Consider the following 263,004-nt stretch of genomic DNA (forward strand, 5'->3'; position numbering starts at 1 on the left):
TGTTCAAAGCCTGAGGAAGGGAATCCAAAATTAGGCTGTAATAAAAGGTTTTTAATTCTCCCCAAACTTAAAGAAAAAAAACATTTCCTCTCCCCCAATTAAATGAGGAAAATATGCTCCACTCTCAGTGAAGTTAGGTTCTTCCTTCCCACCTCTTCATCCAGTTGTGTCAAAACTTAGGTGCCACCCCACTCTGCAAGTCTCCTCCCAACATTTCAGGGACTCCAAAACTTCCCAGTGTTCAGATATCTGACCTGCCACCAGCATGCCGCATATCTTCCTCAACAGAACTCCTGTTTTCAGCTCCACAGGGATTACAAGGTTTTTAGCAAAAATTACGATTTTCAACTTAAGGATCGTGACACACAGGAGGAGGAGAGAAGGGCTCATTTTATGGTTAACTAATGCTATTACTTAAACGTAGAAGTTTACAACTACAGTTTCCAGTGAGATCTAGAGCATCTACATACATCCTGAGAGCTTTTTAATTGTTATGTGAGAACTGTAACTCTTACATGTTCATATTTTGTGTAATATACATTACACATTTAATTCACTGAAATTACAGAAAGTATACAGAAGCTGTTTTCATGAAAGCTTACTCATCTATAAACCAGTTTTATATATAAATATATATGTGTGTGTTTATATACATACATAACACTATGCCAGAGCTACTGATCTGCCCATCAGATATATAGACTTATTAAACAATTCCAGCCACAATTCACATTCCCATGTCTTTGCATGAATCACAATTATCCACACACACACATGCTTACAGATTGTTCTACTCATTTAATGAAGATTAACAGATTTGCTTTTGTATTCCTTTCTTGGTCCTTAATAGCTGCCTCCTCCATCAGACATCTTGTGGAATTCCTGGAATTACTAAAACAATGCAGGTACATTTAAAGAAAGAAGAAATAGAAGTAGGAAAAGGCAGGAAAGTAGTGTAGAACAAAGTAAAGATTACATTATGGAGACACAGAGTCTGGGGCAGATGAAGCTCAGCATGCAACATTCACTGTTGGTATATCACTGACAGCTGCTGGGATAACAACTAGACTGGCCTATTCAACATGGAAACAAAAGGAACCAAACAGGGAAAAGCAAACAGAGCAATATAAGCTAGGAACCCATCCTACAAAGGAGCACAGGAGAATGTAGGTTTTTCCAGTTTTATTGTAGCTTGAGGTTATTTATAACAATAGCTAACAATAGAAATAGGTGAGCAAGATCACACAGAGCAGCTGGAAGCCACCCAAACTGAGCACATGATATCAGCAAAAGCACCGGGGTCTTTGAATCATAGGAAGCCTGCTTCAGGACATAAATATATAAATAAAAGTCTGTTCTTTACTCCCATTAATGGGAACATTTCCTGGCACTGGTCAGATGACAACCCCTTTTTTCCCCAGTTACCTCAGCCAGTTCAGTAACCCTGGCAACTGTCTCCAGTGCAATGACATCATATAGTTTCCTGGGCAACAGTTCCCAGTCCAATGACATCATGTAGTCACCATGGTGATGCTCCATGAGGCCAGGAATAAAGTATTTTAAGTGAGGATAGGTCAGGGAGGAGGAAAGAGGACTCAGGGAAGAGAAGGATAAGACAGACATAAAAATAAGAGCCTTGTGATAAATACAAAGGAGAGGGAAAGAAATAGGAGACTGAGGAAAGCAGAAAAGGGATAAAAGAAATTTGCAGCAATGGAAACTAAACTAGTATTCAATTGTTTTAAGCCCATGATTCCTTCGCTTTCTTCTTCCTTCTCTTCGTACTTGAAATTAAGGCAACAATAACTTGGCTAACTGACAAATGAAAACATGTTTTCTATGGATTGGAAGCTCCTTTAGACCAATCTCAAGACTGAAATAAAGAGTGTCTCTTCCATCTTTCCCTAGATCTTCTAATTGTATTATACTTTCGAATGTCTGAGTTTGTCAAAGACAAACATCCTTTCTGCATTCAATTGTCTTTTAACGCTGGATAGTCTCAGCTGGTGGGTGATGCTACTAGCAGCTTTGTTTTAAATGGTTAGAAACCTCCTGGGAAAAAGCTTCTTGGCAATTAACTCTGACATTATTAATATAACCTTCTAACAGTGTACACAGCCTTGTGTGAAAGATAAAAGCAGATACTTTTGAGGACAGCTTGCAGGCTTAGGACAATATTCTGGAGGAAGCTTCAAGGTCTATTTACTGTGCAGTATTTTTCTATCTAGCAAATCATCTTCATATATTATCTTTCAAAAGAAATCTTTAATTTAGTTTGATTTGCACAAATAACTACTCTCCACTATTCAATTCTAAGGGAGTTGTACAAGTTGTTCTACAAGTAACACAGAATCAGAGAACCAACAGTAGCAATGAAGAAAAGCGTATTGTAGCTATGACATCTCCCACCAGAAGCGACATATTTCTTTGCAGCTGAAGCTAAGATAAGCCTCAGTGAAAGAATTCAGACACAAATTTCAAATAATATCAAAGTTTGCATCCTGAGCACAAATTTGCCTCACTTGTGCACAGCATTAGATACAGTTTTTGTTTCAAGCTAATTCGCAAACAACAGAATCTCAAAAGTAACAAAATGTCAATCAGTTCAATCAGTTCTTTACATTTCATCAGAGAGGAAGATAGTCTTCTAGACTAAGGATTTCGAGCATTTTGTATCCATAAAACATTTTTCTACTGTGAGAATTCATGTAGATTGTTGTTATTCAGATAGCAATAGAGCGTTTAATATGCCCGGCACTTTCAAAATCCACACAAAGGCAGGCAGTGGAGTACATGAAGTCTGACTCCTTCAGAGCAGTGCATTTCAAGAGACAGCCTTGCTGCAGTAACTCTCAAAGGAGTTTCATTGCAAAACTCTGCAGTCATTGGGCTGGAAATGTTCCAAGGGCTTAATCATAGGCAGCAGAGTGAGAACAGAGAGAAATCTCAGTGATAAGCAGCACTAGGAAGGATGTGGTGACTGAGGGAGAGAAACAGGAAAAGGGGAGGAGGAGAGGAAGGGAGAAAAAAGATCTCACGCTGCTGATGAACAGAAATACAAACACCAAAGAGAGAGAGAGACAAGACAGCAAGACGGGCATCAATTCAGCAGTTATTCTTCAGTCCTCATTCCTCTCCTCCCTAACTTAAAAATATATATATATATATATATATATATTCAGAGAACAGCAAACTGCATACATCTGCCAGATACAGACTTTGTGCCTAAGCTGGGCATTCTCCTACAGTCCAGAGACCCTACCCACTAGGCACATCTTCATCTAGTCACCCAAATTTATTTCTTCAGAGAGGATGGAGGAGGAAGGAAATCTTGGCAGGCTTAGCACAAAATGGAGAAAAAGGACTTCTAGAGGAGAAAATACGTGGAAGAAAGAATTTAAAGAAAAAAAAAAACAGGCTGAGCTGTGAGACTGAAACATACCCTTCAGTTTGACTACTGATAAAGCGCTTTAATAATATGATTATTAAGTCAAACAAAAAGAAATGTTGAGAATTCATTTAACAGAGAGAAAGGAAAAAAAAAGACAGTAATAGCCAAGCTGAAAATGTATTAGCTATTTTAAATTGCGTTCCCTTAAGTCATAACGAATAATACGCACAAATGTCTAATGATTTCATTACCATTGTAAAGTTGTTTTACATTTGCACATAAAGGTGCTCTATGTTCATTAAAAATGAGTCAAATTCTGTTTCCATTAGTACCAGTACAACAAAGTTCACAGGTAACAGGAGAAAGGGAAAAATGCAACTCATCAATACAAATAAAGTAATATTATGAGACACAGCAATAAGATCTTGCAGACAACTATTCTTAAAACCTTCTCTGTCAATAGCAGCAGCTCCCAGCCCAATTTAGGTCTAAAAAAGTAATGATTTTTTTCCAAAATAAATATTGAAATGTCAGAAAAAGTCCCCTGTAAGACCTGTTCCTATTTAATAAGGAATAAATGAGAGCAGAAAATATATTTACCTGCAAAAATTAGTATAATTGTTAAACAATCTTGTCTTTGGTGTTCTCGACTTTGTATCACCCTGTCCACCTGCTAGTTAGCACCAAGACATTACTGTGATTGCACTGGGATAACAGGATAAATAATTCATAGCACCTTATCCACAGATCTGGCCCATTAGCAGCTCTTAATCGGTTCGTAGCTCCAGGAGTCAATAAGTGTTATGAAAGAATTAACAACATACATTCGTATATATGTATATATATATATATAAAAAAATACACACACACATCTACACCTATAGGTCTATATATATATAAACATATATACCTATATAATGTATTTAGTAAAAATAAGTAAAAGTAAGTGTTTTACACACAATACTGGGATAGTAAACTAAGCTAAAAATAACGTCTAATTACATCCACTCTTGGACATGTCAAAAGTGACGTTTCATGGCAATAACACTGTGCCAGGTGCCTCAACTGCTGAATTCTTCATCTGCAGTAAGACCACAATTGACAGTTTGCCGAAAATTCTAAAATTCCTACGTTCCTTCCGAGAACAACACAGCACAGTAAAAGTTTACAGCACAAATTATTTAAAGACAGAGTGTTGAAGATTTAATTCTTACTTCACTTAGATTACATGAGGGTTTATCTACACAGAGAATTCTGCCAGGATGACTCCTTTAGAATAATTGTTCATTCCAGTCACAAGATGGACATTATTCTATTTCTTCTAGAATAAATGCCCTTGAACAAATATATCATTGATTTCCAAGTATAGAAAAGCTCTCTTAGTAAGGGCTGACTGCATTCACTATAGTGGACCTGGATATCAATGATAAAATTACTCAAGGAAGAGATTCAGGTCCTGATGTACCATCTCATTACAGAAATGAAATAAATCCATGCAAATCCAAAGAAAGGAGCAAAAACAAAGAGATCACCCTGAAATTCAGAATCTCTGACTTAACTATCTATATTAAATGCAGCTCATTAAAAATTAAATTAATTTCATAATCCCCCATATTTCTTTAACGTTGGCATTTCATTTGGGGCAAGAAAAACTTGACTATTTTTTTCTCTTGTTTTCACAGCTCACTTCTATGTCAATTCTTCCTTTATCTTCTCAGATTTTAGTTTAGTAATGCAATATTTAGTTTACAAAAATATTTTTCTAAGTTAAGATTAAAATAAATGAGTTTGTTATTTAGTTCTGTGGAATCTTCAGCAACACAAGTCAGTCACCTAATAAAAATTAGTGGAAGGATAAGAAAACCTTTCATGAAAAGATCTGTTCCGGCCAAGATTTTAGCTTTCCTCTTCAGTGAAGCTCAGGTGAGTAAAAAGATGTTCAGCTATCAAAAAAGATCAAATATAAACTTTCAAGATGAAATTCAGATGAGGAGTTTACGGAATTTGCACCTTTCATCTTAGCAATATAAAGCATTAAGCCAAAATATAGGTCCTATTACAACGGATATCGATACTAAAATTTTATCAACAAATCGTACAATTTGTTAATAAAGTGAAATGACCTATTTTCTCTCCCAGAATGTATATGTTGTGATACTTGCTAAATCAGCCTTATTGTGAATCACTAGTAATTTTAGACATGAGCTTTCATGACTGCCTTCACTGGCTCAAAACAACTTCAACATCAGGCATTTTAAAGTTGGGGTACCATCTAGTTCTATTATTAAATAATTTTCAATATCTGAAATCAATGATGTTCATTGCAATGCTGTCTACATTGCAGTGTAGAAAAATGAACATTATTAATAGAGAAAGAGAAGCACAGGGACAAATAATCTCAAAGCAATGAAGTGTCAGCCGTGAAAACCAGGAGAGGAATCAGCAACAGCACCAAAGCATTCTCACATCTTAGCATTGTTGGACTCCGATGTTATCAGTGACAGCAAAAGTAATTCCCCAATCCTTCCGTGACATTTTACAGCCAAGAAAGGTTTAATAGGAATTCTTTCAGAAGAGGGAAATAGAAATCCTTAAAAGCTTGGGGTGACATAACTGAGCAACATGAGATGAGATGTTCCTGCTCTTTAAGGACATGCTGGAATTTCAACAGAAATGCACTGACCCAGCGTGGTGGTCAGCCAACAAACATTTGGAGAGAAGAGGGCCTTTTCCTGCCAACCAGAAGGCTTGGGCCTTCTGCTTCCACCTCGGAATTTGGCTACTGCAGAGACAGTAACAGAGATAATTGATTTTAGTACTGCTCTGGTTACCATGGAAGCAGGAAGCTGCTGCAGATGGTTCCCAATTGTGCAGCACAGCGCCTGCATGGTGCACAGCCCTTAGCTGCATGTGCCACAAATTCATTTATTCTGGATCTAGTTTCTGAAGCCCTCACTCTCAACTCTCAGACTCTCCCAGAAAGGTATCTCATTGAAGGACCTAGGATTATATTTAAATTAAAAAAAAATGGGATTTTTTTTCCTACAATTTTGGACAAAGCAAGCATGGGATCACAAATACTTTGTCATTGCAGGGAGAGAATATTCTCCATTTTACCCTGCAGGAAAATGAGTTACTCCGTTACTATGTTATTACAAACACCTACTTTGCCCCCAGCAAGAGTAAGATGTTCTTTTGTGATCCTGAGGATGCAGCAACAGCCAGAAAGCCTGTTGGTAACAACTTTTTTCTTGCCAGTCCCCTACAATTCCTACTTCCTTCCAATGTTTGTGTTATGTGCTAGAGAAAGGAATGAATACTTTCCTGCAATTCCTCCTCTTTCAGTAGCCTCTACTTGAGAAAATTCTGAATAAAGTAATTTCTTAGATGTCAAAACTATGGATGAGATTCTCCGAATGCCAGAGATTTCATGTATAATTACTACAGATATAACCGGGTCTCAAGCACACACAAGGTGTGTGTGTTTTGGTCTGTTTCTTCAATTAAACACACTGCTAAACCAAGTAATTCTTCAGAGAGGGAAGATTTCAACTACTAATAGATTAAATCCTAAAGTGGGATCTATTACATTCATTAGAATACCACATTAAGCAAAAATAGCTCATATTAATTTAAGTACATAACCATATATAAATGATTTATTGACAGTTATCATCATAAAAAATATATGTACCACTGAAACAAGGGCATTCCATTACAGTGCTTCGCCTTAAGGCATTCTGGGATTTTCCTTAACAAAGTGAGAACTCTCAAAATGAGAAATACCTAACAAAGTGAGAACCCTTCTTCTGGCTATAATGTTTGAAGTTAGGACAAAATAACTTATTTGCAATAGTTAAAATAATTTAGACTCAAATAAAAAACAGCATAGAGATACTAGCTATTTACAGATACGCATAGCAAACCTGCTATGCATGGATAAGTATGGGTCAGAATTTCAAAACTTAAAAGAGTCTAATAATAGTACCATATAATACTCTAACTAGTCAGTCGAGTAGACTCAAGTCACCAGAATTGGGGCTTCCAAGTACTACATCAGAAGCCAATTAGAACTTCCTGATACTGAGATACACTTTGCAAGAAGCATTATTCTTGAGAATAGCACTTTTGCCAAAGGCTTGCTGTTTGTGCGCACATGTGTGTCTGAATGTTATGATGCAACGTTACCTAACCTCTCCAGAAATAGCCAAACACAGAATTTTTGTTAGCCATATATTTCTAAGTCACTTCACTAACTCCACCAAAAATTCTGTGTTTTATCTGTATGGAAGGATTCCTTTGCCTGTTCAGTCCAAGAACTGCTCATCCTCTGCTTGCTTTTAAATTATAAAACCTTCAAGGCATAAATACTTTGCTTTCTGTGTTTGTAGAATGACAACAAGTTTACAGGGATCACAGATCTGCCTGGAGTTTGAATGATTAGTAGTATTTACCTTTTTATGATACTTAATATAGTGTGTGAGCTAAAGACACAAAACCTAAAAAAACATGCTGACATGCAGCTGCTTATTCCATGGCAGGTACCTAAATCCATTCAAAATAGTCAAACATAACAGGTAACACTGATGACTGTGAAAAAAAAGAAATATATATTTGAATTATACCCTTCATAACTGTATTTTTAGTTATATAAAAATCACATACAGCAAAGATCACATACAGCAAAGAGTTACAAACACATCTTACAACCTTGTCACTAATGACTAAACGGAACGAGTATTTGTAACTGTAGTACCTGGGAAGTTACATGCAGCTTAGAAACACAGTTACATGCCTCAGAGATTTCACCGCCCACAGTTTACAATTAGGGAAGAACAAACTCTAATGATAAACAAGCATCTTGCTGACAATGCCTAAGTAGTACTGATATCCACCCATATCCTAGATTTTTAAAGAGACAGATATCAGTTAATTATTCACATATTCTCAATCCTAACGCATCTTTGCCTTCCAAGAACAGTAAAAATCAAAATTCCTGCAAATTCCGTCTGTTCCTCTCAAAACAGTTTTCATTCCCTCCATTCTACACCTTCTTTTGCAAAGGGACGTCTTTTCTCAAGCAATCTATTCAGTTAGTGATCTTTAAATTTACATTTCTTCTGGAGGCTCAAAGTTAGCTATGAGCCAAGAAAATAATCTGACAGAATATGATCCAAATGGGGAATAATTTGGGGAAAGAAAAAAAAAGATATTTATGGTATTAAGTAAAAAATACCACATATATGATATATATTTTAGAATATTTAGATATAAACAGTCGATTGATTGGTCTCCTCTCCTAGGTCTTTCATCTTTGTTTTCTTAGGCTATAAACTCTTTGGGGCACAGTGCTTAACAATATATTTATAGTTAGTAAATATGCCCACCCTAATCCCAGTGGACCTTAATCCCAGTGAAGTACTGATATTAAATGTTTTCTCAGCTCATCGTATTTAATGTGGTAGAAAGAGACAGCACTATTGCTTTCAGTATGCAGCTTTCATATTTTTAGGAACTATTTAAGCACATAATTAAATTTTTAAAATAAATATTGCATATTCATGAAAAATTAATGCAAATTATGTCATTTTGCACAATTTCCAGATGAAATTAACTTATAATGTGTCTACACTGAAATTAATATATTTGTGTAAAACATTCAATAAATAACCCAGTGCACAAAATAATCTTCTTAGTGGCTTTCACACCAGCCAAACAGCATTTTCTTTTTATTTTGTTAAGCATGCACTGAGTACATTTATCAGATCAATTTCCAGCCTTAATTATTATTAGCCTTATTCTGTATCAGGCCTTATGAACAGAACTCAAAATTTACAAGTATTTCACATGGCAGATGAGGTACATGCAGTCACTTTCAAACAAGGACAAAGGAGGTCATTAAAACTGATATGATTTGTTGAATCAATAAAAAAAGCAATTAGTTGTACAATGAAAGTTCAGAATGCTTAGCACGTAGGTATCTGTACTGTGATTTTTAACCCTTGTTCATATGTGTAGCCAAATAGTCAAAATCTGTTTTTATGTATTAAAAATGCATCTGAGTTCCAATTTCTGCTAAACAGAAAGAAATGCAAGAAAAATGACTGGTGTGGAGGCTGTGAAATGAAGAGGAAATACACCGAGTTAGTATACATTATTCCATGAGAATATATATGACTAACTGGTACCTTCTACCTAAATCCCGATCGTTATTTCCACTGAAATGGCACACAAGTGGCAACAAACTCATTAGGCATCCAAAGAGACCACTACATGCCATACAAATAGGAAATAAAGCCATCTTTGCACTGAAATGTTCAGAGTATAAACTGATGAAGAAGAGATGAAAATACAGGTATACATACAAAAAAAAGTAGAATGTACTGCTTACTGAATAGCACTAACTTACCAAATGGTACATACTTAATCCTGGAGTGAAAAGAATCTGTGTCTGGAATGAAAATCCCATGTGGATTTGGTATTGTTCAGTGGAGGCAAGCACACACATCAGTTTTTCCTATAAAGGAGCAATATGATCATCTCTACTCAGTCACTTTGAACAGGAAATTTGATGGAATTTAATACATTTGAGTCCCTTATTTTTTCTATAACATTTTGTTGAAATTGGTCAGTAGACTTCAAAGTAAATTCACAAGAAGTAACAGAGCCTGACAGTAGCATTGCATAAGCTTTGCTCTTTTTAGGGACTTGATAGACTCCAATACCTTAAAAATATCAAATACGCATTATTTTTGCTCCTCTATGTTGCATCAAGTACAATAAAAATATTACTTACACAGTGCTTTTTATAAACATTAGATGAAGACAGTAGCATTAGCTCCATTCTATAAATAATGGTAAAGAGGTACAAAGAAGCAATTTTTCCATGGCCTCCACCAGACCAATAGCAGTCAGCAAAAAAATATTTTCTGATCAGTGCTCCATTCACTGTATTTCACTTCTACGCTGAATCAAAGCTGACAGCAATTTTTCTACATACAATACAATTCTAAAATGGACAAAACAAAAGAAGTTAGGTTTAATATTATAATTCAGAGCACAATAGTATAAAAGCAGTGAAAAATGGAAAAAAGTCTAGTTTTAATATTTATGCAAATTATATTATGATTAACATAAAGATTAACATAAATGACTTTTTTAAAGTTTGGAACCAAGATCTACTGGTTTGGTGACTCTCTATCCATAGACTCAAACCACAAATCCAAAAAGGAGGTGTCTGAACATTGCCATTTTGTCGCAAATGAAAAAACAGTACACTTCCAGCAGGAAGTTTCTGAGAGCTATCTGTTTTTCCTTTTAAGGGTCACTTCATTCTTCCCCAAAAATATTTACTCAAAGAGACAGAGAACACAAAGATGTTCTGAAATATCAGAAAATTTTAGAATGTCTGTTTTTAAGAAAAAGAGTATTTTTCCAAAATATTTGGAAATATTTTCACATATTACTAGTTCTTTATATTACAAGTCTTTGGGCTTCTATACTAATTCAAAATAATTGTAATCTTACAAATATTTCTGTGGCCTTCTTGTTTTCCTTTGCATTTTTATTTCACAAATAGCTGAAACAAAACCCCATTTCCTGGGATCAAAGACAACCAAATCCCTTCATATGCAAGTAATCCTCCATGGCTAAAAGATGATTGTCTTGCGTTAAAGTTTGAGAACAGTTTTTTAAAGACAGATAGAAAATCACAAAGAATTGAAAGCAGACAGCATCACCGGCATAGATGCACTGAGGACTGTATCATCGTAACAGTAAAATAACCCACTGGAAAAAAGCACAAGCACTTCTTTGACATTGATGTCCAATATTTTAACAGAACTCTACTCATTAGTCTTGTCCTTGCTGCATTTTTTTCCTCCAATATATCGATTAAGGAGGAAGATTTTTGCATGCAAAAACATTCTTTTGGAGAAAAGTACAGAGAAACAATCTCTAATAAACGTTATAGCAGAATTTTATCAGAATATATTTCAACAGGAGAAGATAGACCTTTTTCAGGAAACATGAAATATGACCAACTAGGTTCATCAGAAATAAAATATTAAGTATCTTTCTGGATTCATTAAAGGTTTTCTGTGAGCATACACTTGCAGGCACTGCTATTTTTGAGAAAAAAACATTTTTTTTTTTCAAATTCGTATGTCTTTTTGTTCATAAATAGGTTTCTCCTTCAGCACAGAGTTCCTTACCATTGCACAGCAGAATGGATAGTACAAAATGGATGAGAAGGTTCTAAGCATTGAGCTGTAGAAAGTTTAACTCATCAAAGATGTAAGGGAATGTCGCCTGTGGTTCATCAACACCCCCAGAAAGCCATTTCTCAGCAACAGCCCTTCAACGAGATGTCAAGCCTTCCTCCTGAACAAAAGACTGTTTGGAATATATTACAATAAGCAAATTGAAAGCATAATTAGAAAATGTTCATAATACAATGCAGGCACTTTTGCCCTGCCATAGGCATCACTTACGCGGGCTACCTGTGACAGACTTAGCATATATTGAGAGAGAAGAATTTAGAGCTAGCATCAAACACGGAAAATTTTAAATTAATGTTAATCTATCACTGATGCGCGAAGACAAAAGCATCTGATGGGTCTCCAGAAGCTGGTATATGTTTACTCTCCAACTTATCTTTCCCTGTAAACCCAACAACCAGAAGCAAAAAAGTTCCTAGTTACTGAAAACTAGAACCTGCTAGGACAGGCTTATTGAAAAGTTAATTTCTTAATCGTCTTCATGGTGATAAAATATTTGCAGACTAACAAAACCTTGTTACAAAGACACTAGTAAGTAAAAGTATGCTTTCTTCCTTCCAAGTCACCTATGGCAGCAATTCAGTGAGCCCGGTGATCCGCAAATCCCTTCAAATAGCCACAGAAGGCAAATAATTTAACAAATTGCTTCTTCATACCCTTCGTCATGCTGAAGAAAGGAACAACACATACATCTAAATGCTTGAATTTATAATTCAAGTCCTGAAATCAATTCCTATTTTACTCCAAATGATGGTCCAATAGTAAGAAAAGACAACATAGCTGATATTTCAAGATAAATTATGGCAAACAATCACACAATAAGATAATTTGGACTGCAAGTAAATACTTTACACCTCTGAAGAACAGTAAATACAAAACAGGCAGAAGTGTTATCAACATTTTTCAAAAGAATTAAACATGCTACACTTTTTAAATTAGCACGCTACATTATCATAGACTATTACTCTCAGAATACATAGAAATGTATGTTGTATTCTCAGAATAAGCAGAAATTTGATATATTGACCACACTCTGAATCTGTGATTAATTCTTGAATAAGGCCAGGTTGGAAAATTATGCAAACGAAATCGTGCTCCAATTACTCTATATATTTGAAGCAAGAACGGCAATGCCAAAGACAGGCTCAGGGTTATGAAACAATTGAGCTCTATTACACTATAAGGCTTAATAATCATTGAGTTATTAGCTCTGTAATAAGAAACAATTTTGCAATACGCTTACTTCTAAATATTTGCCTCAGCACAGAATTTAAAACTTTCTCCATAAGTGTAACAAAGGATCAACTTCTAACAACAATTCACCTTGTATTTCACTCAGAATCCCAACCACTGTCTTTCCCTCTGCAAAATCTATCAGAGCAAAAACTGGGAAGAATTTGCATAACATAAGTATTTTAAATATACACTTACCTTCAGGGACCTGTAAATTTAAAATTTCAGTCAGATTACCATTAGCAAGTGGTATGGACTACAATATCCTGAAACTTAGATGCAGATTCTAAAAACTAGTTTCAAAGCAATAAATTAAAGTCTGTTAACTTCAGTTTTGGAAGAATTTTTGCTGAAAGCAAAAATAAAAACTTTTTAATTTTCTTTCTGAGGAGACAAAAGGACTGCTTATATAGCCAAAAAAAACAGCTGTTCTGTTAACAGGATTCTAATTTTCAGTCTAGCTCCTACTAAGGGTGTCTAATGAACTCTCAACTCTAGAAAGAAAACTATCAAGACAATCAAAGATGAAGAAAAAAAGAGTGCAGTTCATCTATATTTGTGTTGCTTCTGTAGCTACATTAAGCATTGTCAGATTTTTTGTTTTAAATTGTTTTGTGTCTTCCTGTTTTTTTTTTCAATCAAGAATGACAATAGTCAAAGCCTGATAGTTTTTCATTTATGTTTATTTACCCAGAGGAAGTACTACACAACTACTGTAATAGTTATAACCTAGGTTACGGATTCTAATTCAATTTATAGTCTTGAAATAGGATACATTCTTGTTACTCATTCTTGACATTTTATTACTTAGTAGAAGAAAATATAGAATTACCTCACAGGAGTTTCAAAAGTTTTTTCTGGTGGTGTGCACTTTAATAGAAACCTTTTACTGAATATAACATATTCTCCGTAAGCTTTTCTGTCTTACCTACTTCCAAAAAAATTTACCTGAAATAGTTCTTTTCTGAAGATATTTTACTACATTCCCATGCTGGATATTGCACTTTCACATGCAGAAGACAAGCTTCCTTAACTTTAAAGGTCTCTTGCCCTCTGCAGTAGTTGTGAGAGTATTTTAAACCTAAGTATCTATCATCTTCACACTATTCTGACATAGCATAAAAATCAAATGAGGAGTCTAGTTAATCATACCTGTAGGCTGTTTTCTTACAGATACAACTGTAACTGTTAACAACAATATGGAAGAACAGCTACTTGAGAGCAGTTTGGGAAAGTAATTACATCAACAAGGTATTCATGGGGCATGCAGGTAAAGTAGTTGGAAGCCTTACTTACTTTATTTCTAAAATGGTGTAAGTTCTGACACAAGTTAAAAATACCTACCTGGCCTAATCTCTGGGTGTGCAGTATACCCTCATTTATCTTAGAAATTACTAAAACTCAAACTGAACTGCCTGCATCTTGTCAGAGTTAAAATCTAAACATCCCATATGTTATGTATATAGGTTATCTTCACACTCTTCAAGTCCCACTGAGTTCAATAAGCCTAACCTCAGTGAACCTGAAAACATGGGCTCCAACAAGTTGTTTCACGTTGTTGCAGTGCAAAACATTCTTGCTGTGATGCTTAATTTTACTTGAGTAATTTGTTAAGGTAGTTCAAATACATGGTGTGGATAGCACTAAAAAATAAAAATCCAAAGCACTGAAGCAATTTTTTTTCTTTTCCCCTCTATCCCTTCAAACAAACAGGCTTGTTGAAGGATTTTGGGCTGGTCTCAAACTGCCAGAGTACATTTGATAATGTATATTGACATCAGTTTCCCACATCTTTTTCTGACTTTTGTTAGTATTCTTAATCACTCATGTCTTCAAATACAAATGGTCTTTTGTTTCCTTTCATCTGAAATGTACTTGAAAAAAAGATAAAGCATTTCTAAATTACTACATAGCAGCCTATCGCAGCTGCTGAAGCACAGGGGTAGGTCACCAAGTACTCTTACGTTTCTCTGGAAATGCATTCAGCTCTAAAAACCAGTCCATCCAAGTTACAGATTTGGGTCAGAAATAGGAGTATTAAGGATGGCAAACCACAGTCAGAAGTTACATACAAAGCAATGACAACGCTGGGGAGATGTTTTCAAAATTAGTAATTACCAAGAAGTTACTAGGGAAAAAAAAAAATTACTTACCAGAAAAACTGGTTCTTTGGTCTGTGTTATTCATGGAGATTTCAATCTCATTATTCTTCTTAAAGTTTCCGCTTGTCTAAAAAGTAAGCACTCTTTAATGCTTTTGTTTACACTGTACAGTAATGTCCTTATTACCTACAGCATAAGTTTACCTTCTCAGTAGAATGGCACAAGATGTGCCAATGCATTCGAAAAGGTGGGAAGGGGGACAACTCTAAGAATTAATGAATGCGTTCATTGATATAAAACTTGAACAAATTTGAGGAGAAAATGAGGAGATGGATTGAAAGTGTCTCTGTCTCTATGAAGAACACTGTTAAGGTCTGACTATCCTTTAGCTTTCAAGCTGAAAAAAGACATACATGGAAGGTTGTTTTATTGTTAGCAACTATAACGTAGCTTTATAAAAAAGATCAAGGAAGGGTACCCATCAACCTCATCAGTATTATATTGAGACCCTCAGAGTGATAATCTTTCAACAAACTGCCTGTGAAAGATGAATTAAAAATTGGTTCTGCATAAGAGAGTAACGCTCATAGACTAATGCTAGATAGACCTGTATATAACTAACATAATCCCCATTGGGTCAAGATTAGTAAGCATTCTATTATGCTTGAAACAAGGTGATGTCCAGAAGGATAGATCTCCAGGAAAAAAAAATTAGTCTTTTAATTGGAATTACTCCTGCTTCAGAGCAGAACATTCAGAATTTTAACTAAGCACATCTTGTAAATATATCTGGTGACAACAGATGACAATAAACTGGGTCTATGCCTAAAATTTGACTTGTTTTAAGAGACTGAGAGACCAAAGACGTGACGTGGGGGTCAGAGAAGAGAGAGAACAATTTCAAAGTATCAGAACTCTTTGGCACAACTAGGTACATTGCAATAATCAATGAACAAGTTAACCATCTGCTTTTCCTTCCTCCAGATCATTGCTACAATAAAAGTTTTTGAAAAACATGTAGCAATCCTAGTGCTCAGAAACTTTAAAAGCTTCTGAAGCAGAACATTGCAGCATTTCTTGTTATTCTGTAGAAAATGGGCCTATAAACTCCTAGCAAAAGACATGCACAAAAGAAAAAAAAACAACTCACACACACTGTCTTACTGGATCCTTTATGGACAACTTGCAAACATAGGAGAAATACCTGATACAGTACTGAAAATCTAATATAGGCTATACTGCCACATACATGGCATAAGCAGGTGATAGAATTTGACTCAGAAGACTTCTTGAGACTCTAAATGAGTCACCATTAACTTATCCAGAGCAACATCATCTCTCAAAATTTGTCTTATGAACCCCTAAGGACATAAATACTCTTTATGTCAAAGAGCATATTTATATTTAATGAACTTCCTGAAGAGATTAAAGTGTAGCTCAAGATTTAGCTAAAGAATTCTTTCTCATTAGGGAGGCATCCACTGCTACAAAGACACCTGAAAATAGTCTTTTCACAATTTTAATGAAGCAGAACTTCTGAGATTGTGACCCTGTGAACATGGAGCTACTTGAGCGCACACATTTTCACTCACGTGACTCTATGTTCATCACCCTTCACCCGATAAACTTGAGATAATCCTTTCCTGTTCACAAAATTCTGCTTTGCTAGGAGCAAATACAGTATTTAGCATTTGACAGTTCACTGACAAACCATTTTGGTGAGTTTTATCCAAGGGATTCAATTAGGAAGCTCTTGTTATTCTTAATTCTTTTGGCTAGTTGCTCTGAAGATCCCTGACACAAAGCAAGTTCTCAGAAGGCAGTAGCTACTTTCCAGCCATATCTGCTAATGCTGTTAGAGTTTCTGGTATCTGGTACAAAGTCTAGATGGTTTCCAAGTATCAATCACTTTTAGACAGAGCAAGTACACCAAATTCAGTATGAGATACCTAGCACTTAGCATTCCTCCTTTTCCATCACCTCCAGGAAGAGAGCCTCTACATTCATGAATTGTCAGAATACCTGTCATCAACATGAAGGGCTGCTATGGTTCATCAAGATACGATGGAGGAACTTCTCACACACCTTCCTACCATGCAACTATCTTCTCATCTGTTAATGTTTATAATTACAATTGATTTATCTGTTGAAATTCATACTGCTTGGGAGAAAGGAACCCACCTTTCAAGCAGAGGACTTAGTAACCTATTTCAAAAAGAAATTTTACACTGCAACACCTATTTTACTCAAAATAATGGCAATATAGAGAACAGCAGCAACTTCATCAGTAAGATCTATCACATTTCTTGCAAGAAATTATTTTTTAAAATTGCATCATTCCATAGAACCTACTTGAGTTTTCATTTTGGACATTATGCACTAGGTCAATACCTAAGCTTCAATAGCCTGGTCCAGGGAAGTCAGAGACCTGCTAACTCACATCCAGATTGCATAATGCTCATCATTCTGTGACACGGGAGCTGCACAAGACAGAACTTTGCTTCTCTAATAAACTAGAATTCCTATAGAATGAGAAGGGACTCCTTAGCTTCTGAACTCACGAAAAGATAGTGGTAGTTATAAAAATGAGGAGGGGGAAAAAATTGATAGTAGTAGTAATTATTAATCAGAGTACTTCAACTTAAGAAGGTAGTCTTACGCTTACTTGCCCCTATGGAACCAAGATGAAAATTGCCAGTATCTATTAGGAAGAGAAGCAAGAGAAGATATAGGAGCCTTTTAGCTAGCAGACAGGTGAAGCCCAAGCAGTTATTACTGGTTAAAAAGGACTCCAGCATGGTCTACATGCAAGCAGTTGAACCAAAAACCAGGCGGTTGTATACTGCTTGAAGAAACAGAAGCAACAAAGCAGGAATTCCAGAGTAAGTCATGGCAAACAACAGTAATTTATATAAAGTATACACTTCAAACCACTAAGAGATTTGATTTTCCTTTTGCTAAACTAATGAAGTCAAGTGTCTTAAAATTATACAGCAGTACAACATCAAGGTTCAGGATTTTCATGTCTTTCAGATGTTGCCTTAGTTTTCCAACTGACACCAACAATAATAAATAATAATAATATTTTTCTGGAAGACAATACAATTCATAAGTACAAACAAGCTTACCACTAAAAATTCTAATCCTCCAGACACTGAAAAACTGGCACACTCCTCGAAAAAAGTTACACGTGTTCAGGCCAGTTATTCTTACTGTAAATGTCAAAGAAAACAAGACTTAAATAAAAAGAGGCACTAACATGCTCTTCAGGCTAGCTCAGGTGCCAGAAGTATTGTGAGTACTGCCACATATAACTCAAGAAGAGCTAACTTACACTGTTTCTGTAACAGTGTGTTACAGAAGCATATATGGAATCATTAAAAATATATTCTAACTATAGAAAAAACGTAAAACAAGTTTGGGAACCCGATCTTATTTAAGCAAAATAAAGAAGCATTCCTTAAGAATAAACGGCTTGTTAGAAGTAGGTAAATACAAGATAATGCTTTTAATGTGTACAGATGGTTACCACTTACAAAGAAAGCTTAGAAGTATTATTTACTTCTGTCTGCAGAAGTCTCTACACTGGTATAACAAGCAACGCAACTGTGCTTGGGAACTGAAATGATGTGAAAAAGATACTACAACTGCCCTGCCAAGCAAATTAGCTAAATATACCTTTGGAAATGCCACTTCCACACAGGTAAGCAGTATAATATTTTAGACTGTTTTGACTTTTTTTTTTAAAAGCATACTAGGCAACTTCTCATAAAGCTTTTGATTAAGTATGTCTTAATGCATCAATGATGTGCTAGGCAACTGCTCTTAACAAAAGACAGGACAGCTTATGTAGAGATAGTCTCCCCGAAGCAGCATTTTATTTTATTCATTTAATTCCAAAACATTTAATTTAGAAGTCTGGCATCTCAGTCATCCATCTTTACATGGGCTAACATTGACTTAAGTGTTGTCAGAATACACAGACAACTAAACAGCAAAGAGTTTACAAAAAATAAATTCATGACTCTTCAAAACAACTGCAAAAGGTTACAAGTATCAAAACTCTTAGGTAGATGCACTGCATTAAAAGAAATTGTGCACATAAGTTAGGCAAAAAAACAAATTGCTACCGGAACCTCACATTTCAACAGTTTATTGTAAACTGATGAGTAGGGTTATCACTTCACATCAGCTTCACTGTTTTCATTGACTGAAAAAATTTTGGAGTGGCTCATTTACTTCGCATGCACAAAATCTACTGGTTAACAAAACTGCCAGCTCATTTTAAATTAAATTTTTTAAATGGAATTTAATTATCTTCGATCACTTTCCATTATTCTTTCCATATTTTATAATCAATAGGCAAATTAAAAATGCCTCATTTAATATGCATCTTTCTGCACTGTTCAAGTGCAACTAAGATAAATAGGGCCAATAAACCAATCAATCCATCACTGCCCATGAAGACTTATTGAAACTGCTTCCTGATAAAGTGGACAGCAGATCTGAACAGCTGTACAATACAGATATGCTTAGCACTAGATATTTAGTGTGACTGTGGTAAGGAAATATTGGTGACAATGGGGATGGTGAAGTGGATGAAAGAGGGATCAGAGGAAAGCTTTTTAATTATTGCCCTCTCCTGCTTCTTCATCTTGCTGGTCACTCGTCCACAGAGTGAGGTTATCTCGAAGTAACTGCATGATGAGAGTGGAGTCCTTATAGGAATCCTCATTTAGAGTGTCCAGCTCTGCTATGGCATCATCAAAGGCTTGTTTGGCTAAAAGGCAGGCCTGCTCAGGAGCATTCTGGATTTCATAGTAGAACACTGAGAAATTGAGTGCCAGCCCCAGCCTAATTGGGTGAGTGGGCTGCATGTGCTCTTTGCTGATTTCAAAAGCTTCTTTATAGGCAGCTTCTGAAGCTTCCACCACACTGTTCTTCTTCTCTCCAGCAGCAACTTCTGCCAAGTAGCGGTAGTAATCACCTTTCATTTTCAGATAAAAGACCTTGCTCTCATACTGGAAGTCATTGCAGTTCTTGATCAAGTACTTATCTAGGAGGGCCAAAACATCATTGCAGACCGTCTCAAGCTCCTTTTCTATCTTCTCCCTATAGGCTTTAACCTTTTCCAATTTCTTCTCATTCCCATCTGCCATAGTCTTCTGCTCTATGCTGCTGATGACACGCCAAGATGATCGTCTAGCTCCAACTACATTCTTGTAGGCTACAGACAGTAGGTTTCTATCCTCATTTGAGAGGGGCTCATTCAGCTCAGTTACCTGAAAATATAGACAAAGATCAAATTTAAAGAGTCTGGATTGAAGAAGAACGTTCAATTTTCCTTCAGTACTTCCATTATTAAGAGCAAGAGCAAAAATTCCTTCTACACAAGAGTCAATTTGTAATGATGAAAGTTTAAATCTGTTTCTGCAGTCAGGTTTTAAGAGTGAAAACCCTATAGCTCTGCTATTAACAGAACTAGTATTTAAATGCCATCACAAAGCACATTCACACTCAGGTTGGAGTAATGAAGCATTCGTAGAAGGAAGACTCTCTATTTTCAGGAAGTCTTTGCAGTAATTATGCAGACTACACATTTAACAGTGAATTTAAATGTACCTAGAATACCAGCTACATGAATCTCAAACACTATACAGACATACTGGAAACCTGTGCGGTTCTTGTATCTCTCTTCCTCTATCGCTTTCTTTCAGATGACAGCAGAGATAGATGTGCTGCAGTCATTATGATTAAGCTCTGCATAGTACAGATAGCATTAGTGTTTCATAGCATCTCTCAGTCACTTAGTGACCAATTTTACAACATAATTTAAAAGTTGTCCTGTCTTCTATTGATTGGTGGGTGGTGGCTGCAGTCAGATTTCAGGGACAGGACATGAAAGAAATCACTTAAGAATGGAACAAACTGGAAAGCAAAGAAAAAGAAAACCCCACAACCAATTCCAAATTCTTCCTGTAAAAAGCTGTAAAAATGAAAAGTTAATACTGCATTTAGGCTTATTTGAGTTACTATGTTAACTACGGAAAAACTCTCAGACTTACAGTTACTTGAAGTTGTTCTATTTTTGCAAAATTAGAAATAGGAAACTAAACTCACAGGAATTAGGATGAAAAACAACTCCATTACATTAAGCACACTTCATTATTAACAGAACTACACTGCTTTAAGAGTCATTAGAATTCTAAGCATATGCACTTAGGTATGAAAATTGACCTGTCATTGCTCAGAATCTGCTAAAAATCATTACTGTGTCCTGAAAACAGTGAAGTATCCAGTAAAAGTATAGCTTTCCAAGTCTAAAAAAGCAATTTAAGAGTTACAAGGACACACATAGATGCAAAGAGAGCCTACTTTCAACTTCAATTTTTGTTCTAAAAAAAAAAAAAAAAAAAAAAAATCAGTCTATTAGCTTCATCTCCAGAATGTATTTCCCTCCAGAGCTCAGAGACCAGAACTCCCAAAAGGCACTGCTCTGCCAGGGCTAATGCAATTTGAGAAAGCTCACCAAAGGTCAAATACAGAGGAATCCACTCTTCTGCCATTTTCCAAAGCTTCTTCACAGCTTACACTCAGCATCCACACACACACACAATGATTAAGACCTCTATCATCTTCTCTTCTCTAGTAAGATATCAGCTCCCTCAACACAAAAGGTACAGCTAAGAGATTTTTATTCCCTATGCTGTATTAGCAGAGCATTTGCTTCTATAATAATAATAATAAAAAAAATCTACACCACATCACCCACACACTACAGGGGAAAAAAAAAAGCCATTAATAATCACTTGGTCATTCCTGCACTGCTGGAGGACTCTGCTTGAAAAGTCTACTACAAGTTCTCAAGTAGTGATTGATTTAGAAGACTTAATATTGCTTTGCTAAAAATTTAAAGATTTAACCACAAAGAGTCAATTTTCTATTGTACTTCATTATCTTTAGTGTTCCACAAAAATAACAGAAAAAAATCTCAATCTGTTAATATACTACTGAGGTATATTACCCAGATTTTAAAAAAAAAAATGGGGCAAATATAGCAGAGTATACAAGACAAAAACACCCAAGGATGTCTTGTCAGGACAACAGTAACAGACTGGATTCCTAACCCAGAAACACTATTCGGTGGAAGTGAAAGCTAAAGGATTGCAACTGAACTACAGCTACTGATTATTCTCCTTAAGCATCTTGTCCCTGTTCCTCATGTTCCACCTCATCCTCCATTTACTACCCCCGTTCTATACCTCAGCTGCCTACCACCTTTGCAGTTGATCCCTTCCTCCTCGTCAAACAAAGTACCTCCCTACCAAATGCTAGTATTTATATATTCAGTATCTAGGGATAGTGACCTCCTTAAAAGTGTCCCTTAAGCTTTAAAAATAAGCTTTTAGAGGTAGATGCCTTCTGTGTATTCAAGACACCAAAATGGTATTTTACAGGACCTAACAAAGCCACTGGCAACCATCATAATGCAAGGACAAGGCATTAATCAGTTTTTAAAAGTTGTTCCATTTGTCACAAGCCACAAACCGCAATCTTACAGCAATACCACTAGCCTAGAAAGATTATTCCAGGTCTCTTCAAGTCTGTTTTCTCTCGTTATTCATTTCCATTTTCAGAAAATGTACAACATCCAGTCCAAAAAAGTTAGTATCATTTATAAAGTCCACTTGCACAGGAGACAACACTTACAGATAACCTATACCTGAAAAGCCTCTCACCTTTGCTAATCACAACATAAAGTCAACAGAAGTGTTGGTAAACAGTCTATTTGCAGAAATTTCTGAAGATCAAACTAACTTAGTTGTATTAATAGAGGGAGTATCTTGTGAAGTCCAGTCAATTCTGGTAATCTTGGCTGTTTGTTTATTCAATATTCTTTGCAAGTATGTCTACATTACCATCCATAAAATGGAGTGCAACTTTGGGAGAGAAACATACTAACTTTAAGCTATCTAGCTGAAGTATAACTATGGCATCACCTTGGTCTGGGCAAGTTTATTAAAACTCTCAATAAGCACCCAACTACTAAACTTCTCCTGACACAAGATTTGAGAAATGCACAGAATACTTAAGATATGAATAACTGCAAGTACACGAGTACAGTCATCTCTTAGGACTAAGAGCAGAACAGTTGTCTGCACATGGAAAAAGAATTACGACTTCTTAATCAAAAAAACAAAACACACTACTAAGACCTAAGATCCTTAAGAGGCTTAATCAAGAGACTAATCCAGGTATCACTAGCCTAATGGTGTAATTCTCACACTGTCTTAAACTCATCTTGAAATAGTTCCTTAAAAGGAAAAAATTAACATAAGAGAAGCTAATTCAACATGCTTAGGGGATATGTCTACCAGCTTTAGGATGTATCAGGAGTTACTGATATACCTTGAATAATCACCAAACACCATCAACTCTAGACCATCACCAAAGACCTGTGCTTGATAACAAGTAGTCTTTTTAAGATACATGACATAGAGGCAGGAGGCCCAGAATTAGAAGATTCTGTTCTGTCAAACATGACTTTCAAAAATGTTTTCTGAAGAATTAGCAAAAAAAATGAAAAAACTAAGCTGTCAAATTCCAGAGAACAAAGTAGAAATAGTATTTGTCAACTATACTTTCCTTTATCAAATATACTGCCTTTCCACACTCATGTCGTTGCAATCAGATACTAATCTGATTCCACAATAAATCTATACAAATCTGGCATACAGCACAATTAACCTGAAGAAAGTCAACACACTGAAGACACCCTTGGGAAACTGATAAAGATTTTGAAGTATTTTATTTCTTCTTTCCTTCTTCAGATTTTCTGTATTTCTAACTCTATATAAATCTGTACTACTTAGAAAACAGAATATTCATATTTCACATTTTAAAAAATACAGAAATGAGACTTTAGCACTGTATCATAAAAATTAAAACCTTGTAACACAAAAAAAATGCTTTCAGTTTTGTTTCAAACCCAACAATGCCTCTCACTTGTCTGCATCAGTCTTAACAGATACAAAACACTGTATCCTAAAAACAATATACAGCACTCCTACAGGCCTTGAACCACACTAAGAATTCTTTTTCAGATAAGGTAAGGTTAAAAAAACATCACTGACATACCATTTCCAAATGTAAGTTATATCCTCTGGCAGATTCTGCTAACTTAATCTAGAAACTGGTAGTCACCTTCAAAGAAAGCAGCATCTGATACTGTGTGCAAGAATTCAGCATAACAAACTAGTAGTTTCTTATCAATTATTCTTCCTGTGGCAGAAGTTTCCAACAACTTAAGTGAAGCGCTTCCCATTCTACTATCACTTTTCAACATGTCTCCCAACTCGTTTTATTTCCTTAGTCCTGAACTACTTTCTTCTCATCCTGAATAGTGACTTCAGAGATAAGCAACAAATCACCCCCAAACCTACGGTGCATCTAAAATAACTCTCATGGTGCAAAATCACATCCATAGGCTTCTCTAGGCTAAACACTAAATTACAAGAAACTAGACTCAAAGGAAAAGCATATGACCTTGAAGAACCTATCTACTATTGCAGATTTGGCAGATTTGCCAATTAGGTAAGAAAACAGACATGTCTCTCCTTATATGCAGGGATGACAGAGAGAGAACAAAAAACAAACAAAAAAAAACTTGAAATGTCATCCCTTCTATTCATAGCCTTATCTTAGCAGAAGCAAGCTACTGGATCGCAACAATTAGGATTTACGTTTTAGACATGAGCAAAAAGAAGCTCAAGCTTTCTCATAATGTCTGTTACGAAAAACAGTAGTACTTGAAGGATTAAAAACTGCCTATAGGATGACTTTAAAGCAGTATTAACTTACTAAGGCGTTACCTATACTTTTCTAATGCAAACATACCTTGTCATACTTAAGTTTGTAATTATTTTTAGTCCTGAAAAAGATGCTGGAATTGAACACGTAGACTATGATCTGCTAATTTTCTTTCAGACTGACAATCTGCTTTTTGTAGCAAGGATACAGGCTAAATCATTTTATTTCTATGATACTTACAGGTTATCTCCTCCTCTGCTCTGCGCCCACAAAGTTCTTTCAGTTTACTGGGAATTAAAAATAAAAGGAATTCTGACTATAATCCCAAAATACTGAACTCCATATGCACAGATCATCCAGCTCTACCAACCAAGTCAGGAACAACTTACATGTGAGCGTGATCCCACGTAGGAGATGCCAATCTGATTTAGTTTTGTATGAAAAACACAGCAAAGTTAAAGGTTCCAAAACTAACACCAGATCTATGCACTGCAGGATTACCTAGTATGAATGTGACCTGGGTCAATTACATGCATGTGATCACACTTCTGTTTTGTTATGCATTTTGTTAGCATTTTTTTTTATTATTAGTCAGAGTGTGTGTTAGAACTTGTGCTAGACAACTATATCTGATCCAGTATCAAGCAATGGTAGCACGAACCAGATAATATTTGAATCGTTACAAATTCTCCCAGTACAAAGTTATGTAGTTTATAACTTCTGAATAAACAGGAACGAGAAGAAAGAATTTAAACCAGATCAGTTTTTTGCATCGTGTGGTTTCAGCGTTTTCTATCAAGACATTAGAAGCTCTATAGCTAGATTTATTGTATCAAGCCACAGTAAGGAATTCTTCTCACAGCAGGGGAGGATACTGTTTATATTAAAGGCATCTCATTCCTCTCTCCTACAAATACTTCATTAACCAAAATCAAACACTGATGTTCAAAGTGAAGAACTGGATGATACAACACTAAAAGTATGGAACGCTCCAACCTAAGTCTACATATGTACAGAGATGAAATATACAAATTAAAGTAGGACCTCAAGATATTTTGGTTTTTTAAAAAAAAAATCTCAAGATCATACCCAGCAATATCTGCATTTTATTGCAGTGGTTAGCCCTGATAAGTAGTATTTCATGCATAGGACTAATTTTAAACCAGCAGATTCTCACGTAACTCAAATGCATCTTAACAATTTTTAAACTCAAGTGTAAATGACTAGATACTTATTATGTAGCTATACTAGAACAGCAACCAAAAAATTAATGAAACTCCCAAGTACTACCTATTAGAATTCATACAGTCTGAAATAATAAATGTTTATACAGCAAAATAGTTTAACTGTTTAATATTTACTTCCCAATATATCATGATGTTTTTTGAATAATCCAAAAACAAAAGCACTTAATGCAGTATTTCCAAGATGCTTAAAGAATTTGTTCAGAAAAGTAAGAAATGGTAACACTCACACACTAAACATGTATTTCCCCACACACAACTTCAGCATTTGCTGTATTCAGAAACCATTTTTAACCTACCATGTAGCATTATTTAAAATTGCTGAAATCCTAGAACAATATTAATGCAATGAGCATGCCACCCCTTGGAAGAATGCCATTTAATAGAGCCACATTTACACATGCTTGCATTTTTTATTAAGAAAATTTTGTTGCAAAAAAAGTAAACTAAACTATTTCACAGCAATCCATGTGAAGTTTCATTTTCCTCTCATGTCTACACATTATAAGCAGAAATACTGGAATTCTACCAAGAAAATTCAAAAACAACAACTATTAAACTAATTTCCTTATTTAAGCTACAACTGTTACTTCATCTGGCTTTTCTATAGCAGAATCAAATAAAAGGACTGGAAAATAACAAGTGTTCTCCAGTTTTATACCATTAGGTAAAATACTAGTCTTTTTTTTTCCTTCAGTAGCGGTCTAAAATAAGAAAAAAAAAGAAATGTGCTTTTGCTAAAATAGTTTGTTACTTTATGTTTCAGAAGCCACTATAAGGCTGCTTGCTGTATCATGTATAGTAAAAATATGGTGATAAATACCTGTAACTAAAATTGCCTATTCAGATTTCTACTATCCTGGAAGCACACTATTTTCATACAGTGCCTTCATCCCAATTACCCAGCAATTTTAAAAACATCAGGTTTAGAATCTTTTCAAATCAAAACATTTTGTTTTAGGAATACATATCTGAGTTACAACACTGATTTCCTGTTGAAGGAAGTCTACCATCTCTGGAGCACAAAAGATACTTTCGATATTACTCTATACAGAGAGAAATTTCTCTGAATAGCTGTTGTTTACAATCACTGAAATTAAAGGAAATATTAGTGTGTGGGAACAGACAACCTACATAACAACATCTCACAGGAGCGTAAGCTCAAATTTGCAGAATTTAGATCAAACTTTAAAAGAGCATTCTGGAAATCACCATGTTAAAATGAACACCTGTGAAAGACATTTAAATAACTACTAGATAGAGTATTATAGGCAATTACATTAAATGAATAGCTAAAACTGTTAAAACATCGCTCTTCGAATACAGCTTTGCTTGTTATATTTAAGTGTCTCTAACATTCTTTTTCATAAATGCTCAAAATTCAGCTCACTGAAGCGCTATCAAGCTTACAATTGCAAAACCTCATCATTAAACACCTTAGAGAGCAAAAGCAGTATTAATGAAGAGAACGATGTGACTCAAGATGAAGTGAAATAAAACAATGTTAAGAGTTTAAAAAGACAACTGAACATGTACACTAGTTGCAGATGCACTTTATTTACATATTTCCTGAAGCACAGCAATTATATTCTGCTTGTTTCTTATCTCATGTATGTTCAGTTGATATAGATACTATAATAGATAGTATATTTCCAAATAAGCACTGAACTATCAGGAATTCTAGTAATATATTAAAACGCATCTTTTTTATTTTAATGTCTAGTATATCTGATGTTGAGATACTCTGAAGTATTTCTGCTTTAGAATTGGGTTGGTCCTAGTATATACAATGCCATAATACATCAAGTTATAAAGAGCTAATGATTAAAAAAAAAGAGAGAGAGCAAAATAAAGGTCTTTTGACAACTCTCACTTAAAGAACACGACATACATACATTAGTCTCAAAATTAAGACTATTTTTGTCACAAGAATCAACCCATTTGAAGCTGCTTTCTCAAAACCAGAATCATTATGTCTTTAAACAGCACTATTTTCAAGGGAAACCCAGTAAGGCTTTTGGTGTTCACAAAAGAACAGACCAACAAGACTCTAAAATCAGTTGCAAACAGATACGGCAAAGACATTGCTAAACACCTTCTAACATCACTTTTAAATTTCAGATGATGGGAGTATTTTGTTTAAAGAAAAAGGGTCTAGACATATTAGGTTTGATCATTCTGCAATTTTATTACGCAGCAGTACAGATAGGTTAGCACAAATAACATCACTTGATTTTAAGAGAAGCTGAGTTGCGACTGTACCTTATGGTTTACACACATTTCAGTATTCATATGTGTAAGGAATGCACTGAGAATTTTATATCCTATAAAGAAGAGGCAAAAAGTATTACAGCTTGGGAAGCAGACTACACACTGTGCAGCTTTTATACCCGGATGCAAGTACTATACCGTCTTTGAATCAGAGCGCCCATGTTTGTGGGTGAGGCCTCTATTCGTGCTTTTTAATCGCGAGCCGAAAGAAACGTCTAGAAAAGGAAGGGGCTCTCCTTGGCGTGTGCAGTTTTCTCAGACCCCCTCCTCCCCCGAGCCGGAAAGGCCAGCCCCCCTCTACCCACGCCCAGCCCCGAGCTGCTCGCACGCCCCAGACTGCTGGGACTGGAAACGCACCCCAAGGTCAAACCCAGGATCCCACTCTAACTCCCAGAGGCCGGCGGGGAAGCAAACACGCGCGCCTCGGGCTCTAGTGGGGAAAGACTCTACCAGGTTCCCGCCGCGGCAAGGACCAGGCGGGCAGCATTCAAACTGCTCTGCTGCGCGCCGGATTGGCGGGTGAAGGAGGGAGGAGAGGGGACAGCCACACCCCCAGGGCAGGGACCGCAGAGGGAGCGGGAGGACTACGAGGGAGCAGACACGAGAGAATGAAGGAAATAAGGGTGGGGGAAAGGAGAGCAAAGAAGGGGGATCTGGGTCCACTTTAGACCGGCTACTATCTCTGGCTGCTCTCGCTGAAACAGGTAGTAGCCGGCGCCGCCCAGCACGGCGGTAAGGCGTCCCAACGGGACAGTCTCGCCCCCGCCCCCCTTTCTTTAGGGCGACGGCTCACACCCTCCCAGGACTCAACTCCGCCTCGGCCCAGCCCGCATTTTCTTTCCCATCCTCCTCCGCCACTACCCCCTCTGCAGCACTCCTCCCCGGGCAGGACCCACAGCCGCCACGCTGCTAGCCCCACTCACCGCCTTCATGGCCGAGGCCATGTCGTCGTATCTCTCCGCCTGCTCGGCCAGGCGGGCTCGCTGCAGCAGCTGCTCTCGGTCCCCCATGGCCGCTTCCGTGATGGCTGCCGGGCTGGGCACTCTGGGCCCCTCACAGAGAGAGGAAGAGAGGAACCTGCGCCCCGAAATGCGCGGGCTTGCGGTGCGAGTGTGCGAATGCGCGCAGGGAACCGAAATGGAGCCGCCACCTCAAGCTCGCTCGCTCGCTGAGTGACCGTTGAGCTGGCCGCAGCTGCTGCTCACCCCCGGCCGCGCTCGCCAGGCGACGGTTGGCGCCTCGCGCTCGCTGGCCGCGGCAAGGCGAGTAGCCGCGCGCTCGCTCCGTCCCCTCCGCGGCGTGCACAGCCCGCGCCTCTCCGCCCTGCTCGGAGCCTCGCGCTGCTGCTGCTGCCGCCTGCGCCTGCGCGCTAGGAAGGCAACGAGGGGGTGGAGCTGAAGGGACTGCAGGGGAGGGGAGGGGGAACACTGCTCCCCCGCGTTCTATTTCTAGGTGACGTCACTTGCTATAAATAGCTATCCCGGGGCGCCGGCTGGGGGGAGGCGCATGCGTGCTGCGAGTGCTGCATTTTACTGCTGCAAAGGTGGAGGTGGGCGATGAGCGCGGGCATTGCAGAGCCGAGCCGAGCCGAGCCGAGCCGAGCTGAGCCGAGCCGAGCCTGCTCTCCTGCACCCAGCCAACTCGAAATGCCTCACAAAAGGGTCAGTTACCTCCCAGTTCGTCGCCTGTCCCTACCCTGCCCTCAGTAACATCGCACAAAGCCTGCTGTCCTGTGCACCAGCAATCATCTCACAAACGGAAACTGCTCAAGCAGAGTGTGTCGCCCACCTGAGCTGTCCTTCATGTGCAGCTAGGCACTGTTTTCACATGTGCTATTTTGCCTACATGCCATCACTGCTTTGTGCTACCACGTCTCTTGAGCACAAGCTTTGCCTCCCAGTATTTATACAGTTGTGTCTCATCCCAGTTAAATAAATATATCTCTGAAAAAAGCTGCTTTGAAAACATTCCTACTAGTGAGGGAGGTAAGCATAGGCCAATTCTGTTACCTTGCCTGAGTGATTCAACTTAATTCAATTTTATCACATATTTTAATTCATAATGGTCAGACTCTTCTTTAGTAAATTAACAAAATACCAGCCCTACAAGACTGCACAAAGAACACAGCTGCTGCAGGTATCTGCAAAATGCTAGCATCCATGTTGCTCTTCTTTTATGATACATCATAAACACTTTAAACTTCTTGTGTTCAATCCACAGCCAGCATTTGAACATCAGCACACCACTTTATATATGTGGAACTGCTGCACCTCTGAGTGAAAGATTTGCTCACGATAAAACAGTTCAGCATCATATCCTTGGTACCAGAACACCTATATAAATTTAAGCACACATCTGTTCTCACCACCAGGAAGGGGAAAGAATGCACGTTCGTATGCACCAGAGGAAGGGGACCAATCCTGGCCTTGCTAATGACACTACTCTCCCATTATCATCAGTACCATTGCATTGTTCTAATTGAGTAAATCTGGTCCATTGAGTCAGCCAGAAGTTTTTAGCCTTAAACCTGGCATTACTGAGTTTTTTGAGTTTCAAACAGAGTTAACTCTCAAAGTCACTTAAAATAAGTGTTGTAGTTAATTTTTAAAGGGACTAGATGAATATTCAAATAAATTTGGTTACTTTTTAAAGGAGCTGAATAAATATTGTGAAAAATAAGAATACATGGAAGTAACGTGTAATAAAATATGGAAGATAAAAACTTCCCATAACAAGTTATAAATTGATTGCCACAGGATTAAGGAAGTAACTTTCTTCTCTTTGCAGTACTGTGAAGTACACAGTTATTCATACATATCTGTAAGCTGGATACTGCCTTTTTCCTACATTTTTTTTTTCAACTGTTAAGAGAAGACAGTGAAATCTTGACAGATTTGATCCCAAGTATCAGTCCAATTCAGTATCCTCATTAAAATAAAACTTTTCTAAATTTTAATTACGCATAAAACTTTGTCTATGGACTGTAAGACTATATTCTTGAAAAGGCATGAATGAATTTAAAAACACAGGTTTTAATGTATCTAATATCTTATGCAACAATAGTAAGAGATGAGCCAACCCAAAACCCCCTATCCAACTCTCAAACTTTGAAAACTTTGCAGTTTAGACCAACTTCTTAAAGATTAATCAGTCTGCAAAGTGTGCCAAGTTTTGAAAATCTGTAAACTCTATAAAATCTTTCCAGTTGTGCACAGCAGTTTCAGCCTCCCGAGGGAAACAGATTATGAAGTATTTTTAAAACCAGTTATAATTATTTACCCACTGAATTAGAGAATCTGCATTAATCTTTCAAATATATGTGGATATACCCACATAAAAAGTATTCTCATAAAATGCTTTGGGTTTTTTTAATTGAAGCCTCTGTGTAAATGGCCATTTTCAGTCTAAACCATCTGAAAAATTCGTAACTTTGAACCCACAAGTGATACATCACATCATTGCTTTAAAACAAGATATATGTCTAAATCCAACAGTAGCAAGAAAAATTACTAAAATCAGGCAACCTTTTATGTAGCATTTCTATAATCTGACTGTAAACAAAGTAATGAGAGTACATTTCAAACATACATGGTCTTTGGGAGAGTACCTATTTTCCCTTGTGTGTACAGCACCTAGTGCCTTGAATCCTCCACTGTAACGGTGGCTCCCAGGAGCTATAAAGGTACAAATAAAAAACAGTTAGTGCTCATGTAGTAGGTTTCAATCTGGTACAATGTTCAGAAGCTTAGTTACAATGCTTTTAAAGTAAAAATGAAAAAGAAATGGAAATGTCAGCCAACCCTTTCCTAGACTGCTGAATGGGGTGCAACATGCTATCAAGCTCTGTGGTTCCCCTGCAGAGCTCAGATGCCCAACATCGTACACAGCATTACACAGCTCTAGGATTCCCAGCAAAGCCCAGACAGGAGCTCAGAAATACTGCTCTCATGAGGCAGAATTTGAGTTGTTGGCACAGTTACCATACCCAGCAAGAATCTGTAGACGGAGAAACTTATGGTACTGAAAATTGCACCATGACCTAAGGCAGTGGCTCTGCTCCACTGGCGTATCTGATTATTGGACAGCACTGATGTTCTACAAATAGCCCCTTGCTGAAATGCTATTCTAGTTCACTGCTCAGCTCCACAGAGGGGCATTGGGGACAGCGAAGCACTTGCAAAGAGACTGGTCCCCAACACTGACATTTAGCTGAGTGTACAGGGCTATGAGGTGCACTGGTGTAGAGGAAGCATGATAGGGAAACTAAGGGATGACAGTAGTGCCATCCCAGAGCCTTCCAAGCCTTCCTTCACTGCCAACGGCCACTTTCTTTGGGTATTCTGGCAACAATGAGCAAGGATCACACTTTTTGCATCACTCTTCCTGAGATTCATGGAACTAAAGCAGTGGTAGTAAAAAGCCCTTGCTGCTAATATTCTTCTCATTCCTGGAGCAAGCAATCTTCCTTCTCTTCTTTTGCATCAAGGGAATATTTTATTTAGGGCTCTACTAAATGATACTGAGTCTTAGGCACAAGGCACTGAGAACCAGAGAGGGAGCAGATGCAACTACCAAGTGATGGTGGAGGCTGAACCAGCTCCCACATCATAGTAAAGGCAGTAGAGGTAGGGATGGTAGAAAAAGAGAGCGAGCAAGCCTGTGGACATCTGATCTTGGAAATACTGAGGCTGGCGCTTAGGTGGGGGCAAGATGTTCAGACTGTGCTGTAAGGACAGATTGTTTCACAGGCTGAGGACTATCTATAATTTTTATTGTTAGAATCCTGGCAGCACATCCCCGCAATAAAGTCAGATAAGTGCACATCAGGGAGGGAAGGTGTTATAACCAATGACAAGATCAGAGCAAAAGATAGGAGTGGGTGTAGCTGAAGTGTGATGATTCCTTCCCAAACCACAAGAGACTGTAACTTCAATGATGCATTTCTAGCCAAACCATACACCACAGTTTAACAAGCAGCAGAACCCTTTGGGCTGTCACAGTCTATGCGAAAATATTCTACTGTTTGTCATATTTCAATTTCATATTAATCTGTAATCATTCTCTCAGAACCTCCCTCGTATCTCCAAGGTAAAATCTAGAATGAAGGCAGAAAGATTGCACTACCTGAGTGCTGCTCAGAACCAGCAGGGCTCATGCTGCGATTTGTGGTGAAGTACATCGTACACCTATTCAGCAATCGGGTAAGATGCTTTAAAGAGAAGGGTAGTGATTTGTGCAAAATCTGTGAAGCTCTTGCCTCCTCCAGGGAAAGGGTTACGTCTGTACACTGAAACCTACTTGCGATCACTGCAATAAATTTAATACCACTCAGGATTCATACACAGTAGCTCTTTGCATGTTCAAAATCCTGTGCAGTCGTGAGTTGATAAAACCTCAGAACTCGACCATGAAATGTGCTATGTTCAAGCACTTGCTCATTTCAGAGTCCAGTGAAGAATGAACACTATGTCTGAATAAAAAATTATGGCAGTGTTTTTGCGTGCCAGAATGATTCAGGGATATGCACAGGAAGCTGTGAAGCATGCTCAGTTATGGAGCTTTGTGTAAGTAGCAAGAACACAGTAGCTAATAGAAGGCAGCTTTAACTCTTACAAAGCTGCTTCAGAAGAGTGTTTGCGAAAGTCCTGTCCAGATATTGGAATGTGTTTTTATTCTTTACATAATTTATCAAATGGAAGTAAGTAGAATTTAAAACAATAAACAGGAAAACATAAAAAAGCCTGCTTATCAGAAACCTTTAGCAGAGTATCATATAGAAAAAAGCCTCTCCATGCAAGAGAAAATAAGTCTATGTTAAGTGACTACTGCAAGTGAAAAAAACAATCCTACCAATTCTCAGGGCCTTTCAGAGGTGCTGATCATTTGCAGTGTACAGATAAGGTCAGAATGTAAGATGTCCAGCATTTCCAGAATTACCCCCAAAACACATCATATTGTGCATACACAATTAGGGACTCTGAATCAATGGCCAGATTTAAAAAATAAGCCCAGATCTTTCTTAACAACCAAATTTTTACCACTCTTCAAAATTTACTAAGTGCATTAGTTTGACTGAGAATTGGATTAAATTCCACTGAACATGACTGATCTGAAACAATGACCTTTCTCTGTAGAACATAACATGAAAGACACTGGGGATAATACTAATGAAGCACAGAGATAAAACAAAATGCTTCTGCTAACACTTTCAAAAGTGGCCTCTTATTTGGGTGTCCTACTTTAGTTGCTGCGTAGGTGCTTTCTTCCGAAAATGAGGCCCCAAGCAAGTCAAGCCAGGCATCCAGAATGAAAAACTGCCTGAAAATACTGGCCTTCAGGCTTTCTGGCCTGACATTTGTCCAGAGTGGGCCTCAGACCAGCCCATTCAGTAACTGTGATAGCTGACAGAGACTGTCAAGGGGCCTGAAAAGTAAAAGCAACTTTTCATCTAATTAATCCTCTTTAGCACTGTAGCAGATTAGGTTCAGAAGTTTTTCACGAGCCGCTGCAGAGCAAATCCTCCATACTGCCATTTCTATACCACACATCTAACTCAGCAACAGCTCAGTCTTGACCTTGCCAGTCTTAGGCCTGTCTGCTAAAACTGCAAAAGAGTAAAGTTGATTCTAGTGGCAGCACTGGAAAATTTGACTGCCTGCCCATTGGGAAAATGGCCCTCTCACCTCAAAGACAACTAATTAATAGAGCCTCTGAAGATGCTCCTAGACTTCCATCCCTTTTCTGATCATTCAACATGCGCAAGTTTTGTTCTTTGGGCCCTCCTATGAATTAAAAGATAAAAATGGTTTTGTTTTTCTATCTAGGGCAAGCTCCTTCTTTTGTTAGGCCACGACATGCTAAGGGGGAGGCGGAATGACAACAGCAGGTACAGCACATTCAGCTCAGGGCAGGTCAGCCACATGCTCAGAGTACTTCTAATTACAGCTCCAAGGAAGAAGAACATAAACACATCCAGAGCCTGCTACATATGGCAGGACAGGAAAACTAGAACAAGGCCAGGATATAAATCATAGCTAGAAAACTAGAAAAAGAGACAAACTGAACAATTCAAATACAAGCCCAGTGTGAACATGTATCATTTGAAGAACTCCACCACACTGTCCCTCAAAGACCCACACAACTCAGCACCACAGGCAGAGAAGGCCAAATGCTAAGCGTCACCGGTGCTAAGCCCAGATTCACTTGATCTCTTCTCTAGCAAAGCTATGCATCCACTCTATGCCAGCTCATGCACGGGGAAGTGAAAGCCTATCTCTGAACTCCGCTCAGCTACCTGTATCTCAGCATGGTCAGGTTTTGAGAGATCATCTGCAAGCACAGCCTGCAAATTCTTCTCTAAATGCAATTAGCTCCTCCAAAGTGTTTCATGCAGATTCAATATCCACGCAGCACGGGGCAAAGACGCTGGTGGTCCAGAATGCACTATGCTTCAGCCACTTGATTTTACACTACTTAAAGAAAAATACTTGCTTTTAATTTGTTCAATTCCACATATCGAGCTGTGAAACATTTAATATAAATTTCTGGAAAACTAGTAAGTTGCTTCATCTGGGAAATAACCTAGAAAATTCAATTGTCCTCCAGAGAGTAACTGTGCCAAATTTGGAAATGAAATTCATTAAAAAAAAGTTTAAGACAAAAGGCTTTAATTCTGCTTTAACTGCAAAGCCTTTTCAAATTCAGGTTTGCAAGGAATACTTGTTGGAACACTCCTTAGGAATTTGTCAGTTCAGCTTTTTTCTTAACAATCCCAAATAACTATATTCTTGAACTATTTAAAAAAATTGCAAAACCTATGGATGCTCATATTGTTAAGACAGTCGAACAAAAGACAGTTATCTCTGAAACTAATATTCCTGTATAACCCGTGTTTTCTTAGAAAATAATCTATTTGATTTTGAATGACAAGTGCCTAGAACTTCTATACAGCTGGAGTACTGTTAATCTAGTCTGCGCCATCTTCCTGACAAGGGAGAGCAACTAAATATTTGAAAGGGAGTGTAAATATATCTCACAGAAGCATCATTCCTCCATACATCAATCCATCAGTTTTCACAAGCAGAAAAGTGTAACCACTCAGGCTTCCATCCATACATATTACATTCCACAGACTAGCTGAATCATTGTAATGATGGTGACACATCATGTCATTCGGGCTGAGAAATACCTTATTTGGTATTTCATACATACGCCTAAGAAGACCCACTGTGAGTTTTGCTCACACGGGTGGGTTCTTTTGCATGGAAGTCTTTTCACTATCTGGCACACAGCAGGGTCTCATTTTCTTTCGACTCCACCACAATCAATAGGGAAGCCATACATCTTGCCCACTAGTTCAAATGCGGATTTTACGCAGCGTGTCTGGATTCACTATGCAACCTCTTGCCTACCGTCAGCAGCAGAGGTCCCGAGTATAACAGGCTTCTGCATTTGCCCGACTGCTTCCTTCTGCTCGCCCGAGGACCCCTAAGGCTCCCGCAGCAGAAGCGGCTTTGCCCCCTCCCCCACCCTGGCCGCCAACGGTCGCCAACGGTCGCCGCGCGCCTCCTGAGGCGCCGCGCGCTGCTCCGCTGTTGCTATGGCTCGGCGGCTGGCAGCAGCCAATCAGAGGACGGAAGGATATATTTGTCCCTGTTGCTACCGGTGCGGCGGGATGCCTGACCAATCAGGAGGGAGCGGGAAGCCGGCGGTGCCGCGCGGCTGAAGTGCCGCCTCACGGACGGCACTAGCGTGTCCCCTCCGCGCTGCCGCACTTCGGTGTTTTTCAGGAGCGGCGAGGGATTGCGGCAGCGCTGTCGGGGCCGGGAGGTGCCCTTACGCAAGAGGAGAGGGATAGTTAGGCGGGGAGCATAAAAGAAAAGGAGGTCTCAAAGACTCGGCCACTGTTTTGGTAGCACAAGGACTCAGTCCTCTGCATTTGTGAGAGGGCTGCAGCATCAGGTATACAGCCGCTGCTGCTTTCCTGCCCAGGTGTGAGCTAGGATTCACCCACCACCCCATTATTCGAGCAAATAAAAATGTGATTGTAAATCTAATCCCTCTACACAAGTGTTTTGAAAACTAAACATCTGACAACAGGAAAATACCATTCCAAGAAAGCTCCACAGAAAAAAATCTCCAGAAGCACTGAGGGTCACAACACACAAAAAGTTAAATCAGGCACTTGGGTTTTGAGAAACGTCTGATGTGTGTAATAGCTTAATACCCTCACCCTGGAAATGAACCCTAGAGAAAGAGTCATGCATAACCTTTATTTGCTAACTTTTATTACAAAAAGCACTAGAGCCATCTAATTTGTGTATCTCACAGCTATATTTTTTTGGCAAAGATTACTCTTTTTGCAATACAAATTTTCTGAAAAAAAAGAAAATAGTAATCCTACTTAAGGAAAACATTCAAAAGATTGCCCAATGACTCACAGTAGAAGTTTTAAACCTGGGTCAAAGGTCTGCATTGCTACTCATGCCCTAACACATCCACAATTCTGCTTTCTAGCCCCAGAATGAAAGAGAAAACTACTGGTCTGTGAGCAATGCGAAATGAAGCAAGAATAGTGCAGGCGGCCTTGAGGCGAGGTTAGGTAAGGAAGAGTACTGAGCAGAAAAAAATGAGTTGTGCACGCTCTCCAGGAGAGCGGCAGCAAAACAGCTTGCCCCAGCAAAACAGCTTATCCCAGCACCATGAACTCCCATTCATGTCACCTCGGGCACTATGGGACGTGGGATGCTCCCAAAAGTGCGGCCAGTGGCATGAGTGAAATGCAGGGGTGAGACGCAGCAGTATTTTACCTGCAGCTAGCTGAGTTCACATTCTCAGGCATTAGATAAAACCCTCCAATATTCATTCAGTAGGCAACGTATCAGAGGTTTTAGTCCTTTTGAGCAGAGGGGCTTCACTTATTTTTATCATGTAACGAAGGACTCAGATCTGACTGGTTGTGCAGGTAGTACAACATAACAGTTATAAGAATCAGTGACTCGATATTTTTAACACCTATAATGCAGCTTGAGATTGCCCCAGTAGAAATCTACAATCTGCAAAGTACCTCTAGTTTCTTCTATTCTTTGCAAAATGCTTAATAAAACTGTAACTAAAACTTTTTTTAACTATTAGAAAAGACCTTCATCCTTCCACCTGGACCTCCCCATTCCTTACTTCTCTGTCAAATGCCTCATTCATAAAAAGAAAAAGAGAAAAACAGGAGAGGATGGAGTGATTCCTGGGGATGTGCAGACCGCATTTAGTTTCTCTGCAGGCAGGTCACATTCGTCCTCCAGCTGAGAATTCAAAGAGCAGCCATGCTGCCCAGAATGTATCATTGGTTGATGGGTCATCAACAGGATCCTCCAGTACCTAAAAGATACAGTAAGGAATCGAAGGTTTGTTACTTATGACCTTTAACAATGTAGTTGCTCACTCTGAAAGAGCTCCTTTGGTCAGAGGTACTTTAGCCCAAGACTAGGGAATGGGAGGGAGTGATAGAGATGTCACCATGAAGTGACAATGTCTTTGTTCCCCTGTAAGTTCAGGGAGAGTAATCCATCTGTACAGAACGTGGGTGCACAAATGACAAGCACTGTGTACAGTTCAACTCTAGTAGTCAGAGAAGAGCAATTTTCTACCCTCTGTCCAAGGCGCTGCCTCCTGTAAAAGAAAATAAATGATACAGGGCAAGACCAGGATGAAATAATTACTCTGTATCAAGAAGAGAAGTATCACCTGGACAAGGGTGTTCACAGAGGGAAAGAAATGTCTGCAAAATGAGTTTTTTGTTTTGTTTTACTTTCATTCTAACTCTGGAGGGATGAATGACCCATGAAGAGTAAACTGAAAGCCATGTGTGGACTATAGGGAGTGTACATCTGCACACGTATGACTCAGACACAAGAATCAAGCATTTGATATCCCTACAACAAGCCCAAGAAAAGTTCATCCAGCAAGAATCAGAGTGCTCAGGATGCCTGTAGAATGCTGCAAAACCATTTCCACATTCAAGTTATCTCTTTTGCATGTGGTACACATTAAATTATCCAAGTAGAAGGGGGGGGAAAGCTTTTCTGATTTCCTGAACTCAGTGATCATTACAAAGATTTGAAGATGTCCCTTTTTGACATCTACAGGCATCACACGGTGTCTTGTTCCATAGCCTATATTATTGCACCGAGTGTCATGTTTCTGTACAATCACAAAATCAGTGCAAGAATCCAAAACAGCAAGAGGAAGCTCTAGCTACAGAGACTGCATGCTCTGGAAATCTTAGAAAAGGCTCATTCATTATTAATGCCCAAAGCTTTCCTACTCATCTGGCTCACATTATGGCTGGTAAAAAGGCCACTTTCCAAGATACAGATCTTTATATTGATGCTTTCAGAGGCTCAAAAGAGGTTCTGTTACTGTCCGCAGAGCTGCAGCCGCTTCCCATAATGAGGCCAGCTAATATGGTCTCCTGCTTTTCAAAAATCTCTTCTAAAAAGGCTTTCTCCAGCAGCTTACATTGCAACAGAAAGAGAAATGGATGAGTGATTGGTAGACTAACACATTTCAAGCCAAAAAATAAGCTTTATGAATAGCAGAAGATACAATTTATCTAAGGCTTTTTTGGGTCAAGTAACCTTCAATTCAGAGATGTGCCCCCATCACCTTGAAATCACCAGATTTCTAGTTTCTATTCTCTGCTGCTTTAAAATCAGTGTAAGAAAACATGTGGGTTGAATCCAGACCATGGAAAGTATGTCAGTTGTTTCATCATTTTCTGTAACAGTACTGCTCTCTGTACACTGCTGTCAGCCATCTTGGGATGGTGGAAAATCCGTTTTCCTCAGCAGTAACACAGACTGGGAAATGAAAGTTTTATCAAAGATTTTAACAGGTCTGAGAGAGCACAGCCAAATTCCACGGAACCCCTCAGAAGGTTCCAGTTATTTTCTTGCCACAGTGCTAGGTAAACTCTCCATTTCTTAAAATGTAAATGATACTTCAGATCTGCACAGGCTGCTTTGGCCATCACTACAATAATGCTTTTAGTAAAGTCAGGTCTGATAAGCAATCAAAGCAGAAAAACAATTTAAAAAGCTTCTCCTTCTAGCAGGTGTTGGACACTGTACAGGGAATGGCCAGCCTACTCTGAACTGTATTCCAATGATATGCTTAGATTGGATGTATTTTATGTAAGATATGATTTGAAATTTCGTATGTGCTGTGTGGGAGCTATAGCCGGATGGCAAGTGTATGGCTGGGCTCCTTCTCTGTACGTGAGGTTTATTCTCTTACCTGGCTTTGTCCCAGGGCTTGGCTTCCTTCCATGCACGGTGCCGAAACAGGTGGGCACTGAGGTTTGCTAAACACAGTTTGACAGGAACTGGAAGAAACCGTGATGATAAAAGAATGTGAGCTTTTTTTGCATTTATGTCCTACTCATCACTTAATGTAACATCTTGCAGCAGGACAAGAGATGCTCCTGGCAAGACTATTCATTCAGAAGAGAAGGAATTCTGCTAAATGGTCTGCAAACCCATGTCGTCTCCTCAATTTGTTATTAAGGCCTGAACAAACATATTCTGTATTGGGAGGACTAGCATGACCAAGAGCAGCAGGGATGACATCTACATTTGCCACTTCACTTATGTCCCATGGTTATGGGGATATCTAGCAAAATGTCTCTTTCCTGGAACACATTTTAAAAACACAGATTTTAAGAGTCAAAACACACAAACGTGGTTCTAGATGTAGCCGCAACATTCGCTATGATTCTGCTATAGGTTTTCAAGCCCTTTGATTGGGAGTCTGGGGACCTGGTTTTCCCATCTGCACTACCCTTGTGGGCTTCACTACCTCTCAGAAGAGTTTGCAGTCTGTGGGCACTGGGCCAAGTAGGAGACACAGGGTATTTGACTCATGGGATGATCTCAGCAGAACCTTTCTCCTTCCTCCCCCCTCATCACCAGCTTCAAAGAATCTACACTCCAATGACACTGCTTGTACTGCTCCCAGGAATACCCCAAGATATGAATGGCCATACAGTGTCAGACCAAAAGGGTGAACTAACAGAGCTCAAGAAAACAACGTAAGAAGCAGGGCAAGCATCGAGTTGCCCTTTCTTGGAGTCCCCTCCCAGCATGCAGTTTAGAGGCTCCTCTTCGGAGGCTGCATTCAGACAATGACATTTACCAACTTCAAATGGATTCAGCCCCCATGAATTTGTCTCATCTTTTTTTTTTAAACCCACTTACACTCTGACATCCACAATACCCTTAACAACAGATTCTACAGCTTCATTATGCAGCATATCAAAAATAGTCTCCTTTAGTGTGTTGTAAACCTGCTGGTGTCAGTGGTGCTTGGTTAGGCACAGGGCGGAGGGCCTGATGGCAGGAGGGTGCCTACCACCCTGAGCTGCAATCCCCAAAATGCAGGCAGAAGCATCTCTGCACCTGCATTTTCTAAATCAATATGCTGGCTCATAAATGCAGTCTCTCTTGCTCCATAGACCTCAGTGTGCTTTTCTGTTTGAAATGTGAGACACAGGAGAGAGAGAGACTCTGCATGAACCATTAGCTAGGCTACATTTCACCTGTGCCAGCCAGAGGAACGAAGAAGATACAACACGACTATGTGTAAAGGCAAGCATCTGTTCAGTACCCCACAGTGACTTCCAGTTCACTAGCTGGATCAAACTCCTGTTGGGCAGCGGGAGCAGATACAGAGACAGTCAGCTCTCAGTCTCGCTCCCCCCTCACACTCTCACCTCACAGCCATGTAGATCATAAAAGGTTCAGATACAGCCCAAATGCTTAGGACCAACTGTAGAAAGCCCATGAAAGAAACCATCTGGAATTGTTCTAATCAGCTTTCAAGCCAAGTCCTTTCCACATGAACACCTTTGAATGGGACAAGCAGATTCAGGTTCCTCTGGCTGATTTGTAGCTCTGTTCCTGCAATTACGAAGCTGGGAGAGACAAGATGCTGGTTGGGTTGCGAGGACCGAGCACTGGAAGTCCACTCCAGGTTCTGACAGTGACTCTCTGGGTGACCCTGGATAAACCATTTCCTTCTCTATGTTTTACTCTCATCTCTAAAGCAGAAATAACTTCACTGGCCTGTTTTTCCAGGATAACAACATTCATCTGCCTTACTTCAACTTCAAGTTGTTAACTCCTTTCATTAGTCCGCAGATGAGTGATGCTGTGTCACAATCTTGCTAAAGATGACTCAGGTGACACAATACCTCTCTCTAATCCAGTAAATCTGTTAGAGGGCCCCACTTGATAGCAAAGATAATTCCTCACATATTGCCGTTCATTGAGCAGTAATCTCACCCTAGACTGCCTGCCCGTGGTCTTCGGACAAAAAGGCTTAGATAAAAGTGCAGCCTACACCTCACTCATTCTAAAGAGATTGAAGTTCAGTAGTATTCATGGTATTTTGGGGAATTTTGCATTTCTGGGGGAGCTGTACCAGGCCACTAGCCCAGCTGAGTTTATGAAAAGAATTCAAATAACTACATCCTTGCCAGAAGGTGTCAATACAGCAGCAAGTCCCACCACTGCCAGGAATATGATAAAGGGTGTGTGGATTCCTGACACAACTGACATACCCAACAAGGAGACATTCACCATAGATTTCTTCAACTGGTGGAACATATTTTAAAAATAAACATGAGCTCACTCTAGAGTCAGAACATGCAATTTCAAATCCAGCCAAAATATTGCCAGCAGTTTCTCATTGATCTTTCATGATCTTTAGCCATCATGCAAAACCATGCAAATCCCAAAACAGACTGAGGTGGACTCAAAACACCTAGATCTGGGTTTTCCCCAGCAATTCGGAATGTGGAGTTTGGCATGAATGTGAGTAACTGCAGGCACCAAGCCAACTGTGAAATGGGTAAAAGGCAGAAACATTTTAAGCAGGGAACTGGGAGGCAAGAAGCACTCATCTCCATCTCCAGTGAATCACTGCCTTCCCCTGTTGCCTTGAAAAGACACGAAGCCTCTCCAGGCCTCTGTTCCCTATATGAAAAGTGGGAATAAAACTGCTGCTTCTACCTACCTCTTTGACAGGACATTTACAACTTATTATTGATAATGTCATGTTAGCACAAATGCTGAAGAGAGTCAAGGAGAAAGGTTATGAAAAGGGGCTATTAGTCCTGTTCTGTCTTGCAGATCAGTAAGTTAAAGCAACTTCCTAATGTCTGTTTTGCAGTGTTTATTTTTATGAAACATTATGAAAGATGTATAACAGGATCTGGAAGATGGCATGGATTTTTCTTGTTTGGCATTCTGTGAATTTATCTCAGGTTCTAGTGAAAACCTGCAGTCTGAAACATTTCATACAGGTGGAAAACAGAAAGACAGAATAGTGTCTTTCTGTCTTCTAAATTGGAAAGCTTGCACTATGGAACAATCTTGTCATGAGGTTATGAAGCTACAAAAGACTATTTTAGGATTAACTACAGGCCATACCACTCCAGCTTGCAGGATCAGCTCTCAGTGATTATCAGTATAGCTCACAATTTTCTGCCAAAACCAAACCAGGCAAAAAGCTCAGAAGCCAAATCTGTTATAAAGAGAGGGGTTCATATCCTTTCTGATGAGGCTGGACCTGAATCTCTTTTGCACTACACTGCATAAAATACATACAAACTTACACACCATTTCCCATGCACAGATACAAATATCTGCAAAATCTGACTGACACAAAGAGACACTCAAGCCCTTGGAATGAAATGAATCACCACACTGTTTCTGCAGCCCTCTTCAGCAAGGCAGTGAGGACGAGGCTAGACCCAGAACCTCACTTATTCCTGTCTTTGAGAAGCCTTGTGCTCTCTGCTCGCTTTACCTGTGGGGAAGAATAGTTTCCAGAGTCCCTAGCTGTTCTTCTCTAAGGATGAAGCTTTCATCCTTTAAATCTGACTGCTGAATGATGCTTCCTGAACTGGCCTCAACACAGCCACCTTGAGGGACCCTGCTCAAGGGAGCTCTGATACCTGCTGAAATAAATGCTCATGTTAAAGACAATTACAGGTAACAAGACCCCATTTCTAACCTAGCTAGTCCTCCCCTCCTTATTCCACAATAACCAGATGCTGTGTGAATGGCGGCCACAGCACTTTCCGTTCCACAGACCTACAGCAACAGCATGTGGACGTCAGTAAATGCCAAGGCTATTCTGAAGAACAGGGAGAAGAAAGGGGAGGAGATGGTGGGAATGCTAAACAGGAATGTATAGGAAGGAAACAGAGAGGAAGAAAAGGTGGGAGAGAGAAAGAAAAACAAATAAAGGAAAGTGAGAACATGATGCTGAAGACAAGCACAGCTAAGAAGTGCCCAGCCTCTGCTCAGGCAGTCATCATCTGTCTGTTAAGAATTATAGGGGCTATCTTGTGGACAGAGTAACAGCCTGAGCATAGGTAAGAATGTATGGTTCAGTAGCTTATACCAACAGGTTTCCTCTCTGAGCTGCTATAGAAGCAAGACTCCCAAGTCTGAAGATAAGCCATGCACCCCTGTTTATCATAACAGAGGAAAAGCCATGTAAGGGAGCAAGAGCATTTACAGCAAAGGGAAAAGAAGCTGAAAACCTAGCAAGGTCAACAAGCCAGGTGCAATTGTACTAACCTTCTATACTTGGGGTCCACATGGAGCCAGAGGCTGCTCTGGCACTGGAAGGGGCCTGCCACATGGCCAGCTGTTCGCCAGGGAAGGTAAGTGATCCACAAGAGCACAGGACAAAGTTATCCAGCCGTGGGCTGACATCAGAACTGCTTGGTGCTTCTCTGGTCTGCAGGACAGCAGAGCTAAAGCAGGTTCCCGGTTCCAGCACAGCCTCAGTGCAAAAAGCTACAGGTAGTTCAGTATTATGAGTGGTCAGCAAAGCCTTGCTTGTCCTTGCTTCATACAGCCCAGTGCTCTGCATAAAGCTGTAGTGGTGGAAGAAATAAACCAGCCAGACTTACTGCTTTGCAAAAAGGTGGGACCCACCAGCTAAACCTTTGAATCCTATGCTTGACAGGAGGGTAACTCTCAGCTGCTCAGGCTGGCTGAAGCTGATAACAGGGCATAGACTGTTCCCATCTATGGAGTCAGGGCTCCCTAGATGATATCCCCTGGGAACTGAGGGGAAAGTCAGTTCCATAAACAAGTTTAAAGGTCTCATCATTGAACTGTTACTGTAACAGCCTTTTCATACTTCACCTGGATTCCAGCATCTTTAAATATGTTCCTTCAGGAGACTTATCCAGGTCTGCAGCTGACTGCTCCCACCTCAGGTCACTGGGCAGAAGGGTTATCTCCATCTGCTCAGAGCTGATGCCTGCATAAGATCCATCTGAAAGCCGCAGGGCAAGGCAGGTAAAGGGATACTAACAGTCACTCCAAAAGGCAATGAAACAACAGTCTAATTTCTCTAATGCAGCAAGATGCTAGCATTCCCAATGACTAAAGTTTGGTTGAGATGCTGGGAAGGGGCCTGGAAATCTTGGGTTTTACTGGAGTAGACTGGAGTTCAGAACTACATGTCTGCACTGCAATAATCTCTTCATGTCCTTGAGAAGAGGTTTATGAGCTGTTAATGTGTTCCAGTAAACCACCAGTATTTGCTGCCTAGAAAGGCACTCTGCATTCAATCCAGCACTGGAAAGGCTACAGGAAAGGCAGGAGCAGCCTGACGATGGCCAGGCAGGTGAAAGGCAAGCCATTGGGGGGGGGGGGTGATGCACTGGATTGCCATCTGTAGAAGAAAGCAGGTGCCAACTTCACCACTACATGAACACTAGCAACTCTTTCAACTTCTTCAGTGGCTGCTTCCAGGAGAAATTTAAAATTGTTTTTCAGCTTTCTGGATCACATCCCAAGCCCGTTTATGAAGAGACCAACCTGTAGTTTGTGGAGTGCAGGCTCCTCTGTCCTGCTGCTCCTGTGCATGATGAGTTAAAGCCTTCTCAGGGCATGAGCTGGTGAGCTTTTCCACGCAAGCAAGCCGGGATTTTTGACGACGTCGATAATTTGCAAACCAGTTATAGACCTGAGTTGGCTGCAGATTCATGTCCTGAGCCAATCCCTCCTGCAAACCCAGGTGTGGGGATGGATCAGAGGAAAAAGAATAAACCATATGCAAATAATAAGGCTTTTTCCTTCAATTCCAAAAGTAGCCAGCTTAAAGAGCTTTAAAACCCTTAAAGACACTTGTTCACCAGGTCTCTGATAAGTCTGTCAGACTCCATTTAAGGAGACTGACTTATAAACACAAAAGAGTTGTTAGAAGACATGGATTCTACCTTCTTCCCCTTGCTAATTTGTTTGCTAAAGGAAATAATTCACTGTTACTTTATATCGCTCTATTTATAAACGTGCAACATACTACATAAAACCTTGCTAAAGCACAAGTCTTCCACAGAATGACATCACTAACATGACACTAATGGAATAAACACTAATGCATTTACCACATTGAATAATTTTCATAAAATGTGAGCAGTATAAACTTCATATCATCTTCACAGAAAAATGTCTGCTGTGTTAAACTAATTGCAAAATAATAAATAATAATCATAGAAGTGAAGAACATATTTGGAAATTTATACACAAGTTATTATTATATCTTGACCTTTTAGGACTTTTTGTGCAACCTTACTATGCTCCTAATTTTTCTTCTTTTATCTTTTTTTAATAAATATTTAGAAGCGGTTGTTACCTTATGAGAAGGTACAAAATAAACCTCCTTCACATTGCAGAACTATTCAGCAAGTCATCCTATCTTGTATAAAAAGGGGGTTGAAAGAACTGCGTGCCCCAAAGGCAGACTTTAAAAGTCAGAAGCTTTTACCTTGCAAGACAGTAGCAAACAAGGATTACTAAATTCATTCACAAGTCACTTTTCTTACAAATTTGTCCCTGTTCACATAAGGTGGATACATGCATACACCAACACAGCCTGTCTTGTTTGCAAGTTTTAAGTTTAACATGATAAATCAGTGCAATATGTATATTCTGCTGATCAAAGTGCAATTTTATAAAGCCTGTAACTCTACCAAATCAGAACTATTTATCACCATAATATTGTGCTTCAGAGTGATGGTTATTTCCTTGCCTTTGTCAAACTACAAAATTAGACCTGTTAGGAACCCAGTGAGGAATTTATTTCCCCTTTTTGTCCAAATTAAGTGAAATTACTTAGTGAACTTATCTTAAAATGAACCTGCAAGGAAAGATCAAATTTAGGGAATTCCAGCCCTATTGGGGCTCCTGAAAACAAGGAGTTAAAAAGAAATCAGTTATAGATCCCTGATCACAGAATGTTGTTTTTCTATTACGAGGAGACTTGCTTGGAGGTAGCATCCCTACCCGCTGTTCCTTGTTTGGATTTGTCGTCACCTCTGCTGCAAACCTGTGCAGTTCCTGGCGGACTTTATTTGGATAGTTTCGATTCTTCAGACCTTCAGGACAAAGGGAAACAGGCGGAGGATTCCTGTGCACAAAAGAAGGTAGGATTGAGGAGGACCCATAACGATTCATTCACATTTATTTATAGGAGCTTTGGCATATTGCAACAGGCAAAGGTCAAAACCCCAGGTGAAACATATCTCCGAGAAGCTTTCATCTTGAGATACAAAAACAGCCTCTAAATTTCTACCCATTACATCTGCTAACTAGAGCAGAGGAAGAACATAGTTGTCCCATGCTGCAGTACCTCTTCCTGCAGCGGAACTTCTGCAGGGGGGTGAGAAAGTCCGTGCGGTGCTTCTCCATAACCTGCTGGTAGTGAATCTCATGCCAAAGTTGTACCAGCTCCTCTTTTTCTTCTGCCCTGCAACACTAAAACAAAAGTGCAATTAAACAAACCCTTTCCAGGGAGTCAGTTAGGCTTCTTTGCAGAGAAGACCCGCCAACAACTGGAAAGTTGCTCAGAGATGCCTACTGGACTGACAAAGATTGGTAACTGTTACCCACACATTTGGCCTGCTGTTCTAATGTACAACTGTCTAATCCCCTGTTTTCCTCTGAGGAAAGGACTATGCTACTAGATCTAGAGGCCAAAATCCCCCACCTTGAGTGGTACCTTCAAAATTCCCTCAGATCTTTCCATCCCAGCAAGAGTGGAGCCCTCCCCTTGGCCTGTCCCCAAGGCATTTACATCCTGAGCCCTAATAAAGAGCTCTAAGAAGAATAACAGACATGATTCCCCACTTCCACAAACTATGACCAACTCTATAATCACCCAGTTACCTTCTCCCCCCTTGGCTGATTAACAGTAATTGCCTGTAGCAAAGTCCTCATCCTTTCAGGTCAACCAATCCACACATCTCACTACCATACACCAGCCAGAAATATCCATGTACTGCTTTGGTCTAATCCTAACAGCTCTAACCACTATTTTTCTGATACTGCTTTTTTTGTCTCCATCAAGGAATGGAGACACATCCTTACCTCCAGGAGTCTGCAGGCTGTGTCATGCTGTCCTTTACGGATATGAACCAACACGCAAGCTCGGACTATGTGAATGTTGGTGAGAAAATGTGCCTTGTGTTTGCATGCCATAATGGCCCCAACCAGCTTCTCCAGGGTGGGAGATGAGCTCTGGAAGTCCTGGCAAAGCTGTCCTGCTAGATCCAGCAGTTTGGCTGGTGGAAGATCCTTGTTTTTATGCCTATTCAGCATGGCCATGAACCGCTTCATCCTGATGTTCTCCTGGGTGCCTTTTTTTATGGAATACACAAATACACAGAGTTGAGGTTAGCAAGATACTATTATATCATAATTGGAATTCCTATGGTACACTTTTTTTCTTAAAAGTATTTCACTCTTTTTTTTTTCTTTTTTTTTAAGATGGTATTTCACTGCATTGCTAAAAACATCCTGAGGACCTCAAAGCACTTTACTTAAAATAAAACTAGGCCTAAAGCAGCCCTGAAAAGTAAGAGCCACAGCAGACATGTAAGTGAGAAGTCTGCGCTCAGAAAGTCTCCCTCAAAACTAGGAGGCTGCAGCCGGAGCCCAAAGCAGATGGCTGCACGGGGTCACCTCCGCTCTGCGTTACCCCCCACCGCCAGCTCCTCCTCCCTGACCCTTCCCCCGCAAATCAAGTATCCCCTTATTCAAGCCGTCGTATAAAGAATTACATATGTTGCTTAGAGGTCCAAACGGCCAAGGCGTGAGCGCCGGCCCGGAGACGCCCTGCACAAACGAAGCGAGCTCCGCTCCGCAGCAGGCCCAGCGCCGGCGGCGCCCAGCACCGGCCGGGCCCCCGGCGGCGGCCGGGCCCGCTCCGCCCCGCCGGCGCCCCCCGGGCAGCCCCTGCCTGCCCGAGGGGGGAAAGCCTGAAGCTCTCGGACACCTGCGGGGCTGAGGAGCCGGGCGGCGGCCCCGAGGCACCGGCGAGCCCAGGCCGGGGCTCGCCGAGGCGGGGGGGGGACCCGTCCCGCTACCTGCCGCCCGGGGCCGAGGCCCCGCCGCCGCCGCCGCGAGGCTCTGCGCCGCGGCCCGGCCCGGCCCGGCCCGTGCGGGCGGCCCGGCCTTGCACCGCCGAAACGGATCCCGGCACCGAGCGGAGCCTCCGCGGACCCCAAGGTCCTGGCAGGTAGAGGACGCCGCAGGGCCTCCCGGCTGCCGAGAAAAAACCTGCTTTGACAAAGTGACTGCTGCGTGCACAGCTCCTTTCCCAGCAGAATAGGTGGCAGCAAGGTGTTTCTGTAGTAGCCTGTTTTTTTTTAAGATGTTAATGGGGCTCAGACATTCAGTGATAATTGTAATGCACTCAGATGAACTGAAGAGCCTTGCAGCTCCAACTAATCTTTTCTAGGTGGGTGCTGCATGATAGCAGATGAGTCACTCAGGTGATAAAATTGAAGCAGCTATTATTTTCCTTGAAGCATGTCTGCAAACTCATGCAAAAGTAAGAGCATGGCTTGCAGCCCTCTGCTGACCTCAGTTTAGCGAAAAACACCTCACAGCAGGAGTCAACCACCACCCCAGCGCAATGCTGCAGGACACAGGCCCTGCCCCACCCCAAGTGCACACTTAAGCAGCCAGCTTGTGCCAAAGTCCATGCTGCTCTGGGCCAGCTTTCTCCGCAAACACAAACGTTGCCTACTGCAGGGCAGAGATCTTCATTTTGCTGTGTGCAAACATAGCCTAAAAACTGTTCGTAACCCCCCTTCTTCCTCTAATCAGCAGCATCTTGCATTTAGCTGCCCTTGATTTCTCCTTAGACTTGGATGCTGGCCTAACTGGACAGTAACTGGCTTTTTGCTCCTGCTGCATGATATTGCTCTAGATCCAGAGCTGGGGACAGAAAGTCCTCTATGTTTACAGGACAAAGTTCCACCACTGAACTTAAAAGCCAAAGGAGCTATGACCTTCTCAGGAGCACTTCGTTATCACGCTGGACATAAGAAGCATATTTCCTTTTGGCAAAGCTCCACATTTTCCACACACCTCATTATTCCCCAGTTCCATATTTACTCACTGTCAAGAGTGACAACAGAACATCACAGAACATCAAGTCACTTCCGTTTGCTGCATTTTTACTTATTTACATGTATGAACATTTAACAAGTGTGTGTCTTACATTTTATCTTACATATTCACACAAGGAGGTGCACCTCAAAGGGGAGAGAGGCAGGGTGCTGTCAAGCACGTCAGATGCAAACTGCACCGATCATCTCCAACAATGATAAGCTTCTACCATCACCTTCTGTGCTGTATCTAACTGCCCTTGGAAACCACATACACCCTCCCTGTTTTACTTCTGCTCTAACTGTAGTTTTGGCAATCAAGGGCTGCAGCTACTTAAAATCAAGCTGAGATCAGGCGATAGGTGTTGGCAAGCCCAGAGCCCAGGTTCTTTTTCCAAGGGCTTAATCAAATTCTGTTGAATATCAACAGCAATATTGACCAAGTCCCCTCTGAGCCTCAGGATGAACACAACAGAGAGGCCCTTTTCCAGTCACTCTCTACTACTTTCTTGTCACATAGTAAAGCTCTTACTGTCTTCCTTAGAGATACCACCCCCTTTCACGGAGCACTAGCATGCATCTTATCCAGACAGTCAGTCCAGAACATGACAAGCCGACTATCTTTGTTCCAGCAAAAGTCTGTAAAGTCTTTGAGCAACCGATCAGCAAATTTCTCATCCCCCGTGGCGCTGGATCGCCACGTTTTGGTCAGCATGGTGTTGTAGGCCCAGTTGTAGCCAATGCGCTCTTCGCAGAACATGTTCTGGTTGGTGGAGCTCGTGGAGTTGCGCCGGCGGCGCTGCTGCCCACAGGAGAATTTCCGCTTGGAATATGGGAGCTGCAAAAACACCGTCCCTGTGGGAAACGGACAGGACTTTAGTCTCAGGCAGACCTAAACCTCTATGACCAACCACTGACTCATGAGATCCTGAAAGGGAAATTGGACTGAGTTTCATTTAATTGCTTTTTTTAGCAAAATAAAATGAGACATGCTTTTCCTTCTTCCCTTTTAAATGCTATTTCCTTCTGCAAATTGTAACACTCAGAGAGAGCACTTAGTCTAGTCTTTCTCTTGGTGGAAGGGAATGTAGCAAAGCTGTAGGTTCTGACCCCTCTTCCACCTCTGCACCAATTTCCATTCTGTTCTGCAGTCTTCCGAAAGCTCTTTTCCTGTTACTGCCTTCATGTCCCAGCAACCCATTTGAACATACTAACATTTCACTGTAATATGGCATGCGTGGAGCTTAGTTAAAAAGTGCTGATAGATCACCAGCATTAGTGAAGAAGAATAATGAGAGCAAGTGGATCCTAAATGCTCTCATCTCCCACACAGTGCATGCAGGGAGAGATGCATCTATAACTGAACTTAAACCAGAAATTAAAAGCAGAACTTGTGAGAAGAGGCTCCTCCCAAACCGCTTCCCTCTGAGCTTCTAGATACACATTCGTATAAGCTACAGTCAGAAAAAGCTCTGGCTTTATTATTTTATCTCCCTCTCCTGGAAATAAAAATATGGTGTCAGAGACACCATAAAGCCAGATTTCAAAGTAACGTCATTCATTAGCAGCAAAGCTCTGTGCTACTGTCTCTCTATTTTTTTCAGTTTGTGTTGGCCGATACATTTACTCATGATCTGACTAGGGATACAGTGAGGATCAGTGCCACTGGCACCAAACACAGACTTGACTGTGAAATGGTTCTTTTGTTTATAATAGCCTCCTCCTTGCCCCCATGCCTGCCAACTATTGCTCACCTGTGACATGGATATACTGGGGCTTGTTCTCTGCTGGAAAGTTGAATGCAGAGGCTGAGTATTTATCTTGCACAAATCCAAATCTGGGGAAACAAACACCAAGAAAAAAGAAATAAATGAATAAATACATAAATAAATAAAAGCTGCTCCAGCTGTGATTCTTTCAGCCCAGGGCAGAGGCACGAGGGAAAAGTCTTCCACAATCACATCCAAAGGCCCTGTTTTTCATGGGCTGAAGGCAAGAGAAAAAAAGGCAGAGGAGACCTGAGCTTCTCCAAACGCTCCGTGCCCCTGTGAGGCACAGTGTGAAAGTTTTCTAACTCTGCACTGATCTCTCTCTTCCAGCACGTCTGAAACAAGAGAGGCAGTAGCTCAGCTTGGGAGGGCACTGAGCAGTCTTGGACAAAATGGGGCAGCTGCACACAGGTGAGGGAAGAGTTATAGCAAAGCAAAACGTTCCTTGGTACACGTCAAGCTGTAAGATCATTTTGTTCCTGCTGGGCAGTATTCCACACAGCTTCAGGCAGCTCACCTGATGGCTCTTTGCTGCCTGGAGACTACTCATTCCTCTTCTGCTTTCTGAGCTAATGGAAGTGCATTACCCAGCTAAATTCCATTACAAAAGTCAGCCTCTCCATCATGAAGAAGAGCCTGGCAGCAGCACTGTGAAACAAACTGGCAGCTCAAGCACACAGAGGGGCAAGGCTAGGTAGTGTTCAAAATGTTCAACAATTTCTTCTTAAATTGTTCCCAACCTCTTATGTGCAGCTCATAACCCAGTCTCCTGCTTACTGTCAGTCACTGACTGTCATCCAGCTCAGGACTACCTTAAGTACACATGGAGCAAATAACAGCTCCTTTGGAGAGGGAAGTCTATTTGCAGTCTATTGCTTCTAACCTAGAATAACAGGGTGCCTTCCAAAGCCAATGCCCAGCCCAGCACAAGGTTAGGTTTTGCTACTGAGTGACAAGCTGAAACACTGTATCTATCTGCCCCCTTCACACCCACAGAAACCCAGGCATTTTAGTAATGGTTTAATCTAATTATCTACAAGCAGCTTTCAGAGAGGCAGACAGTATGGAACCCAGGCAACTCCGGAGTAAGCACACAGTGCAGGACTTCATCCCACCTCATCCAGGGAGATACAAACCTTGCAGTCAGTCTGCTTTACATACCTGTATGCTATTGCTTCCTGGAGGAGATGCATACGGTCCCAGTATGTTTCTGGCTCGAAGCCTGAAACAAAAAAAGGTAACAATTCCCTAGCAAAGCCCCTTAATTTCCTTCACTCTTGCAAAACTTCAGTCTTCCTCAGACTCTTTCTGTGTACTTTTTTTCTAGCCATCTCTTTTAGCCCTACAATTTTCTGTCAGTGTCCCTTGAATGCCAGCCTATTAAACATGTGCCTTGGAGCCATCAGTAGCAAATTCATCCCTGAATTCAGCTTTTGTGTCTTTAGTGATGAAGCAAAGAGCAAAGGAGGAGAACTGGCGGCTGTGTACCACTGCAGAGTGCACTGAAAATACTTACTTCACAGTCAGTGGGGCTACAGCAACCTCACAGCGTATGGGTTTGTCACTAAACCTACATTTATACCTGGACCCTGGGTCAAAAGTTAACAAAAACAAAGAAAATGATCATCTTCACTACTTTAACACAGAGTCTTCTGCATCTTGTCCTTTCTCATGATGCAATGTTACCTCTCTCTGCATGGGGACAGTGCTTTCTGATATTTGAGCTCTCACCTGAGACTTATGGCAACAGCCAACAGTGTCACTCGAAAGGGAGAGGTCACATTGCAGTAAAGAAGATTGCAGGTTCTGGCTCTTATCTCAAGTGCAAACATTCTTACCATGAATGTAGCCATGGCAACAAAAAAGAGGATGGCAGTCACGAAAACCTAATCTCACTAAGGGAGAGAATAAGCAAATATAGAATACAAATGCAGATCCCCTTTGGGCAGGGCCTACCAGCAAAACAGACTTTTGCAGTATAACATCATGTCAAACAGAAAAACTACTTGATTCAGGTTCTGTTAAGGGCATGCAACATTATAGCAAGAATCATCAGCGGGGAGACCACCTTTCCTGTGCCTTGGTACTTCTTGCTGCCAGCTTCATGCAGCGTTAAATGCCCGTTAGTTCACCAGTACAGCTTCCTCTGAGCACCACCTTCCTGCCAGTGGCCGTGCAGAAATATGAAGGCAGGCTCTTCCCCAGCTAATGCGTTTCTGATAAATGAGGTTCTTCATGCCAGCTATATGCCAGAAGGGATCTACTTGCAGGAAAGTATCCCAAAGGGTAAAATAAAGAACATTTCTTACCATCGAACAAATGCTCACTGCCCTCCTTCAACAAGCAGCTAACATTGAGTGGGATGAACAACTGAGCTCTAAGCGGGTCTCCATATAAGTAGCTGGGCAACGCAAACGGACCTTCCAAGACTGGAACTAGCAGGAAACCACAGGATGTGGCTTTCCGATGCCAACCCTGAACCTAAGAAAAAGATTCAAACAATGAATCATACCACATATGTCAAACTGAAGAAAGGCACCAACGTGCACAGGAGCAATTCATCTTGCCAAGAATAGATCAGACATGCTCAATTCTCCACCGGCTCAGCCTGCTTTGCACAGCCAGCGCACAAGCGTCCTCGTAAGCAAAGCTGTACAAGCACAACACATCAGGCTTTCCTTTTTTAAGTGCCACATCAATCAGAAAGCACTTTAAAATAGGACATTTTTCAGGAACTGATACAGCCTACTTATCAGCAGTGGCTAAGCACTGCTGCTTTACTGGAAAGTGCAACAGATTTTCTATAAAGCAAAAACATTCAACTAGTGCTATTTGGTTGGGGGAGAGGGAGGTAAAACCTCGTGTGAAACAGAGCCAGAGCTTTACAGAAGATACAAAAGGGGAAAACAAAAGTCAAGAAAACCCTCATAAAAACAAAATGACGAGAACTGCTTGCATTTTTGATTCAAAACATTTTCAGCAAGTTCAGAAAAAAGCTAAAAATAATTGCTGAATGGGAAGAACACATCTTCTACCAAACCTGTCATGAAAGCAACTCCATTGAGTTTTAAAGCTCTTGGGTTTGAGGGGAGAAGGAATGCGATGTGAAACAGAGTCCTCTCCAAAGACCCAGTTTAAGGCCTAACATTTGCCTAAGTGGGACTTAAACACCACTTTCACCTGTACTGGCCTCTACATAGTGTGCACGAAACCCCTCAGATGCAGAACAATCTGTCCCACAGACAGAACAGCTGTAGATAGCACGATAAATCATGATCAGATGCAGCAACGCCAACACTTAATGCTATGATCATCAGCAAAATTACCTATCAAAATGGCAGCAGCTCCAACCCACAGTTGCTCTCCTAATACTTCCCACCTGACGCATTACAACGTTCCCAGTAGCGTAACGGGTAAGCAGTTAGGTCAGACTGGCATCGCTGTGGCCATCCAGGACCCTTACCATCTCAAACAGAACAGCCGCAGTCACTGCCATCCAGTGTAACTTGATCTCAAAGGCAGCATTCAAGGAGAAATTGCCATGGTAATAACAACTGCACCACTCCAAGCGGTCTGTGCGGTTATTCACATCCACATCCAGCGTCACCGTCCGTTGCTCGGGCACTGTGGCCGCTAAGCAGCCCAGGAATAGAGGTGATATTTAAGAGCAATGTTCAAGAGAGGGTGGGAGAAAAGAAGAGAACAGAAGAAAACAAGACAAACAAGCCATCTGGAATGAATCTGTCCTCCTCCCACTCCTCCTCAAATATTTTTTGGGCTAACAGAATAGTCTAGGAATGCTGCTCACCTAGATTACAAAAGACAGAAAAAATAGTATTACTCATACCAGGAGTCTGTGCCATAGAATTACCTCCCCAGACAGTCGAGACATCTCAACTGCAATACAGGAACTGCACCAGCTAATCAATAAGTGACTGGTGCCACAATTAAATATGGCTGGACAACATTACCTCCTTCAGTACCCAGGACATCCCAAGGTGGTTTCTATATGCCCTCACCAGAAATCACAACAGGGCGCTGCTACCCAGCGCAGGAGCATTCCAGGACTTTCCAGAGCTGAAGGAGATTAGAAACGAAACTTATTGTTTCTTTAACTCCACATCAATATCCCACATTACCACATTGCTAAAACTGCATATCCAACAGTTTTTGTAAAAGCAAGAGAAGTCAGCCAAGACTCATGCAGCAGTGTACAGATCACTGCAACACTTTCTGTTCTTTTGCAATCAGTGCTAGAATAGTACCCACGATCCAGCTCCCTTGTGCCCCATATCCCAGAATCTCGGTCAAAGAAAATCTCAGATACCAGGCAAAAGGAGGAACAGAAGCACAGAAAGTGGAAGCGACTTGGCTGGTGTCATACCGTGACTGCAGGCAAGGCCGGGGACAGACCCCAGACCTCCCAGCTTTGGGTCCAAAGTTCTGCTATGAACCATGGTGTCACTTTCAACTTTCCTTTATGCATCATTTAGCACTTCTAGTGTTAAAAACTGACATAAATTACAAAGGGTTGAAATAATACTACTGAAAAACCCTTGCTTGGCACGTCATGGTGCCTTTTAATTGCATGCATCAGGGACAGACGTTGTTGTATTTTGCCTAAGTGAAGGCAGACATGCACCCTTTTATACAGCCAGCTTTGAAGGACCCTGTTGAATGGCTGAAGTTCATCCTCGAGGTAGAAGGAAAGTTCCCACATTCACTCACTTCTACTGCAGGCTGGCTGGAGACAATTTTCAGGGTTAAAACCAAATCCTTTACACTGCTGTTACTGCAGCTTAGCAACAGGGGGAAAAAAACATCCAAAAATGGAAGAATATCACCCAATTTTGTTTTGTAAATAAAATCTGTATCTGTCTGTAGGAGATGTGTTATCTGCAAGTTCTGAGTTGGTCTGATATTATCGGAGAGATCAACATCTCATAATTTTATTTTTCATCCTCCTTTTCACTTGCAGTATCACGCAGATGCAATGCTTATGGTTAGGAGAAGGTTACAGTGCCAGTTTTGTAACAAAGCAAGAACCCTGGTTTGAGATGTCGAAAGGCAACCTCCCAAAAGATGTAAAGCCAAAGCAGCTCAGGCAGGTAGGAGCTATGAGGTCAGTGATAACACTACTGTCCACCGTACCCGAACCAGCACACTGTGAGGAATGAGCTCCCTGCTCCCTTAGACTGTTGCTTCTTGTACAGGCTGCAGCTAGTCCACTAGGGCTGGTGTCTCTCTCTCCCCCTTGCCTGCGGCTGTAATTCACAGGCACAGCAGCAGGAGGACAACCCAATCGGGTGAACTAATAATAATGACCTTACGAACTGATGAAAAAACATCCACGTTTCTCTGAATTTAGAAGCTTCAGATTATAATCAACTTAATTTGAATAAAATAAACTCTCTGGCTTCCACATATCTGATTTAATTTAAGAGGACTCACCTGCTTCCCAATTGTCTTGTACCATGAGTATTTAGCTAGTGATTTACTGAAAACATCGGAGAGGAGCAGGCAGGTTATTCTCCAGTCACAGACTACGCTACATACATCGCTACAATTGCTAGTGCATGCATTGCTATAAATCAAAAGGGACAAGATTAGGTATATCACAGGTCAGATTTTCAGTGGGAAGGGAAAGGGAACAATCACTGAGCAAGTGGATAGGGAAGTTGGGAGGGGTAAGGATTTTAGGGATACACGGAGCTTGTTCCAGAGCTCTCAATGCTTGCATGCAATTTTGTGTCACAGCCTGACATTTAGGGAAGGTGGGGAGGGGAAGAAATCAAAACCACAACCAATTCAAAGCCAAGAGAGGAACAAATGAAGTCACGTGGACCAGAGGTTCATCTGGGTTTAGTAAAGCTCCTTGCCTCTGATGTGCTGATAATTTTTTTGTTGCAACACTATTTAGAAGAGGGACAGCACAGAAACATCAATTAAACCAGTTCAATTCTAAGAAAATGAAATTCTGTACTGAGTTTTCCTCCAAGAAACAACCCTTGGAATAACCAGAGTGCATGTCAGCAGCCTAGAGGTATTTCTCATTCATCCACAGCCTGCAAATTAGTTAAATAGCAGAATGGACATAATTCCAATGGAAATGAGAGAAAAGGGCTATAGAAGTGTGCGACTACATCATATGCTGAGGGAATACACACTTTTCTGGCTAGTGTTAACGAAAAGGTGAAAGAGGTACTAAAACATTTCTCCTTCTTTGCCCGTCCACCCAGGTGCAAGCCTCCTGAGTCTTGATCGTCTCATCTCAAAATGCGGACAGACATAGAAAAATGAAGTTGTTTTCCCAGGCCAAGCAGTGAGTAAGAGATGAAAACAAGAACAGGATCCAGCCCCAGCTCCTCAGCCCTCACAGTGCTTTCATGCCAGCCTATGTTCAGACTCTGGTTTTGGCCAATCATTGAGCTAATGAGGTTGGGTAGTGGCCAAGGTAACAGATTTATCGTGTGACAGGGAAAAATACCCTGCATATATTGGCTTCAGGGAATTAACCCTAAGTTCAGGCTTCCTGTCCTTAATGCTTTCCCATTTCTGATGCTGTTCCTCTTCAAACAAAACTTTCAGGAATACATATGGATTATTGTAACTTCAGGTTTAAGAGAGATGGATGCTACACTAGGAATAAGTCACTTCTCTTCAGAAGATCAAATATAAAACAAGAAAACAGTGGAATTTTATTTTTATCCCTAATTGAGGCAATCCTTTGAAGGATGCATCTAAGTAAATCTGAAGCTGCAGTTCCATAGCGAAGATTTTTCTGGTAATTTTAAACAGGGAAAGGGTAACAAAAGCAAGTGACTCAGGCTGGCCTGGAAACGCAACAAAAAGATGACAAAGCAACAAAGTGAAACATGCAGCCAGTATGTTTCACAGGCTGTTAATGGTAGTCAGTGTTGTACTTCACACATTACAGAACCTTTAGATGTTATAATTGTATCTTGCCCAGCTGCATCCTGATCTTCCATATGCAAACCCTACTGTTCCCACACTGCAGGGATCGCTTGCAGCTGGGCTTCCCAGACATCAACACAAGGAGTCTGGCTGTAGATGATTCAGACTAACCCAGGAGCCTCCAGCACCACATCACAGAAAACTTCTCTAGCACATCTGGATCTCACTGGGGTTCTTGTCCTTGGGAAGCACTTAGGCATGTCATTTTAAGTAGAGTTTGGATGCTCTGCTGTTCTCAACTTATCCCTCCACGCTCTTCACAGACTACAGAGAGTCTACTTGACTCTGCAAGGAGACAGGAAGCCAGTGTTTTCTCTCTAAATTCTAGAGAATGGCATGGGGGGAGAGACAGGAGCAATGAATTTTTCCAAAATACTTTTTGCTATACTCCAGTAATGAGTGGCAAAATTGCCCTGCTCAGCCAGTGAAACATACCTCAGACATATGAGAATGAGATCACCTGCAAGACACATGTAAGGCCAGCATGAAATTCGCAGCTTTATTGCTGGTCCACGTGAGATCATACCCTTGGCTGGCTGCTCTTCCCCCTTCAAACTATCCCCTTGCCCTTCCCCAGCTGTCACCTGTGCTGTGCATCTACCTAATAGTGCAGCTGCCTGGCTCCGTCCTCCGAAACTGCGGCTAAAGGAACTGTGCCTACTTGCATAGGATGCTGGACGGCTGGGCAGCCAGGGCAGGAGGAACGCTGGGATTTCTGAGTGCAGGAGCTCTTCTGCCACAAATGCCACCTCAAACCATTTCCTCTGAAAGGTGGAGAAGTCATCCATGGCAGCTGTGTGCCACATGGTAGGCTGCTGCATGCCCACTGAACAAAAAGCAAGGGGAAGAACAGGTCACAGTTAGAAACAAGTGCTCACAATCAGGAAGGAGACGTGGCTCTTTCTGAAAATGAGGAAGGAAAAAAAATAGGTCATGTTGTTTGTAATTGCTTTTCCTTTTTTAAAGAAAGTTCCCAAAGGATTCTATGAAAGATTAAACTAAATTTCTTTGATTCTCTTTAGAATAGTCTCTGGTTCCCCCCAAGGTGCATTTCTGCAGTAGCATCCATAAGAATCAAGTGATGCCAGCGATTATGCAAACAGATAACGAGAAAAATCTTGTAGTTAAACAGAATTCTGACCTCGCTCAGGTTCTTTGTCCACAACAATCTTGTAAAAATAAAAGCCATAGATGAATGTTCGTAAAGCTTCTCCAGATGCATGGACAATCAGTTGCTCTTCTAACATTTTCTGAAAAAGAGAACAAAGTAAACCCAGAAGAAAAAGCAGAAGTCACTCTCACAGTTACATAAAGAAGTTGCTAGAGAACATTAGGAAATTATTTTCTTTCTTTAAGTCTTCTTGTCCAGATATGTACCTAAGGAGAGTATCAGCAATGCATCTCTTGATATTCAGTACACGCAGCAAGTCCTTATCTCCTTGAGAAATTGCATTTGACCTTTCTGCAGATATCTGCCTTCCTCCCTTACCTTGCTCTGGTTTTATTGATTGGTCTACAGGAAGGCAAGAGGTCAGAAACATTCTACATTCTCTGTTAATTGATATGGGATCTCAGTAGAGGAATGAACTCCAAAGCATTTCTAACCTCCACCCCTGATGCAGCACAGCTGGGAAGAAAAATCCACACACACAAGCAGTGTATCTTGCACAAAGTGTTTTGTACCTCAGCTTCCATAAAAGAGAATTCATTTGCTGTTCGCATCACAGCTTCATTACTCAAACCAATTATGAAAAGGGGAAGGGGAAGGAAAAGGGAAATCACTGTTGTGCCTCATGCTTCTAACAGTTGGGACATCTTGCTGACCTACTAGCTAATGACAGGTTGTACGCTGAACTGTCACCATCTCACAACAGTGGAAAAGGTAATGCATTTTACTATCGAGGAATGTATTTCTGCTTCAAAATTGAACATTCAAAAATTAAAACTATTCAAGAAAAAACAGTAATTTGCTAAGATAAAAATCAGGTAGCAGTAGGGTGTGCATATCTACTATCATCTCCATTGTAAACTAACATCAGCATCTAAGAGGCACAGAAAATTCTGGTGGAAGAAGTTATATTCTGTGCTGCTTTCATTACCTCATACTCTGCTTAGCCTACTCTTCAATGTATATTAACAAGAGGATTTTATTAAGAAACAGGAATTACACTACAGTTTCCTCTACAGTTCTACTTTCTTCCCTGAGAGGGATACCTCTGGCCCTCCCCACACTCCTTGGCAGCTTTCTTACCTGCATGATGTCGATCGCCATGGCTTGTGTTTGCACACCTTCCACATTATTCACCAGCCAATGTACAACTTCTGCACTGATGAAACAGTATGGGGAGAGGCCCTTCTGTTCAGAGAGCAGCTGGATCCCTGTGCTGAATCACAGCAAGTCAAATATGTTGGTAACGTGGGACTGACTGATAATTCTACAAGTTACAAGGACAAAATCATTGCTGGGAAAAAAAAGGGGGGAAATAGAGGGATAAAGACACAGAACAAGAAATGCACAATGCCCCCAGAGCAACATATCGTTAGCTTCTGGTAACAAAGATGAACGCTTGACATTAACAGCACCTTGGTGTCACCCTTGCTGAGGAATCTTGCTTTGACAAGACTGGGATTCTGATAACGGAAGTCTGTACGGCCCTACCAGTACCCCAATTTCTACAGAATTCCCTCCTGGAGAGACTGGAACTGAATAACAAAAGGGAGCTGGAAAACCTCCTCCAGAGCTAACATGGGTTTTTTTTTGAGAGAGTCTCCATGCCTCATATCATCTTACAAAACTTCCAGACAGATATTAAGCATATTTTGATTAAAAAAGAAATAAAAAAAGACTTACGTAGGATGTTTCATGGCTTCAAGAATCTCTATCAAGGTGGAGGAAGAAGTCAGAGAGCTTGCCGAACACTGCTGAGAGCTGGGAAGCAAACAGCATCATGTTAAAAATCAGGGCAGCTGCCAGGTTTGTTCAAATACGTACATTTAAGAAAAATACAATCTCTTCTCTGTGCTGTGCCACATTCATTTCCTTCTTCATCTCACAAAGGACAACTAAAGGCATGAGAACCATTTCCCCAACCTTAGGTTGTAAGGACATTACTATACTGACCCAATTTACACTATAAAACATGCTACCAGATTCAAGAGCTATTAGAGCAAACATTTTAGAGGTTGGCTTTTTTTCTTTTTCTTTTAACGTTCACATACAAACATGGGAAGCAGGTACTAATATAGCTTATGTTCAATGCTGCTTCCTCCCCAGTGTCTCTCCTCCAGGTTGGAACCTCTTGGATTTCACCAACCTACTTGATCCATTTAGGCGTGCAGGGCCCCCCTTTGCTAAAACAGAGAGAAGACAGATGTCAATGCAAAGTCTGGTTTTCTGCTATCAGGTTTCAGAAATAGAATTTCTTCATTCTTCATTTATAGAAGAATGAAACTTCTTAGCATACGGTGGGAGGAGAAAAAAAAAGACAGGCCTCATGTTCATTTAATGGTGGGAAAATGGGTTGCAAGGCTTGTTTCACTACTGCAATTTCTGCATGTGGAAACGCTGCCAGGTCTCCTCGTGACAAGTGCCTTCTAGCGCCGACAGACACAGCACCGCCTGCTCCAAGCACCCGTTCCTCGACACCAGCAAGGGGGATGCGCTGCCCACCGCACCAGCACAGTACCGCTGTGCTCTTCCTACCCGCTCTCGGCAGAGCCGGCTGCAGCGTTTCCTTGGTCCGCTGCACTCTGGGAACTTCCCAAGGCCGGTGCGTTGCCCCTGTCAGCAGGCTGGCCCGCGTTTATCAATGCGGTGCCGTCTAAGGTCGCGGGAGCTGTTTGATCTATGGAGACCTGCAAGGAGTGCAACACAGCAACATCTTTATGGTACTGATAGCTTAATCCTTCTCCCATTACCTTTCTTTTCCCCCCTCCAATTTGCATCTCATCTCAAGTTTCTATTAATGACAAACAATACTGTAAGGACAAACAAATGTAGAAAGGACAAATACAGTCTTTGGTCATCACTAGAGAGCTACTGACAAATACGAAAATTAGTATGTCAGTATTGCATAGTGGCCCCAACAAAGATGGGGATCACCAACGCAGCAACAACTCTGTTAAGAGAACTGCCTGCAAGCTAGCAACACTGGCCCCGACTGACATTTCCAACTTAAAGGAGTAAGTATGATTATAAATGTGCGATGCACAGAACAGGAATCCTAGTCACTAAGAGATAAGTAGTAAGGAAATAGCAAAATAGTTTCAACTCTAACTCTCAAAGATACATGGATTTACCACAAGGAATTCAAGTTTCATAATGCACAAAAGCAGCTCATCTTCCTTCCGTTCTTAGGGTAGTATCAGGAGGCTGGTTGGCACCCACCCACACCTATGTCACCGAGACAACAAGAACACTTTCCTCCCGCAGGAACACTTGCACTATTTCATGGTAAACTGAATAGTTCACAAAAATTAACATAAAATCATTTCAGAAAGAACACGGATGCTGAAAGATTCAGCAAAGTACAGGCTGTAATTGCCATCTGCCATTAACACGTACGGCTTAGGAAAGGCAAATTATATAAAAGCTAGAGAGGTGGGGGAGTGGCACATGTACAGCAGAGAGTAACTCAAATCGGTGTAAATACGAGGGCTCATCTGCCCTCGTGAACCTGCAGCACACGTCCAGCTAAAATCACAAAGCTGTAATACGACTTAGATGTGACGGCTGGACCAACAGAGCCCTTTACCCGTGCCACTTCCCACACCCCAAAGATCTCTCACTGCAATGCCAGATGTCCCTTTTTGGGCAGCCAAAAATGGCAGATGCTCCACATTGAATATACAGTCCTCAGAGCCAGCTAAATCCACTCCTCCTCCTCAGAGCTTATTTCAACCAGCGGTATTTTCTATAGTTACGCTGCTTTATTGCTAAACCTTAACTAGTGTTAAGTGTACAAACAACATCTGTCCTGATGACTCTATCAGACCAAGCTGAGACCAATGTTTTCAGCTCTCGGTTGTTTGAGAATCTGAGGACACAATTTGACTTACATATCCCCAGAACCACCTGTCAGTTAACTAACACTGGAGAAATCTAGCCAAGAATCAGGTAAGCAAGCTGTGGCCATCTTTGCTTCACAAGGGAAAATGGAAAACCAGCACTTACGGACATACAGAAAGAGAAGCTCCAGTAGTCAGCAAGACAGCAGTACAGTAATGAAAAGCACAGTAAGTCAGGGCACATGGATATGCAAAGCACATCAATCATTGCATGGTGCAAGGAAATAGGTGCATCCACCATCAAGCACTTCATCCTTTTCATGCTGTGCATCTCCTTCTCAGCAAGCAGATCTGGAAACTCACGCAGGTTCCTCAAACTGCAAGCCCAGGACAACAAATGCTCTCTCTCACCTCAGTCTAAAAGCCAGAGATGACGAGACACCATTCAAAACTAACCTGTGAGTAGAAGGTTGAAGCTGTGCGTGGGCTGCGAACAAAATCCATAAAGAAGGCCCCATCCTGAAGGCATTAGAGGAAGTAGGCCCAGTAATGGCAACAGCAACAGGAGCAAGGAGATGAAGAAAAGCAAATACAACGTTGTGCAAGTATGAAATGACCGCAGAGAGAAAGTATGAGAAGAATGCAAATCCCAAATAGACCCAGAATCAGGTGCGGCAGAGCAGGAGCATCAGGAGATACACACACACACCCCCTTACTTTCTCTCTCTGTACCAAGACATTGCTTTTCCTTAGCACAGACACTTTTCCAAAGACTTGTAAACCACACTGATCAGAAGGCAATTCAAAGCCACAGCCTTCCTTACACTTCTTAGGAGAAAGACTTGAGCTCTAAGCTAAGTGGGTCTTCATTTCAATTGCAGAAGATGAATAGCGGTAGAGAAAAGTATTTAAGTGCAAGTGCAATGACACATTTCAAAAGAAGGCCAGCTCTTTTCTAATCTGTCAGTGACTCAAACGATAAAGAGGCAGAAGCAAAGAAACGCTCTTCAGGAAGTGTACTTTTCCTCTCAAATGCAGGTTCTGGTACGGTGCAAAAGAAAGGGAACAAAAATTCATCACGAAGCCCTCTCCAACACTGTTCAATACCTGTGCAAAATTAAGCAGACGCTGCCCATCCTATGTTCCCTGTCTGCTTACAAACCCAGGATGAATTTATCCCCTACTGCTATTCTAAAATACGTCACCATTCTCTTATCACACAAGACAATGCACTGGAACTCAGCTAGGTATTTGTTCCCTATTTGCAATTCTATATTCTGTTCCCTAGGCAAAATGTTTTGTCTATAGTCTGCAGTTAAGAGGATGCTTATCCTGATACATATGTATAAAATATTTTCTGCAAAGAATTCATGACAGGGTACATGGCTGGCAACCTACGCAGTGCAGAAACAGAGCAGGCAACCGGTATCTGTAAGGGCAAAGACTCCTCAAATGGTTTATGCCTCAAGCTAACTCACTGTGTTAGATCACTCCATATTGCCCAGTAACTGCCTGCTGAAGCGACTTCTCAATGCTATTCTGAAACAGAGAAGAGGTGGAGACAGTGGTGGTTCAATTTTGCTTTGGACCGGTTCCAGCACTGAATAGCAACCTGGAAGAGCTCTTGTTCCCTTGGCTACTGACAGAGCACACAGCTGTGACAGTTTACCAGCACTCGGCCTGCAAGTCTCTGGACAGCCAACAGCCATACTGCTGATGAGCCTTAAAGCCATAACGAGCCATCAGCCACACTGATGAGCCCTGAAGCAGTTATGTGTCCTGAAAGCATGAGGCACATGCTCACCGACATCTCCGAGCAAGCACAGAGTTGCTTGATAACGCTACCTGTTCACTGGAACCTTTCCAACAAGCATGAGCCATCAATTTGGAGAACTCATCTGCTTCCCTCTGAGGCGCCGCGTGTAATTGTTTATAGGAGTGTTTATTACCGGCGTGTGAAAGGCTCTCAACTGATAACACACTCTTCCAGATCTTAAGAGTAGCCTTATAAAGAGGCTTTCAAACATAGTTACTTTTAAAAGTAGAGATAATAGCATTTGTCCATAGCACAAGGTCTGTTATGTTGTTTCGAATGCACTACTGTGCCAATACACAGCAGCCATCACCAAGAAAACCAGGTTTTGCCTTTTTCCTCTACTATGCACAACAACTTGCCACAGCATTCTTCTGTCCTGTGTCTGATGTGGCATTTTCACCAATTTTGCTCATAGAAAGACACATATATAATTTCTGTATTTAAAGAGGAAAGTTGGAGGAAGTTCATGTTCCTAAATGGTAAAAGAAGAACACACAAAGTATGAATTAGGATCTGGAAGTCTGCAAACATGCCTCTAGAACTCAATTTCTGCACCTCCTTTTTCCAAGGCTAGAATGACCTGCTCTTCATCTCTTGCATTGTAGAATGAGAAAGTTTCCAAAACAAATAGAGGTCTGCTACGAAAATGACTGCAATTACGCCATGACTTCAGCTAGCAATAGCCAGGTCTCTGGAATTATGTTACACATGTCCCTTGTGGTGACACTTAGGCAGCAGTAACGAGGGGACATCCTGTACACAAAAGGTTGGATGTCGAAATATTAGATGCTAAGAGAACAATACCTATCCAAACAGCTGAAAGTAGAAATCAGAGAACTTCTCCTTTCGACTGCTGAACCTAAAGACAGGTCATACTTTTAAGTGTTGTATCTTGATTCAGTTCCTTGTTACTCCTGCTGGAAAACCTCCATGCCAGAATACAGGAGAAAAAAACAAAACAAAACAAAACAAAAACACCCAAATCTTTCTGGTTGGACTTGGAAGTGGAAATTTGGCTATCATGGCACTCACAAGGCAGTTGACAGGAAGGCTATGGGACAGCACAGCCTTCTCTGTAAGTGTCTGAAGAGAGCTCCAGGAAGATGGTCTTCTCTAGCCTGGAGTCTGGTCAGAAAAGGAACGACATCTAAATCATCACCCAGGAACATGTCCTCTCCTCCAAACAGAAGTTAGTACCTGGGGTTCCTGCTGTTAAGATTTCATTGAAGCTTCATACACCATGGACTAGAGCTTAATCTTTGTCCGCAGCAAGACAGCCTACCCTATAGATGCAGACAGCACTGTATTTCTTAATCTAAAATCAAATCCTAATTGAAATGGAAAGAAATTAAATGAAATATGCTGCCAGAAAAGAAAACAGAGGAATTAACAGAGGCCATTTAAATTAGCAAAGCATGCTGAGGTGGTATCCCAGGGTTTTGATCTCACTGCTGCAGTTTTAGCAAAGAACTGAAGGATGGTTATGCCCAAACCTCTCCCTATGCCATTGCACACAAAGGCTTAAAGACATTCCAGGTACAGGCCCAGTCCTTGTACGATTAGATAATAAAATCTGGTATGCTGCAGCCACATGCTTAGGGGAGTAATCTATTTTTTCCTTTGTATAATCCATTTGAGAAATTCTCACACAAAAATAGCAGCTAAAGAAAGGTGCCGTACCTTCCGAGGGCTGTCCATATAGGTTGGCGTGATGGCAATGCTCCCGCTCTCCGAAGGCTGCCCCGAGCTCTTCCCAGACAGCATTGCAGCTTGCTGCTCCCCCAGGGTCCTGGAGCAAAGGAAGGAAAGGAGTTAACGGAGTTTGTTCTAGCATGCTCCGCGTCAGCCTCTCCCTAGAGGCCACTGCTGCGGAGGGGCACTACTGTATTTCAGACATTTGCTTCCCCATACTCTAAAGGACAGAGTCAGTCCCATGTTCTATAAGTACTTCCTAGCTCACATTTACAACACAGATCCTTGAACTTACTCAGTTTTCTTATGCCTCATTACATAAGTAATACCATTTCATAATTAAAAGATATTCAAATCTTTTACTCATTTAACAGCAACAGACCAGTGTTTTAAGCTGCCTTTTCAGCATAGCCGGTATTAGTAATTCTCAGCTTCTTTGAACCATCATAGATCAGTACTGAATCTCAAATTCCACAGGCATTTCAACAGATGTTATCAGTCCAAACAACGTATTTTCTTTTCAGACTGGCTATATTCATTACCCAGTGTTTACCCTGAGACTACTCCACTGGTATGGCACACTTGTGCACACTTTCATCCCAGATAAGCTCTTCGCACGCTCTAATGGCAAATCAGAAACTGATGACTGTCTGAAGTGTGACGCACCGAGATGCTACATAAAAATGAGCTCTCCTTTCAAGTTACTAGAAATGTACTTCTCCAGCCTCTTTCTCCCCTCCCCGTCTCTGGCGTTCATTCTGTTATGAAAACTGAACACAAGAAAATCCCTGGAAAAGCCCAGTATTGCCCCAGTCCGTCTTCAAGGATACTGAAGCAGCAGGATCCCAAATCCCCTTTTTTTTTCCCAAGGTAAACTTGTGCTAATCTGTTTTAGCCAGTACAGAAGGAAGACATGTAGGACGGATATTCTGGAGGGCTTCCCACAGCCTGGTGGCAGGGACTCACTTCTGACTGGCTTCCATCTCCAGCAGGGCTGAGAGGGCTGAGGTTCCTTTCTTCCCAAGGGGAGGCCCAGCCTGCTCCAGGGAGTGGGTAGGAATTGGACCCGCAATCTGCAACCCTTTCATGGCAGAGCCTTTCTAAAGAAGGAGAAATGGAAGCACAGACCTCGTCAAGTTAGGCTTAAGTAATAAGCAAGGATGCAACATCTCAGGTCAGCAGGGCTTTAACAGGCACATTTAAAAAGGGAATTAAACCTTAGGCACACGAGAAATGGATCAGCCTAGTGATTTATATGCTGTTCCCAGAATAAAAGGCATATTATTCTATATATAAAAGTGGCTTTCCTCTGATATATGCCACTCCATTCAGTACGTGTATTTGAAGAGAATCTAATACACCTCAACTACTTTTTGATGGTTGCATTAAAACAATTCCCCAAGAATTCAACCACATGGGCGGTCTCTTCAAATTCATTTTCCTAAGCGTGCAGCACACAGCCAGCCCAGCTAGCACAAGTTACCAGCTCCATTCCCTCAAAAATTCCTTCTCAGCAATGATCTGCATCACAAGCTGCAATAAAGTGCACAGGCTAAGCATAACCACAACACAAAGCATCGCACATTTGCAGAGAGGTGGCACCAGGCTTGTGCCAAGAGCAGACAGGCTGAGGAGAAAACAGAGCACGACCAGGCCACGGCACAGCACGCTGTGCAGAAGCGTTTGACTGCTCACTGAGTGAGCCACCACTGCTCCATTTCTTGTTCCAGTCACAGCAGCAGGGGGGAGCCCCATTCAGTAGTTTGGGAGTTGCGAGGTGCTAACGTGGCCATCAGCACGGGACTGTGCTGCATGCACAAACACACGCACACACACGTATCCCGTTTCGTTTGGAGTTGGCTCAAGTACGTCTGCTAATGCTTCATCAGACTACGCAGATAAACTCGGGGGATGGCAAAGGTCTGCAAGAGGACAAAGGTATTGCCTGTACTCAGCTTCTCACTCAGCTAAAAGTTGACTCACTCGAATCATTCTGTCAGATCGATGGCGTCGACGAATGCGGTTCAAACCCTCCACAAAGCGAATGAAGCCATCCAGGAGCTGCCACTCCTCCTCATCAGAGCGGGGCTTGTCTCCATACACATCGCAGTGCACTTCTCCTTCCATAATGCGTTTCGTGGCACTGATGCAGGCCGGCAGCAGCAGAAAGCGGGTCCTCCAAAATTTCAGTGACTCTATAAGGCTGAAGGAAGGAACATGGAAGACAGACAGGACAGAGTTGATTGGGGATAAATTTCAGCAAGCATAATAAAATCTCATTTTGCTGTCCCTGTGTGAGAAAGAACAGACCGCGGCCAGCAAGATTAATACCACTGGGAAGTATTCCAACACACTGCTACGCCGAAGAGAACACAAGTCCATCTTCAGAACAGTTATATCATAAGGCTACATCTCCTTTTCTGTAAGAGGTAGCCTACAAAGGCTTTTCCTCCAGAAATAAGCAAAGAAAAAAGACTTTCAGAGGTACATATTAGGGCCACAGAAACAGGTTGAGATCTGAAAAGAAAAACAAAGCCAGTCTTTTCATATCTTTGTTGAGAAGATACCAAAAAGGCTACTGACACTATCAGAGAGATTCCACACGGCCAATGAGAAAGCCCTGTGCTAATAGTTCAGGAGTATGGTTACAGTCCAGCTAAGCCTAGGACTCAAACAAGCCTGCAACAGTTTCAAAAGTAAATGGAAGTTTTGAGTCAGATACAGAAATGAGTAAGAAGTCAAGAAAAGCATCTGAGGGGTGCAAAATATCGTATTTCTTTCCATTTGTAGCAGAGGAAAAAAATACTTCATACTGAATTTTGTGATCAAGATTTTGTATCAAAGATCAGATAATATAACAGCAATGCTGATACACTCATGCAAGGGTAACAAAGCTGCTAGCAGCACACAAGTGAAATCAGGCCAGCCACTCTCCATGGAGTACTGAGCTTTCGTAGGCTGAACTTGTTAAAGAAATTTTAGGTCAAAAAGAGAAAAAGAGAAAAAGAGAATTAGGACACAGAATAGTCTGGATGGAAAAGGAGATCTCACCTGAAATCCTCAGAGCCAGCAGAGCAGATATACTGATCCAAGTAATTCCACTTGTACTCTTCCAGACGCTCATGGGAAAATTCTACCCAGCAAGAGACAAATTCAGAGTCAGAGTGCGAAGGACATAAGCTATATGTGTAGTTTATCTGAGCAGATTCATATGGATACCTAAAAGAGACAAGTCAAGCTTTAATTTCAGCATCATTGATAGAATTTCTTCTCTTTCTTCTCCTGAAGAGGGAAAGGCTCTATAGTACAGTCTTTCAAGCAAGCACAGACAGTTGGTAAAGCATGTTTTTCTGAACATTTAATAGCAAACTGCTCCACTACAGGATACTCACTTTGGCAGGTACCGAGTCACAGTAATTATTTTGTCTTTTAATGTTACTTTGTGGAAAGTACGGCCCATGCTCAGCCAGTACTGATCTTCTTCCTCTGGCCGATTTCTTGATACAAGACCTAATTGTAGAAAAGCAAAACATACACCTTTTAAAACTTACTGCAATAGTCAGAACATTGTCAACAAACCGAATCCATAGAAAGACTCCAGAATCAGGTTTCTGAAATCAGACATAAACTAAGAGCCATCTTTCAGGCCATCTTTTCTAAGAGCTGATGCATCATGAGCCTTATGTTCTTACAATTAACATTTGCTAACGTCACAGCCAAAGACAGAAGGGCATTTGCTATTCTCACCCCACCAGTACAGACTTCTCCTGGGAAACACAACTAGACAGCAGACAATATGAAGTGCTGAGAAACTGGTGGATATGATGGCAAAGCTGGGCTCCAATTTCCCTTCCTCTCCGTGCTTCATTCCTGCAATTAGCCACTTAAGCTTGACACCTTACCAAAGGAGCCTTTGCTGCTCACACTCAAAGCAGAGAACAACAACTATGCTGGTTTTGCGTATTCCCGTCTCTATGAACTCTGTCCTGTCTAGGGAATATTCAAAAAACAACTCTCAAGTCAAACAGCACAGTCAGATTCCCTCAAGGGAATATAACACCCTTCCAACCCACTCCCAGTCCTCTGCGGTCTAACTAGGTTTAGCTGAATCATGATTTTAGGACAGTAAAGCTTGATCTGCTCACCTGGGACTTTCAGCTGTTTTAGAATTAGGAAACTATTTCCAGGCTAACTTTCAGAGAAATACATGTTGGAGGGTTTGGCCTGTTTTTTTTTTATAGAGATGGGCCTGCTGTGCAGTCCCCCATGTGAATTGTGTTTAAGATGTGTGTGCCCAAACAGCACTCAAGCCATATTTCCTTCAGCTCACTCCTAGGAATATGAGGCTTTTTTTTTTTTTTTTTTAAATCAACGTTGAAACACTCCTTTTCCTCTATCCTGCACCTGTTCCTTAGAGTTGTCTGTGCTGCCTCACATCTAGCACTCTACCTCCAAAGACTGTCGTTTAACAAAATAAGAAGAAACAAAGACCTAAAACGACCACCTATGCCTGATTCATGGAGGTTACTGCTACTGCTGGAAGGAGAGAAAGACAGAAGTCTGCATTGCCAATGCAAAGTCACTCACCTCTGCCGTAAAGGGGACTGCTGCTGAGCGGGGGCGGCACAGCCGTGGCTGGTTTCTGCGGTTTGGATTGCACAATGATTTGATAGCCTTGCATGAGACGCTGACAAATAAACTCCTCAAACACCTGTTGGGCTGTCATCTGCACCCCTTCCTCATCTCTCCTGAGCACAAAGGTTAAGAAGGAGACTAGAGTAAGGGAGCTGACCATCCACCTGCTCTTAGCTCTGCCTTTCCTGGCTGAGGATTTCTTCTCGCACTGCGATCTGCGCGAGTGGAGCCCTCTGCCTGAGAAAACCAACTTGCAGGAACTGTAAAGAACGGGCACCTTTCTGCTGTTTATAACAGGTGATGGTTAGCTGTCTGGCAATATTTATTAATGCTCTTGAAAGTGGTTTTGAAATGAGTTATAGACCCTGAGTCCACAAAAAGAGATTTGCCTATGACCGCTGTTAAACTTTGGATAAATTTAGCAATTTTATAGCACTTTCCAGAGAATCTCAGCACACTCGGTACATGTTCAGCGGAACTCAAAGTCACGAGTGTGAGGGCTTCACTCTATTCCAGAGAGGCAAGTCTAGAGCAGACAGATTAAAAGACAGTTCAAGCGAGGAGATGATGAGAATGAGAGGTGATGAGGAGAGACTCCACATCACTATGTCATTACATCTACTTCTGCTCTCCTGAGCTTTGTCTCCTGCTGTAAAGGGACGTGACATTTCTTTAATCCTGCTATTTACCAGCAGGATTCAGTGTTTCGGTCATCTTGACTACTGCTTTTGGTTTTTCCCCGTAAAGCAGCAATATGCAGAGGTTTATCTGATGCTTCATAAGCTCTGGAAAGTTTGAAAGATGTTTAAAAAACTGAAACAGCTTCAGAAAGACAAAGCAATTAAAGAATAGTTACCAGAGACTTGCAAGAGAAGCTCAGAAGCTCTCTTTATCCCATTAACACTGTTTTTCTCCCAAATGCTTTCAACTAAATATCTCTAGAAGTAGGGATAAGCATCTTATATACTGTCAATCCACGCACATTTGGTCATTTAGCAGTTCTAAAATACTTGCTGGAAACATTAACGAAGGTGATAGTTTGGGGTTATTTTTCTGATTAAAACAACAAAACAAAAAGCTAAGAGAAGTAAAACTCTGCACTCAAACCACTTCTAACATAAAATCTGCTGAAGACAATACTGTCAGGTGGTAACATCAGAAAAGGTGCAAAGTTACATACTGAAAAGCAAAAATCAAGTATTCCACTGCCAGCTATGCTGGCAATTCATCCTTCTCTTGCACAGACTCCAAAGCACTCCTCTTCCATCAGCTGCACCTTAAGCATTTTGATTCGGTTCAAGATACATTACAGGGAAGGTGCTGGCAAACCTGTCAATGTCAGCTTCTGGGAGGAGATCATAGCAACCCTCAGTGTAATCGTTCTGCAGGCTCTGACGGTCAGGAAAGTAGTCCGTGGTAAGAGGGAGACATGCCGGAGTAGTAAGAGATTTCCAGTCCACTCCAACTGTACAACAGAAGCCTGGCACTACGGGGGGAGCAGACAGCGTCAGAACTGCCTCGTTGTATAATTGGCGGGGGAGACAACGGGGGCATATGTGGTCACCCATAAAAACCAGGGTGCAGAGGGAGATGAGAGAAACATGTGAAGAGGAAAGTTGGAAAGAATGAGAGCCAAGTGCAGAGTTGGCACAAAGTCAACAGAGACAAGAAGAGGGTGGAATGGAAATAGAAAAGGAAAGTAAGAGGGGAACAAGGGAGGGAGAGAAAGAGACAGAGTTTGTTAAACAATGCAGTGCACATGCTAATTTAATCTCATCATGCAAATGGGATTCAAAGTTAATACGTTTAATTTTCGGCTGATTGAAAGCTAGAGCTGACATAGCCATTGCTCTGCCAAAATTATAGCAAGTCAGGTGCAATTACAGAGTATAAATAACAAAACTAGATCAACATTCCAAGACTGAACAAGAATATCAGACCAGCTTTGCGTCCTAGATAACTGCAGAAGGAGCTGGGGATGGGGAGAGAAAGAATGACAGACTGGCCTGTTTCTGGCATAGTACAACAGCAGAAAGGGGAGTATTTCTAAAGTTATAAAAACAGAAGACAGTTCCAGAGGGGTGGGAAGACGAGCAAAATAGTAATTTGGAAAGCATTCCTTTTCTACACCCTTTCCCAGAGTTATGTTGCAATTTCAGGATTCTGGAGATCTAAAACCAGACATTAAAAACTGAAAGCCAACTAAATTATATCAAATCATCAGTTCGCTACTGTGCTACATTCTGACCTGCCTCAACCAATCTATATCAAGGCACTCAGCCAACTGCTAATTCTCAACTTATTGTCACAGAGATATTAAAGATTAAAAAAAAAAAGAATTCATAATGAAGATGTTAATATTAATGGGCAGGATACTGTGCAAGAAAATTATACAACAGACTGCTACAAAGAAAATGTTTTCTTTAGCAGTCACACACTTGTTTTTGTATTAGAAGAAGGCACATATTTCTCAGAAAATGGTATCAAATGCAGAAACTGACTGTACTATTTCTGCTTCAGTTAGCTGATGCCAAGCAAACCTTTCACACTGAGAAGCAGATAAGAGTTCAGCAAGTTTTTGCGTTAACAATGTCTGGTAAGGAAAGAACTGTGGAAGTAACATGACAATGAGTTTCAGATATTCTTAAGAGCTGTAGAACCGCAATCTCAGTGAGCTACACAATACAGGAAGATCCTGCCAGCTACTGCAGAGCAAAGCTCCTGCCAAAAGCCAGGTTGGCTTCCTGGTTTCTTGCCTACAACCTCCTGATGCTTCCAGATATGCAGGTGCCCTCTTCCTATCTTCCCCCCTATGCAAACCTGTTGTACAAACTTTCCTTCTGCTTACTTGGATCTGGAGAGTTAGAAATAGCATCTTCCAATGAATCCTTGTTCTGAGTTTTGAGGTTCGTCCCTACAAGAAAAAAGTACATTTCATATTTAAGCAATCATGTGCACTTCACTTTCGTCTTTCATTCCAAACAAATACAAATCAAAAGCATGCAAATGTTTTAAGAATATGATAACATTTCTCTTTCTGAGAAGAACTTGGGGTTCTGCACAGCATAAAAATACACAAAGCCAGCTAAAGGAAAAGCAAGATATCTTCACTGAAATTCAAACATCTCATTAGCAGTGCTCAAGAGTTAAAAACAAACAAAATCTTCCCAAAACAGTGGCATACTTCTTCAAAAACATATGCCATTAAAATAAGCAAATAAAAAGGAGTCATTTGTAACTGTTTAGCATGCTAATTTCAAGGTCCCAGAAGCTAATTCTACTTTTAAACCCACTCAGCACTCAAAACCAGAATGTTTTTGATCAGCTTTCTCATTCTAGGAAAAAGCGATGAGTTGAGAGGAAGAATGTCATAAAACACGGGAGCAGCAAGAAAGGAAATTACAACAGACATTCATCTGCTGAGAGGGGAAAAAAGAAAGTATAGATAAGATTTAATAAAGAGTCCAAGCAATTTATCAAAATCACAATACAGATTTACTAAAACCCCAATATTTTTTGGCGTAAGCTGCCAGTACACATTTTCCCTCCCAGCCTGAGGGGAAAAAACCAGAACAAACAGACGATCTGTTTGATTCAGCAAACACTATCTATCTTGTTATCCCTTGCCAGGCCAAAAACATAGAAAATATTAAGCCTTCAGTGCCCCTAAATAGGCCCAAAATAATAGAGTATTTTTAGAAGTAAGTATGTTCTGAAAAGGCAACAATTCTCATTATGTTTCAAAATGTAAGATATACCTAGACTCATACTTCTCTAACAAAGAATAGAAAGTTGATTCTTCTATTGTAAAAGAAGATAAAATGATACCTATTGAAAAAACGTCCTGCTTTTCAGCAAAATTCAGTCAGTCATTCATGCTAACCTGAAGACTAATAATGGACTTGGACTAATGAAAAAGTACATTTAAGTCTCGATTACAACTTAGAGATTATGATTTTTTTTTCTCCCGTTTTCAAATGGATTGGTTCTAGCTGTTGGTTGTTGGCTCTTGCTTGTTAAACAACCTGGAGAACAAAAGCTACCCGCAGGGCCCGGGGGCCGCTAAGCCTCCGTGACGCCACGCCACCCCTTGCCCGTTTCTTTCCAGGCCCCATTCCACATCTTTCTGCTGTACTTGCGTGCACATTCGTGTAGTCACAATGAAACAATTCACCCTGGAAAGAATAATTCCAGTTACTTTTCAGTTGCATCAGTTCCCTGAGCTGGTTCTGCATGTACGTACGTAGATACATAAACAGCTCTTCTGGCACAAGCGAGAAAACAAGCAGCTGAGAAGGCAATTTGCTGGCTTAAAAAGCATACAGCAAAATACAAACTTCATGAGGCCTCCACAAACATTTAAAGGAGCCATTTTTATGAAGGTGGCTTATGTAAAGTTACCCAGGAAATAGTTATCTATATCATAGCTACTACTCTAAATAGCATTTACTAACAACAGAAAGGATGGGTATCTGCTTCCACAACGATGCCAACGCAACAGAACAGGAGATGGGTCATATTGGCACTCATCTTTCACCAACTACTCTGATGCCATCTGCCATCTACTTAGGGAACTGCAACAAGATTTATTTGTTCTGAACTGCCATCTACCATCTGCTGGACAACAGAGACAGCATGCTGAATGTCAGTGTAAATAGATGGGGTAATTTTTCACCATGAAGCACATGGTGCAGCAAAACATGCTGCAGGCATCAGAGAAGAACCAATCAAACTCCCTGAGAAATTGTATTTTTGGAAATCAAAAAAAAAAAAAAAAAAAAAAAAGTTTCATTTCACAGGTGACTGAAATGATAATGGAGAAACAGTCATACCACTGAGTCAAACTGTGGCAGCTACAGATGGCTGAGAGAGTTTAGTCTGGAAAGGTGGTTCATAACGACTTCCACAAAGACAGGCAGACCCAGATTAACTTCCACCATACACATGATTTATATGCAATCTGCAGCTGTGAAAAGCTTCTATAAAATGCAAGTATGTTTATTCCCAGGATATTTTCTGCATCTGTGTTGTGCAAATTATATCCAGTAGCTGAAATGATGTAAACTTCATTTACAACAACAACTGCCAGAACAAACAAACTCTATCTGGAAGGCAAAAAAAGCAAAGAAAAAAAATAAAATGTATTCAAATGAAATGCACAGAAGGAAACAACAGAACAGAAGTCACTTTTAAAGTGACTACTCAAACACAAGACAAGTTAGACACGAAAATCAAGTCTTCTAACAAAACTCCTTTCTGGTTTTGCAAGGTGTGAGCATAGGGGAAAAGCACAGTTCTTTTCATCCAACCATCATTTAGAAATGGAAATTAAAAAAAATTTTTGATTGATTTTGAGAAGAGAAATCCCAAATGCTATTGTCCAAAAGATCAAAAAATTATTTCCATGTGTCCTACCTAAAAAGCATGTGCATAACATCAGATATTCTTCAAAAAAAATCACAGAAACTAATGTAACATATAGGATTCAAAAGAAATTTTGAGAATTTCTACTTATCCAGATCTCTGTGTAAGGTAAAACACAGGCTGTTAATAATCTTTAACTGTATGCACAAAAATGTGTCCTAACATCTCAGAAATATGATTAAATATTTTGGGCTGTGTGATAACGTTTGGCAGAAGCAGTGTCACATTCAAGTGCTTAAAATGTGAAGAAAGTGCTCTGCTAGATAATGACCAGAAATGCTAGAAAACACTACATCTCAGAATTTACCATACAAAATAAAACCTTTCTTTCACAGCTACTCTCAAAACGTAGATATGACCAAACTTTGTTCTCTCCATCAACCTGTATATCTAAAAATATATATTCAAACAAGTTTCTTAATCCAAAGGGTGACAACTTAAGGCAGCTCCATTCAGAGCAGAGTTCTGAACAACACCAGTTCACATTTAGTTATTTTTCATGTCTGGATGCCAATGCCTGCAGTTATTGGAACTATGCAACTGCCCGAGAACTTACTAGATGTAAACAATCAGCTTCTTCCCTATACAGAAGTTTTACAAGACATTGCTAGAGAAATTAGAGAGAAGTTAAAAAATCCAAAAGCAGTAATTGATCATTAGAAGGTGAAAATTGTTCTTCTACGATTGTTTCTTTTTCATACCCCCTAATACACCCATTTTCTATGATTCCTGGCTCTATTATTCCGTCACAGGCCTCGTCTCACAATTTCCATGCTCTACCATTGCCTTGTTACCTGCACCGTTGCTGCCAGCCAGACCATTAGAATATTCTTCTGCTCCACCGAAGCTCAGGAAAGAGGCACTGTCACCTGGATGACGAGAGCTGATATGTCTAGAGAAAAACAAAAACAGCCTGTATTTTTACAGAAACACTTTGCTCACTCAAGCCAATTTCAACAAGACCCCATATATAAACACATAATCAGCCTGCCACCTCAGCTGAGCCTTCGGCGAAACCCTGCTCCTAATCCAACCCTGCACGTGATGACCTCTGGAGATCATCTAGTCTAACCCCCCTGCTCAAGCAGGGTCACCTAGAGCATGTTAGACTGGGTTGCATCCAGGTGGGCCTTGAATATCTCCAGAGAAGGAGACTCCACAACCTCTCTGGGCAACCTGTTCCAGTGCTCTCACTCTCACAGTGCAGAAATTCCCCTCACATTCAGGCGGAACTTCCTGTGGTTCAGTTTTTGCCTGTTGCCTCTTGTTGTTTCGCATGGGACAACTGAAAGGAGTCTAGCCCCATCCCCTTGACACCCTCCCTTCAGCTACTTATCAACATTGATAAGATTATTATGCCCCCTTCCAACATATCACGTGCCCCCATATCTATCCTGAGGATCTTACCTGCCAGTTGCCTCATGGTAAGCCAGCTCCAGGAGCTCAGCAGAAGAATGTGTCAAATCCTGCTGCCCATTGCCCTGCATTTCTGCCATATTCTGACGAGTTTGATGATGAATCTGGATAGCTTCTCCTGATGGACCTACGCAGTTATAGTTTGATTATTAAACATCTCATCTGTCTTGGTTTCCTTAGTTCTCTTCATTTGCTCATAGCCTTCATTCATCAACAGCATAAGCAACACTAACCAGTGGAAATCAAGAAAACTTACTTAGGAAATCTTCAAAGATATAAACCTCTGGCATCTTTTCTGAAGCCAGAGAAATACAATGCTCTTCTAAACATTTTGAAGGGCTGTTTACACAGCACTAAAGAAATCTGAGAATGATTCAGCATCTGGACGCTGAAGCCAAATCCAAATCATAGCAATGATGCACTTCCACAGCCTCCATCTATTATAAGCTTGTTCCACAGTATCTGATGTTCCAAGTTTACCAAAAGACCATAGCATTTCTAAGAGGAGCTCTGCTTTATCAAGCTTATACATACTTAGTTCAGCTTACATGACAGTGCAGAGCATTTCAAGACATGGAGTTCACATTGGTTCTTTTGTGCTAATGTCTGGACAAGAAAGAAGTCGTAGTAATTTAATGTGCTGTGAAACAGAGACTTACCAACAGGAAAAGTGTGCATCCAGCGCCTCCTGTTCGATGTAAGCTTCATGGGCATGCGGGACGGGGCAAAAGGGTTTATCAGGGCTCTCTGGGGTGTATAACCGCCAGGTCGAATGTGCAGCATGGATTCTGCACTGCCAACATGGAACCTCCCAGGGGCACTGGAGTCACGTTGCTGAGACTCCAGCATGTTCTCAAGGACGTCTGGAAAACACAACTTTAAGTTAGTGCGAGATCATGCAGAGGCCAAGCAAAAGAGAATGAATTGCTTAGGGACTTCCAGAACCCCCAGGTAAGCGAGAATAAGCAGAGGATACGGAGAGAAACTGAAAGCAATTTCAATCTATTATGCAAGTTACAACATAAATTAGAATCCAGACAAGAAAAAAAAAAAAGATTCACCTGCCATTATAGCACTACTGTCCACTGTGACACTTTGTACTTAATTAAGCCATAAAGAAAATATTTGCTAAGTGACCTATGCAAAATTACTCAGAGCTTTGAGAATTCCTGAGAAATCATCAAAACAGAAGACTGACAGGATATACCAGAAACTTCAGGAGGAGTACCAAAGATAGAGCAGTAGCACAACTGAGCAATATATACCTTTTTTGTAACATTCAGATTTGACCACTGAAATAAGTAATTATTTCCAGCAGAAACAGGACACAAGATCTCAGAAGCTACCAGTTGGTCATTACTACCAGTGTAGAGCACAAGTGCAGTTATTTAGAAATAGGAGAGGAAGAACTAGGCCAGATGACTAAGTAGCATTTGCTTTGTTCAACAAATAGAAACTCCAAAGAGAAAGGAAGGTCTCATTTGCCACCATGTCCTGCCAATCAGGACAAGTGAAAAATCCCACTTACTCTGACCTTTCCCTTCCCAGCAGTCGTATCCAATACACATCCTCAAACAGCTGCACACCTTCAGCTGCGATACAAGACCATCCTCCAGAGTAAAGGAGTAAAAAACACCAGCCTGCCTATGTGCATATTAACAGAGAGTGAACACAAAGGGCAAAAGGAATGTGAAGCTCACTGTCTCATAGCAGATACAGACCAGTATATCCAACTGCTGTAGCAGGACCAATATGGTATTAGAGGTACTATACAGGATGAAAAAGAAAGAAAGAAAAAAAAAAGCATAAACAGCCCTCAGAGATAGCAAACTAGCTCTAAAGACTATCAAGCAATCAGAGGAGGAACATAATTTACCTAGGAATAATCAGGGCTTGTGGAAGATATCAAATACTGAGAAAAAAATAAATCAGAAGGAAAAAAAAAAGGAGACTGTCACCACTGCTAACATACCAAGATGACTCAGCAGTGTACCGTCAAAAGGAAGGCTCGAGAAATTGACTGCTAATGACAATAAATCCTAATAAAGAGAAGTTGTAAGTGGAGGCCCCCAGGGCTCACTACTAAGGCAAATTTCCATTTCACTGATTATAAGTGCCCTGGATAATAAAAAGTTACCTGTACATGTCCACATTTGCAGAAGGGCACAGGAGAATAGTCAAAATTTTAAAAATGGTAATAGACATGGGAAATGAGTAAATCAGTGTCAGGACACTTTATTTAGGACAAGCCAGTAAAAAATACGCAAGGAAAAATACACACTCAGTCATAGCGCTGTGGAAAAGCTATAGCAGAAATACTAATGCAAGCACCATCTCCTCTGTGCTGGCCTGGCTATGGTCAACAAAAATTTCCTTCTTCTCTCTCCCCTTCCACTACCTAAGATTCTTTCCCACCTGCCTCAGGCTGACCTCTGGTGCTGGTATAGCCCAAAGAGCTGCTGACTTCATACTGGTGCAGGTGAGGTCGTGGGATCATCAAGATGTTGGAGATCTTGCCCAATGAGCTGTCATCAGAAGCTTGACTCCTCACCTCCTCCGGAGGCAGCACGCGGCTCTGCAGAGAAGGGCTGCACGAGACGTCATAGGAACTAGAGCTCTTCCTGGTACGACTTTCTCTCTCCCTTACAGACCTGCTGAAGATAAAAAGACACATCCAGTGATATGAAAGAGAGATTAGTTAATTCCTGGATTATCAAGGGGCTCCAACAGGCCCAATTCATGTAAGATACTCAATACTGGATAGTTGAACTCAACGAAGCTACAAACAAGCTATCACCATTTTTTACTATACAGATACTGTATACTTTTGTACGTTACACTACTCAGGGACATAGTCACAAGATGCTTCCAGCACAATGACTGTGAAAGGAGCATGCTCAACTCTTTATGCAATTCTACAGATACCACACCAAGCCGGTGATACAGATGTGGCTCAGGATGTATAGACCTGAGCCTATACAGCTAGAAAAACAGAGCTAGAGAGAAACTACATTAAATCGTTATCTACATTAAATTGTGCTGGCATCTTTCAGCGTGGATTTCTACTAGCCGCTCAAGTGAACAGAGGTCTACATACACAGTTTCCTCAGAGTAAGGCAATACATCTGAAAGAGGGAAAGTCAAAGAATATTTTCACACAAGTTCATCAATCCCACCATTCTGTTCTGGAATCAGTAAGCTCATAAGCATCTCTTACCTGAAAGTGGCGCAGCGTTGTGCTCTGGACGGGCCTGGCAGTCTGAACACCTGGGCATCATAGCCATCATAATCTACCTGGATAGGTAGGGCATTCTCAGCATCTTTTGGAGCCCCTAAAGCTGAAATAAAACCACAAAACATTGCAACCCCTTTCAAGAATGTTGTTAAAGATCTGCAAGGAAACAGGAAAATGCACATTTTAAAGTGTCTTTAAAAAATTTGACATAAAAGCACACACACCTTCCTGAAATGAGTTTGCACTAGGAGAATGCAAGCCTCTCGCTCTTTTTCTGTGTGCATGGTTCTGACAACATCCCAAAAGGTCAGCCAATGCCCTCTTGTCCCATTCCCACAAGCAGTACTTCCTGCACACCAGCATGATGCCATCTATTCCTCAAGTCAGGTGACAAGCATTTAGGAGAGAACCTCTCCCCCTGTCTCCATTTGCCAAGAAGGCAATTCATACATATTTATTAGTATCCCTGATAATGACTGTCTGGTTTTGATGGTTTTCTGCAACAATTATCCCTTTCAGTATCTCATCATAGCGTTGTTGCTGTAGTATCACTGTCTTACTAGAACTATTTACTATTTTATGAGTCAACAGGACAGGTTATTCCAGAATAGAAATACTCACAGGCATCTCGGCTATTTTTTGCTTTCTCAACCAGTGGCTGAAAGATTCAATACAGGACAGGCGAAGTGACACACACACCACCAACAACAACAGAGGAGAGGGCAGAAAGGAGAAAAAAAGTCAGCATGTTCAATGGAAATGTCCCCCTGGTATGGTCAAGCATCAGACTCGGTATCTATCTTAGAAATAGTTTATCCTGTTGACTCAGTGAGCCAGCCAGACCACTTTAGTCTACAATTAAGAAATATGAAATACTGATACTCAGTCACAATCCACGGTGTAAAACAAACACCTTTGCTGACACCTTTCCTCCCCGCTATAGAGGAGGAGGAGTGTTACAAACTTAAACTCTGGTTTTTTTTGCTGGCTAAAACATTTCCTACCTAGTTTCATCCTAGAAAAGAGAGACAGAGAAACGAGCCCCTCTTTCACAATCCCTAAAATAAACTGTCTTTTAACACAGAAACTAATTTCTACAGTTCCAATGCTAACATTGCTAGAAGAATTCTGATGCCCAGCTGTGAAAAGACATTATGTGCTTAACTCATACGAGGAAAAGATAATCAGAATATACCTACCTTTCTTCCTGCCAGCTTAATCCGTGGAGTAAAGCTGTTACACAGGAGCTGGCTTTTGGATGTGTAAAAACTGAAAAGGAAAAACAGGGTTGTTCAGTTATCTTCTAGGAAGTGAACACTGTAAGTAGGAGGGTTGCTCAGCTCCTTTGCAAACAGCCCGTGAATTTGAGCCAGCTTTTAGATGGAGAAAAGGGAGTAACTTTCTTATATATGTTGTCTTCTGCAAAAGACAGATGGTAAATATGAGAGAAGCTACTCTTATCTTAAACTCCAAGCCTTTGATTCCTGTAAACTCTAAGTCTAGACCTCTTCGTTATACGTTAACTTTCACATTTCCCAGTTCACTCCTCTTTTCACAGAAAGACATCAACTTTCACTATCTATATATTACTGTATATTTGACATGATTTTCCCCTAATTTGCAGGACTGTAATGACTTACCTAGATGCTTGTAAAACTAAGGACCTCCTCTCATTTCAGATAGCTTATGCATTAAGTACTTATTTCAAACAATTTATGCATTAAGACCTCTTTCTTGTTATCTACATTTTTTTAAATACTGCCTTGTTATAAGCTTTTAAATGCCATTTTCATCTAAGGAAAAGATCAGACAGCTAATACATGAGCACATTTCAAGGCTAGAAGTGAGTTAGATGGGAAGAGAGCTTAAGATCAAGACTCCTCCCTCTGCAAATTACCCTATCATCTCTGGTACACTGCATTAATGTCACACTTTCTACAAGAGTGCTCCTAGTTAATGCAAGGCTATTGTGATACCTGTCTGTGCTTCACAAGCTCAGCAGAGGAAATGAACAGCAAAAAAAGAAAGAATTCAACATATCTATATAGAGAAAAGCAGAACACAACGGTTTAGCAAAGGTTGGTATTTCCTCAAAAACGTTAGGTTCACCTACCTATGGTTTATCCAGTGTGGGATATTGTAGTCATCACCCAACCTGGAGTCCCCAGGTCCACAGCGGTTGTGGAGCTGGAAGAGAAATTCAGAAGTATAGCAATTAGTTTTGTCTACTCAGTCACAAAAGAAGTAACATTTGTCCTGGTGGCAGACAGAAGGGAAAAGAAGCTTCCATTACCTTAAAGAGTGGAACAGCATGAAGTGGTTGTTCTCCCATGCATACCAAGTCCACACCAATCCCTATAAACAAGGAACAGAAGAGTTCAGTTATGCACCAAGCAGGACAGACATGCTAAGACAAAACAGACCACGAATTTGAGCTAAGCCCCATATTGTATTCATATCAGATTTTTAAGATGCAGTTGTAATGAAAATACTAATTAGGAATCCCATGATATGATTACAAACCGACAGCACCAGTGGGGATATAGGAAGCATTTATTCTGAATTAACATAAATCACACAAAATTATCCTTTAAGGGGAAGGTCTCATGGGACTGATCAAGTACACAGCTATCTTCAATCCATGTGAAATTAACTACCTTCCAGTTCTCTAAAATTTAGCCATTTCGATACCAAGTTTGGAGACAAGTCTTCCAGCTGTCTTACACCTCTTTCCAGAATACATAGGTTACAATAGTTAGTTTTTCAGAAAAAAAAGGAAGCAGAGCTTTTCCAAAATTTGCTTGCTTGTGTTTACAGAAGTTGCACAGTATTGTGAGTTTCTTACCATTGTCTATCATCCGCTGTTTGGTTAGGATCATAAGGAGCCGATCTACTTCAAATACACCCACGCCAGGCGTGATAACCACAGACATTTGGCCAGTCCGATCAAAGTTCCGGTTAATGTAATGCTTGTCAAACACTAGAGGAAAGAGTCAGGGAATACATATATCCTTTAAAAGCAAAGGATGATGGATGTCTTCAGAGAGCAATATGACAAGAATAGTGATATTAAGCAGGATTCCTCACGCACATGCACTGAGGACTTGAACACAGCCTTGTCCAACCAATTAGTGCCAATAAAGCTATAGGAAGAGGAGATGAGTCAGAGCAGAGAAGAAGAAAAGATGGGGGACAGATGGATGCATAGGAATTTTTCTCATATGCTTAGTGCTTCCTTTATTATACCTTAAAAAAAAATCCTTAATCTGATTACTAATCAGACTAAGCAACTTGATACACTCTCTCCCACGGAAGTAATCAGTAATTAACAGCCATTAAGGTGGTGGAAAGATATCTGATGTAAAGAATTACAGAAAAGCAGAAAAAAAAATCATGCTAACAAGATCCTGTAAATGTCTCCTGAAGACTGAACTACTCAATACTCAATTATTGGAAGTTGACAACCAGTTCTTCCAGAGATAGAAACAGAACACTTTTTCCGGAAGACAGAAAATAACAGTTTAACCCCTTAATATTTCAACTTCTCTTCTCTTCCCAGTGTTAAGCACCAGGCAGCAAAAATCCACACCCACTTACTGACAGCTGCTTTAACAGTTCCTCCTCTGTATACTTTTATCCTATGTTCACAACTTACCATTGAATGAAAGATTTATGGCCTCCAGGTAGTTCCCTTGTGCTGAGGTAGAATTGTAACCTGGTGGAAAGCCCTCTGGACAAGTTTTTCGGAGGGTGGAGGGGAGGAGGAAAAAAAAAAGAGAGAAATCATCTCTGTATGACTCCCCATTAAACAAAACAAAACTGCTTTGGTAGCACAACCTGGAAGCAAAATTGGTATTTGTTGGCTCTCAGAAAGATGTAAGCAGAGTAACTTATCCAGGAAAGCACTTTTAAGTACTGCAAATACCAGACTCCAACTGGAGTTTACAGGCAACTTTCAAATAAAAGAGTAAAAGCATGTGGGAGGGAACTTGTACCTGCTTGCTCTAGTCGCACCAGCACAGGGTACTGGATGAAAAGTTTTTTAATGGTCACGAGCAATGAGGTCCATTCTTCTCGTCTTTCATTCTGAACCACAACTCTGGACAGAACACAACTTAATTAGGATGGTGAAAGGAAGCTATGATAAGGAAATGAGAAAGGATGAACAACCTATGGCTACAGCAAAAGGAATGCACAAAAGGAATGCTAGGCAGTGCTTCAGAACTGCTGCATATTTGTACCAACCATTAAGATGCCCAGACAGAGCTGGGCACATCGCCAACCTAAGTAGTTTGATCTCTTGCTCCTGACAGCTTTTATACTAAAGCCTGTTCCAAAGAAAGTTCTAGTAAAATGGACAATCAACTTGATATATCAAGTAACACCATTGTTCTGCAAAGCAGTAAGATTCTGAACAATCCCAAGTTCAGGATCAACCAACAGCTTCAATAGCTGTGTCTGCTGTGACCATCACCAAAAAGCTCTAGTACTCAACTGGAAACACTTGCAGTTTCAGCAGTGGCACCATCTGTTCTTCAACTTTAAGAAAGTAAAGATTTGAAAGATAACTAAGCCTTAAGCAAAAACTACTGCTAACACTACAGAATTTTCAAGTTTGCTGGCAATTCCAATAAAGTGCAGACAATAATATACTCACCTACAAGTACAAGAATAATCTAGTAATTATTAGCTTGCACTCAATTTATGGGATAGGGAAAATTCATCAATCTGTTGCCATTTTCAGACATAAATGTTTTTAACAATATTAACTCCTTGAAAGGTACTAGAGTTAATAACTGGATATGCAAAATGAGGGTTGCAAATACACCGTGAGACAAGAGGTGAAAGAACTATAAGGAAGACATACTTATAAAAATCTTCATAAAATCTTCCCTCGTGATCCTGCCGAATTGACGCACGATGTGTTTCAGGAAACTCATCTGAAATGAAAGGAAGAGCAAGTATTACTCTATGTTCTTGTATAGAAAAAAATCCTGTCTTTTCTAGTAAGGTACAGTTACTTCCATTTTAAAAAATCTTTAAGAAAAATCTTCTCTCTCCCACAATATTAAACGCTTTTAAAGCAGTATTACAGAAATTTGAGCACGACTAGGAAAATTTGCCGTATACTCTTCCATGCAAGATTTTCACTATAGTATTTTCATAAGAACAGTCACGCACCCATTTTGTTTGGCATGTAATAGTTTGGACAGGAACTTAATAAACCAAGGGGGAAAATAGCTTTTAAAAGCTGTTGAAGGAATACTTGATTGAGATTACAAAGGAGTAGCTTTCTCTTCAAATTAAACACTAATATTTTTCTCTCTTCCCTGTCATTTCTACAGGAGGACAAGAACTTACAGGAAACATAGACTCAGGATTTTGTATTAGAGAAACAAAATTTACAGAAGCTGAACATACACATTGGTCATGAAGCTGAAAACTCCCTCATGACCAATATTCCATTTGTACTCTACATTTAATGAACTCCAAAGTAGAGTATCCACTACGAGAACAACCATTCTTTATTTGCAAAAATCACTGCCAGCCTATGACCAACTTGCGAGAGAAGAAAAGAGAGGTTAAAAATAGTGTCATGCAAAGATAGGATTTACTTACCTATGGATTTTGCTTCATAAAATGTTCTAGAAAACAGAACCACTGTCACTTCATGGCTACAATTCTTCTCCTTTACAGGAAGCATAGAAGAAAAAAAGAAAAAACAAAACCCTAAGGGTCACACCAAGCAGAAAACTATGTGTACACACAAGTATATAGCTAGAGAAACATATAGCAGCACCCTTCTCTCACACCACGGCTCAAAGGTAACTAGAAACAAAACTGACCGCTGTGTGTCTGCATCAGTGCTGCATAGGTTTTTACGAGATAACATAATGCTCTGACCTGACTCCTGTTCTGCTATGTAACATTTCACAGGAGCACTCTCTCCTAGTTTCTAAAGAGATTCTTATCTGAGCTGCGAGGATACACTACTTTTTGATTAAAAAACAAAACAAAACAAGCACAGCTGTCTCAATTTGTTTGATTACATAAACATACTCTCTTATGACACTGATATTCTTATTTGTTAATACTGAAAGAGATGGCCCAAACAATTTCAGATAAATAAAAGTTAAACTTCAGTGAACATTTACAGTGCCAGCACATGCAATGGAATTAACCAGCTGCAAAGACCATACTGGCCATTCCTTCAAAAGGGAAAGCTTGAACAGCCTTGGTCTGAGCAAGCCCCTGGATCTGCTCAGCTCATGTCCAACACGGTTGACTGGTACTAAATGCAAACGGGTATTTTAGAGACATGTCATGCAGTGCTCCTAGTAACTGCAGTGGGGAAAAGCTCCATGAAAAGGAGACAAATCTGATAAGTACACTCCTGCTCTCCTTGACATTTGGAACCGTTGCGATTCATATTTTGCATAGATGCTATAAATTTAGGATTTCAGGCTCTTGCCATGTCCATCATCCTTCCATTTTAGGTTGCAGATTTAGGTTGCCTTATTTTAAGTATTGCTACAGTTCTCTTATTTAAACCAACGGTAGTTTGGTGGATAGCTCTATGGCAGAAAGGTTGTCAGTCTCCAATGCTGCTCTCCCTCTCCCCTAACGTAGGACTGCTGACAGTTGTACCTGGCTCAGAGCCAGGTGATGCACTGAGACAGGAGATGACATTCGGTTTTTCAGTCAGAAGACACAGTGAGGCTTCCAGCTTGCTTTTTAAAGCACTCCACTTTCAAGTAGCTTGCACTTCCAGTGGCGCATATACTACAGTCTGGAACCCCCCACATTAAAAGATAGCCGTATCAACCAGATTACACACAGAACCAGGGAAATATGAGGAATTGAGATGACCTGGAACAAATAAGATCATGTAAATAGTACTTGTGCATTACTGCACAACCATATCATACATTTGATGACATTAGTCCAGTTAGATCCCCTGCACGTGAATAAATCTACTGCATGATGCACACAGGGTAGATGCAACAGATAAATTATATGTGCCAAGTAGTTCCAAGACTTATCTGCAGACATGCAGTAACATTCTTCTGATGCTGAGTCCGGCTCTTCCCCAAACCGGCAGAACAAAGGGCTCAGTATTTAGGATGACACTGACTTACTCTTTCAAATCAGGATGAGCCCAAGCAGCTATTTACCTTCCATTTTGTGAAGAGGTCAGCAAGGAAACCGTTCACAGCTTTCTCAAAGTACAGGTCCCCTGCAAAGTAAACACAGCTCCAAAGCATCAGACAGCAGCAGTTACTTCAACCATATACTTATGGTTGTAAAATTTAACCCAGAGATTCTAGGATAATAATTTTTATTAGAATCAGAGCAGAATAACTTGTTGTGTGCATACTGAATATTAGTATTTCTGAAACAAAGATGATAAAAAAGCTGAAAAAGTAAGTTTCAGAGGATGTAAACAAGACTATACTGTCAGAGGGATCTGACCTTTAAATTCAGTGTTCCAACATGCTGGCAACATACTGGGAAAGCATCTGTACTATCTTCTAGAGATGCCATGCACAACTAATCTCCTGCTCAGTTTTGAATAGCTGCCCAGTTACATATGCCTAAACACATGGTCAAAGGAAGTGGTATGGGAGTTATTAAAGAATTAATCCAGAAAAAAATAGGACAATGACAGAGATAAGTCACTCAGATTCTTAACTGCTAAAATTTTAACAATTCTAGCTGACTCTATCAGGGCTAACACAGGGTTTTTAGTTCCTGACTAAACCAAAGTCAAGAGAGATCTAAAATATCAAAAACCTCTTTGCACAGGGCTCCCATACATTTCTAATTTCAGGATTCACTGAGGCTTGCACCTGCCCTCATCACCCAATATGGACATACCCACAGGAAAACCTTTTCCAAGGTTCATGAACTAGTCACTGAGCCAGCAGTACCCAAGCCCTACAGTAAAGTAGAAAATTATCAAATACCCAGGAGAGGTAAACGCCTGGAACTGCAAGCAAGATTCCAAGAGAGGACATAGCACAGTTCACACAGCTATGCCTCAGCCAAAGGCAGGACATTTTAATTTTCTAGTAGTGACAAAAAAGCTTGCTGCCATCCACATTCACAATCAAGCAGCAAGTACTTACGTACCATAGATATCAAAATCCCACATTTCACAGCTCATCTGGATAAAGATATAAACCATGGCTGAAGTGGAACGGAAGACAACCTACAGAGCAATGAAAGATCTTTTTAAAAACAAGGTATATTCACTGAAGACATTAAAAGGGCACTATCTAGAGGAAACTGTTTAGATCCCAAGCAATGGCTTCCCTAACAGTGTCCAGGGACACAGTTTAAGGAACAATACTTTTGGCAGAAGTACCAGATTAAGCAGCCGCTGGTCCTGTCCCACCAACTCCTAAGCACTCATTCTCGGCTCTTGAGGCCTCTTACACTTTGTCAGGATGAAGATTTGGACAAGGAAATGAATCAGGGAACTGATCGAGCTGAGAAGTAACACAATAAAACGGTTTCTTCCCTGCTTCTCCCCCCTGCCCACATAGATCAGTTCTTTGATCTACAGTTCACTACACAGTGGAATTAACACTGCTCGGGCATACTACAAGGAGCAGGAAAGAGATGGAACCAACTGACTGATCGCTATTGCCACAGAATGCCTAACTGGTGCCAAATGCGGACGTTACTAGAGAGTGACTTATACGATGCTCTGGCCACTGCACCATGGGGCACTTCCTCTCTAAAGAGTTTGCACTCCAACTGCCAAAGTAATTCCGAGTGCTGGCAGCACAGAAGAGAGAGAAATTGTATTAATTACTCATTTTCTTGAATTGGTTACCATTCTTCACCTTACACCACAGTCAATTCAAATGATTCACACAAATGTGCAAACAAGAGAGAATTACAACAAGCCTGGCAAGGAAAGGAAGGGGGAAACTTCCTTTCCCCCACCAACTAAAAATCTTACCCGGGTGTCCTCACTGATGTAGCCACAAGTGACTTTCTCACTCTTTACCCACAGTTCACCTGCTTGCGCCCTGGAAGAAAAACAGGGCAGAATATTTACTACCTAGAATGAATATGAAGATTAGAAAATCAGTCTTTTGAGCAAATTAGGGATGTGCCAAACTCTGCATTCAAGGATGACTTGAAGACAGTATAAGTGTATTTGAATAAAAAATGATCTCTAACCCAAAAGATGTCAAGCAGCTGTTTCCTGCGACATCCTCATGTCCCCTTGACCTTTTGTCATCTCAGCAGTAGCTGAAGTAACTCTTTTCTGTACTATTACTAAGCTTTAGCTGGGCAAAATACTCTTAATAAGTGAAAGACAAATTATTTGGCACTTCTAGAGGCAACAAGTGTGGTCACTTGTCTTATGATTGTTTTCTTCCACTTCAAATCAGGTAAAACTCTTCCTGCACCTCACACTACAGACAGAAGTCTGTAAAAAATAATAAAAATAATACTTTTAAAAAAAGTAAGAGAAGGGAAAATGTGGAGGATTTTTCAGAGAAGATTCTCACACTGGATACTCCAGACTCATAGATCTGAAGTCATAAGTAGCAGTAAGCGCTCAGAGTAATAGCAGCAGTAGAGTGTGTTCCTCACAATATATTCTTTCCCATGACAGCTGAAAATGCTAAAAATATACAAGCTTGTAGTATTTCTCTTTATAGTTGTCTCTTAAGTCAGAAATTCCTCTGTTCCTCTGAAATTTTCCTATATTGGGGAATAAATCAAAATAACAAAGCACTCACCTGATACCTGCAAATTCAACTTTTTGGGTGATATAAGCACACGTGCTGACCTAAGAAAGATGAGTTTCATGTGTTAAAAGAACAGTATGCTCGAAGTAGACTGATTCGCAAAAAAACACACTTGAACACCAGACTCCTGCCATAAAAACATGAGGGCCACTGATAATATTTGCAAATAACTTCTCAGCCTACAGAACCTCCAAACGGCACAATGGAAAATAGTTTTATAATAGATTGGAGCCAGGCTGAACAACCGTAACAAAATGATTATTTGCCTGGTAAACTGGCCATAGAGCAACCAAAGACTGCATTTCAGAGATGCAGAAAAAAAGAATTCTGAATAGTTGCTTAATAAGTGATACTATCATAGAGCAGGTACTTTAGTGTACTTCTACTTGAAAAATACTTGGATTCAATTCCTTCCAAAGGTAGTAAATTAGTAAAATTCAGAACACAAAAACTCTCAACAGTGATTTCCATGTCCAAGGCATTAATGAACATTCTTGCCACAGAATGGGAAATGGTAAGACCATAACTCTTTCTGTAATATATTTACATTCATTTCTCCCAATCTGATGTCCCAATAACATAAGCAACTGTGTGTTACTCAGGAGTTGCTGACACTGGTCTCTTCCCCCATTTTCTCTACTTTGTAAAAAGCTTGTTCTCTTTTACAATGGGCAAGGAAAAAGGTACATTATCTCCTGCACCCTACACAGAAGGGCAAGCAGAGGACTTACCAAACTTTTCTTCAGTCGCCACATATCCCCACGTCCAATGTACTGATCTTTAAAAGTCAGCTCCACCAAGTCCAAGGTCACCTCCTGGGAAATGAAAGAAAGCTCAGATTCTGCTTGTTGTTTCCTGTGCAGCACCCTTCAATCTATTCTAGTCAGGACCAAATGTTACTTGCTATTCTAAAGCAAATCAATCCTAACAGATGTAAGATAAAAAGGAAATTCTATCAGAAGAACTGCCAATGTTGTACACATACCTGAAATTACTGTGAGCTGCAGAATGGTGCATAATGGGGCCAGAAAAAGCCTCACGTCTATGTGCTATGAATTCCAGTGCTGATTCAAAGCACAGGTAAACAAATGACTTCCACTGTTCATGAAATTAAGGAAGCCTAGTTTCCTGTGGATTTTTGTCTTGTATTAAAAGCACACTTTGACTGAAGCTCTTCTGATAGTTGGGACATTTATAAAAGATGTCTTTTATAAAGGTTGTCTGACATTGAATGATACGAACTCACACTAGGGTTTATCTTTTGACTGGCCTACTTACAGTCTCTTTCATCTGCCTGATTATCCTGAAACTTCAGGACTCTAATTATCTTGGAGATTTCTACATATCCGTCAAGCTATGCTGAAGCTAGTCTACAGGCTTCAGGAGAGAGGGAGCAGTGAGGACAGAAGAAAAAGTCACATGACAAATAAATATTGCAATTGTCCAAGCCTCATTTGCTTATGAAAGAAGGATAAAAACCTTCTAATTAAAAAAAAAAAAAAAAAAAAAAAAAAAAGCCTTTATTCCAACACCACTGATGATGGAAATCCAAAGGGCTCCAAATAAGCTAATTAAAGGGACAGACAGAAACAAAGTTACAAAGTCACATACCTTCGGGTCAACGACATTTACGTGGACATCCTGGTATGGCCGCAGTCGGAATACCTGTGCAACAGTCTGATCCACGCTTATAGTTTCTGCCTCAGAAGAAAGAAATGACAATAGGGAAGTAAATACCCCCAAAAAGTTTTAAGTGGCTTAAAGTACTAAATCGTTGCAGAGATTCTCACAAAACACTTGAAACCTTATGAGAAGACAAAAGCATCTCTCAGCTATTGCTTAATTAAAGACTTGTTAAAAATCAAAGCAGAGGAGATAAAGTTTAGGCTGAATTATTTCCTGCAAGAAGAACACACATATAGCCAGTCAGAGAACAGGAGGAAAAAAGGTCTAAAAAGCCAATAATTTTGTTTAAACTGTACTCCACATTATCAAGCCAAAACCTGATTTAAAATACTCATTTCCTGACAAAATAATAATCCTTCCATTCCTAAATAGACGAAGTATTGATTTTCTTACAAAGTTAAAATATATTGTATTACTCAATCACAGCTATAGTCTAATCACATACATATTTTAAGCCTAGAGTCTCACCTTTCTGCAAATCTTCCTTAAGTGACTTCACTTGTAGGAGCAGGGGGCTAGGACACAAAAAAGAAAAAAAAAAAGCAGAAGAGTTGAAACACCAATCTACTCTAAATCACTCTCTCAAAGCACTTAAATAACATTGAATATGGGATAAACTAAGCATTTGCAATGTCATATTAACAAACATTTATATTAATATTTTCTGAAAACATTGTACATCATCCTCTCTGCCTGCCATCCCTTGTTGTTTTTATACCTATTATAACTATAAGGTACCATTTAGCTAAATGTGATGTTCTAGCGGGGAAGATAAGCCACACAAGAACTTCTCAGATCATCAAACAGGTGCATTCCTACTTTTCACACATAAGCTGTAAGATAGTTTCATATAAGGAGGTTTCCACTTTCGCAGCCAGACTAGGAAATTTTCATTTTGCCTAGGAGACACTATAGAATAGAAGAACAATCACTAGGTAACAGCAGCTCTATCAAGAAGACAAAGATGTTGTATTTTCCTCCATATTCAGGTACTGCTTATCCTACAAACAGACAGTGAACTAGACTCAAACACAAAGAATTCCACAAACTTTAGCATAAGACCTCTTGCTATCGTTATCCCCTCTACCTTTCTTCTGGCAGAAAAAACATAGCAGCCCTGAAGCAAAATATGAAATCAAGCAATCAGTAGCCCCTCAGTCCAGAGGCTACTGCACATGAACATGCCCTTTCAGTTCTCTAATCACACTTGACTGATAAGAGCACAAAGAATTCACCTGTATTCATCATTGGGATGTGCAATTTCCACAACATCTCCCAGCTTGATTTGAAGAAATACTTTAGGATTCACCACCAGTTCATCGTCTACAAGACAAAACATAAATAAGAAAACCTGCAGCAAACAAATACGTATCAAATGCAGAAACTTGCATTTTTGTATGCATAAGCCTGCTCAACATTAGTGTACTAGTCCAGGATTAACACATTAGCAATGCACTCACTATATTCACTACATGATAGTGCCCCTATCCAGCCACTTCAGTCTCGCCAACCTTGTGGGCAAAAACTTTTCCTAGAAGTCACTGAACACACACACCAGATTTGTTCAAGAAAAGAGCCTGCTTCACTTAGGCAAGCAGAATCTTCTATTTCCCATTTAACAAGCACTGGCAGGAAGGCGGACAGCTATAGAATCTTTAAAAAAGATTTAAAAAAAAAACTTAAAAAAAAACTTTATTAACATGTTTTAATTTGGAGCCCAGAAGTAGGAAGTAAACAAATAAATGTTGTTCTTAGTAGCCAGAAACACGAAGCCTGATCCCATATGCATCCACAGGCAGTGATAACAAGTCATTGACGCCTCTATCACACTTATTAAGGGTGATTGAAATACTAGGTTAGAAGAAGAAAACAAAACAGATGAAAAAAGATCAATGAAACAGCTAAAATAAGGAAGAGCATGCTGATCTCACTGTTACGAGCCAGAAGATACTGACCACTGCCTCCAAACCCCTTCTTATGTATGACGAGCTTGTACACCTTGTTGGTTCTCATCTTAAATTCTAGCTCTTCCCTGGGTAGAGAAGGTCCTCCACCACCACGGGGAGCCCTGACAGCACCAAGGCGCCTCTCAGCTTAGCTGCTTTGAACGGTAGATGACATCTTGGATATCTAATATGGAGAAGAAAAAACACAAACACAGACCTCTTGTTATTACAAAACTATTCTTTACACTCTGCCAACACTTGTGCTACTATGATAGAACAACATTTTCATGAAGAATCCTTCTACAGAGAGTCAGAGATTGGATCCCTGATCACATAGGCAATGACTGTTCTATCACAACTGCCTTAGCCGAGAACACTGCACCTGAAAGGCTGGCACGCCACAGCATTTAATAAACTTCAGAGTAAAAGTTTAGTAAAGACTCTTCTTCTACCAGTACTCCCATCAGAGAGCCAGTACCACTCTCCAGAAGTGGGTCTTTTACATTTCCAAGAATTTTTGAATCTAATGTTTTAATGACGTAAGATTGATACTCAAATGTCCACAGCCAGAAATTCTTCCGTTTTTGTTACTACACTCTGCAGCGACTATAACTGAATTCCACCTCTCACACCAAAAGACACCGGAATCCGCATTTGGATGATTTTTCACCGAAGTAGCGAAGCTTTAGCCAGGAGAGGGCAGCTGCCGCTACACACAAGGCCACGCGCGTCGGCTTTACGCACTGGATTGTTTTGAACGTTTTCAAACGTATCATCCGCGTTTTTCTTCCTGTTTTTATTTAAAATAGCGTATTTTTCTGTGGAGGACCTTTACTTTTCGCATTCGCTCTTTTTAGAGGCTCATTTAAACTGCTCGTTACCAGTGCGGACAAAGGCTCTCCGTAACGTTCAGTCGCATCGGCAAGTGAAGACACAACTCCAGCCGCGCTCAGAGCGCCGCTCCCCTCAGCCGGAGGAGACGCCGCGCCAGGGGCGCTACGGCGGGCCGGGCCCAGCCCGCGGGCCCGCTGCTGCGAGCTCGAGCACTGCGCTAGAAAGACACGGTGGAGAAAAAAACGTATTTAAGGTTTGTTAAAATAAACTTTATAAAACCTTCAAGTTCAGAATCGATGCGGGTTGTAAATTAGTTATTCGCCCCGCACGGTGCGACGCGAACACGAGGCGGGTCTCTGCCGCCAGCCCCGACGCGGGCAGCGGGGGAAGCCACGGACCGGCCGTGCGGAGCGCGGCAGGAGGAGCAAAGCGCGCCGCCGGGCCCGCGCGCCGCGCCGCGCCGCTTTGCTCCGGCCGCTCCGAGCACCGGCCGCGCCCGGCGGCGGCGACGCCCCCTCCGGGGCCGGCTGCCCAGGGCGGGTGGGCGGCCCGGGGCGGGGGACGAGTGCCGGGCCCTGACCTCCCGCTGCTGCCGCCGCCTCGCCGCCGCCGCCGCCACTTCCGCATCCGGGGCCCGCGAGCCCGGCACGCGCACGCGCACGCGCCGCGTGACGCGCGCGCCATCGAGGCGAGTGGGCGGGGTCGGGGCGAGGCGGCCGGTCCAGGGCGCCTGCGCGCGGCCGCGTAACACCGCGCCGCCACCGCGGGGGCGGAGGGGCGGGGCTCGGCGCCGCGGGGGGCGGGGCTCGGCGCCGCAGCGCCCGCCCGGGGCGGGGCGAGCCGGCGGCGGGGCCCGGATGAGGAAGTGATGCGCGCGGGCAGGGGGCGGCGCGGCGCGGCGCGGCGCGGGCGGGAGCGGGGCCGGCGGCCGCTGCCCGCTCAGGTAACGCGGCGAGGCGCGGGACGGCGCCGGGGCGCTCGGGGGCTCCGCGGGCTCCGCGGCTCGGTCCCGCCGTCGCCTGGGCGAGGGCGGCGGGCGCCCGCGGGGCCTCGCGGGCGCGGCGGGCCCGGCTTCGGCGGGGGGGGAGCCCGCCCGCTTCCCCTTGCTGGCCGGGGGCGGGCGGGGGCGCGGCGGGACCCGCCCGGTCCGCGGCGGCGGCGGCGCGGGACCCAGCGGCGCCTCGGCGGGGGCTGGCGGCGCCGGGAAGGGGGCGGTTTTGCGCGGAAACCCGTCCTCGGCGGCGCCGGGGGCCGCCGCGGGGCAGAGCAGCGGCGCTCGGTGAGGAGCCCCCGGTTTTGTAACCGCCGTCGGGCCGCGTAGCCGGCGCCTCCGGGAGCGGTCTGGAAACCTCGGAAGCGCCGCTGCCGCCGCGATCTCCCCCCGGGGCTGGGAGCGGCGCTGCCGGGAGGTCTGGGGGTACGTTTGTCCGCACTCTCTCCTCTCGTTCTTGAGGTGTTTGCTTAAATACTCCAGTGCTTTTCAGCTCCTCTTCAAAGCTTTTTTGGAAATGGCCTTCTTGAACACACGTTTGCGCCTGGAAGAATGAAGCTTTTCTCTTAAGGTAGATATTACTCCCACGTGTGTTGGTTTAACGCTGCGTTTATTTTTAGGGTAAACTGTGAAAAGCTTCGGATAACAGGTCTTCAGCTGTCCTGATGCTATCATCTGGGGTGGAATCCCACCTTGATTCTTCCATGTCTGCAGTGGTAGAGGAACTGTACGCTGGACTGCCGGTCAGCATCTCCACTGAACTTACGGCTGCCTCGGAGCCCGATGCTGGGTTAGATGCAGAGTCTGACGCAGCAACAGCTGTGCTAGCGCACAGGGGCAGTTTGCCGTCGGAGCATCGTAGGACTTCTGGAGTGGAAAACTTGTCTCAGAAAACAGAGAATTTGGGTGATATGCCCAAGGTGATTTTGCATGGGCTAGGAGAATCCTTTGCTGAAGAATTGCCAAAGTCAAGAGACCCTGAAGAAGATGAAGAAACAAAAGAAAGAAGCTCTGGGATACCGGACTCTTCTATTGGTGGATACCAGAAAGAAGATAAAGAGGGACAAGATGCTGAGAAATATCTTGCTGAATACTGTGCTTTAACTCCTGAGGAAAGTTGGTGGTCAAAACAAGTAAGAGAATAGAAAAATTGAGCCCTCCATGATATTTCGAACTTAGAGTTACAGTGACAAGGGAGAAACTATTTGTTTTTTCTGGAGTGTGTGTCATTCTTTTGATTTTTCATGGGTTCAGTGAAAGCCATCGCTTCCAATTATCACTGAGTATTTTAAAATATCAAGCTTTTCTTTTTGTTTTTGTAAATAGCACTGGATCGTATCAGGCAGGTATGTAAAAATATGAAGAAAAATTGAGGCAGGTGAGCAAAAAAGAGGAGAAAATAACTAAAAAACTTGCCTTGCCAGCATCCGTGTCCTATAGATAAAGCATATTTCGCAGATATCATTCCCATTGAAGGGTCTAGTAATTAAATAGTATTTATTGTAGTCCAAAGGTAGTATTACAGTGCTACAAGGGCTCCAATTTAGGGTTTCGGGGTTTCTTTTTATCTAGAAATCCAGATTCTTCTTCATTTTTAGAAATTTTATTTATAGTTAGATCAGTGTTGATTTCCTTTTTCACAATAATAAGGTTCACGTGGTCATTTTCTATTTCCTTTCCAGCAAACTCTGATGATAAAAATGTTATTTCTAGGGAGAGACTTGTTGAATATGAGGAAAAGTAAATTGGATGTATTAATAGTATACTAATATTGTATTGGAAAAATGTGCCAAAGAATACTCTATTAAAAACTGAGACGTCCCAAAACTTGAGACAAAAAATTTGAAACACTAAGAAATAAGTGAGTGCAGGGGAAACTTGGTTGAAGGTCAAATTTGTAGGGTAAACAGTTATTTTGCATTTTGTACAGCAGGTGGCATTTCTTTACACTTCGTAGGTAAAACACAAGTTTCCCTTGTCTCACTTAATGTTGTTTTGATTACTGATATCTGAAAGTATTTTACCTCTCGAGTACCTCAAGGTTTCAGAAATGTACGCATGATTATTTTGCAGAGAAAGCAGTATACAAAATCTTAGTGATTCTTTGATCAATTCTATTTAGTTTGTAAAAATTTGTCACAAACAGAAGATAGGAGAGAGAAAAGTATTGTGACTAAACATACATTAGCTAGGTAACCTCTGGATAAGATACCTGTTTTATGCTTATTACTGGACGTAAGAGCTGAAATGGTTTGCAGTTGTAACTCTGGAATTTGATACCTGTTTGATTTACTTGTAAATCTGTGAGAACAGAATTCATTAATTTTTCCATAGTTGTTCAATATTCCAGGATGAACATTCACATATTTCAAATATGAAGGAAGTTTGGAGGTTTTTGCTGAGTAGGCTTAGGTCATCTGTTCCTAGTTTTTATACAAGCCAAGGGAAAAGTGGTAAAAGGCAAGTTTTAATAAAAATTGTGAGGAATATGCTTTTTATCAGAGGTTTTAACTTCCGAGAAGATCCGTTACTCTAACTTCGTCACAACCCCTTCCTCAACTCTTTTGTCTGTAACTGTTCCTTTCCAAATGAGTAACAAGTCATTAATGAATGAGCTTTAAAATATTCTGTCCGGGAGGTGATTGTTCAGTCTTTTTCCTGATCCCTTTGTCCATGTAAGAGGAGAAAGCAGTTGTTAGGTGAAAATTCAAAGTTGTATTTAAGAAAAATACATTGATAACATACCTTTTTTTGAACTTGTCTTCTAATTCATCTTCAGTGCTTCTAGAAATATAGTAAGAATTAAAGTGTCATTAATGTAGTTCAGCTAATCAAAAAATTCAGTAGTAGTATTAATAGCAATGTGAAGCCAAACCACCGAATGGGAAATGTGGTAAGGGAGGTAGGGTTTTTTTCTGTTTTTATTTCCTCTGCATGAGAGAATAACTGAGGAGGTATACAGGATTTGGGAGGTAAGGTAGACTTGGAGGCTGGATTACTTGTCTGTTTCAAATTTGGGACACTTTCTGTTTAATCCACTAAAATCTTAGCTGATGGCAAGACAAATCTTTTCTGATGCGTCCCTCCCTCGTGGTGAGATGCTGGTGATAGGATCAGAAAGAAAAGAGAATGTCCTCTTTGAACTGCTTGCCAGACAAGGCTGCCTATGTTATCAATCTTAAAAGCAGGCTTATGTACACAAATTGGTTCTTTTTCCTCCTCCATCCAAGGGCTGGTGTGTTCTGAGGTTTTTTTTTTTGGTGGGTGTTCTATTCAGAACTAACGTACCTGGGCAGGTACAGTTCCTGAAATGTGCAAAATGTTTCAAAGAATTGATCAGTCTTCAATGGTATTTCTGTCTTGTTTCAGGAGGAGCTTCACTTAAATCAGCATGAGGTGAAGTTTTCAAGCATATGTTACACTGAAACACCAGGATCTCTGAAGAATAAAGGTGCATATTTTAGCTGTATATCTGTATCTACTCCCTGCTTCTCTCCCAGATTCCCTTTTATTCATAAAAATTAATGAGTGATTGTAGGATAGTTCATTTACTTTGTTTTACAGTAGAAACAATTGTCCTGTGTAGCTAGAACTACATGAAAAGTTATTTTTTCTGCTTTTTCATGACAGTATGTGAACTCTCCTGAAGACTTGTATGTACAAGATGTGTTTTAATTATTTCACTGGAAGATTTGTTTACCAGAAGCTGAAGCTCTTGTTAATAGCGGATGTTTTATGTTTCCTCAGCTTTCAAAATTTGATTATATGCAAGCGTTAATCATAAAGATGTGGAAAAGCAGGACTCATCTATTTTCTAATGTTTTAGGAAATGAAAATGCAACCTCCAAAGGGAGGGGGCAGCAATACCAGTTCTTAATTTCATTATAATGTGTGGTCTTCTAGCTCCAAATGCTTTGGTCACTTTGCCTGCATCTAGTGATTATTTTCCTTCCCCCTCATTCTCTATTGTACAGTGAGCAAATGATGCACTGACTTTTTTTTAAGCAGGATCAATTATCAACTGTGTTTTACCTCCTTATTGCTTAGTGTTTGCAAGTCAAGATGGAGAGTTCTCATAACTTTATATAATGTGTTAATTTAGTTTATATTTTTAGCTCATATCTGACCTTACTAAGCTTCATATTCAGCAGAGGTAGTATTTTAAAAAGGTTTGATCAGTGTACTCATGGATTCCAGTGGCACAAGATGCATGTATTTCCTACTGTTTACTGAAATGAATCATAAAACAAAACCCCCCAAAAAAAACAGCTTTCAACAGTACATCAAGTTTGTACTTACTTGGTAGAAGGCATGCCATCTGGTCTTGGTCCTCAGCTGAAAATGCAAAAAAAGATCTTCAGTAGTCTTGAGTGAATATGTTCCTTCTAAAGTTTTGGTTATGAAGATATTCTTCCATAACTCTTCCATTTAATGTTCTGTCATTTTTGAGTTAGTAACTTGTTCATGATTTTACAGAAGTGTTTTCAAGTAATACCTGTGATAGCTTGGACAGGATGAGATCTTCTCATGATTTCAAATGAGATCAATTATTGACTAGAATGTGCTCAAGGAAGAAGAGAGAGGCTGCTCAATTCACAGATACTTCTAGGACAGAGCGGATAATTCAAAAAGGTGTCCAGCTACATTGAGCTTCGGTGTTCCAACTAAGTATAATGGTCTTGGACAGGATTCTAAGTATAGTGAATCATAGGGCCTGTATTGCATTTTGCTCAATATTACAGGAATCTGAAAAATACAGGGTATGGGATGTAATCACGAAGAATGTCTGTATTGAAAAGTACTGCATTACATTAAGGTTTTGGTAGTTTTGGAGGGTTCGTTTTTTTGTGTTTTGTGGGGAGGGTGGTTGTTTAGTCTTTAAGAATTGCAGTAGAGTTGATAGCAACAATTATTGCTGCTAGCAAAACTTCTATACACGATATTCCATATCGTGCTAAAAGGAACATAGTAAATTGAATGTGTTCTAAATTTAGTGTATGGTACTGACTTTCTTTACTTTTCCTGTGCAGGAGAAAACCAAGCAAATGTTCAGGTGACAGCTGAAACTCTGCCAAAGCCTGCTGAAGAAGCACAAGGTATGAAGGCTGATGGTACTAGGATATTTAGTAAAGCAGGATACAGGAATGACAGAGTGAGTAAAGATCTTCCACCTGAGAGCAATGAATGTCCAGATGTAGGCACAGTCATGGCCAGTGATGAGGTTTCAGAAAACAGCATGTTAGTTTTTTCAGAGCCTTTGACAGTCAGGAATGTTGAATCAGCCACTGAACAGCCACAAGAAATAAATGAATATAATGAGTTAAAAGCCTATTCTGTCATGCCAGTGACAACAGGGAGTAACGTTACATCTGTTTTGGAAACTAGAGAAGAAAAACTACCCAGGCAAAATCCTGTTAATGAATTCAATACATCACTTGCTATTTGCCAGACCTGTCAGCAGGATGAACAAAACAGTGCTCATGACTTAGGTACAGGAACAGTACTGAATAATGAACCTGACAGGTTATCAGTAAGGAGTTTCAAAACACTCTCCATCAAAACTTCTGAAGTTTCATGTTCTGTTCTGAAAGGCAGCTGTTACCTGGACTTCAGAAATACGCTGCTAGAAAGCAGCAGTACTGCAATCTGTGGAGTTAACAGTGAAAGTCAGGAAGAGTATCTTCCTGAAAACGTGGAAAGTCAAAGGCATCGTGACCATGGAACTGGGTTTCTAGAGAACCAGACCTCCAAATCCATACCAGTAGAACAGCTCTCAGTGGAAGGGAATGAAGAGCTATGTAGGGATAAAACTGATCATAGAGAAGTAAGAAAGACAGATAATTCATACAACTCTGAATTTGAAGAAGCTGCTGAAGTCCAGAGAAAAATTGCTATGGGTGGTAACACTGAAGATAGTAGTTTGCCTGAAGCTCGAGAAGATGTTAATTTGGAGAGTTGTCATTCTTCAGTTTTTAGTTCTATTCCTTCATCTCCTGAGGATTTCTCAAAAGAGAAAATAAAAATCGTCCCATCAGAAGCTGGTAAGTGGAAAAAGGACCAACAGCAATTAGCTGCCAGTGATCTCCACAAGGATGGTATAGCAGAAAATAGTGCATTGGCAGAAACGAACAACGTTATTCCCCCTGAATCTGAGCAGACATACGTATGCTTTTGTAATACTTACAACAAAAACACTACTTCTCCCAGTAGCCATGGCTGTCTGGAACTCGGTACCAACTTAGAGAAAGGTTCATCTGTGCTACAACTGCTTGAAAAGGAATCTGAGAGTAATATAACATCAGAAGAGTTGGCTGGCAATTTAGTTGAAGCTACAGAAGCCAATAGTAGTGACAGTCTATCCACTGGCAGAGAAACTAATTTGGTTTATACACTAAATATAACTTTACCTCCTGTTGCACAAAAATCAAGAGTACCTCATGATAATGAACTTACTACTTGTACAGCCAATGAAGTTTCAAGCAGAGACAAGGCTCAGGATAACCCATCTGGAAAAGAATCAGGTGGTGCTTCCGGAGCAATGGAGGAACAAATCACTGACTTGGTGACTCCAAAAGACAAACTTAACCCTTCAGTAAGTCTTAAGGCTACTGATACCCCTAATACGACAAGCAAAGTTTCCCAAAAGAACATGATGTCTTTGCTGGGGAGTATAGACAGTGTGGTCACTGATTCAGAAAATGAACAGTGTGACACATGGAATTGTAACCATCAGAGTATAAAAGACCAGTATACAGCTGCCAGTTCTTCCTGTATTTTATCAGAGAGTGTACATGTATACGATGACCTCCCAAACAGTCATCTGTTTAAGGGTGAGGTTGAAACAAAGATTGGAGAAAGATTGGAAGGAGAAGATTCAGCTGGATGTAATAGTAAACAAGCAATCACATTTGAAAAACACTTCCCTTCAGCAGATAAATCTGTTCCTTGTGAATATGCCTCGGGTAATGGAAGCATAGCTCTGCATGTGATAAATCATAGTTCCATAGCAAAAAACATGTTTTGCTCAGCTTCTACTGCAGAGAAGACTACCTTGTTAAGAGATGAGATATTAGCTAAAAATATGGAGGTTGGAAATCTGAAAGAGTTTGATCTTGATAAAGATGGCAATGAAATTATTTGTGACAGAGATGGGGCACAAGAACAAATTAGCGTGTGTGCTCTCCAGGTAAATAAATTTGATAAAATAAGAACTGTGGATTTTCTAGATGCTCCTGAAAGCAATCAGAGAAAGGAGTCTAGTGAACAACTGTTAGTCAGATACTTGATCAAAAAACAATGTGTTCATAATCTGGGATTTTGCAACTCTCCATTAGGCCTGAAGAAGAGAGAACTAGGCACATATGAGGAGAAAGTTATGTCATCACTCACAGCTAATCTTTCTGAATGCAGTGCTTCAATTTGTGATTCGAGTCCTTTATTTGACAACTTGAATATCCAAAGACCACATGCTAGTCAACCAGCAAAGATCATATGTCCAGTTGAAAATCAGTTTCTTGCAGGTCAAAGTGAGTTAGTTGGACCAGTTCCAGGCAGCAAGCAAAATGAAGTTGAGCTGGCAAATGAAATTTTGGGGACTGAACATTTAGAAAGCTTACACAAACAATCAAACACTGGTGTACAAACTTTGGTTACTTCTATAGAAGAAACTAAAATATCAATTGGCTCTAGTCAAGGTGAAGAGATACTATTAATAAAAGGTGACAACCTGGCTCCATTAGCTCATAAATGTGTAAGAGAAGAGAGTTTTCAAGGAACTGTTAAAGGTAACTCTGTGGATTTTGATTCTTTAAATCATGTGGGGAATGTAGACCTTGCAGGATACACACACACTGTCAACAGTCTAACTGAGAAAGAAACAATAGAATTAAAAGAACCCAAGAAAAGAGGTGGAAAAGAAGATAAAAGAACTTTTGAAGAAGGCTTTTCTGATAGCAGAACACCTTGTTCACAGCACACTTGCTCTATCAGTTGTTCAAAGGAGAAGGGAGAGTTACTAGCGTTTGCAGGAAACACAGTGCAGAAAACTTTGTCAAAGATGAAATGTTTGGTGGGGGATCAAGAAAATATAGTTAATGCCCCATCTTCAGCCATATCCACATCAATCCATGGGAGTCTGTCAGGTGAGTCAGAAAAGAAGAATCTGTTTTCAGGGATGGAAAACAAAGCAAGTCTTAGAATAAAACCTATGCTAGATAACTCTCACCAGCAGTTAATATTTGAGCCTGATAAAGAAACTGATATTCAAAAGGATAAAGACCCACTCCAGCCAAGGAAGTTTGAGATCCAAGAAGCTTTTACCAAGACTCATGTGGATTTGGAAACATGGACAGCTGTGAACTTGGAAGCCTCTCTGCCTCAGAAGGAAAAGCTGTGTATGTCACCTGAGAATACAGAAATAGATAAATGTGACTCGTCTTCAACATACGTTTTTAGCAAAGAATTTTCAGTGACAAAACCTCTTTCTGTAACAATGTCGGTTAAGAGAAAAGCCAGCATGTATATCCGTGAGAGTCCATCTTCAGAAAAGGGAAAAGCAGCTACCTTTCTGCAAGACACAAAGAGCTCCAAAGTTTGTGCACACAGTAAAGAAGGGCCTGCAGATAAGGGAGATAGTGAGCTGAATCTAAAAGACATGGATGTAACTTCATCAGAAAATACTGACTGTAGAGAGAAGTTTAAGAACGCATGTGTAGAAGACAAGATGGAGAAGGAAGTAACACCTGGGAAAAGGTTGCCAATATATTCTACTCTTGATGAAAGGAATTCCCTACAGTTCTTAGAAAATTCAAAACAGTCTGGTAGCAAAGTAGTCCCTTTCAGTGCTGAGAAGGTTTCAGAAGAAATGCCAAGATCTAACTTAAAAAAATTTTCAAAAAAAAGAAAAAATGCTACAAAACCCACAAATTCAGCAGGTCTCAATCTACTTTCAGAAACTATACACGATTGTCAAGCAGAAGATCTATCTGACACAAAAATTTCATCAGAAATCCAGTATAATGCAATACACACATTTTATCCATGTACGACTATACAGTCAAACAGTTGCAAAGAATTGTCTCCAAATTTAGTTTCCAGGGAAGTATGTGTGCCTTACAACTTAAATGCAGAGAGCAAGGATAATATAAAGGAGATCAGAGAAGGCCAAGGCAGTACACCAGTTTGCAAAAAAAATGAAGTTTTAGGTTCAGGGAAACTTGATCAAAGAAAGAAATGTCAGGCATCTAAACGAAAGAAAACATACAAGGAAATGGAAGCACGCCTGTCAGACAAGGCACAACAAGAACAGAAATCAAATTACCAAGCAAAAGAAAAAATCACACTGCAACCAAGCATGTTGTACAATTTGGAACTTTTATGCAGCTCTTCAAATGAATTAGTGACATCAAAAAATAAAAAGTTTGAAGGTCCTTCAGAGCAGATTTTTGCTGTCATAAGCAGTGAAAATAAACTATGTAGCACTTTACAAGATGTAAAAAGGCCAAAGATTACCACAGATGTTATTAGGTCACAGTTTTTGAAGACTCAGGATTCAGAAGCAGAAAACCTGAGCCTTAATTTAAAGTCCTGCATTAGATTGTCAGAAGATGGTACTCCTTTAATTTGCGCTTACCATCTACCACCACAAACTGCATGTGATGAAACCCATGGTGCCTTTGGAACTACAAATAAACTAGGAGGACTTCCTCCATTAAAGAAACAGCCTGGAAGGGCATGCAAAAAAGTTCCCACATCAGATCAACCAAAAAGTGTAAGAAGAAGCAACAAAATTCAAAGTTCAGCTCTGAAGACTCCCTCAGAAACATTCTGTAAGCAGGAAAACATACTCCTCAATTCTTTGTACTTTGCATGTAAACTGCCAATAATGGAAACAGAAATAGCTATGAGACTGGTGGACGTGCCGAGGCAGAGGGCCAAGAGGTGCAGTTTGTTGAACAGCTTGAGATTTAGAAAATGTACCAAAGAACCAGCACTGCTAAGCAAGCTGTCTGTAATGGCCAATAAACTACTGGCACCTGCCAAAAGTATGCATAACTTAAAGTCTCTGCCATATTCTTCTGAAATTTTTCCAGTGGCTGAGAGGTACAGCCAACGTAGAGCTAAAAATCTGTTGGAAGCTTTTTCCTGCATTAACAGGAACTTACACTCACACTGGGCTGACAGCTGGTGCACCAAGATGTTCAGCTTTCAGTCTCTGGCACTTTATCCTGTAGAATCTACCAAAATACCTTTTTTAGACTTGAGCCACAAGTCTCCGTCCTCACTCTTAGATACCCCAGTTTTCCCAATTTCTTTTCAAATAAAATTGGACTCCAGTTCTATGACAGACCTCACAGGGATTACATCGCAGTGCTCTGTACATCACAGACAGCTTTTGAGAGAAATGCCAGAACCGCCTTCAGAGTGGACCTTCTCTTTTCTCCTGACTCAGAGCTGTTCAAGTACAACAGCTTCCAGGGAAGATTTCAGTCTAAATAACGAGTTGCATTCTTCTTGCTCTTTAACATCTCCGGGGGCTGCTGACCTTCATCCTGACCATGGAAGAAATGCCATAGCTGAAAGAAGAGGAAGTTACTCTATGCTTGGCCTTCACACAGTGTTAGCACTTTCTTCCCCTGGATGTTACAGGATTTGGACAAGAAGAAGGAATTTAACCAGTCGTATTCCTACCATCCAGAGACTATTTATGTCACAATTCACACAGGGTTTGAAAGGGGTAAGGTATGCAAGTTCCGTATCAGATGACCTCTTCTCTTCATTGCCGTACTCACTGGGCAGGGCCCTATCCATATGGAGTCAGCATGGTCCTTCTGCCTGTCCCTCCGAAATCACTCCTCTCCATTCCAATCATTGCAAGTGGCAGCCAAGTGTGGGCATCGAGAACAGGTAAAACACATCAACTTCTTTCTGAGAGTAAATAAATAAATATGATGCATACTTGCTCCTTTTTGGGAGGGAGAGGGTAATAGGAGCTTGCATTGGAGGGTTAGTTTTCCCTGTTCCAAATCTGCACACTCTGCTCCAAAAAATGGCTCACCATGGAAGATTCTTCCCTTTGGAACACTTTGTTAGCTGAATTTAAATAGATTTGCATTGGCTTCTTTAATACTATCCTCTTTTGGCAAAATTGCTAACTCTATTTTCTTCTCCCTTGCAAAATATACACACCATGCATCAGAATATATAATGCAGAAAGGTGAGCTACTTCTTTAGGTCTATTCAGAGTGACTGCAGAACAACTGGATTTCTGAGGTAGGAAAGTTTTTTTCAGAGGTCTGAGCTATAAGTGCCACTTGAATTACGGTAAAATGTTCAGTATCAAATTAGGAAGAATCCTAATTGTGGGGGGGCATCATTAAATTTTGAATTGTGTTCTATGACTGTTCTGTGCTAATTGTAACCTCTTTATATGTGCTGTGCCCTTTGATGGTATTTGCCAGATGTAGTGTTGGCACAATAAAGTGTAGCTCCAGTTCAGGTTGGTAATGAATTTTGGTGAGTCTGTCATTCTCAATACCAGTGGGAAAAAGAGTGAAATCTGCTTTGTGTATTCATGTTTGCTATCTACATTTAAGAGAAGATCTTTTTGCAAAGAAACAGAATGAGAGAAGAGTTCTTAGCTCTGTTAGAGCTCTTCTCTGTCAGAGAAGTTTTGCATGCCCTTGAGCAAAGATTTTGCCCCCTATGTCTACTGCCTGTGATATGGGGCAGTTCAGTGCCTAACTTTGCAGTCTTGAGATTCCTGAACAGAGTATAAGCTCATGTGCACTGTAGAAAAGTCCATTTGATTAACTCCTTTATTCAATATTGTGATCTCTAGAGGGAGGATTGCTGAACTGGCTTATCTTTGTCCCAGTTTGACAAATGCATAAGCAGAAAACTTGACAGATGACATAAGTAATATCATGTTTTGCTCTGTGAAAATGCAGAATTTAGCTAACAGCTTAAGTAATTAGCCTGCTAATTTAAATTCTGTTGTCTGCTAAAGGTTTGAGTGAGCTTAAGAAAGAACCACACCATTCTGGAAGTTCTTTGCATTAAAAGAATGAAGTTGAATAATGGTCCATAGAGATAGCTTTGCAGTATATTCTGTTGGACTTCCATTCTCTTCTGCTCTGTGTGAGACAATATTTCAAGCTAAAGCTTGTAACTTTGTTGTGTACCCATTAGTACTCTGGAAGTAATCATAGGAGTAGACTACAGCTTGAGCAGTAAGTTTAAAATAAGATACTGTTGCCATTCTTTAAAAACAAAACAAAACCTCTACATTTAAAACTTCTATGTATGAAGTAAATAACATTATTTTGAATTGTTGAGGTGTGTTATCCTTGGACTTGAGCTGTCTTATGCTGGCATTTCCTCCCAAACTCAAGTCTAGAGATTGCTATGTAGCCTGTCACAGCATATCCAGTTAGCTCAGAAGTATAAAAGGATTTAATCCCTTGATGTAAAGCATAATTTGAAAACTAAAGTTTTGCTATGAATGAGCATTTCCCAGAGGGAGAGAAGCCAAGTCAAGCCTTATAAGTTCTAGTGGAAAATACACAAAGTTAAAATAGCCTAAAACTCTGTTGCTTTTTTTCTTTTAAATACATACATACATACATACAGTTGTTGTAGACTTATTCTGAGTAGACTAGAAGAATTTTCTTTAAAGTGAAGCTATTGCAGCATGTAGTGACAGTTGAGAAGAATGCTGTTGACAGAAATTTAAAGCAGAATAGCAAGTAAATTCTATTCCTAAAATAATCAAGAAAAAAATGAATAGTGAAGGATTCAATTATTAAAAAAAATCAAAAAACACTGATCTTTTACATATATGACATCACTGTGGATTCTGTTCTGTTGAAGTTTCATAGCCTGTTCTCATCAACTAATAATTCTGCATTTTCTGAAAGTATAGTCCTTTACTAGAAATGGCAATAAAAGGATAACTTGGTATATCTCTTTTAAATACATGTGTACTCAAAAAAAAAAAAAAACTTTTATGAAACAGATGTTGAAATAGTAATATACAAATATACCAAATATGTTTGGTGTAATACATGAACATCTTTTATTCCCAATATGATAAAATTCTTTACCTGTTCTTTACCTGTTTTAAGATGATTGAAAATCAGAAATAGTTTTCTGCATCTCTTTCAGAAGAGTACCACTATTAAAAAGATGCTTGTCTACAGGACATTGTCTTCTTGAAGACAGCTTGTCCTCTTTAAATGACTTCATTCACCACTAGTGTTTGAAAGAAATAGGAACACAAGGATCTGGAGCAGTTCTGCTTAAAAATCCCCTGCTGTTGCTTCTACTGCCAGTAATAAGGCTTCTTTAAATGAAATCTGTTTTTCTAATTAATGCTTTTTTAATTCAAATTTCTAAAGTGGTTTTGTTTTCCTGTAATTTCTTCTTACTGCATAAAGCAGAACACTCTGCCTTTAGCAAGGAAGACTTGGATGCACTATTGATGCAGAATTCAGGACTTTTGGGCTAATGACTGGAACACTGAGAAAAAAGAAACATTTTAATTCTGATGCTAAAAGACAAACACAAGAAATTGATCTTTTTGACCTCCTTATATAGTGTCTTAACTGTGCTGTCAGCATGATTAGTTTTCATTTATTTTGTAGCATTCCAATCTAGCTGTAACTTCTTTGCTTTAGAAAAGTGAAGTACATGTACCTTTTAGTTTAGGAGAACAGCAAGTACAAGATTTGCTGTTCAGTGTACCAAAACCTGTGGCAACTGACTAATTTTTCTTGCTGGTAGTAGCATGAGTAAAAAAAATTAAGCTTAAATTTAAAGGACCTGGAGCTGCCATGCTGCATTTTATTCTACAGGATTATGGTAATTACCAACCATTGTGGAAAGACTTTTGGTTATTCCCATCAATTCAGAGTATTCCAATAAGATTATGGGAGTTAAGAGATGATACAGAGTTAATCTTGTGCAAATCTTCCTCATATTTGTTGCTTTTGCAACCACACTCTCTTCTGTTTAATAGCCAAATCCTTCAAAGTTTTTTGGTTACTTCAAAATTTAATTTTAAAAAATGTGGTTTTTGAATAAAGACTGGGCTTTCATAGAAATAATTGCAATTTTCAGACTAATAGTCTCTCCAACTCTTTCTGTATTTTTACTTTCTTTTCTTATTAGTACCATTTTAAACTGAAAGTAGGAGTATTTCCTTAACAAGCTGTCAGTGAAATTTAGTTATTAGTGGATTAAATGACAGATGTGGCTTGATCTTGTATAGTTTTAATCTTTCTTCTCCTTCCCATTCCTGATATTAGCATCTTTTTGTCTTAGGATGTAGTTTATATTAAGAAAATTCTCCCCTTTTTATAGCTTATATCTAATTTCAGTCTTTCGTTTTTGTTTGGTTTTTTTCATTCTCCTTTTAAACCAGCTATGGCATGTTACCACACTTACCTGTTCAGAGTACAGAAGCTCTACAGACAGCAGGTCATGAGATATGGTGAGTCTCTTAGCCTTTCATATTTATTCTGAGTAGTGGAATCATAAGCTTTCTCAAAAAGAGATAGTCTGTGTCACTCTGCCTCTCAGTTTTCAGCAGTTCACTTCAAGAGTAGCTTTGTAACAAAGTTTTGCTGAATTAAATTGAGCGGATAACAGAGAGGAGAAGTGTGCGTTCACAGAAAACACCACGCACATCTCCGTACGGAGCAATTCTGTTACTTTTCAGCCATGTTGTGCCACTTTATGAAATGAGCATCTGTGAATCTGCTTTCTGTCAGTAGTTACCATATAGAGCTGTAAACTGTTTAACTATATGGAAAGGAAAAAGGTGGTTTTAAAATTAAAATTCAAATATACTGGCAGGTTAGTTTGTATCACTAAGGGTTGGAGCAGTTTTTGGCTGTATGCAGGTATTGGAGAAAGTGTTCATTTAGGCAGTTCCTATAAACTGCATTGCTTTTGTGCCCGTACTGTAATTTAAGAACACTACCGAAGAGCGTGAAATGCTGCTGCAGCAAGAATCAGATATTAATCTGTTTTTTTTTTTTTTTTTCTTTTCCCTCTGTTACAGTTTGGAACCTTCATTCCCTCTTCCATTACCACAGTCTTGCTCACTTCCAGAATCATCATCATCTCCACTCAGGCTTTCCGCATCAGAACTCCAGCTCACTGCCTTTGATGAAGCTGGTACTTCTGTTCCAGCCTGTCTTAGATCACAAGATGACACAGACCTGAAAAAAGTGAGTTCATAGGGTATTTTGTCTACCGTAGTGGAAACAGGCAGTCAGGCTACCTGTCCAAGAGGATTATTATATTGCAAATGGTAGCTGTTATTGCCTTTAGATAACCCAGGCTCTTGTTCCACAAGATGACAAGACCTGAAGTTTCTGCTGAGGCAGTGTATCTAGTTAAAGACCAGGAGAAAGAACAGGCTCCTAGTCCTAGTCTGTGCTGCTCCTTTCTTTTGTTGAAGCAGAAAGAGGAGGTGGCAAAACAGAGGAATAGGAAAAGTTTCTCCTAGAGAATAATGTGTACACTAGATAAGAGAATTCTACTGACCAGCAGAGTAATTACTTCTTTCATTTAAGTGACTTTCACTTTCGCTTTTTCTTTTTCTCTTTTCTCTTTTTAAAGACTGAGCCAGAAAAGAGGCCAAAGAAAGTCTCTCAGATCAGAATCAGGAAAACTGTTCCTAAGCCAGACCCTAACCTTACTCCTATGGGACTACCCAGACCAAAAAGGTGAGAGTATCTTTTAAATGGACTGTTAGGGGGTTCTGCTGTTTGTGTCCACTGTACAAATGTCATTATTCCACTATTTTGTGTACTCTCAGTTGAGCAATGCTTCATGCTTGCTTGCTTTATAAGAAAGATTGAGAGGTAGCTGTTAAAACTGTATAAAAGACCAGAGAAAGATATAGGTCTCTGAACTTATCCTTTCTCATTTGAAAAAATTAAGTAAAGGCCTGTTGGGTTTGAACTACTGACTAGTTTTTATGCAAAACACAAAACACTAAGCTGCAATGGAATGATTTTCTAAAGAAGCAGAAAGACTGAGTAATTCTTGTTTAGTTCAAATAGACAGACATACATCGAAATTTTAGTCTTCCTACACTACACAGAGAGATGAAGTAACCTGTCAGGAAGTTCAGCTGATGGAAATGATGTTGGAGTTGTTCTTGGTCCCTAATTGCTTATGGAATATGATTTACAAAAACATTGGTTCAGTATGAATGTAGGTAGTCACAGTGCTAGATTTTTATTTTCAATGCAGTCAGTCATCTGGTATTTTGTTTACTTCAGTTCTTGAATGGAAGTGCCAGCTTTGACGAAATAATGCATTTCTTCAGAGATCAGCTTGATAATTTTTAAGTGTCAATAACTAACATTTATTTCTTGAGACTGATTTTTAAAATGTTAAGTTTGAGCATTCTGTGATGTTTTAAACAATGATGCGAGAAGGGGCATTGATATCTGCAGAAATGGCAAGTCTTGACTCAGACCTTTTCAAACATTCTTTGAATGGTACTTATGACCTAATCTTTCATTCCTCTCTAGCTCAAATTAGAGCCTAAATACGTCTTTTAAATTAAAGCCTAATTACTTAGTGTTTAAGGACAGACAGCAAACTGTATTTGTACCTGGTAAATCTGCTTGTTGTGAAGAGAGATCATTTTGAATTTCTTCTTTCTTAACTGCTTTGTTCATTACTTTTTCAGGCTTAAGAAGAAAGAATTTAGTTTAGAAGAAATTTACACAAACAAGAACTATAAGTCCCCTCCTCCAGCCAGGTTGGTTCTGCTTACTAATGAGAACTGAAGATGTATGTAAATTAATTAGGCAGAGATAGGAGACTAAGGGTATCTGGAATCTGAGAGGGGAAAAAAACTTGAAAAAGCTGTCCTGGTTCAAAGTGGTAGGAAAACTTAATCCAAGAAAATTAGTGTTTGAATAGAAAGCAGCGAAGCAGCATATGAATTAAGAATTTGCAGCTGTTTAGGTTTGTGTATTTTTTCATCTACTGATTCAGTCCAGTGTCCATCCAAATCTATTTATTTGTGCTTTTTATAAATTCAAAGGCAACTAAATATTCTAAAAATCACAAAAGTAACTGCATGCAATGAAGTATATATTGCATGAAGTATATATTGCATGAGTATCAAGATTGCTACTTGATTTTACTTTTTTATGCATATTTTTGTATATTTCATATATACATCACATATTAGAACACTTTTTAAAAGAAAAGTCCAGGTACAAATGTTTCTTCTATACTGGATATATACATCTGAAATAGGAGCACAAAGAGATTCAGATGTCTATGCACTACTAAGAAATTATCTAGCCAGGAGTATAAACGTGCAGTTGTTGGAAGGGTAAGCTGTAGATAAACATGCATGAGAAGGGCTGTAAAAATGTAGAAGTTAGAAGCGTGTTTACCTGGCTTATGAAGTCCATCCATCTTTCTGCCCTTGCAAGGTAGTTAACTGCTTCTTCAGTATTCTTGAGTTCTATCCTTTGCTTTTATCAGGAGTCTGGAAACAATCTTTGAAGAGCCCAAGGAGAAAAATGGAGCCTTGATCTCTGTCAGCCAGCAGAAGAGGAAGCGGATTCTGGAGTTTCAGGACTTCACTGTTCCCCGGAAGAGGAAGGCACGAAGCAAAATCAAAGTAGTGGGTAGCTTCACCCGAGCAAAAAAAGCTGCACTACAGGGTGCAGAGTTAGATGCTCTTCTGATTCAGAAGCTAATGGACCTTGAAGCCTTTTTTGCAAATGAGGCTGAGCACGAGCAGGCCTCTAGCAGCTGAGAGAGGCATTCAGCTGGAAATGGCTCAATCAGCTCCTTTTATGTTTTAGTCCACTGAGAAGAAAGCTACCCACTTCTTCATACCTTACTCTACCACTCTGTTCTAATATGTGATGATCAGTTACTGGCTGCAGACCTCTTTAAGGTGCTATTTTTTTAATGCTATGAGAGGGATTCTCTGAAGCCCTAAGAGTGTGTAACACAGCTCCACATGATTCACTGTTCTTGCCCAACCTCTAGAAATTATGGCTAATGTTTAATTATGTTTAACACTTTTTCAGGGTAGAGTAGGAATATAAAGGAGGAAGTAGTGCACCTTCAGTGATACTAGGACTCTATACTCCAGAACATTTGCACATTTTAGTCTGCTGTTGTTACTGTAGTAGCTAATTTGAAAAACCTTACAGAAGAGAGAGGGTGTTTGGCAAGGATGAATTCTAGTAAAGGCCACTCTTGATATACCACTAACTTTTTAATAATTAAAAGTAGCAGTCTTGAGTTTGCTTTCAATTGTTTCCTCCTCCTGTTTACTTAGAAGGTTCCTTCTAAGTTTCTGTGCCCTTCCTGGCTTCAGACAGCAGAAGCCCCACATGACTAGACTTTAAATAACTTGCACTTTGTATGTTTCTTCAGTTGCTGCATGAGGACGCCTTTTAATGTGATGCATCACAAAATATATATATATATTTTTTAACAAAAAATAATGCCCAGTGCTAAGTTCTCCCAAATAGTAGAGTGAATTTTTACCTAGTTTGCTGGTAGCCCAGAAGGATGTTAAGCTGCAGAACACTTAAGTAGCGATTCTTATTCAGCTGAACTGCTGCTTGCAGAGAACACCAGCAAGAATAGTTTTTTCTGAGAATAATTTTTAAGTGATTTTAATTCCAATAAAAATATCAACTGCATTTTAATGCCAACACCAAAATAGATTTGTTCCATCGGGGAGGGGGGATTTTTCTTGTTTTTCACCATTTTAGGTTTACAGTTCATATAGCTCATAATTAGATCTTCTCTGTACAGCACTATTGTATATAATGGCTAGTGTTGTACAAAGAGTCTCCTAGCATGTGGAAAGTATTTTTTTCATTATGTAAGGCCATTTGTCGTTATCTGCTGCAGCACTGGGCAATTTCTTGGCCATACCTTTCTGAGGGAAGAGTGTTCCCTTCTGGGATAACTTCTGTTAAACTTACTTGAAGTATAATGCAAAATGAATGCTAGCTGCAGTTCAGGTAATTTCTGTCCTTTAGTGCCTATAGAAGTTATTCAGGCAAAGCTTAATGGGATGGCTGTCATTGCTGGGATGCTCAAATATTCCATTATTTCTTTCAGTTGTCACTTGAAACTTGCACTTTCTTATATATCTATCCCTATAATGGAATTTCTGTTTACCTGCAAAATGAGCATGTGAACCAAATGTCTAGTGGGTGGGTATTCTTAAGTCGCAATGAATGCAGGACTGAAAATAGCATCATTATCTTCTGTTGCTCTGCCAGTTTTGTTATACTTAACAGAAAACACAAAATTAACAAGCAACCTGTTGAATTCTAGTGCTTTCAAAGTAGGGAAATGGAAGCAGAATATAATACTTTGTGTGCCTGAGTCTTGAAAGAAATGTATTCTGCGTTTTTTTTCTCCTAGCTTATGTGCTGGGATTTCTAGAAGTTTACATTCTTGTTCTGGAGGTTAATCATCTTTAATCAGGAAGAAAAGAGGGGGAAGTACAGACATACAGTAGTGTTGTTTGTATTTTAGGGGATAAAATAACAAGACAGGCAAACTTTGAACATACTGACATACTATTTCAGCTGCCAGGTCTGGTTAACCTATTTGGACTGCTGTACACCATTTGATCCTCTCATTTTTCAGGGATTTCTTTTTTAAAAAATAAATAATTTTTCATGCTGGGGGGGGGGGGGCTTGAGGTCAACTGCTTTTTAAAAAAATATTTGAAACTTTCCCTCTCTCTGTAAGCCCAAATATTGACTGGCTGGAAGCTGCAGCAAGAGCAGTATGTATGCATAATGTTTTATGCTGTAAAATGAGATTGTAAAACAGCATTCATTCATTTTCTTCATTTTCTACTAATATGAGAAGCTTCTAGTGCTGACAGAACTGAGCTGTAACCTCACTGCAGCTTTTAACAAAATAAGGGAATGGGTGGGGAGGGAAGAAACTTGGGTCCAAGCAGAGTTCAGTCTTCTAAAGTGTTTTGAAAGATTGAACTTGTTGTGTTTTTCCTTTGGGGTTTCTTTTGTCTGCTTCCTGTTCTGTTGTGTTTCTGGTTGCTTTGAAGTAGTACTACTTAGCTCTCTTAACAGCTACAGCAGAGAGAGCAGAGCAAAGAAAATACTCAATAATTGGAGGAATTCAGAAAATGTTGTAATTGCCTAACATGTCCCAGACCTTAGAATTATGGAAACCCAAATATACAGCATTATTCTGCTTTAGTATTTGTATGATAGAGATGTAAGTGAACTGAGACAAAGCATCTCATTCTTCCTCCCTGCCTCTCCAGCATATAGGTGTTAATCATGCTTGTGCACTTCCTCTTTTTTTCATCTCCCACCTCTGTTTCTATTTCCAGCACTTGTGGAACAGCTTTGTTCCATTTGTGTCTGGAGCCTGTACACTGGGAGTGATGACAGTGCAAAAGCTAGATATTTGCCACACTGAGCTACTTCTGTCACAGATCATCCCAGGCAAAATGTATAGAGGATGCGTCTTTGGGGGTCTTGCATACTTCTCTAGCAAAGGATACGTACACTTGCCTTTTCACAGAATGAACCAACTTCTGTGAGGGTTCTTTTGCACCATCATATTAAAAAAGACCTTGTACTTACTATTCACAGAGCAATGACGCAGCAGAGAGCAGCTTGAGAAAAAACTGCAAAGCTTTTGCTATGTATTATCTCTTAGCAGTGAGCTTTGCAGAGCCAGGCTCTTGATGAATTTGCTGATTGTGGGAGAGAGAAGGGTCATTTTTCTAAAACTCTTGCTTTCATCATGCTACAGCTGGAACAGCAAAGGTTACTTAATGTATGTTACAGGGTTTGCCTGACTGTCCTTGGGGCTGTGTACATTTGCGTTCAGATGCTTGCTGGATACAATTTTCTGCAAGTTGTTCTCATGTATTGTATTTGATTTGAGCGACCTTTGGTATATTATGTCAGGTGCTCTCCTAGAATGTGGATGATAACTGCGTGATTAAAAGTCTATATGATGCTATCATGTTAACAAATAGCTCTGTGGGAATTTGTACATCTGTGCCGTTAGCCTCCATCATGCTCTTGACATTTTGTTTCTGTTGAGTAGCGTGTGAAATCTAAAACTTCATTGTTTCTTTTGTGTGTGTTTTTAATTTATGGAAATAAATTTTTCTGAGAAAGTTTTATTTTTTTCTAAAGCCTTTAGGTCTGTATCAGCAACTACAAATGGTATTTCTGTCTCAGGGAGGGGTTAAATCTGATGATGTCCATTGACACCATTAACTGTGTGGGCTGTTAGTGAACCATGTAGCTGTGATTTTTCTGAAGCCTTATATTTGTAGAAAAAGAAACAGATGTGGGGGATTTGAAGCACACTCCTAACTGCTACTCATACTGTTGAGACAGCATTTATCTTTTAAGGTAGTAGTAGGGCAGCAGCATCCAGACAGCATAGCTCCTGCTAAGTTCAGCACCAAGGGAAGCACAGCTGAAGCCAGCAGTTCACTTACCACAGTCCATACAAACCATCAAACTAATGCTTTTAAACCAAAACTGAAGCACTGGGACATCAAAAAAGGCCTATTCAAGGTTCTGTACTATACAAGCTAGAAAGCAATCTCCCTACCCTCTAAAATGATACGTGCAACCTAGGCTTTCAACATACAGCCTGTACAGCTGCAAGTAGCTCTCAGGAAAATGAAGCTGGCATATGAACTTTATCACGCTGATCTCAGAAGGAAACCTCTGATTGAAGTATGGTGTTATGTGAGTCGCACAGATTGTGTGTAAGCTCCAGTGAAGAAAGGCAGGGAGCACCTCAAAGGTCTGAAGTACCACCCTGCTGTTCCTGGGCTGTTTCAAGGCTACAGTTTGCTGACTGCAACAGTGTATATGAGGATTTTGTCCTATTGCTGTACCAGGAGTCACCTATGTTCACCTCATCTTTCTCTGTGAGGTGGGTGAGTGTGTGAGCTCCCTGTTTGGTCAGTCAATCCCAAATGACAGGACAAAGGAACAGCAGTCTTGGCTGAGATGCAGGTGAATCTAAAGTAAATACCTCTGAGGCTGCTCAAATTGTAATCTTTTTTCTTTCTTAGAAAATGAGGAGGAAAGAGGCCAATGTGAGTCTCAAACATAACAGGAAGGATGGGTTAGGCATGGAAGGAATTGTTTAAGAACATGTGATCTCAGCAGCATATTTTGCAACCAAATATTTTTAATTACTGCAGCCTAAAAAACTTAGATTTTTTTCCCCTTGCTTTACATGGTAGATAACATGGCTCCTACAATTTCTATTTACTCTTTGTGTAGTGCAGCTGGCCTGTCTTCACTACTTGCATCTTACTCATTCCTAGCTAAGGTTAATACAACTGCAGTAGAGGTAGCAAGAGTTGGAGGAGTCTGGGTAAAGGACTTTACGTGTACGTATATCTATATAGATATAAATCAATCTTGTGTAGCTTAGGCAAGCAGAGGAACAGAAGATTAAAAACTGAAATGAGCCCTGCCCATGAGTAGCACCCACTCTAATTCTAGATCCACTAGATCTGCATAATGTTTCCAACTTAAAAGTTCAGGCAGAACAAATACATGATACACTTTACTTTGTTCAAAAGACTTTGTATCGTGTTGAAACAGTTCCCACCTATAAAAGCAATATTCAGTTCAATTGATAATTCATATTTTGACACTTCAGAAGTATTGTATAAAGTAATGGCTGATGTTTTCAAGAAGAATGGAATACCCATTACTTTCCTTCACCTTAATGTGGTAAGAATCCAGTTCTGCTGCTTGATGCTATTAGATGCCTTAATACATTAAATTGTGAAAGCAAACTGCGTTGACTTACTAGTATAAATTTTTGGTTAAACAAAGCAAATACATTCTTCCCAGTTAAAAGCAGAACAGGCTATTGATACTGATAGCAATTACATACACAACCTATACTATGCATGTGTATTTAGCATGGACTATCTAGCTGCAATGAAAATCACGTATATAAGAGAACAATGTCTCAGCAACCAAAGTAACAGCTGATTTTTTTAATGTGGAAGCAGGTTTTTATAAGATCTAATAGGAAAAGCAAGGAAAATTGCTACCCACTAACCTGTGCAACTCACGATAGTCCATATTTTAGTCCATGGCATTGGCCCTGCTTGTCCCACAGAAAAGCTGAGATCTCCTCAGTAGCTGTTTAGAATTGTTGACCCTACTTCTGTTTGTGGATTATGCAGATTGGCCTGTGCCACTCCCCACAATGCCAGATTCCAAACAAAATATTGATGACAGCCTTATTATATGACCATAAATATGAAATCTACCTATATATATGTATATGAAGAGTATTCAGCATAAGCTTCCAGAGGCGACTGTTTCCTTGGTGCTTGCTCTGGATAGGTAGGACTTGCATCTTTCCTTGTTTTCAGCATCAATAATGGTGCATGTGCCTTGCAAAGCCTCTGTATAGCTGTCAGTTCAATGAGGATGCACAGATATCCTGTCTGCAAAAGTCTAAGATACCTACAAATCAGTAACAAATGTCAGCTTTAAAAATGATGAACTTTTCAGATATGACTATTCAAACTATTCAGATATTGTTTGCTAAAATAGAACAGAGGTAAAATTCTCCATCTGAATTTCAGTTCTTTAACAACTTTTAGACCAACTCACAGAACTCTTGGACATCTAACTTGCTTTGTAATCTTCATTTACTTTAATATAGATTTTCAGATGTCAGAACAACTTGGCTCTGACTCTTTTTACATAGACAGTTTCAAGTTTAGTGATAGGTAAATGCATACTTGATACAGCTTTCAGTGGAGAATAACAACTTCTCAAGCTTATAAAAATTTTGATCTTGAGTTGTTTGGTGTAAACAAGAAATTGACCTTGAAATAAGTTATTTCAAGAATTAAATATAAAATTGCTCATATTTTTCCCAAGCTTGGCATACCCCAAAAAACATTATATTCCCTAATGCCAGAACTGATCTTTGGAACTGAAGGAAAAAGAAAAGTAGGAATAAAACAGTCAGTTAACTACTGTTACTTCAATCAACTGGTATTTGCTCTAATATGTATCCATTATTCTGTCCAGCATCCTAGTATCAGTGCTTGTGGACAGAAATTCCAAGAGGCTCTGTAGGAACTCCAAACACAGTACTGCTTGGAAAACAGTTACTAATAGGATTATGTAGAACATACTTTTTCATTCAATCTAAACAAAAGGCCAATAAGATGTCTATAAAAGGCTTCCTGCTTTGCATTTTTCTCTAACTCAGAATAAAGAGCTTGACTTTACCTGCAGGTGTACAATTGAACACTGATTCTGCCAGCTGAAAGAAATACTCTCCAAGAATTTCCTTATAGCTCATATGACTTGCATGAACAAGGCAGTGAGTAGCATCTTTGAAAAGCAGATCACTTTCACCATACTTCTGAGACTGAAATAGATGGAATTCAGAGTCCAGCTTGGTTCTCACAGATTCCTAAACAGAAAAGAAAATTGAAGAAGTTTCACAGCTTGGAATGTAAATAGCAAGGTTAAGTTGGTGAACCCTCACTATTGTAGCAGGATCTTGCAGGAAAAAAAAAAAAAAAAAAAAAAAGATACTACTTTCACCTAGCGCTGCCCTTATTTATAAAAAAAGTTTCTCTAAGTTTGGTATCTGCATCTTACTTCTCAGCAAAAGCACGATCACTTCAGAGCAGCAGCTGGTGCCAATGTTCGCCTTTAAAGAAAGAACCCAAATAATTATTTTCTTAATCTCTGACACACATTCTTATTTCTTTAATATTGGACCTGAAGGTGCTTTATGTATTTAGTATATAAAGCTTTTGATCTTTAAAGGGTTTTCAGAAGTTGTACACAACAAGTGATAACATGCTAGCTTTTTCCCCATCATCTGCCTTACCTGGGATTTCATTAGGAAGTCATAGATTTTGGTGACAGTGACTGGTCGAGTCATGACTGTGCTGGGAGGAATGGAGCCCAGGTTACAGCCTGCCCACTCTGTGACTGCAGCACGTGTTCCATCCGGACACAAGAGCTCAAAGTCACGAGCGGTATAACCTTTCGCCCAACCAGAGCTGTCCAGATCTGCAAAGAAGATCAAGTAAAAACAAATTCTTTTGAAAAACAGAAACTGGAGACAGTGTCAATCATCTCATGCAAAGTTTTAACAATTGAGAAGAAGTTTAGCGAATGTGTTCAAAAAGCGTGGCATACAACATAGACTTTTATTGGGAATGTAGAGGGAGCAGGCTGTATTTTTGCTGCAGAAATATGTCAGGAAACTTAAGCTGCACCTGTTTCAACCAGGAATTAGAGTCACAGCAAGGCATATGACAAGTTATTATGCCTCATCTTCATCTTCACTTGTAATAAGATCACTTCCTGAAAAACAATGTAATTCAGTCTGTGTGCCCTTTGTTTCCCCATACAAATTGCTCATTGCTGCGTGGCTTTCTGTGGACTTCCAGTTCCTGATACCTCTACTCAATTTTAGAATCTCCTCTCTCAGAATGGTCTCTCCCAGTTACTGAAACTGCTTAAATTGAAAACATACCGTATGCTTTATCAATCACACTGAATAAAATGGTGTTTCGTTTCCTCCTCACCTCTATGACAAAGGTAACACATGTTGGCTGCTCCTGAGAGAAGTTCAAGAAATCAAGAGATTGGGAGGATTTAAACTACAGTAACCAAAGCCATTTTCATTCACAAAATCTAACTGCTAGACGGTTGCAAACTGTTGGTATTTCTCACAGGAAGTTAAACCTTTCACAATGTGGTAAGAACTTTTTTTTTTTTTTTTTTTTTTTTTTTTTAGGAACTGTGAAAGGCAAAATAGTTTGCGGTGATTTTGCCTACTAAACTATCTGACTGTTTATTCCACAGGTGTCTGTGAAACAAACATGAAGTACTTGCAGTGCCATGATGAAGCCATAAAACATCTCAGTACAAATAGCCCATTGTACCTCCCTATTTGCCATTTTTATTCTTGAGACTTTTTGATTAAAACCAAAGATTTTGTGCACCATAGCTACCCATGAGAAAAGGATTGATGGGAAGAGTCTCTTGCTTTTTAAAGCATTGAGTTTTCCAAAAGCCAGCTCAATTTCCAAGGATGCTTTTCACCCCTCTGAGTTATGCGCTCAGTGATTCTTCATCTTTCCTCTCTAAAACTGAACAGTACCTGGATCTTGAGCTTACTAGAAGACACGCATGCAGGAAGGTTCTTGCAATTTTTCAGTCCCAAACACAGCTTTTTGAACCTAGATTAAACTTGTGAAAGCTGATCACCAGGAGTCATGTCATTGTGTGGGAATAAACTGGCACTAATGAACATTGTAAAATGAAGACAGAATAGCTGCATCTCACTCTCTATGTTCTGGAGTAGGTTAGAGTGTTCCAGAAAAGCTACATCTCCAAAGCTTTTTCCACTGGGATTGCCAACTAGGCACCTAGAGCAGAAAAAAACAAAATAAAATAAAAAAGTTAGAGTCAGCCATTACAAGATGACTGAGGCTTGGACAGTCAACTAAAGAAAAAAAAAAGGAGTATCTGGTAGTATCTTCTTTGTCTGAAGTTACATTTTGTTTACAAATAACTATATGCCTTCTTACTGGCAATATAAGCTAACTGACTGGGTACAGAGACAAGACAGTCTCTTTTATCCCTTAAAGCAGCTCCCAAAGCAAAGTTCTGGCATAGTATCTGTGCAGCCCCACCTGTGCCTCTGAATTCATTTAATTAAATGCATTACAGATATTCTGAGAGTGCTTTCACCTTTAAAATTCTTCTCAGCCCCTGTGTCCAACTATTTCACACTTTTTCTTCTAAATATCTCCAATCAATCTAATCACCTCCTCTACACTACACAGCTTCTTACCACATCACCTCTTCTCTCTGACCTTCTGAGCAGTTTTCATTCCTTCTCTTAGATGGCCTAGCACCAATACTCCAAGCCTAATATGTTTGGAAGCATTATCTTTGTCTGGAAATGGTTTTATGACTGCTTTAAATTACCAATCAGCAACACATCCCGTAGCAACTGTAACTAAAACAAAATACATACTAGCAAAAATTAATAGAGCCACCAGCTTAAAAATCCTCCAGAGAAAATAATCAGCAAAATAAGAAGCCAATTCTGGCTATTGCTCTTAAGCTGCATTTCTGACTCAGACAAAAAGGCTTACCTGAGTGCTCCCACATTGCCATAGTAACGCTCGTTGTGATTGGCAGCACATCTGCTAGATACTCTACCCCCTTCCACCTCGCTGTCTCCAATGCACACCTTGCACAGGTTCCCATCTGCTCCTGGCATGCAGCCTTTCCAAAAGTAGTTCTGATAAGCTGAGCAGAGAAAACCGAGGTAAGATTATGGCAAGGTATTCCTGGCAAAAAGACAGGAAGGGGATTCCATTCTAAGAGTTAGTGAGAAAAGGCCTAAACAGTGTGAAGAATCACATGCATTCTAAGAGGAGGAGCTGCTTCAACAGCTGAGCTTGTACCCTCTGAGACTGCAATCATCACTTTCTGGACAAATTAGTAATTTCTTTCTTGGGTGAGGGAAAAAAAACAAAATAATACAACTAAGTACCTCAGGAAAGCCAGATAAGCAGTGGGGAAGGGATTTTAACTAGATCATACAGTAGGTGGCAACATCTCTATTCATATCTTAACTCATGGAAGTGTTAATTAGCAACATGGAAGATAGCACTTTTTTCCTGTAACTTGAGGGACAGAGATGGGATACTATCGTCCTGCAGGTTTTGAGCACCCCCACTGGTATTCAAAGTAGAGCACAAGACAACAGGATCAAGGAGTAAGGTTATGGATTAAAAGCACAAGGAGACAAAGCGTTTCTGTTGTGACTGTATTTGATACTACTAAATTATTATGAGATAAACCCAATCCATCATTTATACATCCATAACACAGACCTGTTTGAGCTAGTTATTATTTAATCAAAGCACAGGGAGGGAGAGGGAGCAGGCTACTTGTTCCTGTTGCTATCATTCCACTATGCACAAAGACACTGATACCTCTATTATTTGTTGTGTATCTACATGCTAAGGAACATCACATGTGGTCTATGGGAAATTGCTACTGAAGCAAGAGTTTAATTCAAGAACAGAGCAGAGCAAAGACAAATATTTTCACTGACATGAAAGACTGAAGTTCTTCTCTACCCTCATGACCTCATCTCCATTTTACTCCCAAATCATGGGCTTCAGATTTCAATGGTCTAGTTGACAGATAACACAAAGCAGTCTTTACCAGAGTCAATGTCACACTTCTTAGTATCATTCTCCAGAGCTCCCACTGTGTATCTGGAAAGAAGTAACCATCCTCCAGGACTATACAGATGGCTGTGGCAGGACCGCCTTCCCCCAAGGTTGTGGATGTTAATCTGTTTGGCATTCTTCTTAGCTAGTGCTACAGCATAGACAGGTGACAGTGCTGTGAAACAATGACAATAACCAGTTACACCAAGGCAATGAAGTATCCTGAGCAAGCACAGCCTCCCTTTTCCCTCCCTCATCCTCCATCATGATATCTTCAGTTATGGTAGAGGATCTGCATTCTTTGCTCAGCCACAAAGCTGTTGTTCCAGCAGCCCTGCATTTTATGTAAACTTCCTATTGAACATACAGCAACTACTTTCCCAGACCAACATGCAAATACATGTAAGCCTTTTTCTTCTCAAAAATCTCCCTTTACCTTCATGTCTAAGACGAATTAGTTTCTGCATTTCCTCTGTGCTTGCAGCAGCTGGGGTACATCTCTCCCCTGGAGAGGCGAGACAACTTTAAGGATCTTGCAACAACTGCTGTCATTCGTATTACACAGCATCCCATTAGAAACCTTAATAATTTTGCTGTCCTTCTCTTGAGCCACATCAGCATTTTTAGCTCCCTTTATCAAAGGAGATATAATAACAACCAGGCCAAGTGCTAGAGCCAGTTAGTGGAAGAGCTGGGAAGAGTACTTGGGTGGCAATTCCCACATCCCTTCAGTCACTAAACATCGTATACTATGGCATTACAACCATATTTTATAGTGTTTTCTTGATTCCCTCCCTTCTTCCTAAGGACACATGAGAACTTACCATAACATTCTGCAGCTACAGGCACCAGTCCACACTTCCCTGCAATATAGACATGTGTTGCATCCAGGGTAACCGCATCAGCCTCACTACTCTGCCAACAGCATTATAGAAAATAACACAAACAGGATTTACAGGAGCTGTTGAAACCAGTTATTTCCCCACTGACAAGGAATTCTCTGCACAAATTCCCTCTCATTCCCATTAAAGTGCTTAGTATATAAGTTGTTTTTCTTTTTGTCCAGCTCAGACAAGGACAGATGCAAGCCCAGCCTTACCAGGTAGTCTGACCACAGGGAGCCTCCTACCTTGATCATTTCAATGCAGTGTGTCATGGAGGTTGCCTGGACACAAACCAATGGGTCAGATTTGACGCTCAGTGCCCAGTCCTCACATTTGCGAAGCTCAGCATTGCTGATGCAGCACCAGCGCACAACACTGTTGTCCAAAGAGCTCCCTGCATCGGAGGTAAGGAGCATAATGAGATTATGTTCATCCATGCACCTATCTGTTCTTCATTAAGGGCATGTTTGTCTTTATTCACTTGGGCCTAGCAGGGAGGGATAACATGGAGAAATAACTTTTTCTTTCCTTTCCTTAGCTATGGTCCTCAGGAAGGCTTCTCACCTTCATGGCCTAGTCCTTTAAGGAGAGCTACATAATCCAGACCAAGGACATAGGCAATCTCTAGCTGCTCCTCAAGAAGCTGCAGATGCTGGGTGGCATCCTGGAACAGCAGGTTCTTTCCCCCATAGGGTGCTGAAGTGAAGAGTTCAAACCTGGCTCTTTCCTTTCCTTTTCGCCCAAAGAGGTGCTAGGAGAAGAACAATGCTTTAAATTGCAACAGATCTGCACATCCTTTCTGTGACAGGCAGTCTCATCATCCCAGCCCTCTGTACAAGTGGTTTATAACAAAGCACTCAGGGTTCTAACATCCATCACATTAGGACAAAGCCTGCAGATACCAAAGTAAGGGGAGAGTCCAAATCCTAATTACATGACCAGAGACTCATTTTTTGAGGAACAGTTGCTTTGTCTTCCCCATCTCAGCAATTGCAGTTTATTGGGTTGTGCTCAATGTCTCATGCCCTGGGAGGGCAAATGAGGGAGTGTGGCTAAGTGGGAAACTTTTGTGATGGAGATCAGTTCAGGAAAGGGGTGCAAGATATCTTGTGCTTTATGGTGGTAAAATGCAAGGTAGCTCTGCCCGGCTGACTGTATCATAAGAGAAGAATGCACCGAGAAGTGAACGGGGAACACTGCTACATATGGGAGGAGCAGTTAGGATGTGTGTTAGTAAGTGGGCTGAGAAAGGCATCTGAAAATCCCTCAGTAAAGAAGAGATTTTTTACTCTTGCTGTCTGCCAGAGTCCACATGACAGCATAAAATGTGCTTACTGGTTTGTATTATTCACTGACTGTTGGACTATTTTAAAGACAGAATGGCTTTCTAAATTCTTTAACTGTTATGTGTTTCATGTTCAGCTCCAAATACATTCCTGGATGTCATAGTAACAGATGTTATTTATAAGTTGAGAGAGACAGAGAAACAAAGGTGACTCCTGAAGGTAAAAGTCTTCTTCAGCTATGTAAAAATTCACCGAAGTTCCAGGGTGGGATGAATGTCATTAGCCATTTTCCTGTTTGGTATTATGGCATCTTCCTTTTCTTTACTTATATATTCCCCACTTTCTACAGAAGAACACTTGGGAGAAAACTAAAACTTTCCTCCAGAAGCCAGTGCAAGATCCTTCCCCAAAACAATCAGTTTTTCGTGCTTTGTCCACAGTAACTATAGACTCCTTAAGAGAAAAGGCAAACTGTGTGGTGAATTCCATCTAAAGCCAGAAGAAAAGATCAAATCTAGCGATACACAATTATAATACCTACTCACTTGGATCATATTAAGAAATTTGTTGGTGATCTTCTGAAAGTTGTGTCGGGTGATGACGGCACGGCCAGGCCCCTGACCCAAGTTACATGTGCTATATTCACTTAGCTCAGCTGTGGTCCCATCAGGACATAAGAGTTCATATTCCTCTTGTTCTGTCTCTAAAACAACAGGACACTCATGAAATCTATGAAGTAAGACACAACTTGGCAGCAGTTCACAGAGATGGGAGTAAAATGTTTTTCAGAGGAGCTTCCTCAAGGTGTATGCAAGCAGCATAGTGTGCCAAGCACACTTGGAAAGGTCTCTGTTTGAAATGTTTTCTCTTACCAAACAGAGGGACCACAGCTGCTGTTACTCCTAAATACTTGTTAGGCTATACTCATGTAAATATGTTTGTTTAGAAACACTCACCTGCATCTACCACTGACAACTACCTTCAAAAATATTGATACAAAGCTTGGCTGGGTTAAAAAGAATATGAATATGAGAACTGTCCATTCTAGAAGCATATACACTGAATTTTAAAAGGAATCCTAACAGTCAGGCAATATAAACATTGACAGCTGGTTCAGAGGCTTCAGGCTAAAGGAATCACCTGCATGAAAATGTCTGGCTACAGTCATAAGAATCTCCTATGAGCAATCACTTTTTAACTACTCTTTCCTTTTCTGTTTCCTTCTGATTTGCGTACAGAGATGAGAAATACCACTGAACTGCTTGCAGGGACTGAATTTTCCTCGGACATCCCTTAAACTCCAATGCAGGAAAGTGCACTGCCAAAGGCTAAAATGAGTCCAAGTTTTTAGGATTACCTGTGGCATTCATTATTGTTAAATGATCTAAAAAGGCAACATCTGCCACTCCATTCTTCAAGCACCTGCAGCAAGACAAATGCCATCCTATTAGCACATTACCTGGATTTTCCCTCCCACCAGTTCTTTTTCTTATTCAGTGCAAGTGGCACAGAGCTCACCTGAAGGCTCCTTCAGAGTCATAGAAGGGTTCATTGCTGCTAGCCTCACAGAAGTGGTTCTTGTCTCTGACATAGGATTTTTGTCCTTGGCAAAGAACACAGAGTCGAGGAGCAGTAACACCAACCCCAGGGATGCAACTTGCATTGAAATACTCACTGATTACTACAGACATAAGGGAAAAAATGGTCAAATGGGGGGGAAAAAAAGAAGAAGAAGAAAGAAAAGGGGATAAACTTACTGTGTATAATTAATCCTTATGCTGCTTTAAAAAAATAATTAATCTTCAGCAATGTAGCCTAAATGTCAAACTTGAAACACTCTCTGGAAAAAGATAGGTCAAATTCTGCTTAGGTTAAAACCATCTTTTGGTTGGCTAGATGTTACACATCTTTGTTCCCTGTTGCACACAGAACACACATTTCCTTTTGCTTTTGGTAACAATGCTGCTCGGAGAGATCACTGGAAAAGTCCTGAAGAGAGCTAAGAGCCAATATCAAAGACACTCCAAAAGGATATCTCATTCACAAAGCCCTTCAATTTCCAGATATCTCAGTCCTTGCTGCATCTGCATTCACTTCACTCAGTTTCGCGGAGGGCAGAGACACAGACCTATGGCTCTTATCACCCACCTTGGCTCAGAGGTTCTGCCTCATCCCAAGAAAATTCATTTCTAGCCAGGAGAAAGCCAAGTGGAATATTCCAGCCTGATGTCCACCTGGCTCCATTGTGGCAGCTGCGCGCACCTCTTAATCTCTGGATATTCAAAGTTCCTCGTTTGGCAACGGCCACAGCAAACACACAATTTCCTGTAATAGGACAAAATATATAACAGAAATAACTAAATGCAAATTATGCAACTTTCACTTGTGCACAGGAGTTCAAGTACCTCTTTGAACATAGCTATAGAAAAAAAAATTCTCAGGCATATGAAATATTGGAATTCATAGAAGGGAAATTCATTATGTCCTGGCTATGTAGCATCTTGCCAAATTGAGCAATGCAAGCAATGTGCAAAGCAAAAAATATAAAAATTTGGTGGAAAAGGCTTACAAAACCATCAAGCTTTATCCATTCAAAACCAGTGCAGACTTGTTCCTCAGGAATTTTGAACACAGGGTTTTAGGTATCATAACGAAAAGACTTCCTGTGTCTTATCCTCAGAGTATATTTACTAGCCTGAAACATATCAATTCCACTCTGATTTCATGATTTTTCAACTAAAACAAAATTCACTTCTGTTCTCCTACTATCATCCTATTGGTGTCTTCTATGCCCACCTGCTAATTCAGCTTCTGTCTCAGAGTCATGTCCCTCAAGTAATTTCTATCATATGTTTGATTTTGGTTCAGACTTTACTTACTTATTCTTGCCTTATAAGTCACTCATTGTACAGACAGCTCAGCTCCACAAGGAATGAAGAGGAATCCTAACATAACAAGATGTTCCTCTATATTTTCTTGTCTCTTTAGGGTGAGGAGGAGAGAATTAACTCATAACAGAAAGTAATCTTGTAAAGAACCACTAGAAAGCATTCAGTTACTCTCAGAAAGGCCACATAGTGAGAACCGACAAAGCTGAAAAAAAAATCACTACATATCAATTCATTTGCCACATCAGAAGTGTAACTTATTCTTCTGCTTTATGAACCTACCTTTCTCATAAATCTCCTTTGCCACTGCTGTCAAGCCATATAGCTTTACAGCAGAGTAAACATCTCCAGCATCCAAGGAGGCAGCATCTGCTTTATTCACCTTAAAAACGACAGTAAAACCCCCAGAACCAGTGTGGTTACAAGGAAACAATCAATCAGAGCAGCTTCAAGATCAGAGTTTCTGCCTGAGAAGTAGTAACCAGTGACTTTTACAAGTATCTGCTTTATTTGTAATAGAATCCTTGCTATTGAGCCACAGCGACATGTCAGCAATGAAGCATGAGTTACCTCTGCAAAATACCTGGTCTTTCCCAGTAACACCTTCCCATCTTTTCTTTGATCCTTCCGTTCCCAAGATACATTTCTGACACCAATGAAGAAAAAAGACAGCCTTCCCCTCCACACACACACCAGAACTAAACCCTTCTCAAATTTGTCCTGGCTGTAATCTTTCCATACTCATACAGATAATGGAACTGAAGTCTAATAACAAGGATCACAAGACTGAATGAAAACATGAACTAAATTATTTCCTGAACCAAAAAGAAAGGTTTTCTTTGTTTTGTTTTCTAGGTCATATCTGGATTCATTGAAGGTAACTGGTACTGAATGAGTATGGAAACTGAAATTCTTTATCCCAGTAAAGTTTTAAGAATAGTAGTGGAACTATTCCACAGCAAACACTTGTCTTCTTTTTCACCACACAGATTTTTTCAAAGCATGTAGCATTATGAAGATGCCTTTTCAGAACTGATATAGAGCTTACACCTACAAGTCCCCAATGTCTAATTTTACCCAAATTAAGTATTTTTACTTAAAAAATGGGGAAAAAAAGTTTTGTCTTCTACTTCAGGAAAGATTGACAAGGTGTTAAAAACAGCATGGAAGAAAAGGAAGAGAAAGCATTAATTACATTTGGAGTAGGACTGAAACCCAAAAGGAAGCACAATGCTCTAAGAAGGTTTTCATTTATTAGTCTAGTTTTGTTCATTTACTTCCAAGCAGCACTCTACTTACTTCCTGGAGAATGTAAGGACATTAGCTGGAGTAAAATAGCACATCTACAACAGGAAATCTTACGGCTGATTTGAATTCTTGTCTCTCAGACTACCACGCACTTTGTCACAGGTGAGATATCATCATTTCAGTAGCATTTCATTCTCCTGTGGATTCCGTTTACAAGGCTCTTCTCCTACAAACGAGAGTCTGGACTCAAAATAAGTTTTGAATAACTCTGCAGACTCACCCTGATTTTATCAATGCAGTCATATGTGTTGTGAGCTCTGATACAAGAAATCCTTGTAAAGGAATTGATGGTAGCAAGGGGCAGCACAGCAGTAAGAGCTTTGGACAGTTCAGCACACTTCCTCTGTTCTAGGTCAGATAGGGTGCACCATCGGAACTTCTTCCCTGTAGGATCAAAATGTCAAGATTTGTAGAACTTAGTGAAGCAAAACTCAATTAAAGACCTCACAGAAAGGGAAAGTTGTTTTATTTAATTTTATTCAACTTCATAAGTAAGTTGTTTCTGCTCCCTCACACTCGTGTATTTACATATAGGCATCAAGACATGCCCAAGCAGTCTGTTCAGGATCACTTCTGTGCAACGTGGAGGATATGGAATATTTGCTGTTGAGTCTTTACTATGTCCCTTTGTTTCCTCTTGACTGGCAATTTTTAGATAAGCCTTTCACATCTTCTATGATTCTAAGGCAAGGTTGCTACCCAAAATGAGGAAACAGAGGCAAAGGCATCTTTATGGCTACAGTGTGTCTTCCTGTTGGGATAAAAGAAAGAGGAATGGCAGCTATAGTGTGGAGTAACCTTGTTATCATCTTCCTGTTATCAGACTGCAGGCTTTATGCTGATAAGCCATCTGTGATGTGGCTTTGTCAGAGCACAGACCTTCTGCTCATGATGTAAACAATACATTCCTCAGGGTTTACCAGTTTTATTGCTGTCAGGTTATCAGTACAGGCCATTGCTTTAACCTTTGCTCTACTGTTTCCTCTGGTGCTTTCACACCATTCATATGCTATCCATACCAATCACAATATTTCTCTTGCTCATAGAAGTGTGAAAAATTGAAGTCAGAAGAAATTCACAATTATATACTACTTATATGACAGAATGAACCTAATCCCTCAATCTAGAAGGTTAGGATCTGGGACAATTTGAAATTAAGACGGCAATTTAGTAATTCGGGCTTAGTACACGGTTTAAAACCAGGAATAAATTTCCTCAGCAACAGAAAGTAACTTCCTGGTCTTCTGTCAACATAGAGGTTTATCTTTCCTGATAACACCCTCCATGAAAGACAGAAAAGTATCTTTTAATGTTAAAGTTTTCCTGGAATAAATAAGTTTAATATTAAAATGTTAAAGTTCTTATTTCAAGCACAATGTCAGGCAGTAGAACTCCACTTGTTTTTACCTTAATTCAGAGAGATTCTTAAAAGAACCCATTGTGATTCTAGAGGCGAACAGCTTAAAATAAACATATTCATTTTGCCAGCACTAAAGAGTATGGAGTTCTCAGCTACTTAGGGGAAACAAGCCCTCACTGAATTGTGAAGGAACTTTTGTATTAATCTGCTTCAAGACTAACAAGGTCACTGTCTGCCGATGATCAAATAGAAAAAAAAATACAGGCAAATGGGAATCACAGGCACTGTCCTAGCAGCAACTACTTTGCATAGAAGCAAACAAAACCAAAGCATATGTTAGAGTTTGTGCCCTGGCAACCCATCCACAGGCCACCTTTCTCTTTCCCTCTCTGTATCAGCCTTACCTGAAGACAGCAAAGTGAAGATGATTAGGTCAATTATGATCGCTATCTTCATGATTACAGCAGTTACAGCAAGGATCCACTCTCTACCCTGACGTCCTGCCTTCTCATACCAGGAATTCCACAGCGATGACCAGAACTTCTGGAAGACAACAAAAAGGGGTCAGGCATCAGTAAGGATAAATCAGGATTAAAAGAAAACAAAAAACAAAGAATCTGTCAGAGGATGGTGTATCTTTGCATGCAACAGAGAAAGGCAGTGTTCTGTTCCTGCATACAGATGAAAAACACCAGTACATTGTCTGTTCTATTATGAATGCACATCTGACTGAAGCTAGGTTTTATCTGGATAATCTTCAATGTACAGCATAATCTATTATTGCACTTAGCTTTCCCACCACACAGTCCTTGATAATGGTTTATCTACCGTGTAATTAAAAAAAAAAAAAAAAAAAGGTAATCTTATGCCTCCCTAAGAATCCAGAACAGAACAGTGACTTTGTTAATTTTCTTGATGCTCTTCATTCCATTATGGCACAACAATCTCATCCAAACTGGTTTATTTTCATGTTTCCTAACACTTAGCCTAGAATATTACCTCTTAATTGCTCTAAACCACCCATGATTAACATCATTAATTCTATAGCACACAGAACAACAACAACAACAAAAAAGATATTTTAGCAGAAGTATGCATAGAGACTTGATCTGGTGATGTGTAAAGTTTGCTAATACGCTTTTATCTTCTTTCCTATTCAGGAAAGAATTGACTACTCCTGGCATCCTGAAGAAAGAAGGTCTATTTCATAATTAGGTTTTCCTTCTTCATCATACGGATTTACTTAGTACTTTCTCTGCTTCAGGTATTTTTGCCAATACTTTTCCCAAATTTCTACTGCTGCCTTACACACTCTTCCCAAATCATTCACAGTCCTTGTTCCACACTTGTTTCTTTTGCATCCATTTACATGGACTCCTTTTCTTATCTTTGCTGTTATCTTTCCCGCTAGTCTGGACACAAAATGAGATACATTTTTTACTCCTGGCTGGATTTCCCTAATAAACTTTCCCAAGTCCTAAGATCTCTGTTTTCTCATTTGCTAAGAGAACATCCGTGGCATTATCCTACCCTTCGACTTGGCTCATCTCCACAGCTCTAGCTGAGTTCAACACCGTTTGAGAATTACTTTTTTTTTCCTTAGTGGCTGCAGTCGATACAGCGTTTTGATACAATATGCTAGAAGTGACTCAAAAATAGTTAATGTCCACGTATTTACTTAGAATTCCACTAAGAAAGATTAGGTCAGGCCGGATCACTGATCAGTGAAGTTAATGCTAATTAAAATACACTATAAGGAGGTGCACTTCATTTAACTACATCTTAACCTCCGAATCACTCCCGAGTCACCCCTGGGGAAACTCGCCCGCCGGCCCTTCCTGCGGGGCGCCGGGAGACACGCAAGCTCGTGGCGATGCTTGCGGCGGGCTCGCAGCAGGGTCAGCGCCCGCGTCTCCGCGGCCGCGCTCCCCGAGCCGCCCAGCACCACCACCCGAGCGCAGGCCGCGCGGCCAGTGCTGCTGTTACCTGGGGGCTAAGTCTGGATCTCTGTTTGAAACTCAACTATTTAAGAATAAAAGGCTTTCAGGCATACACCTAAGGTATCGGCGATTCAAGGAGTAAGCTTTGGCTATTTAAACCGATATTAGGCTGCAATTTGTCCCTGGTGATGTGTGTGGGGGGAGCAGGTGACGTGAAGTTCTGACAGACTTCACGGAGTTTCTGTCAGGAAAACAAACATTAATCGCAGACGAAAAGCAGCGGTAGAGGGCAGGGGAGAGGCCAAGGCCCTGCAGCCCTGAGGAGCTGCACACACTGCAGCGGCACTTTGGGATTCTCTCCCTCCTGGTCCACCCTGCGCCACCGTCAGAAAAGGACAATTAAGCCGCTTGCAGTAATGAGGCTCCTACGAGGGTGGGACCCAAAGCGCCTTTACAAAACCCTCCGGGCTGCGGGCGAACGGGTAAAGGACCCGCGGGCAGGCCCAGCCGCTCCGCGCCAGCACCGCCCGGGCCCCCGCCGCCGCCGCCGCCGCCGCCGCCGCCCCGACACAGCCGCGCGCGCCGCGGGGAAGGCGCCCGCGGCTCCTCCTCAGCCCGGCCCCGGCCGCGCGGAGCCGCCCGGCCCCGCCGCGCTCCGCCCGCCGCCGGCCCCGCCCCGCCCCGCGCCCCTCTCCCGCCCTCCCGCGCGGGCCGCCACAGACGACGCGGCGGCGGCGGCGGCAACAACAAGATGGCGGCGGCCGTGGCGCGGCGCGGCGGGGCGGCGCTGCGGCGGAGCAGGTACGGGGCCGGGGCCGGGGCCGGGGCCCGGCGCTGCGCTGCGCTGCGCTGCGCTGCGCTGCGCTACCCCGCTGCCGGCGGAGCTGGGGGCCAAGCGACAGCCGCTGCCTGACAGCCGGGACCCACGGGCAGGGGGCGTGAGCAGGGGCCGGCGGCGGCGGCGGCGGCTCTGCCTCCCCCGGGCCGGGCCGGGCCGGGCCGGGGGTCGCAGCCCTCTCGCTGCGGCGCCCCCTCGCCCGTGTTTCCCTCTCAGGGGTAAAAATGTTCGTGTCTCGGGTGCTCTGGCCGTGTGCAGGGAGTCCTGCCCGCCTTCTCCCAGCTGGGAAGGGAAAATAAGGTTTTCTGCGTTTCCTTTTTTTTCCTTTTTTTTTCCCCCGAGGAAGGAAGGCGCGTGGTCTCGTGTAATTTCAGCTGAGTTTTGGGGCTCTCAGCTGACAGCGCTGGTGCGCGCTGTGGGGGTCGGCAGCCCCCTCGCACCGAGCTTATGCAATCCGCGGAGAGGAGCTCGGGCCGGGGCAGCGCCAGCGACGCCCGCGAGCGCCTTGGCAGGGCTTCAGGGATGATATTTCCCAAGTTTATATGTCTCGTAGCCGTGACATGATTAAAAATGATTTAAAAAGCTCTTTCTGTGACACAGCTCCAGCAGGTGCCGTGGGCCAGCGCTCCCCAGCACACCCGGCAAGGTCAGCCTGCCCCGAGCAGGGGTGACAGGACTGATGGGGAATTGCTTGGCCTTACTGCCTTTATCTCCTTTTAGGTGGTTTTCAGAGCACAGAGGATTTTGGTTTCCTGTGCTGGATGCTGAAAACAATTTTGATGCGAGTTTAGGGTCTGCAGTTAATTGTTGCGTCCTTGCTCTGTGGTAATCGATCTGCTGCGATACGAAGTTGTGGTGTGCGCTGCTGTACTGTGGCAACATGACAAGCACTGGAAGCAGTGGGGCTGTTCTTGTTCTGGCGGGGTGTCTTCCTAGTTTGCTGTGTAACAAGACTAATATATGTCTTCAGAATACTTATCTAAGTGATGCAGTACAGTGGAGGTTTCTGAGCTGTGAGATTTTAGGCTGCAGCTAAGTAGTTTTTTTTTTTCTTTCCTTCACTCTATTGGGTGCTAAAACTCTTCCAGCATATGGTCAATTATCGCAACTGGATTAGGTTATCATAATAATTCTTGAATCCCTTAGTAGTAGTCCATAGACTATTAGCCTACTGACAGGCAAGTGTTCCTTTTATTCCAGATGTTTCAGTATGTTTTAAAACAGGTCTTGTAATACAGCAAATGAGTATAGGTCTGGTGTATGACCTGAGTGGGTGAGTTCACCTCATTGTTCGTTGCAAAATTGCATCACATTGCTATGTAAAACATACAGGTTCGGCAGCAACGTAGAGATGCTTTTTCTGTCTTGTTAAGGAAATAATATCCTGGGAGGTGATGCAGTAGAGTGGCACGTTTGGCATCTGGTTAGGGGAATCCACATTCAGGGGAGGGACTGTCTCATCATATTTGGGTGTAATATATTAGTTTTAATAGTGATCATGGAGCGAAATATTTTTGACATGACGTTACAGGGATAAGTAAAAACTATAGTTGTTTGTCCTTGACTTGCATATTAAACCATTGTTAGCAAGTGTTGACTATCATTATGTGATTTCTGGACAAAAAAATCCACTATAGACATTCTCTCCATTATTAAAAAGTCTATATGTAACTCAGTAGATGTCTGAAATTCATTCTTTAAAATTTTTGAGAATTATAAACATTTCCTGTAATTACATCAGTCTAAATGATGTAATAGCTTGCAAGGAAATGCAGTATTACTCTGTTCAGTATGTGTTAGATCAAGAGCATAGAGAAGGCCTGAGGACCAAGCGAAGACAAGTGAGTTGTTGCATTTGCATCGCCAGGATGAGTGGGTTGTGCAAAGACCTGCCAGACCTTGTTCCTCGCAAGGTAGTAAGCTCGTTTGTGTGAGAACACTGCCCCTCTCCTGTTGTGGTTTGGATCTGTGATCCTATCTAGTAACAGTCTGCAGTGGTGCCAGGCCATCTTCGTACTTGTCTAAGCAGTTTTATTAACAAACTTGGAACAAGAATCATTCTTCTACAATCAGATGAAATCTCTTCAGATTTATTAGAAACATGAAACATATTAAATATATTTTTGATATTAAATATATCAAAAATCCTGGTTGAAATTTTTTCCAGTGTTGGCCAGTTATGAGCTTTATTTTTTGTGTTTTCGGAGTGGGAGAACCACTGACATTACAATTCACTATTGTAAAAAAAGTGGTAAGACAAGTTTCAGAACTCTAGAAAGAGCTTCTGTGCCCGGCAGCTTTTCTAGTTTTCCAGCTATACCAGTTGGTCTAATAAATGATAATACTTCTTCATACCATCTGTATCTTTTCTGTGTACCTACCTTCCCACCAAGCTGGTAAGGAAAGAGATGCATGAACACAATTCATGAGTGTCTCTTAAAACAGTAGCTGTTGAAGGAATGCCCTTAATGACATTTGTATGGGAGCCTGCTGGAGAAGAAATAGTCCCAAATGCTAAACAACATCATTACAAAATTAACCACTATGTTTGCAAGCAGGGTTTGTTTTGATTAGGATGACTAAACTCGCCTTTGTCCACTAAAAGCATTATATTTGGATGGAGGTAAATGCATATTAGCCATGTTGTTGCAGAAGATAATGCTGATGTTTGTGCTACGTGCCTTCTCTATAAGTAGAGAAATCTTGCTTTAAAAATTCTAGTTTATCCCAGCAAAATGCAAGTAATGTGCTTGCTTTAGAAGGTGTAATTCTCATGCTGATGGATAAAAACTGGTTTGTGTTAAATTGCAGGTAGCTCTAGAGAATATCAACTCTCATTAGCTCTAGAGTCACTTATTAAAAAAAAAAAAAAAAAAAAAAAAAACTCCCCCAGACCCCCAGATTATTGAACATGTAGGCCTGAGCAGCGTATGAAATAGAATAAAACCTTAACTTGTTTCCTCACTCTTCTTGTAAGACTCAGGTTATATTCACAATCATAATTATATTAGAACTTGTAATAGCCTGAGATATGGTACATAATTTCATCAGTATGCAGTACCAAAAAGGATGCTGTTGAGATCAGCACACACACAATACCATCCAAGTATCACTGTTCTGATAGAATTATCTTCGAGGAACATGTGTCAATATTTTGATAAGAAAATGAAAAGATAAAATGGATGAAGCCTTAAAAAAATCTAGTATTTGCAGGAATAATTGCATTGACAGATTTTGGAATAGGCTAGATGGGAAAGATTCTGTAGGAATTTTATGACTTTAAGGAGACTTTTCTGTGTTAATCGGCTGCTGAGAATAAGATTACCTCACTATGTTGAACTGTTTAGATTTGTATTATAAAATATCTGTACTTAGGCAACCATTTCTTGTGTGTTATATTTGCAGTTTGCTGACTAACTGTAACTTCCTTATACCTGGGAGCCTGTGTATTAGAACTCAAGTTCTGTGGAAAGAGCCACCTTCTAGGACCTTTTTCAGTGGTAAGTGAAGAAAGGCTCTTGCCTATCTGGTGTTTTTAAATTAAGGGTTGCGGTAAATCTGTAAGTGCAAAAGCTCAAAATTAAACAAATTCCTGGTCACATATGGATGAATATGAAATCCTTCAGATTAAAGGAGATGGAGTTGGGTGTCTAGAGACCTGTTCAATTCCTGGCATTTCCATAGATGTATGCTTGCAAATGTTGCTTTACTTCCTTGGTGTTCTGTTTTCCAGGCAGTAAAAGAATTGTATTTATCTATCTCATAAGATTCGTTATGAGATGTTATTTATTGCCTGTCAACTGTTCTGGAATATCTGAATAGCAAGTTGTAGCAGCAACAACAAGAGAAATTATTTGTTCAAACAACAGGAGTATTTAAGACTGGCTAAAAGCTTCCTCTCCTTCCTTTTGAAGTGCCACCAATTCCACAATGATTTTATAGATATGGGGAGCCTTGCACACAAACTTTGAGAATAGTTTGGGAGTACTTTTTCTTGGCTAAAACTGGAAAGGTGGAGTAGATCTCGTCTGGAGGAATATCAGCCCCCAAACTAGGAATATCTCTGTTAAACAAGCACGTGTCCTGTTAAGCTCTATCTTGTGAGTTTTCTTCCTCATTATCTTTATTCTCTCTGTCTGCATTGTAGCTGTGCTTGTTTCTGTCACAAAAAAAAGTTGGCTTCTGTGGCTTGCTTTGTTGTATTGAGATCTGCCACCTTAATGGTCTGTCTTAATGTGTCCCCTTTGAGGATATTTGCCTTTTTTTCAAGTCTCCTTGATCCTTTGACACTTGTCCTGTTCACTGAGATTATCGCTTCTGAGGAAACCTGTCTAGCAGGCCCAGCAGAATAGGAGCTAGGATAATAAAGTAATGGCTGCTACATTGCCTGTCTGTCTCTGTTTTTTTCTTGATAAAGGAAATTTATATAGGTCATGTTTACATCTTCTGCGCAAAACTTGTTTTTTGACAAGTGTGCTATTTAAATAACTTAATATGTACAAACATTACAAGAGCCAAGCAGCTCCACATCCTTCAGACATGCCTCTTGGATGTAATTACAGTATAAATGCACCTTTCTTGCTTCACCAGTGTGCCAACATGAACATGATACAAGTTTTCCCTTGCAGGCATTTTTGTTAAACTCTTAATAACATACTGTAAACTCGAAGTTAGTCATGTCACAATTGTGTCACTTCAGAGGTAAGCAGTATGAAAAATGAGCCATTGCCCCATACTGCCTAGTTTTAGCAGCTGGAGAAAGTAGAATATTATGTAAACTGAATTTAATCAGATAGACTATGATCTCAGTGCTTAGAGCAATCCTAGTAACACGTGCTAGGTGGGGAAAAACATATATATAGAAGCCCCAATACCTGTAGTTTTTAAACTTTTCTAAACACCTAAATTTTTTTCTAGTAATTATGATCTTAGTATAGCAAATTAAACCCAAGGTCAATGGGCTTTAATTTCCCTAATTACCTTCTGTGGATCGTATAGTTGTCTGAGGAGCCTATGTTTGAAAATCTCTCTGCTTTAGAGAGTGCATTTTAGCAGATACATTCATGTTAGGACAGTTTTATCTAAAAAAACACTTTAATGGACTGGCTCTGCTGAGCCAATATTCCATGTACTTTACATACACATTACATCAGTCACTTAGAAACTTTTCACTCAAGCTCTTTTTCTGTCCTTGAAGGTATATATGTTCATATTGAGCAAACTGAATTTTTGCTCCCATAAACTGGATTTTGAAAGGCAAGTCCAGGTGTGAGCTGTGCAGAAGGCTGTGTCAGATTATTAAGAGGTTTCTGCACTGTATCTTAAGTAGGGGTCAGAATGGAAATCTTTTAAGTCACTTTTCTATTCTAGATGTTCACAGAAGGGAAAAGGTATGTGGTAGTACTTGCATTTGATGTGCTATTAAGGCCTATAGAGTTATATGCTATAATGTGCTGTTTTAGTACTGGGACAGTGTATGTCCGGATCTGTCATTGGCAGTGTTTTCCATCAACTGTTTTACTTTCCTGATGGTCAGAAGACTTCACAGTAATTAAGTCAATGTAATACTATAAATAAACCATCACAGCAACTCTAAAACAGCATGTACTGTCAAACTGAACTCCTTTCAGAAAAATTACCCTTTAGTCTTACAGTTATGACTCTGTTTTGTAATGCAGCTTCCTTTTTTGAGGATGAAGTCATGGGAGTTTTGCTTTTTAGACTCTTTATCTTCCTGCCCTGTTGTGTTGTTGAAGCACGTGAGAATTCCACAAATCAAACATCATGGTAGGGGCTAAATCATTCATAATGCATAGGATCCTCTTGATGCCAATGTCTTTGCTCTAAACCACATCGTCTTTTTAACTTATAAAAATTGTTCTTACAGATGTTCTAAGAAGTTTTCAAAAGTCTGCTACTAAGAATGTTTTACTTTCTACAAACGGCAAATCTCAGAGTATGTCTTTTGGTAATCACTGTACGGTTAGACAAAATCATGAAGTCACGTATGTCAGTAAATTGAAACGGGCTGGGTAACAGGAGTCTTTTACATGAATTTAATGGTTATCATATTCTGCAACTTTTAAAAAATATTTTGGTGTGCTTGAGTATTCCTAGCAGGTGGGCATGTCCAAGAATCAAGTAAGGCACGCTTGTCTCTGGCTCTTTCTGGACAGATATTTTGAAGGTGGTGTGTGAAGGAATTTGTGTGGACATCGTCTGAGAGACTTTAATAATAGCATAGCCATGCAAAATGGGCCTGATAGCTAAAACGGTATCTGTTATCAACATGAAAACTGATGAAATAATCTTGTGTGTTAGGCTATGAAGTGACTGATTCAGTAAGGAGACATCAAACTAATTCCTAACAGATAATGAGGAAATAGTAGAATGAGGAAACAATAGATGGGAATTTGTTGAAAACTTTGACTGTCTTACCTGATTCACCACGAGACGTCTGTGGAAGTCCGACTTCAGCAGTGGCCTGCAAGAAAGGAAAGGTCTAAATATCCTCATGTATTTCTGTCTGTACCTGTAATTTTAATAGATCAGGAAATCAAACTAGGATTACATGAAATGTTTAAGACTTGCTGGTGTGTTTAATATGATGCTTGTACTTGGAGTTATTCTAGTTGGGCAATGCTGTGGAGAGTGTGTATTACTGTTTGGTTTTTAGTAAGTATTTGTTGATAAAATTCCAACAAATGTGTGTGTTGTCGTATCAATATAAGAACTGCATATGGTTTTCAGAAAACAAACTAATTGTTATATCAACTTCTGCTTTGTTTAGATAGGTTATATATAGACCAATAACATAATCAAATCTCTGTACAGATGAGTTTTTTATTTTTTTACTGTTAAGTCTTTTACATCAGTCTAAAGAGTCTGTTTCTGGTTATTTTTATAAAATTGAATGAATTAGTAATACCAATTTATAAATCTAGTATAGTTACCAATATTGCTATGCAAAAAGGATTTGGATAATTAAGTTCTTCGGAGGCAAATGTCTTTTCTCTGACTACTGAATGAAAAATGACCTAAGTTACCCTTTTATTGTGCAACCAGTGCATGAATTTTTTGCAGTCCTGTCTCCTTTCTTTAAGCTTTTCACTGATTGAAAAAAAGTGGATTGAAACTTTATTGATTTGAGGATAGGAGTCCCCAGAAGGATTGATTAAATAATTGACTGATAATTAACAATGTAATTATTTGTAATATGATTCTGATTTAGGTTTAAATCTAGATGATTTGCAAAGGGTGTCATTAGGAAGAGAAAATAACTCTCCTTTAGTTTTATCTCAACCTCTCTTATCTCAGCAACTGCTGTTAAGAATTCGTATCCTTTTCTAGAAGACATTCTTAATTTGGTCAGAGTAACAAAACAATACTTGCACCATTACATCTCATTGAGTAGACTAGAGGATGCCTCAATTTACGCAGTTTGCTTTCTCATCCTGCACTGCTGTATTGTTTCTGAGGGAATGAGTCTCTTTCACTTGCTGCAAAGAAGGTAACTTGTACTTTTTGTTTGCTGAATATCCTTGAAGGTTAAGGGAGATCTGAAACAGGTTTGCTTTATCTGTAAGGAGTTCAAATCTATGGTTCAAAGTCCATAAAAATGTTATTAGTATGTTAAAAGTCCAAAGTGTTTTCCTCCTGTCCTGGACTTGTTTCTGTTGGCTCATCTGCAAAAGACATGAGCTTTCCTCGCATTCTCATGCTGCTTGCCAGAGAGCTGCAGTAGTCTTTCTATCATCAAAGAACATAATGTTCAGTTGAAAGCTGAACAGTGCCAGCTGCATGAATACAATATTATTGCCAAAATCAGTAAATAATCTTTTTGTCTTGGATTTTTAAAACTTGTTATGTGAATTTTATCTGTGTCTGAAAGGTGTGGAGTTTTGTGCCTGAAAGGCACAAAAATAGCTAAGTAATAGCATGTTGAATGTCTTTGCTGATCATGTTTTGGATACCTGTTACAGAAGCGCTGTTGCACTGGTACAGGAGATGGGAGGAGGGGGTGACCATTCTTCACATCATTTATTGACAGGTTAAATTGTATGTGTTTGCTGTGCCTTGTGGAACACAAAATGATTCTCTTGCACAGAGAGAGAAATGTTCGCATAGGTGTAATCAGTAGAAGCTTTTGAAGTGGAAAACTCCTCTCCCTAGTTACAAACCAAAAAGAGCTGTTTGCAGAGAGGGTTTTGGTTTGAGAATTTGCTCAGCTCTGGTGAAACTGCAGAGCGGCTTTGCTGACTTTGGACCAAAGATTTGGTGGAAAGGGAACTAAAGGCTTTAGGGCTAAAGTGTATTGTTTGTCTGAGTACAGACACTTCTGTTGTGATAGTGATGCAGTTGTCTATGCATGTCCAAGAGGAAAGGTTATAGAGTCTTTGTAAATTTAAAATAAATAAAACACTATAAAAATTCAGCTGGTCTAAATTATCCCTGTCTGTTATTGAGAGTTGTCCTTTAGGTAGAGCATTTTCCAGAATCTAACTATAATTTTAGTAATTTTCCAAAAAATAAAATTCCTTTCCCAGTGAGAATAAAGCTGTCTTCACATAACACTGTACTTTATGATGATTAAAGTATATTTTAAAGTCCATATATAGAAGAAATGAGCAAAAATAGTATTTTGATAAAATGTGTGCAAGAATTACTTTTATTGGGCATCTTTTTTGCTGCATTATGGAGGAAGAATAGCTGAATGCATCTAATTATGCTATTACTTAGAATTAAATTGCTAAGCAATTATTTGCTAAGATTTCCAAACAGATGTTCATTGTGTTTACAGGTGCCTAGAAACAGATTTGGTATTTTACAAATTAAGTAGGTTCATTTTTGCTGCCGCTGTTAAGGTGTTTTTTTGTAATCAAGTCCTAAACTGGACATTGATGGAAGGAGATGTTGTCCATTGTTTTTCATTCCCGATCATTTGTGTTAATAATTGCTGTGGAAACAACACCAATTAGTATCCAAGAATGAATCCCTTTGGGCAGCATTTTCTCTAGTCAGTAGTGACTTACGTCCATGGCTGAGAACCTTGAGATTGACTGTAATGCAGATATAAGAAATACATTCTATACTTAGGCAACCCATTAAACCTGAATGTATCTTTCTTCGCTGAAGATTTTGGAAGGAAGATGCTTTCCACTGTGATACCCTTTGTGGCTGGCCTGTTGCTTAGTAACAGTACAGCATACATGTATTTCCCATACCGTATGCAAAGCCTGTGTTAAGCAAGAGGAGCTTGGTAATGCTCAGTATGGAATAGGCGCAATAATAGTTAAATATAGTATATTTTTCCATATAATGACCTTTAATGCAGCAGAAATGTGTCTCCAGCCTGTTTACCAAATGTGTATTAAAGCAAGTTATTTTTTCCCTTCCTCTTCTAGTTAGCTGTACAGTTTGGGGATTCCCCAACTATAATGATTGAGAAGCATGACACTATACAGTGCTAGAGTTGTTTCCTATAAACTGATTATTCTATATAGTAGCTATGTAGAAAATCTCATAGTTGGGAAGTATGGTAAAAATCCAGAGGCAAAGACATGAGAGCTATGAAACCCAGTTGTGCGGTGCATTCAGGCAGCTCATTTGTCTATTGTGTAGCGGGAAGAATGTTGGAGGGATGTGGAGGGAGAGGGGGAAGAGGTTAAGAACACGTAAGGATAGTTAGGGCTCATCAGCTGGGTCTCAGTAACTTGGTAAGCTGCAATAACTGGAGTGCTTCGGAGCATCTGCCCATACTTCTGCGTCACTGATCTCTGATAATGTTTTCATCATCTCGGCTGATATCCCTCACCCCACATCATAGCTTTATCTTTATTGTGCAATTGTTCTGTTTCCTGAAGGTCTTTTTTTTTTCTTTTTTTTTGTCACAGACAGGAAAAACCTTCATACTGCTCCAGTAAGACAAGCCTTCCGGCTACGCCCCTTCCATGTTCTGGTGGCTACAGGTGGGGGATATGCAGGGTACAGAAAATACGAAGGTTACAAGTTGGAACAGCTGGAGAAGAGGGGCATAGATGTGCCTATCAAGCTTGCAAGCGAGTGGGAGGTAAGAAAGCTACAACAGATTTTGCTTCTGGCACGTTTGATGCAAAACTACTTTGCTTGCATTCCAATAATAGAAAATTTAGTTTGTGCTCTACTGCCAGTGCCCTTTCTGACAAATCATGGAACTAAGGTTTCTGTCTTTTAAATAACTATCCTTTCTGCTAAAGTCAATGTAATGATACACTAGAAACTGCTAGCATCTCCCTCATCTTTTAGTATGCCCACACATTTTTTTTTCTAATACTTGTTAAATCAAAGGTGGAGGGGATAAGTAGTCAGGCAGGGGTGATTGATCCTTGATTGTGTTCTGGATTTTGAATAAAAAGATGTTCAGTAGGTGTAGAATGATTCAGGTTGAAGTGATGTAGTCCGACTTCCTGCTCAAAGCAGGGCTAATGTTCAATTCAGACCAGGCTGCTCAGAGCTTTGTCCAGTTGAGCCTTGATAGTCTCCAAGGACAGAGATTTCACAGCCTCTCTGGGCAACCTGTTCTGATACTTAATTATCCTCACCGTAAAAAATATTTTCCTTATGTCTAGTGAAACTCTCCTGTTTCAGTTTATGACTATTGTCTCCCTAGCTCCTTCAGTAAAGAGCCTGGCTCCATCTTCTCAGTTGCATTTTGCTGGATATTTGCAGGCTGCTATTAGGTCCCCCTAAGCCATCTCCAGGCTGAACCAGTCCAATTCCCTTAGCTTCATAAGTTGTGTGCTCCAACCCTCTCACCATCTTGGTAGCCCTTTACTGGGTGTGCTCAAGTTTATCAATATCTTTCTTGACCTGGGAAGCTAAAAACGAGACACAGTATTCCAGGTGTGGTCTAATGAGCACAAAGTAAAGGAGAACAATTACTTGCCTTAGCTTCCCTTGGCTTCTGCTCCTGTTGATACAGCTCCATATGCTGCTGGCCCTCATTGCTGCCGTGGCACGCTGCTGACTCATTTTCAACCTACTGTCCACCAGCACTCCTGCAGAGCATAAAGCATGCATCCACGGTAACTGAAGAAGCTGTGGCTTTGCTCAGTGCAGCACATGTTCTTATTTTTCCCACCTTGCATTGCAGGGTACCAAACTGTTAAGGATGTTATAAAGTTTACAGAATAAAATAAAGAAATCAAAATAGACAAGTTTACAAAATTTGTTGATAATTCTGTATTGGTGCTAAATCAACATAAGACTACCAAATCCATCTTTAAGATCAGTTAGCAGGAATTAACAATTCAAGGCTGAAATTACACTTAGCATTCAAAAAAACATTCAGTGCTGAGTTTATCATCCTAGTAGTTCTAGCTGTGGATATAGAGCGTGCTGTAGTTGTAGGGGGATTTTAATCTTCCCACTAACTACTGAATCTATACTACTTTTGGCAGTTTGCTTGCTTCCTTTATCACTTTGCAAGGAAACTGAGACTGAATTAATATCTAATAATTAAAAGCTTACCTTTTTTGTGTGTGTGAATATGTAGTGAGACATTTTCCCTTAAGGTAACCCTTAAATCTGCAATGATTCTTGCTGATCTTGGATTTTTGCCTTTCTTTCTGGACTTCAACAAGTTTAGTAGTTATTGTGGAATTGGACTGTGCGTATCAGATTCATGGGTCAAATGTTCACTGCAACACTGAAGGGAGAACTATTTAATGATTTCATAGAATTGCTATATCTCTTTGAAATGTTAAATAAATTGTACAGCTCTGTGTTAGACAGTTAAAAATAAATATGCTGTTCTGCAGAACAGCCAGGTGAGTGGCATTTCTGAAGGTGAAGAGTTAAAAGGAGACGAGTGCTTTTTTTTTTTTTTTTTTTTTTTTTTTTTTTTTTTTTTAACAACAACAACAAAAATTATGTTGGAGATGATTCAGTGTGACCTTTAGCACCCCATTTCTCTGCATTCCTAAGCATTCTGCAAGTTTGTGAGTGTTTTTGGCCACAGGCCTACAAGAGACTGGACTGGAATCCTTAAATTCGGTTTCATGAATGGCCAAATCAGATATGATACAGAGGGTCCAGATGCTTGCAGCTTAGGCGATCATAGCTCCTGAGGAATTTGTCTGAAAATGTCTTCTATATAGTCTTCTACTGCTGAAGCTTATTTCAAACAGGTTTATTTCCTGATTAAAAAAGAAAAAAAAGTCTAGTAAATGTCTGTGGAGTATTTATTCAAAAAGACAATGTCACATCAGCTTTGACACTTAATTTTTTTTTTAATTCAGACTTTTAGGTAATAAAATTGGATATATTTGCTTTCTGTTATTATACTGGAATGCTGATTTGTTATTATTTGGCAGTTAATATATTTTGAGGTGTGAGGATTGAAGAAAAAGCAAAAAAAGGATTTATTTTTTGCAGCAGGAAACCTCACAAAGAATTTCAAACTGATAAGCAGGGCTCCAAATGCAGCAGATACTAGTGGGAGACACTAACAAGTTCTCCTAGTCCTTTCCTGATATGCTTGAGTTCTGTTGAATGCTTTTTGTGGGAGGGAAAGGAAGCTTGACAGTTAAGAGGAAGAAAGAGAAACTGTGTCCAGGCATTGCAAGAGATGTTTCAAACAATGAAGGATTCAAGAAAAATAAGAGCTGCATTGTTCCTTTTGATTGGAAAGCAGAGCATCTTTTTTTTGCTGGCTTATCATTTTCTGTTATTCTCTGTTAGTGTTTTTGGCACCCTGGAAGCAAAGTTAGGAGTGGAGAGAAGGGTGTTGTCTTCAGAGCAGGAGAAATACACCTCTACATAGGCAAGAAGAGACCACGTGTGACTGCATGAGCTTTGAGAGGGTGACACAGAGCAGGGAACTGCTGTGCTTGCCCTTCCCGCTGAGCTTGTTGCTATGAAGGTCTGATTCCACAGTACCGAGCTCATGTTCGTTTGAGAATATACCGTCTTTCACCAGACAGCTCCATGTGCAGGGGAGAGTCCTATGCTTCTGTACAAAAAAACAAAGGTAAAAAATGTGACCATCATAATATTATGCAAGTAGAGAAGAACTCCCAACTGCAGAGATGCATATGGGGTATCATCCTAGAAGTGTGCATAGTTTGGACTGAATTTAAAAAAAGAGTGTATTCCTATGTGCTTTTGTTTTGCTCAAACTTTATAAAAGAATGGGGAAAAATGAATCTTATTTAAGTACTTTTTTTTTTTTTTTTTTTTTGACAGGGAGCTATGGTTTCTTTAGCATATACCATTAATTTTCTTAGAGACATTATGCAGCTAATAGCTTGAGCTGATTAACGCCTTAGTTTGTCTCGCACTGTGAATGCCAGTGAGGATCAGCCTTCATTTAATTAGATGAGGTAAAGCAGAGGGCTTGGAGGTAGACAGGCAGATATTTATCAGGTGGATGGAAGACTAATGCTTGCTGCTTCAAATCCTTGCTATCACAGAACATTTCCTGGCCGGGATCTGCATGCATGGCATGCTGTAGATATGCTAATGAGAGGCATTTTCCCCTCTTACTGGGGCAGTGGTGATAACAGATAGCACAATTTACTCAGGGAAACCTTGGCCGAAGAGTGAGTTTGAGGAACAAAGTGACCAGATGAACAATTTCTCTGGAGAAAGAGCAATTTTTTTTTGTTGTTGCATCCATAGTTTGCATCCATAGTTTGTTCTGATCTGATGAAGTAATTAAAAATGCTGCTTTTGTGTAAGTGTCTCTCCTGTTGAAATGAGGGCATCGGAAAAAGCTCAGCGAGTCTTTGAGAGTGCTTTTGTCTTGGCATGGAGGAGATGGACCTTTAGTATTGTGCTGTGGTAAAATGTATGAATCCAATTCAGAAAAGACCCCAAAAGAGGGAAAAAAATCTGGTGTTTGTATCCAACCTGTTCTGCCTCGGAAGAATGAAATACAATCTCTGATTTGTCGGTCTCTTACGTGGCATACTTCCTGCTGTGTTCTGGTATTTTGACTTTTGTTTGAGCAAACAGGCAATTACAGAACGTACTTCTCGAAGAGCATGGCAAAGATGATTAGAACATGCTGAAGTGGGTGAAGTTTTAACACCAACAAGCGAAGGGTGTTACAACGACCGGGCTGCGCTGCCCGGGGAGCCGCGGCGAGGCGGCGGCGCCGTGCTCCGGCCCCTCCCCGGCCCGTTTCCCTTCGCGTTGCTCCTGCCCTGGCTCCTCCTCCGAGGGGGCCGGGGGCCCTGCGGGTGCCGCTGCCTGGAGGCCGCCCCGAGCCCTTCGGCGCTGCCCCCGCCGCGGCGCCAGTGGCTGCGAGGCGAGCCGGGGCGGGTCGCCGCCCGCGCCGCTTCCTTAAGGCCGGGCGCGGCGGCGGGGAGGGGAGCCCTTGCCGGCGGCGGGGAGCCCTTGCTGGCGGAGAGCCCTTGCCGGAGGTGAGCGGGGCGGCGGCGGCGGCCTCCCCGGGCCGGGCGCTCCGCCCGGGAGCGGCGGGCGAGCGGCCTCGGCGCTCCGGGGAGGTAGGTGGGCAGCGGCGGGGAGAGCGGCGGCCGCGGTGCCCCGGGGGGCTGCGTCAGGGCCGGCGCGGCGGTTCGCGTGGCTGGAGGCCGCTTGCGAGGGCGGCTCGGCCGCGCCTTGGCGCCCGCGAACGCCGGAGCGCGGGGGCGAAGCAGCGCTCGCCGGGCGGCGGCAGGTAAGGGCGCGGGGGGTCCCCTTACCGAAGGGCAATTAATCATCGGTCTCCGGCTTGCTGGAAGTTTCACGAGTGATGTTCCAAAGTCTCGCCGCTCTCATCATAATCTCGTACTAATTTTAAACAAAACGAGGCGCTGGAGCCGGCGTTATCGGAGTTTAGAGTCCCGCTGCGAGCGGCGCCGGCAGCGGAGCGCAGGTGCGGCCGCCCGAGCTGCCCGCGGCTGGGTTGCGCTGCAGCGGAGGGTCTAAGGCCCGTTCTCGCTCCCCGATAAATGCCTCTCGACAGCGGAAAGTTTGCTTTACAAATGTCTTAAAGATTTTTTTTTTCTTTTCTGAAAGCATATGGAATGGAAAATGTAACTACAGAAGTAGATACCAAAACAGAATGGTGTATTTTAAGACTCAGAAATTGTCATGTCACTTCGAAAAAGTAAATAAAACTTTTTTCCCCCCTTTTCTCCTGCCTTCACAGGAGACATCTTTGAGACTATCCACTACCCTTTATAGCTAGCTTAAAATACCACCTTTTTTCCCCTCTGTAGAGGAATACAACTAAAACAGCAATATAAAATCACAAGGAAAAAAAAAATCTTGCTTAATAGATCAAGGGAAATTGTAGGACGGCTTCTTCATATTAAAAAAGGATTTAAAAAATTAAAAAGTAAAGAATTTTAAACTTAAAGATGGATGAAGCAGAGCCTAGTCCGGTCATTAGTCAGTCCAGTAGATCCGCAGCAAGCGGTACCGTTGGCCTGTGCTTCCCCTGCATGCTGGAAGTGACTCAGAACTCACGTGACCTTCGCAGATGCCAAGCGTGCGCTCACGTTTCCCCCGCAGCACGAAAGCAGTTTAGTTTTGCTCTTAGAATTGGAGCTCCTGGCTGGGTCCAGAGCATTTCTCTTGCAGGACGGACTCGCAGGGAGGTCGCATGGGAACTGGGATTACGTGTGTCTGAAATAAAACAGATGCTGCTGGGAAAGGAGTGGCACCGTTAGCCGTGCTGTACGTCCCTCGGTACCTCCCCTCTGCTAACTGCAAAGCTGCTCCCAATGTCGTGTTTGGGTGCGTTTAGTGCATCTTTTAAACAGTGGCAGTTTCCGAACGCATAAAGCATGCCCAGAAGGATTTATGTGCTCTGACTAGAGGATTCCAAGCCTAATGATTCACGCTATGATTTCAAACGTGAGTTTCAGTTTTAAGTACAGTTGTGTATTAACCGCTGTTCTTGCAAGTGCCTTGGCTTGCTGTTTTTGAAATCCTGAAGGAAGGGCTTGAGCCAGTAATGAGAAGACAAGTAATTAGATGGGGTCACTGGATCTGACACTTATTTGAGCTGACAGAGCAGAATGGTGTTGCATACTGGCAGATTAGCAGTTCATTATTAGATAATAATTCTTTAGGGATTTATACCTCATGGTCACTGCTTCCTTTATTTACTTAACAGGGATTCTGGATGAGTTCAGGCAGATTGGGGAGTTTGGTACTGATGTCCAAGCTAATACTTAACCAACACCCATAATGTGCCTGTCTAAGCTAATAAAACTGGCTTTGTGGCATTGCCTGGATCCCGAGAAGTCCAGCCGTTGAGGAGCCATTGTATGAGTTCCCATTTCGAACTGGTCAATCGCCAGTTCAGGTCCCTTTCCTCATTCCTCTTGAAAGTAGGTAAACTCAGGGTGGATATTTCATTTTGCCCTTCTCACGCTGTGGAACTGTAAGCTGCTTCTGGTGCAGCAGTGACTGGAATGGCAACTTGCCATGTACGTTTATATGTCAGCGTTTAAGCAGGACTCAGGTATTTGCATCTTGGTGAAGGGAATCAGGTCAGTAGAACAGAACAGAAGAGAAACATTGGTGGTCTTACTTGAACTGAGTTCTTGAGTAGAGAAAGAGAACTTGTAATGCCAACATTTCTCTCTTTCTGAGAGGGATTGCTCTTGCTGCAAATTTCTTTTGTTTTGAACTGAACTGAGGGTGATAGTCCCCACTGTGTTTTGCTTCTCTGTCTACTTCATTTTAATTTGCATTCACATTTAGGCAGCAGATAGCTGTTATTCCCTTTACTTTTCTGGAATCAAGCATGCTTGATCTGGGATATAATAATTTCTTGAACATATTTGGGGGAATCGGACTGAATTTTCTACTGAAAGTGCTTGTGGGTTTACCTCCCTCCGATATGCTTAAAGGAAGAGCACTGAAGAAAAATGCAGCTAAGGCTTTTGTTTGCTCTGTTGTCGTTCTGCAGAGCCATGCACATGTGAAGGAGGAGATTACAGTCCAGAACGGGGAGGGAGCTGGGGGCCAGGGCGGGGGGCAGCGGCCGAGGCTGCAGAGCCCTGCGGCCCCCCGCCTGTGCGAGGGCAGGCTGCGGGCTGGGGCAGTCTGCTGCTCCCACCTGGCTCACCAGTGCTGAACCAAAGATTTCTTTTCACAGAGCTGCGAGCTGGCCACACGTGTTCAGTATGGTGTAGCTGGCTGACTTAATGATTTTCATCTTGGTCCCATGAAGTGGCTTTTAAAAAGGTGTTGTCAATTTAGCTTCAGTTTCTTTTAAAAATCTAGTATTTAATGATTTGCCAGGAACATTAGAAAACATCAAGAGAAGTGGCTTCTCTGTGTTCCTCATTGCTTTTTGAATTTTGCTGGCATCTTGGGTAACTGCTTTCATTTTACTCTACAGATGATTTCATTTTCTGTGAGTGTAGGTGTTTCTTGTGCCAGCCAAAGAAAGAGTGAAGAATACTTGAAATAAGAAAACAAAAAAAAACTTACCGGGGGCTCAGGGAAGGAGGAGTATGTTTTGTGTGCCTGTTAACTGATCCTAAGATCCTAAATCTTTCAGTTTACTGGTTTTTAATGCTTAAACAACTTAAACAGATCTTGGAACTGTCTGCAATACAGAATAACATACAAGAGGTTTTTTTTCCTTTCATTTTTTTTCGCTGGGGGAGGGGGCAGAATACTTCCATGCAGGGACTCCAGAGGTGTTTCTAGGGAACATCTGGAATATTTGCAGTTGAAGGCCAATCATAATGTATGATTCTTGTTAAAATACTTTCCCTTTGAAGCCTACTTGAGATGGGATGCTATTTGCTCTTTAATTCTAGATTTTCCTGCTGGCCCTCCCACTACTACTCCTGCCTAATTCTTTTTTTCTAAAAAAAAAAAAAAAAAAAAAAAAAAAAAACTTTCCTCTGGCCCTGCTCTTTTTCATCCACTCTATACAGCTTTCACAGTGTGTAGAGAGCTTAAGGCTTTTTTCTCTCTCTCTTTCTTTTTTTTAATTAACCCCCCCCCCCACACACCATTTTTAACAGAAAACATAAGTTAATTGGATAGTCACTAAAGAGCTAAAGAGTTGGGGCCTAAATTGTTCTTCTGTTCTGAGTATTTGATTTAATCCTGAGGTGCATTGTGATTAAAAAGAAAAAGAAAAGTCTTGCTTCATTCATACTTTAGTTCTACTGACATAAAACTGGGACAGTACTAGGAGCCACATAAAACACATTAACACTTCTTTTATACTTGATTCTCAAGCTGGCCGTACAGCTACCTTTTTTCATTATGCATCTGGGGATTTGTAGAACAATGTCCTTTATCTGCTCCCTAGGTGAGTTTTTTTGAGATGGAAAGAGACTTCAAGAGATGGATGTTGGTGTCTAGCAAGGATCTGTGAAATGGAAAGATGTTCCTTTCTTTTACATTTTCCTCTTTTCAAACTGGACATTAAGATCAGGAAAGGAATTTTGGCGCTGTATACGTTTGACTGCCCAGCAGTGTGGAGCTCCTTTAGCTGCAGCTGCTGCACTGCAGAACTGAAGCTAGGAATTATCTCCTCCTCTTCTCCACCCTGCTCCTCCTCCCAGCCTCGTATTCAAACTGCCTCTTGGGTTAGCTGTGCAAGGCCAGCTGGCTGCTCTTCTGACTGTAGTGCATCGGTGCCCAGCCTGAGACTGCGGGGTGTTCTTCGGAGAGCTGAGTTTCAATGGCCACCCTGACTAGGGAGAAGCGAGGACCGCTTATACGGAGAGCTTGCTTTTATTTTGTGCAGAGTCGTCTTTGTAGTGGGATGTTGAAATATGATACAATGCCTGTTTGTTTGCAATAGCTGCAACCCTCGTAGCAGAGATTCAAGTGGGAAACAGAGGGGGAATCCAGAGACAGACCAGCGGGGGAATTAGGAACTGTGACGTCGTGTCCTCCCTCCTGTGCCGGAGCAAGCAAAGGAAGGAGAGGTAGAGAAAAAAAAGACTGAGCCTTGCAACCAACCGTCACCCTGACGATGTGTCAGTCAAACACTCTGCAGGGACATCTACACACAGGGAAATGGTGAGATGCTATAAAGCTTTATCTAACCCTCCACCCTCTTGCTACAACCTCCGCAAAGTTAAAATTCATGTCCGGAGGCTGCGTTCAGGGAACGGCGGCAGCAGCAGCTGTGCCGGGGACCAGCACCCACAACTGGAGAGTCCAGGCCCGGCTGGCTCTGCCGGTGATACACCAAATAGGAGAAGCCGTTTCAGGTACTGTTCAGTGTTTTCTGCTTCGCAGGAAGGGAGAAACCAGGGAGGGAGGATGGGAGGGTTTCTGGGCACAGCGAGAGCCATCTGCAAAGCTTTTGTTTGCCCTAATTACTATAAAGCTCCTTATGCACTGAATTGGCAGAGAAGGGCATGCTGTTTTATGACAAGGGGAATGACAAGGGTTTCTTTTCTTTCTACTCTGTTGGACTAGGAGAATAGGAAAAATTAGTGAGGGACTGCTCTGAAACCAGGCCAAGGCAGTGAGAAGCCTGAGGGCTCTGGAGCAGGCTGCCAGGATGCAGCTCTGCAGGGATTGGTCCATGATCGACTGCAGTGAAGAGGGGGAGAGCAGTGGGAGGGGGAGCGGTACTTCGGTCACCCGTTCTTGGCAACCCAGCTCCTGGCCCTGCTGGCCCTCGAGCAGGCCCACAGGCTGGCAGGTGGAAGAACAGCAGGGAGAACATGAGGTGCCCCTTCCTATTCCTGTGTCAGGGCAGTCCTACCTCCTGCTGATAAAGCCTGCTTTACCTTTCCTGAGAGCGCTTCATCTCCTCAGTTTTTTTTTTTTTTTTTTTTTTTGTACTTTTCCCAAATCATTCTTTTATTTTTCGGGGGCGGAAGCGGAGGGGGGAGAAGTTGTTTGCTGCAGAAAAAATCTGTGAGCCAAAAGAACTATCTTGCATCCCACAGTGGTGGTGGTTTGGTTGTGCAGGCTGTTTTGATCCAGGCTTTGAAAGGAACAGGTTGGCACAAAATTTCTGTTTTGGCTTCCTGGCTTCTTTCCATTTTGGAAAGAAGTGCACAGTATGTTATAGTTCACCTTTCATATCATTTAATCCAGTGAAGAAGAGGGCTGTTCGGTGCAGCCAGAGCCTGCTACTTCCAGCCAACACGCGCACAGAGCTGTATCCTGGTTGCAGGCATATTGTCTTCAGCAGTGTGGGGAGAACAACCTCTTAGCTAAGACTTAAGTCAGTGCCCAGAAGACTTGAATATTTTGCCCTCAGACAGGCAGATTTTAATTTGATAATGTGATGTTGGAAATGTGAGAAATAGCTTAGTCCAGACTTTCTTCATGAGGAAAAGCCAAAGAATAAATGAGGAGTCAGTTCACCTGAAGGGTCTCTCATCCAGACCACCCTCCCTCCCAGGAGTCTGAACTGAAGCCCAAGATGCAATTTGCTAGTAAAATGAGGAGCTGTCCCCTGCTCAGAGTCACAAGCTCAACGTTTGCTCATGGCCATTTGTCCACAAAGAGTTTGCTTTCAGTCAGGACATTCATATCACAAAATCCTAGGTGCAGTTGGTTATGAGGCCAGCGAGCATTTGGGCTGCAGAGACCAGATTAGCTTGCGGCACTAGTAATATCTGCTTAGCCTGTGTGTCCTCTGTTCCGAGCCAAGGTATCTAGTGAAGATTTTAAGACCTACAAAGCTGTCTTTTGGAATCAGTTATTTGAATATTGTATTAATTTACTCAGGAATGACACTCCTGTTTGTCTCTCAAATGCTTGCTTCCTGAAGTCGGTCAGTGACCCAACAGGTCTGTGTAAATTTGACTCCTACATCTTTTGTGATACAAAATACAGCTTAAAGCATAATATAGTCAGGATGCCTCCAGCACAAGAAATCTATGAGGGATAGGAATTCTTATGCTTCAAGGATTTTTCACCAGAGTATCTGCTCTTTCCTTAATATTGCCCTTCCGTGGAATTTAGGAATTAATGTCCTAGAATCATAGATTCCTAGCTCTCAGAATATTCAGTTTGCCGTCCCCTTTGGCTGTGCAAGAGCTGGAGCAGTAATAAGCACACTTCCTGGGGAGGTAAACTTTTGATACTTGGAAGAACTTTTGCTCTCCATTGTTTCCACTGTAAACTTCATGTTAGGTTTTCACTTGGATGAACCAGCTGTTACTTTGTTTTCATATGTCCCTGCAAGTGATTTTTGCCTTTACTTTTTGAGGGTGTGATTGATGAAATTTGACCTGTGACAGTAAACATCATTATTTGGATAGAGGATTTTTTGTTTGTTTGTTTTTTGCGGTGAACTGATCTTTTGTTTTGGGGAAGGGAAGAACTGACCAAAATGGAGCAGTAAAGATTTGCAGAATCGAGGTACAGGTAAAGATAAGCAGGAATATATCACTGCCAGCTATCAGAAGCTGGCAGTGATGAAGCTGAGATGCTGACCCTCTTATGTTGTGTATGTAATCTTTCAGGTTGCAATTCCCCCAGCTGGCCCTGAGGCGAAGGTTGGGCCAGCTGAGCTGTATGTCTAGGCCTGCTCTGAAACTCCGTTCTTGGCCTCTGAATATTCTCTATTATCTTCTGCCTTTCGGTGCTCTTAAACCCTTGACCAGAGTGGGATGGAGGCCTATGAGCAGGGTAAGTGTGAGCAGGTCTCTACCGCGCTTCGTATGTTAGCTGTTTTATATTGAAGGGAGCTGGCAGTAGCTGGGTGGAGGGATGCTTAATGTAGAACAGGGTGGTGATCACTATTATGGAAAGAGATATGCATTCATGTTTCTCTTGAGATTTTACTATTTGTAATTTTGGTGACTAATTGCTTCACAGACAGATGATTGTTCAGTAGCAGAGAATTTCTTTGTCCTTTAATGGTCATGAGTATGCACAAGAAAATCAGTAGAAACTTCAGAATTGATTGTCACCTGCCCTCCAAGTATCTGGGCCAGGACAAGGCAGACAAAAGTGCTTCTCCAGTTCCCTTTCCTGGCCATATTCAGATGGTCATGTTTGGTGTCATTTTTGCGTAAGAAGGGTTTGCTTCTCAAGTTCTTTGAGCATCTGTAATCCAGACTGCCCAAGTGACATGCTAATGCAAATCTGTGCTCTGAAGTTGTTGAGAGCAATAGGTAGGAAGCCTACCACATAAATATTCCTTAAACGTATCATGCAACTACAAATGCAACATCTATGCAAATATTTTGACTGAAAATTGTAACAAAACTGCAGTCCTTGAGATGATTTCATTTTAATAGCTATTCTTTGATCCCATCAATTTGAAAAGCAGCTTTTTTTGAAGAGTTGGTGCTACTGGGAAATATCACTTTGACATTTTTTGTGAATTTACAGTTGTGTCTGTGTTTCATTCTTTGTAGAAAACTGAGCAGAATCAATTTTAGAAATGGACACTGTATAAAGCATGTCAAATAAAATGACAATACATTTCTCTTTAGTACTTCAGTTTATATAATCTGGTACCACTGATTTAAAAGATTTTATCTGAAGTAAGATTAAATAGGTGGCTTCTTTCTTAAATATCACTGTATTTTGATATGATGCAGGAGGGTAATTTGTGAGTGAAATACTTGATAGGAAGGACAGGCTCTCAGCTGGTGTGTGCTTTTGTTTGTGTTTATTGCTGTATTCTGCAAGGCTTAATAGTGAAGGATATGGTTGACTAACATTGGGAATAAATGAAGCTACAGAAAAACAAAATTGGTCTCTCTAACTTGGAAGTTAAATCTAGTCAGTTGTACTGTTCAAAAGAAATTGTACCAGACTTAGATTACTATTTCTTTTGCAAAACTGGTTTCAGAGGGTTCAGCGTTCCCTCATCCTCTCCATTTGCATCATGCTTGTACAAGCTTTTTTTGGCACCTCAGAAGAGTTATCTCCTGGAATTGCCCAGCAGGAAGACCTGTCATCTGCCCAGTTACATGAACAGCATACCTCTTAACATTGTTTCATTTGTTTTTCTTGCTACCAAAACTTGCTCTTTGGCATAAGTCCAAAGGTAGAAGTCTCTATTAGCAACTCCCATTCTTGCAAGAGAAGGGCAATACTGGCATGAGTTTATAGCAGTGTAACGGCATCCACATGGTTGTTTCTTTAATTGTTCCAGTATCATTAAGCAGTACAATTGTGAGAGAAATACCTTCAGTAGTAGATGGCGGTCTAAGAAGTACCTTATTAAACATGGAGAAGTTATTTTCTAATCAAATTTCCTTTAGTTGTTTACAAAAATGAATACATTGGTAATGTTAAACCCTTCTGATGAGGGTTCTACTAGAATGTGTGAAATGTGTCTTTTCTTCTGTAAGCCTTGCTTGGGCAGTTTCCAGTAACTCGCTTGTGAAGCTTCAGCCTGCAAGGGAATGGTGTTTCTAACTTCAATATAAAGTTAAAAGAAGGTCTATCACTTCATCCTATCCCTCATCTGTTCTCATCAGAATGGCGGAAGTGAGGAGGAGTGCATTATAATTTTCTGCAGACACCAGGGTTACTTCCTGCATGGTATAACTCACTGAATTCAAGGCAGTGTTAGCAGGAACAATTTGAGCCCTCTTGTTTTATGGGGAGAGGTGAGAGAAAGGCAGCAGTGGGAAAAACTGAATGACATAGTGTAATTCTTCTTTCTTTAGGTTGCTCTGTACAAATCAGTACCAACCCGCCTGCTCTCACGAGCCTGGGGTCGCCTGAACCAGGTGGAGCTGCCTACATGGCTCCGGAAGCCTGTTTACAGCCTATACATCTGGACATTTGGAGTGAACATGAAGGAGGCAGCTGTTGAAGATTTACATCACTACAGAAACCTCAGCGAGTTCTTCCGCAGGAAGCTGAAACCGCAAGCACGGCCAGTCTGCTGTTTGCACAGTGTGGTGAGTACAAGGAAATGACAGCTTTACACGACATATAGGCTTTCCCCCACAGAAAAGCAGCATATTTAAACTTTGTCTTAGATATGTAATTAAAAGATCCAAAGCACAGACCAGAATCTCAAACACAGTTTTTACAACCTCACCTTTTACAGGAGCTAGAAGTGAAGGAAGAAAAGTGTACTCAGTGTTTGAAATGATCAATTGGTATGTTTTCTGCTTGCTGTGATGGCTGGGCAGATGACGTATGCATAGATTTCCTCTAATGTGTTTCATTTTTCTTTTATTCTCTGTAGATTAGTCCCTCAGATGGAAAGATACTTAACTTCGGACAGATAAAAAACTGTGAAGTGGAGCAGGTGAAAGGTGTTACTTATTCACTGGAATCTTTCTTGGGACCTCGCATCAGCACAGAGGAGCTGCATTTTGGTCAAGGTGAGTTGTGCATCAGCTGAACCTTGCACATGCTCTGCTCTGCCACTTCAGTGCTCTCAGAGAGCAAGAGAATATGGGGGGCTTTTTTGTGTGTTTTTTTTTTTTTTTTTTCCTTCACATGGTTAGGAACAAAAGTAATTTTTTTTAATGTATGTCTTACATTTGAGCATAAACATATCATTATATTCTAGTTCATTCTCCTCAGTAGCTTTGCACTGTCTTGTCTGAATCATTCGTATTCTCTTCATTTAATCACTTGGTTCCTTTGTGTGGTTTTATTAATGATTAAAGCAGATTTCAAGGACTGTCCTCATAATGAGGCTGTAGCACTCCTGCTTGTCACTCAGATGTGCCTAAGCACCTGGTTAGCAAAGACTGTACAAGCTACTCCATAAAAAAGTGCAGAAGCACGGTAGCTCAGTTGACTTGTGCTACCACTGTTTCTGCTGTGCCTGAAGCACTGCCCTCTAAGGCCTCTGGTTTTGCTAAACCTGAGAGGAGAGTGGAGAGTGAGCAAGCCCTTCTGCAAAGAGTAGTTACTCTCAACACATACACAGATGCAACTAATGTATTTTGTAAACCTAAGGACTCTCTACAAATTCCATTCTTGAAAGGGTAGCTTTGAGGAAGAATTCCGTGTTTCACTGAATTTCAGTTTCTGTCGTACTGTTTGGGGAAGGTGAAACTCTAAAAGTAATAAATTTCCCAAATGTTTAAAATTCAGTACAGGATCCAATTCTGTCATAAAGGGAAACAAGCACCTTGAAGTGTTGGATTCCTGAGGCTGAATGTGTCTTTTTGTAGTCTCAACAATGCACGTGGGCTGCACTTAGTGCTCTGCTATTACGAATGACTATAATATAGCCTTCTAGGCTATAGTAGATGATTGCATGAAGAGTATCTTTAAACTCTTTCTTTCCATGGTTTCCTTGCAGCTCCACCTGGCAACTCATTTCAGCAACAACTTGTCACAAAGGAGGGGAATGAGCTCTACCACTGCGTGATCTACCTTGCACCAGGGGATTATCACTGCTTCCATTCACCCACTGACTGGAGAGTGTCACACAGACGTCATTTCCCAGGTAGGTTCCCGTTCTTAGAAAACGAATCTAGAGCAACTATGAAGGGAAGCACTGGTATGGGCCACTGCTGAAGGGGACATGCCAGTAGAGCAGTTGTACAGTCATGTGATAGATAAAATTATTTGTCACACGAACTAATGATTTTTTTAAGGTGGTATATATTGCCAGTACAAATACATGAATGGTGAAAACAGGAATATTGTATTCAGGCTGTCCTAACTCGTTTAAATAATTGTTGATGCAGGCTGACTTGACTTGTTCCCAGGAAAAGAATTATTCAGTTTGCATCTGAAATCAAAATAGCTCGACAGATCACAGCAAACAGTAGTCTAAAATATATCTTCTTGGCCAAGCACTGGAAAGAGGTCATAACTTAAACAGTTGGTCTGCTGGAGTTGGGATAATATAAAATGTTTTTGTCCTCTTCTCCTTTGCAGATTAAAAAAAAAAAAAAAAAAAAAAGAGAAGGAAACACACTTCTTCATATGTAGCAAAAAGAATTTGGATTTGGTTTGAGATACCCTAAGGGAGAGACAAAGATCTGCCAAGAGATTTGAGAAGTCTCTCAAGTTTCAAATTAAAGCTAGAGCTTGATTAAAATAAAGGGAGTTTGAGTGAAATGCTACGATTGGATCCAATACAGCAAAGCAAATGTTTTTATAACCAAAATCTGTGTAGTGAATATATTTTACTTTTAAGAACTATTTAGGAGTTGAAGTCCTTGAGGTTTGTACTGTAATCAGCTGTCTTTTAAAACTTACTTATTTACTTTATTAGTATTTCCTGGTCTGCTCTAGCTAGCTACTTGCTTACCTATCTGCAGACTTAGTAACCACATCTTTGCATTACTAAAGAGAACTACAGAAAGTGCTTTCATGCATTGGATAATTAACCACTAAAACCCATTACTAAGTTGTAAAAAAGTTATTTGACTTGCTTTTAGTAGCCTGTGGCCTTTTGTTAGATGGATCTTCAGCTGGTACTAGAAGGCTTCTTTCAGTTCTGTCAGGGCTGAGACTAGACACTAGCTCCGAGTCCTTTACCATGATCTCTCTTGAGGGCCTATCTGATGACAGATAACAGTAGTCATCACACAGGACTTAAAAATGAAACTAGGGTGAAGTTAATTACATCTTTTGTAGAGGAGTAGTGTCAGAGTGTGTGGATATGAGTCTCTGCACCTCAAAGTGGTGCTAGGAGAGCATGGTGCTAAACAAGCTTCAATAGTGGCAGAAACTTCAAAACGGATTTCCAACGCAGATTTTGCCCCCTCCTTAATAGCAGGTCGTTGCTGCCTCGAAACACAGTTAAGGTGAAGCTGTATGTGTGCGTGAGTGAAGAGGGGCAGGGCAGTATGAAAAGAATCATTCCTAGGTAGGAAATTTAACCTTTCATTTTCTAACAGGGAAAACTGTAGATCATGCTCCAAGTTTTCAGCCTTCTGATGAAGGATGAGAGTGGTCTTCACTGTTTTCCCAGTAACTGCAAGGAAAAATGCTGTGGTTAAATGCTATGGAGCTGTTGATATCCTGAGTATCCTGATCTTTCTGGTCAGAACACTAAAGATCACTTTCTTCTATGACCCATCATTTTCATTACAGCATTATGTTCATTTGCTGCACTTAGCATTTGTCTCTCTTCCTCCAAATAAAGGATAGAATTGCTTACTGGGCCAGTTGTACTGAAAATATCATTTAGAGCATCACAGTGTGCTATGAGACTGACAGCCTAGCTTGAATGTATTCTCACTGTTGCAGGCTCTCTCATGTCTGTGAATCCTGGGGTTGCTCGCTGGATCAAAGAACTCTTCTGCCACAATGAACGGGTTGTCCTTACAGGTGACTGGAAACATGGCTTTTTCTCTTTAACAGCGGTAGGAGCAACAAATGTGGGTTCTATCCGCATTTACTTTGACCAGGTGAGTAAGATGGTAGTAGGTACCATCCTGTTTTTTGAAGGTTGGGGTTGGTAAAGTATAATGAAAGAATTCTAAATGTTTATACTGCAGATGACTGCTTGAGTTAGTCATATTTTAATTAATTAACAGTCAGTGCAGAACACTATAGTAAAACTTACCCTGAATTTCAGGTAATAGGTGTGGGAGTTTGTTTTTTTTTGTTTTTTTTGTTTGTTTTTTTTTTTGTCTGTTTGTTTGTCTTGAGCTCTTGACTTGTAAGCTTGTGCATTGAAAATGCTGGGACACCCATACTTCATAACCGTGGTAATGAATATAGAATGCTGTAATCCTTCACTAATGCTTTGTTCTCTGTGCAGGATTTGCATACCAACAATCCACGTTACTCAAAAGGTTCCTACAATGACTTCAGCTTCATATCCAACAACAAGAAGGGAATCCCCATGAGGAAAGGAGAACATTTAGGGGAATTTAACTTAGGCTCTACTATTGTACTAATCTTTGAGGCACCCAAGGACTTCAAATTCCACCTCAAGACTGGACAGAAAATCCGCTTTGGAGAAGCACTGGGATCTCTGTAGAAACTATCGCATCAAGAAGGTTTTATATACAAAGGAACTGAGTCACACCACTGAGAGTTACATTTAACAAGTATGTATCACTCAGCAGGACCTGAGTGAGGAAAACAGTAGATGTCATTGCTCTGTTAGACTTGGGAGCATCTGCCCTATATTTACATACTGCTGCTGAATGCAGAAAAAGAATCAGATGATCCATATATGTATCAGGTACAGCTGCCTTTAAAAACATTGACAAGGGAGGTTTCAGTCCCATCCTGTGCCTGCAGTCTTTCATGTTCTCCTCAATGTGCCACAGGATAATTATGTTCTCAGAGCCTGTAAGTCTCTTAAGCCTTTCTAGGCTCTGCAGGTGCAATGGGGAAGGGTGGAGGTAGAGATTAGCTGTATTTAAAGGGACACTGACAGGTTGATTCGGACCTAGTACTTCAGATCTGTAACAGATGGTGACAGACCTTGGATTGAGAATGTATTCTCATTTCTGTTTTAAAACAATCCTCAAAAGTTCTTAAATAAAAGGCAGCCTGTGAATGCACGGGGAGCCAAACAGTTAAATTGGCTAGTATGGCTTTACAGTCCAAACTTAGCAATGTGTACAACAGATAGCATCAGTACAATAGATAAGACTCATCAAGTTTGTTTTCTAATGTTAGACAACTTTAGTTCTTTTACCTGACATTGTCTCTTTAAAAAATGGACTTTGCACTGTATTTTAAACCTGACAACACTGTGTCTACATTCCATATGATGAAACTGGTCTTTTTTCTTTTCTTCTTTTTTTTTTAATAGTAGCAGACAGATCTGTGTATCCTACCCCTAATCCATGGTTTTATTTTGCTGTTCCAGGCCTTAAAGATTTTGTTTGTATGAGCAAAAAACTAAGATTGTGACAAAGTAAAAACAGGATTAAGGGTTGGAAGGTAGAGAGGATGTTTCTCTTCTGTGATGCAACAAGCTGGCAGCCAAAATAAGATATATAGCAGAAAGTAAAAAAAAAAAAAAAAAAAAAAAAAAAAAAAAAAAAATTTATCAAGAATTCAGTGACTAAGCAACAATTAATTCCTCTATTTAAAGAACAGTTTCAGATTCTTAAGGACCAATTTTTATTTGCACGGAATGAAATGCCATATGCACTGACTGTGTATTAAAAATACTACAGACCTTTGAAGCAGTCTAAAGTTGCCTCCAGGTGCATTAGTCTGGCCATCCTATAATGGACTGACAACTATTTCTTGCTCAAAATATAAAAAAAGCCCCACCCCTGTTCTGACTTCTATCCTCATACTTAATATTAGGAATGTGCTGGGAGCTGAAAGCTCTACTCTGAAGCTTCATCCTACAGCAGAACTTCAGAGCCTGTTTGTAACTTCATGTCAAGAAAAGTTATAACAAATACTAGCACCTTGGATCTGCTGAGCATAGTACTAAAGGGCATTGACAAACTGGTGCCAAAGTGAGGATTTCAGTTTTAAAGCAATGTATCAGTTCTTAGAGAATAAGCTCTATTCTGAGTCCAGGCACTCTCAACTCTTTGCTGCCTCAAGCTTGCGGGAATGGATATGCTTATGAAACCTGCCTTTCTGATCTCAAAGATTTCTCATACTATTTCCTTGCTTGAGCCTTGGCTGTTTTTCCTGCTGCTTCAAGGAGATGGTAGGCTTTGACCAACTCCAGTCTCCTAAAGAAAAATTTCTCCTTTGTATGCACTGCAGAAAATAGAATATAATGTTGTTGTACAAATGTCCAGTTTGCCAAGTCCTGTATGCTTAGCTTGTCATCAGGGAAGGAGTGATAAACTGCATCTAGTGATGTAGCCCAGCTGTTTGTGTTGCTTTAAGATGATGGTGGCTGCTTGAGTGGCAAGCAGGAGAAAATTATTCATTTGGCTCCAAGAGTCAATGTTTTCTCATGTTACATGAGGAGTTTGAAAAGCTTGAAGTGGCTCTCTGCCACCTATCCTGTTAAACTTCTTGGTATTAGCAAGTTAACTCCTGCAGTAGTATATAAGTATATACAGGTTCTAGAAATGTACACTTTTTTTTTTAAACACTTGAGAGAAATACAAAGGCAAACAGCAGCCCCACAGGTTAAAGCTGTAACTAGTCTCTTGCCTCAATTTAAAAGACATGTTAATAATAGAAAGCAAATTTGTTCGAGTGGATCAAAGAAAAGAATGAATAGATGCCACCTTCTGCAGTGAGGCCTATGGCACCTGACACAGCCAAAGCAACTTTAAGCTTTAATTACTTGCTACTCAGCATCATCATCTGCAGTATCTGAAGGTCACTGTTAGCCTAATAACAGAGAATAGGTTGCCTGATGTTTGCTTTAATAGGAACCTAAGAAGAGGGAAAAGATTCAGAGTGCAAATGGCTGGTTTTGTGATGGTCTCAATACTGTGCAAAACTAGCTGATTAACAGATGTTAGTTTTTAGGCAGTAGTCACCGATGGGCCCTGGAAGTAGAAGCAAAGTTCCTGAAGGGTACTGATAATGCTGTGAATTTCTCCTGCATGGAGAATCCATTTAATTCTTCAACTGTATCAGTAGCACAGTATTTTTGTATGTCAAAGTGTATGACTTACTGACATTAACTCATTTAATTGCAAACATTTTGAAATAAAGACTCTTATCAGTGTTGCTTATATTTCTGAAATGTCAAGGGCACCTAAACTAGATATTGCAAGTGCAGCATGAGATAACTTTAGCTCCAGTTTGTTTGTTTGTTTTTTTTAACCAAGTATGGTTTAAAAAAAACTACAAGCAAAAATATTTAAGTTAACTTGTAAAATAAAAGACATACATAGATGAAGAGAAGGTATACGTTTTTTCCATCCCCCCCCCCCACCCCAAACACACACACACACACACACAGGAGGCAAAAACTGAGCAGACATTCCTACCCACGTGCTGGAAGATTGCTTCAGCCTTACATATCCAGAGCAATGTGAATATCATGGAGACGGGCAACCAACTTCTGTACATGATGTCTCTCTTTCACTTGTGCTTTTGTGAGAGTGTTGATCCTCATCTCCAACTAAAAGTGAAGAGGACTGTATAAGCTGCTTGCACAGCACGAAAGCTTTTAGTCTTTTTGACTGAGGAAGACTGAATGAGCTCTAACAGCAGTTATATTATCCCACTTAAATAAAGGACCATGAAGTGACAGGACTGTGTCACCTATAGCAAGTCAAGTATCAGCTGATACAGGACTCTCAGACATTGCTGTACAACGTGGGGAACAGAGTAACGCAGATGTAGTCACTGCAGTGTTCTTAAGCTGTCTGAAGAAGCCATAGAAAAGTTCTTGCTGGTAACCCCCTAAAGCCAGCTGTGTAGATTAGGGCTAGCCTTAGAAAAAAGTCTGTAGGTGCTGCAGTCACCTTTCTGAATGAATAGAAAGAGGCATCTTATGTTGCAGTCCTTAGGCTGCTGAACAGAACGCTCTGCAGTTCTTCCCTTTCTGATTACAAGTTTCTCTTCTCTTGACATTTTAATAATAGTTCACTATATAATTCCCTACAGCTACGTTCAGCCTAAGTGTATAGCAGAGTAATAAGCACTTAAGTAACTTCAGTTTGCTAGGTACACACCTGATCCAATTCTTCTTGTACTTCTTGTATGCCATCTTCGTCCTCTGATTGTGTGCTTGTTTCCAGCCACTTGTGCAGAATCTGTGCCTGCTGCTGACAGGACCTGATAAAATGGATTAGAAGGATTGCTTATCCCAGGAGAATCTCAACAGGCTAAGCAACTTAGACTTGCAATTGATACTTTTTCCTGACTTCTTCCTTTCCTCACAGTTGAATCTCCTCCAAAATCAATTCTCAAGCATTTTTGTAAATTTGTGCTTACTCTTAATGGAGAAGTAATCTGTTGTCAAACCCTGGCCATTTTTTTTTAACTGACAATTAGAAAAACTGTATCTTCACTCCCTATGATAAAAGGGCTGAGAGCTAAATTTTAGCTGCTCTGCCAAGTCCATTGGTATTACATTTAGATTATGCCCAGTGACAGCTTTGCCATGCTTTCTCCAATAGCTGCCAAAAGAATAATTAAATTAGTTTTACATACATACTCTCTCCCACCTTGAGTCAGTTATAAAAGAAGAAAGCACAAAATCTTTAGAACTTATTTCATTCACAGTTCTACTGTAAAGCAGGCTAATTTCAAAGTAAATCCACACATACAAAAAGCACAACACTGAATTGAGAGCAGCAAGGAAAGACAGGCTAAAGGGACTTTACAACATACTTGAGTTCTTGCTTCCTGCTGAAGTAATACTGCATTTGCTGTTGGATATTTTGGAGCTCCGCTTCCAGCTGTCTTTGTAACACACTTTCTTCTCTGGAATTATGCTCCTTTTCTTCCCCTTCAGCTGAAAGGAAGATACAAGGCACAAGCACTGGAAGTGCATCAGTCCTATCTATTTTTAATTCTTCTCATGGAAGTTCAGATTAATAGACAGGAAACATGCAACCCTCTGCTGAGTCCTTCTCTTCCATTTTGTCACCATGTGACATGTATCTGTTCACCCAAAGGATCAGGTTCAGCAAGAGGGCAGGGATCTTGACAGAATTACAAGCTCTCAAGACTCAGTTTAAACATACCAGAGAACATAAACTCTCCAGCACATAGTTTAGTGTTACAAAGGCTGTTTTGGCCTATTCATAATAGTGTTTTACATCTACACCGGAAGCAAGTAGGTCATTCTGGTCCCACAGAACATGTACATTTCAGGCCTCATATTTCAAGAAAACACCATATTCGGAGGTGCTTGGACACTACCTCTAAATTTTCTCAGCAATTACAACACTGCTGTAGAGAACCTTACTAGGTGAATTCTTCTCTTTGAATTTAGCTGTGCGTTCAGCTTTGTGTACAAGAATGCCCCTGCACTACAGTATGTTCTTGCTAAAGAAGCTGACCCCTAGCAGTTCCCATTTTTCAATCCTTAGAATGGGAATTTAGCCCCCCAATTCAGCAGAGTCCACAAAACTGTATTACCATCCCCCAAAAGGAACAACTGACTCCTTGTCTCCTGATGCAGGCACATGGACTGCCTTGCCTTCTTGACATTTTGGGGAGTTAAACTGCTTTGCCATTGCGGTCTTGCATATATTGGGGGATGATCTGTAACTATTATAAGTTTAGAGCTGGGGGCCTACCTGCAGTTTGATGACCCCTTTTCCCCACAAAGTCTTCAGGTGACAGCAGATGTGGCTGCAACTTTGGTCGCAATTTCTCCCCCACCGGGGTCAGTTGAGAATCTTGGAAATGTGCTTCTGTGTGACCATCCACAGGCTCACCTCCTCTCTACAAGACCCAAACGACACTATTTCATTCCTCAAAAGGTTTTCTTGAGTGAGCCTTACAAGCAGGAATGCACCTGACCCAAGCTACTAAGAGACCCCCTGTAGTTACTGAGCCTCTCTCAATAGCTTTGCTTGTTCTGTGGCATTTCAAGAACGTGGAGCTCTTTCATAAATAACAGCGAGATCTTTCATCAGGGTTAGTGCTTCCCATTCTACATGAAACCGAAGAGTTTAAACTCTGGTTTAACATCTGCTACTTGCAGGTGAAAGGAATTTAAATTTTACTGTTGAGACTCTTAGCTTAGTAGCTGTGACTACGGCCGAGTTACTCTTAAAAGCCTGTAATTTGGCTGACAAACTGTAATTGCTCTGAACTCTTTGAAGGACCTGAGCTCTCAAATCAACTGCTAGAAGAAACATCCTGCTGGGAAGGAAACAAGACTAGGAAAAAGGCATGCATTAAAGTATAAAACACACATGGGCTGGCCTATTAGTGAAGCATTGCTTCAGATTGGTGGTAGAAAAAAGAGTTTTTATGAATTCAGAGACAGTTAATTTAGTCAACTTCTAAGATGACAGCTAGAACAAAAAAAGAACTGCTCACTGAAGGGGCAGCCCTGAGGAGTCATGGGAAGAAGCAGCAATAAGCAGCATCTATGCAGACAGTAGCCTGGTAAGTATTCTATTTTTTCTCAGCAATACACTCACCTTTTCTGCTTCAGCTTTCATTTGGGACATGAATGATGAAGGAGGCCACAGCTCCGGCCTCGGACAGATTTGAACAGCTTGGTGCACGTCACCTGTCCACATTGATGCAGAGGGGAGAGCAGCACATACAAGAGATGGGTAGGCGTGAGTAGTACTGCCCACTTGAGACAGCTGATTGCAGGTCCTTCCTTCCATTTGAGATGATAGCATTAAGGGCCCAGCCTGAGCAGAACATTTATTCACAACTGTTTGCTGAAAGGATGTCTCTGATCTGTAAAGGAAGAAAAGGAAAAGGTCTCCGTGCATTTCAACTCACTCTTCTTGTCCTTTTCAGTCAGTGTTAAAAAACAGAGAATCTTGTTAGTCCCTTGCTTATTGGAGGGAACTTGTGCCTTGCTGAGAGTTTTAGCCCCCTACATCACCCACAGTACCAAATTCTAGCACAGGACTGCTAGAAACCTACCTCATCCAGACCTACACTTACCCTGCTGTAAAAAAAAGTAGTTCAAAGGAACAAAAGCAACTCTATTAGAACAGCTTTCCCATTGGCTGCTTTCTTAGGCAGAGGAAATATCAAATTTAAAAAAAGCAAACAACAACAACAAAAAAACCTCACATCTGAAGAACCAACACAACAGGTTAAAAAGGAAAAAAGCAGCAGACCAGTTAACATTTCCACTACTCCTACCTGCCCTGCTCCAAATCCTCCACATTAATCCAGGCTGAAACAACTTCCTCAGAAGCTGTGAATTCAACCCAAGGATAAACACCTGCCTTATTTTGGTTTGGGGACAAGAAAAAGGGAGTAGCAGCAAGCAGCAATCACAGACAGGTTTTGACAGGAAATACTATTTCCCTTTCTCTAAAGCTAACAAGGGACAGCTAATTATAGAATAATCCCACAAAAGAAAAAGCAACTTTAGCTTCTACAGCAAGAACAGTTTCAGCTCACTCACTTTCAGAAATGATGCCATGACTAATGGTATTTGCTACTATTCAGTAACACAGACCTTTTGGGAAAGTAACTACAAAAAAAAAAGTAGCTCCATTAGAGCTGCAAAGTTGATTCAGCTGAGACAGAAACATTCAGTTTTGGCTTGCACATTGGCAGAATTATTAATGCTGCCCCACAGATGAGTTAAATTCATATCCATAGCCTGTTGTGAAGCAATTATAATCTATGAGCCAAAAAGCATTCTGCCCAACTCAGACTTCTAAGTTAGTTTTCTTAGAAAATGAAACTTTGCTTATTAACTAACCCTATTAAATTTTGGAAATCAGCAGTGTGCCTTATCTTTCCCTGCAAATTCCTCACTAATGAAACAAAGCTCTTGGTGGTTAGTTAGTTAACTGGATAGTTCCATTATTCTTGTCCACTTTATAAGAAATCTGAAGTTCTAAAGGTCACCATGCCCTTTAGATAGTATACACCAATGCAGAGTCCCATAGTTACTGAATGTTCTGTACTGTGAAGAGGCCTGAGGGCATAAGCATAGCATGAGGCCCAGTTTAAGTCTTTACTTAAAGGAAAGAAAAGGAAAAAGATTTCTACCTAGTAAAAGAATTTCCCAGCAGTTCCTCCTCCTTTTCTAAAGATTCCAGAAGGAAGTCAGGTCTTCGTGGCGGTAACCTTGCTTGTCGAAGAGCATTTCTGAGAAGGACAAACAGGACGAATAACGCCACAGTTTGATGATTATTTTAAATAGGTGTAAACTGACATAGCAGCCAGAAGTCATATCCCCTCAGTCATCCCTGTCCTGAAACATTTCCCTTGCATGCAATAATCATTTTTTAAAAGATTAATTTCAACCTTTATCAGTTTTGTGATCTGGTTCACTGCATGAATGATTGTACTAACACAAGAAGTGGTCCAAGGGGCAGAACTGAACAACAAGGCAGAACCTCTTCTTCTAGCAGCATAAGCTAGCTTAAAGAAACATGAAGCTATCACCCAATTTCCCTTGAAGGCTCCTGCCCTAGGCTGAGAAGCTTCACTGAGGATTCTTCCTTGCAACGTCCAACGATCAACAAGAATTTTTAAGGAATAGCTTCCCCAGTGGGAAGAGGAGAAGAAGAAAGTCCAGTTTCTACACAGGAAGGACCTTCGTGCTTATCGTTCCATCAGACTCTACACATAAGTTCAGTGAAAAAAGGAACAAGCTCTAGGTCACTCTGGCAAGATGAGCTTTCCTGACAGTAAAAACTCTGTCACCACGCATCTTTCAAACATTTCTCTACAAAACAGCTCCCCTGACAAATGACTGAAGCTCCATGAATTCATTATTGTATATTAAGAAACTGCTACTGGAAAGTATTTAGGTGAGTTGATGCTACTACGGCTGACAGGGAAGTCACGAATTCTTTCATTGTTTGTGGGCAGATGTATGTGTTATGCAGCAGCTCTTGCATACCTCAGCAATATCAGACATAAGGTGCAGTAGTCACTGTGAAAGTTTGGAAATATAAAAATTAACCTGAGAACTACAATGCCAGAGAACGACAGGATGAACTACAACTTTACACTCACAGCTCTCTGAGAACTGAGTCCCCAGCAGCAAGCAGAAATGGTAAATCATTGTTTTTTGAGGGCTGTGGCATTTCCTCTGCTGAACATCCTCTTGTTTCAGGGTTAGCATCAGGCACCTTAAACGTTACTTGCTTCTTCAGAGGTGGCAGAAGAGAAGGCGGCTTATTTAACTTCTTGTAGAGAGCTTTCTGTTTCCAGAGCATGGCACAACGATACACTGACTGGTGCAGGTTGTAGGCTGCCTGCCAACACAAAGAATAGTGGATCATTTGATGACTGAGAGCAGGAAATAACGCTATACCACCTGGGGAGAAGGACATCCCAGAAAGGAACTGAGATTTCTGACGACATCACAGACATTCCGACCTCCATGCTAAATTAGCAGGTCCACCATGCATTTGGAAAAAAGAATTAACCAAGCACTTTCACAATGAGGCAGGCTGCACATTAGTGAACCAAACAACTGCTATCTTGAAAGCCTGTAAAGAAGCTGGGAGAGCTACCCAGGAACAGGAGGAGAACAAACACCGTCAGCAACTCTACCTTCCTCTCCACACACATGGCTAGACTGATACACAAATGTAAAAGCAACACCGTAGCCCACACTCAAAGGTGGAAGTGGCACTAAAACTAGGTCAGGATTAGATGCAGCGTTTAGTATTTTGTGCTAGCACGGTCCCTAGAGTTTAGAGACTGTACCTAAAAAAGATCTCATCCAGTTCTACTCTCTCTGGTGGGGACGGGTCAGTTTTGAAAAAGCTTCTTTAAGAAAGGTCCCCAATTAGCAACACCAGTCTGAAGTGATGTAGTCCCAGCTGAGTGGCAGGACTAAGTGTTCTATTTTAAACCATAGGCAAAAGCATATGTCAGATCCAAACAAGAGTTTAGACTTAGGGCTCCAAGACCTTCTCCCCTCCATAGATCAGAGCAATGCAGCACCCTGGATGTATCCAAGCGATCATTTGTCTCTTTCACCTTCAGCTGGTCCTGAGCTTGGAGCTGCCTCTGCAACTGTTTCATGCTAGCGGTGTATCTCAAGATCCGGGTTATACCTTCTTTCAGAAGGGTAGTGTGGTAAACTCTTATGGCTCTTTCAATGAGATCTTTCTTCCGCTGTTGCTCCCGGGCAAATTCCAGCCAAGCCCTGAAAACCTTCAATATGAAGAGCAAATAGCCACAAGAGTGCTACAGAGATGAGTCCCAGGTTAGGGGCTCCCTCCCTCTACGAACAGTGAGGGACTCTGTTGCACTGGTCTGTAATAGGTAGGGCTCCAGCAAGACCACAACACAAAGGCAAAGGGACAGGGATTTTAGTCAGCTGAGGCTGGATGGGGAAAGCGCGTGCAGTTTTTAAATTCAGAAAAAAGGATTTGGGGACAGCTTTTCAGCATCCCAAAATGACATACAGCACTCTGAAGATCAAAGGAAAGATATATTCAATATGCACTTTGCCTGCTGCAGTCAAACCTGCACATGGCCTGCAGAGATCCCAAACGCCGCTCAGCTGCCCCCCACACCCTTACCTTTCTCTGCAATGAAAGGGACCAGTGCCACAACGCATGCACTGTCTCCTGCTTTTCCCATTGCCGCTGCACCAGCTATCGGGGGGGGAAAAAAATACACAACCAACAACAACAAAACACACACAACCAGGTTAGGAATTCACATGCCCCACACCAAAACCCTAGCCAAAGAAAGCATTAACCAAAGAAGCAGTGCTGGAGGAACAGTAACAGAACAGCCTACTCAATTTGTCCAGTACACACAAGGTTTTCCTTGTGCTAGTGGAACCAAAAATCCAGAGAATGTTTAAACAAATTTTTGTACTCTCCATGTATAAATTGAGTATGAAGGAGAATAAGGGATAAGTATCAGCAAGGAGCTAAATACTTGCCCCAGGGGGCAATTCCTTACCTGTTTCTTCCAGCAGGAAAAGCAATTAGAGCAAAGTCTCCGAGTCATTAGCTGATAACCCTGTCTCTGTAGAAGCTGTCAAGCAACCAGAACAATGAATCACTCTCAGACAACCCCCCCCACACCAAATACTAGGAGAGCAGAACAGGTACTGAACAGCCTTTATCTCCTTCCCTTTCTCCATTAAGGCCAGGCACCTCAGTGTTCTATGGGGTAGCCCCTTCAGCAAATTTCCAGGAGCCCAGCAAGGAATCCACACAGAGTAAACGATCTCACATGTGGCAAGCCCTGCTTGCTGTCTCCTGTTAGGTCTATTACTTCTGTTAGTATTTCTTCAAGTAAGACACGGGTCAGTTCCTTCCTCCTCCATGCACAAGGGTCCCATGATCCTCCTCAGTGAGCACTACCACTCCAAAACTCCCTTCACCAGTGGACACGGCCTACTCCCCTACACCAGCAATATCCTAGCCTATGGTCACTGGCTGGGAAGGTGTTGATCATTCTCACCATCTTCGCAATATACTGCTGACGGTATTTCTTCCAATTCACCAGGTATTTCCGGAGCAGGTGCTGCTGATGGTGCTGCACTGCCCTGTCCTGCTTAGCTTTCAGCCTCAGAGACTCTGCAGTGAATTTCTTCCAGTGAAGAAACAGGGTCTGTAAATGCACTGTTAGGAGAATACAAATTAACAAGAGACTAGTTATCTCAGAGTAGCAGGAGATTAGCTCCTATTTTCAAATTGTTTTGGCAGTACTTAGCACTAAGAAGGATAGTCTAACACCTTAGGTAATAAACAGGAAGCTGGGACTTGCAAGTCTTCCTTACTGCCACTGCCATTCTGACTAACCTTTAGGAAATCATTTGCCCTCTTTGTGCTTCAGATTCCTCACTTTGAGAACGTGAATGATACCATGAAAAAGCTAGCAGAATTGGACAGCCATTTCATATTAATAACTACAGAAGGATTGAGGCAATAATTGATAAAATTACTTGCACTGCCCTCAAAATAGAGGTGCCTGAGCTCTTCACCATTAGTAATGGAAAATTTCTTCAAGGAAGAAAGCATTATCATCCACTACATAGACAGGGAATCAAGAGAGAGGCAAAGGTCACACAATATGTCTGCAGTAGATGACAAAGTCCCAGGACACTTCCCATTCTATGGAGCCATCCTCTGTAGGATTAATGCACAATCCATCCAGTCATTTCATCTGTACAGATGAAACAAAAGGCTACCCTGCCAGACATCCTTCTAAGGATCATATTCAAAAAGATGAGTCTTTTGACAATTTAATATCTACATCAGCTCACCTATATCCAAATGCTTTCTGACCTTCTTCACAGCTGCCAGCTTCTGCTGACGACAATATACTTGTAGTGAGACAGCATCCCTCCACAGCAGCAACATCTGAAAATGCAATGCAAACAGGAGACAGGATACAGACTGACATTACAGTGCTCTTGAAAGTGGAAGGAACATACACCACATTGCTGGCACCACAATCATTTCCATCTCATTTCTCAAATAAGCCTCAGCAAGAGGGTACAAATTCCCTCCAAATGAAATATAGCACAATTTCAGGGAGGTCCCTGTTGCATTTTTCAAGGCATTGTTCTTTTCTGTCCCCACACAGGTATTACTATCATGCTGTATCAGACTACTTCTTTCCCTGGCTTCCAGGAAATTTGGGGGGAGAGGAAGAAGGAAGAAGAGAAAAAAAACGAAACAAAACAAAAACATGAGCTCGCGGCAGAGATGCCTGCTGAGATAAACTAGAATGAGAGTTGGGACTTTCCAAGTTTTTAGACCTTTTTTAGTGGTGTCTTTTAGATGAAGTTATGAGCTTTGGTCCATCTAATTGCATTACCCGACTCCTGCCTGAACTAGTATTTCTTCCTATACCTTGGTACCTGCTATACAGACCCTACCTTTGACAGGATCACTCTCCTGTAATGCTGATCTGCCCGAGTTGCTGCCTTAGCTTCATGTACAAGAGCAAGGGCATTTTCTCTCCATATATGCAGCAGCTGTCTGAAGACAAAATGGAAAGAAAAACATTACAGATTCTCACTTGTTCTTCAACACAACTTGTTCGTTTGGTACCCTCCCATTCACTGGAGGGCCAAAAACAGCTGCCTTAATAAACTCAGTCTTGCAAATCAGCATCTGTCCCCTCAGGTCTCTACTGAAGAGAATGCAGTGCAAAAGCAGAACACACCCTTCAGTCTAGCACCTTAGACAGAGCCAGTCACACTCTGCAGTGTATAGCACTAAAGAAAAGGAGAAAAGTTATCAGGTAGCTAAAACTAAAGCAACAACAACCAATATACAGTGACTATAGCCTTTAATCACTCTCCTCACTATAAAGGCAGCCTCTATATGCCCCAAAATGCTCTAAGACCCGTGCAGTGCAGTAAGAATCCACCTGCTGCAGGAAACAATATAGTTTACTGCCTAGTGTCTTTCATGGGGCTGAACAGAGATAAGCTCTGGCAAACACAACAGGCACAGTCATCACCGGGGGAAAATTTTGGAATTTGATTAAAGAGACGGTAAAAAAACTAAAGCGTAACAACTGGCAATCCAGTGAGAGGTTGACCTGTTTTAGTCAGAGCTGCAGAGAAACAGCAAAGCTGAGAAGACACAACTCCCACCACCAAATGCTCAAAAATTCACAAAGGTGGCAATAAATAATTTGACTACAGTGCAGTCACTTCCCTCCCATGCTGCATAAGGAAACATAGGCTTACCGCAGCAGTAGTCTAGTGTGTTGTTTCTCCTTTTCAGCTACTTGGTATAGAATGCACTGTATGTTATGCTGGTAATTCTGCAAAAAGAGCAGTGAAAGGTGAGACTTTTCTAAACTACCTAAACCTCTGAGGAGGGAAGACCTCTGGAAATTCTTAGCAGCAGCTTTAGAGCCCAGGAAAAAAAATTAGTTGCGGTCACTGGAATTGAATGCTGTTTTTCTGAGATGCAGTAGCCGTTACATGCCAGTTAAGGTTACCTATCACACACTCTTCATCAAAACCACAAGTTACATTAGTTCTTTTGCTTCAAAAATCATTGATAAAGCTCACATAACCCTATTTAGCAACAATAGCTCTGTTCTACCTTGCACACTTGGTATGTAAGCCACTAGAGTGGAACAGTGTGGCAGCTCTTCAGTTCTCACAGTCAAGCACACACAGTTAAGCTCAACAAAGAAAAGGGCATTCGCTCCTACCTTCCAACCTGCCATGGCCTTTCCCAGTAACATGTGCTGATAATGCATGTCTGCTCGCACCAATTTTTTCCATTTCTCACACTGATGTCCCACATACTACAAGAAAAAAAAAAAAACGAAAAAAAAAACCACCTCAACCTCTGATATAGACATGCTGGAGGGAAAATAGGCAATGAAAGAGAGCAGAGGTAAAAGGAACATTCCTAATTTCCAGGGAAACATCAATCCTTTATATTGGCATAAGTTCTCATTCAAACTAATGCTGCACTCTACTGTTTCTTGTAAAGGGCAAAGATCTTGAGGTCTTCTTCCATACTTTCCAGGAATAGTCTTTAAGATTGACACAATTCACTCAAGTTAATACTTCTGGAACAAGACCATTGTCAACTCTAAAGTTTGTCATAGATTCTCATGATATGCTGCAAGACATGTCTGGCACATCAGGTACTAAAGAGAAGGCAAGGGAAAGGCCAAGCATAAAAGTGAAATGCCATCAGATAAGACCTACTGTGACCCATGCAGAGCTACAAACTATCCACCATGCTAAGCTCAGAATGACCAGTATTTAAAATTTTAAAAATTCCTTTAATTTTGTTCCTAAGTAGCCACATGGGTAAAAAATATCTCAACATAACAAAAAGGATTCCAATTTCTCGCCACCTGTTAAGAGTCTCACCTCTCTCCATTTGTTCCAAGATCGCTGCAGACACTTTGAATAGTGAAGTTGTACAGCCTGCATCTCCTTGAGCCTCCTAAAGGAAAAACAATTTAATTTTCTCTTACAATGTAACTCATGTTAGTAAACCCCTCCAACAGAGACATGAGTCCACATTCACTATTTTCAGTAAGTCATTTACTGAAAGACAAACTAGTAGATTCTAAAGCACAAATAAGGAGTCAGAATCACTGTGAATTAAATGCTGCTTTGTCAAAGTTGGCTGCCACAAAGCCGATCCAAACAGTTCTCCCTTTTCAGAAGCTTCTTACTCTGTTTTTCTCTCCTGAGTATTTTGCTTCCACAAACAGAAAGTCTTTAACAGTAGCATGTAGCTATAGTGATCTCTGGCACGAACCAAGTCCTCTTGCCCCTCTAGGTGCACATTTGTTCTTCTGCACCAGGAGGACCAGAAACAAACCAACAGTCGTCTCTCAAAATGAAATACAGCCTATAATGGAGAGAAGAAAGCAATGAATGTACGACGCAAGCCTCTTAAAAACAGAAGACAATTCTTCAAGGGCGACAACAAAACTGTCCTACGTTACCTCCCACACACACTCAAGTTAATACAATGGACATGTCACAAAAGCCCCTTTCCTATGAGATTTTCTGAATGTGTTCTGTAGGTACCTGTTTGTGTGGATGGAGAAATCATTACCAGAAAATGGCAGGCTGAAGAGAGGAAAAATATAGGCTGATAAGTAGCATGTGAAAGTCTCTGAAGAACTGATAAGCTCCAGAGACTAGTCCTGTTGCATTAAAAAAAATGATAAACTTGGAACACAAAGAGTCAGCTGAACCTGCACAAGGTCACCAGACACTAACATCAAAAACGGTTTGTATAACTTGGACTAGATCAAATAAAACAGTGGCTGCTATATGCAAACAAAGACATCAGAATTATATATACACCTGATGAAACAAAGGATCGCTTGATTTTCTGAACATCTATAATCTACTAGCGTGTCAGTACAACCCTTCGCATCTTAATAAACAGCTGGAGTTGGCCTCCCAAGTGTTGTTCCAGCCACCTAACAAAGAGAGAGAGGGAGAGAGGGAGAAAGTGTGTGTGTGTGGGCATGCATGCGCACATATATACTGTATGAAGGAATAAGTGAATATATTGCCTGAATAGTTATCTGCTATTAATAACAATAGCTTGATTCTATTATTAAGAACAGCTTAATTTTAAAAAGGTGTTCTGGTAAACATTGCTTGTGATCTGTATCTCCCCTGACTTGACCCCTGACCATGGAAAAGAGAATTTACAACACTGTCTTATGTAACCAATGTTCACAGATGGTGACTAAGAAATCATCCCTTCTACTTCCTGATCAAGGCCAGATAAAGAGTTACATTTACCCTCTTCTCTCCCATTCGATATTCTTGCTGCTTGCATGCCCTCAGCCACCACCTGTCGAATACCTTTCTCATCAATACCTCCCTGCAAGCAAACAGAGTAACGTCAGCACAAGAGAGGATTCCTTTAGACAACAACAGGTTGATTTTATGGACTTCAAAAGACCAATCTGTCTACATGTTAAATAGTTACTTGATTTTGAGACATGCAAGCCTTTCTTTCCCCCTAAAGAAATCAGTCAGCCATATATCTTCATTATTCTCTGGGTTAAAAAAGAAAAAAGGTAGTAATTAGTCCACCCTCTGAAACTCTACCCAGAACACACAAGATTAATGAATTCATTGAAGTTACTAGAACTCCTTGCTTTCATTCACATCATTCAAAAGATTCTAACTTCTGATCACTTCATTAATTTTACTCATGAACACACACATACATAGAAAATTATAAAATAATGTTTAAGAATTTCTCCACTATAAATACAGTCTACTCCCTCCTCCCTTGGAGGCATTAAAAATCCTACACTATACTTAAAAATAAATAAATTGTAATAGGACTTGCAAAAAGTTATGACAACAAATAATAAAGAGCAGCAGTGTGGCCTGACATCAAGAATGAATGGATTTTAACAAAGTCTTCTTTTATGAAGAAGATCCCTTTCCAGGGGGGCACAAGAATCATCATAAATTAGTATTCTAAAGATGCAATATATATTTGGGATTGAGTGCTATATATCTCTCACAGATACATGCACATCGTAGAACTGTCCTAGTCCAGAAGCCTGAGCTAAAGCCTAAGGGAAATAATACCAGTCCAATCTATATCTGCTCTTTCTAAAACTCAGCAATGTAGGTGTAGTAATTAGACTGCAAGCAAGTTCCAACCCTGAAGAGCCTTGAAAGATATTTTGGACTCTTAACAGGTAGTTTTAGGTAGGTAGGTAGGTAGTTATTACAGCTCATTACAAGCTTATAGGTTGGTAAACAACATGAGTTAAGTAAGTCTTCCTGCAGGGTACTGGTGGCTGCCATTGAGAGTGCCTTTCATCTGTGTACACTCACAAGTTTCAAAACTGATGGCTCTTCTGGAGCATCTCCTGGGTCTGACCACAGATGCAGTAGTTGGGCACTGACTAGTAGGACAGCGTGTATGTGCATCAGAGACAGATGTGGAATATGAGTTCTGGCAAGCCACTATGAAAGTTTTATTTACACACAGGACTGGTTAGAAAGCACTCCTGGACTTCTGAGCAAGGACCATGCTTCTAACAATTTCTTCTTTTGCATTCAGAAAACAGACGTTCATTTATACTGTTTTTAAAGAATAGAAATTGCACATGAAAACATTCCTCACTCCTGGAATCAAGGTATAGCTGTAGAACTCATCAGAGGCTTTGAACCATCTGTTTATCCTTTCCCTGGTGAGAAAGGCACAAGTTGCATTGCAGCAGTTTCATGCTGCAACTCCTGGGTCTTTGAGCCTCTTCTCCCTCCATCTCCAGAGGGAAAGCTAATGCACCACAGCTGCACTCTCACATGGGTTGGAAAAACTCCTAATGGCATGTATAAAGGCAACTGCCCTCATTACTCAGCCTGCCCTCTAAAGCTGTTTGTGAATTTCTCAAAAAGTAAGCCAATTTCTAAGGCAAAACAGGCTTTTTCTAGCTTGTTTTTCAACTGTGAAGCCAGGCTTCTGATGACAGAACATATCAATCTAAGGAGCACAGGATGCGACTGTCTTCTCCCAGTGAAAGCTGCAAGGTCCCAAGTTTGCTAGGAAAGAAGATTCAATGTTAAAGGACAGGTTTTTCTTCCAACATACACAGGAAGAAAAGTGTCCCACAAGAGCATTCATTGTAAGAGCATATGTCAAAACACAGCCTTTCTCAAAGGGAGCAAACTTTTTATTAGCCTTCTAATACAGGAAATGGGCGCTATGGTTTAATAGCATCATAGCACTACCTGAGGAGAGTCAGGATTGCATCCACAAATAAGAATATGAGCCCAGTTAAGGTCTTTAAGGAATCTCACACATAAAAATAATTTTTTCCCTCTCCATCAAAATTTTTTCCATGTGATTTCTATAATGAACAAACACATACTCCTGTATCTTAAAACTCTGTGCATAGCCCCCATAATATACCAGTAAAAGTAATTAGTAATTTTTATTGCTATTCTAAGACAAAGGCTAAGAGTCAAATGTTCAGAGTGAGAACCCATAGCATCCATTTACTTCACTAGAAAACAAAAATGTTTAACACCTCTGAAGAAAGATTCCTAGTAATTTCACTCAATTCTACACTGTATACCTAAACCAAAATAATTCCAGCAGTTGTGATTTATTTATTTTGGTGCAAGACTACAGTTGTCAAACATAACCAGTATAACCATTTTGAGTCTATATGCTTTTCCTATGAGTTCTATATTCACAGTTCTTAAACCATTTCCATGCCTGAATGGCAACAGGCAATTTTATTCCCCAACCACTTACCAGCTTTGACATATTGCACCTAAAGAGAAGCAACCAGCTTTCAGAACATTTCCTCAATCTGTCTCCCACTTAATTTAGAAAGACTGTCTGAAATAAATAACCCTAGTCAATTTAGAAAATAAATTACTAATATTTGGCTTTCAGTGTCTGATTTGAATCCTGAAAACATAGCGGACACTTCTCCTGAGGAAGGAAACCGAAAACGAATGGCACCTCATTAATACAGTAAGTTGTACAAGTAGCACATATTTATTTAGGTTGGGTGTTCAGTGGCTCGTTTAATCCAGTGCTACGCACAGGAATTACCAACATTGCTAACAAACTACAACTCAGCAAAACCACTACCAGCAATGGAATCCACAGACAGTAAAAACTACTTAAACACTGGAGAGATTGCATCCCTGCCTGAATTTTTTCCACTTAACAGTCTCTAACCACAACTTGAGATCTGTGCAGTAACAATGCTCCAAAAATAAGCGAAACAAGCATCAGCTCAAACTTAGTACCAAGTACATCACTCGTCTCCAGAAGCATTAGCCTCTTTCAATCAGGAAACTTTACTTCTTACAGCAAATTTTGCTGGGAGGCTTCAAAGAAATGAGATAAGAATTTTAGTGCACAGAAGATATCTATTAGGCCACTGGGTAGCTCTCTGATCTGTAGAAAATCAAGTATCTTCTTGAAGGCAGGCAGTGCTAAGCAAAGAACTTCACATATTCGCACACATGGCAGAATGCAGTACCCCACCCTCCCGTATTATCCTTACACAAAACAACTCTAGGTGGCTCATTACAATATACTAAATTGGGACCTCTTAACAGGTTTAGTTTCAGAGCAGCACCACAATATCATGGCTGTAGAGTTTTTGGTTTCAACTCTAGCCCCAGGATCTGTGTACCATACAGCACAACACGCTATACTGCATAGCACAGACCTGTCTTGTCTCATTCTCTCCTGCTAAGCTTAACCCAAAACCAAGAAAGTTCTGAGTCAACATTCAGAATATTTCCACATCCTGCTATTTTGGAACTGGCTGAAGGCAGCATTAAGAATAAATAGACAGAAAAAAAACCACCAGAAGCAAATATATATAGCCTTCCAACTTCACCATAACATACGTACTTCTCACCAACCTCCAGAGGTTAAACTTAAAAAAAATCTCTGCCTACTTTTTTAATGCTGATTTATACCTAGTACTAAACAAATTAAGCCCCTGCAAAAAAACCCTTATCTTTACTCTTGCAATACCTCCAGCAGCATAGCTAGTCTACATGAGCCACCAATGCAGCAGCAAGCCTTTTAAGCCTTATATGTGCTCATGCTCCAACCTACTGCTATTACCAGCAGGATTTTCAAGTTTTGTAGCTAATATCAACAAGGCTCACAGCTATAAGCAAGAGGTGTAAGTTGTCCATTCTTCAGGAAAAAAAAAAAAAACAACAGCAACTTGCATCAGGATGGTCAAGCTCCTGAAAGCGTTACCAGATTTTGAAGTAGAACCAAAGGCTTACAAGCCTCACATTTGTATTTAAATAAGAATATTTCTCTGCATACTTGTAATGGGTATGAGCCACTGATGTTAAAGCCTGCTGCTGTTCTTCTTCCTTTTCTTCCAGACGTGACTTCCAACGGTTCCAGAAGTTCTGCAGCACCTGAAAAGAAACAAAGATAAAAACATAGACAATGAGAGAGAAGAATACAAAGAAGGAAATAAATAAATGTCCTACTGAAACTGCATTCAGAAGGCAACCCTTGCAGCACGTTACCCTGCTTCATAAAACAAAGCAGTGTATGAAAAAAAAAATCTAGGAGCTCAGTATATCTTATTTTCTCTATCCAGGATTAAAGCTAATTGCTCCTTGCAATGCAAAATGAAGGAACGCTCACTACAAATCTTTCTGGCAAAAGAAAAAGTCATGAGATATACAGGAAAACAGAAAACTGAACTAATATGTCTAAGACTAATAGTTGACTTATGCAAGAGATTCTGTGGCTGCTAGTAATTAGGAAAAGCCACTGATTTAACAAAGATTTAACAAACTATCTTGTAGGCGAAGGTATAAGGTAATGAGACAGCTCAAGAAACACTCAAGTGCAGAACAGTTTAAAATCAAACTCACTGTGACTTGATGCTGACGGTATGCCAGATTTTTTCTCATTTGCTGAAGACGAGCATTCATGACATTCTGCCGAAGACCCTTAAGCCCAAATTGCTGTAACAACAACAGTGTTGTAACAGTGGACTCACACAATACCAGATATGCATCCTGCCTTGAAGTGCTCTTCAGTCACTAACATTTCCAAACTATAATCCAGCAAGGTTAATTTCCATTCTTGTGATGATCAGTACTTATCTGCACCAAAAAAGCTGAAGGCCTTGTGACCACCTTTTAAAGAGTCCTCAAGGATTATTTTAATTTTTTTTTTATAAAAACACTTAAGTCTTAACTCACCGCATGTGCACAAGATATCTTTGAACTCTCATATGGAAACAGGGTGTATACATTACTAGAGAGGGAAGTACAATTAATTCCTGTAGCAAAACAGTGTAAAAGCAGACAGAAACATTTAAGGTAGCAATAAGTAATAGAGGTGAGGAAAATCAACAGGGTATATTGAGGGAAAAATGCTATTGCATGGTGAAAACGTCAGTGGAGCATGAGAGCCCTAAATTGTCAAGATTAATTTGCTAACTTAACCAGTTTCCTGATCGGAAGAATAATTATTTCAGAGTAGTACAGTTTCCCCATCTGGATTCAAGCAGCCATTATATCTTTCTCTGCACGAAGAATAAAGTCTGGCAGATTCTGCAGTAATTGGGATCTGGAAACCTGATGTCTGACCTGAACTCATCATAACAGGAAATGGTACATTCCTCATTTAACAACCATACATCATTGTTAGTATCAAAGACACACTGCCAGCCGTAACTATTTGAATTCTTTCCAGAGCTTCTTTCAGCTGAAGTGTAACAGTCTTCTTACCAACAAATGATGCCGGTGGTGTTTTTCAGCCAGCTCACACTGCCAAGCCTCTTCCACACACAGAACATCTGTCACTGAGTTAAAGCATCTTTCACATGGAAATGCCCATTCTCACATATATACAACCTTGCCCCACAGACAGGCACTGAACTCTTATCTCAATTTGCTTCAATATTGGAATTTCCTGCACTGTTATCTATAAGGAGGTATTTTGACTATGATTGAGTTTTTAGATATTGCTTGCTGGTTTACCACAACACGTTCCTGATTCAGTATTAAGTCAGGAACTCCTCTTCAACCTTCAATGATCTCCTGCAGGTTCTTAGCTGTCAACAGGCTTATTGTACCTGCAATAGTTTTATTAATTGCTAGTATAGCTTTACATACATAACAACATGTTTGTTGACGATGCTACTGCATGACATTCCTGTTAATTAACTATATCCTTCCCCTAAAAGGATATTTTTTACCTATTTCCAGTAGGTACTAAATACACAAAGGATACAATGCTTCCAGCTTGCAAAGACTCTCCATAAGACAATCTTTGCTGCTAGCTTTTCAATGAGCTTTTGGTGAGCATGCATTCTTTTCCTGCACTCCCATGACAGTCGCCAGCCTGAGAAACACTGCTGGACTACCCTTCCTTGGTGATGCTCCTGAGCCAGCTCTAGAAAACAAACATACAAATTACTCCTGACTTGTTCAATTCTGGGGTCATTTATATCAGATCATGGTCGTGACATTCAAGCCACAAGTTCTCAAGTGACAAAAGCTCTAACACTGGGAAGTTATGATAAGAATTCACAGTAACACTCAACTATGGACAATCTTTTTGTTTAGGAATGCAGTTTTAAAGCAGTAAAATACCGTATTGATTTAAAAGAGAAAAATTAAGACACTATGCTACTTATTCAACATACACAAGCTTGCTCCCATTTTAACATACTGCTATTATTAGCTTCCAGATACCCAAGTTGGATTCTTTTCTACTACCACAAATCAACAGCCACTCACACAAGTGTCTAAACTCAACCCTGTGACTTCAAGAGAGAAAGAGAAAGAACCAGTACAATATTCTTTACCACCCCATTCAGTTTTATTTTGTCTGATTATCAAGAAAATCTACACGTAGGCTGACTGGTAATAGCCATGAATATTTTGTTCTCACAGGTATCTCCAAGAATAATCCGCCACGGGCAAGTCTTGGCCAAGCAAACAATAAAGCATTTCCTCTTAGATCACATCCATCCTCTTGCCAGCAAGTGGTTGTTTTGATAGTCCAGTATATAACTGCACCTTAGCTAGCCAGGCCTGTGACAGTGCACAGTAAGCCCAAGTCACATATCATCTGTTCAGCTGGCATTGCAGTGTCTCCTAGGACACAAAAAAAACCATCACTGTGCCCTAGCAAAGGGGCTGAGCCCAACTCTGTCCTAACTCATTTTCACTCACCATTCTGACGTCTCTTCGTCCTTTGGAGGTTTAAGTATCCCAGCCATGCCTCCATACATGTCCTCAGTTTCCAGTGCTGATGGTGAGTTACTGCCCTACTCTCCTTCTGCTTCTCACTCTGACTATATAAATACAGCTCTCTCCACTGCAGCCAAGCCTGACAATTGGGGAGAAAGGATAGTAAGGAAAAAGAAGTGGACAAGAGTGGAGAAGTAAAAGCAGAGAACACCACCACACAGGTAACAAGAAATTCCACATAAAATCTGAAGGTGGAAATCATGAGCACTCAAACCAACAATACTTTAAGACAGTTCAGAGTTAATAATAAAATGCAATATATGGGCAATGACACCCTCCCTCCTGCCTCCACTTCAGGATGCCAATTTTATATCCTGACATTCCTCCTACATGTATTGCCTGCCTTCCCACAATACTTTACCCAAATGCCCAGAAGAATACTAGCATAGAAAAGGTAGGGAAACAAAGACTGCCAACACCAAACTTTAAGATACTCTAACACTTCCTCCGTTAAAACACCAGAATAGTACTTTCTGAACTTTCTTTCATTTAAAGAACCATCTCTTGAGATATGACAAAGTTTTCCAAATAATTATCTTGTTGGTACAATAATGACATCAAAGAGGCAGTGCTACCACCTTACAGTGAAGGCAGAATTAAATATCACTATCTTTTTAATTAAGTGGATAAAAAGCAATAAAACTCTCTAGCAAAGGGCTGATCAGTTCCAGGTAAAGAAATAAAATTGCATCATTTTCACTTTCACTTCATCTAAGATGAACCACACTGCAAAAGATGACAATCTCTCAAGAATATGAAATGCAGGACTATTTTCTCTTTGCAAAAAGGAGTTAAACATGCTGACAGAAATTCATAAAGACATAGAAAATACTCTTATAAAAAAGGCAAGGTGCTGTCAATCAGCTGATTGGTACTATCTTGCCCCTTACAAAACAGCACATAGGACTTCTGTGGACTTCAAAACTCTGGGAGAGCTGGATGCAACCATCTTCATGCTCTGCCCAAAATGCCACAGCTCCAAACTTGCAGACCTGTTGATTTCTTTTACTTCTTATTTACATGCAGTTAGTTCTTCAGTGAATAAAACTCTTGACACTTTCACTATTATCAAGCACTACATAAAAAAAAAAATAATAATAATTCCTTTGGCAAGTCTGCTTCTTCACAAATATAACACATGGATCCAGGCTGTTTTGTCTAGATTCCTTACAATTTTTTTTTCTTGTAAAAACATCCTGTTTAGGATGCCTCCATTATAAATTCTGTAATTGGCAAAGAAAATGAGCATAAGGCCCATTTTTCATTTAATCTGCGATGTACTGACAACACCTGGAAGCAACCTAAATGTCTGGAACTTTAATAGCTGGAGCTCTTAGGACTTACTCGGAACTGAAGACTCTGGGCCCAATGCTGCAGAGCCAAAACATTCATTTTACGTCCAGCACAGTTCTGGTAGCGTCGCCTTCTCCACACTGCCCACGATATGCTGCCAAGACAATGTTACAGACGTGTTCAAAACCAGTTTCCATAGTTTGTTGCAGAAAATCATCTTCCTCTCACTGGAAAAGGTATCTTTTAAATTAACTTAATCTTTTAAATTTGCAGTCCAGAGGTAAACTAGGAGAATTTACACTAAAGAAATTAAATAAATAAATAAATAAAATGTGGACTAAAGAGTCAGCTCAGGAAAAGATCACAGAATACAGATAAAAGCCATGTTACACTCAATGCCTCTCCGCCTGTTTCAAATCTATTCTTACCGCAAACAGTTTCTGTTCCGGAATGCCAGTGCCACAGACTGCATTTCATATTTTGTTCTTCGAACATCAACATAAATCAGCCAGCGTTGCCATGTCCAGAGTAGTTTCTGTTTATTCGCTGTGCACAACAAATGACAGCATTTTAAGGACATGCAAGAACCTGTCATTTTTAATAAGCTTGTAATACCAGTTCTTATCCTCCTCCCATCCCCTTAGCCCACAATGACACCTCGTGGGAAACCCTGAAATCACAGCCACCAGAACCACAGCCGCTGTTGTCCACCCAGGTTGAGGGTGTCATGCTGACAGGAATCCCAAACAATGACATCATGCAGTTTGTTTAGAGCAGTGTGAATTATCAGATTCAGGTGTTGGTACTATGCTTTCTTTCTAAAAGAAAATTTGTCTTCAATGCTTACTAGTATATATTAATATCACAATATTCAGCATAACAACCTTATTCAATAAGATTTACAAGGTTTTCTTTGGTTCTTGTAAAAAGTTAATCAGTACAAGAGTTATCCTCTCTCCATTACAAACTCATAAACCACTCAGAAACAAGCTAAGTTTATTTAGCAAGCAAGGCATAGCTAAAAACAGAATAGGAATCCCAAATTCCAGCCAATCAACAGTCTGGCTCATAGAACTGACATCATTAAAGCAAAGTTATTAGAAAGAAATCATCCAAAAACCATGATTGATTTTATGTTATTTCAACATTTATACTTAAGAAAATAGACATTTTTGAAGGGTTCTTCGTGACCTAGTTTTAATCTACCCTAAAACAGGTCACCTTTTATTTTTAAACTAAGTAACTCTGTAATTCTTCTCACTAAGAAAGGGAATCTAGCTAGTGTATCAGTTTGTTTCAAAAGGTGCCAGTCTATACTATATTCCAAGGCTACCTTGATATGCAAAGATACCAATCAAATTACTTTGCATATCAGCATGGAACAAAATGATAATTTCACTTCTAAAAAGAAAAAAAAAATCTCCATCAGGGAAATAGATATTCTCTGAAACTGAAGGAAGTAGCAGCCAATACTGGCAACTTCATCAATAGCGCAAATCTGCTGCAGAAAAAAGAACCTACAGCCCAAAACCAGGGGCACTTCTAAAGCTTAGGCTTCCTTTCAATTGCAAGCACATGATGGAAGGAGTAAGGAATACAGATAAAATACGTGCAATTAAGTTCACAACACATTAAATCAATACATAATTTCTATAGCCACAGTCGATACAGAACTCCAATAACATTCTATTCCAAATATCTTTTTGAATACATTAAAAAACCCTCAGAAACATGCAATTCAAAGCAGATGGAGTGGCCCTTATGCTTATTCATTGGCTTCCCTAACTAACTACACAGCTACATAGTACAGTGCAGGAACCCACCTCTGCCATTTTTATGTAGACAATCATCTGTACCTAAGAGCGTTACAGTTCGATAGGATGAGGGAGACAAATGCACAAACATATCCACGGACAGAGATTCTGTGCAAGTACCTCCCTTGGAAACTCCCATTTCAACATGTCTCCAAATAAACATAGTTTTTGGCCCTTATACACTTACCATGGGACTTTGCAATATAATTCTTATTCCTCTTTTCTTGTTGCTTGCACGTATAGGCTCTCCAAGCCTTGAATATCAGACTGTAGAGGAAGTATCTGAAAATTTTAAAAGAGCCATTCAATTAAATCATTACTAATGCCTATAAGTAGGATTCTTTCAAGGTCAGTTACACTCTGAAGATATGCCAGATAAGAAATTTGGACTTTATCCTAGGACAACAGTGCTTTATGTCACATGAATAATGTGGAAAAAGAAGGAAAGGGAAAAAAAAAGTAAGTAAGTAATGAAGACATTGTTCTTAGCCTATAGGTACTATTGGTGTCACTTGTTTACTAGTATTCACAATCCTTCTGAACCTAGGGAAAATTTTTCACATTGCTATATGCACACAACAAAACGAAGTCATTTCACACACCTATAATGGCAATCAGCTCTGAGGATTAGTTTCTTCTCTCTGCAAGCAGTCCACCACTCCTCCTTCCACGCTTCAGAAGATTTTTGAAGAATCTTCTGGTCACAGCAGCATCTAGGCAGTTTGGACATGGAAAAGATTTGGACACAGGAAACTTTATAAAGGTTTCCAAGTTGACAATAAATCAGTTTTAATGAAGATTACACCATCTCTTTTCCAGGCTTGTCTGACTGGCCTAACAATATCTAATTGCATGAAAAATGCAAGCCTTTTGTGACATTTCTCTCCAAAACTCTAAGTATGACAAGTGGCAAGCAGTTTAATGCCTATAAATACTTCACATAAAATCAAGGAAAGAAAGAAAGATGTTTTAAGTGACTTACCAAATATCAGAGCCAGCTAACTACAGACTTATGAACAACACACCTTTTATGCTCTGTTCTGTGTTTCAATCAAACATCTAGGCCTACCAATAAATAATGATAAATACATTTTCCTTGCTAATATTAATCTCTGTTACTTTAATGTAAAATATTTTTCTTTTACGTAACAGATATTAACTACTTTGAATTTTATGTTTTGAAACTTCCATTGTGTTCCTAGAAACAGCATGCTGATCTTAACTCATACCAAATTTAAAGTCTTCCCAAAGAACATTTAAATAGGTTCAAGAACTCCTTCATTTTCAGCATAGAAAATACGCAACTTGAATCAAATCTGTTCATCCATCCCATTTACTATTCACTCTCCTTCCACATGCTAAACCAGGCACAAATCAATTTACAAGTCACATATGGCCTTCAAATCCTTTAACCCAAGTAGAGCAGCCTCTGCTTTTATATCCAAATTTAATTATCACACCTGACCAGGTAAAAATTGATGCTACATTTCAACTGCATTGCAAACAATTGAAGATTAAGATAGAGAAGGGTCTGAATGCAGGAATTAAGATTTTGACTACAAAGGATAAGATTACCTCTGAACAGAAACAGCAGTCATCATCTCTTATCCCAACCAATTTTTATTATTATTATTCTCTCAAATAGTTGCCCATGTGGTCAAGATGACCTGGCCTATACTTTAAGAACTCGGAAGTCTCATCTCTGGAGTATAAATACTTTCCAAAACTTTCTCATCCACTTGTATTTCTGATAGAGATAAGGAAAACGAGAGGATCCATAAAAAATACACAAGCTAGCAACAAAAAGCACACAAGTCTAAACTCACAACCTTTGCTCACACCAATACCACTAAGCTTAATGAAGTTGCTCATATCTGTTATAAAAGGATTAAGTCCAGAATACCTAGATGTCCCTTACTACAACCACATGAAAATTCTCCCACAAATTTCAGTTCATAGCTACCTACCCCAAGCCAAGTTGCTAAGTCATTCCAAGCACTCAAGCAGAGAAATCAAAACAGGAAAAGACAAAAGAAACAAGAGCTATAGGTTAATCTTTCAGACCTATGCATTAACAGAAGATTTCAAATAAGAGTCCCCAGTTCTCCATATCTTATAGATCTAAAAACGCAATTCATTTTTGCTGCTTTCCCTGGCTGAACTTCAGAAAAAATTTAAAGCTTATTTCCACTCATCCTCCTTAAAAAGAAAAGTTCTGAATTTACTTAATGCCAAAGCAAGCAGAGCAAATTCAGTACATGGGATAGCAAGAATACTACGGTTCACAGGACAACTTCTGTTTACCAACTAAGGCAGTCATAGTCAGAACAGATTTGATACTGTAGAATGAAATGAGATCTTACTTTTGCTACAACAAATGCACGTCTTTCCAACGGGAACTGCTTCAGTTCCCAAGGCTGTGCTAAAATAAAAATGAACATGCAAAATAAAGCAAAACAAGCAAAGAGTACCAAAGTGTTGATTTTCAGTAGCTGACAGAACACTAACAGAAACAAAATGCCTGACACAGGTATTTCCTTAAAAGGAAAGAAAAAAAGAAATACTGCATGTAAGACCATGTTAACTGTAAAGAAGTGGCATAATTTCTACAAATTAACTTGTAACAAAGCTATACAATCACATAGAAAAATTGACAGCTACATAATATTAAAACACATTTAACATCTCTTTTCAAGCATTATTCACTAACTTCATCTCTGGAATTTTAAGGTCATTTCCCTATGAACAACAGTAAGAGATTTCAGAGCAAACATGTCATAGACAGTTCCTTTCTCCTCTAAAGTTGAAATAAAAACTAATTAAAATGTATTTGTGCTTCCCTTCCCATGTATTCATATACAGTAAAAATTAAGGCCTTTACAAAAAAAAAAAAAAAAAAAAGGATTAGACTTAAGCACGTTTTTCTTTTATTTTTTTTTTTTCTTTTTAATCCTTGAAGATATCGAGCTGTTTTGTCTACTGCTGAAAAACTCTTTTGAGGACTACGGAATTGAGGTGAGGATTCTCAGCGATCACTTTAGTAGGAAAGCCACTTATACACACAGTCTGTTTACAAGGATATCTTTCCTAGTCTTCCTTATGTTTGAACAAAGTACATTCCTTCTTTAGAAAAAAAATGCTAAAAAATCCTGTTTTCACATAGTCATCATTAAAAAAGCAAAATTAAGTAGATTCTTCTATTATGCAGTTTATTTTGAAGCCTAGTTTTAATTTGAAAAAAAAAATTAAAATGCGCCTACAAATTCTAAGTATTTTGCCTCAACAATTTTCTGAAAACAAGCATGATAAAAAAAAAAAATCTAACAAGATAAAACCTGATGAGCCAGTTGTACTGAAGCTTCTTTCTCAAAACAAATACTGCCACCACCCTGAAAATTTGCACATTAGAACTACAAACACATTCTTGAACTCCAACTCCGTAAGCCTCCACAGAAGAGATGGCCTTAAATCTCATCCCAATAATCACCTGAGGTAAGCTAGGAAAAACACATGGCTGCAGCCAGAAAAAAATCTTGGTCCTGCAGTTATTGGAATAATTCATACTAGTGGGTTTCAGGAGTTCAGCTGAGCACTCATTCAAAGTATTGACAATAAATTAAAGAAAAACAAATCCAATAGCTTATTAGTTAAATTTTCATAGCAGAAAAAAAATAATATTTTTGGCATGTTCCAGCAAAGTGTAATAAGCTAAAACAAAGTTAATGAAAGAAAACAAGACCTATATTTTGCCAGAGAGAAAGATTCTTGGTCCCCTATAAAATATTATTTGAATCTTTTCTGAAAGAGAAGGGCCCCATCTGGCAGACAAAAGAATTCTGTGCATGTCAAGATGTGCAGCTGAGTTAACTGCATGCACTTTTGAAGAAAAGAGGTTTTAGGCACTTTTTAAATGTTGCAAAATAGTTCTCAGTACATTTCTTGTACAGTTCTTGTACATTTGTATTAGACTCACTTCCCTTCAAAACCTTCTTCTCTATTCCAAGATAAACTTAGTCTGATCAGACACAGTTACAACATCATATAAAACAGTAAAAATCAAGCATGTGTGGAACATGCAAAAGTTTTTATTAAAGTCTAAGGCATGTGAATATGTAATGATTCTTTCAACATACATAATTTAAAATAGACTATTCTTAAAAATCAAGAACTGTGTGTGATAGATGTTACACATATGTAGTGATGACAGCTCATGCCCTTGAGAATTCATGTGAAGTAGCCAAGAAAAACAAGGGTTGAAGAAGAATCATTTCACCATCTTAAAGTTAGGAAACAAAAACATGTGAAGGATAAAAGAATTGCTTAATACCACAGAGGAAATCTTTGGCCGGGCAAGTGATTGTATCCAAGTATCTTAAAACTCAGCTTAATACCTTATGCTTTTTTGATGTTAGTGTTAATATAACATAAACCAAGACTAAAATGTGGGGTTTTCTCCTGTTTTCTGAGTAAGAATGTTCCACATAAATCAATAAAAAAAAATTCATTTGTTTCTATCCCATGGAACACCTAAGTCATAATAGCGAAAATAATACAGCCGAGTCCTTTTACACAGCAGCACCTTATTACTGCTTACCTGCTCTTGGACTTCTCCATTGCCTACAATTCCAAGTCTGTAGTAAACAAACGCACTCTCTGCACAGGAATGTTGTACGTGATCTTTGGACAAAGCATAAATTATTTCTTGTTATTTATGATGAATCCACCAAATGAGCCTATGCTAAATTCATTCTGCGTATCTTAAAAACGACCTGGACTCCACTCACCCAACCTGCACGCAGAGCGTAGCGAACGGCTGGACTCGGTGTAAGGAACGTCCATCCGCACGCTCGCGGCCTTGCTGACTCGAACGATACCGTACGGACGGGAGCTACTGGTAACGCACAGTCACAACCATTTGAAAGCCAAGACAGCATCAAATAAATAAAGCTGTGACTGGAAAAGTGCTGTAAAATGGGAAAAGACACCCTAAGCCACGTGCCCTTACTCAAAAATAGGGGTTAATAATGAAGGTGGGGAAAAAACGGCACCTAACCCGCCCCCGCGCACACGCGCGCCCGCTCCGCGCCCCGCGCGCCCCCCCTCCGGCCCTCGCAGCCGCTGCGGCCCGCGAGCGCAGCGCGGCGCCGCCGCCGCCAGCGCCTCACCACAGGGCGCGAGCGGCGCCTCAGAGCGGCGCGCGCCGCCCCCGCGCGGCCCAAGCCCCGCCCCCCGCCCCGCCCCGCCCCCAGCGGCGCCACAGCGCCCCCAGCGGGCGGGAGGGGCGGCGGCCGCGCCGGGCGCCGCCGGCCGCGCTCCCCGCGTACCGCCTGGCCGTAAGCTCACGGCTCACGCCAGCTCCCAGCGCTGCTCTGTGTTTGCTTGGGAAACGTACTCGCTACGATGAACTTTCTAACAGTTATAATACCGTCTTATTCATAACCCAGCACGTAGTTTGTCAGTGAAGACCGACAAGTGGGTTTTTTGTTTCATTCTGCAAGTAACCAGGAATATGAATTTTGACATTCCACTTAGAAAATAGGGAGAAAAAAACCAACGTTATTCAGCAATCCTACATGCACTTGCTTGCTGCTTCCTAGAGCTCCGTCAGAGCCGTTTGGAAGATTAGGGCCTCAGCTCAGGTTCTGTGCGGGCACCAGGATGTGGGCACAGGGACGCCACTCGCCAACAGCTCCGCAGGCAAGAAAGAGCTCCGGATCCTCGAGCACGGTCCTTGGACTGCTGCCGAACGTGCAACTTCTGCCCGTGTTAACAGCTAGACTTGTCGGAAGCCTCTGAACGAATTACCCCACGCATGGGCCTGGGGGCGGTTTAGGTACCGTTTTTATCCCACCTTGATTATTAACCCCTATTTTTGAGTTACATAGCTTAGGGTCTCTTCCCATTTTACAGTTTCTTCCCCTGCTGTCCTGCCAGAATGCCACAATTCACGGAATGGAGAAGACAGACTGATAAAGCATATAAAGAAACCCCAAACTTTTGAATGATTTTGTAGTGCGTATAGGGCAAATGGCCTTTTTAATGCACAGTTCACTTTTTTTTTTAATGGTAAACCACGAGCACCAAGCCTATGCAAAAAAGGGGGGCTAAGAATAGACCCGGGCAGCACACGCGTTCCTTTCAGACTCGTCCGTTCGTCTTTCACGTACGCTCGGTTCGCTCGGGAAACAACATTTACACTTTCGCCAAGCGCCTCGCTGGGGCAGCCCGCACAGACAGCAGCCCGGGCGGCGAGCACACGAGTCCCCCCCGTGCAGACCCACACGCAGCGAGGAAGATGAGCGGCCCGCCGCCGGGGCCGGGGCCGGAGCCGCCCCCGCCCGCACCGGGCACATGGCGGCCCCACGTCCCACCGCCCCGCTCCGCCGCCGCCGCCTCCCCCGCGGGGCTGCCCGCGGCGCCCGCCTGTGGACTCTCCCCGCAGCCCGCGCTTTTCCTCACCCGCCGCGGCCGCGCTGCCAGGCAGAAAGGGCGGCTCGGCGGTCGGCCGTCCCCGCGGCGTGCCGCCAAGCCGGCGGCGGGGCTGCGCCCGCCGCCGCGACCCGCCTTTTCCAGTCAGGCGCGGCGCGGGGAGCCCCGGCGCGCGCGCGCCCGCCGCGCCTGCGCGCGGGCCATTAAAGGGGTGCGGGGCGGGCAGCGGAAGGCCCCGGTTACGGCGGCTGAGGAGATCCAGAGTCGGGCGAATAGGGAGCGGGCGCGCGAGCGAGGAGCCGCGGAGGGGCCGGAGCCGCGCGAGCGGAGGCGGCGGCAGGCGGCGGCGGCGCCGGCCCGGGGCGGGCGGGGAGCGGGACGAGCGCGGGGCGCCGCCGCGGGGAGCGCCGGGCGGCGGAGCGGAGCGGAGCCGGTGGCCGGGAGCAGGAAGCGCCGCGGGCGGCGGTGAGGCCTGGAGCGGAGCGGAGCGCCGCCGGGAGACCCGCCGCCGGCGCGGTGAGTACGGGCCGCGGGGCGGCGGCGCAGGTGAGCAGCCGCTGAGTCACCTGCCCGGCGCCCCGGCACGGGGCCTGGGCCGCGCGACGCCGCCCCGGCGCCGCCGCCGCCGCGCTCGCGGCCCCCTCGCCCCGGCCGTGCCCGGCGCGGGGGCGGGGAGGGGGGACCCGGGCCCCGGCAGGGTCGGCGGTGGCGTATTCAGTGTTGTGGCCGGCGCAGCTTAGCTGAGGGGGGAAGCAGCAGGCAGAAAAACACGCTGTTACTTTTTTTTTTCTTTTTTTTCCCTGTTGAGCCTTAAAAAAAGGTTTTAGGCTGCAAGGAAAATGCACCATTTTAAGTGTGTACCTTAAAATGTGATGGCTTGATTCTGTTTTTAATTAGGTCCATGGTCAAAGGCTTTGAAGTAGCCATGGATAAAAGAGGAGGTGTAACAGAAACTGAAAATGGAGATGCTTTCCATGAATTGAACAGAATTACAACGAAATACCCACATCGTTACACAAAAGTAAGCTCCCTCCCTCCCTCCTCCAGCCCTCTACTCCCTTACCCCCAGAAAAAACAAGTTGTGTATGAAGCTGCTGCTTACAGAAGTAGAAGTGGAGGGTCCCCTGACTTGGAAGTAGCATGGTCGATTTTAAGAGGCCTTTGTGTGTGTTAAGATTCTCAAGATGGTACGAGATGAGTAACTTGTTAAATCTGAAGTGGCTGTGTAATGTTGACTGTCATGGATAAACTTTTGATTCCCATTGCCTTTTGTTATAATGGTTGTGCACCTCGTGGTGTGTGCTCATGACATTATGGTAGAGCCTGAAGTGTGGTGTTCTACCAGCTTTCTCAAGCACTTACACTTCGTAGTCTGCTTTCAGCAATGGTCCTTTAAGGACGTGACCAAAATGTTTGCTTCTGGTATGACACCACTTCACTGGGACATGTCGTATGCCAGATCATATCAGTAGCTTTAACATATCTTTATTTTTGTTTGAATATTTTCTTAGAATAGCTCTTGTTTGGGAGTTAAAAGCTTAAGCAGTTATGCATCCAAACAGTGCTTACTGTTAAACTTTAACACAGGTGCCTTTGCTCAGCTGTGATACCTGAATGTGTGAGTAGAAGAACATGATTAAATAGTATGCCAATAAACTTACCTAATGTTTGAGGAAAAAAAAATCCTTAAACTCTGGGTGTTTAAGGTTCAAATTCTGTTTTTGGATCTTGGTACCATGCTGGAAGGTGTCTTTTTTTTTTTTTTTTTTTTTTTTTGCTTCTTTTCTTTAGAATAAAAGACTATGAATGTGGTTGATACTTTCATTGTTGAAAGCTGTGGAAACAGGTGGTCATTGCTTTGCAGAAATCTATATTAAGATATTTTGCAACAGAGGGTTTGAAGTGAGGAAGAGAGAATGAGACAGTGTACTGTTGCTGACTGCATTATCTTGCCTGAGGAATTCTGAACTGTTAGCTTCCTAGTATGTTGTTTTTAAAAAAATTATCATTGCGTCTCTGTTCTGCTGAGATAGTGGGACTAGCTTACTTTAACTAGACATCAACAATAGCCTGAGTATTTCAAAGTTGCAAGACTTATATGGGAATAGTATGGCTTCTCTAATTTTTTTCTTTACAAAAAATGTTCTCTCAACTTTCTAAGATGAAAATTGTAATACTGCATAGAACTTGTTATTCGGTTATCCCTAAAGTGAGGGAGAGGTGGTGGCTTTTTCTGAACTTTCCCTGTTCTTAAAGGCTACATCTGTTCTCACTTGGTCTTGTTCAGCTCCTCTCAGGAAGAATAACTGAGTGCAACTTCAGATTCTGGTTGTTCTTTTGAGCAGTACTCAGGCAGCACTACTGATGGTAGTTGTACAATTGGTGCAGTTGCAGCTTCAATTGTTGTTAACCTCTTACCTCTAATTCTGCTGAGAATAAAGTGGCTGAATTAGTGCTAGAAGGCATCTAGTCTTGTTTATCTCTTTCCACAGAGCTTGAAGTGGAGGAGAAGCATGAAAGTCAATCCATGTTAAAATGTCTTACATTGTAAAAAAAAAACTAGTAATATTACTATTAACATGCCTTAAATGCATATGATTTAAGATGCTTATGTGATCAACATTAAAAGCTGTTTTCACATGATCCATCTCCCTATGGGGTGGGGGTGAGAGGAGATGGTACCTTGGGGGATAAACTGCTGATTTAGAAGGGGCCCTTTTTTCCTTTGGCAATTAATATTCACTTAGTACTTGTGGGAGAACAGCTGGTTTACACTAACCCCTCATAAACTACTAGAATAAAGCTTTTTAGTAAGTTAAACATGCTTTTCCCCCCTACCTGCTCAAAAGTACTTCTGTATGAATTAAAAAAACTGAAAGCACCAATATTAATCCTCCCTATTATGCAGAAGTGTTATATGCTCTAAGCTGTGTCTTTCCTAGTTCTTTAGGAGCTGTTAGGAACTGAGAAAATTCAAATACTCTTGACTTTGATGGAAGACTGGATTGGAAGCCTGTAGACTCCCTCTTGTGGCCAGCAAAATAGTAAATATCAAATTTGGTGGTGGACGATGATGTTAATAGTCTGATGCAGATATCAGAAATATGATAGTATGACTTAGGGAAAACATTAGTACTGTAATAACTTATTTTGGGAGGCTGTGGATGGAGGCCAGTCTCCCTCTCTTTAAACCTCTGCTCTCCAGGCTCCCTGATCTTGATAGGAAAATATAATTCTTCTTCTGGAGAAGACTAGTAGAAATTAATGTCGAGAGCTCCCTAGTATCTGGGAGTTCCTTCTCTGGTGCAAGCCCTTTCCAAGCAGTAGCTCTTCTTTGCTAGCAAGATGATGAAACATCAAGTGCAGGATAGATACTGGCTATGTGGCCCAACTGTAGTTTTAGCAAAGGACTCGGGAATAAATCGTGTCCCAGACTTCTAGTAGGACTAGGAAGGAGTAGGTTTAGATTCTTTGCACAGAGCAGGGAACAAGATTAATGTTATGAATACTATAACCTACCCTAAATAGGGTTAAGTTAAATATACTCTTCAGAATGCGTTGCTTTAATAACTGCTCAGTACTAACTTGCCTGCTAGATAGCATCCATTCTTCATACTGCTGGCATAAATGTTACCCTGTTGTGTTCAAATACTACACTTCAACTGCAGTGAGGGAACTCAGGGAAGTCATTTGAAGAGGATGTGCGCACATCATACTTTTTACATCTATTGGGTTGACATCTGGAGTCTCTTAAGCATCAAGTTTTTATGTAGCTAACAAGCTTGATTATAATCACCTGCTGATGATAAAAACCTGTAGCCCAAATACCTTTGGGAAGATGTTAGGTATGTTCCCTCCTTCAGTTTGATTGATTTGATGTCTGCTGTTAGGATCCCTCTATCCTTCCAGCTTCCACTGATTTCTGCCCAATTCTGAACTGATTCAGTATGGTTGGGAGTGAGGCAGACTGAAGTAAGATAAGCTAGGGAAGAGTAGGTTTAATTAGAAATATGCATCTCTGTTGCTGCAGCCATGTTAATGATGATTCAAAGTATCAGCTATCACACCATTAATAACACTGCTTTCTAAATGTGGCAAACTGCAGTGAGACTCTAGATTAAATGACCAGTTGTTTAGGGGTGTGCAATAGTAAGCCAAGGACTACTTGAAAGCTGGTAGAAAGTGTAAAACTGAAGTAATTATTCAGCACCAATCTGGTATTGGGTGTAGCAGATAAAACCATAAAATATACATGTCACTTTACGTTGGGATTGGTGATGGTCAGAAATGACAAGCTTGTTTGGAACTGAGATATGACTTAACTGCTAATACTGCAATAATGTGTTTTATTCTTTGAACCTTATACAGCATTGAATATAGCAATTTTCATTGCATTTTGAAAACTTACTAGCACTAATATAAGCAAGACAAACATGATTGGTAAGTTTAGTTGTCCAGGGAGGTGGATAAGGAGAACATGTACAGTGTGAATAGCTTTTCAAGTGCTAATGAGGGCTGAACTTGACCTGGTAGGGCTTAGTGCTTCAAATGAGTGTGGATTTGGAGAGTTTAATATATGTAATATATGAAAGAAAGTTTTACTCCTAAAGTAATCTGATATGAAATAGACATTAAAGGAAAGCTGCAGGCACTTGCAAGGCCTTACACTATTAAGGTGCTCATCCTGATTAGTCATTTAAGACTGTATACTGGTTTTCAGATTCTTTCTGCAGTTCTGATGTTACAAAACTTAGTTGTGAGTGGTTTGAGATCCTTTTCTAAAACTGACTTGTGCAAACTCCACCCTACCCCACCCCCGCAAAGTCTAAAGGCTTGACAGCCAGCTGAGCTGTTTGGAAGTTCCACCAGTAAAAAGGCTTCCTACTGACAACTGAATCACACTCAAAGGGTTCTTTCTGTGTAGATACTTGGTTCAGTAATTGCTTTATGAAGTATCAATGTTATCTTGGCTCAGTCTTGCTCCTGCTTCTCAAGCAGCATTGCACTCTTGGGTATTGGAGGTTAAGGTAATAGGAGGTATGATCTGTAGTTCTGATTAATGAATTACTTAGTTTCTCTCAGACAAAGTTTGCTCAGTGGTTGCTGGTGGAAGAACTGAAAAATAAACTTGGTTTCCAGTGTCAACTCTTCATTGTAGTAGTAAACAGGAAATGAAACAACACATTGAGAAATTTAGGTTGTTAGATCAAGGCACTATAGTGTTCAGGCAGTCTGGAATAGATTTTTAGAAGATCATTTGAATTTTTGTCTGGGTGAGAGTTGGAATTAACTTGTTGCTTCTTTCAGGAGGAATTGCTGGATATTAAAGAGCGTCCCTACTCTAAGCAAAGACCTTCTTGTCTTTCTGAGAAATATGACAGGTATTTTCCTTGTTATACAAATAACTTATTTTGAAATTGATATATCTATTTTACATAACAAGATAGGTGTGGCTTAAGTAAGAAGTTTTTGCTATGAAATGTATTTGCTCTAAAGGTTAATACACTACAATATTTCAGAATAATCTACTAGGATAGACTTATTCTAGCTAGAAATTCTATGCATTGAACAAAGATGATGACATAAGATCCAGCAGAAAATAACTGCATACAATACAAGTCTTAGAGGTAAAAGACATGCTTCAGCATGGTTTCAGTCAGCAGGCTGACTTTGTTGGATTACTGTTCCATGTTGACTCTGTACTTTTAAAAATGAAAGTGAGTGTGTTTTGGCTTGCATTCATGAGTAAACTTGCTAAACAGCAGGTTCTCTACTATTCTGATTATTTTTTTGTGCAAGTAAGTGTGAGATTGGGTAGAAAGAAGTCTTCTGAATACACAGGAAATGTGATATTTGATCTGCTAGACTTATTTTTTACTAGCATACTAGGTGAACTTCACCGATACCTACTGGGACAATATCGCCATATGTTGTCCCTTTTATAACCTGCTGATAGGTACTGTATGTCCCTACTTTTACAAAAGGGATCCAGAATATCAGATATGAGGTGACAGAGTGTAGGGAGGCAGGTTTAGATGTTAGATGTGAAAGATGCATCTTGGCTGTACATATTACTACTGAGTGAATTCTGCTAGTTTTCAGGCAATGCAATGAATTATTTACTAGGCTGCAAGTAGTAAATAATCCTGGAACTTTATTTCCATAGTGATGGTGTCTGGGATCCAGAGAAGTGGCATGCCTCTTTATATCCGAGTTCAGGAAGAACTTCACCAGTGGAAAGCTTCAAAAAAGATTTGGATTCAGATCGAACTTCTCTTATGCGTAGGATAGTAGGTGAGTGCACTCTTGCAGCACAGGACTCCGAATTGTACATAGGGTGCTGGCAAAACTTTTCCTTGAGGATTACAGCAATACGATAAAGCAGAGTTTCTCTGAAAATTGTTTGGATTGAAATAAAGTAAACATCAAGGAAATCTTTGTTGCTCCAAGTGTGGACTAGTTATTGGTATTCTGGCAACTCTTACCTAAGAACAAATTCGGATTGCAGTCAGTTGTTACATCCTGCTGTTCTGAAGTTCAAGGTTAAGTACTCTTAATGAGAGAGGAGGTACTTCTTAGAAGACAGAACAATGATTCTTCATTATTGAACTATAAATTTACTTTTTTCTTTATACTTCCTGGAATCTCTGGCTGTGTTAGCTTCACTGAAAAGTTAACTCATCTTTCAAAAGCTCTAGAGTAGTAGCAAGGCAGTAGAACAGAGGGCTATTATACAGGTAATGTATTGGTAAATGCAAGCTAGTTGACTTGTTCTTTTTGTGACCCTTTTATTTGTAGATCCAAGGGAGCGAGTGAAAGAAGATGACTTGGATGTAGTCTTAAGTCCACAGAGGCGAAGCTTTGGAGGAGGCTGCTATGTAACTGCAGCTGTTGGCTCACGTCGAGCAGGGAGCCCATTAGAAAAAGAGAATGATGGTGTCCGTGTTATTGGTGGCCGCAGGATTGGCAGCGGAAGAATTATCTCTTCTCGTAACTTTGATAAAGACCATCGGGGTGGTGAAAAAGACATACGTGATTCTAGAGATGCAAGAGACAGAGATCGTGACAGGGACTACAAAGATAAACGTTTCAGGGTTTGTTTTTCCTTTGTCCTGATAAATTCTATATCAAAACTCTTGGATGGTTTTGACTAAAAGCAACAGGGCAGGTTAAACTACTGTATGCAACTGAATGTTCCACATAAGTAGGCTATTTCTTTAGTCTTAGATGCTGCCTTGTGGTGTAAAGTGTCTGTACTCAGTGCTTCAGAAACTTAGTTTTTAGTCTTTCTGACAGCTCAATTGGGATGTATCTAGTTCGGCATCCTGCAAGCCTCTGCTGTATGTAATGGCCAGACAGTCAAATCCTTTTTCAGGAAGGCTTTTTGCAATTAATTGTTGCCTTTCAGGTTTACTAAGCATTCATGTACAGTGAGACAGCTGGTTTCTCCCTAGCAGTTGTCAACAAGCTCTGTCTTCAGCCTCAGCAAATGGAAACTTTGTGTGCTTTTGGGCATTAAAAATAAGAGTGAGGAAGTGGGGGAGCCACTACCTCTCAAGATACAAACCTGAGTTCATACAGGCATGTTTAGACCAAAAGCACTTTTAAGCCAATAGCATTACGTAACAAATTTAGCTGTTTGAAACTTAAAATTAGAAAGCTTGCTAAGCATCCTGAATATGTTTTTAAAAACCCTAAAAAACAAAGCTGGTAGGAATAGGTAGCCACGTGTTTTGGAGGCGAGGATTTCTATGAAGTTGTAGTTGACCATTAACTTGATGTGCTTGGGTGTTTTTTGTTGTTTAATATCCTGCTTTAGAGGGAATTTGGTGACAGCAAACGTGTTTTTGGAGAACGAAGAAGAAATGATTCTTACACTGAAGAGGAACCAGAGTGGTTTTCTGCTGGTCCCACGAGTCAGTCTGAAACCATTGAGCTCACAGGCTTCGATGATAAAATTTTGGAAGAAGATCACAAAGGGAGAAAACGTACAAGACGACGCACAGCCTCGTTAAAAGAAGGTAATAGAAAGGCTTCATGTGCTGATTAGTATTGTATGTTGATGGCTACAGAGATGGTAGTGTAACTGATCCAGGCATGTGTCAAAAATAATGCAGTTCGTTAACCTGTCTTAAACTTGCATAACTCTTGGTCATCCTGAAGCACAAGACAAACCCAGGAATGATACTTCTTTTAAAATACCTTTAAATAAGCTGTTATTCTTCTATGATGCATAATCTCAAAGGCAGGACTGGGAGACTGGAAGAATGTATGTAAAGATACTGAATGATTTGAGGAGGGTTGTAGGCTACTACTTGGGTCTTGTCTGTTTTTATATGCTGGTTTGGTTTAAGCTAAGTTAATGCTTTGAGATAGTTGAAATACGTGTGGTATTACTATGCATGACCAGTTATGGGAACACTGGGCTGTGCATGCAGCTGCCAACAACATAGCTTTGAGTTGAGTTCTGGGACTATCTGAATTTGTTTGCAGTCACTTGGCTCCACAAAGCTACTGTAATTATCACTGAAAAAGCTGTGGTATAAACCTGGCTGAGGCAAGAAGAGATGCTGCCTTAATGCTGGAAATTCCACAGGGGGGGCAAAGTAAGCCTGAGAAGCTTAGGTTTAGTTGTACATTTGCTTAACTAAAATGTAGTGCAGTTCAAACCCTATTAGGTTGTGTAGTCAGGTTAAAGTTTTCTTGCAGCACCTGTGCAAGCTTGGTAAGTCTAACTTGATAGTCTGGTTCTGCCAGAGGAATAGGATCAATACTTTTGTCATATTTTGACAATATGAAGAAAGCTCATGTCAAGCACTAGTTTTCAGAGAACCTGCTATCTGGAGCATCTAGGATAAAAGCAGAAACTGCCAAAGGGCTCTTAAAGGAGAGGCAGCACAAGCTGTTAACTTAATGTAACAGTTATATCTGCTTGTCTGCTTTACATACAACATCCAGTCTCTGTTCTGTCTACTTTCTTGAGTTGATCAGGATGCAGTTGTTGATTGAATGGCAATTCTTATTTTCATTTTTGATGCAGATGGTCTTAATTTCAGACCAGAAGCTCTGTGCCAGAGATTAAGTGGGTCCTAGTTCTTGTTGCAACAGACCTGCAGCTATCACAATCTTAGCTAATCAAGTATCTCAGAGGTGGCTAGATTGCTTTGGTCCTATGCTACTAGTCCTAGTCAAATGTATTGCCTGGGTAGGTGCTATTCTCACAGGAAATAGTCAAGTTCAGTGACTCAGCAGTCAACTAAACTTTTTTTTTCTTCTTCCCTCTTCCAGGGATAGAATGTAATGGTGGAGTGGCAGAAGAGGATGAAGTGCAGGCTGTCATTGCCAATGAAACTCCAGCTGATCAAGAGGTTCCTAGGGAAGCTGTCTTACAAGAACCAGCTCCAGGAGAGTTTGACTTCAATGAGTTCTTTAACTTGGATAAAAGTGTTCCTGGGTTGGCTTCGGTGAGTTTAGGCTGGATGTATTTTTAAGAAAAGCATTCTTGGCCTGCTGTTGCCTTCAGTAAAAGTTAAAACTCTTTTGACTTGCAAAACCTACTTTATGGATTGTTTAAGTCTAAGACTTTTTACAAAGGTACATAGCTTTGGAATGTTAGGCTGTTATTTCCAAAGCTTTATCTTTGGGACTAGCTTCATCTGCCAAGGAAGAGTATGAGGTAAACTAGCTGCTTTTCCCCCCTTTATTTTGATTATTACTAAAGATCCAAAAATCAGCATCTTATCTGAATTTTTCTTTGGGAATATTGCAGATGTGTTCAGAGAAAATTCAGTTTCATGCAACTGAAAACATAACCCCTTGCAGCCAAGTCTGGGAACTGTGGCAAAGGGGTATTTTGTGCAAGCTTTGTAGAAGGCAGTAAGCCTGGAAGACATCTGGTGAATACTGTCTGAGCTATACATAGTGTTATCAATACCAGTAGTATGACTGAAAAGACAGATACCCAAGAGGATTTGAATCTTCATTATTTAAGCCTCTCTCCAGAGGCTGATTTGTTGTTTAGTACTATTACTAGTGAGTTGAAATAATAAAATATGGCCTACTAATTCAGACAAAAGCACTCCTAATGTTATTGATGCAACCAGTAGACACTCAGTGTAACAAAAGCCATATTTGAGATGCTGCTGATGTGCAGGAATTAGTAATGAGATTATGAAGAGTAAAAGTTTGACAATTGCATCATAAGAATCTTCTAATAATTATCTCCAGCCATTATTTGAGAACAGAACATCTGACCCTCTAGAGGTAATACTGGATGGTGTTCTCTGTTTTTAGTGTGATAGCTGTAACTGATCCATGTCTCTAGTTTGAGGAGGAGTTTATCCCTTTCTCTGAGTAGAGGTAAGCAGGTTCAGCAAGTATTGAATAAGCATAATCCAACTTTGTAAATGTCACATGGTGATGTTTCTGTTCAGACTTCTTCAGCACTGGGAAGAAAAGCTATTCTTGATTATTCTAGATGATGTAATAGATGGGTTAGAATAAGTAATTCCTTGCCCTGACAGCAGAGAAGCAGGGTCCTGATCTACAGTGTAGAAATGTCAGGGTTTTAAAATAGGAATCCTGACCTGGTCTTTAATTTGGAAAAAGCTTCTTGCATTCAAAAAGCTGATCATACAGCCCCAAATATGTAAAGGAAAGTATGTTTAGACTTGATTATCAGGCTTTTGTCACATGTACAAGGTGACTGATTTGTGGCTTGTGAACTGTCTGCTGATGAAACATTAATAGGAAGACTTTTTCTGTCACAAAATAAGTTTCAGGCTAGCTAGAGCATGTTGCGATGTCTTTTCTTTATATTGGTGATATGTCTGTGGCAAGTGTTACAGCACAGTTGTCCATCGTCACTTGATGCAACTATCTTAATTCCAGCATATTAGATTAGAACACAAACAAAACCAAATGGATCAATACTATTCTGCTTTGCTGTTTTAAGTAGTGGTGACCACCACTTGTTTCACAGAAAACAGCTGCTTCTCTGACTGAATGAAGCTGTTCTTCCTTTTGCCTAAAAGTAAATGGGCTGCCTTGGCTGGTCTTTAGATAGTATCCAGTTAAAAGTCCATCTCCCAGGTTATGAAAAGCTTTGGTTTGAATTATGGAGGGGGAAAATGCAACTTGCTGCTTTTGAACTATTTGTAATGATTAGCACAGAGGTAAACACAGCCACTATGTGGTGACGTCTGACAGTCAGACTATGAAGTACTGTTTACTGATCTCAGTTCTCCCTGAAGAGAGAAGGTGCTAGCTGCCACTGTGATGGACGCAGACTCCACTGACTTGAAGAATGTGACCCTCATGTTAGTCTCGGAATGGTTCAGCATGTGAAGTGCAAGCAAGTAGTCCTTAGCTACCGGCCTCTTCCCTTACCCTTTGAGAGATCCTTCCAATTTATGGAGTAGACTTTGGGCAAGAACTGTACCTGCAGTGAAGTGCAATGCTGGAACTGAATCATGGTTGTAGGCAATTCAAATAATCGGAGCACTACAGAAGTAGGGACTACTGAAAGTAGAGACTTTCCAGTGCTAGGGACTACTTCTGGGCCATCTAGCAGAATTACTAGGTTAGTAATTCTAACTTGCTGTAATTCTTGTGGCAGGTGATACTCCTGTTTTTCTGTTAAAAACACCTTAAAATGGCATGATTACGGTCTTTAGTTGCACTGATTAGGCTGTTTCAGTTATATAGTCCTAATCTGAACAAATTGTTCATACATTGTGTGGTGGATTGTGCCAACACTGACTACAGGAGGGGTGCTAGATTTTGGAAGGAAATGGTTCAAAAGTATCTAAACTCTGGGAGTAAGAACTGGTTGTCAGTAGCAGAAGTCTTTGCTCAGTAAAACTTCTCAAATCTTCTTGATCTTGCTTAAGATTTCTTTTTTCCCCTCTTTCTCCCCTCCCTCCTCCAATGATCTAGATGATAGAGGATGTGCTGGGGGAAGGCTCAGTGTCTGCCAGCAGGTTCAGCAGGTGGTTTTCTAATCCTAGTCGTTCTGGAAGTCGGTCGAGCAGCTTGAGATCTACACCACATGAAGAACTGGAGAGGCTTGCAGGTAAGATCATACGATAATATAAGGTCAAGTATCATTCTGTATTCCTTCCTGCTCATTCAGTAAGAACATGGCAGATAAAGCTTTAGGGTAGTCATTTCTCCCACAGTTTGTGCACTTGGCATCCTTTTGGAAACACTTGGAATAAGCAGCTTTAAGGTTTTTTTTGTTTGTTTGTTTTTTACAGATGTTCTTGTCAGGCCTCTGGTTACTTTCCAGCTGATCTTGGGCAGGGGGTGTGAGGCATAGCTTTTCAGTGAAGTATTGAACTTGGTTACCAGTGTATGTTCATCTTGAGACATTAGGTTGGTAAACTGATGTGGCGGTGCTCCTGGTTTTGCTGTTTCAGGTCTAGAGCAAGCCATTCTCTCCCCTGGTCAGAACTCTGGAAACTACTTTGCTCCCATTCCATTGGAAGACCACTCTGAAAACAAAGTGGACATCCTAGAAATGCTACAGAAAGCCAAAGTGGACTTAAAACCTCTCCTCTCGAGTCTTTCAGCCAACAAGGAAAAGCTTAGAGAGAGCAGTAAGTGCCTCTTCACATATTGTGGAGTTCCTGTGATGCCATAAATCAAGGCGAGAGGCTTGGTATTCTGAAAGCCTCAATTGCTGACTTCCAGAAGTAGGAAGCACTTAGGTTTGCTTACACTTCAGAAAACCCAAAGTTCCACAAATCTCAGTTATGTCATCACTGATTCTTTTCATCCTAGTCGCAGGATGATATCACAACTTTATCAGCCCATTTTGCTGCCAGTGTTAATCATAAGTTAAGATGATGCAAGACTTCATCTGAGTTTCCAGCTTTCTCTGGTCTCTATGTAAGCTTTTCATATTGGAAATTGGTGTTGTCAATTCTGAACTTATTTGGCAACTAAACTCTGAATCTACCAAAACTTAAAACATGAGTACTCTTGCAAGCATCTGTTTAATGGATCACTTTGATCCATTAAGTATTAATATCCAAACCAGATCAAAAATGGTTTGAGGTATCAGGTTTTTTCAAGTGTATACTGTAAAATTTTTCTGAAGACTGTTGCTGGCACTTGAAGCAGTGTTTTGTGCTTGCTGTTTAGTGAACTATCTAACTAACATGGAGTACAGCATAGGAACAGTGGTTTTTTTTTTTTTTTTTTGAACTAACTCACTTGGCCAAGATCATGGAATTACAGGGAACTTTTTCTGACAGAATTAATTTTGCTGGCATCAGCTGCCCCAAAGTCAGCTCGGGGCCAACTCTAAGCTTAATGTCCAAGGGCATCTGAAAGTTACGGATTTGCATGTTTGCGCCCATAGCATGCATGGACAGTACGAAAATGCACGTTGTCTTTGAAATCTGAGTTTAATTCCAACTTGGTTTCTTTCGGCAAGCAGTATGTATTGCCATGTGAACTTAAAACTGGACCAAACAAAATGTACTGCTACTTCATGATTTGCCTGTGGGAAGTAGGGAGGAAGTCATCCAAGAACTGCAGATATTTTTAAGCATCCAGTCTGGGAATAGGAAGTGTCTAGCTAATGTGGGAAGATTTTCCTCAATTTGACTTAAATAGAGCTACAAGTCTATTCTATGTTCTGTTTAGTCTGACTTTCCTACTAAAAACTTCGTAAATTTTGATCCTCACAAAACAAGGATGAAGGAACAAAAAATTGTGGGAAAACTTCTATTCACTCCAAAATACCTGATGTTGATCCCATATTCTCACAAAATGCTGTGTAATTCTTGATGTTGTGGAGTTCTCTGGTCAGTTCTCCTCCTCCAACATCATACGTTTCCTAATGTTCCATAGTGCATGTCTAAATCATTGTTTCTTTTCTCCACCTTCTTGTCCAAATTTCCAGTAAATCTTACTTTCTTTGGGCCAACATCTGTTAGAGCAACCCATGGCATGTTCCTATCTTTTCCTTCTCACTTAAGGTATCATACCTTGTGACACATGTAAACTGGTCCATAAAGCATGTCTAGCCTTGATGTCAGGTTTAGGGATATATAGATATATATATGTATGTATATATGTGTGTAGGTGGAAAAGCACTGCTTTTTAATGCTTGTACCTTTATTCTGGTTATGCCAGTGAAATCTTTCTATAATGGCTTTAATTTTTGAGGAAAAAAATCTACCTGAAACTTTATGTGCATCAATCTAAGTGTAACTGATTCTCCAAAATACCTAGACTTTTCAGGTATGTATTCTTTCTACCTAGGTGGCTTCAGACTATCTGACATCGCTTACACTGGCTGTAAGACGGTCTGGTTTCCTGAAGCATAAAATAAATGGAACTTTTTCCTAATTGGAACTGAACAGGCTCAGTGATTGTGAGAGGAACACTCTGCTAATATATTAGTATTTCATCTACCTTTATCAAATGTAGAATGAAATGTTTAACGGGATAAGTGAAAAGTAATGAGAAAGTATCAGTTGAAACTGAAACAGATTTAGTCTTACTTGTCTATAGTTGTGCATGGCAGTATTTCTAATTTGAGTAGTATGATGTCAGTGTAACCACTGGTCAGACGTAGCTTGGCGACTAGTATGAATGTCAGAAGATAAGCCGTTCGAAAAACAAGGTATTTGGCAAAAATCTATCTTCAGCATCCACACAAGAATCATTAACTTGCTTGTAAACAGCCCACCTTAGTTTAACAATATTTTTTTTTCTGTATCTCTTAGCACATTCAGGAGTTGTACTTTCAGTAGAAGAAGTAGAAGCTGGGCTAAAAGGACTGAAAATGGATCAAGAGGGAAAAATTGCTACCCCATTTATGGCAGAGCAAATGGAGGAAGCATTGAATGTAGCTGGTTCCAGACAGATCAAGAAAGATGGAGATATGACTGCATTTAACAAGCTGGTCAGCAGCATGAAGGCAAGTGGGACTCTACCTTCGCAGCCCAAAGTCAATGTAAGTAACAGACACCTGGCTCCGCTGAACTATAAATGGAACTGTACTAAAACACAGGATACAAACTGAAAATATTCTACATGACACTTGTACCATAGGATTTGAGTACAGCAGCATGCTAGTAAATATTGTCTCTTATTAAAAATATTCTTACTTGGAGGAGGAAGAAAGGGAAGTACTTCGGTGACTTTTTCCCCAGGCAAGGCAATTAGATTTTTTTCAGTTTAGAATTCACAGGGTTGCTTTCATGCCAAGTTTCTGAAAGCCACAGAACCCTAATCCTATGTGAGGAGTCTAGCAATTACTGCCTTTAAAGGGGATGTACATGAATACCTAGTCCAGCTGTTGAACAGCTGGACTTCAAGACTAGATGCTTGCTCAGAGAAAGATCCTGCATGATGAAAAGCCTGTGTGTTTTTTACTACTATGGAGAGGATATTTTGATTAGTGTCCTCAATGCTTGACCTTTTTTTTGGGGGGGGGGGGGAAATTATACATAATATTAAAAAAAAAAAAAAAAAAAAACTCCACAGAAGAGGTATGTACTACATATAACAGGAATCATCAGTCTGCTCTTCACAGAAGACTTGCTAGTGCTAGTTAAATGGCTGCCTCAATGTGGCTATTAAGACAGCTCTGTTACAACTTTCAGTATGCGTACAGTTCACACTTACCTGAAGCTAAAACTTCTTGCTTTGGTGGGTTTTAATAGAGGTATATCAGTACACAAACTAATGCTTTAAGGACTTTAAATTACTTAAAGTAAATTAAACTGAATGCTTAGACTTAGAGGTGGGGGAGGGACACTTCTATGCTCACTATGTTCTGGAGGGAAGCAGAGGAGTTGCTCTTCGCTGTTATGGCTTGTTTTGGGAGCTGCCACAAACTTGGTGCTACCTCCTGAGAGCAGAACTGGGTGCATAGGAAATCAAGTATGCTAACCTGCTTATAGAGTGCATTAAAGATTGTTTCAAGTTTCTAACCCTCAGTCTTTGGAAATAGTGCTAAAATGATCATTGTTGTGTCCTGTGTACCTAGATTACTGTACACAAGCTATCTAATACCCCTGATATAATAGGTAGTGTATATAATACTGAGTTGTCTCATGCAATTAGTCTCATGTAGTTGGGAAGTTAGGAAAGTCTGCACCGTATGATCACAAAGTGGCCCATACAGTTTAGAATATCTGTTACAGGTTCTGCAGTAATGTAGCCAGTGATTATATGCCCTGCTGCTCCCTAGTGTATATTACAGGAAAACTCAGCTTAGCTCATCAGCAGGTTTTAAAATTAAATTATTTAAATTTTGATAGTATGCTTATCTTTATTGTATTGGCTTGTGGTAAATACTTTGATACAGATGTAGACTGTCTCTTGATGAGTCTAGTATTTACATTTAGTTTGGTGTTTTTCATTTTCTGAACAGAGCCTTGAAAGCCACTTGATGTCACCTCCTGAGATGACAGGCCAGCCTCTATCAAAGAATATTCTGCAGGTATTTCTCCTTGGGGATACACTTCTAAGTGTACTTTTTCATTAGGAAAATCAAAAGACTACTTGGAAACAATACATTTAAAGCAGTTAGCTTAAAGCAGATTAACTGTGAACTGAACTAAATTAATCTAAGGCAGATTAGTAGTCAGATTTCCCTCCCTATAGGGGAAAAAAAACTGCTCACAAAACTTAATGTAGGCAGTTTAGTTTACTTTAAAACTTGAGTCTTGTAATGGTATTTCCTGTGACTACAATTTGAAAATGAAAAACCTGGCTAGATGCCCATTTCTAAGGGCAATCCAGAATTAGTATATCTAGTTGCACAAGTCAGCCTTGTCTGTTTAACTTGCTATAAATAGCATAGCCTGCAGTCTAGTAAAATGAGCTCCTTTGTATAAATAGATCATATTCTGAACAATTTTTGTCATTACTTATTCTTAGGAACTTCTTGGTCCACCTATTACCAGACCTGCTTCATCAAATGTCTTAAGTGGCCTGATAGGTGGTTTGGAACCTGCAGCCTCTTTGCTGGGACAAAGAGCACCTTCTCCTCCTATCCCACAGGTGTTTCCAACTCGAGCTGCTTCTGCAGATTATCTGCGCCATCGAATATCTTCACCCATTGGTGAGGCTGTAGAGTGCAGTATTTTTTTGATAGAACACAAACTTGAGTTGTCTTTAAGTAATACTTGGCAGTACAATAAAGGATTATTGGCACTTGGTGGGAAACTAAGTCATTACCTGCCTCTTCAGTGCAAGATGATGTCACTTTTATTACTCTTCTCTGATGTTAAGTGTGGGGTTTAATTCCAATAAGCAGGTCCAAGTCACTGGAGAAATTCTGGATTTAAGGTGGCCTGCTGAACAGTGCATTAGACCAACTTAGATTTTTCTACAGCTACCTAGGTAGTCCATGACCTTTTTTGTAATTTAATTCTTACTCTGCAAAACTGCAGATGCCTGTGTAACCTGTTAACTAGACCTTACAGTAAGTCTTGCTACAGAGTAATATGTTCAGCTACTGTGTAAGAAGCCAATTTTCAGGCACTAGTTGGCCATCTGCATTAAGAAATATAAAGTTTTCTCCTGGTAGTTCTTTAGTGACAGGGAAGAGACCTAAGTGTCTGATTTAGTCATTTAATGATTTAGCCTGGGATAGGCTGAGAATCTTCATATATGTACTGAAAAAAATCTTAGTACTTTTAAATAATTTTTGAACATTCTTCATCAGGTTTCGGACAAGGTTCTCAGCAATTGCTTGGTGATCCATTTCCAGGTGTAAGGAAGCCTATGAGCCCAGTTGCTGCGCAGGTTAGACTAAATGCTGTTTGCTTAATGTGTATTCATCTTTTCTTATGTTGTGAAGCATAGAACTAACTTGTAGAAATGTGTATGTATCTGTTAATTTCAAATGCTTATGCTCTGGTTAGGTCAAGTTTGTCTGGAGTCTGAGGATGCAAAGTGTAAATATCAATCTTGTTGCCATTCCATAGCAATAATTCCCTCTTGGAGTACCTTAACTACAAGAACTTCAAGCTTCTGTCATAAAACAGATGAACTGTTGTTGGGGAGATACTTTGATATGAAGATATTAGTAGCTGTAATAGTAAACCTTCACTATCTTTTAGATAGTTTTGATTTGATTCTAATGACTCTCCTTCAGATAAGTCCCTTGGAGATACAGCAAGCTGCATTAGAGGGACTAGCATTACCACATGACTTAGCCATACAGGCAGCAAACTTCTACCAGCATGGCTTTGGTAAACCACAAATGGACAAGAGTAGAGATGGCTACAGGAACAGGTGAGTGACTGGAAGATCTTTAAGGTGCACACTTAACTGATCATGGGTGGGTGGTGTTCTCCTCTCTTTCTCTCTCCCCCCGCCATTGGATATTAGTACTGTTGACTCAAGCTTGCATGGGTTCTTAGTAATCCTGCTTTTCATCCTGTCCCAAGAGTAGAGCTGCCTCTTGCTAACTTTTCTGTCCATTAACAGGCAGCAGCGAGTGACTAAGTCACCTGCACCAGGACACAGAGGGAGTGCATCTTCTCCAGCCCCTACAGCATCCATTACTAGCATGGTTAGTACCTGATGTGTAATAACAGGAAGAGCTGTAAAGCTGTCTGCACTAACTAGTTTGCATGGGGGTTGGGGAGGGGGAACATAAAGATGTTGACCACCTTGACCACTTTTACCTGCTCATCTGAAACCAAAGGAAGGTAGTTATGGAAACTCAGGCCCCTTGTGTTTTGGTACTTAAATTTTCAAGACAAATGCTGACAGTTGTTAGCCACTTCAGAAAACTGTGGTCTTTAGCACAGGTACTTGTAGGTTATCTCAGAGCTTCAGGGTCACTTGTTCAATAAAATCTCAAAGCCGAGGTGTTGCCACTGCGCTTGCTTTTATGTAAAATGCTGCTTTGATCTAAACTTCCCCATTAATCAGTCGAATACTTGCTAGCAACTTCTGGCTAACACTGGTCATCAGCTGCTAAATCAGATACAATACTTGATTTTTACATAACAAATCTGTAGATTCCATTGATGCTATGTAACTTTCAATGGGAAAAATACAAATGAAGCAGTGGTTTTATGCAGCTCTGTCAGCCTTGACTTAATCTAAGATAGGGGCTCCTGTGGAAAAGTTCTGGGCCAATAGCTAATTGAAAACTGCTGATTTAAGTACAGCTTATCTTATACCATTGTTTTAAGCCTGTGAAGATATATTTAACTTGAACATCTGCTTTTTAGTAAAGGTATTGAACTTCTGCAAAGTTGGATAAAGAGGAGTGTTTAAACTACAGAATAGAACTATGAAATGAGGTGAAGTCATGAGGGCATAAGAGCTTTAAATGGAAAGCATATGCTACAATTGGTGTCCACCCACAAATAAGTGTGGTAATCAGCACTGAGTTAAGGCATTATTCTTGTGTTCTACAGCTGTCTCCCTCCTTTACACCTACCTCAGTGATTCGCAAGATGTATGAGAGCAAGGAAAAAAGTAAAGAGGAGCCAATTTCTGGGAAACTGAAAGTCAACGATGTTAAAGATGAAAATCAGAGGCCAAATGAAGGTATTGTAATGGCTTAAAGTAACACATAAATGAGATTTGGAATAGAACTGAAGAGCTTCAACCCCTAATATGTCCAGACTAGCTTAAGACATTCACAGCTTTTGGAGGGTGTAAAAAGGAGAGCCTGCAACAAGAAGAAGGTTAGAGCTGTGGAAGAACTGAGAACTCCCAAGTGTATTTTTCTAGTAATGTTGGGTTTAAATCATGTTTTCCTTATCTGTGAGTTTTTTAGGCATAGTAACATTAAGGGCCTGGCCTTGGACCAAAACTTTTTCTTTGCAACTGGTCTTGATGAACAAGTGTATTAGAATAATGCTTCCATATCTCTCTACTGCAGTAGCTGAATGGAAGTAAATCATAGTGCTCTTGAGACAGCTTAACCGAACAATCAAAGCTGAGACCAATTAAGCTCTTAAATGTAGCAAATCAAGGAAGACTTTTGTCACTGCAACTTATCTAAGTGGCTGTTAGAAGGAAGTGCTCAATACCAGTTGCCTTGCTCAGTAATACTAATGTGCTCAATTGTTATGATGCTGCACTTGAATTCTGCTAACTAGAGATACAGCTTGCGGTTCCTATTGTACAATTGACTCTTTCCTTCTAACAGGTAGCAGACAGTCCTAAGAGATTTTAGGCTTTGTCTAAGTGAGCTAGACGGTCTATGGCAGTAACTCCTGCTCAGTAGCATTTGGGATACTAAGCACCTCAAGATGGCAGAAACAGAGGACTGCCTCTAACCCGGAAACACGTGTCTGCACCAAAAAGAACCACGTATGGCTGGATTTCTGGCAGAACTTCAATTCCAAATTATAACCCCTGTAGGGAAGTCTCCTTTGAGACTGATTCATCCATGCTCCCAGCTCAAAATTTCTAAGTATGAGGAAAAATAAGAATTGGAATTATTGTTGAGTCTGACTTCAGCTTGAAATGAAGGGATTTCACTGAGGAACACACTCTTTCTCATTATGTTTTGAGCTTACTTGACTAAAAACATCTAGGAAGCTTACCACTTTATATCTGACTAAGTTCAGCCAGTCCTAGAATCTAGCTATCAAATCCAGTCATTAACTTTAATTTTCATTAGATGTAATCTCTAGCTGTGGACTATAATAGCTGTATTCAATTCTAGCTACAGATAACCTACTGTCTAGTTCTGTGGAGAATGCAGATCAAGAAACTTTGCCCACCTTAGGTACCAAACTACCTGCACTGCAACGCTCTGCATGTTCCACACCTCTTACTCAAGCAAATCGTTGCACCAAAGAGCAAGACTACAGGCCTAAATCAACTGGTAGAAAGACTCCTACAATGGCCTCCCCAGTATCAGGAGGCCCTTTCCTCCGTCCTGTTCATCAAGTACCCCTTGTTCCCCATGTACCAATTGTACGACCTGCTCATCAACTGCATCCAGGATTGGTCCAGAGAATGCTGGCCCAGGGGGTTCATCCACAACATCTTCCTCTACTGCAAGCAGGTAATGCCTTAACTTAAGGGAAAATATATGAATGTTCTCTACAAGCCTTATTTTGCATTAGAAATGGCATAAATTGGTATTCATCATTGGCAATGTTTATTATATCAAAAATTACTTTAAAATGAGGCAATAAATTCCAACACATCTTACTAAGTAAATGCTTGTTTTCCTTAAAGCTTCTTGTGCCTATTAGGTAAAAAGCTTCCTCGCTTTTATACAACAGGTATGCTTCCTCCTGGAGTGGACCTGTCTCACTTGCAGGGAATATCTGCTCCCATCCTTGGTCAACCTTTTTATCCACTACCATCAGCCAGCCATCACATCTTAAATCCACGCTCTGGGACACCTTTGCAGCTAGCAATGATGCAACAGCAGCTACAGCGATCAGGTAGGCTAAAATGTAAAACAGGAATGTGAGGTTTTAAAATGCTGACTAGCCTGTTCTAGGTAGTATATTTGTTGATTTGTTTCAGTAGACTAAGCTAACAGGAAAATATTTCAGTGCCTACCCAAAATTAGCAACTGTGAATATGTAAATTACCAGAGCAGTTCTGGCAACTGCATGTCTTCACGCTAGAAGAAAGCTGAAGTGAAGTTCCATCATGATGTATCTTCCCATTGATGGCTCTGCTTTTTGCAGTGTTGTGAATGGTAGTTTCTTCGGTGACAAGCACTTCCTTCCTGAGTAAGGAGGGCTGCAGCCTGCACCCGTGTTGAACAAATGGTTCTGTGATACTGGTCTTCCAGTTACAAGTGATGTGATACTGCTTCTGGAATCAGCAATGTCAGGCAGAGTTTACAGGCATGCTAAGAGAATAAATGTGTAGCAATCAATGGGGAGTCTGGGTTTTCCAGGGACTAACAGTTAATACCACATTCAGCTCACATATGATAGTGCATTGTGTGATTGCTCTAGGAAAAATTCAGTCTTGGGTGAACTTACTACTCCACCTCTAATAGCTTTACATTTCACAGGCACCGGAGCACAGGGATCACCTGTTGGTGTGCAAACCACCCCCCAAAATGTGCCGTCTCGGACTGGATTATCTCATGGGCACACACAGCTTGACCATCGCCCCAGCCAGAGAAGTGGCTCTCCCATTGGCCTTGCAAAATGGTTTGGTTCAGATGTCTTGCAGCAGCCTCTCCCTTCCATGCCATCCAAAGTCATCAGTGTAGATGAACTGGAATATCGGCAGTGAACAGTGACCGCTGGGTGGGACACTTGTACTTCTTTAGACTGGATAAAATGTCCATAGTCAGGACTTCACCTCTGTTTGTTTTTTGGGGCTTTTATTTTTAGCACTCTGTGCAAAATTTCTTTTCAAGAGACTAAAGCACATGGCACCTGTCCTGGTCTCATGTCTGCATCAAGATTAAAGGATCCTTTAAGGCTTAAATAGTGAAGCCTGAAGAAATTTAGATGCAAGACAAAGCCAGTTTAATCCTGGAAGTGTCTATTTTTTGTTTTGTAAGATATGTGAATGAAGTGCTGATATTCTCTAGTTTAGAGGTAGCAGCTATGGATTCCTCCTGCAGAAAACTAAATGTATAGACCCTTGTGTACAGACTATGTATAAACAATCTTTTGTATATATATACACATAGAATAGCTTTTTTGAATCTATACAGCTGTACATAAGAGTAGCTGATAACAGTTGAGCTTTAGTTGTGCCTATGGTTTGGATCTTTCTCCATTGTACATGTGGGACTTTTCTTTAAGATTAAAATTGCATATCCTAAGTGTGAGTGAACAGGATAAAGTTGCTTTGCCTTTTCTTGCTGCTCATCTAAGTCTCCCTCTCAAACACATCCTTCTGTCATGTACTGTGCATTCAGTGTAGCTAGTGTCAAAGTAAAAAGCCCACATCTTGCTGTCTGTATAACAAAGGTCTGATTCCTTGCGTGTGTGTGTGTGACTCTTGCCATTAAATGAAAGAACTGTTTAGTCTTCAAACTGCCTTGAGGATGGGACCTGGTAATGACAAAGCCAGTTCTTCAGTCTGCCATAAGCAAAGAGATTGTAGGTACGTTTTTGGTCACAGTTCTTTCGAGGGGGCTGGTGCTGATCCTCGTTCAGCTGCAGTATTTTCCTTGTTTTAATCTTTCAGACAAGTTGCTAAAGGTCATCAAAATGGAGCCTTTAAATCCTCACCCTTCAACTCCTCAGTCATAGCTGTGGTATGTTCTATACTGCCTTCAGTTCTATTTATAGAAGGGAGTCCCAAGAACTGTCCTCAATCTAGTGTGCATCTACTTGATGCAATTACTGTGAAACTTGCCTCTAGAGTTTTGTTCTGTGGCTTGAAAGGGGGAGGAAGGGGGGTAGTTTTGTGATCTTACTGTGTATATTTGGTTTTTAAATACTATGTTCCTTTTAAGCCTGTTTCACTTTCCTGAGCAGTTAAATGTTCTTTTCCATCCTTCTACTGCATGGTTCCTCACTTCACCTTCTCACTTGTGTTGAGTCTAGTACTGCTGTCATGTCTTCTATCTAGCTTAGGCCATTGTGCTCTTTTTTAAAAAGGTGAAAGCAAAACCAGAATTCTCACAAACTTGTTTTTTTCCTCAAGTCTCACTGAATGCAAAACCAGCAGCAGAAAAATCACTTGACTGTATTATAGTAATTGCCAACATGCTGCAGTGGGTTTGTTTCAGTCCAGCAGAGACAACATTGTACAGAAACAGCAAGTTAAAATCTCCAGCGTGGAATCTGTTGGGGGTCACCCATACTTTAGTGGTTGTTCATACGACAATCTATGTAAAACATGCAATCACCAGCTTGTCCTTGTAAGATTGTTTTCATACTTTTTTAACTTGACACTTTCCCAGTAACATTCTGTAAATAAAGTCAATTCTACCAGCTGTCTGTATCAACTGCTCTTATAAAACAGTAATTATGATATATTGACTAACCTTTAACATTGCACTTGCGTAAGCTGGAACTAGTGCCTGAGCTCAATCTCCAGGAAGAGCTTTAATGGCAGTAGTGGGGATGTGCTCCTTGAGGGAGAGGTGAATGCCACAGGAGGTAACTGACCTCACTGAGGACATGCTGTGGAACTCCTGCACTGAAATGACAGGCCCCTCTCAGCTGACTACGTAATAGTTGTACCTGTGTAAACTAAAGGCTGTTCTTGGAGGGCTATGGTTAAGAAAACTGAGTTCTGGTGCCAGTGCTGGATAGTCCCCACCACCATCTATACTGCTAGCCAGCAGGACTGTAGGCAAGGAATATTATAAAAAAAATACATCAAGCAAAATAGTAATGAAAGCTTTCAAGCCTTGATTCTATGTTCACTGTCACACACTGCTCCTGTTAGAGTGTTTTTAATACTGACATTAGCGTCTGAAATAGCTGTAGGTACTGTTACAAAATCTGTGAAATCAGAGGAGGCATTTGACACAAACAGCCCTACTTCCCTTTTCTAGGAGGACAAACGCTGGAGGCTAGTGACTTTGATATAGCATTAACTTGAGCAGAAAGATCAACTTTACTCACTTCTAAGAACAGTAACACTACTCCTTTATAGCAGCCTGCTTTTACTGAGCAACTAAGTTCAGACAAGTCAGATAAGCAGGAAAGTCTTTTAAGAAAGCTTTAGGCTTAGTGCCTACTTTTTAACACAGCACAACCTGGGCATCTAGTTTACTTTGTATTGTATAAATAACGTTACTACTCATTATGAGTGGAATCTAGCATCTTTTTCCACAACTGCAGAACTATTAATAGCCTTTATGTATTCATGTAGGAACATCTCAGATTAAGGCAGCCAGGGCTAGTTCCACAAAAACTTTATAAGATACTGTTCTCTGACCTCTGCTTTTCATTATTAGTTCTAAATTAGAACTAATTCCAGATGTGTGAACTTTTCCAAATTAGAAAAAGAAGCACATGCAGCAGAAAATCATCACAGACATTGAGGCTTCCTTTCAGTATTTTGTCCTTGTGAAAGTAGTTTAACAGGAGTTTTTCAGCTGTAAGTTCTGCCAGAATGGGATACTATAGAACAAGTTGGCCAGAAACATCACTTTTTCCATGCAGTAGCTACTACCATAGAAAGCAATACCCCCTTGCTACAGGTTTGATAAAAGTGGCCTGTTCTTTGCCACTTACAACTTGATGAAGTCAGGGACAGTGACAAACTGTATGAGAACAACTTTATTTCTTCACAATCTGAATGACATCCTCATCCTCAAGAGTATGGTCTTTGCCAACTTTCTGAGGGTTGTGTTTAACAGATGAACCCCAGACCAGTGCACTGAAAGGTGAGGAAAAAGAAAAATCAGTTAAAGGCTCAGAATGCAATAAGCAGACAGCACAGCAACAACTATTTCTGTCACAAACTTAAGAGAGAAAGCAATGCTTTAAGAGCTATTTTTGTTCTTCTACAAGTACCTGGTAAGTGGTCTGTATGAATTAGAGTACACACAGATCAAAACAAAGTATGAAGTCATTCAAAAATACTTATATATGTAGGATATGACCCATAATACTACACCCTGTGCTACTCTGAAATAGAAAGAAAAATATTTTTCTTATGGTAGAAATTGGGCCAGTAAAAAGTATAGAAAAACTAAATATAATAATTTAAGTATCAAGTTTAAGTTTTTGTTGGGAGACCTTTTCTATTCAACATAAAAATTGAACTGTTTTCCCTTCTAGCTTAGAGGATAGTGAGAATGTACCAACAGGTGGATTATTTCCTATACTCTAGAAATGATTCTTTTACAATAGTACTTACTATTTAAAGTCTTTAATGAGATTTTTGTGAATCTTCATGCAAAAATCTTCTACTGTAGTCTTGCAGTAAGGTAGTACGACAGGAGAGGTGTAGTCTGGAAGCTGCCCTTTAGGTTTTGTGTAGCTGTAACACAGATCAAGCAGTTGTCAATAATGGAACCTTCTGTTCTTTTTTTAACCCACTATGAAATTTCATAGGTTATTTTCTCTACCATGCTAGCGCTTGCACCAAGTTCTACTATTTCAGTGGTGACAATAGGTATCCTGTAAATTGTTTGCTGCTCTTAAGCTGAAAATACAGTTGGGAAGCCAGTGGCTGCAGCAGATTTTCCCTTGTAACTGCAAAGATTTACTCCTGGTAGACTTTCTGTTGCTGCTTAAAAAAAAAAGGAAGAGGAAATAGGAGTAGCTGATTGAAAAGAGCAGCTACAGTTTTACAGTTCCAACTTGTGAAATTTTAAACTTGCCTACATAGAGGAAAAACTGACAAAATCTTAGCATCTCTAGGTATCAGGGCTATAATCTCCTTTACAGTATATTTTACATTTTGCTGTCACAAGACGATACATATAAATTTAAAAGATTATAATTACTGTATCATTAATAATTTCATTTTAAACACATTTTTTATCCACTTACGGCTATAAGGTAAGCCTGTAATAGTTTATACAAAAATACCTGAAATGCTAGATGAAGAACTTAATTCAGTACTATGAAGTGAGCTGAATGCATAATGTCAATTGTGACAGTGAAAAGATGACTACCTCTGAAATTCACATCTTTGCACTAAATTTGACTAAGTATCCATTTTTAAAGTTTTATCTATTTATTTATTTATGGAGTTGGTTTCACAAGGTTCTCACTTAATCCTCCCGTAAGTAGTTCAGAATCTAGTAGTTGTGACTGCTAGGGAATCCTTATCTCTCCATCACACAACCGATGATCAGGATGATCTCGGATTACAGATTAAACATATTGCAGTGACAAAAGACATCAGCACTTAAAAGCAAAGTTCTAAGGTAGTAGAAAACCATTGTACAAGAATCATCATTCACCCATTCTTGAATCTCAGCCTTGTATTTAATGCCACAGAAGGCAGCAACTGGGACTCACATTCGTACTAGCTTCAAGTAGTCCCAAATCTTCTCTAGTAAATCATCAAAGTTCCAGCGATGATGAGCAGATATTGGTACACAGTGGGGTACTTTGTAAATAATATCTAGTTCCTCAATGGATATCTGGTCAATTTTATTCAGGACATAAATGCATGGGATGTAAACCCTGCAAAGAGAAGGAAAGTGTGATACAGCAGCCTAGCAGCAATACATTACCACTTTCACTGAAAAAGAGCATAATTTTTGAGAAGGACAGGAGGGTGCTAAACAGCATTTGTTCATACCACATTACAACCTTAGCTTCTGTGGGAAGCAGACTCAAGAGATTATTCTTTTCCTTGTAATACAAATCGCAAATATGCCAAACCCAGGATCCCAGCAGTACCTGTTTCCTTCAACAACGTCAATCAGGTCGTCAGCAGTGGCATCGCTGCGCAGTGTGACATCAGCATTGTGAATTTTATATTCTGCTAAGATGCTCTTCACTGTTTCAGTATCCAGCTCGCTCTGAGGACACTGAACACACACACAGTATTAAGCAAGGAATGGGGGAGCCCACAGTCAAATCAAGAATTACAATTAGCAGTGCTATCACCTACCAATCACTGTATGCACGTTACTAGAAATAATAGCTGCACTATTAGTTACTGGATTTGATTATGATTTTGCTATAGTTAGTTTGTGGAGAGGGAAAGAGATTTAAATCACAACAGCTTTACTTCAAATCAACGCCATCAGTGGCTGCAAATAGCTATGTCAAAAGTAAAGTTTCCAGTCATTTTGGGACTACTTTCAGTAGAAACTTGCGTATCTGTTGTTCAGTACCAACACAACTAAATGTTAGAAGCCTTGATCCCAGAGCAGAAATCTGAATTTTGGTGTCTATGCCTATTTCAACAAGTGTTTAACGGAAAATGAAGAGTAGTCCAGAGTGCAAGGCCTGGAGCTCTGAGCTCTCTAGGAAAACACCACTGCCATCTGGCTAACATCAGGTTTTATATGCTTCCTTTTGGTCTTGCAACCTGTCACTGTTGCAAAGCAACCAAGCCTCAGATTTGTGGAGGGAGGTGTTTAGGCTCTTATGGCAGGTGCTGCCTCCAAGGAGGGTTGCTGATTACAGCACAATGCAGCAGTTCAACTTCAAAAGTCGTAACATAGGAACAGTCCCAAGTATACCATTCACTGCAAAGGCATCTTTCTACAAGCAATTTACTTTCTTTAACTCTGGTTACAGAAAACTTCCCACTTACCGTGGCTGTTAGGTTAATGCCACCTTTATCCTTTTTTTTGAAGCCAATATTGGGGGGCTTACTATTCAGACGTATTCCAAATCCCTCCAGTTCATTCTCAATAATTTTCTTGTGCCCAAGGGGTTTCAACACATCCAGAACAATTAGAATGAGGTTACAGGTTCGAGCAACTAAGAATCAGAAAAAGAAAACCACCCCTCAAAAAGCTACACTCATGCACTGAGACAAAACAACACCAAAGATGGTTCAGTGGACTGATGAGAACATTAAATCCACAAAGACCAGTACTTTTCCTATTTTTTAAATTCCAAAAAAAGACTGAAGATGTGATGTTGTTCAAGCATCAGACTTTTACATGAAATAAGGATCGGGCAGGCTGAAAAAAGCTTTCTTCTTGTCTATGTCCAGATTCCAAAATAGTAAAAGTAAACTTAGTAAAGAAAGTAAGATGGCAGCATTGTTTAATATAGGATCATATCTGCCTTTAAAATTAGTAATATACTTTCAGTGCAGTGTCAAAACACAGCACAAATTCAGCAGATGCATAAAGACGTAACTGAACACAGAACAAACTGAAAATGGCAACTGCTTCACATCAAACACCTTAATTCCAGCATACAATAAATCAGCACTTCCAAGACATCAGAAATAGTGATTCAACCATTCATTCTCACAGGCTTAATCAGTAATAGGGTATCATCTGGTTCCTTATCCAAGGCCTATGACACTTGCCTGCAATGACTTGCCGTCCTCTGCCTTTCCCATCCTTGGCACCTTCTATTATTCCTGGGAGATCAAGAAGCTATTTTTCAGAAGAAAGAAAGAAACACATGAGAAAAATATTTCTGTTCAAGGAGAAAATAAATGCAATTTTCTACCTTTCTCCTAAAGCAGTTCACTCAACTGCAGATCTGACTAGAATTCCCCACGGATTCTTACATATTGTACTATCCCCTTGTACTAGCCCCTACTGATACAGTGGAACAGAACAGATAATGTTATACAAAAAGAAGAGAGCTACTGCAGGAATTTCTTCCCATAGCAAAGTGAAAAACAGGTTAAAAACAGTACCTCATGGAAACATTTCCAATGCATTCTCAAGCACTTTTGTGTATTACTTCTAACCTGCTAATGTCAAACCATATTATTCAGGCATAAAACATCATTACATCCTCACATACCATCATATCCCTAACAGACACTAAAAGATCTCACCTGAATTTTTGCACCTTTATATCTAATGACCCCAGGTACAGTAGTCAGTGTTGTGAATTCATATGCTGCCACTTCAGAGTACACACCAGCAAGATTACTTAGAAGAGTAGATTTTCCCACTGATGGAAAACCCACAAATCCAATTCGGGCATCACCTGTCTTTGCAACATCAAAACCTGCAAACGAGGAATAAAAAATACACATTTAAAGGTGGACACTTTCTATCTTCTAAGAGTCTGGAGAGCATTCCCACCATTACTTTTATTATTGCCTGACTGAAAGATCGGTAAGCTTCCTGGACAGCAGGGTAAGAGCGTGAACCACAGAGTTGAAAATCTGTGTCGTCTTGGAGCACCTTGCCTCAATAATCACTCAGAATCACAGAATGTTTGAGGCTGAAAGGGACCTCTGGAGATCATCTAGTCCACCCCCCCACTCCCCACCCCAGCTCAAGAAAGGTCACCTAGAGCATGTTAGACAGAATCACATCCAGGTGGGTTTCGAATATCTCCAGAGAATGACACTCCACAACCTCTCAGGGCAACCTGTTCCAGTGCTAAGACTCTGTTGTGTGCGCCTGCTAATGAAGTGTAGCCTGCAAAGTTTCACAGTGGGCTATACTCGACTTGGGTGTAGATGAAGCATTCACTTCAAGCACTGCAGCTTGCACGACCTGCACTGTCATATTTAAGAAGAGGAAGCTACTGCTGGATTTTCCTGCATCTACAGCTCTCAGGATTTCTGCCAGTCCGTTATCTTAGCCAAAGCACACAAACCCTTTAATTTCCTTTTCAAGGCAAGATTCACCCCAAAGCCCCAGCGAGGAGCACCAAGTCCTGCACGGGGAGAACAGGAGGGAGGGGAGGGCGGGGAGACAACGCACCTTCGCCGGGGCCGCCGCCGCCGCCGCCCTTGGGGGTGATGAGCTCCCGGCGCAGCTTGGCCAGGCGGGCCTTCAGCAGCCCCAGGTGGTGAGCCGTGGCCTTGTTCTTCTGCGTGCGGGCCATCTGCAAGAGCGCGGGCCGCACCGCTCACGCCGCCGCCGCCGCCGCCGCCTCAGGCCGCGCCGCCCCCCACCCCGCCGCCGCCTCAGGCCGCGCCGCCCCGCGCCGCAGCCCGGCGCCGGCGCCCAAACCGCCAGGCGCGGTTACCTCGGCCTCTATCTCCGCGATCTTCGCCAAGGTGCCGCTCATCTCGGCGCCGGGTATCCGCGCGGCCAGGCGCCGCCGCCGCCGCCGCCGCCGCCCGCTCCCCCCGCTCCCGCCGCCGCCGCCGCTCCGGCCCGGCCGGCCCCGCCGTGCGCAGGCGCGGCGCCTCTTCTCGCGAGAGCGGCGGCAACTCTCGCGAGGAGCCGCGGGCGCGCGCGCCCCCCGCGGGCGGGAAAGAGCCCGCCGCCAGCGCGCGCCGCAGCGCCCGCCCGCGCCGCAGCGCCCCCTGGGCGGCGGCGCAGCGACGTGGCCGTGGGGTGTGTCCGCGCGGGGGGGGGGAGGCGCCGCGGGCTGAGGGGGCGCGTGAGGCGGCGACGCGGGCGCGTGGCGGGGACGGGGGAGGGGCGGCCGTTGCGAGGCGAAGCGCGCGAGGGAGGCGCGAGGCGGCGGGCGCGTGTGAGGGGCGGCTGCGCCGGGCGCGTGTGAGGGGCGGCTGCGCCGGGCGCTGCCCGCCTGTAAGGCGACGGCGCCGCGAGCCTGCCCCGGGCTCGGCGGGAGCGGGAGCCGCCTCCGCCCGCGTCTCGCCTGTAGCCGCCCGGCAGCCCCGCTCCCTGCCAGGTGCGTGTGGGTGCTCCTGCGCGCCCGCTGCGCTGCTCCGAGAGTTGCCTCCTTCAGCTGAAGCTTTCTAAAACCAGGGCTTTGGCACTGAAACTCTGCCTGGGCTCCTTGCAGTAGCGTGCAGGCCAGGCCGCGTTGCACCTCTGATGGATGCGACTGTTTTTTTTTTTTTTTTTTTTTTTAGTTGCTTCTGTAAAGAGCCAGGTATCTCCAGCTTTGGACAATATTCCAAGAAGGCAGGTAATAGTGCTTGGAATAAAAGATATTTTCACAACATAAGGAAATAAGTTAATAGACTTTCAGGATTTTAGGCTCTCCAGGTTTGTTTCCTTTATTTATTTTTCTTGAATAGGACTAGTTTCTGCAAAGCTTTTTCCTTCATAACCAAAAACCTTTTAAGGAAGGCTCTTCTCTCTCAATTTATTACAAAGTCTGCTTTTATTTGAAATACTTGAATGTAAAACTCAACATGTTTTTAAAGAATAACATACTCTCCCGGGTTACATGTTGTTGAAATGTTTATAATGACATCTATAAGGACCACCTGCTGTGTCTTCAGAAAAAATTCAGAAAGTTGTAAGATTGTCAAACTTACTACTATTTTGGTAACAAAATTGCTACAGATCATTAAGTCTTGTTTAACTTCTATGGATATATAAAAAAGAAAAAAGAACTAGCATGGTGGAAACCAAACTACTTGCTGCCTCCTTCTGCCTCTTCATATCCCATATCTGTTTGTCTCATCTTAAGGATCAAAAAGCTGTCTTTTAATGTCCTAAACTCTCTATAGTAGGAACTGTCATAAATACAAGCTTATACAGGGTCTGCTAAAGTAGAATCCCAAATAAAAAGGGATACTATTCCTGGTAGTATTAGGTCAGCTAAGTTAGGTTAAATATAAATGCACCTATAACTGTGTATTTGTTCATGGTTTTCTAATTATTCCTTGCGGGAAAAATACCTGTTTTCAACATACGACATACCAGACGTGGCCGTGGTGGGAACATTTTTCCTATTTACTTCAGATGGAGTTGTTTATGTCACAGCTGAGTTCAGTTATATAAGCACTCAGCTTGTTTCTGGTTTCTTTTAATGATAGCAAAAGCACTGAGGAAAATGCAAACTCTAAATGCTCAGAGTTTTAAGACCACCTCTGTTTTCGCAGCAGATGTTAGCTAACTTCAGAACTTGTTACTAGCAATGGTAGTAGGTGTTCTTAGAAACTAACTCTAAAACTGTATACTATGTCAAACTAAAAAATCTCTTTCTAGGTTTGGGCTGAAGGAATAAATAAACCAATAAAATAAACTGCTCAAAGGTTTTAAGTTGGTGGGTGGTTTGCTTTGTGTGTGTGTGTGTGTTTTTTTTTTGGTTTTTTTTTTTTTTTTTTCTGGTTTAGGTACTCATAGTCTTCTTACCTCACAATTTTCGGTATAGTTTAAATTCTTTTTTTTTTTTCCAGCAAGTTACTAAAGCAAAGATCTTCTAAGGGATTTAGGCACCTGAAACATTTTTTTTGGTGTTGCATATCGTCCTCGATGACCTGAAGGAAGTCAGTTCAATAAATAGAGATAATTTATCCAAGCTTTTCCCAAACAAATGAATCTTTTCTAATTGGATAGAGCATTCTGAGCAGTTTGTATTAGCTTATAACAGCGCTCATTTTTTAAGCTTCAGAAAGATTTATTCAAAATAGATTGGTTCCAGGTTGCGAACAGAGTATAATTTTTTTTCTTTACTGTGACAACTACCTAACAGGAGAACATAGTGGATTTTTTTAATAAGATGTTTTATGTTATGAGGCATTTGGCAAATGGAGTGGTTATGAATATGGGAAGTTAGATGTGACAGTGGGGAAGGTGGCTGAATGGTAGATAGTTGGGAATGAATAAATGAAGTCCTTTGAGGACAGCAGTCAGGTTTGGAAAACAGAGTAGAAATGAACAAAGTTTTTTTTTAAAAATAAAATAAAACAGATGTAGGAGGAAAAAATCAGGGGAAAATATTCACAGAAAAATGAATATAAAATCAGAAAAGGAAAAAGCCCCCAACGGAACCTGAAAGAAAATTAAAGGAGCTGCAGGAGACTGAGATCTACTCGAAAGGTTAATTGAGCTTTATAGTGGGTGTTGATGGAAGATAGCTTATGAGAACTGCCATTTTTTCTTAAAATGTATATGTATTTTTTTCAATTGAGAGAAGTACATTTAGGAAATCGTGATGAAGTGAAAAGGGGGGTATAGTTTCAAAAGCTGCAAATTTTACAGTTGTGCAGTCGGTCTCTTAGGTGGCCTACTAGTTGCGTTTTACAACACAACATAATGATTCAATTTGGGAGTGAAAAAAAAAATAACAAGTAGTCTCATGAACTACCAACTGATAGCTTAAAGTATATAACATAAGCATTTCTTTAATATTTTTAATAACATAAGAGAAGCAAAATACTACAGGGTATTTAGAAAAGGCAGGAAAACTCACAAGAAGCAAAGGTTATCTCATGAAACAATCAAGAAACATGACACAATGTGGAATCAGAGGTTGAGAATTGATAGAAATTCGTGTTTCATCAACCTAGTGACAGGAATGAGACTGACATGGCCCTTACTTCATTAGCAAAATCTGAAAGATCTTGAATACTTTAGCAATAACTGTGTATTCTACATGCCCTAGTCCTGCTGACTTGTTGATTTTGAGCATGTCATTTCCTTCGCTTGTGCCTCAGTTTCATTTTTTGCACAACAGGAATGTGCACTTGCCTCAGAATGATTGAAACTTTTAAGGTTTCCATACCACTATCCTCTCAAGTACAAGTATGGTAACCGTAGATCACTTCAGTAGTAGAGCTGAGTAGTAAAAGCATGTGGTTTTTTCTGTCAAACCACTAACTCTAAATAGGCATCTTCATTATGAGCCAAATTCTGAAATTCTTTCTGGAACGGCACTTACCTTAGCTTGAATAAGAGTTTTATTTACATGAGGAGTAAACTAAGTATATTGCGATGTGGCCTTTGGATAACTATTGCAAAATAGGTAGTAATAAGTGTGAGTATGAAATTAATTGTGATAATGTGTGTAATGTATGCTTCATTAAAATCACCTAAATAGCTCTCTTAACAATAAGTAGTACCTGTTAGCTTGCTTAGTTAATTTTTAGTCTTCCCACCCTCTCTTCTAGCAAATAAATTAAATGACAAAATGCTTTTGGATATCAACTCCATTCACAGTGCACTGAGAAAGACTTTTTAGTTTAAGAGCCACTCTGGTAGTACCTGTTGCACGTGTTTTGGTAGTTCACTGTGTCACAGAAACTATACAATATATTGGGAAAATGTTACGTTACTGTTAGGTGTATCTTTATGGTCTTCCTAGGGACAACATTTCTACCTTTATTGTGAGGATAAAATGCATTTTCTGCAGGATTTAAAAATGAGGAGGGAGGTGGCAGGGGAGAAGTTAATTCATGATTACAAGTGGAGCAATGCTTTTGAAATTTCATATCCCCTCAGAAGATTATCACCAGCCTAGTGAGAAATATCTGTATACAATGATAACATTGAGCTGAGTACTTAGATTTTAAGAATTATCGGTATGGGGCTATGTCAGAGTTCCCTCATGGAAAAAGGTTCACTAATGAATCAGAGAACCCGTTTATTTTAAGATATTTCTTTTGATGTTTTTTCCTGCACAAATTGTACTTTGGTGTGAGAACTGACCATTAATTAACCCTATTATTGTACTGCAGAGAAGAACTCCTGGTGCTGAAGAGAAAAAAGGTCTTATAAGGTGCTACCAAGTTTGGAGGAAAGAGATTTTGAGACCCTACTATCAAAAGGTAAGATTTTGAGGTCTGAGACCTGAGTGGGGAGACCTTGGTGGAACCATAATATTGGTTGCCTGAGGTGAAGTCATTTTGGAAGGTGACACACTTCATATCTTTATTGAATCTTGAGGCAATAGACATAAGGTTGTATGCCTTTTGAATCCTGTTAAGAATTACAGATGCATCAGTTAGTTGTGGCTTCCTGAATTAACTTCTTATGCCAATTTGCTTGTTATTTATGGAGAAGTTGTCCTCCTCAGGACAGCAAAATAGTTTATCAATCTGTAAATACCAAACATTTACTACTTGCATGGCATATTTAGAATTGCACTGTAATGTGTGCTTTTCAAGGGAAAGTTGCTTACCAGGTTTGCTTAGCTAGACGTGGGTACCTGATTCATGGAGAGTCAATTAGGTGGAAGAGGAAACCTAGGATATATTCCCATTTTAACAAGATTCTTAGAGTAGCAATCTTGTTTTGAATGGCTCAGGTTGCTTTGGTTCCAAACAGTCTAGTCTAGAGTAAGTTAAGATGGGCAAAGTGAAAAAATGAGGGGAGTAACAGAGAGATCAAGTATCATAGTTGGCTTCCAAGACCATGTTAAATTAGTTTAACAACAGAGTTCTGTAGTTCAGCATCAACTTCCCAGACTTTTTTATCATGGCCTGCTATACAAGAGATGGACTCAGTGGCACTTAAGTGCAGTGAGGGAACTGATCAAAAGGAAGAAAAGTGAACAGTTCAGTTTTCTCTTTTTAAAATAACTTTCATGGCATACTTTTCATAGCACTATGTACCTCTCTTTAAGCAGTGGGTGTAGTTTTTGTGAGAATACTAGGTATTTTAAAACAAGAGGGTATTTATCTGCTTCTAAAGGAGAAAGCTTACAACTTACTAACCCATTTCTGGATTATAAAGGAAATTGTGCTGTCTCCAAATCTGAGAATCATTACTTGTTAGAGTTAGCATTCTCATGGGATGATTCCCAACAAAAAATGGAGAGTTTTAAAAAAGAAATTTAAGTAATAATCAACCTAAAAAGTAATGAATGCTGAATTAATTGCTTGTTAAAGCAGTAGCAGGTAATTAACATTCCAGTGAAGGATCAGAACAAATGACAGCTACTCACAGAAACTGCAAGTGTGCTATGAAATGCCTAGTGTTACGTATTTATGTGAAACGTACCTAAAAAAATATGGTTCATATGACTGAATATTAGCTGGCACAAGTACTGTGTAGAAGAGTCTCTACTAGTATAATAATCTATGTGAAACAGTGACTAACTAACCTTCTTAAAGAATATCAGAGCCTATTTTGAAAACAGTTTAGCAGCCTCAAGACCTACTCAGAATCATGAGCTGAAAATGTTCAGCAAATACATATAGCTCAGATAAATTTGCATAGCCTCAACCATAGCCCAGTCTATAACATCAGGCATTTCACGGCAGACTTGCAGCTTCAGTGAGTAGCTGTAATTTTTTCTGTGCTTTCACTGGAATTTTAGTATTTGTGGACCAATTTAAGGTCTACAGTTCTGAGTAAGGCCAGTAGCAACTGGTCTGCAGTGCAGTGAGCAACATACAGTAAGCACAATCCCAAATGGTACACACATGTTCAGAGCAAAAGAGGATTTTTAATACTGTTGAAATACCAGCAAAAGAGCTTCAGCAGGGACCAGACAGCTGCAAAACATTTGGGGACAGCTCAGGAATTCCCATGAGCAGAAGTGAGACAGGAAATAGTGAGAAGCTGAATAAAGTAGCTGAGGAGAATGCCTTTACTGAAAAGAGAGATGAATTTAAAAATTCAACAGATCCAAGTGCCAAAGATGGCAAAGAAAATAGATCAGGAACCATCTGAAAAGGGGAGTAAGTTCTATCTACTGAATATGTCATGCTTTCATTCTGATTTAAAGCCATATTTTGCATAATCTGGGACTTGGTCTTCAAGATAGTAACTAGCTAGTTTTGATGATAAATTAGTTCAAAGGTAATAATATTTGTACACTTACATAGTGAAGTATAGGGAAATGACATTTAGTCATCACCTTAAATTTAGGGAATTCATCTTCCGAGCTTGTTTATACAGGTGACCCAAATCTTGTCACAGTAATGCACAAATTGTGTTCTTGTTTGTAAATTGAATACATTTGAATACATTCTAGCAAACCCTAATTGAATGACTAATTTGATAGAGACATATTCTGGTCAGGGCAAGTCTGGAACCAGAGAAAGTTGCAGCAAGTGATTCTTTAAATGCGCTGTAACAGTTGGTGATGCCATAAATGTGGGGAAGACCAGTATAATAAGAGTGGAAGAACTAAAATGAGAGATTCCAGCTTTTCCGAACAGAATAGCCCTTGCGATGTCAGAGTGTTGAAGAGCTAAGGTGAATGGCTGTGCTGGTCTCCTTGTGATTTCCTTGGGAGTACAACACACCGGTGGTCATCTTTAACAAATCTCCGCTAACTTAATTCAGCATATTAACTCCCAGCATGTTAATCTGGTGTTCTGATGGGAAGCCTGAAAGGGTCGCTTGCCAAGGAGCAGCCGCACTTTAGCGGAGGGTATTTTAACTTTTACCTGAAAGAAGCAGGCAGTGTGTGTTGGATGGTGATTTTTAAACAGGGGGAGCTGGAAGCTGAAACCAGAACATTCCATGGCAACTGGAGAAAGTTCTGAGGAAAGTGCAGCGAGAGCGGCAGGAACCCCCCCCCCTCCCCCTTCGTAGAGCAGAGACAAAGAACAGGCGAGGAGGGAACTGAAATAGGAAGCAGGAACCATGTCAGGAGACTAGGGACTAAAAGAAAGCAAATTAATAAGTCAGTGGAACCACTGGGGGAAAAGGCGCGCAACTGCCTAAAGCCGCTAGAAAAGATAAGCAAATTCCGGATTCTTTCACTGCTGTAAGTGTGTGTGAATGGAGCTTGGCTAGTAGGTTTAAATATAATCATTTTCTTCACTGTAGCAAGTATAACTCCTTGTTTCTGTGAGACAGAAACAGATTTGCAGGATGTGAGCACCAAATTATCTGTGTAATACGGTGTATTTGAGCTGGGTTTGTCAGTGTTACTACCACTCAAACAACCTCCAATTTCTAAATATGTATATTTGTTTCAGGGTGTGCGCATACCATAATGCAGCAATAAAAAGCTACTGGTAATGTTCTGCCTGCAGTGTAGACAAACAGTTCCCATCAAAAGCAAGAGAAATCCAGCATACAGACTGAAGGCACTGTGTGGCCTTAAGCGTTAATGTAATACTGCATTTTGGAAATTGGAAGCTTGGTGTGCTCATTTGCACATCAGTACCCAGAATGCTTTTTCAGCTCCACCACTATTTAATTCATGTGCTGGGTTTGAGCTCTTGGAAGGCTTTACAGTTTGAGATGTCCTTGCGTGTACCAAGTTCACTATTTTGTGCGGAGAAGTTTAAGTGATGGTATTGGATCATGAATGGGTCATCTAGGGATTCTTCTTTAGACTTAGTTTTACAAATGCAAAAGCGGACTCAAAATCTGTAACTTAAAAAAAAAAACGTGTTTTAACAAAACTAAGAACTCGCTTTCTAAGAGCGTGCATATGTGGAAATATTTCTTCAAAAGTAAACAAAAGTTGTTCTCTGAGACTGAAAGCAAATTTCGGCTGAAACAGAGCAACGACGTTGTTCAAGGAGCAGCTCTCCACCGCGAGACCTTGAGCACGCGGGGAAGGTTCAGCACCAGGACAGTCCGCGCAGCCCCCGCCCGCGGGCTGCGGCCGCGCGTTCCGGAGCGTCTCGCCCGGGGCCCGGAGGCAGCAGCCAGAGCTGCGGGGTCTCGGGGTCCGCCCCGCTCCGCGGAGGCGCGGGGGAGGCACCGCGGCTTCCCCAACATGGAGGCAGCGGGGCCGTGCAGCTGCCCCAGCCTCCCGGAGCCCCCGGCCCGCGGCGGCGCTTCTCCCGGCCGCTCCGCCGCCGCCGGCGGGCGGGGGGGCGGAAGAGCTGCTCGCTGCGCCCCCTCCCCGGCCCGCAGCGCCCGCGCCCGGCCGCCGCGGGGAGCCGATGGCCGCGCAGGGGGGCAGCGGCGGGGCGCCCGCAGCCCCCGGGGCGCGGAGCGGCGCCGCGCGGGTTTGCATTGGGCGGCTGGCGCCTGGGGAGGGGGGTGCCCGCAGCCCCCCCGGCGGCCCCTCCTCTCCCCGGCGGGGGGAGGGGGCGAGCTGCGGCCCGGATATTTGGGGGAGGGGGCGAGCGCGGCCCCGCCGCCCCCGTGCGCCGCGGGCGGGGGCCGGGCCGGCGGCTCGGCATTGGCGGAGCGGCGCTGGGGAAGGGGGGGACCGCAGCCCCCAGCCCCCGCGGGCGGGCGGGGTGGGGGCCGGCCTGCTGGCTCTGGCTGCTCTTGCATTGGCGGATGCGGCGAGGGAGGGGGGCAGGAAGCGGGGGGGCAGGGGGAGCCCGAGTGGCTGGAGGGGGGGTCTCTATGAATAGGGTGGGGGGCTCCGGAGCCGGAGAAGAGCGGAAAGTTTGCGGCGCCGGCGGCGCGGGTGCAGCGGAGCGGGCGGGGCCCGGAGCGGAGCCGGCGGCGGCGGCGCCTGGTCGGGGAGCAGCGGCCGGGGGGCCCCCGCTGGATTTTTGTAGGGGGGGTGGTATCGCCCCCTCCTTCTCCTCCCCCCAGGGGTGAAAGTGCAAGAGGAAGTGCAGCCGCTGCCATCTTTCCTCCGCTCCAAACACACAGGGACGGACGGAGCCGGCAGCCCGGAGCCGCAGCCGCCGGAGCCCCCTCCCTGCCGGCTCGCTGCAGCCGCGCCGCGCACGCCCCTTCCCGCGGCGGCCTCCGCGGCCGCAGCGCCTCGTGGCGGCCGGGCGCGGGCGGCGCTCGCGCGGCGGCGGCGGCGGCGGCCCCGCGCGGCGCGCGCCCCTCCGCCGCCCGAGCCTTTTGTCTCGCCCCCCCCGCCATCCCCTCGCGCTGTGCAGGGAGCGCAGCGCGCGCCGCCGCCGTCGGGCCCGGACAGGGGCGGGGAGCAGGAGGCGGCGCGCGCCGCCGGCGGCCTGAGAGCGCGCGCCCCCTGCGGGCGCCAGCGGGGCGGCGCAGCCCCATGGAGCGGGTGAGCGAGGCCGCCGCCTGCGGCCCCTCGGCGGGCTGCTACACGTACCAGGTGAGCCGGCACAGCGCCGACATGCTGCACAGCCTCAACCAGCAGCGAAAGAACGGCGGCCGCTTCTGCGACGTGCTGCTGCGCGTCGGCGACGAGAGCTTCCCGGCGCACCGCGCGGTGCTGGCCGCCTGCAGCGAGTACTTCGAGTCGGTGTTCAGCGCGCAGCTGGGCGACGGGGCCGGCAGCGGCGCAGAGGCGAGCGGCGCGGAGGCGGCCGGCGGAGCAGCGGCGGCGGCGGGCGGTGGTGCCGCCGGCGGCGGGCGGGAGCTGGAGATGCACACCATCAGCTCCAAGGTGTTCGGGGACATCCTGGACTTCGCCTACACGTCACGCATCGTGGTGCGGCTGGAGAGCTTCCCGGAGCTCATGACAGCCGCCAAGTTCCTGCTGATGCGCTCCGTGATCGACATCTGCCAGGAGGTCATCAAGCAGTCCAACGTGCAGATCCTTGTGCCACCTGCGCGCCCCGACATCATGCTCTTCCGCCCAGGGGCCGCTGACCTCGGCTTCCCGCTTGACATGACCAACGGCGCCAGCTTGGCGCCCAACGGCAACGGCATCGCTGGCATGCCCGAAGATGAGGCCACGCGGGCTGCGCTCTCCGCCGCACAGTCTTCCCTGCCTGTTCTGCAGGGGGTGGACCGCTTGCCCATGGTGGCAGGACCACTGTCCCCACCGCTGCTGGCCTCACCCTTCCAGAATGTCACTGCTAATGCCCCTGCTTTAAGCACCAAGAGGGGCAGAGGACGTCCCCGTAAAGCCAATCTCTTGGACTCCATGATGTTTGGTGCCCCAGGGGGCCTGCGAGAAGCAGGTATCCTGCCTTGTGGCCTCTGTGGAAAAGTGTTTACGGATGCTAATCGTCTTCGTCAGCATGAAGCTCAGCACGGGGTGACAAGCTTACAGCTGGGCTACATAGACATCCCACCTCCAAGACTGGGTGAAAATGGAGTCCCTGGTCAGGATGACCCTGATGCACCCCGAAAAAGAAGCAGGACAAGAAAACAGGTGGCCTGTGAGATCTGTGGCAAGATTTTTCGGGACGTGTACCACCTGAATCGACACAAGCTGTCACACTCTGGCGAGAAGCCGTACTCTTGTCCGGTGTGTGGGTTACGGTTCAAGCGGAAAGACAGGATGTCCTATCATGTTCGATCTCACGATGGCTCTGTGGGAAAACCCTACATCTGCCAGAGCTGTGGAAAAGGCTTCTCCAGGTAAGAGGGAACTTATGAGAATCATAGACCTCAACAAAGACCTGGGAAGTTAGCTGTCTCATCCCTTGGGAAACAAGAACAATCTGTACTTAGGATAGGTTGACTGTTCCAGTTTAAAATGTCTTGAGAAATGAGACTTTCATCGTTTCCATTGGGAGGCTATTTCAAGAGACTGCTCTTGAAAGGATTTAAAAGTAATTAAGACGAGGAACTGGGAGTCACTTGGCTTCTGGGTAACATTCCCAGCTTTGTCCCAGACTTAGTATATGTGTATCCTTGGGCAAATCAGTTAGTCTCTCCCTCAAATGACTCTTCTGTCAAATGGGTATTGAAATAATTACCTTCCTCACGTAAGTGTCTTGAGACTTCTGATTTGTAAGTAGTTTGAAGGTGCTGTTGAAGTGCAAAATATTAACACATCTCAAGATTATTATTTTTCTAGTATCCATTTTAAATTTTCTTTTTCTTAACTTCCCTTCGTTTCTCTTAGTTCGTAATGTTTTTTATCACCCAAATGTGAAGGAAGAGGTGAGATTTCAAAGGCTGCAGCATCAAGTATCTTTTAATACATGATCTTTGTGTCCTTTGGGTTTACATCCTTCTGAAGGGGATCCTGTTTCTACCCTGCAACATACGTAAGATCTGTGCATTTAATGTTGCTGATTTTTTTTGTTGTCACTTTTTTGTTTGTGGGAGTTAATAAGTAGAGTTGTTTGATACATGTAGCTGTGTTAGTGGTATCTGACAGTCTGAGTTAATGTGAAACTTTTTTTAGAAGTTCGATGCTTTCTTTGAGGCTAGAAGTAATGTCGGGGGGATGCGAACACTCCATGTTACTTCTATAGCTGAATTTGATTTGCTCTAACAGGAGGGAAAGAATTAAAATAAATACGAGCTGAAAATCTGCTAGCAGTTAAAATTATCCCAACTACATAAGCTTCAGAGTTGTACATCTACTAGCTCTCTTTTTGTCAGAGAGACCTTTTGTTACCCAAACAAATTTTAAACTTAGATTTTTCCTTTAAAAAATATTATCACTAATTAGTGAATGCATTTTTCTAAGAACTGCAGATCTGGGGATGGAAGGTCATAAACTGGAAATTAATCTGTGTACTAGAAGTAAAAGTATTTTTCTTATTAAAGCGTACCTGACACCATCTGCCAATTTTTATTTTATTTAGTCACACTTAAAGATTTCTGCTGTTGCTGTGTGATAGATTTCTATGAGCAAGGGAAAGTGAAAGGCGTTGAGTACCGTTTTTCTCAATGAGTTAACGTGAACAGGCGCTAACGGTGTTAGTAAACAACGGAACCATCTACACATCTTTGTAAAATCGAACTAGAGAGTCTTTCTTAAATTTCAGTACTCGATCATAGGTGTTGCACAGAAATGAGCAAAAGAAAAGTTGGGAGTATGGTGTCTAATTTTAGTATCCTTTACTTCACTCAGAAGCAGCACAGCACGTGAGGTTGCTAGGTACTTCTACCTAGAAGGACCCCCAACCAGTCTTTCCGGTTACACAGCTCCAGCCCACTTGCTGGAGCATCAGGTTTAACAGCCAGACTGCAAAGTCTATTTTCTGTCCGCAGTGCGTGAATTCCATCCCACGTCCTCTCATTGGCGCAGCTGGAAAGTTGGGGGAGGAGAGGGTGGAGAACTTGTTTCCAAGCAGTTTTGGCCTCATACAATGAAAAGCTTTCTTCCCACTAGGAGAAACTCCCACCAGGAAAATCTGCAGCTATTCAGTCCTCTCTTCGAAGTAGGCTTTACTGATTGTGAAGAATGGTCTAACTTTTTTTTTATTTTTTCCAGTAATAATTTGCTCTTCCATTGCACCTTCTACTTGGGACCTTCAGAGCACTTTATTTGTATTAATGCAGTCTCCCAACCAAGCTGTGAGTTTGAACAGTATTATTTTCACCTTGCTGACGGAAAATGGGTCACAGCAATAGTCTTTAGAGTCAGTCTTTTTTCACAGAGGTGCTTAAAGTTGGATTCTTATATCCATGTTTGGGACATAAACCCCAAGGGACCAATTTTCAAATATTCAGCAACTGTAAATCAAAGTGCCATGACTGTTTAGATCTAAGCAGATTTTGGAAGGAGACGTGCAAGTTTGAAAACTGTAGTTTGCATTTCCTGTTTTCTCTGATCACTGAGTCCTAATTTCATCCTGAGAAAATGCTACTTCTTAGCAAGTAGGAGAGAGTATTTATCAAAGTAGAGCCCCAGTTGATGATCTGGTTCTTGAGAAGTTTAAATTTATTGCTGAATTTGCAATATATCCACCACAGGGAACTTCTCTTTTTGGTTAAAATAGTAAATTCTTGTTTTAGTATTTGTTTTAAGTGTGTATAATTGTATTTTTTTTTAAGGCCAGACCACTTGAATGGACACATCAAACAGGTGCATACCTCAGAGAGACCTCACAAGTGTCAGGTAGGAGTTGGCCGGGTGTTAGATTGATGTTTGTGTAATCTCCTTTTTTTTTTTTTTTTTTTTTTTTTTTTTTTTAAGACATTGGATTTATAAGTGTGAAGAGAATTAATAAGTATCAGTAAAAAGACCATGAATGTGTGAACTGGGATAAATGTTTGTAAATAAGTGTACAACAGTGACAGCTGCTTTACATCCCTCCCACTCCCCTGGCCCCTGTGTCATCTGATGTTTTGGTCCTTCTGCCTCCCTCCTCTTCTGCCAGATGTTCGTCCTTGCTACTCTATCCCATTCTGCACCCTGGATCTCATACCCTGCCACTTTGACCCTGGGCTTTGAGTCAATGTCACAAATTATACCCCTTTTTTCCTTTGGTATTGCAGTGGTAACCAGCAGGAGGCTCCGGTGCTGACTTCGTGTCTTTTTTTTTTTTTTTTTTTTTTTTTTTTTTTTTTTTTTTAGAATAATTTCAAATAAAATTGATAATTTATCATCACTTGCCAGGATGCTCTTTTTTTTTAATCACATAGCCTTCAGAACATTGCACTGAGCAAAATTGGAAGCTTTTTTTTTATCCCGGTGAGAATACAGAAAGCACCACCATGGTATCCTTTGTAATACAATGTCATAATACTGCATATAGTTTTTTTACAGTTAATAAATTGTTCATCAGGATTTGGAGCAACAAATCAAGAAAGGTCTTCTGTAATTCATTTGTAGAGGGGTTTAAGAGGTACTTGGAAGTATTAATTAAAACAAGTTGAGAATCGGCTTCCATTTTCACGTGCTGTCTTCACGTTGTTGTAGGATAAACTTCTAAAAAAATTGTTCAGCTAACAGTCTCCATGCTTGGTCTCTGAAGGAAGATTTTGTATTTTTTTCTTTTGTTTATTTTAAGAAAGTTGGAGCAAGATACCTTCCATTTTCTTTGAAGACAGTGAAGGTTGGAGATATTTTTTTGTTTTAAAATTTCTAAGCACGTTTCATGAACCTAGTCCATCCTGCTTGACTGCTGCCTCCTAATTTTTTTTTTTTTTTTTTTTTTTTTTTTATGTCTCTTGACACACCTTTGCTATATTTCCTCCAAACAGTGAGAGTTTTGGAATGTTTTTGCAACAAGTAATAGAGTGAACAAGTTTTCAGACATACTGAGCCACCTATAGGTTTCTGTTGACTTCAGTCGTATTTATGGAACCTCAGTACTTTTGAAAATCAGGCCATTGAGCCTTCACATTGATTCATCAGCTTAACCCATCTAAAGTCTTAGGTTGATTTAAGCTTCCTAAGATGATTTAATGCTATAAATTCATTTAAATTGGAAAATTCCACTCACAGTGACCACCTCACAATTTGGGGATAACAAGGGGCCTAAGTCAATGAACTGAACGTGACTGAAGAATTTTAAGAATTTTGCCCATAAGCATGTATTTGTGTGCAGGTACAAAAATGAATATTTAGGACCCCGTATTGTCTTTTGCCAGTTGATACCTGTTACATTTTTAAAAGATTTTTTTTAATTGTTTTAAGAATCTTAAATATATGTGCTGTCTAAGCATGAATCAGAGGATGCGCTCAGAATTAATAAGTCAGGGAAAATGGAAATCGTATAGCCCAGCTCAACACTGTCTCCTTGCATGCATGTATTTTGTGATAGTATTTTCTAATAACAGTTTTTCACATTTTGTGTTTGTTGTTTAAAGTGTTGTAATATTATAGGCACTGTTCATTTTAGAGCTATAGTCTGTAGGTTGTAAGTGTGAGGGCAGAATTGAGGTTGCCTTTTCAGGTTTGATTTGTTCTTCATTTTTGACTGCTTAACCTTGCAAGGTTAACTTTTCATTCATTTCAAACAAGATGTAGAAAATCTGTTTAAAAACCTGCTGCATGTCTTTGCAAAAACTCCTTGACAATATCCTGTCAGATTTAGAAAGTCGTCTTAAATATACACAGATGTATATATGGTACAAACCACAGAAAGAATGCTTTCACACTGAAAATTTGTTTCTAATCTGAAAGCTGAATTGATAAAAATCTCCTTCTGATTATCTTATAACCAGTAACACTTCTGTTCCTTGACATTTTTCTAGACACAGGATTTGGCCACTAGGGAGGAAAATAGCTTATATTGGCATGTTGTTTCCCCACTTTCTGTTCTGTTTTATTGATTTCATTTGGAAATTTAGGTCCCCATGAGAATAGATTGAGCAGCATTGAGATTCAATATTTTGAATCTGTTGAATTCCTGTTGAAAATGCCTGTTATTGTCAGACTATGTTTACTACAAAAGAGAAGGACTCTTTCTGTAAACAGAAAAGCTTTCCAGAATCCTGTATCCCAGTGGCGTTCTTGGAAGTGACACTATATAATAATTTAAACAACGTCCACTAGCCATTTACCTGGGCCCTTCAGGCATCTTTGCAAACCAGTGTGTTTTTTCTGTTGATGTGGCATCATAGTACATTTTGGATTATCAAAACAAAAGCGAGATGGTATTGGCACAACTTTAGGACAGATAAAATGAAACGGTGAGAAGCAGGGTAACTTTAAGTTAAACATAATTGTAACAGCTACAGTTTGCAGTGCTCAGCATGTCAACCTGCACTCATCCCCCTAAAGTAACAGTTGGGCATCACACATATTTTCAAAACTATCCTAAGATTCAGCACCTGTAGCACTGGGTGCTAGACAAAGACCTGACTCCAACTTTTTCGTTACTCTTAAAACAGACTCAGAATGGGGAAGGAAGGCCTCCAACAGAGCCAGGGCATCTGAGAAATCGTTCCAAGAAGTTGCTTTGGTGTCCAGACAAGACACCAAATGGAACTCTGGATACTTTTCTCCTGGATTATTGTACTAGTGATATTTGAGTTTTAAAAATCTGGCAGCTGAGTTCTTGATGTAGGAGAAGTGGTAAGTCAGTTTGCTAGCTATAATGGGATAGTTCAGCTTGTTGACTTGTCATGGGAAGGGGTGAGGCTGGGTACTGGCTTTTGAGTGTGAATGATGTGAATGTTAGACTGCAGTTTGGGAGGAAACAGTAATCTGAAAACCTGTGGATGGAAAAGGGAAGGGGGAGAAAACGGAAGTTTGTTCATGCTCAGAGGCAAGAGGCAGATTGTTCATCTGGCAATTTAAATAAATAATAATAATAAAAAAGATGCAGGTTAAATTACAAAAAGACTTTTGAAAAATAAAAAATATTTAAAACTATTTAAATTAACCTAAAATTGGCATCCAAAGTCCAGTGCTTTTCCCATTGATTTCAATGCAGAATGAGTTTCTTCCTGTCCTAATTTCTCTTACTTCCTGCCTATTAGCAGGAAAATGGCAGCCACCATGGAATAAGCTCAGAGACATCCACAACCATAGAAAAGTTGAAACTTCAAGAGGTATTTCTTAAACAATGTTTTTTTAAAACTTTATATATATTCTTTTTTATCTATTTATATACCTGTGCAATGTTTGATAGGAAAGCACTGGAGTTTTCTTCTATTATTAACAATTAATGATAAATACTTAGCACTCATTTAGCACTTATCTTATATAAAATAAAACTTTTTACCTTTTTTACTTTTTTTTACTCTATACCTTTTACAAATATTAACTATTTGAATATTAACTTTGGGGTTTTCTTTAAACCTAGTTCTGTCTCCCATTGTTATCATTCAGCTGAACTGGTTCTTGCTTTCTCCACTGGACTTTTTTTTTAAGCTTCTTTGCAGATATACTTAACTATATAGTTTATCCAAAGGTGAACTTTGCAAAACTCAGCAACAAGACTGAGAAATCAAACACAGAAATGATTGTATTGCCTTTCCCTAAGCTTTCCACTTGTTCGGGTTCAATATGGGACAGATCTGTTTTTACTTCTGGCATCCCTGTGTTTATGCGGTTTGTCTCTGGTCTACTTCATAAGCTGATGCATTTCCAGTGCTTTTTTTATGGACACTTACTGAGGCTCAATATTAGAATTATAAATAATGGACCTTTTGGCTGTCATCCTTGATTGTCTAGTAATACGCTTTTAGCTGATACCCAATGGGTTGACTAGTATCAGTCTTGGACTCCTGACTTAAATGAGTCTTTACTTCTAAAAACATTTTAATAAATGAAAGCTGCACCTGTTTTGCTCAGCGCTGTGTCCTGAGATTTTGACTGAAGAGAAATCTTTCGTGTTCAAGGGTACGCTACTTTACCACTAGCGATTTATGAATCTTTGCCTGGTGAGCTTAGTTCAACTCTGTGTATCACAGAAATCCAGGTTATTATAGTGTTGTCTTCTTAAATATATTAAATCCTGATCCTATGAGGTGCTAAGTCTTCTGCCTGCTGCAGAGTAGCCTCAGTTCTCTGGGAGTTTACTATACTTAAGCATCTCATAAGATTGAACAAGTACAGTCTGCAGCCTGTTGAAATCGATAGATACTTTCCAGCTGCCTTTTTTTTTCTTTGATTAAGCTCTTGATTAATTAAGTTGCATAAAATTATATGGGTTATTCTCTTCTGTAATGACAATTGAATTTACCTTTTTGTAATTTTAGTAGTTGTTACTTTCCAAGTCTATTCTATAGTGAAACGGGTGTCTTGTTTAATTACACATTGATCTTCAAAAAGAATATATCTAGTTCCCATGTAACTTAATATTCTCGTATTATCTCTTAGGGGACTGTGGTTACACATCTTGAACTGCATTTTCCTATGTAAAGGCTACTCCACTGTAAATCAGATGCTGTAGACTCTTGAATGTCACTGTTGCCCACTTGGTGTGGTCATTCTAACATATGTTGCTTTTGCTTTTTTTCCTGCACTTGTGAGCAATGGTTTCAAACTATACCTTTAACTTACTTAATGTGTTGCTGATGAGGTATTACTTTTATTCACACGTTAAAGATACGGCAAGCCTTTCAGAATTGGCAGGCCAGTTTAGCAGGCCGTGTACATGGTCAGAATACCTGCCAATTGCTATGATTACAGTAATGGGAGGGAACCCTCCCTCATCTACCATGTGACTTTCCTCCAGGGGGTGGGCAAAATTATCTTATGCCAAATCAAACTTGTTTCATGATAGTAAGTGGAATACGATACCTTGATTGGGGTAAGTTATAAAAAGATTGCAGTGTCATGTAGTTATTTTGATATCTGCTCCCTTCTGAGGCTTTGCTTCTACACTTAACTTTTGTCTGCCCTGTCACTGTGGATACCAGGATGGCTGTTTTGTAGTGTCTTTTGTCATCTTCTCATCCCAGCCAGTTCGCTGATGCTTCATTTATATGTTGTAGTAGTCCGAAGGGGAGATCCAGTGTAATGAAGTCAGACTGATCAAATCAAAGAGTAAAATTTAGGAAGGTGACAGAGAGGACGTTTTGAGCTGTTTAAAGTGATTTTAATGTCTCAGTGAAATGGCAGGATGCTTACAATAACTAGAGTGGTTTGTGCTATTTCTGTTATTAAATATTACTTAAAGTTTTCATAGCTTCATCCTCAGTGAGAAACTAAGGCTTTACAAATCTGTCTTGATTTAAATTTTACTGACTGTAATATGTTAGAGCTGTTTGCTTGCTTTCTTAATTCTTTTGAGTGGTAACATCACATCTTGTATAGTATATTGGTGATGTGAATTTTCTATTTGTGGGGAAATGACTTGTGCCTCATGTCATTTGTGTAATTGCCCAGGATCTGAGATATTTACTCTTAAAAATACTAAGTAGATTCAACAATATCAGTGTTTTTAGCAGAGTTGATAAGTCACATGGTTCTCATTGTACCTGCAGACTTGTAATGCCTCCTTTGCCACTCGTGACCGACTGCGCTCACACCTAGCATGTCATGAAGACAAAGTTCCATGCCAGGTGTGCGGGAAGTACTTGCGGGCAGCATATATGGCAGATCATTTGAAGAAACATAGTGAAGGACCAAGCAATTTCTGCACTATCTGTAACCGAGGTAATGAAGAAACTGTTACTTTATTTCAGTGGGCTGGGGCAACATTTGAGGGCAGCTGTAAGGCTACCTGATTCTGCCTGCAACAGGAGGAGGTTGTACTGTATGTGTACATGTTCTTTTGCTGTTTCCTTATTGAATACTTAGTTTGAAACTGATAGAGTCATAGGTCTGGCCTTTTTACATGGCTAACAGAACCTGAATAAATTCAGTTTAAATGTGAAGCAAATTATTTTTAGACGGTTTGAAGAATTTTCCTTGTCAAACTGTAAGATCTTTATAAAATAACCACTTTGTGTTGCCACCATACACCTTTTTTCCAATACCTTGTTGGAACTGAGTCCTGCATTCAGTTTCAGAGAAGAATCTTTCAAATACACACCAAGTTGAAACTGATAACTGTACATGAAAGAGCTACGTGATGTTATCAGTCTTGTTTAACCTCCTGGTGCAGTAGTAGAGTCAAGCTGCTCCTTCCTCTTTACCCCAAAAATGGCTTTGTACTAACTTACATTTCTAGAACTAATCTTGTAAAGAAGAGCATGAGTAACAATTTTATTTATATAAATACAGTTTTGGAAGCTTTTCTGTCTGAAGGCTGTACTCTCCAATTGAAGAAAGAGTTGTAGATTTAGGCATTGTGGGATGTAAAGCAAGCTGGATAAATTTCAAAAACAAAAAAAGTCATTTTGTCTTACCAATATCTTTTATTTATTTATTCTGAATGATGAATATACAACTTCAGAGTATACTGTTGTCTCACACAGACGTACTGGAGTACCTAATGACTGTAGGAGGAGGTTGCTGTTGTGTTTTGGGATCTGATTCTTGTTTTTTCTGATGAGCTAGTTTGTGATAACAGGCATTCACTTCTCTAATTGAAGAGAGGTGCAATCTTTTGAGAGAGTGTAGATGTTCTGTATTTAATATGAAGACTGTACAGGAATGGAACTTTTGGATGACTAGGAGATGATGAGTAACTTGAGGCATTAAATTGTAAAGGAGACGTTTTCCAGTGGTTGAACCATTTGTTAGGTCTTGAAAGTGGTATTAACAGTTCTTGTGGAGATGACATCTGGGTTGAAAATCTTAAGATTCTTAAATTCCAGGTAGATACAAAATGAAACATGGCCACTTTTCAGGTAAAGGTCCATCTTCTGAAAAGCTGCTTAAACTTACCAAATTCTTTTTGCAGTAACAAGACAGGGCTTCGATCTTGGATAGGGTCTTCTGTCCTGCTTTCCTTCGGTTGAACATGGTTCTGAACAAGAACTCACTGGTTGAGGGGAATTGTTATGTTCCCAGGGTTTGTAAGCCTGAGTTTCACCTTGAATACCACTGGATGTCACTGCAGCTCTTCAGAAATTCAGCCAGCATGACAAAGACTGGTTTGGCATTCAAACAATGAAATGATTAGGAGGGTTATTCACGTTTTACAGATTGAAACGTACACTGGAAATGTGAATAAAATGTACACTCCTATGTGGAAGGATAGGGAACCGGTTGTACAGCAAAGTATAAGCAGCACCCTACTTTCCTCCTGTAGCTTGTGTATTTCATATGTGTTGTCAGTGACAATTTAGTCTGCTGCTGTGATTTTCAGTTCACATCAGTAACAAACAATAATTAATCTGTTAAATTGTTAAATATTTACCTTTTGTTAACATTCAAGGGAAAAAGAAGTTACAAACTGGATTTGTGAAACAATTGTGTTATGTATTCAATATTATATCCTGTGAATTCTGATTACAGCTTTATGATCTATGGTGTCAGGATTTATAATTGTGTTCTAAAATCAAAAGGTAATGTTTATTGTTCTAAAAATCTTTTAAATTGTAGGGTATGGAGATATGCATCATGCTGGAAAATTTCTGAATTAAAACCTCTCTTTAATAGGGAGTGAGATGACTGCCCACTGTGACCGTGCGGTGGTTATGGTGCTCGTGCTGTAGAATTTTGTTTTATTTTCCCCTCAGCTAATGTGCTGGTGTATTTTTGAATGGAAACTTAATTGATGTTGGATACAGTAATTGTCAAGGAAGAAGACAAAGATTTTTAAAAACTCTTACAGAGAGAAGTTTGGATGCTGACAGGAAAAAAAGCTCAGGACTCTGAAATGGATGAAAAGGTGGCTCTTACACAGCTAGACATATCCTAATGTTAAAGTCAGAATGGGAAGTACAGGCTTAGCATCCATCACTTATCTCATCAGACTGTGGAATTTAATAAAGTGTATCTTGCTCTCTTAAAGGTTTAATGGATTTAGTAGATAGGGAAATCAGTACCTTGACTGAAAGCAATAGCCACTGGTTTACTACAAAAGACGTGTTCCCATTTGCTGATCTTATTTATTAACTTACTTATTTTAGGAATGGCTACATAATCTCCAAGAATTACCATCTATAAGTTGATTGTTTTTTTCCAGGTTAGGATCTTTCTGCTTAGAGTAATTATGTAAGCAATCACGTATTTCAGTTAGGGAAGCCATGCAGCGTTGTTTTCTGGAAAGAGGTATTAAAAAAAAAAAAAACATACAGTGTACTAAGTAGTTAGATTTCTGAGTTTTTGTAGTTAGGAAAACACTTTTCACAAAATGTATCTCAAGATTTGTATCTGTGCCCAGTGAGAAAGACTACTAAGTTATAGGGCAGCCATCCTGCCCTCCTATGTTAGTAGTTCTTTTATTTTATGACATGACACAGATAGACATTTCCCCCTCAAAAAAAGAAAAAAGTTTTTTAGATTATTTTGAAAGTTCTTCAGTTCTTGTTAATGTTGATTCGTTCAAATGAATGTTATTTTTAAGAATTCAACAAATGTGTGCTCATGAAATCTAAGCATCATTTTAAGACAAATTCTCTTCAATCTGTTTATATTAAAAAGACCTGTTACTGCTTAGTCATTGCATATTCTTCTCTTACCATTCTTAGTAATTTGATTAGTGTGTGTATGTGTTGGGGTTCTTTTTTGTATCCAAAGAAATTAAAAGGAGATTAGTCACTTAAGTCTAGAGCTGGTACTTTTGTAGTGAGGTGTAGCAGTTAATAAGAGATGTCCATTTCTGTACATATGCATTGTCTGTTTCACAGAAACCAAGTAAGTTAGCATAAGAGTAAATTTTCCTATGACACATTAGATGGAACATTTTTTACTATAAGATGATTTCTTTCATTTTTCATGTTGGATGAAGGGTCGATTAAAGCTAGAAGCATACTCCAGGTGTTCTAGATAAACCCAAAGTAGAATTTTTGAAACAGGAGCAGCCTGCAATTATTTCTATGGCCTGTCTCCTTATAGGTGGTATCTGAGAGATCAGGAAATAGATCTCATTTATAGGAATCAGGCCATTTCCTTTTTAGCATGTTTTTGATGTTGGTTCCTCTTGTTTGAAGAAATATTTAATCTGCAAAGCTGTGAGATACGTATGGATAGAGCAATAAATACATTCCTCCTTTAAAAAATGAAAAATACTCCCACTTTATCCTTTGCATTAGCCTGATTTTGTTTTTGAAGAATTTAACAAGTAGAGGATTACTGTTTAGGAATCACCTTCATTTCTTCCTAGGGCAGGCATTCATAATTAAGGCCTGGTAATATAAGCCATCGTTAGTGTCTCAGAAAAAAATTAGGATGAAACTTAAAAAAATCTCACTTTAACCAGTTTCCTGTGAAGCAGTTTGCATTCTTACTGGTTTGATGGAAGTTGATGACTCACACTTTCATCAGTCAAGCGCATAAAAGGGGGCTAACACATTTTGCATGCAATTTTCATTATATGTAGCAATGTAGTCTGCAAATAAAATTGCAGAGGTCTGAAAATACAGCATATTGCAGAGATTCTGACTCTAGATTTTCTTGTGTCAGTTGTAGTATAGGACAACACTAAATATCTGTATGTATGTAGTCCTCTCTTACGGCAGTTGGCTGTGAGATTTTGATGCATTGGTATATGAAGAGGCTTATCTCTTCATGCATGTAGTCATTGGACACCGGTATGAAATAAGGGAAGTACCTTATAGTTGGAAGTATCACTGTTTTAGCCGTACATTGTTTCCTTCTCTCTACCAGTCAAATTTTGTTTTTTTTTTTTTCTAGCTGTAGTGAATTTTAGTAGATAGAGAAATACGTTTTCTGGTGGAATTCTATGTCTGAAGGTAGATCTTGCATCATTTCAGAGGAGAATATCCTTATCTGAATTCCACAGATGACTTGGCCTAGATGATTTGGCTCCCTTGTATTTTGTGAGTTGTTTCTGTTGGTTTGTTTAATTATGGTTTTCTTGTTGGATCTATTTTCTGTACTTTTATCGTCAACTCAGAGGTCTGCAGTAGCTGTTATTTCATTCTTACACTGAATATACTGAATTTCATTCAGTAGCTTTGTTCATTCTCAGCAGCTTGCCATTTTCCCATCTGGCAGATTGTTGTGGAGTTCTGTCTTGTCTTGTAAGTGCTGTATATGCAATTCTTAACTTCTGCAATTTGTAATAACTTCTGAAGACTCTTTGACCACAGGTTCTAAGAAGAATCTTTTCAGAGGGAAATTCAGTAGGTTAGGCACAGGGAATTCTAGTGTGACAGTACATTCATTATTATGTTCAGCGCCTGAATATAATGGCTGCTTTCAAAAAATTTACCCCAGAAAGGTGTGCCAGTATTGATTTTTCTCGCTTTCTAATAAATTGTTTCATATCACCAAATTTAAAAGCAGTTATATCACTATAAAAATGGCTTTGCAGTAGTATATCTATTCATTTTTGAAGTGAAGTATTGGCATGAAAGTTGTCTTGCAAGGGCTTCTGGACATGCTGTATTAGTTTAAAAAACAGTACAAATCTGTGGAGACCTTGCTCACATTAGTAACAAAGATTTAAGTCTTGTTTTTTCTCTATTCAGAAAGGGAACCTGAAGCTCTGTCTGTGATAGTGGAACTTGTAGTGTGTTCTGAGTTCTTAAAGGAAAATCTAACATGAAAATACCGTAATATTCTGTTCAGAATTTAAAAATTAAGGTGGTTGTTAATAGGCTTGCCTGTGTAGAAATTCTTCAGAATTTTGCCTCTTCGTGCCTTGTGTATAGCCCAAATGGTTCTAGTACTAATTGCAAAATTTTTTAAAATCTGACTTTAAAAACATTCTAAAATATATTTGAGAGGATTTATTGCATAATAGGAAAAGATCATAGTTGTGAGACTTAAATATATTTATATATATAAAATAAGATTAAAAAAGCACGTACTCAAATGTCAAAAACTATTGTGTTTCTAAATCAGTGGTTTACAATACATGTTTTTAATTTCCATGTTTTAGGTTTACAAGTCAGAGCTAATAGATGTTTTGAGATTTTCATCAAGAAAAAATAATTTTTCCAAAGTTGTGTTGACTGCAGACAATCTGAGGTTTTTAAAACTCAGAGTGAACTGAATGAAGGAAATATTATTTCTCAAAATTTTCTATAGAATAAAATTATATACTTTAAAAAAAACGATAGTTTTAACTTTCTGCCTTCCAGGAGTCATTCATTATAAATGCTAGAAACCTAAGGGTAAGCACACTAAGTGCTAAAAGGGGATGTTATTGAATGGCATTCCTTCAAAACTTAACAGCTTGAAAGAAACCATTTTAAACTACCTCTCAAAAGTACATCAAAAAGTGAAGTCATTTTTTATTAAGATAAATGAAGCCCGCACAAACTGGTGAAGAGACATAGGTGCCCTTTGTGTTGTGTCTCTTCTGCCTTTTTTCCTGAACATTTCATGTGATCTACTAGTTTTTTTAACATAGGATCTCTTTCTCAAGGAGGCTGTTACTCTTTCATCATGACTTCCAAAAAGCAAATGAAATGAAGTCTAATGAAGGGTATGCATTGGATTTATTGCCTGATTATTATGTCTAGGGATCTTACTTGAGCATGTTATAGGTAACAAGAAATTAAGCTAGTATAATGGCAACTTTGTAATAGGGAGTAGGAGCAAGAGAAAGATAAGAACAGGCAAGGCAGATGTGTGTCTTTGCTGGTGGCAGGATCTCATCTCCTTTTATCTTGTTTAGGTTTCTCCTCTGCCTCCTACTTAAAGGTCCATGTTAAAACCCACCACGGTGTTCCCCTTCCCCAGGTCTCCAGGCACCAGGAGCCCATCACGAATGGGGGAGCAGCGTTCCACTGCGTCAGGACCTATGGCATCAAAGGCAAGAGACTCCCTGCTCTGCACCTTGCTGCTCTGTGCAGAACTTTGTGTTGTGGGATGTTGGGCTGGGCACGAGGAAGGGGAGGGAGGAAGGACAGGGAAAATACTAGGAAGCAGTTTAAGGAGATGCAGAGAAATCATGTAGGATCATGTATGTAGGATGTAATGTCTATGCTTGGATACCAGGTTTGACAAGTCTGGGGGAGTGAGGTGGGCAGATGAGGGTACTTGAATTCTTGGTAGTTTCTTTCATTTTAGTGATGGAAAAGGCCATGTTAGTTCATCTTGACCATCTTCTTAGGAGCAATCAGGACTTGAATTTTACCTGAGGGATGCAGATCTTTGATAGTGACATAGACCAATATACTTGTCTTGCGTCAAACCGTGTTTCTGGTTTCTGGTGAAGAAAGGGGAGCCACAGACTGCAGTTCCTAAAGGTTCTTGATGGTGAAAGCAATATCCGTCCTCAGACTGATGAGGAACCATGCAACTATCTAGTTAAGCTTCTACTTTTTAATGCTGTTGTTGTGGAGAAGTAGAAGATGAAAATAGTGCTATTATTTTTTTTGTTTTTAACCTGCCATTACTTCCTGCAAAAACAAATATAAAAATTACTTTTGTAAGAATAACTAAAGAGTATTTAATGTCTGAGTATGTAAAATTCTGTGTTATTCTATGTAGATAGCTTGCTTTTTGCTTCTTGGTTCTGAACTATCAGTATGCCAGGTGAAGCTGAAACAGCAGAAAATTCTTTGAAACCATGTTTGTCCCAGAAAGTTATGGCTGCTCTTGCCAGGGAGAATGTAGTAGTCTGGATTAAACAAAGTCTGTGTTCTGCCTTATGCCAATGGAATGCTGCAGCTCGGGGGGGAGGGAGTGTTTGGTTTTTTTTTTTTTTTTTTTTTTTTTTTTTTTTTTTTTTTTTCCTATTGAAGTCCTCACAGAGTTACTATACAAGCCCATTGGTTCTGGATGGTGTGCTGATTTAACAAGAGATTTACTCTAGTTCAGTGGTGTATTGATTTCATGCGTAACCTGTTTGGTTCGTAATGCTGAGTCCAGAGCAAATCTATCCTTTGGATGGTGCCAAGTGCTGCTTTGGTCTTTTAGAGGTAGCAGTTGATACAGCTTATTTGTATTCAAAGATTTGTTTAGGGAGTACGTCTGAGTTTCCCACGCTCATTCATCTGTGCTAGGCAAAAAGTGTGGACAAACTTTCTTGGCATAATGTCAGAGAAGAATGGGGAACACTCCAAACACACCAGTGGCTTTGCCAGGATATGTATCCAAATGACTTAAAGTAGTATCTCTAAACTCCTTCCTACTTCATGCTACGATGTTTAAGGGTGGAACAATTTTAAGTTATGAAGTCTGCATCTTAACAGCTTTGTACTTAACTTGTAAAAAGGAGCCCCACCAAATTAAATACAATTGCACCTCTGAGATTGCTGTAGGTCCCTACTGCTTTGCTCAGATGTTAATAGATGAAGTATTTCCATCTTTCTTCACAGCTTGTCATAGCCTGTTTTAATTTATTAAATTTCTAGGCTCTTCCTGGAAGTATTAGCTAAATTTCAGAAGTATGGGAAGTGATTTCTGTAGTTAAAAACTCATTATCAGGTCTACATTTTTATGATGCCTGAAGTATAAACTTCATAAGACACCTTTTGGGATTAAAAGTAGTATTATATAAACCCGAGGCATATCATGGATGTGCTCGCTATCATTATAAATCCTTGATTAAAAATCTGAATGTGCTGTGATAGCAACCATATTGTTTGTAAAGAAAACTGTGGTCAAGGACTTTAGAATGCAGGAGATTGCAATGCTAAGTGTATTTTGTTCTTTCATGACGGGCATTAATGAATCAGGTGGTAACTGACATGACCTATTTGAATGCTTGTTAAATAAATGTTTTGGGCAGGTGAGGTTCTGAAAATTTCTTTCTCTTCTTTTCTTTTCCCATAGAAGGCCAGAAATGTTCACATTCGGACCCGATTGAGAGTTCTGATTCGTATGGAGACCTCTCTGACACCAGTGACCTCAAGACTCCTGAGAAACAGAGCACCAATGGGTCCTTCTCCTGTGACATGGCAGTCAGCAAAAACAAAATGGAGACAGAGGGAGAGAAGAAGTACCCTTGCCCTGAATGTGGCAGCTTTTTCAGATCAAAGTCTTATCTGAACAAACATATACAGAAAGTTCACGTCAGGGCTCTTGGTGGCCCATTGGGGGACCTTGGTCCTGCTCTAGGATCCCCCTTTTCACCCCAACAGAACATGTCTCTCCTGGAGTCATTTGGGTTTCAGATCGTCCAGTCAGCATTTGCATCATCCTTAGTGGATCCGGAGGTCGACCAGCAACCAATGGGGCCAGAAGGGAAATGAGATCAGTTTGACCTTAACAAAGCAAAGCAGCAGTCTGGCTATAATGATAAGATGCTGTGAATGAAAGAGAAAATAATGAAATTTGGTTCTATAGCTGAGATTTTTTTATTCATTTTAGCTTCCCTTTTTGTCTCATGCCCCACCCTACCTTTAAACCATCACTGATGAGAGGGAGAAAAGGCTTCTTAACTGATGAATTACAAAAGATCGTGACCTTGAATAGGAGACATGTTCTAAAACATCAAATAGAGCTTTAGAGGCTTCTGCCAGTGTTCCATCATGATCTTCTAGAATAAACAAAAGTTGCCAGCACTGATCTGAGAATTAGAGACAGTCCTAGTGACTCAGGCACCTGGGGAACTACAGTTTATGCTTTTGTTCTCTCTCTATTCCCCACCTTCCCTAACCCACCCCAGAAAAACACAGTAAGTTTTAAAACCAGAGCCATTTTTGACTGAATATAACATTAAAGAAAAGCCCCATAGCACCTAGCAGGTTACAATGCAGTTGTCCTTTTATAAACTGAAAGACTTTAAGAAGGTGAGAGAATTCAAACCCCTTCTGCAATTTGTGAGGCTGTGAGTGCTGCAGCAGGACTGAACTGCTGAGGAAAAATCACCATTCAGAACAGGTTGTTTTTTGTTACTTTTAACCATTAAACTTGCTGTCAGGTTTTTAATTCTCTATTATTATTATTATTATTATTTTAGGACCTGTTGTAGTGAATTGCTACTGAAAAGCCGGTCTAAGGCGATATACAGAGCACTCTTAAAGCAGCAGTCACATTAGGGTTAGTATTAATTTTTTTAGATGTATCATAATTAATAACTTGGCTAGTTGATTGTTTTAAGTCTATGAAAGAAATAGTTTTATGCAAAAAAAAAGAAAAAAAGTAAGGAAGAAAAAAATACCATTGCAGTCTGCTTGACTGGTGCTCATTTTTCATGTGGGGACCTAGAGTATAAACATGATCAGCTATTGGGTAAACTCTATGTACCACTGACTTGTTTAGTGTGAATAAACCCGGGGGTTCACAGAGTGATTTTGGTTTAATTGGATTGGACTCTATTAAAGAAGTTAGTATGTTACTTTATATCCCCTCGTTTTGTCTGGTTTTTGAGCAATTTAGCCACCTGTCAAAAAGGTGTGCAAATGAGAACCAGTAAGTAGGACATTAGTCCCTTTCTTGACTGTACTGTACTCTCAGTGACCTGGACTTTTGGGCTTCAGTACTGCTGTCCTGATTGGCCTTTAGTCAGGTTTGCAAAAGCCAGTCTTACTCCTTTCTTTTGCAAAGAAGGGTTTCTACTGTAAGAGATTGGAACTGCAAGCAGCAGATCTCTGAAAAAGAACTGATTACAAAATACAAAGAATCTGATCTCGAGGCTATTGGAGATTCCATTTCATCTGAAAATACCACTTGTGCAGAAATAGTGTCCCTTTTTGGCCCTCCCTTTTCTCCCAGTGTAACTTGTCAAAGTCTTTATGTACCAAACCCAGGTATAAATGTTGTATAATAATTGAACACAGGGTTAGGAGTTAGGAATACTCTGAGTTATAATTATGGTTCTGCTGTTGATGCTCAAGGTCACATAGGACAGCTCACTGAATTTATTCCTTAATTCCCTATCTCCAAAATTAAGAGTTTTCTCTGCATCACCAGATTGTTGTAAGGGTTAACCAGCAAAAGTTTAAGCAGTGATTTGGTTATGTAGGCTGCTATATATCTGCTGAATATTGCTAGAAGGGCCCAGATGAAGAGCAGAGTCCCACACCAAACTTCCATTCTATGAAACAATAGCTGTCTCCATCATTAATACAGTGCTGGATCAGAATAGACTACTACAAGCCAGGACCTACATCCTCTATAGGATGTACGTCTCTTTAAAAGGCAAACATTGCCACAAGATGCTGTTGTGGCAGTCTGCATTGCCCAGTTGTTCCTAATCCAAATCCTGCAACTAGTGCATAGCTTAATTAAGACATTGGGGGATACATGTGATACTTTCTTTTTTGCTTGTTCTTGAGTATTTTAAATCAAGGATGAATAATCAATGGCTTTCTCTTTATAGCACCAGCACTTTCTAAATTGAGAGCATGTTGCTGTGGACTTGACATTTTGCTATTAATCTGGCTTAGGAGACTGAAGGACATGCTCTTCTCCATTCATCTTCCCCCAGAATCCCTGGAGTAGGTATGACGCTCTTTTTAAAAGGGGGTTAAAAAAACACACAAAACTTCAAACTAAAGCTTCATGGAGTTGCTGTTGCTGCACTGATAAGCTTAGTGGACAAGCAGAAACAGAACATTTCAGAAGGGTAACAAGCATTTTAAAATACCTTACTAATCTAGACTATGACCAGACAACCCTGTAAGCTGCCAAGTCTTGCATCTGATAGGAGCAAGTCAAGATATAGCAGGCTTCCCAGTCAGCAAAACAGTTCATCGGGATCAGCAAATGCAACTGCAGCTACACTGACTTACTGATAACTCATGTTTAAGATGCCAGAAGTAAGCCAACAGGAAAATGTCTGCTGAATTCAAGCTGTATCCTGAGAAGAGTTTCAGAAGAGTTTTGTGTTGCCTATCTGGAAATTGCTGTATAATTGAACCTAGGATGGGAGGAGAAAGGAGTTTTAAGTAAAAAGGATATAGGAAGTTTCTGTCTCTAGTGTTCCTATATGCACTTGAAGAAAGTGCATTAGTCATAAAATTAAATTCCAAGTACCAAGTCTGGAAAAAAGGGCACTTTCATCCTAGTTTTAGCTCCACTGACATCAGTGTTACTAGCAAGATGAATTTTGGCAATGTGTATGGGAATTAATTTTGAATGCTACAGAATTTGACCTGATGAAGCAAAAGCCTTGAGCTAAAAAAGAAACCTTCTGAAACACTAGCCATGCATTTTGCCTGTCAAAGAAAATGCTTACTAAGTTGGCATGAACAAATGGAATGTAAGCTGTTTACCTCTCAGTCTAGTGGACAGGGAAACAAATAGACAGTAATTTAACAATACTGAAATGGCAGTTCTGGATCATCTGGTATAAATGGGAGAGATTTGCACCAACACAGTGAGCAGTGCAGACTAATACCAACAATGTAGGAAAACAAATATTTAGCAGTTGTGTGTTTTGAGAGCTCTTGGCTTCTTTGGGGGCACATTATTCATTTTTTGATAGGAATTTAATCAACATACAGATTCTTTATGTTCTCTACTTTGGGAAATGTCTGCTTCTCATAGAGCAGAAGACAGGTCCAGACAGAAAACTTGGCCTCAAGTTCAGAATTCAAAGGGACATACTTAACATGCCCTGAGCTGCAATCTCACTCAGCTTTGTTTCTGTTGTGTTTTTCGGTGGCATATTGGTATATAGGTGATGATTCTTTTTTGGGGACAGCTCATCTTTCCTTATATTCTTTGATGAGATTGCAATCCAGTGTTTGAGTCAGTACACTACTCTGCCAAGAAGTGAACTTCAGATCATACAGATTTTGCTAACCAAAACAGTAGTACTTCTTTGTATTACAGAGATACTTAAACCCTTCAGCTGAGGCTCAGACCCTTGTGTATGAGATGCAATGAAAACATACAAGAAAGTTCCTATCTTGAACAATTTATGATCTTAAAATAAAGACAGGACAAGAAAGAAATAGTTACTCTCATTTTATGGATTAATGAGTGAAACACAGGAGTAACTTTAAAACACTTGCATACATGCTTAAATGTGGTATTGAATTTAGGTGCTCAGACTTACCAAGGTTTCTCTTGTTGCCTAATTTTATCTATACATGCTGCAGTAAGTGTCATTTGTATTTGCCATGGGCTAGACGTGTGCAGACAGACTACTGGTGTGGCTCATCTGATGCACAGTAATGTGATAGAGTGTGAGTTCTCAGTCTTAAGTGATTTGCCTATGACTAGGTCAAAATTGATTGCAGAACCAGAAATTGAACCCAGATTTTCCTTCTCTCAATCCAGTGCCTTAACCATAGTAGAACAAAATATTACGTGTTTGAGGGATTGTTTTGTTTGTTTTTTAAAGCCTAGAACTATAAGATGGTGTGGAGTTGGTCTTTATACCAATCTTTGGAATAATTGCAAATGCCCAGTCACAGTTTTAGACTTGGTTCGAATGCCGGTGATTTAGGGAATAATTTCCCAAGCATTCCCTAAAATTATTGTTCCTCTCTCGACTGCTATCAGCCGTAAGGAATGACTTGAATAGAAGAACTGTGTAACTGAATGTCTATCTAACTCAACTAATTGAATTAATAGTATGAAAGCTAACCTAGATTTTGTAGGCTCTGTTGTAACATTAGTGTCTTGTTTTTTAACTAAATCTTTGTTCCTAGAAATCAATATCTGAACTTATGTGTTGAGTCTGGAGTGGGGTACCACTTTCAGCTTTAATTTTTTTAAGGTGCTTGCTTGAGGAAGTAGATGCCAAAGTAAATTTCAAAGGAACTCCAGGCTTCAGTGTTGGAGGAATGAATAGAGAGCGAGAGCTCTGGGCTTCATGAGAGATAAATGGAAAAAGTAAAAACCAGCTACTAAATTTTTATATAACGGGAACAGGAAATGCTTTTCTTTCACTCTCAAATATAGTAGAATATTTTCAATTGTTTAGGATGACAGAAACTCTGAGAGCAAGTGCCAAACAAAACGTGGAATGTGTTGGCTTTTTCAGCGTTATGAATATATCTTAGCAGCATTATGAATATTTTAACATAAATTAAGCCAGCTTTGCACCATTCATCTTTTGCCTGGGCACAGTACCTGAGTTTTAATTGAATAGAATATAAACTCACATTGAATCTGTGAGCTTGGCTCTCATTTCCATCGCAAGAGAAAGAACAAATCAGCAAAGAGGGGAAAAAATAGTAGGACTTAAAAGGAAAAACAGATTTGGGAAGAATCCCATGTCAAGGAAAAACAGATTTGGGAAGAATCACATGTCTCCTGAGACTCCCACCTTTTATCTGGAACATCCTTTTCAAAACAAGATCCTTCTGCTGTTGTGAATGAGCCTTTGGGTAGAGATTTGACCTTCAGCCAACCTGCTACTCCATGTCCCTTTAAGAAGGCAACATGTTCTGGAGCACTGAGCTCCTGGACTGTACGCCTGAGGCCACGCTTTACTGTTAGAGTCAGCAGCAACAACACTGTCTTAATGTATTCATGCCCGCTCCCCTGTCACCCTCTCTCTCTGCACAGATTGCTTTGCTAGTGCGTGTACCTACTCAGATGTATACAGCTCTGCAAACAACTGTGCTAACTATGAACCAGACCAGAGAACTATTTGTCTTTAAACAGAATCCTTTAAAAAGTAGTTATGTGACATAAGTGCAAAGTGGTGCAGAACGGGAGCTGGAGCCCTGGCTGTAAAGGGTTATGGGGATGGCTGAAACTGTTAAAGCTTTACATTGGAAAACCACAGTTGTTTGCCTTGTGGTAGGGGATATTGACTGCCTATTTGTAAAGAATTAACACTTTGTGTCATCTCTGTCCTCTTCCTGTCTTTTGTTCCTGTCTATAAAGTGAAATAATGATAACCCTTGGGTAGGAATGTTTCAAGATGTGAATGGCATGCCAAATGGTGCTGTGCAATTGTGCTGCTGAACTCTGCTATAGACGTTTGCCCCCCTTGACTTTAGGCATGATACAAAGTTAAACATTTGGCCACATTTTTTCCTAAAAGATGAAATATTTAAATTAATTTAAAGACTGCCTGCCCTTATTGATCTGCTCTCAGGGTTTATGTGAATGAAGCTTTTCCTGGTTGGCCTCTCTACTTGCACTGCAGCTTTGCAGACCTGGAAGTGCTCTGGGCTGAGATGTGCTGAAGAAAGGAGGTAATTGGTGTCTCAGTGATGTTCCAGTGACTCCCTCCCAGCTCCTGGGTTCCATGTGGACCATGGGGTCACTTCATAAAGCCACTGGCTGCCATATGTGCTCTTGAGTTTCCTGCAGTCACATAGCGAGTTTGGGTAAGTGCTTTTTTTTTTAATAGATTAGTGTCTCATTGTTGCTAATAGATTTCTGGCTGCTGTGTCTATAAACTGGTGCCTTCTCCAGGCAGTTTTTACATGCCCTCTGCAAAGTTGTCACACTGACTCTGCTGGCTCTCAAGTATCAACCAAGCCTTGCTCTTGGGTCAGAATTTCTCTCTTCAGTACTGTTGTAATCTCAAAGTTTACTGCACTTAATGCTAATATGCAGTGTAAGAGAGAAAATAAAAGGCCGTTCTCAGATGTCCTGTAGAGTGAACAACTGAAACATGAGTGTGGGATGAGCCAGGAAAACTGGCATTTTTTCCCTGGCTCCCAGCCGTATGGAAGAGACAGTGCCTTGGAAGGGAAGGAGGAGAAAAGCTTGCCATTGGCTCTGATGAATCCCAGTCTTGCTTCTGCTGAAGTTGATGGGAATCCTCCTGTTATCCTCAGTGCAAGCAAGAAAGAATCTTAGGTGAGGACGGATGACTCTTTCCCTACTTCAGTGAAGTCTCTTGCCTATTTATAGGCCTGCTTCTATTGAAACCGAGCCTGTTTAGCCTTTTGGGGTTCTTAGGGACCTGTTTGTATAAAGCAACTTACCTACCTATCTTTTTTTTTTTTCTATTGTGTGTATTTTTTGTATGTTCTGTTGGAAGGTGAAGCCTCTGTAGAGGGGGATACAAAAACTGATTTTTAAATAGTAATAAACCAAAAGAGAATTAAACTCTGCAGGCTGCATGCCTTCATTTCCTGGAGACAGAGGTTAGAGACCATGAGTGCACAGAGACACAGCCTGTATTTCTCATGTTTCCAAATACTCTTTTCAGAGACAGTTCCTGCCTTTGCCCATCTCCACAGCGCTACATGAAGATCCAGAGTGTCATAGGCAGGTTGAACATTGTGTGCCAGAATTACCTTATTTTGACTAGAAAATCCTTTCTCTGAGCTGTGTGATGAGATTTCTTAAAATTCTTTTAGCCTACGTAGATGGAGTAACAAACATCTGTGTGAAATTCAGTATTGTCCCTGTTTAATACCTGGAAGGCAGTGGAAGTAAAAATGAAATAGGATGCATATTTTGCAATGTTTCTGGCTTGCCTACCTCAGGTGCTAGGTCACTAGTCAAATGCACAGTGTTCTAAGCACAACTACATTATAAAGAAATAAATAAAGTATGAGGTGAAACTTCCCTATGTTCACCAGCCCTCTGCTCCTTTTTGGTCTTTTGGCTTCCTTGTGATTTTACCAGTTTGAGTCCTAACTCTATAAATGAACTCAACTCCACAGTAACAACAGACATTTGTTTATTCTGTAGGTGCATTTAAAGAACAGACTCTTTGCTTTTTTGTAATAGACATAAAAAGTCTATGTACGAGTCTATATATGAGAGTCGTGAAAGGAGCTATCTCTGCATGCCTATGGCATGTGAGCAACTTAAAGAGAAATCAGAGGTTTGCATTTCTGCAAGGGAAAGAAAAGACAGCTTCTCAAAATGAACAGAACCTTCCCACAGCCTTCAGGCAAACACCTGTGCAGAGAGAGGTCTTTCTCAGTACCCTTTGTGCCAATGTTTCTATCTACTTCCAGGACAGGTAAGGAAATAAAATCCAGAGGTGAGAGTTCTGCATTGTAAATTGTTGTCTGTGAATTCTACACTTCCATGAGTAAAGACTAGTAGCTCTACTGAACAGTTTGGTCTTTGCTTACATGTTGAATTACAAAGATGCCTCAGATCCCAATCTCCAAAAGCCTAGCTAGTTTTTTTGTTTTTTTTTTTACAAAAGAAAAAAAAAAAAAGCCTGTATGAATAAGGATCAGCTCATGTCTTAACAGTTTTTTTTCCCATGAATAT

At 40.7% G+C, this 263,004-nt stretch overlaps 10 protein-coding genes across 41 annotated transcripts; 4 read left to right on the forward strand and 6 right to left on the reverse strand.

Moving 5' to 3' along the window:
* Positions 1–18,850: 18,850 nt before the first annotated feature.
* YWHAH (tyrosine 3-monooxygenase/tryptophan 5-monooxygenase activation protein eta) lies at positions 18,851–36,826 on the reverse strand. Of its 2 annotated transcripts, XM_062589985.1 has the most exons (3): positions 36,742–36,826; positions 31,919–32,004; positions 18,851–20,287 (listed from the first exon to the last, which is right to left on the reverse strand). In XM_062589985.1, the coding sequence occupies exons 1-3, from the start codon at positions 36,779–36,781 to the stop codon at positions 19,631–19,633; spliced, it is 783 nt and encodes a 260-aa protein (XP_062445969.1). In that variant the 5' UTR covers positions 36,782–36,826; the 3' UTR covers positions 18,851–19,630. The 2 variants fall into 2 exon arrangements, with proteins under 2 accessions (XP_062445969.1, XP_062445970.1); XM_062589986.1 differs by lacking the exons at positions 31,919–32,004; positions 36,742–36,826 and adding an exon at positions 29,254–29,695.
* Positions 36,827–38,579: 1,753 nt separating this feature from the next.
* On the reverse strand, positions 38,580–49,029 carry ANHX (anomalous homeobox). Its single transcript, XM_062590370.1, has 7 exons — positions 48,781–49,029; positions 48,044–48,168; positions 47,698–47,821; positions 46,231–46,417; positions 44,974–45,275; positions 40,622–40,709; positions 38,580–38,704 (listed from the first exon to the last, which is right to left on the reverse strand). The coding sequence occupies exons 1-5, from the start codon at positions 49,027–49,029 to the stop codon at positions 45,223–45,225; spliced, it is 738 nt and encodes a 245-aa protein (XP_062446354.1). The 3' UTR covers positions 38,580–38,704; positions 40,622–40,709; positions 44,974–45,222.
* Positions 49,030–50,859: 1,830 nt separating this feature from the next.
* DEPDC5 (DEP domain containing 5, GATOR1 subcomplex subunit) lies at positions 50,860–97,631 on the reverse strand. Of its 18 annotated transcripts, XM_062590457.1 has the most exons (44): positions 97,596–97,618; positions 97,063–97,232; positions 96,191–96,365; positions 95,471–95,558; positions 94,704–94,750; positions 94,161–94,246; positions 93,281–93,364; positions 92,541–92,590; positions 91,748–91,817; positions 90,910–90,988; positions 89,952–90,013; positions 88,396–88,465; positions 87,644–87,716; positions 86,772–86,875; positions 86,432–86,506; positions 85,622–85,756; positions 85,070–85,131; positions 84,890–84,963; positions 83,976–84,045; positions 83,398–83,434; positions 82,759–82,879; positions 81,972–82,195; positions 80,201–80,404; positions 79,533–79,668; positions 78,920–79,017; positions 75,550–75,615; positions 74,031–74,214; positions 72,654–72,814; positions 71,459–71,576; positions 71,118–71,285; positions 70,050–70,269; positions 69,033–69,166; positions 68,055–68,163; positions 65,015–65,077; positions 63,255–63,406; positions 62,403–62,480; positions 61,803–61,935; positions 60,693–60,801; positions 60,153–60,377; positions 56,040–56,209; positions 54,886–55,057; positions 53,738–53,798; positions 52,562–52,644; positions 50,860–51,662 (listed from the first exon to the last, which is right to left on the reverse strand). In XM_062590457.1, exons 3-44 carry the CDS (start codon positions 96,246–96,248, stop codon positions 51,367–51,369), a joined length of 4,809 nt encoding a protein of 1,602 aa, XP_062446441.1. In that variant the 5' UTR covers positions 96,249–96,365; positions 97,063–97,232; positions 97,596–97,618; the 3' UTR covers positions 50,860–51,366. The 18 variants fall into 18 exon arrangements, 15 of the variants coding, with proteins under 15 accessions (XP_062446441.1, XP_062446443.1, XP_062446444.1 ...); XM_062590459.1 differs by lacking the exon at positions 97,063–97,232 and having other exon boundaries at positions 97,596–97,631; XM_062590460.1 differs by lacking the exons at positions 97,063–97,232; positions 97,596–97,618 and adding an exon at positions 97,295–97,468.
* Positions 97,632–97,899: 268 nt separating this feature from the next.
* Positions 97,900–119,199, forward strand: PRR14L (proline rich 14 like). Of its 2 annotated transcripts, XM_062590029.1 has the most exons (9): positions 97,900–97,958; positions 98,627–99,139; positions 101,376–101,457; positions 103,037–108,911; positions 112,429–112,497; positions 113,071–113,239; positions 113,634–113,740; positions 114,718–114,789; positions 115,530–119,199. In XM_062590029.1, exons 2-9 carry the CDS (start codon positions 98,672–98,674, stop codon positions 115,804–115,806), a joined length of 7,119 nt encoding a protein of 2,372 aa, XP_062446013.1. In that variant the 5' UTR covers positions 97,900–97,958; positions 98,627–98,671; the 3' UTR covers positions 115,807–119,199. The 2 variants fall into 2 exon arrangements, 1 of the variants encoding a protein (XP_062446013.1); XR_009960159.1 differs by lacking the exons at positions 113,071–113,239; positions 113,634–113,740; positions 114,718–114,789; positions 115,530–119,199 and adding an exon at positions 109,204–109,277 and having other exon boundaries at positions 112,429–112,465.
* Positions 119,200–120,339: 1,140 nt separating this feature from the next.
* On the reverse strand, positions 120,340–134,519 carry LOC134148260 (saxiphilin-like). The gene is made up of 17 exons (XM_062590183.1): positions 134,437–134,519; positions 132,893–133,056; positions 131,647–131,746; positions 130,625–130,801; positions 129,995–130,157; positions 129,834–129,898; positions 129,022–129,179; positions 127,755–127,941; positions 127,436–127,584; positions 127,131–127,221; positions 126,743–126,811; positions 126,299–126,481; positions 125,215–125,371; positions 124,397–124,479; positions 122,928–123,112; positions 122,315–122,501; positions 120,340–121,534 (listed from the first exon to the last, which is right to left on the reverse strand). Exons 1-17 carry the CDS (start codon positions 134,486–134,488, stop codon positions 121,485–121,487), a joined length of 2,220 nt encoding a protein of 739 aa, XP_062446167.1. The 5' UTR covers positions 134,489–134,519; the 3' UTR covers positions 120,340–121,484.
* A 2,190-nt stretch (positions 134,520–136,709) lies between these two features.
* Positions 136,710–167,271, forward strand: PISD (phosphatidylserine decarboxylase). 5 transcript variants are annotated; one of them, XM_062590445.1, is made up of 8 exons: positions 136,710–136,773; positions 140,216–140,310; positions 146,704–146,879; positions 160,384–160,620; positions 160,914–161,052; positions 161,988–162,134; positions 163,892–164,052; positions 164,409–167,271. In XM_062590445.1, exons 1-8 carry the CDS (start codon positions 136,724–136,726, stop codon positions 164,628–164,630), a joined length of 1,227 nt encoding a protein of 408 aa, XP_062446429.1. In that variant the 5' UTR covers positions 136,710–136,723; the 3' UTR covers positions 164,631–167,271. The 5 variants fall into 5 exon arrangements, with proteins under 5 accessions (XP_062446429.1, XP_062446432.1, XP_062446427.1 ...); XM_062590443.1 differs by lacking the exons at positions 136,710–136,773; positions 140,216–140,310 and adding exons at positions 155,583–155,997; positions 158,218–158,383 and having other exon boundaries at positions 146,861–146,879; XM_062590446.1 differs by lacking the exons at positions 136,710–136,773; positions 140,216–140,310 and adding exons at positions 155,583–155,803; positions 158,218–158,383 and having other exon boundaries at positions 146,864–146,879.
* Positions 162,273–195,490, reverse strand: SFI1 (SFI1 centrin binding protein). Of its 5 annotated transcripts, none has more exons than XM_062590439.1 (30): positions 195,292–195,490; positions 195,102–195,184; positions 191,110–191,220; positions 190,695–190,789; positions 189,122–189,239; positions 188,745–188,847; positions 187,323–187,479; positions 186,376–186,537; positions 185,871–185,938; positions 185,007–185,099; positions 184,441–184,538; positions 180,399–180,480; positions 179,306–179,484; positions 178,995–179,070; positions 178,319–178,414; positions 177,843–177,919; positions 177,021–177,123; positions 176,403–176,499; positions 175,598–175,758; positions 175,091–175,165; positions 174,700–174,774; positions 174,152–174,328; positions 173,177–173,418; positions 172,202–172,300; positions 170,650–170,920; positions 169,795–169,942; positions 168,881–169,004; positions 168,220–168,322; positions 167,534–167,663; positions 162,273–163,616 (listed from the first exon to the last, which is right to left on the reverse strand). In XM_062590439.1, the coding sequence occupies exons 2-29, from the start codon at positions 195,119–195,121 to the stop codon at positions 167,556–167,558; spliced, it is 3,318 nt and encodes a 1,105-aa protein (XP_062446423.1). In that variant the 5' UTR covers positions 195,122–195,184; positions 195,292–195,490; the 3' UTR covers positions 162,273–163,616; positions 167,534–167,555. The 5 variants fall into 5 exon arrangements, with proteins under 5 accessions (XP_062446423.1, XP_062446422.1, XP_062446424.1 ...); XM_062590438.1 differs by having other exon boundaries at positions 167,530–167,663; positions 195,292–195,489; XM_062590440.1 differs by lacking the exon at positions 174,152–174,328 and having other exon boundaries at positions 167,530–167,663; positions 195,292–195,489.
* Positions 195,491–197,341: 1,851 nt separating this feature from the next.
* On the forward strand, positions 197,342–220,814 carry EIF4ENIF1 (eukaryotic translation initiation factor 4E nuclear import factor 1). 2 transcript variants are annotated; one of them, XM_062589764.1, is made up of 19 exons: positions 197,342–197,452; positions 197,834–197,957; positions 202,244–202,317; positions 203,103–203,230; positions 203,735–204,030; positions 204,756–204,957; positions 206,225–206,400; positions 208,874–209,009; positions 209,356–209,535; positions 211,678–211,907; positions 213,333–213,401; positions 213,842–214,025; positions 214,632–214,711; positions 215,064–215,203; positions 215,399–215,483; positions 216,343–216,475; positions 217,605–217,949; positions 218,173–218,337; positions 218,925–220,814. In XM_062589764.1, exons 2-19 carry the CDS (start codon positions 197,838–197,840, stop codon positions 219,149–219,151), a joined length of 2,970 nt encoding a protein of 989 aa, XP_062445748.1. In that variant the 5' UTR covers positions 197,342–197,452; positions 197,834–197,837; the 3' UTR covers positions 219,152–220,814. The 2 variants fall into 2 exon arrangements, with proteins under 2 accessions (XP_062445748.1, XP_062445749.1); XM_062589765.1 differs by having other exon boundaries at positions 217,668–217,949.
* Positions 220,815–222,093: 1,279 nt separating this feature from the next.
* On the reverse strand, positions 222,094–227,528 carry DRG1 (developmentally regulated GTP binding protein 1). Its single transcript, XM_062589767.1, has 9 exons — positions 227,425–227,528; positions 227,157–227,280; positions 226,274–226,449; positions 225,791–225,860; positions 225,059–225,228; positions 224,194–224,324; positions 223,807–223,974; positions 222,695–222,817; positions 222,094–222,211 (listed from the first exon to the last, which is right to left on the reverse strand). Exons 1-9 carry the CDS (start codon positions 227,464–227,466, stop codon positions 222,112–222,114), a joined length of 1,104 nt encoding a protein of 367 aa, XP_062445751.1. The 5' UTR covers positions 227,467–227,528; the 3' UTR covers positions 222,094–222,111.
* A 9,403-nt stretch (positions 227,529–236,931) lies between these two features.
* On the forward strand, positions 236,932–255,251 carry PATZ1 (POZ/BTB and AT hook containing zinc finger 1). 4 transcript variants are annotated; one of them, XM_062590017.1, is made up of 6 exons: positions 236,932–238,208; positions 240,585–240,648; positions 243,963–244,034; positions 246,417–246,588; positions 252,635–252,772; positions 254,740–255,251. In XM_062590017.1, exons 1-6 carry the CDS (start codon positions 236,932–236,934, stop codon positions 255,156–255,158), a joined length of 2,142 nt encoding a protein of 713 aa, XP_062446001.1. In that variant the 3' UTR covers positions 255,159–255,251. The 4 variants fall into 4 exon arrangements, with proteins under 4 accessions (XP_062446001.1, XP_062445998.1, XP_062446000.1 ...); XM_062590014.1 differs by lacking the exon at positions 243,963–244,034; XM_062590016.1 differs by lacking the exon at positions 243,963–244,034 and having other exon boundaries at positions 252,700–252,772; positions 254,740–254,857.
* The last annotated feature ends 7,753 nt before the right edge of the window (positions 255,252–263,004 follow it).

Source organism: Rhea pennata, chromosome 17 (genome assembly GCF_028389875.1).
Source record: "Rhea pennata isolate bPtePen1 chromosome 17, bPtePen1.pri, whole genome shotgun sequence".
Taxonomy (NCBI): domain Eukaryota; kingdom Metazoa; phylum Chordata; class Aves; order Rheiformes; family Rheidae; genus Rhea; species Rhea pennata.

Coding starts and splice junctions, on each gene's coding strand:
- EIF4ENIF1 (XM_062589764.1), top strand. CDS start 197,838: ATGGTCAAAGGCTTTGAAGTAGCCATGGATAAAAGAGGAGGTGTAACA. Junction 197,958..202,243: donor ACCCACATCGTTACACAAAA/GTAAGCTCCCTC, acceptor TGCTTCTTTCAG/GAGGAATTGCTGGATATTAA. Junction 214,712..215,063: donor TGAGCCCAGTTGCTGCGCAG/GTTAGACTAAAT, acceptor ACTCTCCTTCAG/ATAAGTCCCTTGGAGATACA.
- DEPDC5 (XM_062590459.1), bottom strand. CDS start 96,248: ATGAGAACCAACAAGGTGTACAAGCTCGTCATACATAAGAAGGGGTTT. Junction 94,247..94,703: donor TAAGGAAGATTTGCAGAAAG/GTGAGACTCTAG, acceptor CTTCTGAGGCAG/AAACTATAAGCGTGGATCAG. Junction 90,989..91,747: donor ACATCAGTGAGGACACCCGG/GTAAGATTTTTA, acceptor ATTGCTCTGTAG/GTTGTCTTCCGTTCCACTTC.
- PATZ1 (XM_062590017.1), top strand. CDS start 236,932: ATGGAGCGGGTGAGCGAGGCCGCCGCCTGCGGCCCCTCGGCGGGCTGC. Junction 238,209..240,584: donor TGTGGAAAAGGCTTCTCCAG/GTAAGAGGGAAC, acceptor TTTTTTTTTAAG/GCCAGACCACTTGAATGGAC. Junction 244,035..246,416: donor AAAAGTTGAAACTTCAAGAG/GTATTTCTTAAA, acceptor TTGTACCTGCAG/ACTTGTAATGCCTCCTTTGC.
- LOC134148260 (XM_062590183.1), bottom strand. CDS start 134,488: ATGAAGATAGCGATCATAATTGACCTAATCATCTTCACTTTGCTGTCT. Junction 125,372..126,298: donor GAAGTGTGACATTGACTCTG/GTAAAGACTGCT, acceptor TTCTCTGCTCAG/CTTATCAGAACTACTTTTGG. Junction 122,502..122,927: donor ACTTCCTAATGAAATCCCAG/GTAAGGCAGATG, acceptor TTTTCTGTTTAG/GAATCTGTGAGAACCAAGCT.
- YWHAH (XM_062589985.1), bottom strand. CDS start 36,781: ATGCAGAAGCCTGTTATACTCGGGACCTCTGCTGCTGACG. Junction 32,005..36,741: donor CGGGACCTCTGCTGCTGACG/GTAGGCAAGAGG, acceptor GTACCTTTATAG/CTCCTGGGAGCCACCGTTAC. Junction 20,288..31,918: donor GGTACTCTCCCAAAGACCAT/GTATGTTTGAAA, acceptor CTATATTTTCAG/GTAACTGAGCTGAATGAGCC.
- PRR14L (XM_062590029.1), top strand. CDS start 98,672: ATGCTATCATCTGGGGTGGAATCCCACCTTGATTCTTCCATGTCTGCA. Junction 99,140..101,375: donor AAAGTTGGTGGTCAAAACAA/GTAAGAGAATAG, acceptor GTCTTGTTTCAG/GAGGAGCTTCACTTAAATCA. Junction 114,790..115,529: donor AAGTCCCCTCCTCCAGCCAG/GTTGGTTCTGCT, acceptor TGCTTTTATCAG/GAGTCTGGAAACAATCTTTG.
- PISD (XM_062590443.1), top strand. CDS start 155,801: ATGGTGAGATGCTATAAAGCTTTATCTAACCCTCCACCCTCTTGCTAC. Junction 155,998..158,217: donor AATAGGAGAAGCCGTTTCAG/GTACTGTTCAGT, acceptor GTAATCTTTCAG/GTTGCAATTCCCCCAGCTGG. Junction 160,621..160,913: donor TCTGCTGTTTGCACAGTGTG/GTGAGTACAAGG, acceptor TATTCTCTGTAG/ATTAGTCCCTCAGATGGAAA.
- ANHX (XM_062590370.1), bottom strand. CDS start 49,029: ATGAAGCGGTTCATGGCCATGCTGAATAGGCATAAAAACAAGGATCTT. Junction 48,169..48,780: donor CAGCCTGCAGACTCCTGGAG/GTAAGGATGTGT, acceptor CTTTTGTTTTAG/TGTTGCAGGGCAGAAGAAAA. Junction 47,822..48,043: donor AAGTTCCGCTGCAGGAAGAG/GTACTGCAGCAT, acceptor TTTTGTGCACAG/GAATCCTCCGCCTGTTTCCC.
- SFI1 (XM_062590439.1), bottom strand. CDS start 195,121: ATGGAGAAGTCCAAGAGCAG. Junction 189,240..190,694: donor TTATATTGCAAAGTCCCATG/GTAAGTGTATAA, acceptor TGTTGTGCACAG/CGAATAAACAGAAACTACTC. Junction 169,943..170,649: donor TGAAAGCTGAAGCAGAAAAG/GTGAGTGTATTG, acceptor TGGGTCTTGTAG/AGAGGAGGTGAGCCTGTGGA.
- DRG1 (XM_062589767.1), bottom strand. CDS start 227,466: ATGAGCGGCACCTTGGCGAAGATCGCGGAGATAGAGGCCGAG. Junction 225,861..226,273: donor ATAAAGGTGCAAAAATTCAG/GTGAGATCTTTT, acceptor TCTGAAAAATAG/CTTCTTGATCTCCCAGGAAT. Junction 223,975..224,193: donor GACGTTGTTGAAGGAAACAG/GTACTGCTGGGA, acceptor TTCTCTTTGCAG/GGTTTACATCCCATGCATTT.